The sequence below is a fragment of the Homalodisca vitripennis genome, chromosome 4 (genome assembly GCF_021130785.1).
Source record: "Homalodisca vitripennis isolate AUS2020 chromosome 4, UT_GWSS_2.1, whole genome shotgun sequence".
Classification (NCBI taxonomy): Eukaryota; Metazoa; Arthropoda; class Insecta; order Hemiptera; family Cicadellidae; genus Homalodisca; species Homalodisca vitripennis.
The window spans coordinates 60,286,036-60,565,884 of NC_060210.1; the positions used below are offsets into that span (position 1 = coordinate 60,286,036).

General features: G+C 32.2%; 4 protein-coding genes across 5 annotated transcripts; 2 read left to right on the forward strand and 2 right to left on the reverse strand.

The window, feature by feature from the left end:
- Positions 1–6,912: 6,912 nt before the first annotated feature.
- LOC124361037 (mucin-3A-like) lies at positions 6,913–8,388 on the reverse strand. Its single transcript, XM_046815074.1, has one exon. The coding sequence runs from the start codon at positions 8,386–8,388 to the stop codon at positions 6,913–6,915; it is 1,476 nt and encodes a 491-aa protein (XP_046671030.1).
- A 14,077-nt stretch (positions 8,389–22,465) lies between these two features.
- LOC124361039 (pacifastin-like protease inhibitor cvp4) lies at positions 22,466–80,695 on the forward strand. Its single transcript, XM_046815075.1, has 12 exons — positions 22,466–22,554; positions 25,116–25,217; positions 29,165–29,208; positions 30,598–30,699; positions 53,383–53,476; positions 60,940–60,983; positions 62,363–62,467; positions 64,314–64,336; positions 72,955–73,031; positions 76,710–76,753; positions 77,932–78,029; positions 80,354–80,695. The coding sequence occupies exons 2-12, from the start codon at positions 25,160–25,162 to the stop codon at positions 80,433–80,435; spliced, it is 771 nt and encodes a 256-aa protein (XP_046671031.1). The 5' UTR covers positions 22,466–22,554; positions 25,116–25,159; the 3' UTR covers positions 80,436–80,695.
- Positions 80,696–84,250: 3,555 nt separating this feature from the next.
- LOC124361040 (pacifastin-like protease inhibitor cvp4) lies at positions 84,251–102,467 on the forward strand. Its single transcript, XM_046815076.1, has 8 exons — positions 84,251–84,339; positions 85,690–85,787; positions 86,062–86,135; positions 87,224–87,331; positions 88,588–88,672; positions 96,064–96,110; positions 99,083–99,190; positions 101,081–102,467. The coding sequence occupies exons 2-8, from the start codon at positions 85,721–85,723 to the stop codon at positions 101,246–101,248; spliced, it is 657 nt and encodes a 218-aa protein (XP_046671032.1). The 5' UTR covers positions 84,251–84,339; positions 85,690–85,720; the 3' UTR covers positions 101,249–102,467.
- A 4,692-nt stretch (positions 102,468–107,159) lies between these two features.
- LOC124359358 (tyrosine kinase receptor Cad96Ca-like) lies at positions 107,160–214,347 on the reverse strand. Of its 2 annotated transcripts, XR_006922143.1 has the most exons (11): positions 213,885–214,347; positions 149,432–149,694; positions 148,232–148,825; positions 146,221–146,337; positions 140,759–140,900; positions 138,537–138,689; positions 128,736–128,917; positions 119,683–119,952; positions 111,572–111,692; positions 108,816–109,605; positions 107,160–108,150 (listed from the first exon to the last, which is right to left on the reverse strand). XR_006922143.1 is itself a non-coding variant. In XM_046812037.1 (10 exons), the coding sequence occupies exons 1-10, from the start codon at positions 213,925–213,927 to the stop codon at positions 108,935–108,937; spliced, it is 2,556 nt and encodes an 851-aa protein (XP_046667993.1). In that variant the 5' UTR covers positions 213,928–214,347; the 3' UTR covers positions 107,160–108,934. The 2 variants fall into 2 exon arrangements, 1 of the variants encoding a protein (XP_046667993.1); XM_046812037.1 differs by having other exon boundaries at positions 107,160–109,605.
- Between the last annotated feature and the right edge of the window lie 65,502 nt (positions 214,348–279,849).

The window sequence follows — 279,849 nt, forward strand, 5'->3', positions numbered from 1 at the left end:
CATAAACTCTGCAAATTGCCTTACAATCGATAAAGTCTCCTCGTGATAGAAACCAATAATGTTATCTAAGTTCTGTGTTCTTACGTAGTTTTAATTTCTAACTTAGTTCTTATTGAAATACCTAGATAGATGAAAGCCACTAACTTAACAATAATTTACATTTTAATTTCTTTTCAGAAAATGAAATCTATTTTTACATTATACTAATATGTTGGTATTTTCCCATAAGAATGTAAAGTTTGTATTACTAAGTTATCACAGGTGGGTCACTCTCCTACAATTCTTCCGATTTATATGGCACAGCTAAAAAACACACATTTCACATGAATATATTATTTTTAGCTTATGAACATAAATATTACATAGCATTAAATTATAACTATAGCACATATCAACGGCTTTGCACGCAATTCCTTTGCAACTTATCTGTATTTGGTTGAATAGCTCCTACGATTTAGTAACACTTGAACAGGCTTTTCATATCATATTTTGCAACTTTAGAGCCGAAGATGGGATTTTTTGCTACTTTATAGCTTGGAGAAATATGATCCGACACATTATACCAGGGATCCTAAGAATGTCCATGTCAAACTTCTGTACACTTGGTGGAATAGTTTATATGTGAGATCAACAAAACTATGATTTCGCATTTATAATGTTATTTGGATTAAGATTAGGATGAGTACACTTTGAAGTGTTTAATATCTCCATCTGAAGTAATGAATATGGTTATCATTGGGTTTAAGCTGGATATCAAAACCAATATTTATAAACAATAGTTATTTATTTACCATGGCTGCACATTGATACGGTGGTATAACTAATCAAGTCGGCGACAAAGAACGAAGAAGTTCAATAAGAACACTCCCGCATCGTTGCGGCAGAGACAGCCAACTACAAATAAAGTGCAATCTAGGTGAAGAGGTATTCTTATTGTCTCTTCAGGTGCTCAATTGAACGCACTACGATGTTGACTGACACGGTTTCAAGATACGGTGGAGCAGCCGAGTCTTCTACATATAAAGCAGCAATGGTGGGAAAGGCTGATTCGATGCAAATGTTAAGGAGCTCCACTACCATTTTTGGGCCTCTTAAGACAAACATGACTCCAGATTTCAAGAGTCAAGTCTGTAACAGCATCATGTTTCAGATTCTGAACGTTATTACGTTCAGGCTGTAGTTCAGTTACGAAACTGTAGCATCGATCAGGCTTCCTATTGGAAGCCTGATCGATGCTACAGTTTTGTAACTGAAGACCACAGGGGAAGAACCTTATATTTTATAAAGACAGAATGGAGGGTTTGTGTGTTGAAGATGAGACTAATAGTTATCTAAGTTTACAAAAAGTGAAAAAAGACCTAAACATGGCAGAATGTCGGACGCAAACAAGCTTATGAAGCTACAGCTACATGAAACTGGACAAGACTGTAAGTGTAGGAATAAGTATTTGAGAAGGTTAGTGATGATGAACGTAAACAAGTAATCAAACGTATGAATAGTTTGAAGTCTCATGATGAAATTAACATTTATTTGTCTGGCCTTATCTTGATTTGTCAAGTGGAGCGTAGGAGACCGAGGAAGGATGAAACAGAGGCGGTCTTTAGGGACGTAACAAACAGATTTATAGTTCGTGTTAAGAAAAATGATGAAGTCCTAGACATAACAGTGTGCAAGAAAGGATTTCTGTCTATTCACGGCATAGGTTTAGGGAAACAATCACCTACTGCAGAAACTTAAAGCTAACCCAGACCCCCCACGAGATGGCAGGGGCCACCATGACAACCGTCCACATAAGACAGACACAGAAAAGCTTAATAAGTTACACAACCGTATAAATTCATTCCCAAGTCGCAATAGCCACTACAGTTTTAAAAAATCAAACAAAAGTATACCTTTCTGAAGAATTAAATGTAAAAAAAATGCACGAAATGCTCTGACTAAAGCACCCTGAGGAGGTTACAAACGTTTCATATGAAACTTACCGTACAGTTCTAAACAGAGATTTCAACATTAGTTTTGGCTACCCTCGTTCAGACACCTGCAGTTACTGCGACGCACTTTTAGCCAAGCAAAAGTTTCTATCTCTGGAAATAGCTAAATCTAATAACGATGAAACGATGAGGCAAAAAGAAATTTACTTAAGGACTTGGCAAAAACTGAAGTGGAACATGCAGTTCATTTGAGTAAGCAAAAAGCCTTCTATGATAGAAAAAGGGAAGAAAACAAAAATTGCACAACAGTCTAACTTTAAAGAAGCAATATGTATGGACTTCAGCAAAAACTTTGCTTGCCCCAACATCCAGACAAATGATGTTTATTATAAACTTCAATTGTCCCTGTATATTTTTAACATTCATGTGTTGTCAGACAGCTCAAGTTACATGTACACTTACCCTAAAACTGTAGCTAAAAAGGGTAGTGACGAAGTGTGTTCTTCTTTGTTCGATTTTGTGTCAAACCGACTAGACCCTTCCATTTTGGAACTGGAAATATGTTGTGACTCATGTGGAGGCCAAAATAAAAATACGACGGTCATTAGATTGTGCCACCACTTAGTGCGCACACAGAAAAGATTTTTAAAAGTGTCGATGATATTTCCCATTAGAAGGCACTTCTACTTAGAGTGCGATAAGGACACCACTCTCATAAACAACAAAGCCAGGTGTGAAATGCCCGAAGATTGGTTTGATGTTTTCCGTGATGCACGTAAAACGGCCATCACCTTTTGAAGTGATCGAAGTAAGGCAATATATGGTGAGGTCATGGACTGAACACTTTACTTCTAGATATGAGAGTAGCAAACTAGCTTTTCAGACAAGACCCATTAGAGAGTTAAAAGTTGAAAGAGAACACTCTGTACTAATATCGTATAGGGAGTCCTACCACGGTCACTGGGTGCAAGCTCCTGTACTTCCACCCCAAAAAATACAAAAACCAAAAAACAAAAAAAAGAAAACAGCTGAAGAGAAGAATAAAGAAGAAGAGGACTCAGCAAAGTCTAGAATTTTACCAATAGAACATTTCCAAGGGAAAACGTTGTACGAAAGAGAGTTTCTGCTCCCGGGACTAGCATATGAAGGTAAGAAGACAACTTTTATTATTTTACAGATCAAATTTAACTTGAGTAAGGAATACCTTAGCCTAACAACTAGCTTAATTTTCACCTATCTCACTCAGTTTTTATTAAACTACATTACCTAGGCCTACTGTAATTCATGTAATTGCGTTTTCAACAGGTACTTTGCCACTCCCAAAACCCAAATTGATGACCTCCAAGCACTGAAGATTTTTTGTGGACCAAACGCACAGGCATACTACAGTACTTTAAAACACAAGTGAATTCCTGTATGTAGGAAACCCCTTTGTAAAATCTAGACCTAGTGTAATTAAAGTTTACTTTTCACTTACATTCGCTCTTTTATTGTAGAGTACCTTATATCAAGATTTGTTCAGGGGAAAAACCTTACAAGTCCAGGGACACGTAAGGTTTTTCCCCTGCACAACTGCACATAACCTAGAAAAACTTACGTTTCTACTAAAAGTACTTAATTAAAAAGGTATATATATATATATATATATATATATATATATATATATCAACATAAAAGTACTCAAAAATACCAAGAAAAAAAGAAAAACATTTTAGACCTTTTTTGTTTAGTTTTTTATTAAGCTGCATTAGATTAAAACAGTAAAACAACTCTCCTGTGACATGTAAGGGATTTTCCCCTGTGGTTTTCAACTAATAAGTTTTATCGGAGTTCTCATCTACTACTTGTTAATACCTTGATATGTACTATGTTATAATATATAAGAGTACATGGTGTTGATTTGGCAAGCCTGATCGATGCTACAGTTTTGTAACTAATAAGTTTTATCGGAGTTCTCATCTTCTACCTGTTAATACCTTGATATGTACTATGTTATACTGTAATATATACGAGTACATGGTGGTGATTTGGCAAGCCTGATCGATGCTACAGTTTTGTAACTAATAAGTTTTATCGGAGTTCTCATCTACTACCTGTTAATACCTTGATATATATACTATGTTACAATATATAAATGGTGTTTAGTGGCCAAGGCTTATCGATGCTACAGTAGTGTAACTAATCAGGTCTATAAAATTTCTCATTAGCTACCTGAGTACCTTGCTATACACAATGTTTACGTTGTCTTTATTTCCCAAGGTTAATCGATGCCACGATGGTGTCATTATGCAGTTCTAATGGATTTCCCATCTGCTATCTGTTAGTAACTTGCTATAGACAACGTCATAATGTATTCGTGGTGTTTATTGACCAAGGCTGATCGATGCTGCGGTGGTGTAACTAATCAGTTCTAATGTATTTCTCACCAGCTTAGTACCTATCAATACACAATTTTATAATATACAGGATGTAAAACCGTCCCGCACTAGCCTTTATAAATCCCGAAAGCTTACAGGTAAAGCAATTAAACTTGGTACATCGTTACTGCATATATAAATCTACTTTTTGAAGTAAGTCCCATTTTTTGTCATGTGAAGGTGATGGCCCGCAAGGAATCAGAAGAAAAATTTAAATAAGAGCATAGGTCTAGTAGTACATCAAATTAAAGGTCTTTATTAATAGAGTACATTCCGAACTCAAAGGGTTCACTCTTTAAAACATTACGCTGGATTAAGTTTGAAACATTTACAATAAGGACCATGTTCTAGATGGTTCAATATTCTTGTCTTTTTGGAATAAGTGAACATTTTTTAATAGGAATCCATAACAGGTGACACCTTATTTTAAAGGTATTATAAAAAGAAGAAGAATGGCGTAAATTAGAGTTCTCTAATGTCGTTCAATCAAATGTGGACAGATACATTTTTAATTTTTTATGAAACCCACACAGTTTAATTTATATTTAATGTTATTTGAAGGCAGATAAAACATTTACTAACTGTTTATTTTGTGAACTTACGACAAGAAACAAGTCATTTTAACATTTAAAAAATATCAACAACCATGATTAATATAGCATTTATTAGGTTTTGTTTTGTCTATCTGGAGCCCATAACGAGCCTGCGATTAACCGATTGATGGTTTTGTCCTGTTATCTCTTATTATTTACTGGGTAGTAAGTGACATTCAGTACACTCTTACAAAGTGTCAAACTCTGATCATCTTAAATTTTAGGATATTTTCTAAAATAGATGAGTACTTACCTAATCGCTGAAATATAAAAACTGCATGAAAACATTTAATCCTTATAGAACTTAATCACTATAAATAAAAAAATAAAAATAGTGAAAATTAATAAAACATATGGTTGCGCTGTCACAAAAACAATGCTTACACAGAACAGTTCATTATATTTGACAGGCTCTTTCAATTAGTATTTTGCAACTTTAGATGTAAAGACGATATGTTTGCTACTTTAAAGACTAGTAGTCTGAAAGAAAACTTTTCTTCATACCAGAGATTATAGGAATGTCCACGTATAATTTTAATTTCAGTACAGTCTGTTGAATAGTTACGCGTAAAGCTAAACAAAAATACAAAGGGACTTTCTCATTTATAGTATTAATAGATAATTGTAACACAATTAAAAATTACATTTAGTATAATACAATTATAAACCACCGCAGTTATTCAATTGAACCTTAAAATTAAAGACATCAGTTTTAAAATAAAAGTTTAAGAGGACCAAGTCCAAATATGTAACGCTAATAAAAGTTTAACTTGAAATAAGCTCATCCAAGGTTAAATTTGTCTACACCGAAAGCAAAATTTAATTTTCATAGGTTAATCATAACATTAAATTTTACAAAAAAAGTACAGCTTAATCGTTAGGTACGCGCCAATTAATTCTTTCTCCTTCCACAAGAACTGCATACTACTTAAAAACTGCAAGAAATACTATTTTAACGATCTTGAGTTTTCGGATATTTCATTTTACTTACGTTTGAATTTAAACTCCTTATACTAGAAATGAAAAATATATTGTTGTGTGCAAGGAACGATTCTTTAAAAAAAGAACTTATGTTATAAGGTTAAGATTTACATGCATATGGAGGCTAAATTATTAATTTTATAAGTCTTTACAAATTTTGAGTTATATGTAACAGAGGAAAGTCTGTATACGTTACTAACTTGTTTCCGTTGTTTAGTTGAAATATGCAAAGTATCATAATTAGCATGTATTGTGTTCTTATATATATTTCCAGGTTATTGTTACATCACTTACATAATAATGCAAATAAGGCAATACATTCTCAGTGCAAATATTAATGCAGTGTATAACGGTTTATCGTTGAATGAACTGTTTCTTATTTACTATTCACATTATTATTATGAACAGTTAATGTGGGCATTTATTTAGTAATATCACTTTAAACTAAAAAAAAGAACATTTTGGAAGAATATGTTGAGGGTAAACTTTTGAGTGTTATCAGTTTATTACGTTATAGATTATAGGATTAAAGCCTTAACTGCTGAGCAATACGACATCCATGAATCACGATCTACCCGTGAACGCTCCGCACTGGCCGCTACCCGGTTTTACCACTCAGCGTGGTAATGCTATACACTACTGTACGTGTTATCAGGTCTACAGCTGTGGTTATGCTCGGCGCTACTGCACGTGTTAGCAGGTCTACAGCTGTGGTTATACTCGGCGCTACTCTACGTTTTAACAGGTTTACAGCAGTTGTAATGCTCGTCGCTACAGTACGTGTTAACAGGTCTACAGCTGTGGTTATGCTCGGCGCTACTGTACGTTTTAACAGGTTTACAGCAGTTGTAATGCTAGGCGCTACTTTACGTGTTATCAGGTCTACAGATGTGGTATTGCTCGGCGCTACTTTACGTGTTAACAAGTTTACAGCATTTGTAATGCTCGGCGCTACTGCATGTGTTAGCAGGTCTACAGCCGTGGATTGATCTACACTACTGTACGTGTTAACAGGTCTACAACTGTGGTTATGCTCGGCGCTACTGTACGTTTTAACAGGTTTACAGCAGTTGTAATGCTAGGCGCTACTTTACGTGTTATCAGGTCTACAGCTGTGGTATTGCTCGGCGCTACTTTACGTGTTAACAAGTTTACAGCATTTGTAATGCTCGGTGCTTCTGCATGTGTTAGCAGGTCTACAGCTGTGGTTGTGCTCATCGCTACTTTACGTGATAGCAGATCTACAGCTGTGGTTGTGCTCGGCGCTACTTTACGTGTTAACAAGTTTACAGCAGTTGTTATGCTCGGAGCTATTGCACGTGTTAGCAGGTTTACAGCTGTCGTTATGCTCGGCGATACTTTACGTGTTAACAAGTTTACAGCAGTTGTAATACTCGGCACTACTGCTTGTGTTAACAGGTCTACAGCTGTGGTTGTGCTCATCGCTACTTTACGTGATAGCAGATCTACAGCTGTGGTTGTGCTCGGCGCTACTTTACGTGTTAACAAGTTTACAGCAGTTGTTATGCTCGGAGCTATTGCACGTGTTAGCAGGTTTACAGCTGTCGTTATGCTCGGCGATACTTTACGTGTTAACAAGTTTACAGCAGTTGTAATACTCGGCACTACTGCTTGTGTTAACAGGTCTACAGCTGTGGTTATGCTCATCGCTACTTTACGTGTTAAGATTTTTACAGCAGTTGTAATGCTCGGCGCTACTGTACGTTTTAACAGGTTTACAGCAGTTGTAATGCTCGGTGCTACTTTACGTGTTAACAGGTTTACAGCTGTCGTTATGCTCGGCGATACTTTACGTGTTAACAAGTTTACAGCAGTTGTAATGCTCGGCACTACTGCTTGTGTTAACAGGTCTACAGCTGTGGTTATGCTCATCGCTACTTTACGTGTTAAGATTTTTACAGCAGTTGTAATGCTCGGCGCTACTGTACGTTTTAACAGGTTTACAGCAGTTGTAATGCTCGGTGCTACTGTACGTTTTAACAGGTTTACAGCAGTTGTAATGTTCGGTGCTACTTTACGTGTTAACAGGTTTACAGCTGTCGTTATGCTCGGCGATACTTTACGTGTTAACAAGTTTACAGCAGTTGTAATGCTCGGCACTACTGCGTGTGTTAACAGGTCTACAGCTGTGGTTATGCTCATCGCTACTTTACGTGTTAAGATTTTTACAGCAGTTGTAATGCTCGGCGCTACTGCACGTGTTAGCAGGTCTACAGCTGAGGTTATTCTCAGTGTTACTGCACGTGTTAGCAGGTCTACAGCTGAGGTTATTCTCAGTGTTACTGCACGTGTTAGCAGGTCCAGAGCTGTGGTTATTCTCGACGCTACTTTACGTGTTAACAAGTTTACAGCAGTTGTAATGCTCGGCGCTACTGCACGTGTTAGCAGGTCTACAGCTGAGGCTATTCTCGGCGCTACTGTACGTGTTAACACGTCTACAGCCATTAAGGTGTTTTGCCCTAATTACCAGTTTACTTGTTTTGTATCTTACCACTTTTTTTATTTCGGAGAGGTTGTATTAAAACAGAAAAGATTTGCCTGGTTTCTGTTCATCTTTAATACTTCAACATTAAATACAGTTGAATATTTCCTATATACAAAAGTTATGTTAGCAAACTTACAATGTGTTATATATTTTTTAAATCTATTATTTGGAGTAATGGGGGACATCAGATAAAGACTAGAAACGTGGTCAAGGCATAATCCAATGTGAGGAATATGACACGTGTTATGTGTTTATGGTCAATAGTCTGTAGTTTTATTAAAGGCAACGAATATATCAGGCCAGAACTATTTGTAGAACCAATTTGCACAGTGTGAACACACGACCTGTGCCTTCATGAAATCTATAAAGTATTTTTTTCTTACAAAGAATTTTATTTACAACCTTGCTAATTTTGTTGGAGGTTGAAATTGAAGGACATCAGAAGGGTTAATTATATGAAAAGATTTACTCTCAGATCATATTCCCCCCAGATTGTTAACCAAAAACCGACTATCACAGGCACAAATGGATAATAGTTTTATCATCTTCAGGCATATAGATTTATAGCACTGATTCAAAATTTACTTATGTTTTAGACTTCGTTTGATTTTTAATATGTCAAGGAACAAATTATCATTCCATCTATCTAGCAACTACTAGATGTGATTATGCAACATAAACTGGCCTTTGGCTTCTAGACTAAATGAATGTTTTATAAACTTTCAGTATTGAAATAAATAAATAACGTTTGTGGTTCATTACGGCTACATAAAGTTTCTAAAGGTTTCTAAGATTAACACATGAACTGGTTAATCTTATTTGTTTAGAAGAGTGATTTTACCTTTGGAAAAGATCATTTGTCATAAAATGTTTGATCCCGTGCTTCATGTCATGTAAGATAAACACAATTCAAGACCAGTTTACCCTTTAAGTACTTAGACACTGTTACCGTTTGGATCAGTCTGGGCTCTGATGTGGAGATACGTTTGTATAGTAACCAAAATGTGTATGCACTTTTAATTTATTATACAATAACCACAATGTCCGAAACATGATACAAATATATTATTTTTTAATAAACTGTAACACATACAACATTGGTTTTAGTATTGGGATGGTAATAACCAAAAATATGTATATATAAAATCCATTAACTCCCGTGTATTATTTCCCAAAACTCGCAATATAAACCAATTGGGTTATCTATAAAGGTCATTAGAAGTTCATACGTAAGTATGATTATGTTATTATTATATATTACTTTAAAGCATTATAAATGAAAAGGCAAAGTCTAAATCTCTCCTCATTAACTTATGTTTAACCAAACATAATTGTTTTATTAAAATAAACTTCGATATTTATTTTTAATAAAACAAAAATCCATTGGTAAAAGGTTATATCTTTAAGTTATTTATTTTTATAGTGTATTTGTTTTTAAAAGAAGTGCCTGCATTTTCAAGCAAAGAAAATCCTCAAAACATATATTTAGCAGTTATGTGCTACTAAACTTAATGTGTAGTGTACTTTTTTATGACTCATAAGGTCTCAAAATAGACCGTACAGTGTTTTGAGTAGTATTCGAATAATTTCCAATTGAATACAACCAAACCAAGTCCACGTGTTAGGAAACCTCCATATATGATTTTAACTATCTTCTAGGACGAGGATTTTGAAAAGTGTATATAATGTAGTATATTACATATATTATGTAATATATTATATATATTAAAATGCCAAGTATCAAAAACATTACACAATCAGTGTTGTAATGATTACCAGCCAAAAGTTAAAATCAATTTTCATTTTTATATAGTGAAAAAATCTACATATTTAATCCAGCATTATTCCAACTAAAATTTAAGGGATCTTTATTGTTGTTACTAAGATAAGGGTGAAGCTGTGCACGGTATAGGGATAACCGTGACGAGATGTTCTATGATTATCAGCCGGAAGTTCAAATTTGTTTCACTTCTTCACTCAGCATCTGAAATCATAAAATATATCCTTAACATGATTTGTTCGGAATTTTCTGTTATTAAACAGAGAGAATACTTTTTTCATAAACTGTAATTTTAATATCAGGGAAGTTTATATAAAAGATGAGAATTCATGTATTTAACAAATTCTAAACACTATGTCGAATGATAATTCCTATGTCTCCAGATATTAATGAAAAAATGTAGGAATTTTTGGACCATTATGTATTAACAAATATATAACTGAATTTCCATTATTATTTGTGTTATAATCAGCCTAAACAATGTGCGAGCGAAACTAAATTCAGTTCTCACCTAGTAAAAAGGACATCCAAAGCCTCCTAAAGATACAAAATCCCTAAGTTCAGCTTCAATATATTACATCCTTTCAATATTTTTCGATGGCTATTTTACGTGAAAAACTAATTTTTACATCTTTAAAACCAATATTTTAAACCATTTAATTTTATATTTAAATATTAAAATAAACTGATGCTAAATCCATTAACTATATTAACTGACTGATTTATTTTCATTGTTTACATTTGTTTCCAAAATCGTTTCAAATCCAAAAACTGCACTTTACTTTGCAAATGCAAAGTTTTCTCTATGGATAAGTTTAAGTTTCAAGGAAAGATATCTTAATGACTACTTGATTTCTGTTAAATGTTTTCATAAGATAAATAAAGATTGTGTAAATACTGAATTTTTTAAATTATAACCTTATTGTAAGTTTAATATTAACTAAGCACATTTTGAGTGTTTAGAACTGCGATTATTACTAAAAATTTTGTAATAAATTAAATTAGTTGTAATGAAACCAACTAACAGTTATACTTGGGGACAGCTCAATGAATGTTAGGAAAAGTAGGAATTAAAGAAATAATACGGAAAGGTAAAGCCAAGTAACGCTTCATTCTGGCTTACACGTTTACCTTTAAGAAAACAATTTTAAAACCAAAGTGCGTACAGGTTATAAGAAGTCAATATATAACAAAAATGATGATAATGACATATCTTGTGGACAAGAACTGTGGTCTCATGGACTGATTAAAATTTATGTGCTTAAAAATACTTAATGATTAAAATTATAGCTTTTCCATAGTTCAATTATATAATACGAACAGTTTTTTACTGAATAAGGACTTTATTACCATATATTTTCTAAATTGCACTTCAATCACAAAATAAGTAATGTAAGATATTTCTATTTGAATTTCCACGGAACATCCATAATGTTTTATTGGATATATATAAATACTTCAGTAGTGTTCTCGATGTATCTTGGTCCAAAGAGGAGAACTATAGTCAGGTTTTGTTATATTTCATAGTGAGAGCATTTATGACTTAATATAAAGTATTTCTGTAGTATTTTTTAAACGCAACAAAACATACTTCAAGAACATACGTTTTTAGGCTCCATGCAAACTTTTAATGATATATAGTTGGTTTTGCACAATAAAAGCTAAAAATCAGAACAGTACCCTTTTTAGTATTCAAGATTAATATATTTACCTAAGGAAAATATATGTTTTTTTTTGGGGGGGGGGGGACCGGCTCGCTGTATTCGTTAGTATTCTCAGTTTTCATTATTAGAAAGTATAAATGTTTCTAAACTTGATACAGTACATTAAAATGCCTTACTCTCTGATCTCTTTTTACTTCAGAATCATATTGCCACCACAAAAGTTGCACTTTGTGTTTGGTCCATTGCTTTTTATATGCCGTGTGTAAATGATGGTGAGACTTGGCGCGCTTTTCAAATTGTTCTCATGAAATGAATGGCGTATTGAGTCATGTTATTGCTTGTATCTCGTTGTTTATTTCAGGTGCTGTAAATTTTCCATACCACAATGTCCAGAGAACCCATGGTCGGGGACGCGTAAATGTAGTATCGTTGTCAAATGAAACCATGATGGAATACGCGGCGGAAAAGACAAGAGTGCAGTAAACGCAGCTTGCAGTTATGCTATAATTAGACCTCGTTCTCGGCCGTGGATTTCTTCTAGCAACTGGAGTGCTGTTGCTATCTACTACCACAGGACATAGTAAAAGAAGCGTGTTAATTTGCAATGAATTAAGTATAGACACACTGACTGATTTCGCCATCAATAATGATATCTTTCATTTAATACACACTGTTTACCTTCTCATTTATTTATAGTAGCATGTGTATCCAGTAAGTTTATCTCACTAGAATAGTTGAATTAAGCCCAAAAGACCATAAAGCGGTATTTGTTCCGTTGTAACAGACATTGGTCAAAAAATTCTTTTTCAATTAATTTTCAGGCAACAATATCTTAAAACTCCTCTTGAAAAGAGATCTGAGTAAATACGCAAGATACACAAAGAGAATAGAATTAGAATCCCACTTAAAAGCTCTAAGTACTACTTTGTGAACCATGTTTATATTTTCAATTTATATTTTATGGACTGATTAGGAAACTAATATTAATTTCAAAGAACACTTATTATAATTTAAAAATTAAAATAACATTCATAATGTTTAGAATAACATATATTTTCGAAATGATGACCAGTATTTCAATAACTCGCGTTAACAAAAACACTGAGGCATGTATCGCGTGGCGAAATGGTAACTTATAAAAATTAAATTTGCTGGCGAGTTCTATGTTTTTTTCATATACGTGCATAATACACTGGCCTCCGTATCAAATAAAGCTACGGTATCAAGCAGAAAATATGACAGTATAAGCTCTAGGATCATTTTATGATTGAAGCATTTTTAATGAAACAGGATTTTTCCGGTCATTTTATATTGTTGTGCGATACAAAACCAAACACTAAAACTACGTTTCGATATCTGAAATCTGATATCTTTCTCAGATTGATAACTAACCTGATATATTACAACAAACTAGGTTAAAATAAACCAATATGTGCTCTATGTAATTGGTCGGTCAGTGCTGACCTATTGCAACTTGTATTCTCTAGTTTAGTTTTAATAATCAATGTTCTGTTTTTATTAAGTGTGTGTGTTTTAAAGATGGTTTGCTCAAAATGGTTGTTGTGATTCCTGAAATATGCGTGTTACAGCACTTTTGGATGATTTCCTTATTAAGACTTACCTCATGTAGTTAGGTTAGTTGTTCAACTTAGGAAGAGAACAGATTGCATATCTATCTTAGTCTTACTGGTTATATCTTTTCAATAGCAAACATTCGAATGTATTTTCCTTCACATTTTCTTTAACTTTTACGTATTTTGTAGTTAAGCCACGCCATAAGAAGGTTAGTCATGTATAATTATTATAATATTTGTAAAAGTAGAATATAGACCAATAATACTCATTATTAAAATTTTAAATTATTTGATTAAAATAATCTAATATATCTGTCCTGTCTCTTCCTATTGAATTTCTCATTTATAATCTTACAAAAAGACACAATCCATAAAACTAGACCATACTTGTAGAAAACTATTTTATTAAAGTTTCACTTAAAGTCTACATTTAAACTTGTAAAATTATTAAAGTTAAAAGATTTATATCAGTTGAGTGTTTTATGTAGTACAATAAAACTTGAGTTTTACCGCATGGCACAATGTTAAACCTCATGCAGATTTACAACCTTATTTTAGATCCCTTTTACAACCTTTTAAGTCCCACATAACAATAAATTATTTGACTAAGCTACATGGAATAGATAACACATAAATTTGTAGTGATCTGTTTAATAGATTAATATTGGTAAAAGTAAGTTTGAGTCACTAAGAGATATTCTGTTGCAAGTCAAGTTTTAACCTTAAAAGTTTACTTCTTCTTCTATGAAGAATTGAACTATGAAGTTGCCGTTGAAAGATACAAAGTGTTGAAAACAACAAGGAAGCAAAATGGTTGGTTGGCAAAGATCACCATTTACACATGTCATTTGTAACATGATGTCATGTATGTGAGTCCTACATACATGATGTATTGTATAAATGTATTGCCCATCTGGAAAAATACAGTTATGATTTTTAAATATGTATTTAAAACTTTAATCTTATTTGGTTACTCCCGTATTTCCCGTAAATCCCAGCACTAGGACTCGGAAAGACATGTGAGGTTTCGGTTGAAAACTATTTTAATTAGAAATGTAAACAAATAAAAATAAATCAGTCGGTAATTTGCTTGATATTGTTAATCATAATAATGAATAATTAGAGGAGTAGATAGTGAAATGGCGCTAGTTTGATTCTTTTTCAATATTTCTGGTGCAGTTAATCCTGAAAAAAGTTAATGGTACTTTTAATGCTCAGGAGCGGCATTGCAATAAAAAATTTACATCATGAGCAGTTTGACTACATCAAAGGCTACCTCCACTCAGAGTCAGAATATCTAATCTAAGATTTCTAACATGATATGCTCTGGTATGTAACTGGTAAAATTTTTAGCTGTAAAACTTTTCGGAAAAAGGTCCACTATGAATGCAAAATGCAAACATTTGGAAAATGAGTATTTTGTAACATGACTATCTTTATAATAGACTTATATCCATAGGAAAGTACGGCCTAACGAGATTGGTTTCTAAAACTCCCTCAGGTTTCCTCGTAGAAATTTTAGACTTTTTATAAAAAGTTACCTTTTTTAATAATACAAAGCTCAGTCACTATTTGTAACTGTGAACTCATCTAACCTCTATCTCTTTTGAGAAAATCTTTCCGTATAAACTCCAGTAGTTTGGATCTTACAATATTGCCATTATAAAAGGTTGTCTTCATACTAAGTCTTAATGAACACTAAGATTAGAGTAATCAACTACACAAAATTATATTGTAATATTCTGCTTCATATGACATTGTTTACTGATTCTTTTTGACTTTGGATCTTGCTATGCAAACGTTTACTCACAATTCCCTTTTTACAAAATCTTGGAGTTTAGGTCTGATTTCTTAAGATTTCAGGGTAATGGAAGTGGTCTGAGTGTTATTAGGCAATGGATATATAGCTTCAGATGTTCTATATTTTCTGTGGTTTTCTACTGCTTGAGCACAAATTAAAATATTTATATGTTCTTAATACGTTTAAGATAATTGTTATTTCTCAGTAATATTTCTAGCTAGTCAGTAATATTTGTGTACGTAAAAATAGCAACAACTGCGAGTCTATCACAACAGGCATAGATTTCCATCTTCAATTAATTTTCGGCCTTACCTCTTTGTTTAAAAAGGCGTAGTCTATAGTTCACACTTGTATTGCACAGTACGAATATACTCTAGCTGTTCTAAAGTAAGGTTTTCATTTATAGGTATTAGTACACAGGATTTTGAGATCATCATAATCTTTAGATTATAATTATTATAATCCATGCATCCTTTATAATATTCAGAACGGATATGTTTTCAAGGGATCTATTAAATATATACCAACCATTCTACTCCCATCCCACCCTAACATCACTGTATTTTAAGGTATAGACTCTATCATGATTATATTTAGTTTGTCCTACACAAAGGTAACATTCTGATTGTATAGCTATGCCCGACCTGTATCACCACATCATATTTACCGTGACCAGTGACTATGCACAGGGAAGAGTGACTGCGCTTCTACCAGGTTTAGTCTAAGGTGTGTATTGTTTCATTTATAATTACTGCTTTTTCTGTATTATCTTCCATTAAGTTTAATGCCACTTCCGTTACACTATTACCTACCAGTAGTTTATTAATAAAACTAGAATATGATGGTGATAAGTTCATAACCCAGTAAATGATTCTATCTGCAATTGACTCTTTTCCAAAGCACTCAAAATCATACTCTTAAGTTTCTGTAATTATTGATAGTGATGAAATGGACGTATTTGAGGCAAAACACTCAGTACATTACATCGCAAGTCCGGTTACAAATTATACTAACGATCAGCTGGTACATTACAGTCATTACCAGAATACCCACACACTGTAGCTTTAGTTAACAACGATAAAATGTAAACCATTATGAATATATTTATCACAGTTTATTTTTTAGACTAAGAGTATTTATTTAAATGTGTATTTAATTTTTAGCCCGATTCTCATTGATTTGGGGATTGCACTAGAATCATACATTCCATTTTTTAGACAAAGTCTTTGTCCTTTTGAACTGTTGAAAGCAAAAAGTGCAGTCCTTTGCATATTGAAAAGTGTAGCAGTATTAGCTCATAATACCTAACAGTTCACGTAATGATATAAAGCTAAATTCCCAACAAGTTTTATCAAACAACTTTGTTTTCAATTGTGTAATCTTAAAATTAGGGGCAATTGTAAATATTAGATTTCTTCAATCGCAATACTTGGTTTATTTAAGGTAATCATGAACATGCTATTTATGCACATTTATTTGACACAATTTATACAGATAAAGAGATATAAAATTATAAAAGTTAAATGAAAATTGTGGGAATGAAATATTGGGATTTAATTTCAAATTAGATTGTGAAAGGTCAGGGTAAAAACGAACATGTAATCCTTTGGCAAGTTAGTACTGGTAGTTTTAAGTTGTTAGGAAGGCAGGTTGACTGCCTTGAATTGATTAGAACTTGTCTTGTTACGACTATTGTTGTCCTTGTTTGATACAGCTAGACCGATGAGAGAACACCGCGGATGTCCAGCAAAGTTGATTAGAGGGGGGAGTATAAAAGTGCCAACTCACAATTTTCGCCCTTCTTTTGGTTATTTTCGTGTATTAAGTTGATTACAGTGCGCCGTGTTTCTTAATTTTTTCCGCGAGGGGTTTTGAGGAATAATTTAAATTCATAAAAACTTCAGAGCAATTTGCATAATTAATTCTCGATGAACAATAGAGCATAATAGAGTCATACAAGTTACATTTGGTTCAAACTTGCAAGAAAAGTGAAGTAAAATTGTACTTTGTCAATAACTTTAATTGAAATTTGGAAATTTAATAATTTATTATTATTTAATTGGAACTGTTTTATTGTGAACTATTAATTGGAAATTAATTGAACATTAATTATTGTTTGAGAGAGTTGTATCTGATTTGCAAAGACTTGAAAGTTAAGGTACAATTAGTGGAAAGAGAAGTTTGATTTTTATTTTGACTTTTGAGTGAACTTAGAAGTGAACATTTTTATTTTAGTTATTTCCAAGTGGTATTTGATTTTTATTTTAAAACTTTATTATTTTATTTTAGAAGAGCTCTGATTTTAGTTTGATATATTTGATTAATATTTGTATTTCTTTCCAAAGGAACTTTTAAATTCACTAAACGGTTTGTCAATTCTTTGTGGAAAATAGAGTGATGAAATTCCCGAAACGTTGAACTTATTAATTTGCCAGTTGAAAATAAATTAATTATTTTTATTAAGATCTGTGACTTTTATTTTAGGCAAACCATATAATATTTAATAGTTGACATTTTAGTAATAAATTGTAATAAATATTCACTAGGAGCTTACTAATCAAAAAATATTTTATATCGTCTTGGATGTCTCATTGATAATTTCAATATTAATACTCTGGAATATTAATAATCCACTACAATCCAAATCGTGATATTGACTGCGCCACTCTGCTAGTAAAGTATCCAGTGAATTTTAATAAACTTATACAAACTGTTATAAACTTTGTTAGAAAACTTTGGCAAGAACTTGTGTTGTATACAGACAAGTTGTGATAGATAAGTTAAATTTATTTAACCAAATATGGCTCTCAAGGTGGACTTTTTAAGTAAGAACGAATTAATTTATGAACTGTGGTTCCGTGGTGAGAAACTAGTACAGATGACAATGTAGACAAACTTAGAAAATTATTGAGTAAACTTACTAATTGGCGAGACTGCGTTGAGCTGCATGTAAACATTTCGACACGGCCACTACAGAAAATCTACATGGATGTATTTGGACCTCTGCCTGGATCTTCAAGACAGAATGAATACATCCTAATCATGGTGGACGACTTCACAAGGTACAATTGGATCGTACCTCTCAAGAAAGTAAATTCAGGTATGGTGTTGCAAGCTTTAGAGAGTAATGTTTTTAAAAACTTTGGTTTGCCGGAAGTTATTGTGAGCGACAACGTTACTTACTTCACCAGCGAGGAATTAAGTGCAACTCTTATCAAATGGAGTGTGAAATTAATCACTACAATCCCGCACAAGCCCCAGGTTAACAAATGTGAAAGATATTTATGAAACTTAAATTCAATTTTGACATGCTTGTATAGTGATTGCAAAAGGAACTGGGACTCTGATTTAAGTAAAATTCAACAAGCAGTTAACTCGTGTGTGAATGACAGTACCGGGTATAGCGCATATTCTTTAATGTTTAATTTTAAACCTAACAATGAGTTGCATTTAAAGTGGAACTTGAAATAATTTTTTGAAAATTTAGTGACAAAGGAAAAATGTCAAAAATATGCAAAGGTGTTAGAAAATTTAAATAAACAGTTTATTACAATTTCGAAGTTAAGGCCCTATAATGGAAACCACCGAAAGTTTAAAATTAATGATTAAGTGTTTTGTAAAATACCTGGACACAGAAATAAATTGGATAGGAAATTTGACGGACCATGCAGGATTGTGATTATTATCTCAGAGAACAGTTATATAATACAGCACACCAAGGACTTAAAAGTGCATCTACAAGATTTGAGACCTGCTTAAGTGAAAATTAATTGGAACACTTGGACAATTAAGACCAATTGGAAATTTTTTCTTTCAGCATAAAATAAAAAACCCCATAGTAAAATGTCATAATTGAGTAACCATAGGCCAAGTCAAGGTTTTGTGTTTTCTTGCAGGTATTAAAAGAAAAAGGGGATTTTTATGACATACAACAAAATATTACATGAAGAGGAGAATTATATGGCCTCAGGACTTTAAAATTAGAAATTTAGTATTTAATAATAGTGTATACAACCATTATACTGTCTGATATTAGTATAAAGACATTATATTATTGATGTACTAACATTCCTCTTGTGTGTCCAATTTCATATTGTTATAGTGACTAAATGAGAGAAAGAAATTTAGGTCAACCCCCCCCCCCTGTAATCCAATGTAAATAACGTGTTAGTAATAAAATAAAGGGTCTTAAATGTTTTAATAAAGGTTATGAAGGAAAGAATGAGCAATCCTCGAGTTGGATAAAAATTCAAATTTTTGAAAACGAAACGAGACAAGCTCTGAAATTCCGACATAAATGGTGACAAAAGGGACTTATGTCATAGTAAGAGAGAATGTTCTGTTTATATGTGGAATGCTGTGGAGGTGAGATACGGGACAACACTTGCACTCACTAACACGGGTCACGGGACGGCGGTTCCAACAGCGAGGAGAAAATTCTGAAACGTCGATCTTATTAATTTGCCAGTTTAAAATAAATCCATTATTTTTATTTAGATCTGTGACTTCCATTTTAGATAAACCAGATAATATTTAATAGTTGACAATTTTGTTATAAATTGTACTGAATATTCACTCGGAGCTTACTAATAAAAAAATATTTTACATCGTCTTGGATGTCTCATTGATAATTTAAATATTAATATTCTGGAATATTAATATCTACAATCCAAGTCGTTTTAATTGAAATGAAATAAAATATTTGGTACACACTGATTTATGAAGAAAGTTTGGTTTATTTAATATAACTATCGCAAATGTTGAAAGGCTGATAAATTGTTTTCGTAAAGTTCAAGTTGCGTTACAATCAAACTATAAGTCGAAGGCCAACTCGGTAAACAATGAATACAATTCTAATCGAAATTGAGAAACTATGATGATTAATAAACAGAAAAGCACGTGGTTGCCGATAACATTGGATTTTATTACAAATCAAAGTTGTAAGTTCGTGATCACCATTTTGTTCCACATCACAGATTCCATTTTTTTAAGAATCACCGTCAACAGTAGAAAGTTTCTCAATATTGTTGCTATTCCAATAAATAGTAACTTTGTATAAATTAGTCTAAAAATAGACGATTATGTTTTGTAAAAATGTATGCAGACTATGTTTGTTGTTATGTGCTCTAAACTGACTTGACTATTTTTTGCTTCGACATGTACAAGTAGTTTATGCAGGTAGTTTTTTGGCAAAATAAAAATTTAAATGCAGAAAAATATAAATATTAGACGTTTAAGGGAACCTGGAAACTCAAGGCAAGCTGAAAGCGAGTGGTGAATGTAAACATCAATGGCAATACTATTATCTAACTTGCTCATAAAGTTAGAGAAAGGGATGACTCCTGAAGTTGAATACAGTAGCTTTTATTTATGAAAGCACTTATGATTGAATAGGATCAATTTGAAAAGGGGTATGGATCTTAGAGGTACATGTTATATTAAGGTTCATACAATGGTTTTGTCCCAGGGTTTCCTACGAAATTGTACATTTTTTTATATTTCGGATGTTACAAGCATATTTAAACCACGATATCTATATGTTTATTTATCTTTGTCCTAGGAAAAGCGAGGATTCTTTAAATCAGAGTAAAAACTGGGTAGGAAAATTTTAGGCATATATTTTTTCACTATTCACATACCATTTTCTGATCGTATGGATATACCACCTTTAGCTGGAGCACATGAATCCACACTAGCACATCTATAAAATTACTATTTGGTTCAATCCATAAATAATAGACATATGTGCGCTTCGTAGACCATCCCCTTCACTATCCACGTATATACCTAATATTTTTATAAAATTATTAATTTATTTAATATATAATACGGTATTACTACAATACAAAATCAGTACTATTTTATTGATCACCCCAAAACGCACTCACTCCCTACTCAATGGTTTTTACAGCCACAAAATGATTTCCAGAAATATTTTACAGGACAGTTTTGAGCGACAGAAATGCCATACTATTCATTGCCATGCACGTGTTAAAATCTATGATAAATATTTTTACAAGAAATGTGAATGTGACGGAAAGTTGTACTTTCCATTTGACTACACTACCTATCGCACTTTCCTTTCCGCAAGTTTTACTTTCCATTCACTTTACTACCTACCGCAGACTGTAATTCTTAACTGTTAAAAGATCTGAACATTTTCGTAATGTAAAAATCAGTCGCTGTGCTCACTTCGCCATAGCTTATAACATTATATCCAGATTCCAAAAAAGTTATACGACTCTACAATCGTGGTTAAATGTAGGTTATATATTATTTTCAAATAACATAGCAAACATTATAAGTTCGGCACGTAACTTCTGCTGTGGTATAGCAGACTTTTACATTTTATACATTTTAGACTTTATAATAAATATGCTCCCATAAAATATCCGAGTGTCTAAATAAATAGCATAAATAATAAGCATTTACTAAAAATCCTTTGTAAAATCACTAGAGTTCGTTAAAAATTGTGAAATTATTGTGAACGTATTTATGTACTTAATTATTTCAAATATGACATCAACTAAAATTGGTAAATAAATTTAATCAAATTACAGTAAGTATTTGTCGGAGGGAGTATTCAGTCTTAAAGTTTTGCAATAAATAACAAAAGAATATGATACAGAGACCTCTACCAATCGTGTTAGATAACCCGACCGGTTTATACAGCGTGTATCAAAATGAATGACCTGATTTTAACACTCAATATCTATTGCTAAAAATGTACTACAAAATTAATATTTGTTGCAAAATACTCACAAAATCTTAAAGTTTTAGGTATGTTATTACAAATGTTCTATATGTCCACCAGCAGCAGCACGAACAATATCCAGACGATAGCTAAATTCCTCATAAACCTTACACAACGTATCTGCGTTCACAGACCTTATTGCGACAGTTATTCTGTTCTTTAGTTCTTCGATGTCATGAGTTAGAGGGGGAACAAACACTTTTTCCTTCACATATCCCCACAAGAAAAAGTCGCATGGGGTCAAGTCTGGTGATCTTGGAGGCAAGAATGAAGGACATTGTCTCAAGGTCCCGTGCGCCCTATCCAGCGGTGGGGCAGAGTGTTGTTGAGAAGCTGCTGAACATTGTTGTGCCAGTGACGCGGAGCTCCATCCTGTTGGAAAATGAACCTAAAACTTTATGATTTTGTGAGTATTTTGCAATAAATATTATTTTTGAAGTACATTGTTAGCAATAGATATTGAGTTTTAAAATCAGGTCATTCATTTTGATACACGCTGTAATATCAGCAATTTCAGATCCGAGTCGACCGTCACAAGCAGTACTCTTGTTCGGTAAGCTCATTATACACTACATTACATTGAACTCGTTGAATTAAATTATTGTGATCAATGAGCAATTTTAAAACAGTTTCTGTATTAGCCACCAATCACTTTTACTGTACTGCCTGTTCAAACATTAGAAACTACTTAGCAACTTGTTTGTCAAAACGTGACATAAGTAGATAAAGTTATTACTAGGAAGTAAAGCTTTTTAACTAATGCTTTTGGCTGCATTTCATAACAATGCTGAAGTGATAGATATCAATACTAGTATTAATTTTTAAGAATAAAAATATCAACATTTGCCATCGTACACAAAGACTAATTGTTTTTTATTTTATAATCTTACAAAAATGTTATTAGTCATCGCTTAAAACGTATTAAACGTATCTCCAAATCAGAGTCTGGACAGACAACTGAATTAAACACACAATTAGTTTCTAGTTACATAAACGACTGAAACGGTCTAAAATCATATATATATATATATACATATATATTTTGTCACTGAAATAAGGAAATAAGTTTATAACAATTATAACATTTTTATTTCCAGTTCAAAAGTCTTGACATTTTAAGATTTAAGATGATATTTTTTACTGTTTTACACCAGATATACCTTAGGATTAATAGACTACAATTTCAAAACAAAGTATAATTATTGTGCTTGTACCATGGATGATTAAATGGGTAACGTGTCCGAACGTGGCAAAATATAGTAGGGTAAATTGTGCTTTATAGTAAAGTTTAACTTTTTTGTACCCTGACTGAAAAATATGTAAAGCAGGAAAAATATGATTTTTTTAATAACATGACACACGCGATAAGTTAGGTAGAATACGGAATTATCTGAGAGGATGATGCATCTTACTCACTGTTAAATATTTTGCATTGTTTGTATAGTAAGACTTAAGTAGGAAACTCCAAATTATAAAAAAGGATCTTTTCATATGAAATTAGTTATGTAGTTTAGTCAAGTAGGTTATAATTCGAAATACAGTAGACAGATACTAAAGTTGTATGTTTTATTAGAATTTATCGTTTGGGTTGGACAATAAAACACAGATGATGAGTTATTGATCCTTTTGGCAAATTTCTGTAAAAAAAAAACAAATTGCCTGCTCCTAATTCTAATAAATACGACTGACTAAAATAAACAATTAATTAAACTATTTTCATTATGATATGTAGTTTTATAAATATGTCAGAAGGGTTAGTGCAGGTTTTGGAAATGAAGTTAAATTTCATAAAACGTAAATTTAAAATGATTTAAAAATATTGTTTACAAAAAGATTGCTGACAAATTTAGAGCTTCTACGACGGATTAAACTATCATCATTAGGACGAAATGTATTGAACGATCACTATTGAACTGTAATTTCTTTCAACTCTACTCGTATTTATCTGCAATCATTATCTTAGATCTAAGATATATGGATACTATTACATTTATATAAATTTTATTCTTAATATTTTTGTTGAGCTTCAAAAATGGAGTCTTTATTTAAAAGATATGATCAATATACAACCAAATGCTCTTAAATTAGAAAAAAAACTATATTGATACTCAAAAGAACCTAAAAATTATTAACGGCCTTGCCTTTATTCAAGAAAAAACGAATTAAAAATAATAAATATAAAATATTATACCTCCTACACTTCTAAGCCTTGAAATAAGAATTGAAATAATGTATTTAAAGTAAACTTTGTTCATGGGGTAAAAGTTACTATTATTATATCTGGCTCATAAGAAATCATGGGCCTGTAGAAGAGACGATGGTCTATAGTTCAATTTAACCTCAAAAGTAATTCATTACTAATTCATATAAAGAAACAACAAAATTTATATGTGAATAATTTCATAATTATTTACTAATATGAAAAATATCTACACTTCCACCAGAATTATTTTTTAGAAACTGTCAAGATTATTTCAACCATCAAAGAATCCACAAATTTAATATTAATTGGTAGTATCCATCTAAAAAACATGCAAACATAATTTAAAAGGAAAATTAGATTAAAACAATTTATTTGTGTTAGAAAAAGATAACAAAAGGTAGAAAACACATTCTACTTACGACTTAATACCATTGAATTACGTCGAATAGTCTTTATACATCATGAGATTCTAGCCTGGACCTTTTACTACAGTTGTAGAAAACACGTAAACAGTTGGTTTATGGACGTTCATCATATTATGATTTAAAATATAGTATAGTGTGTGACGATTTCGTTGCCACATAAGTTTAGTTATTCTTACATTATGCCTTGTAAAAAGTGTGGAAAAGAGTACTAAATGTAGTACTAAATTATAGAAACGTACTATTGTATTTTTGTTCCATACAACTATGGCAAATGTTTGACATCATATTATCCTCTCAAATTATCCATTGTAAATCACAAATTGTAAACGTAGACGTTTCCATCTATATATATATATATATATATATATATATATATATATATATTTAATAATAATGTTTATACTTGTCAATTGATTCCATATAAGCTTCTCATTCACTGTTGTAAAACTGAACTATAAAGTAAATAAATTGTATTATTTGTTTCAGAACAATAATCTGGTTACATAAATCTGGTCACAGAAGAGGCAAACATGAAGTTCATGCTTGTTATAATACTTGGCGTCTTTCTCATAAGCAACGTTAGAACTGGTAAGTTATATTTACAGACTTTCATATAACATTTATATATTATATCCCTGTACATATCCTTGCCATAGGTGTTACTCCAATGTTTTATTAAAGGTGATATTAAAGTTTGTAATTTATGTAGGATATTTTATAACCTTCAAAACATTAACATTAAAACAAAACGATGAAACACAGTAAGAATTTTAGGCTTGCTAAAAGAAATATATTAATTTCTAATGAAGAAGTTTACAATATCCAAACATTTGTGGCCAACAATATATTTCTTGCAGTTTTTAGGTACAGTGGTAAGCAGTTAAGAACTAATATGGTAGGATTCCTTAAATATGAAAATAACACCGGCAGACATTCTACTTTTAAGTAAACGTATTGTTGTATCCAACGAGTGAGACATGCTTATTGTGTTTAATCTCCGTAAATTAAATAATCCCTTTTACCTTTGAGCAGTAATTGTTTTTCAATATTTACTACTTAGATTGATGCGTTGGTTTTCTTAATCCTGTACTCCAATACCGAGAAATGTTTTAAGAACCAATTTAAAAGATACTCATTTAGAATTTTAGTTTTACTACTCTTTGGTTATCATTGCAATCATTATCGAATATTAAGGTAATGCTAGTTGCAACATCATTAGGACAAGTAAGACCTAATAGTTATAGTCATAATTTATTTATTTGTAGATGAGTACAAAGGCGAAATTAGGACCACATGACCATTTCACATATTTAACTTTAACAAAATCCTATTAAATACACAGATAACTCCAGTAAAAATATTTATCAATCTAAATCTGTTTATAGGATTTCAAGATTATTTAAAAATTAAAAAAAAACCAAAACTAATATTACTCTGCATAATGATTAAGAGTGTCCCACAAAGAGGTTTAAATGTTCGATTTTATAGTTCTTGCCCATTAAATGCACCGAACATTTTCGAACTCTACACAGTATATGTTTTCAAACCCCATCACTCAGGCATTCATTCCGTCCGCTTACACCAATGTCCACACCATCGGTCTCGGCAGTCGCGGTTATCCGATCCAAGCAGAAATTTTTCAAAGCTGAATTGAACCGTGCCCAGCTTTCCAGTCCGTTAATGCAATCTGGAAGAAAATTCAAATTCTGCATGCGGTAACAATGAATGATTTAATAAATATTCCGTAGGGCGATAGATTGTGGGGTAACTTATTTTGGGGCTGTCGTTTTTTACAATAAAATAATACATAAACAATCAGAATTTCAGTTGCCTAGACTAAACTACGTTACGGACCAGAGCTACGTCAACATTAAGACATATTATAGGACCGTATAACGTATGTGAAAATTTGCGATAAATTCTATTCTTTAAAATAACCAACTGTAAAACTGTCCCGATAGCATCCATGCAAAGCTTTATACCTAGGTTAATATTTGATAACTGATAGATCAGAGTGTTGCGAATATTACAAAAGTGTTCTTCACACGTGGTTACTAAAGTTGCACAATTTTACATAAACTTTCCAGTTTGTTTACGTTTTCAATGTTCTTGTGGTTATTATGATTACCAATATTGCCAAATTAAAAGAAACCAGTTGGGTTCTTAATAATGGTATCAACATAATGATTGTTCAACAGCAATAGGTTACTAAGTAGATTACGTGCTAATCATACGTAATAATGATGAAAGTAAGATAGCTAAATACTTTATATGATATCTAAATAAATTTTAACATATTGCTCTTCGTTTATATAGTTCTGAATATTATTTGGCTTATAATACAAAAAACTTATTCTTTGAATTGTGTACAACTACAGAGCCAAAATATCATCTGGTGCATCAGGCCTCTGAATAATAAACTGTGGTTCACCAATCGCAAACAATAACTTTACATCTCCATATATAAATTAAAAAACTGCATAAATTTATTGTCAGGTAGGAGTGCACATTGCATGCTAACAGTTTCTCACTCACAATCATACCACCTCAACAATACTATCTATTAGATCTGACTGTTTGCAGACGAATGTGATAACCTATTTAGATAGACGTAATCACTGTATATCCTAGCCACTAATCCACAAAACGACACATAATTAATTAATTACTGAAAATCAAGTGTTGGTTGGACATTTGTTTCTAATATGTGGTTTCACAATTTTTTTATTTTTATCATGTACAAAAGAAAATAAATTGAAGTTCCATAAATAAATTGAAACTTGGCTCCTTATTTGGTACATAACAATGAATACATAAAAAATACACTTCGCCCTTAAAATATGGCCATTTTATTATTAGTTTATCATTTAATATTTGTGGTAAACGGTGCACGAAATAGGGTTTTAAATATTATTGAATATAATTCGTACTATTCCAAATCTTAATAATTCAATTACTCACTTTTTTAACAAAAATAAATAATAACTATATGTACCGAAAAATCACTATTTTTCTATGTTTCAAATTGATATCAATGAAGTTGTCATGATAATCTAATAGCAATAAGAGGTTTATTCAATTTAAAAGCTGTAAATATAACAGCTATATATGTAATATGAAGAGCTTTAATATACCCTATTAGAACACAGTGTCATACAGTATGGCATTTTTAATTTAATCCAATTCTGTTTTTGTATAGAAAGATTTTTCCAAATAGCTCTAGTAACATCCTGATCATCGATTCATATGTTATGTCAGTCTCTAGGTCATGATCTATAGAATTAATTTAACTCGTTCTCTTTTGTAAAAGGCAAATAAGGTTTCAGAAAATTCTTACCTATTGATTTCCAGGTCTTCTCTTTAACAGTGCAGTGCCCTCGACGATTTCTGTTACATCTATTGCAGAATTTATAACCCTGTTATCTTACAGATTTTCGGAAATATTCATACATGCGAGGGAATAACATTACTCATAGTATATATAAATTGTAAAGTAGACTCGATCTCTTACTTGTAAGTGTCTTTGTAAAGAACTATCTTAGAAATAAATTTACAATTTTGATAGTTTTAATAAAATGAAGATATGTCTTACTAAATTACAAAAGGTGGGAATTATATTAGGCCACATTGTTACCTTAAGAAATATGAATGTGACAGTAAAATTTTAATGAGGAACATTTCCTTCTCTTAGAGACATTTAAAAATATGTACATCAAACTCTTAAAAGCTGCCATTATTTTTCAAAATAGTGATAAACTATGTTTTTTGTTATGGAATTTGTATAAAATACATTCATATACAATTTGATGAATTCTTTATGGAGTTTATCATTGAGAAAATGCCTTCCATTTCACTGCTCTAAACCTTAAATATAAGATATAAAATTTGGGTTTGTTCCTTTTTTTCAGTATGCGTAAACAAGAAATAAAATCCTTATGTTTTAACTCAACACAGCCATTTATTACCTGAAATCTTAAAATAGATAAAGAGCTTAATTCGTCGACGCTTTATTTTCTATTTGGACACTTTGAACAAATTAAAAGTTATCAACATTCTCCATTCCGTCAAAAAGAAACGAAAATGAAAAATTGTCAGAATAAAAATAATTCTTCATTGTTAAACTTCATAAGGAATATCAACATATTAGCCCTCATATGCTTTTTTCGAAAGAAATAACTGTGTTAACAATAAATATATAAAATAAAAATACAAAAATAAAATAGTCAAAAACTAACTAAAACAATACGGACATACTGACATATTGTATATACATATTTTTAAATGTCTATAAAACAATTAAATGTTTTCTATTTTAAGTTTGCTGCCAGACTTATATTTTGAAGATCATAATGGTGGCTTATATAAAACAACCGCCATCTAAAGTGAACATTCAAAAATACTCAAATAGCGGCCACAAAGTAATTTATGAGCAGAAAACTAGATCGTACAATCTAATTCGATTTTATTGCTATACATTTTAATTTTAATACGTTTAGTATATTTTAAAACATAATAAAGCTAAATTTTATGTTTAGATGCGTCCCCTCAATCGCCAGAATCGAACGAGGCAGGCTTGAGTGTGAGTATTCACCATTATGCGCTTTAAGAACTATGAAAATCAAAATAAATACATTTTACAGTCAGTTGCTGTGACAATAGTTTTACTTAAAAGATACAACCAAAAGAGATCTTGTCGAATATTCTCTAGTTGGGAAATCAACATCCATTAAGAAAATACTTTTTAGTATAGAAAATAAATTGAACACTTAAATAAGTATGTTTTCGATAACAACCTACGTTTCTAGTATATTTATGTATTGTTTTAGTTTACAACTAGCTGTTTCCCGCGGATTTGCACGTTTTTTCGTAAGCTTTGTTCGTGTATAGTTCAAGAGAATTATATTTCTAATGCCAATGTAGAATTAGCCTTGTTGCCACGATCAAGAAAATCTGTCAAAAGAGTATGTTTTATAATCATATGCTTTATTATAAAGTGGTTTTTCACTCAAGCTTTAAGTTCAACCAGAAATCTATTTTAGAGACAAATATACGTCGTTACTTAGTGCCTTAAAATAGTGTTTGGCTATTTATTATATGCATCATTCGCGTAATTGCAGTATATAATGTGCAGGTAATTTGAAACTTGTTACCATTTGTAGCGTCGTCTGGTGGCTACAATGTCTTTATAACGAGACGACGCTAGGTTTACTTATAAATATAAATATTAATTTATTTGATATAATTAATAATATAATTAAGATTTTATAAATAAAAAAATAACCCACATTGTTTGTTTGTATCTTGATTATCTATTTATTTAAAATAGATGAATTCAATTTTGATTGTTAAATGTGCTCTACATGTACATTCTTTGACTTTTAAAATGTATTAAAATATAAAATTACTTCATTAGTTTTGTTGCATTTATTTAGTTACTCTTGCACTGGTTTTATGTATTAGATATTAATATCATGGTTGTGTAATTATTTTATCCAGTTTTTCAATATAGTTAGTAACTCGTATTCTTACCAACGTTTCATTGGCTTAGTAATTTAATTTTTACATTGAATTTTTTTATTTATACTTTTGTGATATAATATGCAATTCATGTCTGCTAACGTATAACAAGTGCAGATGTCTCTGGGACACTCACCCCACATGACAGTATCTATGCCGGAGATTAATATGCCGTCAGTCTTCCCGCAGCTTAGGCATACATTATAATTTAATTTAATAGTTTCGTTTACCAAAGGTAAACTAGAGGAGAAGGGAAAGCCCAAATAACAATTAAAAATGTAAATTTTCTGACAATTAATATTTGTAACATATTGCATTTTGTTTCTGTTTCTTTTATTTTTATCACCTAATGTGCATTATAGTATGGTATATTTTGGTTAAAATTAGTATATGATTTTATTATGTTAATCTATGATCAACATACGACACGTGTCGTCTACGTTCGACACAGTGTGTTCCAGGTACGACGTGGATGCAGGACTGCAACACGTGCCATTGTCATAATGGCCACGCTGCGTGCACACTAATGGGTTGTGAGTCCGATATTCTTTTGGTAGGTACATTCATATTCATTGAACTCAAAAACCATAGTATAATAAGGGTAAATAGTCGTAAGTTTTAACTTGGTTCTAAAATATTTGCATCCGTGTTAACGTTACATATCATACTGGATTTGTTTCTTGCTTCAAGCAACTAAAACTATTACAAATATCAACTAGTTCAACTAATACTAATAATGTAACGTTTCTTTTAAGACTTTTACTTTCACAAACATTTTTATTAATAACTTGTTGTTTAGTTTGCATAATAGTTAATATTCCTTTTAAACTTATATAAAATCTATATACTTATATATAACTTATATAAATATATATATATAAATCGAGGATTTACCTTGACAATTATTTGTAGCCGAAGTAGATATTCACCTAAAATTGAAAAAGTTAAAATCTAGTAACATTCTTCTATATGAAACTAGTTAGCAAAGATAATCAAAGTACTTTCGGCGCACTTAATTTATATATATATATATATATATATATATATATATATATATATATATATATATATATATATTATATTGCATAATAGTTAATATTCCTTTTAAAATTATATAAAATCTATATACTTATATAAATCGCGGAATTAACTTGACATTTGTAGCCGAATTAGATATTCACCTAAAATTTAAACAGTTACAATCTAGTAACATTCTACTATATGAAACTAGTTAGCAAAGATAATCAAAGTACTTTCGGCGCACTTAATTAATATATAAAATAAAGTATATATATACCTAAGTAGTAAGTACTAAGTAAGTAGTATATTAATAAAGTAAGTTATATTAATATATATATATATATATATATATATATTAATATATATTATATATATATATATATATTAATATGTATATGTATTAATATATATATATATATATATATATATATATATATATATATATTATATGTATATTTTACGAGCCTGTCATAGTGTCATTGCAACAGCTCATTGCACTTATATATGGAAGAAGTAGCAATAGCTACTTCCCTTCACTTACATATGTGTGAAAATAGAGGCAATTAGAGCGAGAATTGTGTGTACTCAATTTAAATTAGCAATTACCCCCAGCTTAACATCGGGCTTTAAATATTATTAAATATTATCGGGTATTAAATAACATTCATTTTTAAATTACATAATAAAATCTCCTGGAAATATGTGATTGTTCCTGGAATATATCATTATCCCTTAGCCAATTAAATTACAAAGCTATCTATTAAATTCTAAACATCTGTCAGACCACTTCAATTCTATCTCTGATATTAGTGAAAAACAGCAGGAAGGGGGGAATTTATTATAAATTGCAATATAACAAGATAACAATTTTTAATAGATCATTTGAACTTTATTATATTAGAAATATTAAGAGCCGTGCGTGCTTCGAGGCGAGGATCAGGGTCTTGCTAATGGGGTGACGCGCTGGGTGGGTGTGGTCAAACTGTGTGTTAGAGCGGTTGAGTATGTATTTATTTTTTATTTTCTTTCTCTTTTATATTTTTAGCTTTTGTCGATATGTAGAACGTTCATTAAGAGATGTATTAATAAGTTCATTAGGTACTTTATGTACTAAGTAATTTTGTTTACATTTAAGTATAAAGTATAATTTGGTTAAATTTCTACAGTATTTGTATTTAATTATGGTTAATTTTCTGTTTTTATATAAGATTGAGTAGTAGAGAGAGTTGAATAACCCTAGATCCTCCTCTTCAACAAAGTCATTTTTAATGTCACTTATTTACCTTAGGAGTTTAAGTTTTTTTTAGCTCCTAGGACTAGGAAAGTACCAATGAAATACTAAATTATTTTATATTCTGGGTATACTCTACATTTCAATTAAAATAGTCTATTAAATCACTACTCACTGTAGAGTATTAAGATTCATGAATAAAGCCAGTTTGGTACACCATACCTAGGTATTCTTATTAAATATGTACTAGTAGAATTGTGTGGGTATTAATATAAATACATATATACTATCAGTTATTGAGCTGTGTCATTCTTCATTTAAAAACAATTATATACTCTTTAATCAACAGTGTTTAAATTATACTATTTTTTTTCAAAACTAAACGATTATTTACAACAGTCTGCATTTTGTAATTCACTTTTAGCAACAAAATAAACCCTCACTCCTTATCTGTCTCAAGAGTAATTATAGTATGTTACGTGTTCTCTAATTATAATTGATTGCAAAGCATTATTATTTTTTTCTATTCATTATTATTTATTTTGTACTGTTATAGGAACCCGGAACAGATGACCCTAGGTAACCCTTGAGAGAGCGCAGCTTTTGCTTTATTTAGACTACACATCACCTCGTTTATGAATTTTACAACATATGAGAGTAATCTAATACATAATGTAACGTAATAATAAATTATTCTTCCATTTTATAATGTGTTAACACGTTCCTATATTTCCACCATATAATACTCATTATATGACTAAATCTTCATTTATATTTTGATTATTTGATATCTAAATTTAATAGTGTTATAACATAAACTGAGAGATTTATTAGATATTTAATCAGAATAAATACGTTGAAATTAAACAGTTTATAGGGCCCTAGAATCTAAGTCCTTGATTTCCAAAGCCCCCGTAAGTATAAATCCATAAAATCTTACGCTAATGTTTGAATTATTTTTACGTTTTTGTTCAAATAATTTGGAGATATACTTCAGAATTGTGTTTAAAAACAAGCCCACGTGAGATTAAATATTTGTAAAACGATGTATAATATCCATTCGATATATAAGAATGGCAATATTCTTGATATCTTAACATCATTACACAAAGGTGATTTCATTATGCTTAGTACAGTAATGAATATTTTATTTATAGTTGTGTAAAGTAAACGGGATAAAAAATACCTAAAAACACGTCTAAAGTATATCATTCTGTACTAAAATTAAATATAGGCTGTTGTATTTGACGATATATCTTATTGTATTTCTTTTCTAGGTGTTATTTTATGGGCTTAGCGGTACAATTAAGTCTGCGTATCACAGAGTTATACTGAGCAGGTACTATGTATGTAGGATATAGGTTTATGTGGAGTTGAATGGATTGATATATAGCTTGACATTGTTCGTTTTTATATATGCTGCAATCAAACTTGACATAATTTTCGTTACATTTAAGTTCAAAAAGTTCATAAGTTCAACACTCAAGTTACATTTAATATGTCTATTTTATTTTACTTTTACGGTGCATTTTTTTATAGTGAAATATTGTTAGGATAATTAATGTAACTTGATTAACTGCCTATCTGTACGATTTAATAATAGCAGGTGTATACCTGCTGATGATAGCTGCTGTTTACTCAGTTTAGTATTGTTGGCTATTCGCTGAGAACCTCAATGTGGGCCAAGCGTTGTCACAGTAAATCTGCTCTAAATCAGTATTTAATATTCGATATGTATATTCATTTTTTGATAAAATTTTCTAAAAACTGCTATAGCTGTAATTCTTGAAAAACAGTGCTGGTTTTTACGTTATTCAAAGTTTAAAGATATAGCAAAAATCAGTTATCATAAAATGTTTGATCCCGTGGTTCATGTCATGTATGATAAACACAATTCAGGCCCAGTTTGCTCTTAAAATACTTAGAAATTATTACCAACCATTAACCAACCATTTTACTTTCTTGTTGTTTTCAACACCTTGTATTTTTCAACGGAAACTTCAAACGTCAAATCTTCATAGAAGAAAAAGTAGGTAAACTTTTAAGGTTAAAACTTGACTTTCAACAAAATATGTCATAGTGACAAACTTAATTTTACCAATATTATCTATTAAACAGATCACTACAAATTTATGTGTTATCTATTCCATGTAGATTGGTCAAATAATTTATTGTTATATGGGACTTAAAATACATATTTATTCGGAATACCTTTTTCATGGTTCCCCATTTGTGTTGTCCAATACAGCCTGTATTACCGAATGTGCTATTCTCTAGTCATTACTAATTGCACCTTTAACGCACTATCGATTAGTTTGCATACTAATTTTTAATGGGGCTGAAAATTTCCAGAAATTATTGGAATACAGAAGGTACAAAATAGTAGAGTCTACCACATTTAATACTTCTGGAAAACAGTGGGAAGGGGCACGATATCAGTTATTGTAATGAATAGGATATATTCAGGAACTGATTGTATAGTAGACCAAGATTTTCTCACAGTTTAAACTGAATAAACATCATGCCATATAGCGTAGTTCATTCCATGAATGTCCAACGTGTATTATACTATCAGTATTACACTAGAGCAATTTGTAATAAATGTATGAGATATGTCAACTATTTTGTGATAACTTCTTTAATATGTAATTCTAACAGTATAGAGGTCAAGAACTTTGTGAATTATTTGCAATATAGGGAAGGGCAGGGACTTTTATATTTACGTCATTAGCATATGAATAACGCTTGTGGAATAGGTAATAGTTATCGTTTTGTTAAATTATTACTTCGGTTGAGAAAAGTTATTATGTAATAATCTATATTATGGAGATTCCTATACTGATTCTTACATTTTGTTGTGTTGTTTGACAATGATCTAAAGCTCCAACCCGGAGCCATCTCCATTACTAGAAAGTAGGAGTAGCCCACATTACATGTCGTGACACAGGTTTCGTTTCAGAAGCGTTAAACATGTCAAGTTCATATCTCATTTGATACTCTGCGTGCCCAACAACTTTTTGGTATAACTTAAAAAAGAAAAAATAAACTAAAAAAAGATTTTTATACGTATTAATAAATATTTTTTAAATATAGATCTTCCAGATCTAAAATAAGGTTGTAAAACTGCATGAGGTTTAACATTGTGTTATGCGGTAAAACTCAAGTTTTATTGTACTACATAAAACACTCAACTGATAAAAAACTTTAAACTTTAATAATTTTACAAGATTAAACGCAGACTTTAAGCGAAAATTTACTAAAGTAGTTTTCTACAAGTATGGTCTAGTTTTATTGTAAGATTTTGTCTTGTTGTAAGATTATTAATGAGAAATTCAATAAGAAGTACAGGACACATGTAAAAGATTATTTTAATCAAATCATTTAAAATTTTAATGATTTGTATTATTGGCCTATAATCTTCTTTTAAAAATATTATAATAATTATACATTACTAACCTTCTTAGGGCATGGCTTAACTTCAAAATACGTAAATGTTATAGAAAATGTGAAGGAAAATACATTCGGGCATTTGCTATTGAAAGATATAACCAGTAAGACTAAGATAGATATGCAATCTGTTCTCTTCCTAAGTTGAACAACTAACCTTACTACACGAGGTAAGTCTTAATAAGGAAATCATCCAATAGTGCTGTAACACGCATATTTCAGGAATCACAACAACCATTTTGAGCAAACCATCTTTAAAACACACACACACTTAATAAAAACAGAACATTGATTATTAAAACTAAACTAGAGAATACAAGTTGCAATAGGTCAGCACTGACCGACCAATTAAATAGAGCACATATTGGTTTATTTTAACCTAGATTGTTGTAGTATTTTAGGTTAGTTATCAATCTGAGAAAGATATCAGATTTCAGATATCTAAACGTAGTTTTACTGTTTGGTTTTGTATCGCACAACAATATAAAATTACCTACCTGAAAATCCTGTTTCATTCACAATGCTTCAATCATAAAATGATCCTAGAGCTTTATACTGTCATCTCTTCTGTTTGAAACCGTAGCATTATTTGATACGGAGGCCAGTTTAAGGAAAAAAAAACATAGAACTCGCCAGCAAATTTAATTTTTATAAGTTACAATTTCGCCATGAGATGCATGCTTCAGCGCTTTTGTTAACGTGAGTTATTTAAAACCTTGTCATCATTTTGTAAATCGATTTTGTTCTAAACATTATGAATGTTATTTTAATTTTTAAATTATAAGTATTCTTTGAAATTAATATTAGTTTCCTAAACAGTCCATAAAATATAAATTGAAGTTACATTGTTCATAAAGTAGTACTTAGAGCTTTTAAGTGGGATTCTAATTCTATTCTCTTTGAGTATCTTGCGTATTTACTCAGATCTCTTTTCAAAAGGATTTTTAAGATATTGTTGCCTGAAAATTTATTGAAAAAGAATTTTTCGGCCAATGACTGTTACAACGGAACAAATACCGCTTTATGGTCTGTTGGACCTAATTCAACTATTCTAGTGAGATAAACTTACTGGATACACGTGTTATCACAAATAAATAAGAAGATAAACCGTGTGTATTAAATGAAACATGTCATTATTGATGGCGAAATTAGTCAGTGTGTATATACTTAATTCATTGCAAATTAATACGCTTCTATTACTATGCCCTATGGTAGATGATTGCAATAGCACTCAAATTGCAGTAAGAAATCCACGGGCAAGAACGAGGTCTAATTATAGCATAACTGCAAGCTGCGTTTACTGCACTTTTGTCTTTTCCACCGCGTACTCCATCATTGTTTCAATTGATAACGATACTAAGTTTACGCGTAACGTCCCCAACCATGGGTTCTCTGGACATTGTGGTACGGAACATTTATAGCACCTGAAATAAAAAACGAGAGACAAACAATAACATGACTCAATACGCCATTCATTTCATGACAACAATTTGAGAAGCGCACCAAGTCTCACCATCATTTGAACACAGAATATAAAAGCAATGGACCAGACACAAAGTGCAACTTTTATGGTGGTAATATGATTCTGAAGTAAAAAGAGATCAGAGAGTAAGGCATTCTACTGTACTGTATCAAGTTTAGAAACATTTATACTTTCTAATAATGAAAAGTAAGGATATCAACGAATACAGCGAGCCGGTTCCCCTCCCCCCAAAAAAACAGATATTTTTCTTAGGTAAATATAATAATCTTAAATACTATAAAGGTTACTGTTCTGATTTTGTGCTTTTATTGTGCAAAACCAACTATATATAATTAAAAGTTTGCATGGAGCCTAAAAATGTATGTTTTTGAAGTATGTTTTGTTGCGTTTCAAAAATACTACAGAAATACTTTATATTAAGTCATAAATGCTCTCACTAAGAAATATTAAAAAAACCTGATTAGGGTTCTCCTCTTTTGACCAAGATACATCGAGAACACTACTGAAGTATTTATAGATATCCAATAAAACATTATGGATGTTCCATGGAAATTCAAATAGAAATATCTTACATTACTTATTTTATGATTGAAGTACAATTTCAAAAATATATGGTAATAAAGTCCTTGTTATTCAGTAAAAAACTGTTCGTATTATATAATTTGACTATGAAAAAACTATACTTTTAATTATTATGTATTTTTAAGCACATAAATTTTAATCAGTCAAGGAGACCACAGTTCTTGTCCACAAGATATGTCATTATCATCATTGTTGTTATATATTGACTTCTTAAAACCTGTACACACTTTGGTTTTAAAATTTTTTTCTTAAAGGTAAACGTTTAAGCCAGAAAGAAGCGTTACTTGCCTTTACCTTTCTGTATTATTTCCTTAGTTCCTACTTTTCCTAATATTCATTGAGCTGTCCTCAAGTATAACTGTCAGTTAGTTGGTTTCATTACGACTAATTTAAATTATTACAAAATTTTATGTAATAATCGCAGTTCAAAACACTCAAAATGTGCATAGTTAATATGAAACTTACAATAAGGTTATAATTTAAAAAATTCAGTATTTACACAATCTTTATTTATCTTATGAAAACATTTAACAGAAATCAAGTAGTCATTAAGATATCTTTCCTTGAAACTTAAACTTATCCATAGAGAAAACTTTGCATTTGCAAAGTAAAGTGCAGTTTTTGGATTTGAAACGATTTTGGAAACAAATGTAAACAATGAAAATAAATCAGTCAGTTAATATAGTTAATGGATTTAGCATCAGTTTATTTTAATATTTAAATATAAAATTAAATGGTTTAAAATATTGGTTTTAAAGATGTAAAAATTAGTTTTTCACGTAAAATAGCCATCGAAAAATATTGAAAGGATGTAATATATTGAAGCTGAACTTAGGGATTTTGTATCTTTAGGAGGCTTTGGATGTCCTTTTTACTAGGTGAGAACTGAATTTAGTTTCGCTCGCACATTGTTTAGGCTGATTATAACACAAATAATAATGGAAATTCAGTTATATATTTGTTAATACATAATGGTCCAAAAATTCCTACATTTTTTCATTAATATCTGGAGACATAGGAATTATCATTCGACATAGTGTTTAGAATTTGTTAAATACATGAATTCTCATCTTTTATATAAACTTCCCTGATATTAAAATTACAGTTTATGAAAAAAGTATTCTCTCTGTTTAATAACAGAAAATTCCGAACAAATCATGTTAAGGATATATTTTATGATTTCAGATGCTGAGTGAAGAAGTGAAACAAATTTGAACTTCCGGCTGATATTGATCGAAAATCTCGTCACGGTTATCTCTATACCGTGCGCAGCTTCACTCTTATCTTAGTAACAACAATAAATATCCCTTATATTTCAGTTGGAATAATGCTGAATTAAATATGTAAATTTATTTCGCTATATAAAAATGAAAATTGGTTTTAACTTTTGGATGGTAATCATTACAACATCACTGATTGTATAATGATTTTGATACTTGGCATATATATATAGGGTGTATATTATGTCTGGAAACACCCAAATATATCCTTTAATAATTTAAATATAAATTTGAAACCTCTTGCAATCGTGATAGAGATTGGGCATCTACGTTTTGGAACAATGTTTTGTTATGTCACACCAACGGGGGGACGTCCTGCCGAGGGTATCGTGAATATTCTTAATGGAAGCCTATACCTTGTGATACATAATTTTAAAGGTAATAGCTTACTGAATTGAATGCCACAAAACCGCATCTCAAGGGAATTATTCTATCAGAAAATAGAGCATTTTTAGTATTGAAAAATTTACTGATGTTCAACAATGTAATTTTAACATGGTTCTTGCCACAAAATGTGTTACACTAATTTTTTAGCATTTTTTTAAATGTTCAATTAAATAAAACAAAAATTTCATTTTAAGCTGGTTCTATTAGCACAAATTTGCCCAGTTTTTATTACAGTACAATTATGGAAATACTTATGTTATTGATTTCTTATTACAAATAAAAAATAATGTATGCTGTTAGAAAAGTCTTACAACAAACGTTTTACCTGCATTTGGTGTCAAAGCAATTGTTCGAACTGTGTTCCTTCTACGGTTTGACAATGAGCCAATCTTGTGTAAAATGATTCGACAGAGTTGCCTAACATTTCTTCAGTTATCAAAGCAATCTCCTCTATAATCCTGTTTCTTAGGTCTTCCAAATTATGAGGCTTTCTTCTATTAAACATTGGATTTTAAATGACCCCATAGGAAATAATCGATTGGTGACAAATCTGGAGATCTTGGAGGCCATTCGATTTCTCCTCTTCGGCCAATCCATTTATGAGGAAAACCTCAAATCCAAATACTCTCTTACCTGTCTCCCATAATGGGGTGGAGCACCATCCTGCTGAAACCATACATTATCAAAGTATTCTCCTGATGCAATTTGAATAGCTGGGATTATTTCATTTTGGAGCATATTGTAGTAAAGTTCGGCATTTAAATTTCCATTGATGAAAAAGGGTCCAACAATTTTGTTACCTAAAATTCCACACCATACGTTCAGTTTTTGTGGTTGCTGTGAATGGGACTCAGTAATCCAATGTGGGTTTTCACTAGCCCAGTAACGGCAATTGTGCCTGTTAACATTGCCATTTAGGAAAAAAGTTGCCTCATCAGAAAATAGTATGTTGGTCAGAAAATCTCTATTGTCATCACATTTGCGCATCACAAGTTCACAAAACTCAACTCTTCTGTCGTAAATCATCCTCACTTAACTGTTGGACTAAATGAACTTTAAATGGTTTGTATTTATTAATTTTCAAAATCTTACTCACAGACATAGGGTGCATATCATGTTGCTGTGCAGCTTTTCTGAGCGATGTATGTGGGTCTTCAATAAATGTTTGCAAAACATCTAGTGCATGTTCTTCATCTGTTGCAGATTGTATCCTACCCGACTTTGGCCGATTACGTACACTCCCTGTCATTTCAAAACGCTCAATAGTTTTTTGATATTGTTGAAACACTTTATGGGATTCCTTTCTGGGAAAGTGTCATTAAACAAATTACAAACTTCCCGATAAGATCTTTGACGATCGCCATATCCTCGCATCATCAACAGAGTAATTCGTTCTCTTTCAGACAATTCCATTAAAATGCCAAATAAAAACTGAACTACTGTAATTAGATAACTTGTTGACAGCAATTGCTTCAGAGACACTGATTAACTCGACAGGAATGATATGACCTTTGTCCATTTGTGATTCCCAAGCTTAGACCTGTCTAGTGAAAGCTCCATGCTCAACAAAACTGAAACTGTAGACCAGATGATTAATAACACAATAATGTTTCTCATTAGGCTAGTGACCTTTGTCTCTTTAAAACCTTCCTGCTGACTGGAAAACACCAAGTACAGATTCATAAAGTAATCAGAGAAAGTGACTCATAAGTTTTATTCATTGTAATAAAAACTGGTAAATTTGTACTAATGAAACCAGCTTAAAAATAAATTGTTTATTTTATTTTAATTGAACATTTAAAAAATGCTAAAAAATTAGTGTAACACATTTTGTGGCAAGAACCATGTTAAAATTACATTGTTGAACATCAGTAAATTTTCAATACTAAAAATGCTCTATTTTCTGATAGAATAATTCCCTTGAGATGCGGTTTGTGGCATTCAATTCAGTAAGCTATTACCTTTAAAATTATGTATCCACAAGGTATAGGCTTCCATTAAGAATATTCACGATACCCTCGGCAGGACGTCCCCCGTTGGTGTGACATAACAAAACATTGTTCCAAAAAGTAGATGCCCAATCTCTATCACGATTGTAAGAGGTTTCAAATTTATATTTAAATTATTAAAGGATATATTTGGGTGTTTCCAGACATAATATACACCTCTAATGTATTACATTATATACACTTTCCAAATTTATCGTCCTAGAAGATAGTTAAAATCATATATGTAGGTTTTCTAACACGTGGAGTTGGTTTGATTGTATTCAATTAGTAATTAATTGAGTACTTTTGAAAACGATGTACGGTCTATTTTGAGATCTTATGAGTCATAAAAAAGTACACTACACATTAAGTTTAGAAGCACATAACTGCTAAATATAGGTTTTGAGGATTTTCTTTTCTGAAAATGCAGGCACCTGTTTTAAAAATTAATACAATATAAAAACGAAAAACTTACACATATAACCTTTCACCAATAGTTTTTTTTTTTTAGTAAAATTAAATATCGAAGTTAATTTAATAAAAAAACTATGTTTGGTTAAACATAAGTTAATTAGTAGAGATTTTGAATTTGCCTTTTCACTTATAATGCTTTAAAGTAATATATAATAATAAAATAATCATACTTACCGTTATACATCTAATGACCTTTACAGATAACCCAATTGGTTTATATTGCGAATTTCAGATGTAGCTCACCCAGTAAAAGCGCTGTTTGAAAGGTAAGCAACGTTATACACTACATTAAATTAAACTTACATATTATCTTCTTATTGCAATGAAAAATAATCAATATTTAAACCAAATTGTCACGTTTACTGCAGAAAAAGTGTAATGTGCAAATTCAAACAGTAGACTACACCATTTAGTAGCAAACTAGAGGTCGAATAGGAGTTCTGGGATATAATACAAAAGAATTAATGGATTTTGAATATACATATTTTTTGTTCTTACCATGCCAATACTATAAACAATGTTTTGTGTGTGTGTGTGTGTTACAGTTTATTAAAAAGTAAATATGTTTTTACCATTTTTCGGAGGTGGTTATTATTTTATAAAAAATTAAAAAGTACGTATAAATTGTAGAAGTTTTGTTTACTATGCAAACGTATCTCCACGTCAGAGCCCAGACTGATCTATACGGTAATAATTTCTAAGTATTTAAAGGGCTTTAGATCATTGTCAAACAACACAACAAAATGTAAGAATCAGTATAGGAATCTCCAAAATATAGATTATTACATAATAACTTTTCTCAAACGAAGTAATAATTTAACAAAACGATAACTATTACCTATTCCACAAGCGTTATTCATATGCTAATGACGTAAATATAAAAGTCCCTGCCCTTCCCTATATTGCAAATAATTCACAAAGTTCTTGACCTCTATACTGTTAGAATTACATATTAAAGAAGTTATCACTAAACAGTTGACATATCTCATACATTTATTACAAATTGCTCTAGTGTAATACTGATAGTATAATACACGTTGAACATTCATGGAATGAACTACGCTATATGGCATGATGTTTATTCAGTTTGAACTGTGAGAAAATCTTGGTCTACTATACAATCAGTTCCTGAATATACCTATTCATTACAATAACTGATATCGTGCCCCTTCCCACTGTTTTCCAGAAGTATTAAATGTTGTAGACTCTACTATTTTGTACCTTCTGTATTCCAATAATTTCTGGAAATTTTCAGCCCCATTAAAAATTAGTATGCAAACTAATCGATAGTGCGTTAAAGGTGCAATTAGTAATGACTAGAGAATAGCACATTCGGTAATACAGGCTGTATTGGACAAAACAAATGGGGAACCATGAAAAAGGTATTCCGAATAAATATGTATTTTAAGTCCCACATGGAATAGATAACACATAAATTTGTAGTGATCTGTTTAATAGATAATATTGGTAAAATTAAGTTTGAGTCACTATGACATATTTTGTTGAAAGTCAGGTTTTAACCTTAAAAGTTTACTTTTTCTTCTATGAAGATTTGACGTATGAAGTTTCCGTTGAAAAATACAAGGTGTTGAAAACAACAAGAAAGCAAAATGGTTGGTTGGCAGAGATCACCATTTACACATGTCATTTGTAACATGATGTCATGTATGTGAGTCCTATACACATGATGTATTGTATAGATGTATTGCCCATCTGGAAAAATACAGTTACGATTTTTAATTATGTATTTAAAACTTTGATCTTATTTGGTTACTCCCGTATTTCCCGTAAATCCCAGCACTAGGACTCGGAAAGACATGTGAGGTTTCGGTTGAAAACTATTTTAATTAGAAATGTAAACAAATAAAAATAAATCAGTCGGTAATTTGCTTGATATTTTTAATCATAATAATGAATAATTAGAGGAGTAGATAGTGAAATGGCGCTGGTTTGATTCTTTTTCTATAATTCTGGTGCAGTTAACACTTTTAATGCTCAGGAGCGGCATTGCAATACAAAATGTACACCACGAGCAGTTTGACTACATCCTCAACCTCCTCTCAGAGTCAGAATATCTAGTCTAAGATTTATAACATGATATACTCTAGTATGTAACATGTAAAATTTTCAGCTGTAAAACTTTCCGGAAAAGGGTCTCAGGCTTTCTGGTAGAAATTTTAGACTTTTTATAAAAGGTTGCCTTTTTTAATAATACGAAGCTCAGTCACTATTTTGAATACGGTACTCATCTAACGTCTATCTCTTTTGAGAAAATCTTTCCGTATAAACTCCAGGAATTTGGATCTTACAATATTGTCATTATAAAAGGTTGCCTTCATCCTGAACCTTAATGAACACTAAGATTAGAGTAATCAACTGCACAAAATTATATTGTAATATTCTGCTACATATGACATTGTTTACCGATTCATTTTAATTTTGGATCTTGCAATGCAAACGTTTATTCACAATTCTCTTTTTATAAGACCTTCGAGTTTAGGTCTTATTTGTATCAGATTTTAGGGTATTGGAAGAGGTTTGTGTATTATTAGGCAATGGATGTATAGCTTCAGATTTTCTATATTTTCTGTGCATTTGAGCACAAATTAAAATACCTATATGTTCTTAATACATTTAAGAAATTGTTATTTCTCACTAATATTTCTAGCTAGTCAGTAATATTTATGTACGTAAAAATAGCAGCAACTGCGAGTTTATCACGACAGGCAAAGATTTTCATCTTCAATTTTCGGCCTTTACCACTTTCTTTAACAAGGCTTAGTCTGGTTCACATTGGTTTTGCACATTACAAATATACTATAGCTGTTCTAAAGTAACGTTTTCTTTTATAGGTATCAGAACACAGGATTTTGAGATCGTCATAATCTTTAGAATCCACGCACCCTCTATAATATTCATAACGGAAATGATTTCAAGGGATCTGTTAAATATATACCAACCATTCTACTCCCATCCTACCCTAACATCATTGTATTTAGAGGTATAGACTCTATCATGATTATTTTCAGTTTGTCCAACACAAATTTAACATTCTGATTTTATAGCCATGCCCTACGCTTTACCTGTATCAACACATCATATTTACCGTGACCTGTGACTATGCACAGTGACCTTTTTCCAAATCACTCAAGATCACCCTTAAGTTTTTGTAATTATTGATGGTGATGAAATGGACGTATTTGAGGCAAAACACTCAGTACATAACATTGCAAATCCGGTTACCAATATGCTAACGATCAGCTGGTACATTACAGGCATTACCTGAATACCCACACACTGTAGCTTTGGATAACAACCATAAATTGTTGTTATCCATTATGTACGTAATGGATAACATTACGTACATTATGTAAACCATTATGTACGTAAGTAAACCATTATGACTATATTTCGCACAGTTTATTTTTTTAGACTAAGAGTATTTATTTAAATGTGTATTAATTTAAACTAAACTAAACATAAGCAAATTAGTGCTATTACTACAGTACTAACTACTGCTAAGCAACAGTTGCCACTGCCCGTGCTGCCAACTACAAAATGTTAAAACTGACCTCACCCTTCATAATGACATTAAAAATTATATTACTATATAAACATGATTGGAGATTCAGAGATTCGCAATGTTCACTATTTTAGTGGAAATATTATTGTACTTCTAACACGCTGCATTTATTGAAATGACACTGAGGATAATACATAATTTTAATTACAAATAAATTAATTATAAAAAAAAATATTTTATGAGGTACACACAACTCCTTTCATCTTATTAAAATTGTGTAATCTTAAAATTAGGGGTAATTGTAAATATTATATTTCTTAAATCGCAATACTTGGTTTTTTAAAGTAATCATGAAGATGCTATTTATGCACATTTATTTGACAAACTTTATGTAGATAAAGAGATATAAAAATATAAAAGTTTAATTGAAATAAAACACAATTTCTGTTACACACTGATTTATGAAGCTTTAGTTAACAACGATAAAACGTAAACCGTTATGACTATATTTACCACAGTTAATTTTTTAGACTAAGAGTATTTATTTAAATGTGTTTTAATTTTTAGCCCGATTCTCATTGATTTGGGGATTACCCTAGGATTATCCTTTCCATTCTCCAGACAAAGTCTTTGTCCTTTTGAACTGTTGAAAGCAAAAAGTGCAGTCCTTTACATATTGAAAAGTATAGCGGTATTAGCTTATAATACATAACAGTTCACGTGATGATATAAAACTAAATTCACAACGAGTTTTATTAAACAACTTTGTTTTCACTAAAATAAACATAAGCAAACTGGTGCTATTACTAGAACACTAACTACTTACTGCTAAGCAACAAGTTGCCACTACCCGTGCTGCCAACTACAAAACGTTAAAATTGACCTCACCCTTCATAATAACATTAAAGAGTACATTACTATATAAACATTATTAGAGGTTCAGAATTTAACAATATTCACTATTTTAGTGGAAATATTATTATACTTATAACACGCTCCATTTATTGAAATGACACGGAGGATATAATACATAATTTTAATTAAAAATAAATGAATTATAAAAAAAATATTTTATGGTTTACACGACTCCTTTCATCTTATTAAAATTGTGTAATCTTAAAATTAGGGGTTATTTTAATAAAAATATTAGATTTCTTAAATCGCAACACTTGGTTTTTTTAAAGTAATCATAAACATGCTACTTATGTACATTTATTTGACAGAATTTCTGTTGATAAAGTGACATAAAATTATAAAATTTTAATTGAAATAAAATAAAATTTCTGGTACACACTGATTTATGAAGAAATTTTCGTTTGATTAATAGAACTATCGCAAATGTTGAAAGGCAGATAAATTGTTTACGTAAAGTTCAAGTTGCGTTACAATCAAACTATAAGTCGAAGGCCAACTCGGTAAATAATTAATACAATTCTAATCGGAATTGAGAAACTATGATGATTCATAAACACAAAGCACGTGGTTGCCGATAACATTGGAGTTCATTACTAATCAAAGTTTTAATGTCGTGATAACCATTTTGATCCACACCACAGGTTACATTTTCTTATTATCACCGTCTTGTAGTTTCTCAATATTGTTGCTATTCCAATAAATAATAACTTTGTCTAAATTCGTCTAAAAATAGACGATTATGTTTTGTAAAAATGTATGCAGACTATGTTTGTTGTTATTTGCACTAGACTAATTTGACTATGTTTTGCTTCGACATGAATAGAATAATGCAATTAAAGTTTTTGGCAAAATAAAAATTTAAATGTAGAGAGAAAAAAATATATATATATACTGGTATTACTTGCTGGTATTAAAAGAAAGAGGGGATTTTTATGACATATAACAAAATATAACATGAAGAGGAGAATTATATGGCCTCAGGACTTTAAAATTAGAAATTTAGTATTTAATAATAGTGTCTACAACCATTATACTGTCTGATATTAGTATAAAGACATTATATTATTGATGTACTAACATTCCTCTTGTGTGTCCAATTTCATGTTGTTATAGTGAATGAATGAGAGAAAGAAATTTAGGTCAACCCCCCCCCTGTAATCCAATGTAAATAACTTGTTAATAATAAAATAAAGGGTCTTAAATGTTTTAATAAAGGTTATGAAGGAAAGAATGAGCAATCCTCGAGTTGGATAAAAATTAAAATTTTTGAAAACGAAACGAGACAAGCTCTGAAATTCCGACATAAATGGTGACAAAAGGGACTTATGTCATAGTAAGAGAGAATGTTCTGTTTATATGTGGAATGCTGTGGAGGTGAGATACGGGACAACACTTGCACTCACTAACACGGGTCACGGGACGGCGGTTCCAACAGCGAGGAGAAAATTCTGAAACGTCGATCTTATTAATTTGCCAGTTTAAAATAAATCCATTATTTTTATTTAGATCTGTGACTTTATTTTAGATAAACCAGATAATATTTAATAGTTGACAATTTAGTAATAAATTGTACTGAATATTCACTCGGAGCATACTAATAAAAAAATATTTTACATCGTCTTGGATGTTTCATTGATAATTTAAATATTAATATTCTGGAATATTAATATCTACAATCCAAGTCGTTTTAATTGAAATGAAATAAAATATTTGGTACACACTGATTTATGAAGAAAGTTTGGTTTATTTAATAGAACTATCGCAAATGTTGAAAGGCAGATAAATTGTTTACGTAAAGTTCAAGTTGCGTTACAATTAAACTATAAGTCGAAGGCCAACTCGGTAAATAATTAATACAATTCTAATCGGAATTGAGAAACTATGATGATTCTTAAACACAAAGCACGTGGTTGCCGATAACATTGGAGTTCATTACTAATCAAAGTTTTAATGTCGTGATAACCATTTTGATCCACACCACAGGTTACATTTTCTTATTATCACCGTCTTGTAGTTTCTCAATATTGTTGCTATTCCAATAAATAATAACTTTGTCTAAATTCGTCTAAAAATAGACGATTATGTTTTGTAAAAATGTATGCAGACTATGTTTGTTGTTATTTGCACTAGACTAATTTGACTATGTTTTGCTTCGACATGAATAGAATAATGCAATTAAAGTTTTTGGCAAAATAAAAATTTAAATGTAGAGAGAAAAAAAATATATATATATATATATATATATATATATATATATATATATCAGATGTTCAAAGGAACCTGGAAACTCTAAAAAAAGTTGAGCGAGTGGTGAATGTAAACATTATTGACAATACTGTTATCTAAGTTGCTCCTAAAACAAGGGAAAAATTCGTGAGGTCGAAATTATTAGATTTTATTTATGAAAGCACTTATGACTGAATAGGATAACTTTGAAAAGAGGTATGGATCTTAGATTTACATGTTATATTAAGGTTCATACAATGGTTTTGTCCCGGAGTTTCCAACGAATTGGACATTACTTTAGATTTCGAATGTTACAAGCATATTTAAAACAACGATATATATATATATAAATATATTTTTTTATTTATTTTTGTCCTAAGAAAAGCGAGGATTCTGTAAATCAGAGTAAAACGTAGGTAGGCAATTAATAGTTGGTTTTGCACAATAAAAGCACAAAATCAGAACAGTAACCTTTATAGTATTTAAGATTATTATATTTACCAAAGGAAAATATCTGTTTATTTTGTGTGGGGGTGGGGTACCGGCTCGCTGTATTCGTTGATATCCTTACTTTTCATTATTAGAAAGTATAAATGTTTCTAAACTTGATACAGTACAGTAGAATGCCTTACTCTCTGATCTCTTTTTACTTCAGAATCATATTGCCACCACAAAAGTTGCACTTTGCGTCTGGTCCATTGCTTTTTATATGCTGTGTTCAAATGATGGTGAGACTTGGTGCGCATTTCGGATGATACAAGCATATTTAAAACAACGATATCTATATTTTTATTTATTTTTGTCCTAAGAAAAGCGAGGATTCTGTAAATCAGAGTAAAAAGTAGGTAGGCAAATTTTAGGCGTATATTTTTTTACTGTTCACATAGCATTTTCTGATCGTATGGATATACCACATTTAGCAGGAGCATATACATCCACACTATCACATCTATAAAAATTACTGTTTGGTTAAATCCATAAATAATAGACATATTTGCGCTTCATAGACCATCCCGTTCACTATCCTCCTATGAACCTAACATTTTTATAAAATTATGAATTTATTTAAAATATAATACGGTATTACTACAATACCTAATCAGTACTGTTTTACTGATCACCCCAAAACGAAATCACTCCCCACTCAGTGGTTTTTACAGCCAGAAATATATTTCAAAGAATTTTTGTGTGGCAGAAATCAAAATACCATACTATTCATTGCCATGTACGCGCTAAAATCTCTAATAAATGTTTTCAAAAGAAATATGTAGGGGACGGAAAGTTATACTTTCCATTTGACTATACCATTCACTTTACTACCTATCTCCAACTGTAATTCTTCACTGTTAAATGATCTCAACATTTTGGTAATGTAAAAATCAGTCGCTGTGCTCACTGCGTCATACCTTATAACATTATATCCAGATTCCAAAAAAGGTTATACAACTCTACAACCGTGGTCGAATGTATATGTTATTTTCAAATAACATAGCAAACATTATGAGTAGCGGCACGTAACTTCTGCTGTGGTATAGTGTTACATTTTAGACTTAATAATAAATATGCTCCAATAAAATTTCAGAGTGTCTAAATCAATATCTCAAATAAATAAGCATTTACTAAAAATCCTTTGTAAAATCACTAGAGTTCGTTAAAAATTGTGAAATTATTGTGAACGTATTTATGTACTTAATTATTTCAAATATGACGTCAACTAAAATTGATAAATAAATTAAATCAAATTACAGTAAGTATTTGTCGGAGGGAGTATTCAGTCTTAAAGTTTTGCAATAAATAACAAAAGAATATGATACAGAGACCTCTACCAATCGTGTTAGATAACCCGACCGGTTTATATATCAGCAATTTCAGATCCGAGTCGACCGTCACAAGCAGTACTCTTGCACGGTAAGCTCATTATACATTACATTACATTGAACTCGTTGAGTGTCTTGATTAAATTATTGTGATCAATGAGCAATTTTAAACAAGTTTCTACATTTGTTACCAATCACTTTCACTGTACTGCCTGTTTAAACATTAGAAACTACTTAGCCTCTTGTTTGTCAAAACGTGAAATATGAAGATAAATTTATTGCTAGGAAGAAAAGCTTTTTAACTAATGTTTTGGCTGCATTTCATAACAATGCTGAAGTAATAGATATTACTAGTATTAATTTTTAAGAATAGCAAAATATCAACATTTACCATCGTAAACAAAGACTAATTGGTTTTATTTTATAATCTTACAAAAATGTGATTAGTCACTATTGCAACGTATCTCAAAATCAGAGTCTAACTGAATAAAACACACAATATTAGTTTCTAGGTGCATAAACGATCGAAACTGTCTAAAATCATATTTATATTTTGTCACTGAAATATGGAAATATATTTATAATAATTACATAATTTTTATTTCCGGTGCAAAAATCTTGACATTTTAATGAAAGCAGTCAGAGAATGAGATGTTATTTTTTACTGTTTTACCCCAGATATACCTTAGGATTGATAGATTACAATTTCAAAATAAATTATAATTAATTACTATGCTTGTAACATGGACGATTAATATGGGTAACTTGTCAGAACGTGGCAAAATATACTAGGGTAAATTAAAAAAAAAGTAAAGAATGTCTTATTTTACCAGGCGAAGTTAGGGCTAAGAAGCCCTCTCTAACACTTAACCTGGGGACCAACGGCTTAAATGTGACTTCCGAACCACCACCAATGGCCGGGCAGGCGGGCCGCTTGCAAGGACAGGATCGCTCAGCGGTCACCTGTCCAAGCAGCAGCCACGCTCGGCGTTGCTTGATCTGGTTATCTTGCGATAACCGCCGTACCCACTACACTGCGCCATTGGCTAATTGCGTAATTGCGTAAATTGTGCTTTTATAATAAAGTTTACTTAAGTTCCTGACAAAAAAATCGTTAAAGAGGGGAAAATATGATTTTTTTAATAACATGACACACACCCTAGGTTAGGTAGAACAAGGAATTATCTGAGAGGATGATGTATCTAACTCACTGTTAAATATGTTGTTGTATTTTTTGTATTGTAAGACTTAAGTAAAAAACCTTAAATTATGAAAAAAGATCTTTTCAAATGAAATTAGTTATATAGTTATGTCGAGTAGGTTATAATTCGAAATACAGTAGACAGATACTAAAATCGTATGTGTTATTAGATTTATCGATTGGGTTGGACAGTAAAACACAGATGATGAGTCATAGAACTTTTTGGCAAATTTCTGTACAAAAAAACAAATTACCTGGTCCTAATTCTAATAAATAAGACTGACTAAAATAAACAGTTAACATATTTTCATTATGATATGTAATTTTATAACTATGTCAGAAGGGTAATGCAGATTTTTAAAATTAAGTTAAATTTCATAAAATGTAAATTTAAAAGTATTTAGAAATATTGTTTAGAAAAAATTGCTGACAAATTTAGAGCTTCTACGACGGATTAAAATATCATCCATACGGTCATCATTGAACTGTAATTTCTTTCGACTCAATCTTTATCTTAGATCTCAGATAAAAGGATAATATTATATTTTTATCTCTTTCATCCTTAATTTTATTGTATAGCTACAAAAATTGTGTATCGATTTAAAAGACATGATAAATATACAACCAAATTCACTTTAACTTGATAAAAAACAATATTGTTACTCAGAAGAACCTAAAACTTATTAACAGCTTAACATGACTTTATTCAAGACAAAAACACTTAAAAATACTAAATATAAAATATTATACCTTCTAAACTTCTAAGCCTTGAAATAACAATTAAAATAATGTATTTTAAGTCAACTTTGTTCTTGGGGTAAAAGTTATTATTATTATATCTGGCTCGTAAGAAATTATGGACCTGTCGAAGAAACAGTAGCCTATAGTTCAATTTAACCTGAAACGTACTTAATTACTAAAGAACAACAGCAAAATTCATATGGGACAAATTTCATTATTATTTACTAATATTTATTAACGTTTCTATACTTCCACCGGAATTATTTATTAGAAACTACCTAGTTTATTTCAATTATCAAAACATCCATAAATTTAATATTATTGAAACTATCAAACAAGAAAAAATGTAAACATAATTTAAAAGTAAAATGAGATTGAAATAACTTGTTTTTGTTATAAAAAGATAACAAAAAATTGAAAACAAATTTTCTTTACGATTTACATATTATTAAATACGTTGCATCTTCTTTATACATCATGAGATTCTAACCTGGACCTATTACTACAGTTGTACCAAACTTGTAAACGATTAGTTTAGGGACGTTCATCATTAAAATGTAGTATAGTTCTTTGTTTGAAGGTTATTTTTGACGATGGAAGGATTTTGTGGTATAGTGTGTGGCGATTTTGTTGCTACATAAGTTAAGTTTATTTTTTCCTCATGCCTTGTAAAAAACCAAGGAAGAGATTACATTTAAATTCTAGAAATATACTATTGTATATTTTTACCGTATAACGATGGCCCTATTATTCTCTCAAATTATCCATCGTAAATCACAAATTATACATGTAGCCATTTCCGTGCTATATATTTAATAATTATGTTCATATTTATCAATAGATTCCATATAATCTTCTCGTTTACTGTTGTAAAACTGAATATAAAGTAAATAAATTGTATTACTTGTTCCAGAACAATAATCTAGTTACATAAATCTGGTCACAGAAGAGGCAAACATGAAGTTCATGCTTGTTATAATACTTGGCGTCTTTCTCATAAGCAACGTTAGAGCTGGTAAGTCATATTTACAGACTTTCATCTAACATTTCAATATTATATCCCTGTACATATCCTTACCATAAGTGTTACTCCAATGTTCTCTTAAAGGCCAAATTGAAGTTTGTATTTTATCTTGGATATTTTATAACCTTCGACACGTAACATTAAAACAAAACGATGAAACACAGTAAGAATTTCAGGTTTGCTAAAAGAAATATATTACTTTCTAATGAAGAAGTATACAATATCCAAAGATTTGTGGCCAACAATATATTTCTTGCAGATTTTAGGTACAGTGGTAAGCACTTAAGAACTAATATGGTAGGATTCCTTAAATATGAAAATAACATCGACTGACATTCTACATTCAAGTACACGTATTGTTATGTTAATTGATTGAAACATTTTTCTTATAAGATGTGTTTAATCTCCGTTCATTAATAGTCCCTTTTACCTTTGAGCAGTAATTATTTTTCAATATTTGCTACTTAGTTTGATGCGTTGGTTTTCTTAATCCTGTACTCCAATACCGAGAAATATATTAAACTCAAACCAATTTAAAATATACTCATTTAGAATTTTAGTCTTACTACTCTTTGGTTATCATTACAATAATTATCGAATTTTAAGGTAATGCTAGTTCCAATATTATTAGGACAAGTAAGACCCTAGTAGATATAGTAATAATTTATTTATTTGTAGATGAGTACAAAGGCGAAACTAGGACCACGTGACCATTTCTCATATTTAACCTTAACAAAATCCAACTACTAAACACACAGATAACTCCAGCAAAAAGATTTATCAACATAAATCTGTTTAGAAGATTTCAAAATTATTTACAAATTAAAATAAAAACTAAAACTAATATTAATCTGCATAATAATTAATACAGAGTGTCCCACGAAGAGGTTTAAATGTTCGATTTTATATTACTTGCCCATTAAATGCACCGAACATTTTCGAACTCTGCATAGTATATGTTTTCAAACCCAAACACTCAGTCATTCATTCCGTCCGCTTACACCAATGTCCACACCATCGGTCTCGGCAGCCGCGGTCAACCGATCCAAGAAGAGATTTTTCATAGCTGAATTCTACCGTGCCCAGCTTTCCAGTCCGCTAATGCTATCTGGAAGAAAATTCAAGTTCTGCCTGCGGTAACAATGAATGATTTAATAAATATTCTGTAGGGCGATATATTGTGGGGTAATTTATTTTGAGGCTGTCGTTTTTTACAATAAAATAATACATAAACACTCAGAATGTCAGTTGCCTAGACTAAACTACCTTTCGGACCAGAGCTACGTCAACATTAAGACATATTATGGGACCGTGTAACTTATGTGCCTATCCGAAGGTATCTTCGCCTTGATGTGGCGGGTGGGCTTGCGTGCTCCAACGACCTCAAGAGCTATACCGGCGGTAGCGTAGCTACTGGTAGACCCTTGCCGGACAGGTCTTCGTGAGGTAGGAGCCAGACTAAGAGAGATACCCTGGTCCTCCAGGTTGGGGGTTGAGCGTTGGGCTGACGACCCGCCTCATAAAAAATTGTTGTTACGAATCACCAACAAAGAGTAGAAACTGGACGGAATAAACGGATAAAGACCCGGCTTTGCTTTAAACAATTACGATTTGGTACATGGAATGTAAGAACACTGGCAGCACCAGGGGCGAGTGACATACTAGCAGAAGAATTGCGCAAGTATAACATGGATGTTGTGGCACTTCAGGAGACCCGGTGGCCCCTGGCAGGGAGAATTAACACCAAAGATTATTTCATTTATTATAGTGGCTGTGAAGATGACAGATACCACGGTGGTGTGGGTGTTGCTGTAAACAAGAGAATTTCGGAGGCTGTGATACATTATGAAGCAATTAATAATAGATTGTGCAATATTAGGTTAAGGGGAAAATTTAGTAACATATCTCTAGTCAGCTTTTACGCGCCAACTGAAGAAGCAGAAGAGGAAGAAAAAGATAACTTCTATGGTCTTCTGGACGAACTGGTGGGTAGGTTACCAAGTTTTGATATGAAGATTATTTTAGGGGACGCAAATGCCAAAGTAGGAAGAGAAGAAGTCTGGAGACCTGCTATTGGAAAAGAGAGCCTGCACCAAGAATCAAACGACAATGGAACCAGACTGGCAAGTTTTGCAATTGCAAATGAATATAAAATAGTTAGCACGATGTTCCCAAGAAAAGATATACACAAATATACATGGACATCACCTGGTGGAACAACTAAAAACCAAATTGACCACGTGATCACAGACCAAAGGCACAAAAGTAGTATAACTGATGTTCGAAGCATCAGGGGAGCGGAATGTGGAACTGACCACTCATTAGTTTTAGTCAAAGTGTGTCAGCGAATAGCAATCCAGAGAAGAAAGGAAGTAAGGCAAGAAAGAAGAATAGAAGTAGGTAGACTTGAGCTTAAGAATATTGCTGATGAATTGAAACTGAAACTGGAGAATAGATTTAAGGCCCTGGAAGACATGGAGAACAATGAAACTGTAGATGCCAAATGGTCTAATTTTAAGGAAGTAGTTCTGAACACAGCAGAAGAGGTATGTGGTAGTAGGAAGAAGAGAAACAAAAAACCATGGTTTGATCAGGAATGCGAGCAAGCTCTGAAAAACCGAGTTAAAAGGAAAATAACGTGGATGAATAGTAACAGGGTAGAGGATAAAGAAAGCTATAATGAAGCAAATAGGGAGGCAAACAAGTTGCTGAGGTGGAAAAAAAGACTGTATCTGCATAGATTGCTTGACAAGGCTGAGGAAGATAATACAGCAAATAACGCAAAGGACTTCTACAGGAAAATAAGATTCTTCAAAAGAGGTTTTACCCCATACCCATATGGGGTAAAAAACAGAAATGGAGAGTTGGTGACAGAAAGTACAACAGTTATAGAAAGATGGAGAGAGTACTTTTGCGAGCTACTAAATGTAGAGGACCATACTAGGGACGAAGAGCAAGTTGGTGAATACTATCATGTTCAACCAAATATAGAACCACCAACCATAGAAGAATTAAAGGATGCAGTCAAAGCGCTAAAGACCAACAAAGCTCCTGGGAAGGATGAAATAACAGCAGAATTCTTGAAGAAAGGAGGAGAAATAATAGTGGAAAATCTATGGAAACTAATACTTCGTATTTGGGAGAAAGAAGAAATGCCAGCTGAATGGCAAGAAGCAATAATAATACCTATACACAAGAAGGGTGAAAAAGAAGAGTGTGGTAACTACAGAGGCATCTCACTACTCAGCATCCCATATAAAGTTTTATCCAAAATTGTTTTAAACCGACTTGAACATTATACAAATGAAATAATCAGGGAAGAACAGGCAGGGTTCATAAAGGGCAGATCAACCACAAATCAGATTTTCATTTTCAAAGAAATATTAGCTAAATACTGGGAATATAATAAAGAATTTTTTGCCATATTTATTGACTTTCAAAAAGCATACGATAGCATAATCAGAAAAGAGTTGTGGACACAACTAGATAAATTTGGCATCCCGAGAAAATTAATAAACTTAGTTAAGATGAGTGTCACAGAGTCAAGAGGCTCAGTAAAAATTAATGGTCGGGACTGTGTACCTTTTGGGATAAACTCAGGAGTCAGGCAAGGAGATGGTCTTTCTCCAATCTTATTTAATATTGCCATAGAAGAAGCACTTCAGAGTGTAGCAGAGAGGGATTTAGGGGTGGAAGTTGGAGCTAAAATAAACATCCTAGCTTTTGCAGATGATGTTGTCATATTTGCAGAAAATGTAGATGATTTGAGGTCACTAACTAGACTATTTATGAGTGAGGCAGAGAAAGTGGGGTTGAAGACGAATGATGCAAAAACTAAATATATGCACTTTAAAAGGAATCAAAATCAAAGAGGAGGACCCCTACAAATTGATGGGCATGTTTTCGAACAAGTGCAGAACTTTAAGTATCTTGGGGTCACAATATCAAATAAAAACACAGATGAACCAGAGATGCAAAATAGGATCAACTCAGTAAATAGATGTGTATATGCATGCAATAGGATACTTTCAACCAAATCTCTCTCTCACAAAACTAAAACTAGAATATACAAAACAATTATATGTCCAGTGCTTTTGTACGGATCCGAAACGTGGAGGCTTAAATAAGAAGGATGAGAAAAAGCTTCTAGTTTTCGAGAATAGAATTTTACGTAAAATTTATGGGCCATCATATGAACAAGGGGTATGGAGAAGAAAACATAATAGAGAAATCAGGGAGCTCTACAATAGTACGGATGTAATAGGAGAAATAAAGTGCAGAAGACTCCGTTGGGCAGGCCATGTTTTGAGAAGAGAAGAGGAATGCAAACTGAGGAGGGAAATGTACGGTAACCCAGAAGGAAGACGACCCCGTGGGAGACCGAAAGTGAAATGGTGGAACCAGGTGAAGGCTGATATGGAGAAGGTGGGCGCTTCAGAGGAAGATGCAGAGGACCGTTCAAGATGGAGGAGCTTTGTTGGTGCGGCTAAATATCACCTCCGATATAAATGGCCCTGGGAGTAAGAGTAAGAGTAAGTAAGTAACTTATGTGAAAATTGGCAATAAATTCTATTCTTTTAAAATAACCAACTGTAAAACTTTCCCGACAGCATCCATGCAGAGCTTTATCCCTAGGTTTCATTTAATAATTATTGATAGATCAGAGTATCGAAGGATCCAACTGTGTGTTGCGAAAATTACAAAAGTTTTCATCACACGTGGTTACTAAAGTTAGGTAGTACTATAAAGGTAGGTGGTCGTGGCAGGTCCATTACAGCGCACAATGTTTCCGCTGCTGCTTTACCTTTTCCTATAGAACGATGGGCATAAACACAGCGCACATTGATGTCAAATACATTTTTTGTGTTATCTTACTACTGTAAAAAGGCTCTTCAGATCCACAGATACTGCATAACAAAACCAACATAACAGCTAGACCTTTCCTATGTATAGGTTTCTCAACGATTTCAACACAATTTGTGCCATCACATTCACTGCATTTTACAAATAATGATAGGTTATTGTTCAACACCTCCAAGTCAATAATGAAATTCCCTTTGGTATTTTTATCTGGTAGGTAATCACATTTATTGCCACACAGTTTCACATATCGAAGCTTGTGATCAGAAGCAGAAAGATCAAAACATCTTACCTCACCATCATCAGGAGAACTAGGCCTAGAGCCTACATTTGAGACAGGGTTAGAAACTGGAGAACTACTAACATTGGATATGTTAGGTATTGTTGATTTTGATTGTGAATCAAACTGGTTCCCTTTATAATTATTTCTTCCAAACTTTCTTATTCTAGGCATTGTAAATACACTAAACACTGCAGTTAGCTCACTAAATACAAACACTGTTTATTTAAACAAACAATATTACAAAAGTATTGTCACTTGAACAATCAGCTGTTCTAAATAATGCTGACAGATGGAATAGACAGACAAATCCAAAGGCTACAGAATACAACTGTTCACCTGTCTTACAGCTTACTATATAAAATCATGCTACTGGGCTCTTAGTGCATACTACAAAAGTAGAATAATTGTCACTGACTGAACAATGTATTTCTATTTTTCCTAGCTTATTATTTGACTAATGTATATTATATATTATAATCATATATTATTATATATTATTATATATTAGTATTATATATCAAATTTTTCAGAAAAACACAGAGAATTTTATAGGAAAATAAAAAAAATTTTCAAAAATTCGATTATTTGTGTACATGGTTACCTTAATATTAGTGGCAAACGGTGCACGAATAGGTAGAATAATAAGAGAAAATCTTTTCTATACAACAAATTTGTATGTGTTTGAAATATTATTGAATATAATTCGTACTATTCCAAATCTTAATAATTCAATTACTCACTTTGGTAACTCAAATAAATAATAAACATATGTACCGAAAAAATAACTATTTTTCTATGTGCCAAATGGATATCAGTGAAGCTATCATGATAATTTAATGGCAATAAGAGGATTATTCAATTTGAAAGCTGTAAATTTAACAGCTATAAATGTAATATGAAGAGCTTTAATGTACCCTATTAGAAAACAGTGTCATACAGTATGGCATTTTAATTGAATCCAATTCTGTTTTGGTATAGACAGATTTTTCCAAATAGCTCTAGGAACAACCTGACCATCGATATGTTAAGTCAGTCTCTAGGTCATGATCTATACAATTAATTTAAGACGTTCTCTTTTGTAAAAGGCAAACAAAGTTTCGAAAAATTCTAACCTATTGATTTCCAGGTCTTCTCTTTAACGGTGCAGTACTCTAGACGATTGCTGTTACATCTATTGCAGAATTTGTAATCCTGTCATCTTACAGATTTTTAGAAATCTTCATACATGCGAGGGAATAACAGTACTCATAGTATATACAATTGTAAAGTAGACTCGATCTCTTACTTGTAGGTGTCCTTTTAAGGAACTATCTTTGAAATATATTTGCAATTTTGAAAGTTTTCATAAAATGAAGATATGTCTTACTAAATTATAAAAGGTAGGAATTTTATTAGGCCACATTGTTACCTTAAGAAATATGGATGTGACAGTAAAATTTTAATGAGGAACATTTTCTTCTTCTTTAGAGACATTTAAAATATGTACATCAAACTCTTAAAAGCTGCCATTATTTTTCAAAATAGTGATAAACCATGTTTTTTTGTTATGAAATTTGTATGAAATACATTCATATACAATTTGATGAATTCTTTATGGAGTTTATCATTGAGAAAATGCCTTCCATTTTACTGCTCTAAACCTTAAATATAAGATATAAAATTTGGGTTTGTTCCTTTTTTTCAGTATGCGTAAACGAGAAATAAAATCCTTATGTTTTAACTCAACACATCCATTTATTACCTGAAAGCTTAAAATAGATAAAGAGCTTAATTCATTGACGCTTTATTTTCTATTTGGACACTTTGAACAAATGAAAAGTTACCAACATTCTCCATTCCGTAAAAAACAAACGAAAATGAAAAAATTTTGAGAATAAAGATAATTTTTCATTGTTAAACTTCTTAAGGAATATCAACATATTAGCACTCATATGCTTTTCTAATAGAAATAACTGTGTTAACAATAAATATATAATATAAAAATACAAAAATAAAATAGTCAAAAACTAACTAAAACAATACGGACATACTGACATATTGTATATACATATTTTTAAATGTCTATAAAACAATTAAATGTTTTCTATTTTAAGTTTGCTGCCAGACTTATATTTTGAAGATCATAATGGTGGCTTATATAAAACAACCGCCATCTAAAGTGAACATTCAAAAATACTCAAATAGCGGCCACAAAGTAATTTATGAGCAGAAAACTAGATCGTACAATCTAATTCGATTTTATTGCTATACATTTTAATTTTAATACGTTTAGTATATTTTAAAACATAATAAAGCTCAATTTTTTGTTTAGATGCGTCCCCTGAATCGCCAGAATCGAACGAGGCAGGCTTGAGTGTGAGTATTCACCATTATGCGCTTTAAGAACTATGAAAATCAAAATAAATACATTTTACACTCAGTTTTTGTGACAATAGTTTTACTTCTAAGATACAATCAAAAGAGATCTTGTCGAATCTTCTCTAGTTGGGAAATCAACATCCAGAAAATACTTTTTAGTGTAGAAAATAAAATGAACCCTTAAATGAGTACGTTTTCGATAACAACCTACGTTTCTAGTATATGTATTGTTTTAGTTTACAACTAGCTGTTTCCCGCGGCTTTGCACGTTTTTTCGTAAGCTTTTTCCGTGTATGGTTTCTTATGCCAATGTAGAATTAGCCTTGTTGCCACGATCAAGACAATCTGTCAAAAGAGTATGCTTTATAATCATATGCTTTATTATAAAGTGGTTTGGCACTCAAGCTTTAAGTTCAACCAGAAATTTATTTTATAGACAAATATACGTCGTAACTTAGTGCCTTCAAATAGTGTTTGGCTATTTATTATATGTATCATTCGCGTAATTGCAGTATATAATGGGCAAATATTTTGAAAACTTTTTATCATTTGTAGCTCCGCCTGGTGGCTACAATGTCTTTGTAACGATACGACGCTAGGTTTACTTATAAATCTAAATAATAATTTATTTGATATAATTAATACTGTAATTAAGATTTTATAAATTTAAAATAAAATACCCCACATTTTTTGATTTTGTCTTGAATATCTAAGTATCTTAAAGAAATGAATTCAAATTTGATTGTTAAATCTGCTCTACATGTACATTCTTTGACATAAAAAAATATTATAATATATAAATATAAAATTTCTTCATTAGTTATGTTGCATTTTTTTTAGTTATTCTTGCACTGGTTTTATGTATTAGAGATTAATTATCGTAGTTGTATAATTATTTTATCCTGTTTTTCGATATAGTTAGAAACTCGAATGCTTACAATCGTTTCATTGGTTTAGTAATTTCATTTTTACATTGAATTTTTTTGTTTATACATTTGTGATATGATATGCAATTCATGTCTGCTAACGTATGACAATTTCAGATGTCTCTAGGACACTCACCCCACATGACAGTATCTATGCCGGAGATTAATATGCCGTCAGTCTTCCCGCAGCTTAGGCATACATTATAATTTAATTTAATAGTTTCGTTTACCAAAAGTAAACTAGAGGAGAAGGGAAAGCCCAAATAACAATTAAAAATGTAAATTTTCTGACAATTAATATTTGTAACATATTGCATTTTGTTTCTGTTTCTTTTTTTTTATCACCTAATGTGCATTATAGTATGGTATATTTTGGTTAAAATTAGTATATGATTTTATTATGTTAATCTATGATCAACATACGACACGTGTGGTCTACGTTCGACACAGTGTGTTCCAGGTACAACGTGGATGCAGGACTGCAACACGTGCCATTGTGATGCTAATGGCAATGCTGGGTGCACACTAATGGGTTGTCAGCCCGCTATTATTTTGGTAGGTTTCTTCATGTTCATTGAACTCAAAAACCATGTATTAGTGAGGGTAAATAGTCGTAAGTTTTAATTTGGTTCTAAAATATTTGCATCCTTGTTAACATTATTACCATACTGTATTTGTTTCTTGTTTCAAGCAACTAAAACTATTAAAAATGTAAACTAGTTCAACGAATACTATTAATGTAACGTTTCTTTTAAAACTTCTAATTTCACAAACATTTTTATTAATAACTTGTTTTTAGTCGTCCATTTTGAGTTTTATTGTACAATAGCTAATATTCCTTTAAAACTTATATACAATCTATATACTTATATATAACATAAAACTATATCTAATTCGAGGATTTAACTTGCCTTTTATTTGTACCGTAGCCGAAGTATAAATTTGCCTAAAATTGAAACAGTTACAATTTTGTAACATTATATTAAATGAAATTAGTTAGCAAAGATAATCAAAGACGTTACTATATATATATAACCTAGGTACTATATATAATTCGTACAATCAGGTCTTTTCAGTGATATATCTCATAATCCTGCGTAACTTTATTTATACGAGTATGTTAGGAGCCTGTCATAGTGTCATTGCAAAAGCTCATTGCACTTATATATACATGTGTGAAAATAGAGGCAATTAGAGCGAGAATTGTGTGTACTCAATTTAAATTAGCAGTTACCCCCGGCTTAACATCGGGCTTTACTATAGAATAACATAAATTTTTAAATTACATAATAAAATCTCCTGAAAATAAGTGATTGTTCCTGGAATATATTCTTATCCCTTAGCCCATTATAATAAAGAGCTATCCATTTTTACTCTAAAATATCTGTCAGATCACTTCAATTCTATCTCTGATATTAGTGAAAAACTACAAGAAGGGGAGCGAATTTATTATGAATTGTAATTAATAGATAACATTTTTTAATAGATCATTTGAACTTTATTATATTAGAAATATTGAGGGTCGTGCGTGCTTTGAGGCGAGGATCAGGGTCTTGCTAATGGGGTGACGCGCTGGGTCGGTGTGGTCAAACTGTGTGTTAGAGCGGTTGAGAATATGTATTTTTTTTTATTTTCTTTCTCTTTTACATTTTTAGGTTTTGTCGATATGTATAACGTTCATTAAGAGTTGTATTATTAAGTTCATGAGTTACTTTATGTATACTAAGTAATTTGTTTCATTTAAGTATAAGGTATAATTTGGTTAAATTTCTACAGTATTTGTATTTAATTATGGTTAATTTTCTGTTTTTATATAACATTGAGTAGTAGAGAGAGTTGAATAACCCTAGATCCTCCTCTTCAACAAAGTCATTTTTAATGTCACTTATTTACCTTAGGAGTTTAAGTTTTTTTTTAGCTCCTAGGACTAGGAAAGTACCAATGAAATACTAAATTATTTTATATTCTGGGTATACTCTAAATTTCAATTACAATGGTCTATTAAATCACTACTCACTGTAGAGTATTAAGATTCTCGAATAGAGCCAGTTTGGTACACCATACCTAGGTATTCTTATTAAATATGTACTAGTAGAATTGTGTGGGTATTAATATAAATACTATCATATATACTATCAGTTATTGAGCTGTGTCATTCTTCATTTAAAAACAATTATATACTCTTTAATGAACAGTGTTTAAATTATACTATTTTTTTCAAAACTAAACGATTATTTACAACAGTCTGCATTTTGTAATTCACTTTTAGCAACAAAATAAACCCTCACTCCTTATCTGTCTCAAGAGTAATTATAGTATGTTACGTGTTCTCTAATTATAATTGATTGCAAAGCATTATTATTTTTTTCTATTCATTATTATTTATTTTGTACTGTTATAGGAACCCGGAACAGATGACCCTAGGTAACCCTTGAGAGAGCGCAGCTTTTGCTTTATTTAGACTACACATCACCTCGTTTATGAATTTTACAATATATGAGAGTAACCATATATGTATAATGTAACGTAATAATAAATTATTCTTCCATTTTATAATGTGTTTAAATGTTCCTATATTTGCACCATTAATACTCATTATAATATACTAATCGTCATTTAAATTTTGACTATTTGATCTCTAAATTTAGTAGTGATAAAACATAAACTGATTGATTTATTAAATATTTAATCAGAAGAAATAAATTGAAATTAAACAGTTTCTAGGGCCCTAGAATCTAAGTCCTTGATTTCCAAAGGCCTCGATAAGTATAAATCCATAAAATCTTACGCTTATGTTAGGAATTATTCTTACGTTTTTGTTCAAATAATTTGGAAATTTCCTTCAGAAATGTGTTAAAAAACAAGCCCACGTGAGATTAAATATTTGTAAAACAATGTATAATATCCATTCGATATAATATGAATGGTAATATCCTTAATATCTTATCATTATAAAAAGGTGTTTTCATTATGCTTAGTACAGTAATGAATATTTTATTTATAGTTGTGTAAAGTAAACGGGATAAAAATACCTAAACACACGAATAAATGTTTAGTATATAATTCTTTACTAAAATTAAATATAGGCTATTGTATTATACGATATATCTTTTAGTATTTCGTTTCTTGGTGTTATTTTATGGGCTTAGCGGTACAATTAAGTCTATGTATCACAGGGTTGCAGGTACTATGTAGGCTACTTAGGATATAGGTTTATATGGAGTTGAACGGATTGATATATGGCTTGATATGTTCGTTTTTATATTATGCTGCAATCAAACTTGACATAATTTTCGTTACATTTAAGTTCAAAAAGTTCATAAGTTCAACACTCAAGTTACATTTAATATGTCTATCCTCTACTTTATTTTACTTTTACGGTGAATTTTTTTATAGTGAAATATTGTTAGGATAATTAGTGTAACTTGATTAACTGCCTATCTGTACGATTTAATAATAGCAGGTGTATACCTGCTGTTGATAGCTGCTGTTTACTCAGTTTAGTATTGTTGGCTATTCGCCGAGAACCTCAATGTGTGCCAAGCATTGTCACAGTAAATCTGCTCTAAATCAGTATTTAATGTTTAATTTGTATCATTAAATATTTGATAAAATTTTCTAAAAACTGCTATTCATGTAATTCTTGAAAAACATTGCTGGTTTTTACGATATTCAAAGTTTAAAAATTTAATCACCGCCATTTTTTAAAATTCTAAATATAACTGTATGATAATATTTTTTTATACTCGTCTTATTATTTTAAATATTAGAGCCAAATTTGGTATAACTTGACTTATTATTTCTGATGATATTATTTTTTTAAATAAAAATACATACAGACATTGAGGAAACTAATTATTGGAGACCCATATTCATATGGTGAAATATATTTGTCTTGACCTGAGCAATAATTTGGTAGGCATACCTTTGTCCAGAGAGTTACGGGACACCCTGTATAACGATGGAAAATGTCCAAAATTCTATTATCTTTTCAAAACTTTCATAGTCAATAGCATGTTTATATCATCAACAATGTATCATTGTTATATAATTTTTTCTTGTTTTAAAGCAAATAACATTTTTTTTCAGACATTTGTGATAAAATCTTGTGGTTTCCTATTAAATTCATAATAACTTTTATTTTCAAAGTAAATAAAACTTTTTAAATTTTTGATGATTTAAATTCTAAGTAATAGATTAGTAAAAAAAGGATAAAAGTATGATCACAGTTAAGCTTGACAGAAATAAATTAAAGTTTAACTTTTTAAGCAATGCAATTGAGACCGTTTATGCATTTTATAACATTTACAGAGAGACTATTAAAGGATAATAAGTTAACATTGTAAAATGATCTTTATAAATCGCTGTGTAAGGCCACTAGCTGTTACCCGTGGCTACATAAGCAATACCTCTCATTGAAAAAGAAGCATCATAGTCATTTTTAAAACTGAACGCAGGCATTTCTTGTATAAGTGGTAGTAGTGGAGCGCTAGCGAAGCCTCTTTCTTAGAGTATTGCTTAGAGGTGTCTGTACGCACTATATCTCTAAATAAAATTGACTAAATACGTTTTGCTGGAATATTTATTATTCTACAGTCAACGTGGATTTTGATGATAGCAATAGAATATCTCGGGAGATAATTGAATTATAAATTTTAAATTTTGCAATACATTATTATTTCAAGTTATATAAGAAATATTGCTTGTTATTCCAGGGGATTTGGTTGAGTATCAGATTAGCCTGTAACTCAGAGGGAAATCCCAAGATTTTATTCAGCAATTATATTTATGTTTATTTTTTAATCATTTGAAGAGGTACCAAATTTGATTTTCTGTCTTCTGCCTTTTCACAAAACGACTAGAAAACGCACTCAAGTATGGACTAGGTATTATTTACGTAACTTCATTTCTACATTGGGTACATCGTACCAAATGATTATTTATGACTACATATGGTATGTGCTGAGTGTTAGGGTGGCCTAACTATCCACATCTGAAAAATATTTTTATTTTACATTAATAATAAGATGATAATCAGGGGCTGCCAAATTTATATTCTTTCTCTATGGGAGCTGGATAAATCTCTGTCAGTTTGCCTGTCAAGATTTCTCGAGAATGAAATGATTTGTTACCAAAACCATGGTCTGATGTACTCCTGTCTTGTTCTAAAAGTGTTTAAACTTAGAGAATAAATTAATAATAAAGTAGAGTACTGAATTTGAGAACATATAGTGTTTATTCTTTCAATTTAATTTCAAGTTATTTTTAATTGAAATCTTAGAGCACGATTGTATACAATATATTAATATGATATTTCATAACTGGAAAAGTGTTTGCAGTTTTACACTCACGCTAAGATTTTTCCATAGAAATTTTACAAATGAGTAAAAATATTTTTATAGATTGTCTTGTGGTACGATGACACCAGATCCCAAACGTTTAGGTAGTTACTTTTTAAATAAAATATTTGTTTAATATTTACTTTTTCAAATTATTTAGCAAGCTGTATCAGCCATATTCATATTTATACTGTCATAAAAATATTTTTTTAACTCTCCCTGTGGAATCTCATGGCTTAATCGCATTCAGATCGTATGTATATCGTAAGTCTCTGCGGAGTTTTAGTTTCATTCAGCAAGTCCTTCAGCACATTTTATAACCACCAATGTAATCTTAACTGTCTACCTTCACAAAACTTTCTCTTAATACATCGTTTGACTTTTAATGGGAATATTTCCCTTGTCTGTTTTAATTGAATTTTAAAAGTTCTTCTGTTTTTAAAAGTGCATTTAAAAAGTTCTATAAAGTTTACTGCGATACACCGTCAGGGAATATAGTATATTTATTTAACTTGCATTAACATATACATAAAAATGAAAAGTTAAAAAATCCCTATATGCTAATTAAGTCAATTCCAACAATATATAGGTCTTTTTGTATGTCTATATAAATTCTATAATCTAGACAAAGGTTAGGGGAATCATGAGATAAACCCTAATCTGTGAAGACAACTTCACAGTCTTAAGTCATCAGGTTAGAGGTCAAAACGTAGAAACGGCAATTTTACAAACCTTGTACTTTCCTTTTACATTCAGGGATTCTTCTTCTGCACTTTTCCATGAATCAAATATAATCTTTATTTGTCTCTTGGTATATATTATTCCAACCGACCATATCACACATCTACTTGTGCTGTAGGTAAGCATTTAACTACACGTACTAATTTTAGAAATAAGCTATAGCTATATTAAATAACAAAATAATACGAAACCAACAGTCACCTTAACTTTTTACTTTCAGTGATAAATTATTTTTAACGACAGATAACTACAGTGTTTAAGAGTTTTGTAGTGTATAAAATATATTTTTTATACGTATTTAAGAAAATGCAACTCTCACATTAGCATAAAAATACGACTACACGTGGAAGATTGAAATATAAAATTAGAAAACTCTACATCGTTAATGGGTTTGAAACCACCGCATTACTACATTAGATTTTTTAAAGAAAATAAAACCAGGGTAATATTAATTTCATGAGTTACACAATATCGTGTTTACTATTTTTATCTCTTAAATACCATTAGACAACAGTGAGCTCTGAGAGTTGCCATGCATTAACACCAGATCGTAGTGTTGCACAGTGAGTTAATTGTTTGTTTGTTTAAAGTAATGAACTTTAACATTGCTTTTATTTTAGTTAGTGACTTTAACGAGTATCTTTGTTTGGTTATGATCTGTTTTTCTAGTTAATTAGTGGAGCATCACTGAAGCCTATCTCTTGAGAGGCTATAAATATTTCACTCATACTCTGACAGTATATTATCCAGCTGAATTTCTGTCCACACAATATCTCAAAAACATATGTTATTTAATTAACTAAAGGTTTACATTTACAAATTAGCAACACTAGGAGGAAGGTTTTTATTTCACTTTATAGTATTTGGCTGAGCGTTAGCGAACATTTTCACGTCGCTCTTATGAGTAACCAACCACCATGGCAAGAATAAAATCACGAAAAAAGTCATTCTCAACAAAATGATTTTACCCATATGGCATTCAACCTTAGAATTCTTACGAGATATTCGCACTTTTAATAAAGTACAATTGTTAAGAACTTCTTAGTATATTTTTAAACCTTTGCCCTTAATACTTTTGCTCAACAACACTTATTAGCAAATACATAAATATTAAGTTCCGTAGCATTTTCCATTAAAACAATCTAATTACTCAAAGTTACTAAATGAACTATTTAATATAATTGTAACTTATTATCTTAATTTGTAGAACCTGTAAAGTGTTATTGTACTGCTTATCATTCTAAAACCATATTTGTACTGACTAATAGTAACCAACTAATATGGCAAGAATAAAATCAAGAAAAAGTAGTTGTAATATGAATGCAGTGAATTTATTTTGAATTTAAAATTGTATTTTCAGCAACTTTTTTTAGATTGAATTAGATGTGACTACATGAAACTGTTATTTTAAAATGTATTAATTAAATTACTTGCTTTAAAAAATGAATTGTTTCAAAAGTAAATAAGTATAAAAACTATTAATATCTAGAGTTAACTTTTACGTAATTGGTATACTTAATTCTTGAGTTAAAATAATATGACACGATGCAATTTGATAATATTGGACAGTTATAAAATCTAGTTATTTCTGTATAAATTCTACTCTACCCGTTCAAGTAAAAAATGCCTAGGTGTCATATCAGGACAGGAAGTAAATTTTAAAGCCGGAAATATACGCTTTTTGATTGAACATATTTCGTGATATTTCTTGATTGGGGCACAAGCCAAGTTCAACTAAGACACTGGATTACATGAGAGACAAATTCAATTTAAAAGGCCACACTGTAGGTCTAATTATGTTTTTGAGACCTATTGTTATAATGTTTTTCCTAGTAAAAAAGAAATACTTTAGAACCAGTCAAAATTGTATTCATATTTTGAATGTCTTAATCATGGATACTGACATAATATCTAACCGATATATGTTTGCTTCTGTTTAAAACATAGTATAGGGCTCAATAATATTGCTCAACAACACTTATTAGCTAATACATAAATATTAATTTCCGTAGCATTTTCAATTAAAACAATCTAATTAATAAAAGTTACTAACCGTAAATACCTTAACTAAGAAGGCTTAAGCACTTTGGTTTTAAGAATTCGGTGTAAATTCACTGGGAACTCCTAATTCTTTAAACATCACTTGAGTTTGTTTAAAGTATATATATATATATATATATATATATATATATATATATATGTGTGTGTGTGTGTGTGTGTGTGTGTGTGTGTGTGTGTGTGTGTGTGTGTGTGTGTGTGTGTGTTTCTAACATAACTCAACTAATGTTAGCAACGAAATAAAAGAATATTAAAATTATAAACCGTCTTATAGTTTAGTTTTGACGAAGGAAATTACTCATTCATTATAAAATATTATTAACAAATAACTAAATAAGATATAAAGACCTCTCCCAACCTTTTCAGATAACCCAACCGGTTTATACCTCAGCAATTTCAGAACTGAGACGACCGTCACAAGTATTACTCGTGTACGGTAACCTCATTATACACTACATTACATTGAACCCTTTGACCGTCTTTATAAAATCATAATGATCAATGAGCAGTTTTATACCAGCTTATTACGTTAACTACCAACCACTTTGACTGTACTGCCAGTGCACAAGTTGGATACTACTTATTCACTGTAATCATTATACAGGTTATCTCCATTATTTATAGAATGTAACGCTTATATTTAAAATAAATTATATTTTTGGTTGATGTTCATACCAATGTTGTAGTGATAAATTATAAATATTCTATCTAGATATTATATCTGAATAAATATTGTATTTTCAAAGTTTTTAAACATATTGGGCTTTTAATATTAACAGGATGTCGACCAATACTACCTTTCATCAGATATCAGCATATGGCAGTAGATTGTTCTTCAGATCGGAATAAGCGCCCACTGGACTCTCGGTCCGGCCATCCACATTTAGTAAAGCAACTAAGAGGCTGAAATTGTAATAGCTCCATAATATGGTCAACGAAACTTGACTGACTTTCTTCTATAAAATAATGAACTGTACTTTTAAATAAATTAGATATCCCACGAACCTAAATGAGAAAGAACATAAGCTTTACATTTTACCAGCTTCTTCTTATTGGAAACCAAATACTTAATTTCTGAACAAACAATCCAATAATTGAGAAATTTTTATTTTTGTGAGGTATTTCGTGTTCAATGAATGATGTGTTCATAATCAGAAAAAATTAAAATGTCTCAATTATTGGAGTGCTTTTTTATATATTAAGCAACATAAGCTATGTCACTGCACATTTCACAATAAATGAGGCATGCACCAGGGAAGGTTGAGGACAAAAATTCTCTGAAAAATTTTCAAATACATCTAACTTACTGTTAAATATGTTGTATTTTAAATAAATAGCTCTACCTTAAGTAAGAAACCACAAAATATGAAAAAGAATTATCAATTAATAAACTTGATATATGAATTTCAAAGTCCATAAAATTTGATAAAATACATATGTAGAATAATTAAAAAATAAGTTAATAAAATATTTATTTTGAACAATTTTAAAATATATGTTAAAAATTGTAAATTTAGAGCTTTAAATTATTAAAATATCAGCCATACGTTCACTACAAAACTTTAATTTCTTTTGTTTATGATCATCTTTATCATAGATGTAAGGTATAAGGATAAAGTTATATCTCAATCACTTTCACCTTTAATTTGGTTGCGTGGATACAAACATGATGTCTATATTTCAAAGATATGATAGATATACAACCAAACTCTCTTTGGTTTCTTCAATACTGTGTTATTTTATTGAGGATAAGCTAAAACTGTTTGGCAGTTTAACATGAAAATATTTAAAAAGTGAACAATTGAGGAGAAACAAAACTAAATCGTTTGGGTGATGTAAAATGCGATATACGAGGTACAAAACAAATCAATAAAAATTTAAAATAAATTCACTGCAATCATAGTTCAACCCTTGTTCCATGATTTTATTCTTGCCATGGTGGTTGGTTTACTACTGGTCAGTACAAATATGGTATGAAAGTAAAAGTAATTAAAGTAATAAATAAAGAAAGTTAACTTCGTTTACGGGGTAAAAGTTGTTTTTATTTCATCCGGTTTGTAAGAAATCATGTGCCTGTTAGGAGGGCGATATGTTATAGTTCAATTTCGCCTCAATAGTATGTCATCATAATCACTAATAAAGAACTGGTTTGAATTGATGTCACCGAAATATCACTATTATTTACTACTTTTATTTTTAGACTTACACCTGCGTTAATAAAAGCTTTTTAGTTTACCTCGAAAAATAATTTCAGCTACAAATTTAATATTATTTTGTATTAACCAATGACCAAATATAGAAACTAGGTAATTTAAAAGTTAAACTTGATAGGATCAATCTATACGTAAAAATGAGATATATAACTAAAAATAGAAAAAAAAGTTTTTTGTACTACTTACATTTCATTAAATTACGTTTCATAGTCTTTATACCCCATGAGATACTAGCTTAGACCTCATCACTACAAATAGCAATTGGACTAAAGTTGTACCAAACAAGTACATAGTTGGTTTTGGACGTCAACATATTCTGATTAAAAACGCAGTATAGTGTGTGTTGAATAAGTTGCCACATAAGTTAGGTTTTAACTTTTTGTTTAATCTTATGCCTTGGGGCATGTTAACAACTGAGGAGGAAGGTAGATTTTCATTCTCGAAACGTAAATTATATTTTTGTAACGTAACGATCTCAAATTTACGAAATCCTATTATCCTTTCGAATTATATATTGCTAATAATTAGAAATTATAAATATATTCCTTTCATTACTATAGCTTTATTATGCGAACAGTGTTCATATTTATAATTTAGATGTAAGTTTGTCACTCCTTCTTGTTGTAAAAAATAAAATACAATAAATATATTGTTTTCTTTGTTGTAGGACAATATAGTGGAGATAACGAAGGTTCACAAACGAGCCAAACATGAAATTTATGCTTATTATAATTCTTTGCGTCTATCTTATAAGTGACGTTAAAGCTGGTAAGTAATATTTACAGACTTTCATAAAATATTTGTAAATTATATTCCTGTACATATCGTTGCCAAAAGTGTGTCTCCAATGTTTTATTAATCAAATTAATAATGTAGGTATGTAATTAGTCTCCCATATTACATAATCTAGATTGATGACTTGGATGTCCTAATCCTGTATTACAATAATTATATGGCTTTTTGGTTTTCATTATAATCATAAAAGAAGTGTAAGGCAATTCTCATTGCACCATCTAGGGAAACTTAAGACCACAATAGTTATTGTGGAGGACGATACATCATGGAGTAACTTATTTTTAGAACGTCGTTTGTTAAAAAACCGAATAAAACAGAGATACTCAGAATTTTAGTTGATTACACTAAAATACGTTACGGGCCGGAGCAATGTCAACATGACGTATTATTGTTTTGTAACCTGTGTGAAAATAAATACTTACTATAAAGAAACACAATTAATACTTCCGCAGTAAAATCTGGTTATCTTAAAAATTATTTTTAAAACTTTTCTAGTAGCATTTAACAGAACCTCATGGTTTAATTTAATAACTGATAGAACAGAGAATCTAAGAATTCCACAGAACGTTGCGGAGGTATTACGAATCCAACTAATTATTCTTGACATGTGCTGCAAAATCACACGATTTTTGAAAATATGTGTACTCTTAAATGTGATGTTGCTATAATTTGTTTTCCTATATAGCTAAAGTAAAAATATTATTATTTATTTTACAATAAATTTAAAAGTTTACCTAAAAATCGATAGAATACTTCCGTGGACCGTAAACGATTTACCAAGTTTTGAGTTTTCAGAATATTTCTATTTATTTTATTGCACTATTGCACGGATGGACAGACATACGAACACACAGACACTTTTTTAAGAATGTCCTGTCGGGTTCTTAATTTTGGTATAAATTGTTATAATGAATGTTCACCAGCAATGGTTACTACCATATTTATTATGGGAAATAAAATTCATTTATTCATTTTGTGCTAATGATACGTAACAGTGATAAATGTAAGGTAGTTTTAAATAATCTCTAAATAAATATTCTAAATACTACATTTCGTTCACATACTTATTTCTCAATATATTTGGCTGATAATAAAGAATAACTGATATTCCTTACTTTTTTTTACAGTTAATATACATCAGCTGTGTCAAGCCTTTCATTAACAATCTGCCTTTCCCCAATCGCAGACAATAAATTTACATCTCTACATCTAATTATATACAAATATTCATACATTGCATCTAAGGCCAGGGTACATTCTGCATACTATCAGTTTCCTACTCACAATCATCCGACTGCAACAAGATTATCTATTAAACCTTGCAGTCTCCAGAAGAATGTGATAACATATTTAAGTCACTACTAAATATCATAGCTACCAAAAAGTATATATTAGGCTCATATTTTAATAAGTACACATATTCAGTAAGTTATTTCGTACAGGTGTTTTATAAATTTAATACATTTTGTGCGTGAAATCATGAACTATTTAAAATCATATGTTTGCTGGACGTACATTTATTTTTAATATATGGTTTATAAAATAGTTAATTGTTATGTATAAAGAAATCGTATTGTGGTTTTCCCGATCAATTGGTATTGATAACTTATGTTTCGGATACATACATATGTATTTTATCTTAAAGAAGCGGACATTGTCCTCCTCCTTAGACTAATGGATATAGTCTCGACTCTCTAACTGAGAGACCACGGGTTCAAATTCCGGGGAGGGCCCTTTAGGAATAAACATGATAGCCAGTGTTCAATGAAGCCGTCATAGCTTAAAAGCTGAGGCTTAAAAAAGAGGAAAAAAAGGAGCGGCCATTTTATCACTACCGCTTATTATCTAATAATTGCACCAAACATTAAATAAAATAGGTAACTTAATAAAAGATAAACTTTCGTATGGAAAATAACTGTGTATGTTTTAAATATTAATTAATTACTTAGTACTCTGGCCAAATACCGAAAAATAAATAAGCATTATTTTTACAAAAGAATTAATAAATAATAAATTAATGTACTCAATAAAATATTTCTATTTGAAAAATAATTTTCTTCTTTTCTTTATTCGTAATTAACATCAGTAAAGCTATCACGTTAATCTAACAACAATTAAAAATATATTTAATTTGAAAGCTGTACATATAAGAGCTGTATATATAATATGAAGGGCTTTGAAAAATCCTATTTAGACATAGTGCCGTATACTATGGCATTGTCTATCCAATCTAGTTCTGTTTTGGTAGTAGTGATACTTTTCCAGATAGTTCTAGTGACAACTTGACTACTGAATCAGTCTGTAGGTCATGTTCTATAGAATTTATTGAAGGTGTTGTTTTCTTTGCTCTAAGGCAAAGAAAGTTTCGGAAAAGTCTTACACTCAGTGATTTTCCTCAACGCTGCAGGGTCCTATATGATGCCACCTATTTCACCTATTGCAGAATGTTAGTCTCCTATTTGGTAAATTTTTAGAAAAAAATTACTTATGCGAGTGAAAAATAGTATTAATCTTATGTAAAGTTGTAAAACAGACTCGTAGTCTTACCTGTAGATGTCTTTGTAATAAGAACAGGCTTAAAACGAAAATTTGCAATCATGAAACTAGCGATTTAAGTGAAGATACGTCTTCCTGAGTTACAGAGGGTGAAAGTTATAAATAGCCTACCATTGTCATCTTGGAAAATATAAATCTGACATCAAACTTATACTTGGAGTAAAACATTTTCTTGGTTTTAGAGACATTTATATATATATATATATATTTTATATATATATATATATATATATATATATATATATATATATATATATATATATATATATTATGGATATTACTTATACACTTTATCACTGAGAAAATGCCTTTGTGAATAGGCATCCATTTTATTGCTGTGTATCTGCAAATAAAAGATCTTAAATTTGGAAATTTTCCTTTTTAAATACTTCTAATTGTGAATTTTTTAAACTCATATTCTATTTAAACTTAACTTGGAAGTTTAAATAGATAAAAATTCTAATGAGCAAGTTTATATTCACACACTTTGAATAAACAGGGACGCTCTTAACATGATTAAGTCTCCATGGCCATTAAACATGTATAACAGTTGTAAACACAAGTGAACATTCACAAATTACAGATGCTAGATTCAATGTTAACGTCAAAATGGGTGCCTAGTAGAAAGGTGATTCCTCAAAGTTACACTTCACAAGGAATTCAACACTTGATTGCTTATATCTACATTAACAATGGAAATAGACATAAAAAGTGCCGAGGATAAAATAGTCTTGATTCCTTTTACTATTGGAAATAATAATAATATACAGAGTGTCTTATTATGTACACAGTATGTTTTTGTTTTTAACAATTGTAGCAGTTTTTAAAAGTTTTGTGTAAGTTTTTAATGTCCCTAAAAAGAGGGAAATGTTTCCTATTTCAAGTTTGCTGTCAGACTGATATTTCCAAGGAAACAATGGTGCCTCATTTAAAAGTCACTCTGTATAGAGAACTGCCAAAAAGCACATCAGAGTAAGTCCGTGAACGGAAATCTAGATTACATATCTACAATACAATTCGATTGTATTGCTGTAAATCTTATTTCAATACGTTGAGTATGTCAACAAATATTTTAAAACTCATGTTTATTTTTAGATGTAACCAGTGAATCACCAGAATCGGACAAGTCAGGCTTGAGTGTGAGTATTCAGCAATATGCACTTTTAAGTACCAGAAAAAAACCAAAACATTTTAAAATCATACTCGTATATTGTAGTGATAGTTTTACTAGTGAGATAGAACAAATTAAGTTATTTCTTGTTTGCTTCTAGTCGGGAAATTAATCTAATACGAAAATACTTTTTAAATTAGGCAATAAAATTATCGTTAAATGAGTGTTTTTATAACAACGTACTTTACTAATATAACCTGTGTCTTAGTTTATTAATTACATATTTGTTACATTACTAATACGCACTGAGTGGACACCTTTGGTTTGACATACGTTTTCTTCACATAATCTTTACAACGATAGGTTATATGTATAATGGGGTTAACCTTTAAAATGTAGTTCTAAATTAAAATTCAATAAAGCACAAATAGTATGTGTCTTTATCACGAGGTGACGCTTAATTTACATGATTAAATTCACGATACTCCACATCGTTTATTTTTTTTACATCTCGTTTTTTCTTAAAAAAAGTAAATTCGATTTTGCTTCTTAAATCCACTTCACATGTACATTGATTGACTTTAATGATTTATGAAAATCTAAAATTAGTTAAATATATTGATATATTTTAATGTTCATAAGAAATATTTAACTTATGATGCATTGTTTTACGCGGTATAGGTTAATTATCGTAGATTTCCGACAATTTCTCCTGTTTTTTCAATGCAGTAAGAACTTCATATTCATACAACTTTTCTAAAGCTCTAAAACTTTATTTTTGTAATGGAATGTTTTCTTTCGTTTATAGCTTTGTAAAATATTGTTCCATTCACTTTAACTTAAAATTTAATACGTTTGGAATTCTATTGGACGTATATACTATACGGCCCATAATTTCTATACTACCTGAATGAAAGTATGTTGCAGATAAATGTTGTCAGGATTATCATAACAGAGATTTATTAGGATTTAAGGTATTAAATGACAAAAGCTAAACCATAAAAGAACTCATATAATACTCAGAAAGTTTATTTAAAAATAATTGTACGTTTTATACTGTCAATAATTATCAAAATTATTGTGTTGATTATTATGTTTATAATCTTCTGATTAGTCACTTATGTACATTCATTATATTTTGATATATTTTTTGAATTAGAATTTAGATTCTATAATTGATTATGTACTTACGAAAGTTTGGCACAGTGTGTTCCAGGCACATCTTTTAAGCAAGAATGTAACTGGTGCTATTGTCTTGCTAATGGCCTCCCTGTATGTACAAGAATGGGTTGCCCACCACCTCGGTATGTAGCAGTTCCCTACAACTAAAAACTATAGTATTATAGTACAAAAAATATAATTTTTATTCACATAATTCTTTTCAGTACTTGATTCACATAATTAGAAATGGTTACTGAACTCACCAACTAGGGTAACCAAAACATCGAGCACCGCCATTTTATAATGTGAACGCGAATCTAAAGATTATCGCGTATCTGTAGTTGATCTCTGACCATTTTGCACAGGAGGTAGTCGTCTTGGGGTGTTGCCCGCTGGTAGAGAGGCCCAGCTTGTTAATAAAAAAACATTTCTACCCCAAAAATTTTGAGAACTCAATAAATGCTTAAAAATGAATCTTGGAATTTTTTTTAATTGCATTTCATTCAATGACTTGTTTAAAGCTTTTCATAAACGTCTCTTGTATCACTTACAATATTCATTTCCTTTTAATACCTCAACAGTTAAAGCAAATATACACAAAAGTTCTTAGATTAACCTGAAATTCGTTTATCGGAAGAGAAATTTAAAAATTTTCATTCAATATATTGCCAATCTGACGATGATATAAATTTCAAAATATTACAAAAGAACTTACAAAAAGGTCATATAGGCCGCAAAAGCTTATGACGTAGATTAAAAGTTTGAAAGCACCGAAATTTTGTCTAAAACTGCTTACCATATTATCAACAAATCAAAATACACTATTCAAAGTAAAATCAAAAAAAAAATTATGGTTGCCTGTAAAGTCGGTTTTACGGGCGAAGATTTTACGTGACAATGTCTTTTTCTCGGTAGAATATTTATTGATATGAATATTATTAAATTGCACAATAGGAACAAGGAATTGAATGAAAATAAGAATTGCACAAATTTTAACTATAGAAATATATTTTGTTTACTAAAACATTGTACATAATTTGAAATTAATTAAAATTTGTTATTGTAAATGGTAAAGTTGAATAAAACATTTACTAAAATTGGAATTTGAAATTCTTGCTAAACACAGTTAAATTCTAACTCCGCGCGTGGTGATTGGTCGGTTTAGTTCGTTTGTTTGGTCGCACTGTTATGACAGGTTAGAGGTTATAATTTGTTATTTTAAATGTTTGACTAGCAATACGCGCTGTTTCTTCTCAATCGACTGAATTACGATTGATTGCAGAGTGATTTAAAATAATAATTTACTTAACACTATCAACATTTGTCAATAGTATGACATAACCTATAAACTCAGTTTCTCAACTTTTGTGTCAATCTAACAATTAATCAATCAATCATAGTTTACGATAATGAAATATCAGTGTACAATTATTTACCTTTATTGTTGTAGTTGTTGTAAATGACGAATCTAAGCACTCCACATTTTCACGAATAAACATAGTTATCTGCTTTACCCCGTGCGGCGGACCCACAGTTATCTGCTTTATCCCGTGCGGATCCCGTGCGGCGGACCCACTGGACGGGCATCGTAACGTTACCGGGCGTTACACTTTTTCATGAGTGACTCCGAGCCGCAACCTAATTTAAGACGTTGTCACGTCAAAAATTAATGAAATAAAGATTAACGAGACATTAATTACCTAGCCTTCGGATATTGCTGAACTGTTCAACAGTTTTTCCTCTGTTGGAAGTTTCTCTCCTGGTGCCTTCCAAAGCAGTGTTAACATCCTGGCACTGACTCCTGTGACTTTCGAGAACGTTGATTTGTTATTCGGGAGTGCAAACCCAAAGAGTCGGATGACATTAATGGCTTTAAATATGGTTGATTAAATGTTGCCATAAGCACCTTTTAGAACCACTAACAAAATTGGTTAATTTATCCTTTGAGATGGTAATTTTTCCGACAAGTCTAAAGCTCTCAAAGGTTATTACAGTCTTAAAAATGGAGATCCTTGCCTGAACAGCAGTTATCAACCAGTTTCAAACTTGCCTATACTCAGTAAAGGTTTTAAAAAAATGTTTCTGAATAGATTCTTAAACTCTGTTGTAAGACTCATAAATAAATACAGTTTTGTACACCACACCAAGTTATTCTAAATAAACATGTACTAGTAGGATTTTGTGGGTTGGGTATCACTAGAAGTACAGAATGCTATTGTTTTTCCTTCATTTAAAAACAATAATATACTTTTAATAAATAGTTTTCACGAAAATAAACTGTATTAAAATTTTAAAATAGAAGATTATTTATTAAAATTCCGAGACGCAATTTTTATAATTCACATTTGGCCGGTAAATACAGTCCTAGTTCAGGAGTATTGAAAATATTTTAGGTGTTCTCTAAAAAGGATTTTTGAAAAGCATGATTATATTATATGCATTAACCATTAATTTTCTACTGTTACAGGCATCCAGGGCATAACATCTTCGGTACTGTTGGACGAATGCAGCCTTTGGGTGATTTGGACTACATTTCACCTCCTTTATGATTTTTTAAATATATAATATTACTTTAATATAAACTGTAACTGTTTTATTGTTACTCCAATGGAACTCAAATTTTAATCTGTTATTTCAATGTATAATGCGTTCAAACGTTTCTATATCTGCACCATATCAATAATCAGCATAATATGGTAAATTGTAATTTCAATTTTTATCTTTTAATTTCTAAGTTGAAATGTGATGTAACACTATTCATAGTTTGATATAAATTAAATCAGTATAAATACATTTCAATTAAACCGTTCCTAGTGACTTAAAATCTAGATCCTTTGTTTTAAATAGCCCTGATAAGTATAAATACATAAAACCCTATTCTCATATTTCAGTTAATCACTATATTTGGCATTTACCTTCAGACACGTGTTCAAGAACAAGCACAGTGCCATTTATCGTAATAAATAAATATCTGTAAAACCATTCATAATATTTATTCAATACATACGAATAAAAATTCTTTAATTTATGATTAAAAAAGGTTTTATCCTACGAACACATTTATCATTACGTTATCGTGATCTCGTTAAACGTAATTCATTATTGACTCTGCTATTTATACTTATGTCAAATGCTTAGGATATACTTCTTTAAATACCACAATAACGTAACTTTTTTTCTGTACGTGTTACATGTTCATATCTCTGTAATGTTGCTGGTGTTACGTGTCACATGAAAACAGCCCTACAATAGTGTTGGCATTATGCGTCACATGAACGACCACATCTCTATATTATTAGCACTACTTGTCACATGACAACACTCGTGTAATAATATTGGTATTAACTGTTCCATGACAAAAGCCATGTAACACCGTTAGTAGCACGTGTAACATGACTACATCACTATTGGTATTACTATGGTAATACTCTCGCAAGTATTAGACCTGAACTAAGAAATACCCTACATTTCTTAACTAATATTACTACTATAAAAAATTAAAACTACTTAGATTTTGGATGTTTTTAATTCTAATCAGTTTATTAGTCAAAAATTGAAAGCCAATTCGTATTATCATGGTTAAACCTGTAGGTCGGAGACAATTCAAAGTTATCGCCGTTTAAAGCTATTGCACGGTCTAAGCTGAGCAATACTTGTTTATGTGTTTTATAATTTTATGGAGATTTGTATAACTATACCGTTTCTCTTATAGGTAGTTAGAAAAATACTCAAATATACGTTCGAACTTTGATCCGAATTATTAGCCAAAAGCCTCAAGTAGGAATGAAAACGTCTTTATTCTTTTACACCTTTTACTCGTATTATCCCATTATTTTAATTACAGATTTCATGACTCTCTTTGCATAAAACCATTATATTTGGTTGAAAAGCTCAAGCATTAATTTGTGGTGGTGGTTTAGCAGACTTCATTTCTAAACACACATAATCTTAAAATAAATATTATTTCTGTATTGGGGTTGGATAAATTGTTTGTCAGTTTGTCTATTAACATCATACCACGAGAATGAAATGAGCTAAAGACTCAAAACTTGTCATGCAACTTGAGTGAAGTCTGTTACGCGACGCGTAGTCTGGCATACTCCTTCTTGTTCCAAAAGCTGTTATACTCAAAGAGTAAATGGCCACCAAGTGGAAACTGAACGTGGAAACCATTGCCTAAAGTCGTGGTCACGTATCATCATTCATCAATATTTATATTTCAAGCCATTGAAATAAAGAGCACGGCTGTATAAAAGATGTTACTATAGAATTTAAACTTATTGTTGCTACGCAACTATTTTAAGTGTGTAGTTTATTATTTAGTAATTCAAAACCGGATATACTGAGATGAGATATAGTTTATCACTCACGCTGTATATAGTGACTATAAACATATAGTTAACATTTGCCATCTAGTATTATTCGTAATAAAACTTACGTAAATAATTATTTGTGGGGATAAAAACCTTTGATTTGAAAGGGAACGGAAAAAAACATTCAAAAAGTGATTGATTAACTAACTATATACTACATGTAATATTTACATTTTGATAAGCTTCAATCTGTTGAAATAAAATAGCTTGGTAGTAAAATTGTTTTGAGTGTTGATTAAATTTCATATTAAAGAGGATTATTGACTGTTAAAAACGAAGTTGTAGGCCAAATACCACCTTTGCCTCTATAATACCACTGCTATACAGAGTCGGAATACGCCACTCTAAACATCTCGTAACATGCTTATCGAGGTTGCATGCCAAATTTCAAGCCTATATTGAATATATTTAATTCTCAAGACGTCCTGCGGAAGAAATAAATTTGTACATTCCCCGTCAGGCAAAACAGAAACCATGTCAGCGTCAATATGATATGATTTAATAATGCTCATCCAAATTCCTTGCATGGTTGGGCATGCATCATCTTAGAACCCATTCTTGTCTATGCATGGAATTCTAATGCAAAATTATAAGTTTACAGATTACATATTTCTATCCTATATTGATAAACTGACTTTTTTTCATTAAGTTAAGTTTCATAACAGTGTTTAAATAGTAAAAGATCTTTTGGGCTACGAAAGGTATTACAACACAAGAGTGAGATGAGATAAAATATTGCCATTCAATTTTAACATTACACTATTATTTTTTACTTTTAATGTATAAACAAATGTTACATGTCAAAATCTCGTATGATTGGCTTTAGTTTGTTTATTAATTTAATTATACTTCTATGTTTTCGTTGCAATCCTAATTTCTAATAAAAAAAATAAAAATATTCACTTACACTCAGGCAAATCCTATGGAGTGTCATGCACCGTCATCAATATGATTGTGATGCTCATATAGAAATGAAGCTCAGAGCAAAATGTCTAGTCAGTAAATTAGTACGTTATGAGGTATCATGAGGATAGAACGAGAGAGATGAATGATTCCAACACTCTAAAATGCTAGGGTTCCCTAATGCTTAGTCAATAAAATATAGGTATGGAAAATTTTCTGATATTGTATTTATTTCTTAAATATTACTTAAGGTTACTATGCCACCAGGAGGTTTTTTATATTTGGTTTAAACCCCCCAATTGAATTTACACTGGGTACAGCAAATCAGATGTGTCACTTAAATCTGGGCAACCTAATGTATTTGCAGGAGCGGTATATCACTAACTACCAATCTAGAAATATAGGGGTTCAAAGGTAGGTTAGTATACTGCGGGAGATGACGGTTGGAGTTGGTGGTGCCCCAAAAGGGTTAACGGTTGTTTCTAGCATAGACATAAGGGCGTGGAATCTCTTGCCTGATTATACTGGAGAGATTGGTACAGAACTGGCTTCCACTTCTCCCAAGGGCACATAAGTGAGACTAATGTCAAAAGTCCTTCCTCGTGGATCTCGACAGGAGGCGCTCGCTACCTCTAACCTTAACCATCCACAATATCCTGTCACTCCGGAAGCAAGGTTATAGTTACAGATTATCCTGTTAGGAATCCTGTTAGGACTAAGTTCAATATCTCAACTTTTTGTGGTAAGAGAATAACACAAGTTACTAATTCATAGTACGATATGAAAGCTTCATTAGCCAGAAACTTATACCAAGTTCATAAATCTTCTTTGCCACTCATGGCATGTGAACTACACTGTATGATCTCTATATAGTTGTTTGATAACGTTTTAATCGACAAAAATTGTATATGTATTTTTTCCTCCACAGTAACGATCAAGTTCAATAATAAGGCTATAATATTTAGCAAGTATGAGATCTTTCTCCGGTCATAGGGGCCATACTTGTGAATCTAATTAAGCTTATACATCATTTTGTTATAAAGAGATAATATTTTGTAAAATGGACAATTAAGAAAATTTGATGACGAGACAATAGTAATCAATTTATATAACTCCTCTTGGTATTTTCACTATACTACTGTCGGAGGCAGTTACTATCACCTCTAGTTACTTTAGGGTAAGTAAAAAATTTATAAATTTAACTTAGACTATCACTTATTATAATATAACATTATTTACATACAGTTTATAAACATTTATATTACTAATTCACCTCATCTAGAAACTGAAAATATTTATAACAATCATTTTCATTTGAATAAAAATGCATTGCTCATCTAATTTATTATTAAACTAAATATGTTACTAATCTTTGTATTACACATACAACAAATATAGTTTATAAATTAAAAATTAACGCAGGTAGTTACCAAGAAGCAACCTTTCACACCAGTTCCACCCAAAATGGAAATCTAAGAAACTCAATTACCTATTCAAATTATGGTAATAATATACCAATATTTACCTATAAACCGCATGTTTTATCGTTAATAGTTATTAGGTAAAATGTATATATTTTATGTACATGAAACATTTACAGTTCTGTTCAAAATATTATTCCTATTAGGCATCTTATCAGTTCTACAGAAATATGGATAAAAAATATGATATTATATTTGTACGTAATATACAGATATGTATATGTAATGTAACTGAACGTAGTAGCCTATTCGCTTTGGAACGAGTCACACAAATCAGTTGATGTTGATGCAATCCCAATTAAATATTTGGAGAAAATCCATTTATTTTTAAAACTACCCATCAGTTAAAATGTTGATACCCCAAGTTGATGATTTATTAAGTTTTGAAATCAATAAATGGTCATTTTGGCAAAGTAGGCTATGAAAAAGGTTTCTCCAGGAATAAACGTTATGAATTAGTCCTGTATTAATGAATTTATAGCCTGTTCATCATAATGATTATTCCGGAAATAATTGGCAAGAATCACTAAAACCGTGAGTTTGTTTCATTATTAGTCCGAGACTATTGTATTTAAAATGACAATACCAAAACTTGGGGAAAAGTATTTATTTATTTTCCCCTAAGTATTGTATATTTTTCCGCACCAATTATATTTGTTTTTTAGATGTTAAGTGAAAGTTTCTAGGATAATCTTCTCCTTTCAGACATATTCAGACATGCCCTTTTAAAATCCATTATTACTGTTATTATTATTATTATTCAACCATTTAATATCCTCATTATAGTAATGGACTACTTTATACTTGTTACGATTGCCATTAACCACTTAATGATATCAGTAAATTTATTTGGTATAAGTAATCCAGGTGGTTTATGATTTGATATTTTTAATTTCAATTTCATAAATATTGTATACTTTTAGACAGGTGTAAAAATATATAGTTTTAAAAAAGGTCTTTCTTTAGTACAATAATACAAATTTTACTCTACTTTTAATAGCTTTTATTATATTTGAACAGATTTTAATATTTTTTATCTTTACCAGCATAAAAGAGGAAAGAGCAGAGTACGTTACGATGAACACCAAAGTAATGTTTGGTCTAGCATCCTGCGCCCTTCTGCTTCTTATTAGCGTCAAAGCAGGTTGGTGGTATTTTATGTACATTGCAGACTGCAAGTTGGTTCGTCAAAAATAAATGTCGCCTTTCAGTAAGCCTCAATCATAAAACTTTTCTTTCTAAAAGTACAATTCATTTGGGACAGGTCTCAAGCTTGGGTGCATTGCAGATGACGTTATATCACTATTAACTTTTTTATATGACAAATACAATAATTCATGACATGAAACCTCAAAGATCAGTGGAAAATTATGAACTATAATTATTTAAAACTGCTTTTTGAACGTATGCTTTTTCAGATAGATCAGAATCCTCGTCGTCGTCGTCGTCATCATCATCATCATCATCTTACAGTTCAAGCAGTGAGGAAGGCGTGAGTATCTCTGAAACTGTTTTATACACAGAATATTAAACTTACAGAAACGTTTACAAGATTTTGGATATTTATTACCACACAGTAAAATTGGCTCATAGAGGACTGATATCAAACTTCCTTTTCATGTTCAAAATGCAAAGACAAATTAAAGTATGAAAAGAATTTACGATTTTAAAATTTGTTTAAAGAGATGTAAAATATGGTGACGGATATTTCACAAAGTGAAAGTCAACAAAAAAAATGTGGCAGTCACAAAGACGTCAATCTGAGATTTGTTGTTGTACTAATATATGTTTATTGGCCTTTCAAAACCCATTAAAAAAACCTTAGCACGTTCGTTTTCAAGTAACCATATTATTGTGGTCGTAACAAGAATACAATAAAGTATCAATTTTATTATACATTTTTTAACTTTTCATGAAAATCTGGGAAAAATAGCTTTTTAGACAATGTAAGAATTCGACACGCCTGGTCATTAGGCCAGCAGGTCTCTGAGAACACCACGAATTATATATAGTGTTCTTTGAAACTTCACTTCTGTTCGAATGCAAATAGTAAACACACTATTTATATATTTGATTGATTTGTGATATATGTTCTTGTGTCTGTAACATGATCTGTGGTGTTCATTTAAGGAATAATCCAAGTATTAATTTAGATTGTAAATTAGGAATGAAATAATAACTATTATCTCAATGGAGAAAGAATTCTTGCAAGAAATTATTGGATCTAATATTAGCAGGTAAGTAAGTGGCTTAAGAAGTGATCATTATTGATACATTGCATTTAAATTCAGGTCAGACGCAACCAGAGTGTATTGTACTGTACTAGTGTAGTATAGCTTAGGAGTTTTAGTTCAAAAGCTTTCCAAATATTTTTTAATCTATTTTCTGTTACTTAATAAAACATGTTGTATTCCTCTAATCCCAAATGTTCCAGTTGCAGGAACATACATAATTAGTGTTAATTTATTTATTAGATTTGTAATATTTCATCGAATTGTATTTTTAAAATCTATCATATTTTTAATGTATGCAGTGTATGTGTCTGTGTGTGTGTGTGTGTATTTTCACGGTTTGTTGCAGTGTGTTCCTGGAACTAATTGGATGGATGACTGTAACTATTGTCACTGCAGTGATACCGGTGTACCTGGCTGTACTCGTATGCTTTGTTTCCACGACGAAACTCTAAAGGTACGAATTTTATATGTTCAGCGCGCTTTACCAGTAAAAAAATTGAAACCAGAGATAATTTTGGTAATAAATAATTATTGTAACAACATAAATATAGGAGTTATAGTGTAAAAAATCATCGATATTCGTACATAACATAATTACTGGCTGAATTTTAGCGAAGCTTATCACTTTATAGGTTTAGTTTAAGTTAAGGGTTAAGTGTAGTTTTAAACAAAGCATATTTCTGATTACGCTCATTGCCAGACGGCCGAAGGGGAACATTTTGATCACCAAATTTGAAATTAGATCATATAAATACAGTATTCACCTCACCTTGTAACAGGTACAGTATTATATGTTTCTTATGTACCATGTATTAAACATTAAACAGCAATTTCTTCAACCCTTTGAAGTTACATTGTTTTCAATTCAACTAGACCTAGACTCAACATCGGCTGTAATTAAAGAGTTTCTTATTACCCCAACGGGATTTCTCTAAAGGAGACATCCATTCACCATGTACACAGTAAATTACCTTACTATTACCAGTAACTAAATAAGTAGTTTAATAAGTTATTAAATTATTTGCCATGTATTTTATATTATCTCATATAATAACGTTTGAAGTCTTTTACTGTAACTGTATTTTAGGCCTAATAACCTTACATCAACTTTAATGCTTTTTGTTTAAATTTATCATCATTGTGATCTAGTAATTTTGTTATTAAATACCCACTTTCTTAAAACCAAACCCAAGAAATTTATATTCCACAACACATTTGTTGTGTTTTATATTTCAGTATGAAAATCCAAACATACGTTATAATGAACAAACTGTTCTATTTACTATATATTCATTTATGTGTCTGTGAATTCTCTCCAATACTATTCTATACAATCAGAAATTCACAGGAAAAGGTCTTCGAAATTATAATTTTTGCTTGAAAAGCTGTATGTACGCTACAAATCAATATGCTGTTATCTTCTCGTAGCTAAATTACACATTAGAATTTAAATTCACAGTTTAGTTTATCATACATAAACTAGGGGACAAGGCAAAACTCATATAACAAAAGGCAAAACTCATATAACAATTACAAATTTGTAACGACTGTAACTATATTACAATTAATATGTATAAAATATTTTATTTTGTTTCCATTTATTTCATTTTTACTTATAAAAATTCATTATAGAATGTTATATTTTGGTTACAACTTGTATGTGATGTGATGATGTTAATTTGTGATCAACAAACGACACGTGCGGCACAGTGTGTTCCAGGTACAACATGGATGAAAGACTGCAACACGTGCTATTGTGATGACAATGGTAAAGCCACGTGCACACTCAAAGCGTGTTAACTCGTTCCCTCTACGGTAGGCTTTCTCATGTCTTCTGTTAACTCAAAATATAATTAATGAAGAAACAAATTGTGAATGACGATTAATTTAATGGTTTCTGCATATGCAATCAAATCAAATCATGTTGCTAAATATAAAGAAGATTTAAGACTATATGGATTTATATTTATTCCTTTAAAAAAATAATATTAAAAAGTGTATACCTTGTTCACTAATTTCAATATTGCTAGGATTATGGTTATTGCATTTCAACTTGTAGAATCATAGTTTATCAATTTTTAATTAAAATATCTTCATTCATTTAAACTACCCAATAACTTAGAAAATATGAGTTTTTCTCTGCAATACAAGTTTTAATAGAAATAATTATTCATTTAAAAGTAAATTTTTAATAACTAACACTGCAAGAATATTTATCTCACTTCTTTCAATGAATAAATAATACTTAATTTGTATTCTAATAACTATGTATTTATGTGCAAGATTTTCCTATCTATTCACTAATGTATTGTATGTATTCTGCACTGTGTTTTGTATTTTTATAGGCACTCGGAGCATAAAACCTCGGTAGCTTTAGGACGAGGTCAGTGTTTGCTTGATTTGGAGTACACAACAGCTTTTTCGTGACTATTAGGATGTCTTTAAGGTTACTCCAATACTCAATGTAATGATATATATTAAACGCTTATTTAAATCTATGTGTTCAAAGAATGCTTTATCTTCACCATAAAATAATCATTATAATATAAAAATGGTTTCCTTATATTTTGATCTTTCAAATTCAAAATATAGTGTGTTGATAATGTACAGAACAGATTTAGCTAAAATGTAATGCACAACGAAATGTGTACAACTCATATCATTATTGATTTATAGAATGAGAGATAATCATACAGAAAAGAAAGATTTTAATTCTCCGGCAAACTGAGGAGAAATTATGGCAGCCTATTGAGTGATTGGCTTTAGTAGGAATATATGATTTGACATGCAATATCATCTTCACTCTTATGTAGAAATGAAGTTTTATCTAACATTTCTAGCCTATAAACGACAAATCTGTCAAGATATCTTGCCACTTGATAAATTCTCCTTGTACTTCATTAAATTGTGGTTTGTATCAGTGTTTAAATAATAACATTCTACAAGCCAAGTTATTATAATATTATTTTTGAATAGGTAGGTTGCATTTGTAAATATTTCGAATGACAAATTTCTTGTTAGGGTGCAAATGTAATTTTTTTTCTGCTATTTACTTGTTATTATTGTTATCCGCAAGATCAACGTAAAAATATTTACTAACGCTCATGCAAATTCTAAGGAGATAAATGCTCCATATATATATATATATATATATATATATATATATATATATATATATATATATATATATCACTGCTACGTAGAAATGAAGCTTCATTTACAATTTCAAGTCCTAAAGAAAGTTCGTGTATAGTCGAGATACCGTGCATTCAAACAGAAATATTGAAATGAAACTTTTTTCAGCCCCTCCAGATATCACAAGGATTTGCTAACGCTCAGTGAATCAGTGAGTGGATAGCTTACAAAATAATAATGCACAGCTTATGAATAATAATTATTTCTGAAATAATAAATTATCAAACAGTATCGAAAACTAGAATACAATGTTACTGGTGTTACTTAAGTGACTAATATGGCTTTGTTATCTATAATTGTAATATATATTTGTGTTCGAGTTATATTTTTAAGTCCAGATTATTTCTGTATTATAAAGGTAGCAATGTGCGGAAAACTTTTAATTGTAACGATCTGATAGATGTTGGAAATCAAAGACAATTTCTTTTACGATTCCAACAAATTTAGTTTGAGGACTTAAATTTCATTTTGAATAAATTATCTTTTCCTGGCTGAATTCGTATTTTAGACATGTTAATAACAGAATTTTTAATTTTAATTTTTCAAAATTCTATTGAAATGAATTATTTCTATGATAATATCACTATTTGTTAACAACACCATTTTTCACATTATTGTATATAAAATTATGAATATAAATTTATTTCCAATTGCCAAAATAGTTTACGTTATGATAATTTTTCAGATTATTTACGTAGTATTTGGTTTATTTTTCTCGTACAAAAATTTAAATTTTTAAATTGAAATAAAATATTTCTTTTAGTGTAACAATAACAGTTTTTATATATATTCTGTTAATATTTCCTGTTCTGGTAATATATTTTGTTAAATTTCTGATAAATAGAGTGGAAAACAAAGAGTACCTCACAATGAACAGTTATCATGTTGGATCTGTCAATTTGCGCCGTTCTTTGCAACGTCAAAGCGAGTACGACGTGTTTCCACTGCGGGCTGCAAGTTGCCCCCGGCTAAAATACATTTGACTCTTTTTTACTTATACTTTAATTTTTTATCAAATGTCTATGTTCAATGGCTTTATTTAATATAACACAAACCACTACAGTTGTTGTTTTATAATATTAAACTATTAACATTATGTAAAATAGGTAATAGGTGAAAAGCTAGGATGCCTTGCTATTAGCTTTGTTCCAGTGTTGTTAGTTATATACTACAAATTATTAAAATTTAATCACATCCGTATTTAAATATTATTTATGTAAATAGTCCCTTACAGAATGTTGCTCATACTTTGGTATCATGACACTATAGAATATGAACCTTCGATCCCTCTACCTCTAACTATTTCCTGCCTTATCTCTTAGTATTGAAAAATAGCAGCAGTACTACAAAATTAAAAACTGTTTTCAATGTTAGCTGTAAGAGCAGCTATATGTAACATTTTATTGGAATTCTGTATTTATAACTTTGTCTTCTCATCACATGTAAAACATATGTCAGAAACATTGTTGTTTATCCTGATAATCGAAATATACTATTCTATGTCAAAATGTGCTTCCAAAGGCGTACCTGTCTTCAAGTAAAATATAGTAACTTACTGTATGAAAACCTCTCCCAGTCTGGTCATATAGATCCTCCATCAACAACTTGTTAATGACGAAAGGCATGACTTCCCACAAGTAACGAAGACTATGCTTTCTCGCCTACGTAGACGACGTAACGGCAGGCGCAGATACCGAAGACGAAGCTATCGCGCTGCAAACCTCTCATTTCTCTCCTAAGCCGTGTAACTAAAGTCGGCAACCCCAGAACCTGCACAATTATCGTCTAAAGACTCCAGAGTTTCTGAAAACCCACAGGGGTCCCCACAGCCTCACTGGTCGTTAGTCTCGGAGTCATTCATCTATGAGCTCAATATACCTCAACATTACTCAAAAACGTCAAATTATCAATATTACGAACCAGGTGTTTGAGCCATATGGTTTTCTTGTTCCCATCACAATGTGGATAAATTGTTTTATGTAAGTATTAGATAGAGGAAAAATGGTTAGGCTGGAACGGATACCTTACTCAAAAACTTCTCGATCAGTAGAAAATCTTAGTAACAGCCTCAAGATCTATTAAGGAGATTGAGATTCCTAGACACCTAAACTCTGCAAGGCCGCTAGCGTCAAACTGCATGCTTAGCTGTTGCCTCTGAAAATGGTTATACTGGTGTAGTGTATTTTCAGATTCAGTATTCCCACAGCGTGCCGTTACCATACCTCAACTCATTTCTAAAACGCGTGTAGCACAGCTGAAACGTGTCACCGAGTTTAGAACTCTGTGCCACGCATTTGTTAACGGAACTAGTGTCATTTTATCTCTGTGTTTTAAAAATTTAAATTTTCATCTATATACTTATCTAGCTGTCATGTGGCTTCAGATGTCCGCTCACCGTATCAAGACTTCTGTCGTCAACAGAGTAGCTGAATCCTTTTCATCATTAGGAATCGGGCGAGACTTCAGCCTTCAAGAATATGCAGAGCTACATGACCTTTTAAAAATTCCATACTCTGACAACCTATTTACATCCTTTTTCCATGTAGAAGACCTCTTCACCAAGCCTTATAATGAGCCAACATCTTTGAAATAGTGCCCTTGGAAAATTCATGTCATTTTATTCACTCCTTTTCTACTCTTAGGCTGAACGGATAAGCCACCTAATCCAACTAAAGTCCTACAGGTCTACTGATACTAAAAAAATCTTCAATCTCAAGTAAAACCATTTCTCAAAATGTATATGCAGGTCTAACACAAAACTTGATACAACCGGCCATCAGCACCAACCGTCTTAGGAATCTCCGAGGATACCAAGAAATTATAAAAGAATGGCCTCTATGATTTCTACGTCCAATTTTCCTCTGGCACTTCAATATAGTTAATAAATAAAAGGTAACCACATTGATTTGTAACATAATGTGCGAGTATAAAATGCTACAAGTACTAACATGCCATGGCATATAATAGTTATCCTTTTTTAGAATTCGTTCCGTCATCATGTACTTTCCGTCAAGATATAAATATTTAAAAGAGTATCTATACAATATATAAACCCATATATACACATACAAACGTGCATACCTATCCCCGATATCTATATTATTCAATGGTAATAAAACGAAATACCATTGGCTCATCACTTGTTCTCGAAATTTATAAGACCATGAAAATTGGTACACATGCTCTTCAAGGACCCAGGCATTTACTAAGAAAAGATTTTGGATAAATTTCAGCCCATAAGTACGTTAAATATTAAAAACTAAGTTGATGTTTACATGGTTGTTTCTTCAAATTTACGAAGAGATCCGCTTATATATATGAAATTAAATATAATATATGAGTTTATATATATAATATAGATATACAAATGTTTGTTTGACAGTCTAGTCTGAAAATTTGAAATGCCACGAAATAAGTAGGATATTCTCAAAACCTTTTATCTTATTTTATTTATATAGCATAATATATAGCATAGTGTTATATATTATTTATATAACATAGTGCGTTTCAAGCAATGTTTGCTGAGCCTTGCTTTTAAAAAAGTTGTAAATAATTTCCGTAAGGTTTCGAAATTTTTTAACAACGCCCATGTAACGCCCAAGCTGACAACAATATTTCTGTTGTGTCACAACTACAATGATGCAATTAATTTAGGAGAATCCTAATAATTAATTACGATGTATTTGTTCCGTCTATTACGACATGGTCTGTAGACTAATAAATTGTGAAAGAGGCTGGAAATAACATATAATTTACAAAATACGATTTAAGTGCCTTTGATGTAAAAAATACCGTGGTAAACACATATTTTTCCAAGATAACGTTTCAAGCAAATAGGCTTCTAGGATATATTGAAATTGTTTATATATTAATGAAAGTAGAACTGTAGATTAATACAGTAAAATTAAGTTTTAGATGTTTCTGTATTCACGTGAAAAGTTCGCTTTGTAGAGATGACAATTAAAGATAATAATGAATCGTAGTCCAAGTCAAATCACCTTTAGTATAACACTAATCAAGTTAGGTAAGCCCCATCACTTATAAATTAACAAAACTGAGGACCAGTAACTGAAAGATTACTTCTAAACAGTAATCAAATAAAAGTATTGTTTATTCATCACCAAATTAAAGGAGCAGCCATGCTTGTGAATCTTGGTACATTTGAACACTAATATTCAATATAATGAGAGAATATTTGAAGAAAAACAAAGCAATAAAGAAATTTGATAATAAGACACTAATGATTACAGATAACCCCGTCATATATCCCACATTATTTTAGTCACTTTTACCAGTTCCAGTGGCTGTTAGGTAAGAAGTAAGAACGCATTTTCTATATCTTGTTTCAAACATTCATTAACACATTTATTATTAATAAGTTATTTATATAAAGTTTATAAATTCTTAGACGTTTTAAATAACCTCATCATAAAATATGTTTAAGTACCATTTTTATATGAATAGTATAACTTTACTTTGATACTTGTATTAACCTGACATTATTTTTAATAGATATATAAATACATTTTGTAATTCAAATTTAATTTTGTTATGAATCTATTCATAAAATGTCCATCCGTAATTGCAAATTTAGTATCAGTTAAATGAATTTTGAGTAACTAAAGTTTAAAAAACATAAATTTTTTAGGTTACGTTTTATCTTAATGTATGCAGTTGGCGTGGACTAATTTCACTTTTGAACTTATTTGAAAATTGTTAATAAAGCAATTTAAAATAGGTAAATAGGTAAAAGAAAAGTAAACTATAAGCAATTCTTTTATTATTTCTCAAGGAATTGTAGTTTTGCAGTAGTATTGAAAGGTATATTATAAGGCTACGAAAACGGCTACATATAGATAATTGTTTTACCTTTTACACGAAATATGACTGTGTGTCATTACATTATTTCATCTTTAAGACATGTATTTATTTCAAGCACCATTGCATGAAAACCATTTCATTTTCTCAAATTATATTTCATAAAAAATATTATATCATTTTAAGTCATAAATCAGCCATGAAATAAACTGTTACTGAGCCGAATATACGAACTTAAAGTTTTATATGATTTATTGTATACATTAAAATAGTTTTTCCTTAATAGAGCTACCAAACTTCACTAACAACTATAATACAATTGTAAAGATAACAAGTAATGCAATATTGCAGCTCAGTTACTTTACATTTTAATTGATAATATTTATGTATTTGTTTTATTTTTATCATACCTTAACTTTATATAGAAAACATATTTGTTTGTTTTGGAAATATTATAAAGATAACTAAATTATTTATTTCGTTTACGTAACTTATTAAAGGAAAAGCTATAAAGTCTTAACTTGACATAAATATAATATTTATTTATTCAATTTCCTAATCTTGATATCAATGCTATTAACTATATTACTAAATACAAACCAATTATTGCAATCCATGTCCAAGTAATTTGTGTAATGATCATTACCTTTGCATGGACGAAACTTCATAACCAAACGTATTAAAATTATTATAAATAAATAGCAGGTTGTAATGTGTTCTGTTACCTTTGACAGGACAACGGATTAAAAACCAGTAGTACCTCACGATGAACAAAGTAATGTTTGGTTTGGCATCCTGCGTCCTTTTGCTTCTAAACACCGTCAAAGCAGGTAGGTGGTATTTTATTTTCACTGCTGACTGCAATTATTTGGTTTAGGAAAAAAAATCCCTTTTCTTTACAGTAAACTTTTATGTAAGATATGTATTTTATATATATTTTTTTTAAAGGTGGTAGTAAAAATATAAATATAGGACCTACGCTTCATATCAAGATATTGCTTATAGCTAGCTGTATTAATAACAGCACGTTATGTTAGGAGAAGTATTAGGCCATCTTGTCTTGGCAGTTACGTTTTATATACAATAATCGAAACATTCATATCTGAATACTTTGTACGTTTCTGGTAAGTAATAATTATGATTCTGCTTCTTGATGAATATATGTTTTTCCAGATACACCGGAATCACCTATACCGTCGGGTTTAGGTAGTTACGAAAACGTAAGTATGTGTTTGTAAGTATTGTTTCACAAAACTTTTACTGAAACAATAACATAATTATTAATATTTTAAATAAACCCTTCATAAACTGACATCTACCCAACCCTCCATTATTAAAAAACTAATTTAAGGTAAAGCGTGCAAAAAATTAAGCAAATGAAACAAATAATCATGAACTTAACACAAATTACTTCAAAACAAAAAGTCTTACGTCAAAAATTCTCTTACTGTCAATTATAACATTTAATTTTGGTGTATTTATTTTTTCCATACGTTTAAGTTCATTTAAAAATTGTGTACCCAAAGAGGGGTTCGTATACTATAAACGTCATTTTAAACTTTATGTCTGTAATCCCATTATTGATAAAATTACTCATAGTCAACATCGTATTTACATGTGTGTTTAGAGAGGGCTTCTTAGCCCTAACTTCGCCTGGTAAAATAAGACATCTTTACGTTACTTTATTTCTACGAAGAAAGGTTAACGAATAACACTAAGCATAAGGCGTACAGTTAAAATCACCATTAATATAAGTAAAAGTGGCATAAAAATTATATTACTTTATATTTCTGTCTGAAATGCTATTTTTTAATTAAATTGAACTACCGTAGAAAAATCTCAATCTTGTAGTCAGATTACTAAATTAAAAATTTGCTATTAGGTGTTATTAGTCCTGTTGCGAGAAATGTAATATTTGGGGTTATTTATGTAATTTAATATTTATGTGGTATGATTAACACAAATTAATATAGTATTATTTCTTAAGATTTAGTAAATTAATAATAACTGTTAGTATGTTCCTTTTTCATTAAAAATAAACAACCATGGATATCTAATTGATCTCACAATTTCAGCATATTGCCTCTCGAATGAAGTACAGATTTTAAAGTGTATGTTTGCGTGTAAATATGGTTCCTTACTATGAAAGTTTGAATTATTAATCATGAGATTAAGATTAATTCTCATAAAAGTCCATCAGAGAAAAGTGCATATCAAATCTCAAATTTTTAGGCTTTGATTATGTTATTTAACAAAGTGGATTCTTTAATTCTCCACTGTACAGTGCCGCTTATAATCTAGTTAACTCGTTGCCAAATTAGGGGTCTAAAAGGAAACTCAGGAAGTATAAATATGGGACTTGGTTTTGGGAGCGTGTTGTATAACATACTAAAAGTCCTCAACCAAAGATATGGCAAAAGAGCGGAAGAGGGTTTAATGTTATTTACGTGAGTTTTCACTTATATTTTAGTTGAGGTTTCCTGCATAAGATTTACATGTGTACAAAACTGAAACAGATAGAATTTTCTACATATTTTGTTCTTAAATATTAATCTTTTCGTTACTGTTAATATCATAAAACCTTTCATAAATTGGTAGGTTTCAAAAGCCCCTTATTTTAATCCATTTTCTCCTAAACTCAATCTTCAATGCCTTAAGTCTTTTCAACAGAAAACTTGTCAATAAGAAATTACTATCTGCATATGGATTTAAAAGTGAACAGAAAATAATTTTTTACAAATTTTTGGTTCTTTCCGAAATTACTCATTCCAGTTTTATTCAGCTCTCAAACTTGCAATTACTGTAGTTTACATCAAATAGTACAATAAAATTCATGTTGAATTAAATTTAATTCTCTATAGCTTCCTTTCTAATAAATCTTTGTGAAATGAAGACTTGAGACACTGGAGATAGGAATTTGATGTAAGATTTATTTGCCTAAGGCGTGTGTCGGTAACTACTAATTTATGAGAGCTTATATGAAAATAACTTTAACAGATGTAAAAACAAATTATGAATAAAAGATCTAAAAAAACTTTAACAGCTTTACATTTATATACGAATTAGGTATTCTGTAGGATCATACCCCACTAAGATATAGGAACCAAAACAGAACCTTTGATCTCCGTCCCCCTTCTCCACCACTCTTAGAATTGAGGAATTGTAGTATGTTATACCCTTTCATAATCAGGGGTTATACTAAAATGTACCCCGCACATAGTCCCATAGCAGAGTTCCTTCTATAATCATTCGCTTCAATCCCCAAAAATATTCACTTCCAGAGGTTACATATCCTCTAATTCTTTATATATAAACCATCTGACTTATAGAGGAACTATTGACAACTCCCCGTGAGCTAACAAACCTCTATGACAATTTCTGTGCCTGTAGAAGGTCAGCTTGCTCATGTTGAATTACAGCCTGTTCATAAGGGCCTGCAGTCCTTCTAGATGAACTACCCATTCAGCAAAGTTTCGACCTGTCTACTAGTCATCTCTTTTCAAACCTCAGTAAAAATTTATGCCCCAGAAATTTAAAATTATAGTAATAGTTTAATTCCGTTCTTATGGTTTCCACTGCTTTTTCAAGTTCTCATATTCGTGTAACCACAAGACCTACAGAAGTTTCCTGTTCTAAAGAAATTTTTTTTAAATCAAGTTTTTTTTAATCAAGGTTGTAAAATCTTTAGTTACATAATTTCTGGTAAGAAAACAAAACCTTATCTAAAGCATATATAACATTACAGAAAACACTAAAAATGTGATCCCTTCTTTAGTTATTAACATATAGTCTACAGGGAGGTTTTTCACAGATCAGGGACTCTTGCGAGTAATTTGTTGAAAAAAATGATAGGTGGTACAAAAGTAGGTTAAGATGTGAACAGTACAAATACAAAACCGCACTCAGCACAAAACATGTTTTTGGCCTAGAATATTATAATAGCTTATTATCACCCGATACATTTTCAATTGATTTTTTCCTATAAAGCTTTCCAAAAATATGTTTACCCTCAGAAGAAACGCTGATATTTCATTTAATTCAATTTAAGTTTTTCCACTTTATGTTGTTTCTGAATACCTTACTAAATTATTTATTTTTAAAAAGTTACAAGGTATACACCTGATATATATATATATATATATATATATATATATATATATATATATATATATACGATACTTCTTGGTTATAGTGTGTTCCGGGAACGACGTGGATGGATGACTGTAACACCTGTCACTGCAACGAAAATGGTTTAGCTGCGTGCACGCGCATGCTGTGTTTCCCTGAAGAAATTCAAAAGGTAATGTATTATGTGCCTCTAGTGCGCTCTGCTAAGTTAATACAGCGAAATTAGGAAATTATTAGGAAATTATTATTTGCGTCACATTTGAATCAGGATTGTATTAGTCCAGCCTTTAATATTCATACTTAGTCCATCAATGGAAGAAAGCAAGGGATTCACGAATACATTGTGAATTAATGAAACTATACTGTAAACAATTAAATCATATTTATACAATTTTAGAAAGCTAAACACATATCTAAGTACTATATTTTTCAAAAAATAAGCAAGCTGTTATTTAATTTAAATATAGTACTTTGCTGGTTTTAGTTATTACGTAGTAAGCAATTTAGAAAACATCGATTTTACAATAAACAAAAAAAGTGCACGATCTCTCGTTTAGAGACCCTTTTCTACTAAAAACAATACTAATGTGAAGACTCATTAATCACAAAATGTATTTAGACCAATAAATACAGACAGCATAAAAGTTGTGGTTAAACATGTGGTTAGCAGCTAGTATTACTAAACGCGTTTATCATACTCCTGAAATATAGGCGGATTTAATCTGCCTATCGTACCGTTTCGGAGCCGGCCGTCCTTGTGATTGCGGGGGTAATTCCCATCGATCTTCTTGCTCTTGAGCGGAAGCGTGTCTACGATGGGAATGGCACTGTCAGACGTGCTGCTGCCCGTTCGCACACAATGGATGAGTGGAAAACTCGATGGGAGACGGAGAGGCGAGGACGTTGGTCTTTTAGGCTCATAGGTGATCGGAGGGGATGGAGCGAAAGAGAGCATGGAGAGGTAGACTTTTACCTTACCCAGCTTCTCACTGGGCACGGTTGTTTCGGCTTCTACCTTAACAGAATGGGGAAGATCCCGAGTCCGGAATGCCAGTACGGGGATTCGGATTCGGAAGATGCTCTGCACACCTTCTTTAAATGTAGAAGGTGGGAAACAGAGAAAAGAGAGCTGGAGGCATCTATCGGGCGTGTTTCGCCGGAGACTCTTATAGAAGAGATGTTGTCCAGTCCCGAATCGTGGAGCGCTGTCGCTGCGGTCTGCAAGAGGGTGATTAGGCAAAAGCACCAGAATAGCTCATGCCGGCGGATTTTAGAATGAAGTAATGCCCATTGGGCGAACGATGGCACCCTCTTGAAGTAGTTGCAGAGATGCTTTCCCGAGAGGGTTTCCAATGCCAGGACCGGTAGGTTTTTAGTGGGTGAGAGTCCCACACAACAGGGCGAACATCTGTCCCTGACGGTGCATAATGCATTTTCCTACCGTAAAAAAAAATTCCTATAATATAAGCTGTATACATGTTTTCCGTTAACTTATAACAAAGATCACTAAAACCAGCTGGTAAATTGTTTTGTATGCTAACCTCAAATTTTTGTATTGTTTTACTAAAAGTAAATGTTAAAGGATCCAGCGTTTTTTTAATAAGTAAACTTGTAAGTATTACTATGTTCAGGTATTATATATTAAAAATTAAATACAAGTGTAATTCTTAATATATTTCCTTATGATAAAACCGATGCTCACTAAACGGAACAAAAGTGTCTTTAAGCGCTTAATCGTATTTGCAACCTCGGCTTCGGCTCGTTTGTAAAACACGACTTCGCACGAAATACAACTCCCTTTGCTTCTTGTTAAAAAAAACTGTTATATAATCAAGCATTAAGAATTCGTTCATTTTTCGGCAAACAACTAGAATTTATCTCGAATGGAGATTTTGGATTCAGAATCTCAAACTGCAATAAAATTATGTGCCACATCATTTTAAAACCCAAGCATACATAAGCATTCGTTTGAATGTTTTTAGTTACATATTTTGAAGTATTTTAAGTAAATATAAGTGAAAATTCTCGTGTATTTTGTCCCTAACGTGTTTTATATGTCCAGCAGTGCACTCCCGGAACATCATGGACAGAGGATTGCCAGTCATGCGTCTGCTCAGACCAAGGTGTATCTTCTTGTACAGGCGATTCCTGTTCGACTACTCCCATGCCAAACGAATGCTTGATGTGCCAACATTTAGTTTGCGAAAACATCAAAGCAAATTTACCATGAATTGCTAAAAACTGTAACGGTCTTGCTTGTATCTATATATTTTGTCTTTGTTGTATCCTAACCTACATACTTTGCCAGCATTATAATAAGGTAACATTACAAATAATGTTTTAGTTACTTGCCTTTTGAATGATATTAGAACGTATATAACAAAGTACTTACCAACTATTTGTTTATAATTCATTACAGTTATAAAGTAACATACATAGAATGGCTATCGGTCATCACCATACAAGGTACTAACCAGAATTAGGCTATAAAATTTTTTCTGCTAGTGAGAGTTCAAGAAAATTATGAATGAGAAAAGCCTTTCAAGTAGTACTAGTAGTTTACATATCACTCACCGTGGTTTATAATGCACCTTTACTTTCGTGTACATATGGTTTCTTAATAATGAAGGGACTATCGCAAAACGTTGAATTTTACAATAAATAGTTTTTTACGAACTCAATCTGTTTATTCAAGGTAAATGTTAATTTTGACATAAATATGTTTTACCTCATTAATTAACTTACACTTTTGTACCATATCAACTTTAAGTTAAATAACTTAAATAATAAATACAAAAAATAGCGACTACGATGAAATATAGAGAATTTATTATTAAGGGATATCAGAATTGTAAACTCGGAAGTATTCTGTGAAGTGCACTTAAACCATTTTCTCCAAGCAGAGAGCCCTCAATTCAACATTCCTTGTTATATTACGTAATCCTTTAGCTTTAGTTTCCGTTCAATTTTTTCCATTACTTAGCTTGTTTCAAAATATGAGTTCACTCAATATTACGAGCTTTGATATTGTTATTTGGATCAATACAGCCAAAATTGCATTAAAATACATGCAAAGGATTTATTATCATATAATTTCATTTCAAGATTTTTGGAAAGTAACCTACTGTGTTTAAACGAGTAGGTTCTTATATAAATCCACTGTTAAATGATTCGCTTCGCATTTTGTATTTTATAACCAGTTCGATAGGAGACTTTTGTTATTATTTCCTTTCGTTATATAAACTAATCTCTGATATTTTCCAGAATGATGTGAAGAAGACAGAAATATCAATCAAATAATACAAATTTAGTTGCTTAACCCTACCTCACTAGTATGTTTATAAAGGTAATAGGGTGTAAACACAACAAAGCTTCTATACTTGTAAGGCTTACATTTTGGGTTAAGTTACTATGTCATGAATAAATACGCATTTCATGCATTATGGCAATTTTGTCCATTTCCTATTTGTACGTCCTGCTACCTCTGTTTTTCTTAGCTAAACTTCCTATAAAAATATCATAAACTAGAAATATTTATGCATATATTTATAGCCACTTTCCGGTTGATTGAGTTTTAACCAAAACTGGAATTGTTTTTGTGAAAGATGAACCCAACGTTTCGGTTTATGCTTCACCCGAGGGTTAAAACCGTCTTATAATGAATAACCCTACACATATTTTTCGTTTTGAGTATTGTAGCCAACATTTGCATGAATGTTCAATATATTAACCGAACTGTTTTTAAGCCAAGGAAGCGGAACCTTCATTCCAAAATAGTTTTATTCACATCTTTTATCAGGTATATTTTTATTACAATGGTCTTTATCCAAAATTTACATGAAGTGTCTGCAACTAAATGGCATGATCAAATTCACTTTTAGCACAAATCGGATTAAGGAAGTCGGAGTCCCGTGCAAACTATCTGCCAATGGGTGAGATCTTCCACAGACTATCTCTCAAAGACCTCTCAGTGTTAATCCGTACAATCAACAATTGCTCAAGTAATCATAACATTTAAATATAATATTTCGATGGATTTCATGAATTTTACTACCTAGAAATAGAAATCGAGTTATTGCGCAAACGCCATTTCACAATTTTTTTCACAGAATACGTACTTAAATTAAATAGTAAAATAACAAGTTTGCACTATTTTACATCCAACTTTAATACTAACCCATAATGAAAAAGCAACAATAAATTCTAGGAAAATGAAGTAACTTACATATATCATAAAACATGTCTTCAATTATTTTACCGTTAATATCTGATGCTGCTTACGGAGGAAGATAAATGGCTTGTAACATAAGCCACGTTACTTGAGCTCTTCCACTATAACGTAAGATAAATGTTTTAGGAAAGTGATGAGTTTGTTTTCAACGGCTCGTAAATTTTAAGGTATTTCCATCCACGACTTTGGTTCTTTCGAAAACTTAAGAAGTATAACTGCTATATAAACACTCTTGAAATGTATTGAAGAGTAGATCTTAAATATCCACTACATATAAAATCCCAAATATGTTTTCTATATATAAACACTGCCACTCCTTTAATACCTTACATTCGAGTAAACAAATAGGATGATCCAACGTATTAAATTAACACACCGAAAAGTTTTTGTAGCAGTTTTGTGATTTAACGATTCATTGATTTCGCTCTACACTTTAACACTTAGCAGGGTATTTAGTTCCGCAACTTCATTTCCACTCAAGACCTATTTTAGTAATAGTCTTTACATATTCCTCCATATTTTAAGGTAATTTCGGAATTTATTACGACATAATATTAGTTTCACATAAAATAGTTTGTTCCAGGTAAAACTAGTCCTTTTTGTTTGAAATATTACACAAGTGTAAGATTTTAGGTCTAAGGTGGTTCCTGTTCTTGCAGAAGGATTGAGTGGGCCATTAACTCGTTTATTCCTAATAAAGTTCATGGATGAGACGGAGTGTGACTGATTAGAAGGTTGGATACTCTCCTTACCCTGCTTAGCAGGTGGTTCAGGGCCTCCGTAAGCCTAAGATACAATCTTATATTTTGGAGGGGAGAGTTGATACCGTAGCAGGGGAGGTCTAGCCTGGAATGACCTAAGTAATTTAGTCCGCTATGTCTGTCCTCCTTTCTTCTCATATCCATGGAGAACATGATTGCTAGGTTTTTAGAGCATGTCTCTAAATCCAAATCAGTATCAGAATGCTCTGCACATGATCTCTAATACCACAAAAACTTTCATTTGACAAACCCTTTATTATTTTTCAAAAAGTCAAATATAAAAGTCATAAGGCATGCCGTATTAGTTTAGGTAAAAGATTTTCCGAAGGGAGGGAATCTCTTCCACCAGCAGGGCTGGAATGGTTTACAATTGGCTCTAAAACAAAAAGTGGCACAGGCGCTGGAGTTATGAGAGTGAGGCCATCTAGAGAGCTGGTGGTCCCTATAGGTTCTTATCCCACAATATTTCTAGCAAACTTCAAAGCCATAATGGAATAAGCTCGTGAGAATCTTCATCTTAAGGAGGAGTAAGATGATTGGCATTTTTAAAGATAAACAGGCAGCATTAAAGTCGTTGAGCTCTTGTATGTTCAACTCAAAATAGTTATCAAGTCGTTTCTTCCCTTGTCAGGATCTACTATGTGACTATTTGTTGGGTTCCTGCTCGTAAAGACGTCTCTGGGAACGAAAGAGCCCTTGTCAACTTCGGCTCAGCGTCTAAAATGATGGGACCTCAACTATTTTATGGTATTTCTAGTTGTGAATTCTGTAAAGCTGTTTGGAAGTTGGTTAACACTGATCACGAGAGAAGGTGGAGGCTGCATCCGGGTCTGGGAATGAGCAGAATGGACCTACAGTCGCTTTCCCCTAGATTGGCATCTGGCCTTCTCTGACTAGGTAGATCAGTGTCTTTTCGGGTTATTGGTATGATTCCAGGACATGGCCACCTGAGGAAACATATTTACAGAGTTGGCATTCTCCAGGAGTATCTGCTCTGTAGAATGTTTTCGAGTAGAAAGAGACTACTGAACACCTGTTCTTTGACTTTCTTGCAATAGCAAGGAAACCTACACAATCTTTGGTAGTCTAGACAAGGGTGTGTGATTTTCCAGGTTGGATCTGATAAGAAGCTTTACTATGGACTTGCAACACCTTTAACGTACTAATATTATTCATAAACATACCATGTTATAATACAAAACAAATCATTTTATTCTACTTTCAACTTTAGGTTACTCTATATAACCACGTATGACTTGATATTTCAAATGGTCGCTGGCTACAGAGCTAAAGTGTGTTATGTCGTCCCAATCGGGGAGCTGAAGGGGTTTGCTTCGATTTTAGCATCATTGCAGAAAAGGAAGGAGAGGAAGAAAAGAGGCAATCCAATAGTAACACCACATGAAAGATTATTAACAAACATTATCTCTCTAATTAGTCGAAATACCATGAAGATTTAAAGTTTTTATCCAAAATCTCCCCTCACTGACTTGGAAAACTGATATCAGAGTGTTGTGCAATCTGCGTCACATATAAAGGATATACAAAAGTAATAACACAACAGTAATAATATAATTAACTGCAGATATATGTTATTCTGAGTTAGTATACAAATGTATAAAAATTATTATTAACACCTAAACTTAATAATGAATCAGTTCAATTAAAAAGAAATACTTGAAATCAAACATAACGACTATAACTCATAATGTTCTTGAAATAATACTTAGGTTGATTATTGTTATTATTAATTTATTTAAAACGAAAAAAATGTGTATCCAATTGATATATAGTGACAAATAGATAATATGGGTGTACATCACGTTAAATGATGGATAAAAAGATTTTCTTCATCAATCTATTAAATATATTTTAAATTATACTTTTTCACTCGAGATTGTTACTGTCTCATATATTTTCCTTGTAATTTTCCTTGGCAAAGTAATGGAGTTAACGAGTTCGCAGATCTCGTTTTACAGTCATATCCTTAATATTCATATTCAAGCACACTAATGAATCGCGATGAAGGTGCGCGTCACAAAGGTTCCTGAGGATAACGGTTGCGATGGTTCTGGATTATAGTTCTGCAATGATTATTTAGAATAGAGCCTAGATAATAAGGGCGGATTAATGGCACTCTAACGAGTTAATGTTTCCGATTCCGCCTCAAACAAAATTTTTATTTATTTGTTTTTTGCAAGTAAGCACAGTTTTTGGTCAAACTGCGCAGCTTCACAATAATATCTTTAGCAAAAATATCATAGTCAACTTACTTTTTTTCATTTCAGCCAAACGTTGCCCCACTGAGACTAAAACTTGGGCAGCAAGGGCGAAAGTTTTTCTTCGTTTAAAGGATTTCTTCTCTGAGTTTATTTTTATCTGAGTCTTCAATTACACTGTCTGTATTACTTTAATCCAGGTCATTCCCTTGGTTGCCACAGACTATCCTACTAAAAATTAAACGAATAATGATTTAAGAAACTAGAATAATATTATTAATTGATAAAATATTTATGAATATTCAAAGAAACAAAAACCACACGCAAAAAACACGACAAAAATGCTTCAAGATTAAATCAACATAATCATAACACTGATTAATTTTTAATAATTGATGAAAATTTATCCAATTACAAATTTGCTAAGTTATTGTTTTCAACCTGAATCCTTAGATTCTGCTACACTAAATTTACCTAATTTGAATAGTATAATTCTAAATCATATTATTTAATATTACTTTAATTTAAAAATCAAAAACTAATCAAAATTAGTTAGAATGTTGACTGTTGAAATGTTACTGTTATTAACATTTGGAAAGTTTGTTATCAGGTTATTCTTATTTTGTTCGTTTATTTTTATACAGTGTACGTCTATCCCTTGTCTACTTGAGAAAGTTGTAATAACAATAAAATATTGTACAGTAAATAATTGTAGTTTTCTTAACTGCACTGAATATATATCAATATATATATATATATATATATATATATATATGTATATATATATATATGTATATATATATATATATATATATATATATATATATATGTATGTATGTATGTATATTGGGGTTATCTTTAACAAATATTACTAAATAAATATATCTAGGTGTTATTCAAATGGTATATGAAAGTAAAACCATACTATGTCAAAATTCCTTTTATTTACACTTTAAAAGGCAGTTACAGATTTCTATATATTTTAAAACAAAATAGTATCTACAATTTATATACAATACAATAGTTATACATATTTTCAACAATGCGATTAACCTTCTATGCATCTGGTTCCACCGGCCCTGTAGGAGCATACACTTTATGATTAAAATAACCTAATTAACCTAACAAAGCTCATCAATACATAAGAGAATACACGTAATTCCGATTTTTTGAACAAATGTAACCATAGAGCTGTTACAGATAGAAATGTAACCGTAGAACTGTACAGATAGAAATGCGAAGTCAGGTGTAAGTCTTTGGTAACAGTGATGAATAAAATGTAACTAGAAAAGTATTATTTGGATCTATAAAGGTTATATTTCCAAAGCTGCAAATTAAAAAGATAACAATTGATGTATAATCTTTAATAACAGTAACTTTTGTATTCTATTTTAATAATGGAATAATTCAATGATAATTATCGGTATAAAATAGGCCACCACATTCTTTCAATTTAGCCATGTTTTTATCTCTTTCAAGAAGAGCGTCCGTTTACGATGTTACAAAGAATATTGAAAAATTCAGCCAATTTCTTTACATTTAATCTTTAAAATGTATAAAATTATTGTGAGAAACAATATTATAGGTTTAGAAAAAAAGTAACAAAATACCAAATAGTACTTAACTCAAATTTTGTAAGGTTTACCTTAAATCTAAGGACTGGTTTTACGATTACTTTACATTTTTAAGTTCTAAGCTTACACATTATAAGTATTACATATATACCAATATTTGTCTAGCAAAACAAATATGTTGCAGAAGCCAATTTTATAATACGTAAAATATAAATTACAATGGATATGTCTATAGTAGTTCAATAGGGTGAACACTGAAAACTCCTTTAAACCATTGTTTTTTTAAATTTTATTTTTACAAAAAGTCGGCACAGATCAGAAAAAGACTTGGGAGTGTTTCCAAAAGGTTATAGAAAATTACCGATATAAAATAAATATTCAAATAGTACTACATGAAAGTTTACAAAGGATACATACACAACACAGTACCTACACAGTGTCTGAATGAGGACCTACACTTTCATAAAAACGTACTACAAACTTCCTTACTTCAAGTTTTTTTCTGACTGTTTAGAGCAAGTATATCTATCCTTTTTACTGAAAGTTTACAACTCAAACACCGATTAACGAGTAACGAGTGTTACATTACATGTTTTGAAAATGCTACAAACGAAAGATGGCTGAAAGATCAAATATTTTTTAACGGACACTTTCTTAGTTTTATCACGGAATGCAATTATTGGAACAACTATTTTTACTTGATCACTGATATTGCATACTAAAGGAAGTATGGTCAAATTTGTGTTTATTCATAGACAGTAGTTTTTACCAGTCGTAATAAATAAACTTCGAAATCTGTTTCTCTTCCTTAAAGTTTGTTTGTGTTCTTTAATATTTAATTTCTGTTGCGTTAATCATTCTAATAATTTTTTAATGTTCGCTATGTTATAAGCAGTGAAGATATAATTTCAGTAAGCTAGGCAGCAATGGCGATTACTGCACAGTTTTGAATGTTAAGAAAGAGCAGAAATAAATAGAAAATGCCGAAGGAAGAGATTTAGGTCGTATCACAAACACCATCACTTTATGTTAACAATTCTGGAGTCTGAGTTGATGATTTAAAACAGCCTGTATAACGAGACTGTAAGCAGGTACAAGAACGTCGCAGTTGTGACAGGACATAGGACAGTGTCACAGCTTCTCCCCGCTGAGAGACACGATATTGTAGTATGAGTGGTCGGGGAACCTGTCCAGCTGGATGTAGTCCGTCTCTGTCAGCAGAAGCTGCTCCAGCAATGTCACCAGTTCTGATAAACAATAAATACCATTGATATTGTAGTATGAGTGGTCGGGGAACCTGTCCAGCTGGATGTAGTCCGTCTCTGTCAGCAGAAGCTGCTCCAGCAATGTCACCAGTTCTGATAAACAATAAATACCATTGATATTGTAGTATGAGTGGTCGGGGAACCTGTCCAGCTGGATGTAGTCCGTCTCTGTCAGCAGAAGCTGCTCCAGCAATGTCACCAGTTCTGATAAACAATAAATACCATTGATATTGTAGTATGAGTGGTCGGGGAACCTGTCCAGCTGGATGTAGTCCGTCTCTGTCAGCAGAAGCTGCTCCAGCAATGTCACCAGTTCTGATAAACAATAAATACCATTGATATTGTAGTATGAGTGGTCGGGGAACCTGTCCAGCTGGATGTAGTCCGTCTCTGTCAGCAGAAGCTGCTCCAGCAATGTCACCAGTTCTGATAAACAATAAATACCATTGATATTGTAGTATGAGTGGTCGGGGAACCTGTCCAGCTGGATGTAGTCCGTCTCTGTCAGCAGAAGCTGCTCCAGCAATGTCACCAGTTCTGATAAACAATAAATACCAGTGATTTTCTTACTATTGTCAAAAACAAGCTGTAAAAGCTGTTTCTGGTACAAAATTCAAGCAGCAATAAAATTTAGAATTATTTGTTTATACGCTAAGTGTCTTAAATTATCAGCGTTGGTTAGTATTAGGTAAAGTACAATCTTCTTGTATGTAAATATGTATTTCTATGAGTAATGCTAAACGCTAGTCTTGGTCTACACCCCTAATCTTTTTCTAATATTCGTTGGAGTCCCAGAAAGGTTTCCATGAAGATAAAAATCAGAAAAGATTCCCGGAATATTTCAGAACTTGGAAAAATAATGGTAATATTTGGAAACCTAATTCATATTTAACTAACACTAAATACTAAACACCACACACTACAAGTGATTCCTGACTTATGCTTGTCACAATACTCTGGTATGATTAGTTTATTTTAACCTAGGTTGTAGTTATATGTTAGGTTAGTTACTCACTTCAGATGAGATCAGATTGCAGATATCGAAACGTAATGTTTATAAGTTTTGTATCAATAAACGATGGCAAACCTTTTCCAGTTATTTCTGTTTCCTTCTGATAGTATAGAGTGACTGATCAGTCATGTAATGCAGATTCCAAATACACACTTAATATATAAGTTTTACTACAGTTTACACCAGTGACAAATTGAAACCACTTCATACCTGAGAAATTCTATTTAAACACTGTTACAAAACTCAACTTCATGAACAGACTGTCAATGTTTGCACATAAGTAACACGAAGTTGATTGACTTTTTTGGCATTATGGTATGGAAGTTTTGCAGTGGTTTAATAAAAAAAGACGAAGGAACACTAACACTACAACGAATCATTCTTTCCCAGACTACAATATGGATAATACCAAGCCTATTACCATGCAAAATATACCATGCAAATATTATAAATGATTATTTTGAAATTTTTTATGAATTTAGCAAGAGGTTTTTGCTCTTTTTGACACTGAAGGTATATTGCAAACGCTGGAAGTACGTTCTTTTTCGGACGAGGTAGTCGTTTCAAGCCTATTTAATTATTTATGTCCTTGATTAGGACTATAAAGAAAACTAAAATAGCCAGGGATATCTTACATCAAATTATAGTAGCTTACAAAGGCCGAAAGTAGACATGTTTAATTTAAGATTTTAACGAAACGTACAGTTTTAATATATTTTCATAATCAGAACAATAAGGCAAACCTAACCTTTTTGTAACCGTTTAGGCCAAGGTAAAATTAAATTGGTACTAGAATGTTTCAAAATTACGAGAGCGGGGAGTGAACACTTTTAATATAAGATGATTTCCAAGACCTACATGTAAATATATTTTCTGGATTGAAGCAGACACCAGGTGCCCGAAATAAATTAAACTGGACGTGAATTTAAATGGCTGGTACAGACACATGTTACAGGCTTTTCATCCGTATGTATACACTGTAGTGGTCGGGACGGAAACAAAACTCAGCTATGGAAATATCTCGGACCGCAAATATATTAAACGGCAAGAAAAAGACGCTTTTGACCGAAGTAAGCATCCGAGACCTACATTTATGTGTATATTTCATGAATGGGGAAATATGGAAAACCGAAATACCATGCTAGAAATGTGATTTATTACAACTATAAATTTTCTACACGCGCAGAGAATATGGATAGGTAAGACATTTATTTTTATGTAAAACAAAACATATCTGTAACACAAAAAGTACAAGAAAATTATGGTAATTACTTTTTTCCAGACACTTAAGATTCGCTATTGTAAAAGAGAAAACATTTTATATCATTAACCACCGTCCGTATCGATATTCCTAATTTCCCAAACAAATTAAACAGGAAAATATCATATACTGATAAATGTGATACTGTAACAGAGTTATTGAACGTGAACTATATGTTTAATGCTGAAATGTTTGGTCTATAAATGTCTGGAATTGTATGTATCACGCACCAGTAAAGTTAGGCCTCTCCGCAGGGTCCTTGTCCCAGCAGTAGTACATGATATTGTACAATTCCCGGCGACAATGTTCAGGTTTGTCCAGTCGGAAACCGTCCCGCACCTTCTTCATCACCTGGGCAATGATTACAATGATTAGCCATAATACTTGCAATAATCAAGGAAGTCTATAGTAAGAACCAGCTTATAAGCATTCATTCCACATTAAAACACACACACACAGACAAACACACAAACATATATATATTTTTTTTTAATCCAGATAGTGTAAACTAAGCATCCGCTAACGGTGACCATCTAGATAGCGTTACAGTGGCTACATAACTGTTATATGCATCCAGATGGTATAAAGTGATCATCCGCTAACAGTGACCATCCAGTCAGCGTACAGTGGCTACAAAACTTTTATATGCATCCAGATGGTATAAAGTGATCTTCCGCTAACAGTGACCATCCAGTCAGCGTACAGTGGCTACAAAACTGTTATATGCATCCAGATGGTATAAAGTGATCATCCGCTAACAGTGACCATCCAGTCAGCCTACAGTGGCTACAAAACTTTTATATTCATCCAGATAGTATAAAGTGAACATCCACTAATGGTGACCATCCAGTCAGCCTACAGTGGCTACAAAACTTTTACATTCATCCAGATGGTATAAAGTGAGCATCCACTAATGGTGACCATCCAGTCAACCTACAGTGGCTAAAAGACTTTTATATTCATCCAGATGGTATGAAGTGAGCATCCACTAACTGTGACCATCCAGTCAGCGTACAGTGGCTACAAAACTGTTATATGCATCCAGATGCTATAAAGTGAGCATCCACTAATGATGATCATTAAGTCAGCGTACAGTGGCTACAAAACCTGTTATATTCATCCAGATGGTATAAAGTGAGCAACCACTAATGGTGACCATCCAGTCAAGCCTACAGTGGCTACAAAACTGTTATATGCATCCAGATGGTATAAAGTGATCATCCGCTAACAGTGGCCATAAAGTCAGCCTACAGTGGCTACAAAACTTTTACCTTCATCCAGATGGTATAAAGTCAGCATACACTAAATGTGACCATCCAGACACCGTACAGTGGCTACAAAACTGTTATATTCATCCAGATGGTATAAAGTGAGCATCCACTAATGGTGACCATCCAGTCAGCGTACAGTGGCTACAAAACTGTTATATTCATCCAGATGGTATAAAGTGAGCAACCACTAACTGTGACCATCCAGACAGCGTACAGTGGCTACAAAACTGTTATATTCATCCAGATGGTATAAAGTGAGCATCCACTAATGGTGACCATCCAGTCAGCGTACAGTGGCTACAAAACTGTTATATGCATCCAGATGGTATAAAGTGAGCATCCACTAATGGTGACCATCCAGTCAGCGTACAGTGGCTACAAAACTGTTATATTCATCCAGATGGTATAAAGTGAGCATCCACTAACTGTGACCATCCAGTCAGCGTACAGTGGCTACAAAACTGTTATATTCATCCAGATGGTATAAAGTGAGCATCCACTAAATGTGACCATCCAGTCAGCGTACAGTGGCTACAAAACTGTTATATTCATCCAGATGGTATAAAGTGAGCATCCACTAATGGTGACCATCCAGTCAGCGTACAGTGGCTACAAAACTGTTATATTCATCCAGATGGTATAAAGTGAGCATCCACTAACTGTGACCATCCAGTCAGCGTACAGTGGCTACAAAACTGTTATATTCATCCAGATGGTATAAAGTGAGCATCCACTAAATGTGACCATCCAGACAGCGTACAGTGGCTACAATACTGTTATATTGCATCCAGATGGTATAAAGTGAGCATCCACTAATGGTGACCATCCAGTCAGCGTACAGTGGCTACAAAACTGTTATATGCATCCAGATGGTATAAAGTGAGCATCCACTAACTGTGACCATCCAGTCAGCGTACAGTGGCTACAAAACTGTTATATTCATCCAGATGGTATAAAGTGAGCATCCACTAATGGTGACCATCCAGTCAGCGTACAGTGGCTACAAAACTGTTATATTCATCCAGATGGTATAAAGTGAGCATCCACTAATGGTGACCATCCAGTCAGCGTACAGTGGCTACAAAACTGTTATATGCATCCAGATGGTATAAAGTGATCATCCACTAACAGTGACCATCCAGTCAGCCTACAGTGGCTACAAAACTTTTACATTCATCCAGATGGTATAAAGTGAGCATCCACTAATGGTGACCATCCAGTCAGCGTACAGTGGCTACAAAACTGTTATATGCATCCAGATGGTATAAAGTGAGCATCATCCACTAATGGTGACCATCCAGTCAGCCTACAGTGGCTACAAAACTGTTATATGCATCCAGATGGTATAAAGTGATCATCCACTAACAGTGACCATCCAGTCAGCCTACAGTGGCTACAAAACTTTTACATTCATCCAGATGGTATAAAGTGAGCATCCACTAAATGTGACCATCCAGACAGCGTACAGTGGCTACAAAACTGTTATATTCATCCAGATGGTATAAAGTGAGCATCCACTAATGGTGACCATCCAGTCAGCGTACAGTGGCTACAAAACTGTTATATTATATTCATCCAGATGGTATAAAGTGAGCATCCACTAATGGTGACCATCCAGTCAGCGTACAGTGGCTACAAAACCGTTATATTCATCCAGATGGTATAAAGTGAGCATCCACTAATGGTGACCATCCAGTCAGCGTACAGTGGCTACAAAACTGTTATATGCATCCAGATGGTATAAAGTGATCATCCGCTAACAGTGACCATCCAGTCAGCCTACAGTGGCTACAAAACTTTTACCTTCATCCAGATGGTATAAAGTGAGCATCCACTAATGGTGACCATCCAGTCAGCGTACAGTGGCTACAAAACTGTTATATTCATCCAGATGGTATAAAGTGAGCATCCACTAATGGTGACCATCCAGTCAGCGTACAGTGGCTACAAAACTGTTATATTCATCCAGATGGTATAAAGTGAGCATCCACTAATGGTGACCATCCAGACAGCGTACAGTGGCTACAAAACTGTTATATTCATCCAGATGGTATAAAGTGAGCATCCACTAATGGTGACCATCCAGTCAGCGTACAGTGGCTACAAAACTGTTATATGCATCCAGATGGTATAAAGTGATCATCCACTAACAGTGACCATCCAGTCAGCCTACAGTGGCTACAAAACTGTTATATTCATCCAGATGGTATAAAGTGAGCATCCACTAATGGTGACCATCCAGTCAGCGTACAGTGGCTACAAAACTGTTATATGCATCCAGATGGTATAAAGTGATCATCCGCTAACAGTGACCATCCAGTCAGCCTACAGTGGCTACAAAACTTTTACATTCATCCAGATGGTATAAAGTGAGCATCCACTAACTGTGACCATCCAGTCAGCGTACAGTGGCTACAAAACTGTTATATTCATCCAGATGGTATAAAGTGAGCATCCACTAACTGTGACCATCCAGTCAGCGTACAGTGGCTACAAAACTGTTATATTCATCCAGATGGTATAAAGTGAGCATCCACTAATGGTGACCATCCAGTCAGCGTACAGTGGCTACAAAACTGTTATATTCATCCAGATGGTATAAAGTGAGCATCCACTAATGGTGACCATCCAGTCAGCCTACAGTGGCTACAAAACTTTTACATTCATCCAGATGGTATAAAGTGAGCATCCACTAACTGTGACCATCCAGTCAGCGTACAGTGGCTACAAAACTGTTATATTCATCCAGATGGTATAAAGTGAGCATCCACTAACTGTGACCATCCAGACAGCGTACAGTGGCTACAAAACTGTTATATTCATCCAGATGGTATAAAGTGAGCATCCACTAATGGTGACCATCCAGTCAGCGTACAGTGGCTACAAAACTGTTATATTCATCCAGATGGTATAAAGTGAGCAATCCACTAACATGGTGACCATCCAGTCAGCGTACAGTGGCTACAAAACTTTTATATTCATCCAGATGGTATAAAGTGAGCATCCACTAATGGTGACCATCCAGTCAGCGTACAGTGGCTACAAAACTGTTATATGCATCCAGATGGTATAAAGTGAGCATCCACTAATGGTGACCATCCAGTCAGCGTACAGTGGCTACAAAACTGTTATATTCATCCAGATGGTATAAAGTGAGCATCCACTAATGGTGACCATCCAGTCAGCCTACAGTGGCTACAAAACTTTTATATTCATCCAGATGGTATAAAGTGAGCATCCACTAACTGTGACCATCCAGTCAGCGTACAGTGGCTACAAAACTGTTATATGCATCCAGATGGTATAAAGTGAGCATCCACTAATGGTGACCATTCCAGTCAGCGTACAGTGGCTACAAAACTGTTATATGCATCCAGATGGTATAAAGTGATCATCCACTAACATTGGCCATCCAGTCAGCCTACAGTGGCTACAAAACTTTTACATTCATCCAGATGGTATAAAGTGAGCATCCACTAAATGTGACCATCCAGACAGCGTACAGTGGCTACAATACTGTTATATGCATCCAGATGGTATAAAGTGATCATCCACTAACAGTGACCATCCAGTCAGCCTACAGTGGCTACAAAACTTTTACATTCATCCAGATGGTATAAAGTGAGCATCCACTAACTGTGACCATCCAGACAGCGTACAGTGGCTACAAAACTTTTATATGCATCCAGATGGTATAAAGTGAGCATCCACTAATGGTGACCATCCAGTCAGCGTACAGTGGCTACAAAACTGTTATATTCATCCAGATGGTATAAAGTGAGCATCCACTAACATGGTGACCATCCAGTCAGCCTACAGTGGCTACAAAACTGTTATATGCATCCAGATGGTATAAAGTGATCATCCACTAACAGTGACCATCCAGTCAGCGTACAGTGGCTACAAAACTTTTATATTCATCCAGATGGTATAAAGTGAGCATCCACTAATGGTGACCATCCAGTCAGCGTACAGTGGCTACAAAACTGTTATATTCATCCAGATGGTATAAAGTGAGCAATCCACTAATGGTGACCATCCAGTCAGCGTACAGTGGCTACAAAACTGTTATATTCATCCAGATGGTATAAAGTGAGCAACCACTAATGGTGACCATCCAGTCAGCGTACAGTGGCTACAAAACTGTTATATTGCATCCAGATGGTATAAAGTGAGCATCCACTAACAGTGACCATCCAGTCAGCCTACAGTGGCTACAAAACTTTTACATTCATCCAGATGGTATAAAGTGAGCATCCACTAAATGGTGACCATCCAGTCAGCGTACAGTGGCTACAAAACTGTTATATTCATCCAGATGGTATAAAGTGAGCATCCACTAATGGTGACCATCCAGTCAGCGTACAGTGGCTACAAAACTGTTATATTCATCCAGATGGTATAAAGTGAGCATCCACTAATGGTGACCATCCAGTCAGCCTACAGTGGCTACAAAACTTTTATATTCATCCAGATGGTATAAAGTGAGCATCCACTAATGGTGACCATCCAGTCAGCGTACAGTGGCTACAAAACTGTTATATGCATCCAGATGGTATAAAGTGAGCATCCACTAACTGTGACCATCCAGTCAGCGTACAGTGGCTACAAAACTGTTATATTCATCCAGATGGTATAAAGTGAGCAACCACTAATGGTGACCATCCAGTCAGCCTACAGTGGCTACAAAACTGTTATATTCATCCAGATGGTATAAAGTGAGCATCCACTAATGGTGACCATCCAGTCAGCGTACAGTGGCTACAAAACTGTTATATTCATCCAGATGGTATAAAGTGAGCGTCCGCTAATGGTGACCATCCAGTCAGCGTACAATGGCTACAAAACTGTTATATTCATCCAAATGGTATAAAGTGAGCAGCAGCTAACAATGATTCATCTGGACAGTCTACTGCAATCCCAATTTTTTCAAATGAATAACAATGTCGTAGTAAGTAATAAAGAGTTGTTTCACATTACTTATTTTAGCTGCATTGATGTTGTATTTGTGTTAGATTGTTGACCCTGGTTCCATAATCCTTTTTGCTTGTTGTTTTTACCTCGTTCAAATAACTTTTGCCGTTGTCTTTTATCAAAACGTTGTTTCTTTTGACCTTTAAAAATATACCTTTTGATTAGTGAAATTTTAAAATGCCAAGCGGTAGTAGCTTTGAATACTCTCTTTGCTTAACTTAGCCCATTACATGTTATACAGTCCGTGTCTAATTTCTGTATGGTAGTTCCTTTGCCAATGATGTCTAAGTACTCGTCTGGGTTAGAAATAACTTCTTATTTTCTTATGACCTCCTCTTTTTTCCAAAAACTCGATCTAAAGGCAAAAAGGAATGGACATGAACTGAAAAACATCACTTCAACACTTTTAATATTGTCAGGAGCATCGGAAAACCATGTATAACAATAAATACTGATTTATATTTTGACCTCAACATGCATCCAACTTATCTTATCCGAATGTAGGGTGTCATGTGGAGTGAGTTCAGTTTGTGATAAACTGCAGAAGATATGATTTGACCCTTTAGCAAACTCGTCTTCCGTCCAACAATAACTGGTACATGTTGTTTTGTTCACATTAGTTCTGGTATGTCCTTGCAAAATGGTATAGTTATATAGTAACTATACCATTCTGGATATATAGTAACTAACAGTCTGGAGTAGTAAACTTGCTTGTCTGGTACCCTTGGCAGGCAAAGACATTTTTATATGTAATAACATTTGTAAATACCTATTGTTATACGTTTATCACAACTTGTTGATATTGAGGTCTGAAGACAAATGTTTACACACTGATTTGCCTCGACATCAAATACAGTGACAAGAAAAATTCTTTGATTGACTTCTGTTTATCTTTGAGAAATCGAGACTTTCTATCGCCTTCCCTTTTCAGTAGACATTGCGCCTTTAGCAACAAATTGTTTAGCAACATAGTCTCCTCTTGCTCTGGTGACGTTTAATATTTTCAAAAACGCTTGTTTGCAGACAGTTAAATAGATGCCATTATCAGAGCGCCTGTAAGGAAATTTGAAATTTCAGTTGTAAGGTCCTCGGTTCCCTGCTTGAGTCAGGTTCGCCTCGTTTTCATGGAAATGTAGTTTACTAGAAGGTTGATTATTTTTACTTTCGCTTTGAATTTATAGAACTCGTTGTGTAAGTCCAATTCGCACAAGTCTTGAACTCTTGAAAGCCTTAGTGTCATGCTTGCATATTATAGGGAACTTTGGTAAAGTTGTAGGAAAGTGCCTGGGTGGACTCTGACCATACTGGCTTCTTTAATGTTAACTATGTTTTGGAATTAATTTTAATCACAGTTTTTACTATGTAAACTATAAATACGACATGTTTAACTTAATAACCATTGTAAGCTTGGCCTTCGAGTAATGAAAGTTTTCAACCTACGTTTAAATATACCTTATCTGTTTTGCAACTGTATTCTTCCACTTGTCCAGTTGCAGCACGACCTTTATTTTTCACGATTACAACAAAGATTTAAGAATTTAAAACTGAGAAAACAGCTTTCCACTACACAGCGATACTTAAGTTCCTTCACTGAAAGGAGGTTATGTTTTGACAAAGATCAAACCGGTCACGTGACTATTTCCTACACTCCCATTGGTTGCTCGAGATAGTCGTGTTTGAAGTCAACAAAGTGTTAAAGAGATAGTTGGGTCTGATACTAATATAAATAATTAAACGTACTTTTAAAGGGGTTTAGTTAATTTTTGAAACTTTTTTTTAAGGAGACGCCGATCCCCTTTTAAGCCTTATTCTGTCCGTCCTCATGGGCCACTGGCCTGTGCGAGGATCTTATCAAACAGAATAGGGGGGAGAGTCGATACAGTACGAGGTTGATAAACCTCTAACTAATAAACTTCTAATTATGGTGGAAAATCAATTAAATTATTTTCCTGATTCTTATCCTCAATTTAACCAGAAAGTAGAGATAGCTGGTTTTTGATACTACACGCTTTAAGTATTGAAAAAAACTTTCTGAAAACTCTGCATATTTATTATTCTAACTATGAAAGCTGGTAACTCGTGACACCAAAGCTTACCTCCGCCGCCCCTAGTCCCGGGTATGGGGTGGAGCCTAGAGTCACGATCTCCCAGATGAGGACTCCGAAGCTCCAGATGTCGGACTTGACGGAGAACAGATTATCGTACAGCGACTCTGGGGCCATCCACCGGATGGGTAGTCGCCCCTCAGACTTCCTCTCGTACACGTGACTAGTGATGATGTCTCGAGCGAACCCGAAGTCTGCCACCTTGCAGATCTGGTTCTCCCCCACTAGGACATTTCTGGCTGCCAAATCTCTGTGGATAATCTGGAAAATATTAAAAATATTAACTAAATTGATGATTTAACGTTATCGGGAATGTTTATGAAAAGCGCGCAAATGTATTTGTAGTTTGTAATGTTACAGTAGTTCTTCTCTGTATTCCCTCGTATCGAGTTATACTTACCTTTTCTTCGAGGAAACTGTGTAAAGCTTTTAGATAAAATGTTATAGTCATTTTAAATTAAAATGTTAATGCCTGGCATTAAATACTAATATTATATTGTGGATAATGATGCAACTGTAGCTTAGAATAATGCTTAGATCTGAATTTTAACCTGTATCTAATGTGTGTGTGTGTGTGTGTGTGTGTGTGTGTGTGTGTGTGTGTGTGTGTGTGTGTGTGTGTGTGTGTGTGTGTGTGTGTGTGTGTGTGTGTGTGTGTGTGTGTGTGTGTGTGTGTGGCGCTTTGTTCATGTTTTGATCAATAATATCCCTGCTTTTTTACTGAAGAACTTCAGTTAAATCTAATTTTCCTCAACAACCAATGATTTAATCACTTGTAAATCTTGTCATATAGCAATTTTTCTTAGAATCTGTTATAAACTTTTTGTTTATAACTAACATTATTTTTATATTTCGATGAATATGAAGAGGAAAATGTTATGTGCTTCTAACATGACTTGCGGAGCTTTTAACTCAGATTAGAAACAGGACGCGTTGGACTTCCCGGGAACCAATTATCTAAATCAATAAAATCCTCTATAACTTTAATTTCTTTATCCTATCATAAAATATTGTGAAAATAACATTTTAGCTGGTCGTTTTAAGTTATCTTTAAAATTAAAAACACAATAATTATGGTACTCTATAAATATTTTACTAATCCCTGGTATTAAACTACAACTAACATTGTTTAGATAGTTTTTCTCTTTTTAGGGAAGTAATCATTGGGTATATCAATTTAACGGCCAATTACACTCGCTTTGGTGCAGATTCAAAACAAACCTTATAAAAGACAAACGGGAATGTATAATAGTTTATTAAACTGTATTCTAATTACTTATGTCAATTAGGATAGTTTGAAATTAATGTGTAACAGATTAAAACCTAACTGTTGTAATATAAAATTAAATTATTTTTTTATATCAGTTATTTAAAAATTTTAATGTAGTGTACTATAATAATACTTTCAGAATGTACTATTTGTTTGTTTTACTTCCTTTCTATAAGTAAGTAAAATAAGTTAAAAATTCATTGTAGCATTTTCATTCTATATGAATGAAAGTGAATCAGTGTTCTGAGTCAGCGTTTCTACAATTTGGTTAGAGTTCAAACCTCATTCCCTCCATCATTCGAAACGGAAGAAGTTCCTTGCAGAATCCTAATAGCTGCATAGATTTAACAGCTGTCAAAATTAGACAATCTAAAGAGGTCAAACAAAATTCGGAAGGATTAAAAAAATTGTTCATAGTCAGAGCTGCATTGCTACAGCTAACTTTACTTCACGACTGTCTATCTAATATTACTTTTATTTTTCTTCACCTAAATTAATTTTTCAGAGTGGGTACATTATCTACATCTAACGCTGCTTAAATGTAAAGCACTTATATTTTAATGCAACTTTAAACACATTGATACATAGAAATTCTATAAATAAATAATTATGATGACATCAATAAACTATGAACAAAACTGAGAGGAACTATTAATAGGTTTGAATAAAAGTATCTATCTTACAAGCAGTAAGCCAACCAAACTATCCACTAACTAGATTGGAACAAAAGAACGATACGTGAAACAATTGGTTCGGGCACCAGATATATATCGGCTAAAACACCAACAGATCTTTTAAAATTAAAGTGAGTGTTTAGGAACAAGTTACTTCGGAAGAGAAATGAGCGTAACCACGAACGTTCGTTTCGAATCAATATTGGATTTACCGGACTTGGAGATATTACTGTGTACCACACAGTAGAGCAACGATATCTAGGAGTAACGAGTTCTTCAATAGAATCATGCATGTAAATATCTCGCTCTAAAGTTATGGGTAATTATGTTTTGATAAACATAACCAACTTAAATGTTAGTTAATTCTTTGTTAAGCATTCTTGTTTGAACGTTTTTAACGATTGAAGGATTGTGAATAAAACAGGATTTTTCCGTATATTTTCCATTGTTCATTGACACAATACAGCCAGCAACACTACGTTTCGAAATCTGCAATCTGATCTCTTTCTCAGGTGAATGACTAACCTAATTGAATTTATTCTAGGTAAGGAAACCATTAGACCAGAGCGAAACCATGAAATGAAGTTTATCAAATAACTTTACCATTTAATTTTTTTTACACAACTGTAAGGCTGAAAACCTGCCTGTAGGATTACCTCTGAAAACACTGTTTTCATAGAAGTGAAAGAAACCTTCTCCAAAATAGTACTGAATATAATAACTGAATTAAAATAACTGATCAGTACAGAATTTAATAACAGTCTCGAAAGTATCCCAGATAGATTTAAACAAGTTTCTGAAACAGATAAGAAGCTTAGAATCTCTATACTTAAAAACATTATACCTAAAGAATGTGTATTGCATAAAGATAAGCAAAGCGAATGTGGATGTGAACAATAAACACTGTATCAACCTCAAATGAAAGAAAGAATCAAAATGAAAGATCAAGATGAATGAAATGGAATGAAAGATCATATGCTAGCGCTGTCAATGGAATTAACCCTTCAGTAACTATTAAAAAAAGGCGGAATGTTTTTATTGCAATTCTTGCAACTGTTCAACACTGCTACTAATATGCTGTGCCGATCACTGAGCGAGTTATCCTAATAAATCAACTCTTTTGCCTGTGCGATAAACAAATTAGTTTATGGTGTTGTGGCGTTATTGTGGATTAATTTTATGGCTAAATGCAACATAACCTAGTCACACCATGATAGTGTTACCCATGGGATACTCCTTTCCTCGATATATCATTTTAAGATTACATCATTTCCGTCTAGCGTTGTGCAACCTCAGACCGCGAAGGCCTTCTCTAACGCCACAAAATAAATCGTCGGCCAGATTTACCTGTCTAGCCTGTCAGTAATTACATCATATTTATAATAAATCATAGTTTAAAAAACTAAAAACACGCTTTTATAGAAAACCAAACTAAAAAATAGAAAATAACTTTTAATTGAGAGTTAAAAGTTATTTAACTCTTTTTTTAAGAGTTTATACTATGGTAGTAGAAGGCAAAACAATCATTCATAGTCAATCACCTCAAAATAAAATTATAATAAAATTTAAGTTACAAACAGAATAAATTAATTCAGATTAAAAAGCGTGGGGTGCTTGATACTCGTATATTAAATATTACAATCATTTTATCGGTAATTATCTTTGAGAGGACACTTATGAAATGTAGTAAAATGCACCCCACGCTCTGAATTAATTTATTCTGTTAATAACTTAAATTTTATTATAATTTTATTTTGATAATATTATAATGGAAAACTATGATCAAATTATTGCATTGTCATCGGTCCTTGATACGTATGCAAAGTTTCAAATTAATCAGACTTCTGGAAATTGGTGAAAATTATGGTCAAAGATTCCGTTACATAGATACAACCGAAGCTAATAAAAGCGTGTTAAAAATACAGCTAGAAAAGCATCAGGGTTTGTGTTTTAAAATGAGTTAATGATCTTACTCGTACAACTTTTACTATCTACGTAAACATTACCTATTCTATCAGAAATCATAATTGAAATAACTGATTAACAGATTCATATGTTTAAATATCTCTTACATGTATTATATTTCGCCTACTTCGCAATATATTAGAGTAAAATAAATTTATTGCTCTTAATTTTAAGTTTTTGGAAAATGATAATACTATCTAGAGGTATTTTAAGAAGAGATTTGTTTGACAATTTCGATTATATAAATGTTGAGGGTAAAAATAATAAAAATGTAGTGCACATACAACTACCATATATCTGTTTATAAGTACCCACCCCGTTTTAGGTGATCAAAACGTATTCAAATGCACTCAGGACACCGCTAAAACTAGGATTAACACCTCATTTAGAGTCCAGTATCAAACTGTGACTGCTCACTTGTTTTCGCATGAACAGGTACATGCCTAAACTATATATGGAGTACTCACTCCATAATGAACCTGACCAATAATAGATTCGCTCTCCATGTGAAACACTTTACGACTGCAGTCATTGTGCATTCGAATTTACGTGTTTAAACTTTACAAAATCCATTCTGAATTAAATTAACCGATTAATTTATTATGAGGTTAAACATTACTTGCCTTATACAAAATTTATGGCTAAAGTCCAATGTTAAATTTTTTATACTAGCTTTAACTAAAGAATATGTATTGCATTAATAAATAGTTTTATAATAATATTTAATGAATTTTTGTTGATTTTTAACCCTTATATGAAGGTTTTTACAATAAACTTATCACATTTTATATTTTCAGCAGTTACGGCTTTAAAATTACACCCTTTGATAACTTTTTGAGGGCTAAACATATATTGATTGTCTCTAAAGCTTCTAGGCTTTGAATGTTTTACTTGTGATGAGGAAACATAGTCAATAGTAAATATTTATTGCGGAGACAATAAGTAAATCTGTATAGCCAACGTCAAGTATCTAATAATTTTGACACACATGCCTCATCGAACTCTCATTTACACATAGATTTTGACAATCGTTCTGCTCCATTCATCACGAATTCTTTCCCACCTCAGATCGTAAGTAAGTCTTCTGATTGTGCTGTCTCCCAGTTATAATGAAATTTAGGAAAATTTTTAATAAATTTTTTCATTCTTGGAGAGCATTTTTATCATAAGAGACAGCACTGAACTTCAAGCCTAAGAATATGCTCCATTACAAAAGTATTGGTCGTATCAGAACTCCATTTGGTCCTCGTCTAGTTAGGGATAACATTTCCGTTGCTATAATCATCACTACGGTCATCCAAGGCAGCCATAAAAATTGCTGGTGAAAGATGACAATGGGGGCTGTAGAGAATATATTCATCAAAGTATTTCTCCCACATCTTCCATCTTACGAACTAAACAGGGGTTATTATTGTGAGTAAAATCTTTCATAATATAATTAAATTCTATTTTAATAATTTTATTTCATCCTTATGTTCCTGTTTTTGAAACCCTTAAATTATACATAAATACAAATTTCATTATGGTATATCAGTTATTCTAAAAATTAAAACCATTATCAAATATGATGTATTAATTGTTTATATTAAATCAGAAAATATATGAATAGGTCTATTTTATGTATATAAACAGTATATTAATAAGGATTCTCTAATGTGAATTGCATACTACAAGGAAACTGTAGAAGATGATTTCCCACGAAGTAGTTCATTGACAAGGGCTCTATTTCCAATTACCTTGGTAGTAAACACTGAAATAGCAGTCGCAAAGATAAAACCAACTTGACATTCTCTTCAGACTTGTTACTGAACACTGGAATAACTCTCAATTGTTCGTTGTGATGTTGTTTTATCAAGTTAATGTTTTTGTTTTCTGCTATCTAAGTTTGTCTCTTATATTACTTTTATCTAACAATTTTAGGTTAAAAAATATAAATATATATTATACAGGCTGTCAAAACGTCCTGCACTGGCTTGATAATTCCCCATCGGTAAACAGGTAAAGCAATAAAACTTGGTACAGCATTACTGCATCTTTAAATCTACTTCTTTATGTAACTATCATTTTATTGTATTTTAGAGGGGGAGGGGTGGCCCGTAAAGAGTCAGAAGGAAATGTTAAATTAGAGCATGGGTCGAATAGTACATCAAATGAGGTTTCTGTATTAGTAGAGTAGAATTTCGCAAATCCGAGCTCAAAAGGTCCACGCTTTAAAACATTATGCTGGTTTACATTTTGAAACATTTACAGTGTAGGTCCTGTTCTAAATGGAATAATATTTTTTCTTGACTCAGGTTGTGAAGCTTAACTAAATAAATGAATACTGGACTTATGAAATAGTTCTTGAGACAGTTAGTGACTCGTCACATCCAATAGAGGATTGTTTACAAGGATTTCCACAAACAAATTTAAAGTAAGCATAGGTGTAGATGTACATAGTTTTGAAGTGTAATGTAAGATGTACATAAAGTAAAGTTCAAAACCTAATCTAAAAATAAGAACTTTCTATAATAATAACTGATGCCAGGTTTTTCCCTTTACTATTCATTTCTGCTAAACAACCACTTTTTATAATGATGTACATCTTGATCTATGCTTACATTAACTTTTTTGTAGAACTTCATATAAACCGAATATATGAAAATGGTTCATATAACCATAAACATTCTTAGTTGTTGCATTTGACTATATTTTGAGCTAAATTTACCACCAAATTCAAAGCACATAAGTTGTTTATCATTTAACTGATTTCTGTAAAACACATCTGGAAAATAAGCAGTAGGAATGATATTAAAAAATAAATCCAAACATTAATTTTAAAACTGTCAATAGGCATTCACTGCTGGTAACACAAGCTATTACAGATGAGTAAATCCTGCTACTCATTTATATTAAACGTAATGTATTCCAATTTATCGTAAGTAGTACTATTATGTTTGTAACATTACAAACACACTATATTTTTAACATAAAATACGGCACTCAAAACCTCTAGCTGTTGCCTAATTTAAACAATAAAACTTGTCGATATTGATTCATTAATTCATTACCCTATTATTAATAGTATAGGAGCTAGCAACGTTTTCGAGAGAGAATTTCAGGTCAGCTAAAATTTTGATACGCTGTCTTTCTTGCTCTTTCGGTTGGAGTCCGGGCTATCTGGCTGGCGGTAGTGGTTGCGTTTATTAATGCGCATCTTACCTGCAAAGGTAAAAATCCTGGAGTTTAAAAGAATGTTTTTATGCGTAATTTAAAATTCGTTCCCTTAAATTCTTTCGTTTAAATTACGCATTAAAAAATTCTTTTAAACTCCAGGATTTTTACCTGTGAAGGTAAGATGCGCATTAATAAACGCGACCACTACCACCAGCCAGATAGCCCGGACTCCAATCGAAAGAGCAAGAAAGACAGCATATCAAAAAATCAGCTGACCTGAAATTCTTGTTTTAGAAACGTTGCTACCTCCCGTTTTTTTTTTTTTTTTTTTTTTTTTTTTTTCCTTTGGGATAATGGGGTGGATTCCTAGATCCTCACACGTCAACCTGAGCTTATTGTGTGCCCCTTTGATGTTAGAGGGGTAAGCCTATCTTCGTGCCCTTAATTAGGCTAAGAAGCTTTTCCCCGATACTAGCATCTGGTTCGTCGCCTGGTTGTTTATCACCGAAAAGAGCCCTTCTCCTTGCTCCCAGTCTCTCACAGTCCAGTATTATGTGTTTTGCAGTCTCTTCAGACTTATTGTGCTACCTCCCGTACTATAATTCTTGTTATTCCTGCTGTATAAAATATGTTGTATATAAAAATTAATAAAATATGCCTTTTTGATAACAAGGACAAAGCAAAGCACGACAAACAAATGTTTATACATTAATCTGAAACAGCACACATCCTCAATATATGGCAGGTTTCCTTTGTAATATAAGCCCAGAAAGTGCCCTTTCGAAAAAACTCTCAGCAACTAATCAAAAATACCTGCAAAATGGGACATCCTTTTATGTACTGGCGTTACAAATCCATTACATTACAGACAAGGTAAAATAGTAACACGGACTTTGGTCACATGATGGCAATAAGTACTTCACTAAAGTACTTCGATGTATTGTCCATTCATGTAGTGCACAAGCTGATTAGGGTATAAATTAAGGCAAATCAATCGTTCAATTTAATAAAATTTTAATAATTTATAAAATTCAACAAAAGCTGTTCTTGCAAGATTTATACGTGATTTATAACAAGAAGCAATTTTGTTCTTGAGAGTTATAGAACTATCTTATTCAATCTTAATGATCATCTTAATGTTACATAATATGCATAATTAATTTGATACTACACTGTCCCATATGAAATATGGCGCTTATAGTATACTGTACAACACTGTTCACTGAATTACACTACAAATAACTGAACCCTCTCTGAATCCCAACTCACTTCTCTAGCATGTGTTAAAAGTCAACACGGAAGATCAATGATTCTAAGTCAAGCGTGAAACTCTTTACGAAGTTAATCTCAACACAAACAGTTATTTAGTAAAAATCCAAAATTAACTCGACTTTGTTGATTTCTCCTTCTGTTAAATTACACTTTAGTCGGTAACAGAATTATTTTCTTCCATAATTAACAGTTCATTCACATAACAGTTTGTTTCACATTTTATAAGCCATTAAAATAAGTTCTTGATTTTTTACGGTGACTTTAGGTCTAAACTAAATATTATTCTGTATACAAATTTTTTGTAAATCGTAAAGTATTAGGGCCTAAGCTCCATATGTGCCTTTTGTGGATTTTAAATACATGCAACTTTAGGGCTTCCAGAGTTACAATATTAATCTTACTAGAGTTTTTTAATCCGCCGTATCACTAAAAACACATCAAACAGTTATTCTTAATCTAGTAATTAAGTTTATATAAGACCTGATTTGTTACAACATCCAGTATGCAAACATAATATCACCTAATGTCTTTATAATAATTTATATTCATCAAATATAATTTTTTGTTGGCGCAGTTTATTATTGTTTTATATTTGCTTATTACTAATGGTAAGCTTAATAATGTAATTATTTCAGATACACTATATCGAAAATGAAAACTGCTGTCAATTAAAATAACAATATCAGTTTCATATCTGATACACTTACCCCTTTCCCAGAAAGGAACTCCATGCCCCGTGCCACTTGGTAGCAGAAAGACGTGAGGTCACGTGACGTAAGTGTGGCGGACTTTGCGTGCATGTTGTCATAGTAGCGTTGTGCTCTGGAGTTTCGCAGGTAACTCTGCAGCTTGCCGTGAGGCACATACTCCATTATCACAAACAAAGGATCTGCATTAGAAACGTGTACGTTAGAACATAGTCACAAAACATCCAAATAAAACCTTTAAATTTGCATTTTCTGAAAAAGAAACGCTCTTTTCATTATATCTACTGTTGGTACGATGTTTTACTACGTTATAATTAGATCATAGCGAAGGGAAATTAGTAAAGTATAATTCCGCATTCACTAACATTACAACCTCTTTGTGAATATTATCTTGATGGATAATTAACTGATGTGGTGAATGAATATTTTAATTGATATTTTCAGAATTACCAATACGGTCTGTAAATGAAAGTGATGACGTTACAACTTATTTACTTTGCGTCGGGTCCAATTTGTCTAATGTTGCATCAGAATAATTACACTAAAATTGTAATGCGCAGAAAAGAAGTTCACTAAAAACCACAAAACACTGACTAAATTTCGCTTCATTCGTTCTTTGCTTATATGATTCAACCGTTCGCTCCATTCTTTCAACTGCACTCTATTATAAATAATCGAGAAGCGAAATACATACCTAACAGCAAACGGTTTTATTTTATATCAAGTGATATACATGATTATTTTATATTAGTGATATACATTATGATGTACAATGTGTCTCCTATTATCCCTGATAGGATCATTTGACATAGTTATAAGTTACAAAAATGAACAGTGCGTTTCAATATTACGTAAATTATGTGAAGAAAACTTGGATTTTTCTTCGCGTGCTTTGGGATCTAACCTAAAACACGATATTGAATTTAGTTTTGTACCTGATAAAACAATAAGAACACCCATTCACCCAGATTGTTTTTGTAATTGTGTCTCTGTTATCGAAGCGCTGCAAATAGTCGTTTTGGGCTTCATCGCCGCCGAAATTTTCGGATCTCTTCAGACGTTAGAGGGTAAAATTGTGGTGAAATCAACATACGTATTGATTCAACCGTTCCCCCCACAGCTGCGTAATGTGTACTTAAACTTATGCCTTATGAAGAAGATACGAGTGATGAAGTGATTATATTTAACTCTCGAAACGTAGTGCTGTATTTGTGTAACATACAGCAATGAAAAGTATCTGCATATGTTGCCCTTTTCAAAATTAACCATTGACGATAAGAATTTTAACAAGGAATAGCGTGTCTATTATACACACATCTTTAAATCATACACGGTAAACGCAAAAAGTAAAAATATCTTAATTACAACTAAATAATTTCAAATTTCAATCACATACATTTATAAAATCTTTCTTAGGATGTATTTCCCCATGATACATTAATATTTTTGTTTATTGAGTTAGGTTTTGTAGCAGTGCTCGAAATATAAATGTTCCGCTAAGATAAGCAGAGTACTAAAATGAAAATGTGCTCTAAAATCAAATCAGTTCGTTATCCATTGATATCATTTAAACATTTTTAACATTGACTCTCCACTCTAATATTTGTTCGTTATAATATTGATTGTTTAGAACATAAACTTCAAATTTTAAAATCTCATATTAACACGTAGTTTAAGTTAATATTTCTTCTTTTTTGTCTTTCTGCACTTAATTGTACTCATAATTAGAAAATGGGAACACATCATCTAGTATACGCTAAATTGATGTTTCGCTCAACTAAGGAAGGCTCTCTTGTAGACTGGGTCTGATGTCAAAACTGTGCAACTCCATTGAATGAGTCGGGCATTCTATGAAATTAGAAAACATTAGTTGAGACTTCGGAATTTGAGTTAGTGGCAAGCTAATGAATTGTCTGTCAGTGAGAATGCAATTAGAGAAGAAGAACCAAATCCAGTCATATAACAGTAATGAATCGCGGTTCAACATTAACTTCAAGTAATACTAAAACGTTTTACATTCAGGGAGTCGGGATATGTAACCTGAGTAAAAGCCTCACATCAATAGCTGATTAAAAACGACATGTAGCGCCTACCACAGAGTAATGTTTAGTACTAATGTGCCTGTAGTGGATATCAGTGCAATGTCATGTAACATATGTAACCTGAGTAAAAGCCTCACACCAATAGCTGATTAAAAACGTCATGTAGCGCCTACCACAGAGTAATGTTTGGTCCTAATGTGCCAGTAGTGGATATCTGTGCAATGACATGTAACATATGTAACCTGTGTAAGAGCCTCACGCCAAGAGCTGATTAAAAACGTCATGTAGAGCCTCCAACAGAGAAATGTTTAATCCTAATGTGCCTACAGCGGATATCTGTGCAATGGCATGTAACAAATGTAACCTGAGTAAGCGCCTCACACCAAGAGCTGATTAAACACGTCATGTAGCGCCTACCACAGAGTAATGTTTAGTACTAATGTGCCTGTAGTGGATATCTGTGCAATGGCATGTAACATATGTAACCTGAGTAAGAGCCTCACACCAATAGCTGATTAAAAACGTCATGTAGCGCCTACCACAGAGTAATGTTTAGTACTAATGTGCCTACAGCGGATATCTGTGCAATGGCATGTAACATATGTAACCAGAGTAAAAGCCTCACACCAATAGCTGATTAAAAACGTCATGTAGCGCCTACCACAGAGTAATGTTTAGTACTAATGTGCCTGTAGTGGATATCTGTGCAATGGCATGTAACATATGTAACCTGTGTAAGAGCCTCACGCCAAGAGCTGATTAAAAACGTCATGTAGAGCCCACCACAGAGAAATGTTTAGTCCTAATGTGCCTGTAGTGGATATCTGTGCAATAGCAAGTAACATATGTAACCTGTGTAAGAGCCTCACACCAAGAGCAGATTAAACACGTCATGTAGCGCCTACCACAGAGTAATGTTTGGTCCTAATGTGCCTGTAGTGGATATCTGTGCAATGACATGTAACATATGTAACCTGTGTAAGAGCCTCACGCCAAGAGCTGATTAAAAACGTCATGTAGAGCCTCCAACAGAGAAATGTTTAATCCTAATGTGCCTACAGCGGATATCTGTGCAATGGCATGTAACAAATGTAACCTGAGTAAGCGCCTCACACCAAGAGCTGATTAAACACGTCATGTAGCGCCTACCACAGAGTAATGTTTAGTACTAATGTGCCTGTAGTGGATATCTGTGCAATGGCATGTAACATATGTAACCTGAGTAAGAGCCTCACACCAATAGCTGATTAAAAACGTCATGTAGCGCCTACCACAGAGTAATGTTTAGTACTAATGTGCCTACAGCGGATATCTGTGCAATGGCATGTAACATATGTAACCAGAGTAAAAGCCTCACACCAATAGCTGATTAAAAACGTCATGTAGCGCCTACCACAGAGTAATGTTTAGTACTAATGTGCCTGTAGTGGATATCTGTGCAATGGCATGTAACATATGTAACCTGTGTAAGAGCCTCACGCCAAGAGCTGATTAAAAACGTCATGTAGAGCCCACCACAGAGAAATGTTTAGTCCTAATGTGCCTGTAGTGGATATCTGTGCAATAGCAAGTAACATATGTAACCTGAGTAAGAGCCTCACACCAAGAGCAGATTAAACACGTCATGTAGCGCCTACCACAGAGTAATGTTTGGTCCTAATGTGTCTACAATGAACAGCTGTGCAATGTCATGTAACATATGTAACCTGAGTAAGAGCCTCACACCAAGAGCAGATTAAACACGTCATGTAGCGCCTACCACAGAGTAATGTTTGGTCCTAATGTGTCTACAATGAACAGCTGTGCAATGTCATGTAACATATGTAACCTGAGTAAGAGCCTCACACCAAGAGCAGATTAAACACGTCATGTAGCGCCTACCATAGAGTAATGTTTGGTCCTAATGTGCCTGTAGTGAATATCTGTGCTATGTCATGTAACATATGTAACCTGAGTAAGAGCCTCACACCAAGAGCAGATTGAACACGTCATGTAGCGCCTACCACAGAGTAATGTTTAGTACTAATGTGCCTGTAGTGGATATCTGTGCTATGTCATGTAACATATGTAACCTGAGGAAGAGCCTCACACCAAGAGCAGATTAAACATGTCATGTAGCGCCTACCACAGAGTAATGTTTGGTCCTAATGTGTCTACAATGAACAGCTGTGCAATGTCATGTAACATATGTAACCTGAGTAAGAGCCTCACACCAAGAGCAGATTAAACACGTCATGTAGCGCCTACCATAGAGTAATGTTTGGTCCTAATGTGCCTGTAGTGAATATCTGTGCTATGTCATGTAACATATGTAACCTGAGTAAGAGCCTCACACCAAGAGCAGATTGAACACGTCATGTAGCGCCTACCACAGAGTAATGTTTAGTACTAATGTGCCTGTAGTGGATATCTGTGCTATGTCATGTAACATATGTAACCTGTGTAAGAGCCTCACGCCAAGAGCTGATTAAACACGTCATGTAGCGCCTACCACAGAGTAATGTTTGGTCCTAATGTGTCTACAATGAACAGCTGTGCAATGTCATGTAACATATGTAACCTGAGTAAGAGCCTCACACCAAGAGCAGATTAAACACGTCATGTAGCGCCTACCATAGAGTAATGTTTGGTCCTAATGTGCCTGTAGTGAATATCTGTGCTATGTCATGTAACATATGTAACCTGAGTAAGAGCCTCACACCAAGAGCAGATTGAACACGTCATGTAGCGCCTACCACAGAGTAATGTTTAGTACTAATGTGCCTGTAGTGAATATCTGTGCTATGTCATGTAACATATGTAACCTGTGTAAGAGCCTCACGCCAAGAGCTGATTAAACACGTCATGTAGCGCCTACCACAGAGTAATGTTTGGTCCTAATGTGTCTACAATGAACAGCTGTGCAATGTCATGTAACATATGTAACCTGAGTAAGAGCCTCACACCAAGAGCAGATTAAACACGTCATGTAGCGCCTACCATAGAGTAATGTTTGGTCCTAATGTGTCTACAATGAACAGCTGTGCAATGGCATGTAACATACGGTTTCGTATACACACAAACTTTATACGGTTTTCCTGCAAGGGGCGATATTTATCTCTTTGGGCAAAAAGTTAAAATCTTTGTTTTCATATTTCGCCTTTCCTTATAAAATGTCATATCGAAGATAAGGTAGATTAGTTTTAAATTTATCAACCACCAACTTGTCATGTTGAAGGTTATTCCACAAACATTTGTAGGTTTAACTACTTGAATAGCTGCATACACATTTTAATTATTGTATACCCCAACGTCTTAATAACTGAGAAGATTATGGTCAGATGTAAACATTTTGGCATGTTTGTGATAAAGCTAAAGTTTTTAAAATTATGTAACTCTGTGTCTGTGAGCAAGAAAAGGTTTACGTCTGATATTCTATTATCAGCGCCTTATTTTAGAACAAATTTCTAACATATATACAGTTTTTATTTATTTTATTACAGGCAGTTAACTACGACCTTTCACGCAATTTTTAAAATCTGAATCAGTAATGAAATATGATTAAGCCCTGTGAGATTTTCAAAAGGAAATAGGCACATATAAGATACAAATTATTTTCGTGTTCATAGTTAAGAGGATCAGTGATTATGCAAAATTGCAACTGGCTCTTACATTAGGTTTTACGGAGCATTTAGGGGTATTTCTGGTTCAAATGAATTAGCTTTACAACGCCACAGTTTAATTCGCCTTGTTCGAAAGAAAGTACTTTCTTCCGATCCTGGCAATCTACTTACGACCACCATAGTCTAGTTTGTCCTGTTCTCCCAATGGAGACACATATTTAAGGCTGTCCTTGTGCCAGTCATACACACTCTGTCCGCTAGATTGCAGTAGCGTGATCGTTTTCTCTCTTTACATCTACATTTATGATTGAGAAAAAATTTAGATTTAAACAAATGCTTCATCGTCTTTTGCCAAATTCACCTGAGAGTGTCAACGGCTAATTAGTATTAGCAGGTATTGGTATTAGTATTAGTATTAGTATTGGCATTGACGGAATTTCAATCATCATGGTCAGAGCAGTTAGTCCTTTCTGTATCGGGGCTATCACCTATATCATTAATCTCTCTCTCTCTCCTCTGGCCGATTCCCCTCTGGATGGAAAAAAAAAGCCTGGTCATCCCTCTTCCCAAAAATAGTAATCCTACTAGTGTGTCCGAGCTTAGGCCCATTTCCATTTTGCCAGTTTTGTCTAAGGTATTGGAAAGAATTGTGACAAATCAGTTGGTTTCCTTCCTGGAGTGCAGCGGTGTTTTGCCCGATAGTCAGTCTGGATTCAGGAAGGATTTCAGTACGACATCTGCTCTACTAAGTTTGACAAGCCAACTGTTTTCCGCCAGGGATAAGAATTTATGTAGTAGTTTAGCTGCTCTTGATTTCTCACATGCATTCGATTCAGTGAATTTTGATATGTTTTTGGCTAAGCTGCATTACTACGGTTTTGATCAGGTTTCAACAATGTGGTTTCGCTCTTATCTGATCGACAGAACCCAGGTAACCAGGGTGAATGATCGTCTTTCAGGGATTGCTCTCAAAGAGTCAGGGGTTCCTCAGGGTAGCTGCTTAGGTCCTATTATGTTTCTATTGTATACTGCGGATCTTAATCTTGAGTTATTATTCTGTTCCCTTTACTCCTACGCTGATGACACTCAGCTTGTGTTGTCATATCCTCCATTACAGTCTTCCTTGGCAATGCAGCAGATTAATGCTGATTTGTCGAGGGTCAGGCTCTGGGCTGACGATCACGGGCTTCAGTTGAATCCAAGAAAGTGTTCACTTGTTAATTTTTACCCCTCTTCAAATGCAGTCTTTCTTGGTAATGGACCCTTGGGAGTTTCCTTGGGAGGTGTTCCTTTACAGGTTTCAGACACAGTAAAAATCCTTGGCGTTACTTTTGACAAGCAGTTAACCTTCTTGAACCATGTTCAAAATATCAATCGTGGTGTAATGAATAGGTTAAGAGTGTTGTTTAGGTTTAAGGGGTTACTCCAGGAGGAAGTGAAACTGAAGATTGTCAAAGCTGTGGTTTTCCCAGTTATTGTTTATGCTCTTCCTGTATTTGGGGGAAGATTGACCCTTGAGGGTGCGGTCCTGATTGATAGGTTACAGAACTCTGCTGTAAGATTTGTGTACGGCCTGAGAAAATTTGATCACGTTAGCCAGTATCGCCGTACAGCAAGGATCCTCCCGATAAAGTACATTTTCAAACTCCAGGTGGCTTGCCTTGTTCACAAGGTGTTGCTGACGGGAAAACCCTCTTACCTCAGGGGGATGCTACAGACCCGGGCTGAGATTAGGGACTGTCACACTCGGCAGGACGCCATGCTGGAGGTGCCCAGGGTCAGGCTGGAGATGGGGAGGAATGGATTTCGATACTTTGGCCCCCAGATATACAACAGTGTCCCTCACAGTCTAAAGGCTTACGGATATTCCTCGTTTAAGGACAATCTCAGACTGGCTTTGGAGGAGGAGTGTTTCACCTCTAAATAGCTGTGTAATGTATTAGATTAGTTTAAGTTAGGTTAGATTAGTTTAATTTTATATTTCTCGGATGATGATATAGATTTGTATGTGCCTTGATTAAAAATGTATGACTTCAGTTATTTTGAAAAACAACAATGTAATGTTGAAAATCGCTGCAAATAAAGACGTTATTATTATTATTATTATTATTAATGATATTTAGCCTGTTTAATAAATATTATCATTATTTTACCGATTAAAAATTGGTTTTAGATAAAGTTGTGTTTAAGGGCAACAAAAGCTATACATGTATTATATATAGGCTATAATTTAATTAATTGTATATATTATTTAGATATTACATTACAAGTATTGATTACATGCATCATTAGTCTTACTCACATTATGAATATTATAATATTATCTATCTAAAATTATTATTTTAGCACATTTATTAAATCTATTAAAAAATTCTTAAAATTAATATGTAACCAACAGGAATATATAAATAATACTGTAAGTTTCACTATGCAAGATACGAAATCAGTTGGCTTAATTGATTTGCATTCATTGATGCTCAGTGACCTAATTAACTGTGTAATTTACAGGTCTGAATACATAATCTAAATTTAAAACGTAATGAATTTAATTTACATTTTATTACTCATTAATCCGCTTCTACCTTAAAAGTCTAATTTATGTATACAAAAGTATGAATTATTGATTTATAAAAATACAGGAGTTACTAATTTGATTCATATGTTCACACGATTTAACATTATCAAAATTTAATAAAATGTGTCCGTATTTTGGTTTTTCCAACAAATCTCAGGATATTTTTCTATATTTTTAAACTTTTCATACATTTATAACATTTTCAAAAAGTCTAGATTTACGAGAGAATTCATAAATTAAATTTTAGACATGTATTCATATAAATTGCAAAAAGTATTCATCTCTGTGTATAAAAATTAATGGAGATTGACTTTAAACTAAAACAAGGTAGTTGCACGCCAAACCACTTTTTGCGTAACAGTCGAATGAGGGATGTCCCCAAAGGACATGCACCTTCATCAAACTTCATATTGCCTACTTAAGAGTCTAAATACAAATTCAAGCATTATTCAAACTTTGTGGAATACAATTAAGATAGCCGTTAGTATAGACAGAGCATAGTAAACTTCACCGCTTCAATCCCTATGAGTTGGATGGCATCTGCCCCTCTTTGGAAAAAGAGGTTTAATCAGAACATATGTTAAGTGGTATAATAAACGCTCCTCTTAGCGGCACTATGTTTTAAAATAACTCAACGACGATAGGAGTATATCATAATCGTGTGTCACGTAATAGACTTCACTAAGGTTGCATGCAAATTTTTTAACTCATTTCATTCTCCAGACGTCCTTTGAAAAGATAGACAGATAAACAACTATACAGAAAGGAAATTTTAAGATTCCCATTGACAAAAGAGAAATCGTATCAGTCTAATGAGTGATAGTATAATTATTTCTTACTCAAAAATCAACATCAGTTGCATAAAATGTTGAAATAAAAAGTGTTGATACTATCTAGCTTACTCTGTGCTTTCACACTAGACATGTAAGTAAATTGAAAAATGTTGAATTAATAAAACGTGTAGTTGTGCTGTCGTAAGCAAATATTTACACAGAACACGTTTAACAAGCTATTTCAATTAATACTTAAAATTGGTTTAGACAAAGATGGTATTTGTCGTTACTTTCTAGACCAGTGAGGCGTATCAGAGAGATTTTCGAAATAATAATAGGCCTAAATTCATGCCAGGGACCATAATAATGTCCATGTAAAATTTCAGTACAATCAATACGCCTAAAATAAAAACAAGCAAAAAAGCACTTTCGCATTTACAACAGTATTAAGATTTTCTCGTTGCTATCATGGTTGCCCATACAAGTAAAGTATAAATGTGTTCTAACGCTCAGCCCAACCTCATGGAGTCACATGCACTGTCATCAAACTACATGTTGTCTATACCGAAATGCAGATGAAACAGTTTTTTTTAAGATATGGGTAGACAGACAACATAATTGAAATTCGTTCACTTTTACGAGTGACAGACGACGCTAACGCTAAGCTGCATGCTTAAAAGCGTTGTCATATTAGCACTACCAACAAATGTAAATAAACAAAAATAAAACAATGTATCTTATTACTTTAGTGCCGTAAATAGAATTCTTCAGATTTATGGAAAACATCAAGACAATGACACTTATTGTACCTTTATCAGTGCAGCATCCAAGTAGTCGGACGACGTTGGGGTGAGGATCCAACATCTTCATCACCTGAAGTTCTTGAAGCAAGTCGGACCTCTCTCTCTCACCTGCATTCTCCTTGAGTGTCTTGACTGCTACAAGCGATGGACCTTCTCGTCCTGCAAGGATAACGTATCATTAGTAGGAAGCCTGGAGTAATTTATGCTCCAAGTTTTAATTAATGTACTTTATTTTATTACAGTACAATTTGTAGTTCAAAACCTGTGCTTGATGTGGATCAAGTGTAAGACCGGCAAGCCCAGGGTAAGCGGACTAATACCGAAATAATGAATACTTTATAACGCCAACTTTATAACATGAATTCCGAAAAAAAAACAAGAATTCCGATGAAAAGTTTTCTACCTGGTGTTTTCTGTTCTGATTCAAAAGGTTGTGCTTGCGCTTTCAGGTGAACTGTGCCGAACGGGACAGGACAAAATTTACCCGCACTACATCTAACTGCAGCTCCCTCCGCCGGAGTGAGACACCAGTTGGACAACCGGTGTCCGACCGTGACACAGTAACACACTGCTGTGTGGTGATTGCGTTCTTTAATTTTCAGGAGCAACTCAACTCTGTCTATACTCGTATCATGTAAGGTTGCACCTTTATTGTTGTTTTAACCATATTTATTCTTTTTTATATTTAAACAAATTTAACAGTTTTAACTTATTTATGAAAATGGTGGTAACAGTCCAACAGAGCAAAAATGGTAAACCTATGATACTGTTTAACAACTTCAAATACACAGAGAGCCACGTTCCATACGAATGATGAGAGCTTGGAAATGTCTGGGTAGAAAATGTGGAGCCACGATGAGGGCTAATTCAGATGCTATACAGATCAACTCATCTAGTATTAACATCAAGGCCATCACCCCGTCACGATGAGGACCTTGTAATCCAGTCCTCAACGACCCTCCCCGACAACTGACCGGTCGCCCGCGGCTGAGCGGAGAGCGATGCGACTTGCTCGGTTTTCCCCGAGCCGTCTTCTGCGGAGACCGCCTGCGCCTCGACACCGACTCCATTAGCCTCACCTTCACTCGCGGCACTTAAGACTGAAAACACAAACAGACTAAAAGAATAAATGATTTTTTTATGAACTGAATCATGGATCATTCAATTGAGTCGGACGCACGTATACTAGAGTATACAGATGAAGTTTTTATGCCTAAATCACGGCTCAGCGCGTCATCTTCGCAAGTGTCAGACTGCACGGTGCAGTGCGACCTCCACGCGTGAGACCGACGTGTGAAAGCAAAAAAACGATTTGTCGACATACTGCAATGATTGGTTTGGAGTTGCTGGTCAATAATCCAACGAGAGTGACGCCAACAACACAATCTGCTATCGACAATGTCATTTAAAATCTTCGAAATATCACAGTGGCCGTGAGCAACACAGCAATCGCGGATCATTAAGGCCAAGAGACTATAAAACAATTATAGATATAAGGCCTAGCAACATTGCTGTTCTAGAAGCCTCTCATTTTAAAGAACAAAGGAATTTTGTAAGTTCAAGCCAACCAGTAGAACAGCAGATCCAAGTATTCAATAATTGCCTAAATCTTTATATAAATTTATGCTGTCCTACAAAAATAATAAAGGTATGCAAAAAAAACCAATAAATTGATTACGCAGGGAATGTTGGTTTCTAAAGATAAATTAAAATTCTTTGTCGAAATTTACACATAAAATTCTATTGGAAATTCAGAGATTTATTTCTGAAAATAACCGAAAAGTGATCCAGCAGCGAAATCATATGATGTCTCAAAAAGATTCCTTCATCTAATATTGTTTTCAAAACCGTTTGAAGCATTATTAACAATAAAAACATAGCTCAAAAAATATTAACGTCCAAATTGTTGTCCAAATTATTTTCACTACAACTATTACACCTCTCCTACGGTAGACGACCGAGTAAAACGATTTTTAAGCCTCAAACCTTCTTACTTATTGTTTAACTTGATGCGTTTACTGAAACTCAAAATAATTTTTCTGAATCAGTTTGTATTTAAGATCTGGCTTAATTATTTAACAAGTCGAAACTCTTCTTCTGGACTCAGAGATCAATTTACATAAATGGATTTGAAGTATATTTAAATTGTCCTTCCGTATTGAAATAAGAATATATTTATGAACTAGTGCCAAATTTTTGAGAAGTCTAACAAGAGCTCAGGTACTTGCCTCCAATAGAAATGGCTTCACACTTCCAGACCTGACCGAAGCATCCCTCTCCCAAGATATTAAACACCTTGAGATGATGTCTGGGAAACTCCCACTGGTTCAGCTTCGTGGTCGGGGAAATCAAAACTCCCCCTAATCCACCCTGGTTACAACAGACATAGGTATTAAAAAACAAAGAACGGATGGAGATTCTGAACTAAAATAGAGAGTTTCAAAGATGAGATTAAAACAAAAATTCTAGATTATTGCTTTGTGTAGCACATTCCAACTTTTCTCATGCCCAAGGTATTTAGAGTTGTATAATTAGTACATAATATAGTCTCACAGGTCCATTACTCTACACGTATATCTCAATTTTCTCTTCATCAATGAAAACCATCCTTGTAAAAGTTAGAAACAAGTTGTATCTTGTACTGAATGAGCATCCCTCACCAATAAAGAAGTGAACAGGATTTAATTAATATATTATTAATGTACTATTAAATTGTCTACTCAAAAAAGAGGAGCAATTCCAGTTCGAGCAACTTCTAATAGAAATTGTGTGCGACAGTAATTGTCATAGATAGAAATGCTAGTTCTGTAACTAGTTTGGTAATTATTTTGACAGACAAACAATTTACTACAATCTGGAATATATTGTGTAAGAATAAGTAATAAATGCTGTAATTTCTATTTTATCAATAAATCTTCAAATTGTATCACATTTCCATATATTACAGCCTTGCCTCTTAGTTCCACTCTGAAATATACTAATTATTTTCTTATTTTTCTTATATATTTTAATAATTAATTTTTAGCTTGCTCCTATGGACTAATTAAACGATTATACATATGAACGTTGGATATTATTATATAGTACTGTAGTGTTGACCTTACGATAGCATCGATTAAGTGGCCGTGTATAATATTTGTTATATATCTAGATAGAGTATGCTTTATATGAATTATTTATATTACGACTCCATACTATAATTTTTATAGTTCAGGGGATTTCAAGCAGGGCATGGGCTGATTCAGGGCTTTTGATCTACTGTACGATAAAATACTGTACTATACAACGCATATACATACATTTTTGGGTAATTCTACACGAAGCCATCATTTGATTTAAGCAAAACGTTTGCTTCATCTGACGTTAGAGCCAGTATATTTTTGAATTCATATAATTTAGAATCTATGGCCTAACTGTTAGTGTTATATCGTAAGCAAAGAGAACATATGACGACTTCGAAAACGAAGTATTACATAAAAATATAACCGAATGGAATTCTTATCCCTGTGGAACTCCTCGAGTTCCTTCTACTTTTTCACGGTACGATTGAACTGAACTATTTGCACTCTAACAAATGATCATATGATTGCTACATATTTAATGTTGTGCTTATGAAATACAGGCACGAATTTCATGATAATAGTACTTTCTTTTTCATAATCAAATACGGAAATTAGATTAAATGTACCGATAAGGTCAAGGTTGTACATTTTGTTCTCGTGATAACTAACTTGAATTCAAGTCATTGTCAAATGGATAATGTACATGCACAAGGTTGGAAGGCTAGTGAGTGAAGAATTCAAAAATTGGAAAGTGTGGAAAGCTTGGATGTTTACTTACATTGTCGACAAAATTGACAACACAGAGAAGGAGAAAATCGCTGGGTATAATATTTAAGAAGACATTCAGTAAATGCGACACACAACGGAAGACTGTGTCAAACAATACGTTGGCTGATATTGTGCTGTATGACAATAATATGCCTGAGGAGACAGTCTTTGTTGAGGAGTCCCACTTTAACATCACCCTCTTGTGATATTGTCAAAGCTGCTACTGTAATATTTTCTTCTGTTTCCGGACAATACGGTCACTGCGAGTTTTCTTGTTTTGTGTTTTTATGTATTAGCTGTAACAATGGCATTTTCTAATACTTTCGAAATAATTGTCAATCGTTTAATAGCGGGTAAAGTAGTGCATATTGTCTCCCGTCACGTTTGAAGGACACTCATTGCTGTTTTGTATACTGATCGTATTATTCGTTAATTTTGTTGGTTTCTGAATAGAAGCTATTTTAATGCACTAAGAAAACTATTAAATTGTTCGTATTTACGCTATGTTACTAACACTTTTGATACTTCTTTGTTCTTTTGAGAAACATTAATTATTCATTTAAAATTGCTAGTATGTGTGTTATTCATTAACGTACTTAAATATGGTGCCACATTGACTAACCGTTACTTTCCTTTACATGTTAATCTTTATTTACTAATGGTGTTATTTATTTTGTCATTTTGCTTTTCTATACTTGGTGTTTAAAATTAGATGTTATTAAGAGATCCTAATTCCAAATAAGATTTGTATAAAAATATTTATATTTAAAGCATGTTTATATATTTTATTTTTGTAATAAATATCAAATATTATGGTTGTATTAAACATTGTTTTAGAGTATTTATATTTCTCATCATTAAGAACTCTTGATTACTAAACCATTTTTGTAAATGTCTAGTCAGGTAAGAGACTGATTTGAAAAAATCCTTTGTCATAAAACTTTTAGTGGTATTCTTTTTTTTTAATTAAACATGTTTTCTTTCTTTTTGTAATACATTTTGCCGGTTAAATATAATATTGAACCACCACTAACTAATTTACTAGATTATCGTCCAGTAACGAATCTCAGTGAAAAGGTAACAGTCATCCAAAACTAGATATATATTTTAGATATACCAGTATCAAAAGAAAGGCATGAATAGTAAAACTTAAAATACTTAAAAGTGTCAGGAAGGCAGACAATAAAAGTTTCACGTTTCTCTGTGCCCCACGGCTAGGCAGGAAAGTATTTTAAAATAAGCAATGACGTAATAAATGTAATAGACTGGTTCATCATCAATTTACTATTTTAAACGTGAAATTAGACATTCCTATTATAATAAAACATACATAATAAACACAATAATAATGTAAAAAAATGAATGATAAGGTATTAACAAATATTATAACCAAAGTAATGATAATATCTTAAACGATATTAATTTGAATACTTTTTTATTTTCTGGTCATAATTCATGGAACAGTGATTATAATTATCCTAGAGAGACGATAGCACCTCTTGGGTCTGGAAAAGTGTAAGCCTGTTGTTATGCGACACTAGGCGTGGCGTATTCCTACCTTGTATGTAAGGCCTCACAATATAAAACAAATTCATACAGGATATATGACACATTTTTGTTGGAAGATTATTATTTCAAGGAATTCAATAACGCCGTCTTTGACGTGGTACTATAGCTCCGGCTTAGCTGTTTGATCGACATTATTAGTGCTGACATATTCAGGGACAAAGGTATTATGTAATTATCTATAAAGGTATTGAGTGATTGTATATTATTTCAATGCATATAATTTTGTTAGTCTGATAATTTATGTCAGTGATATATTAGGTGAAAAAGGTTTATTTAAACTTTCAAAATATATTTAGCATCGTTCCAGTAAAGTAAAGTATTATATGCTTAGCTTAACGTACTCTCAGAATTGTCTCATATTTAATTTTTGATACCAAGAAGTGAAAGGGCTTTGACTTTTGTTTGTTATAGTTTTCAAAGGTTTCCAGGAAGCTCATAAAAAGTAATTTCGTGTTGTTGATATAGCCTTCTTAGAAAACACAATATTCCTCTTATAAGACATCAAGGAAAGTTTAGAAACCAAGTGACTGTACATTGAAAATATTACTAGCTTATCTTATATAAATATTATACTATATCATCTATTAGCTCATGTCGAATTGGGGGACCTGTCTCTTTTGAGCTCTTACTTGCCTCAGTATTTATATTACTAAGGCAACTCTTTAAAGTATATTCTTATCTTTAGTTCATAATTTTATACTGAACCTACAAACAACTAAAAATTGAAAAGGTAAATACTCAGTGAGTACGACAGAGCTGATCAAAAGATAAAATCATCAAGAGATAATTGCTAAAAACTTTCATCATATTAAATCTGAGTAATATTGAAGGACCCAACTCATTGAAAACTCGACGAAATTATGAAATACAGACTCTAGAAACTTTCTTATTTGTCAACCAGGAGGATTGATCCTGTTCATTTCTCCTGATTTAATTCAATAAAGTAAATAACTTATTAGAATCTTGAAGAAAGAATATCCTATTTATAATAAAATAAATTGCAAACTTTACATTTCAATAATGTTATATACAGTGCTCATGAAATACTTCTATGTACTCATATAGTACTACACATATACATACTGGGACTTAACTGGCTCAAGAAAGTCCCAATTCAGGTTTAGCAATGAGATGTGTTTATACCCCTAACATGCCGTGTTTATACTCAAACATACAAATCGATGGATACTGTTTCATTCATGAATTTTTCCATGGGTTTGGTACAAAAGAATAACATTTTTTAAAAGGCCATCACAATTTTTGTTGTATTTCCCCTCAAAATTAAAGAAATTTTATAGATGAACATTTTTGACACGTTTTAAACAACTTACTAAATGTGTGTACAGGCTCAGTCACGCATATAATTTAGTTGTAAGATACATAAAAACGTTATGTTTAACTAATAAGATAAGAATAATTCTTTGAAGCAGTACAAATACTTAAAATGTTCTTTATTAAACTTTATTATAAGCTTTAACAAAGATTATTACCAGAACACAATAAATTTTACAGTTTCTCACTGATGTCTTGAAGTAACATTACTGTGACTTTTTCATCGATTTATCCCAAACAAATATAAATACGACGTAATATACACTGAACACAATAAATATAAAAATTATCAGGGGTAGTATCAGAAAAAAGCTACAATGCGATTATTTACGAGTCAACAAATATGCAAGTCAACACATTTACACATAGTCATTATTACCGATTTTAATGCGCGTATGTTAATTATATGTTAACACGACAGTTCGTAATTTAGTGGAAGTTTGGACGTCGGCGTTAGACCTGTCTAAATCAGTATCTATCTACTTATAGCTATAATATTCATAAAACATAATAAATGAAAGTGCAAAAATTAGAATTATTGAGCTCAAATACATATTAAATTCAATTAAATGTACACAAAACTTCTAATTGAATATCAAAATACTTCAAACGCATGCCCTGTGCATATATTTGGTTTGGCTCTGCTTATTTATTTAATACTATTTTTAAAGATGTCCATGACAACTAAGTAGAGAGAAAGGCATTGGAAATATCAGGGTTTCTTATTGAAGGAAGGCCATGCTAACATAGAAAATTTCAATGTGTACTGATTCAAATCATAAAGACGCAAATATATCGGTGTAACCCATTCGCAAAATATTTTTTACAGCACCAAATGATTTTATTGGAACTTTCAGTCATATAAAAAAATCCAATTTAATTGTATTACTTATACTTAAAATAAACTGTTGAAAACGTAAATAATTGTGTACTAAGTACTTTACAAATTACAATAATACCTGAGGGGTTTCATTGTCCCATGCCTCGTAGCGGTTGCTGTAGGCTCGGGGGCCAAGCCACTGGTGCATGGCCATCGGCTCTTCTGTCACACCTCCATTGGCAGAAATCTCTTTGTCCTAAGGCCAATGAATATATTACGTGGTCCCATTCAAGGTACACATTTTACTATTTAATACTATTAATTAAATGTTCTATACAAGGAGATAGCTTACAACACTTGTGTTTTAATATAGGCTAATGCTCTAATAACGAAAAGAATGCAACACTAGATATATTTCGTTAATCGTCTATCTGAAGCAGCCCTTTGAGGTTACAAGAACGACGTTCGTTTTTAGTCTAATACAAAAATAATTCACATACCTACAATGACCTATATTATTATGTCGAAAATCAGTAAAGCGCATTTTTGGGAATTAATTTTAAAATAAAATATTTATAGAATTTATAAATTTATGTTGTTGGTCTAGGAGCTGAAAGCCAATTTGTCACTCAACCCTGTTTCTCTTAATATATGTTGAAGAGTCAGCGGCGCTAATTTTGGTTTCAGATTAAAATTTTTGCTCCTAGAGTATGTAGATCTTTCAACAAATTGTTAAATTAAAGAGTAAATAAATTGTCATCAGGCTTAGATATAGAGAAATTCGATTACAAAACACATCTATCAAATGGAATTTATCTCTTTACCATGAAATAGTTATGGTAAATAATTTAAATAGTACTGGTAAGTGCTGCTGTTAATGTTTGTATATGTTTAAGTATATGATTGCATTATGACCTATTATACTACCAACGTTAACAAATTAGATTACTAATACGTCGAATGAGACAATTCGCACAATGACATTCACAATAGATTAAATGATCTAAATAGCATGTGTTTTACATTAATTAATTATAACGGCATACTGTTCAGTGGCATGTGTTACAAGTGAAAAATTTTCAAATTCGTTAAAAATACAATATTATAATCCTTTCTAAGAAAGCATATCATTTGCAAAATCCTTCTGTATACAAGTAGAGTCGTCTAATTTATTAATTATAAAGACTAAATAATTTAAGTTTCTCAAATTATTAGTACTTCTTATTGGAAATAAGTTTAATAGACCAGTTTACCTTGCTCAAATTTACTTAAGCGCTGCCATAAACTGCACCTTGACTGAGCTTTTGCGGTCTAATTATATTCGTAATCAAAATCTGTTTACGTATTTCACATTTTTGTGAAAAAATGTACTAGAACGGCTTGGGTTTAAAAAATATATACAATATAGTAAATTATTATATTTCTCCATAAATAGTTACATTATTTAATCACACTTCGAATTAATTTTAATTTTGTTTCTATTTTCATGATTTCATTCCGTAGGTTAAGTAACAATATAGAGTAACACTACAAGTCTGACGTTGACAGTTTGGTTTTTACACTGCAAAGCTGTTGCTGATAAACAATCAACCTTGTTAACAAAAACTGATACCAGGAGTTCCAGTTGTCATAGTTACTGGGAGTAGGGGAAATAAACTTACTATTCCAGGAAGAGAGAGAGCCAATTTGTGTTATATGAGAGCACAATTATTTTTTCTACAAAAAATCAATGAAGACGTTTAAATCCAGTGTAGTCTCTTTATCTCATTTGGTAACTGTTAATTAACTATTATCTATATAAGTGCCTGACTATTAGTTTTAAGTTTTTCAAAAACTTAAGACATGTGAAATATTTAAATATTTCACTAGTCTACAATAATTTTAACCGTTACCAAAACTAGCGTAATTGGCAATATTCTTCTTCCTCGAGGGAATTTCTTTATGTAGATTTCACGTACTGTATTTCTACCACGCTTCACATCAACAAGGCAAAGCAGGTAGTTTTACTCTTTGCTTTGCCTGTTGTGAAAACATAATCTTAGCATTGTTAGCTCTATCATGGATGGTTATAAATGTATACCAATTAAAATTCTAACGATTTGGTCTCTATAATATGCACCTCTTTCTATACCACTCATGTATCTACTAACCTTATCTCCTTTCTTCGATTTCTTCCTGGACTTGCATATCCTCTTCCTGAAGACGCATGCACTGATAGCAGAGACGAAGAATGCTGCGCAGATCACCACCAGTGGGATAATGGTGAGTGCCAGATTCTTGATTATCGCCGGGTTGTCGTCCGAGGGTGTTGTCGTCATAAGTACGTTATTCTTCTGCAGGTTTTCTACAGAATTGTTCGTTGAATTCTCCTCAGTGGTTTTACTTATGACTGTTGAGGACTCCGTGGACGTGATTATTGTAGAGGTGATCGAGGTCGATGTTGTAATTGTCAGTACAGTTTTATTTTTCGGGAAAGACGGTTGGTTTTGTAGCTTGGGTATGTTGTAGGGTGGCCTGGGTGGGAAGCGGGACAAAATTGGCCTGAATGGTGATGGGAAGCTACCCTGCGGTGGTGGCGGAGGTGGAGCTCGAAATTGAGGTCCCATGTTTGAGGGAATCTTGGGTGGTGCGGGCCTGCGAGAATCTTGCAATCCCGTGGTGTTCATGATGTCCACCCATACTTCACTCTTGTGCGTCAACTGGCCATCGTACACCGTTACGTACAGAAACAGGCTCTCTCCACCCTGTCCAAATATAGTTCATTAGTTTTACATATTCGGTATATACAAGTAGTAAATTTTCTAATGAATTATAAATTAAAGAAATGCCATATATAGACTAGAACTAAACGGAATTAAATCAAAATAAATGACCAGGACTTCTAAGTTTAGCTAATTATTAATAAAACTTCACACAAAAATATACCAGTGTGCGGAGTTCTTCTGATCGAAAGCAATTAAAAATGTATATGGTAGGAAACAAATATATTAATATACAAATATATAAATGATTGTGTTAGTTTTTAAACTAACACAATAATGTATGTAAAAATTTTATTTTTTATCATAATTTTAGTTTTATAATATTTTTTGCCATTCTATTTCTAGTTTTGATTTCACAAAAAAAGTTTTTAAACGTGAATAAGAACGGCAAATATTCTTCTTTAAACGTCTAGGACCAGAAAAGGGAAGCAGTACCTAGCTTACTCACAAGTTTAGTTAGTGTCATTTTCAATTAAGCCCAACATAAAAATAGATTTATATAACATATTATAAGTAACATGATCAAAGCACAAAAGCCCATCTAACATCTCAGCCTTAATTACCAGATTTAAACACTCAGCCTTTTACCCTATTGGTCAGAGACTCGTTGGTATACACGACTCCTGTTTGGTTGTCGATGCGAAATGGTAGGTCACGCTGGCTGTTGTTCATGTAGATGTTGAAATTGGAGGGACCGTCTGGTTTCTCTAAGCCGTACTCTAGAGTGTCTCCCTCGTTGTCCTCGGCGTGCACCCTAACGATGACTGCGCCCTCGGGCTCCGTATCCGATACTGTCCAGTGTCTATCTACAACCACCACCGGAGGCGTATTGTCCGAGAACTGGGCCCCTCCTGGAACAAGAAACAGTCATTAGTATAGCTGTATTTTATTAACCAATTCATCCATTAAGCTGAAGTCTTAATCTACTCAGTGCTACTGTGCTACGAAATGGAAACAATATTTTAGTTAAACATATAATAGGATATTACAAAGTGATGACTATTGCTTATTTATTGTATACTTTTAGATAATTCCTGGCCATTTATAATAAAGCTACTTCTTTATAAAAAAATAAAGATAAAATTGCATGGCGTGGTCTTATACCAGCTAATTTATTTGTTCAATCTATTTTATATTGACTTTTTACATTATAACGACCTTCTCTCTGTGTTCAATGTAAATAAGACACTAACCCTTTATTATGTTACATAGTGGTAGACTATTATATACGTATGGCCATTATGTATTGTTCGTCATATAACAATGATTTTGTTGTGGAACAGTATCTTTGTACATACAGTATTGGAATAACAGTCCAAGAATTTTACTTGAGTTTAATTCGTGCCTAAGAGCAACAAGAATGAAAACTTAATAATAATGCGAAATATGCTTAGTATTCTCTAATTTGTGTAGTAGAGGACATGTTCACACACAGCTTCTGTACAGACGGCCGTGTACTGGGAATTGGAGTTAAACCAAGAAGACCAACAAAAGTCAAAAGATCTTGTGTATAGATCAAGATTTACATGTAGCTAAACAGAAACTTGTAGAAATTCTAACCATAGGGCTTTCTCTCATAAAATCCTTGCTGAATCACCTATGAATAAATGAAAATAAAATAGTAACAGTAACTTATTAATTATGCTTGAATTCTGCCCTGAACTGAAGGAGAGGCCTATCCCATATAATTCTTATTCTGCCCCTTCTTATGGGCCACTACCCGTTGCAAGGATCTTATCGGGATAAGGGTCGTTACAGTACAAGGTAGATTGTACTGATAAAAAGTGATACAGTCACAGTCAGGAATTGAACCTTCGCTATTTATAACTCAGATTCAATATCCTACATCTTAGACCGCCCGGCCATCGGCTCTCCTAAATTAACTCCCAAAATTATCAGTCAACATTTCTTTCTAGAGGCTCACACATCTTACCACCTTTATATTTGATTTATATTGCTCCTAGATATTTCTTATTACAATAGTTTCGTGTGGTTGATTTAACACATACTCTTTATTAATTATTTGGATTTAGTATCTCTTTGTATTACGTATTTGCATATGTAGGTCTGACGATAACAAACTCATTGTATTTACACTTTTATACATTCATAAAAACAATTTCTTGGATTGTTACATAGCTTTTCACCTCCTTATACAGACAGCCCAGGATTCGATTAGCAGTATTAAATGTTGTAGATGGAGCTTATATTGGTTACTGTTAACTTACATTAAAAACATAAAACCAATAAAAAGTGATGTGTCTGAAGAAGATAGGCTCGCTATCGAAAGGCCTCACAAAACAATAAAAATATTGGTTTTATGTTTTTAATGTAAGTATTAAATGTGACAAACACCCCTCACTTTTATTTTTACGATCTAGTGAAATAGGATTTTTAAATCTAAATAAACACGTTTATAATTTGTTATATGATAATACAGTTTGAGCAAAATGTGTTTTTAATTTACTCTTACTTAACCTTTAACCTTTCTCTAGATAGATATATTTGTATTAACCTAATAAATAAAAATAGTTCTATTTGGTAAGTGGTATATACACTTTAAATCAATAAACTACTATTTTTGTTTTACAATTCAATTTTTTATATGATAGTTCTCATTTTCACCGATTTATTACATATCATTTTGATGAAAAGAGGTATTACCGTTAGAAAATCAAATTTGTATTGTATATAAAAAGTAATGGATATTTTCTCTTTCCTTTACTTAAAAAGTACAGTAACAAATTATTGAACGCTCCAAAGATATTTTTAACTCCTTGTACACATTACCTTCATTACAGGATAGGCTTGTCTATAAGATACATCAACGTTTTGGCACTCTAAAATACACTAAATTAAAAAAGGCTAAGTCTCATATTTGTTTAATTAATAAATTGCATATATTTTTTGAAAGTGCTTGGCCTTTTCGGAACTGTCTGATGAGGATTGCTTTTTTGTTGAAATGCATCACAAAATAAAAAGTAAAATATTCATTCTCTTTTATATTATATTAAGTGATATTTACAAATTAACTAATACAAGCTAGCCCCATCTTCAAGATTAACACAATATTAATGTAAAACTTTTTCTGAATGATAAACAGTATTAAACATTATTACATTATTTAGTGTTTTAAAAACTAAAAAATGTCATAGAACTATTCCCTACTATACGCTATTCAGAAACAATATTCACATTAAAACAAAATTACTTTATGCAGGGTATCGTTTTTATTGGAAATTCTACCCTCTATTTCGTGGAATTGAGGAACTTTTAATATAACCGGGAACGAACAGATGTTTGAATCCACCCCTCTTCATGTCCACATACTAATAAAGAGCAGCTTGTTGTCGTTTAATATAAACATTGTTATGACAGTAACCTGTGCTGGGACAGTATGTTAACAAAGAACAACTTTTATAAACACAACATAAAATTTAAAAACGTATAATAGTCCAGGAGTATCAGCTAATCGTATACAGACCCTTAGAGTAGAGACTTCCAGACTCTTTTTCTAGTTGTCTGTAAATTATATAACTGTTAATTATTTTTTAACGGTTGGTTTTAAGTGTGTCAAGTTAAAAAAATATAATATTAGCAAAACTATCCTAATAATATTATAAACTAGCTGTTACCCGCCGCTTCGCACGCAATCTTTAGAACCGAAGTCCTTATATTACTTAGTAAAAGAACTTGTGATGTAATATGATGGAGTTCTATAAAAATTTTAAAACGCAAGTATGCATACATTAAGTGGATATTATTTAAGTTCATGGTAAATAGTATCACAGTTTAATTTAATTAATATATCATGTTTTGCATGTGGAATAGAATTTCTGGTTCAAATTAATTATATTTCCAACGTCACAGCTGAGCCTGCATTGTTACCCCGATCTAGAAAATATAATACACAGGTCTCAAAAACTTACTTCGGTCAAAGGCGTTTATTTATAGCCTTTATCACACTTCAGGTCTAAGATATTTCCAGTACCATATTAGAGTTTGCCTTGTCCTGTCGAAGAAAAAAGCATACTTACGTATAGTGCCAATAACCCTAATTCGATTAAAAAGTACCTGCTTCAGATATTTTAAATTCACTTACTACGTCACAATTTAGCTTGCAGTATTGCCTCAATCAAAATACTATATAGTTCGATTATGTAGTTCTTGGAAATCTACTTTGGTTATAATCATGTACTATGGGCTTCTGTAATATACTTTCCGTCTCAAATATTTCCAGGGGCATAGTTGGGTTTGCCTTTTTGTCCTGATGAATAAAATATACGCATAAGTAGGACTGAGAAGCCTATTACGGCCTAGTGAGAAGTCCTACCCATTTCCTATCTACTTTCGGTATATGGGAGAAATCCTTATTAAATTTATGCAATATTCCAAAATGAAAGTTTTTTGTTACGTTGAGACATGTTAGTATTGATTTCTCTGTTTTCCCATAAGCCACTGTTAAAACGCCCTATAACAACGTCAAGGAAGCCCACCAGTTTAAATTAACGTATGTGAAAACATTCATGACTGTTCATTAAGGTTGGTTTTATAACAGTGTTTAAATAATATATAAAATGCATTAGATGATTAAATTTCATCAGTGGCGCGATCTGGAGTAAAATTTTGATATTAACTTTTTATTTACTATCTTCATTACACTATCTGATCTAGCACTGTTTACTTAATATTTTGATAAACTTTAAATGTAAACAGATGTTTCAGCCAATTTGTCGATATAAAACTGAAGGTGTAAACAGCCAGTTTTATTTGGATTATGAAACGTAAAAACTACATTTTTTCTGAATTTCAAAATATCCCAGGTAACTTTTCATATATTTTGCTTCTTTAAAACCTTCCTCGGATTTCAATAGACATTTTACAAAAAGAACTAACCGAATCGGTCCAGCCGTTCTTGAGATTAGCGCTTACCAACACATTTAACGATTCATTTTTATTTATAAGATGTGAAAGTGCCTTTGATTGTTTGCTTTGTTTTGACGCATTTTATGACACATTTAATATTCATATTTATTTATTTGTTAAGGCTTAAAATATTCTACATAACAGGTAATGATTAATTTACGGTATCAAGTCGTTTATTGAACACTGAAATACTTCATGGTAGTATGGATGACAATCTGTCATATTGTAGTATTGAAATGTGTTAGTATTACTAATGTTGAGTTTAGTTTATACTACACATTTGTAATTTCCATTAACATTATCTATATTTATACAATTTATAAAACTGTTCTTTTTTCATTCGAACTCACTACAAAATAATATACAGGTCTATATATTTTTTCTCGAGGCAAAATAGCAAACTTCTAATTTGAGTTGTAAATATAATCAATTTAAACTAAAAGTGCCAAACGTGAAATAAGAATTACTCGCAATTTTGCTTAACCTTGATCCTCTAAATCGTGAAAACGGCAAAATGAATACTTTATGTATAAAATATGAGTAATTCCATTTCAAAATTTCAAAATGTTGCAGTAACCTATCGTATTAAATTACAAGTGCTTTTGCTGAGAAAGCTGTGAATTTCGACTTTGGAGTAGCTCTGAAATTGTGGGAGTTATTCAATAAAAAACAAGGAAATTTACATAGAAATTGCGAGCTAAGCCACCAGTTTGAGCTAGTTATTTCATATTGTTAACTATTTCGATTCCCTCCCAATTCCACCACCAAAACTATCTATCGCGGCTGACGATGACTTCTTTCTTCATTCCTTTATTCATTTTAAGAAGACCAGGTCATTGCAAATTGGCTCTTTGATCCAAACTAAAACCATCGTCTTTTCAATCTGTATCAAACCAATGATGTATGTATGTGTCTCACGATATTAACGTAAACTTTATATTTTCAATCATCCTACCAATACCCACACGAGGTCTGATGGCTCCGTTTCAACAGTTTTTACAACGGAAATAGTTGAAATTAGTCAAATTTGTAAAGCACTTCAAGTGAAAGTCCTAATTTATTGTTCACCCGTCCGTCGACAATAATAGAACTATTCACTTACAAACTAGTGCATTCATGAAATGAGTGAATACTGAGGTACTCAAATGTTACTGACTTCATATAGAAACAGCCACCTCAGAATTGTAATTTAAATGTATAAACACATAAAAGTCTATTCTTCCCGTATTTTAAGATCAGTCAGCAAACAAAAAGTTAAGAACACAATTCAATTTGATTATAACTATGTACAATTGTAATATAGCTCATGGTTTTCAAAATGTGAGGGTAATTCAAAATCCTTCATTATAATCAATAGTTATAGCGATATATGGCGAGTATAAATAAATTAAGAACATCATTTAGAGCTCTTTAAGGAAGCATGAGGATCTAGATTTATGAAAAAATGTTTATTGCATATATCCGACGTTTTAAAAAAAAGATGAAACTGGAAATGTTTAGAAATTTAGCAAAATCATTTCATATCAAAAAATTAAATATCATCCATTTTTATAATTTCAGCAATTACCACCAATAGTTTATGTCTATGGATTATTTGTTCTTCATTAAGAATCCAAGCTTCTTTTGACACTATCAAAGTTCCCACCATAAACTGCACATCCTTCACAATTAAGTTTTAGAGCTTTTAATTTTTACTAATACAGAAAAGGTTATAATTGTTTAAGCCTTTAACATTAAATTTTACCCATTAAAAATACTTACTTTAAACGGTTACAGTTATTATTAAAGTACTTTCTTGTACTGTCCGAAGACTTCTGTTAAATATTTTACAAAAAGTAACGTATTTTACAACATGAAATCCATATACTTGAGTGAGTATCTAGTATGTCGAACAAATATATAAGAATATTAAATTTGGAATATATTATCTACAAAGAACCACTCTAATTAGGAGAATACTTGAACTGATCATTTGTGCAAAATTTGCTGTATTGAAGGTACATATCTATGACAGACATAACGATATCCTTTAAAGATATGTTTCTTTGTAAGATTACTTTTTTCTGCATTGTACTGTAATAGAGATTTATAACCGCTACTTCTTCGTAAGATTAACAATACTAACAATTACGTTGCAAAACAATTCATACCTGCACAAAAATACTCATATAGTGATGTAACATTTTGTATGTAAATATACTGTAATTGTGTTAACTTTTTTTAGCAATTTACTTTAAATCTTACGATATCATAATGGTAAAATGTCATTTTGGAATATTATGTTCTTCAACATTTGTTTGGTACGATATTAGTTTAAAATGTGGTCTATCTTGAATGGTTGAAATATTATTTCAAAGTTCTATTTCATGACATTTACGCCGTATATTTGTTTTTTGTCCTGTAGCATGAAATTTATTGAAAACGTGTTAAAAGTTATAAGATACTAAAGGTTAAATATTTGAATATGAGATAAAATTAAGTAATAATCTCCCACGGAAAAGGAAAATGTACTTTTAACTTCATACTTTTATGAAATATTTTATATATTTCATATTTTTATTAGTTTTTTAAGAATGTTATTTATGGTTTCTGTTTCTCTCTCCGTTGTTAGTGGCGATGAATGGCTATAAACCTCACAGGGAGCACCACAGCACGGTGTTGCGCACACACATATTTAACCTAATTGGACAATTTAAACACACTAGCATTGACACACACTATAACTAACGCACACAAACACCGACACCGTGAACACTACAAGGGGAGCACACACACACAGTACCGCGCGCCGGAGTTCCCGTACCTCCTCAGTCATGTTAAAGCGAGTAGCGGATTGAGTACCGCACTGTCCACTCTAGAAACATATTGGAATTTGACTGAGGGCAGGTTTTATTTGCTTATTTGTTTAGAGATAAGGAGATTTGGGAATTCCGGTAGCCGGCGTTGTCAGATTTCCTGATGACAGGGTTGCCATTCGTCGTTGCTGAGGGAAGAATTAATTAGGATTTTTAGGGACTCAAATATGCGTTTGATTTTAACTATTACTATTAAGTATTATTTAAAAAAATTATACTGTTTCGATCAAATTTACCACACATACCAAGATATCTAAGCTAGTGCCTGCCCTAAACCGCCGAATTTGAGTTTATAGGTTAGTAAATTAAAAGAAAGTTAAAAGTTGAATATTTGTATCAATGTGTTCTATTTACTTTTTCAAGTGGTCCTCACCGACAAGTTTTGTAGAACTTGGTGAGGCCAAGACTATGTAAAACAACTGTTTATAAATAAAATAAAATAAAAAAAAAAAAATAAAAAAAACTTAAATCTAAAAAATTTTTAAATATTGATGATTTTATTTTGAGTTGGATTAATAAAATTATTATTCATGAGCAAATTAACCAACCAAATAAAAGATCTGGATGGACCTTAAAAAGATGTATTCAAATGATTTTAAGACTGAATAAAAATGATTCTTTAAATACTGGATAATATATTGCATTACCTGGAGAAATTAAAGATAGCAAAGCTTGTATTAATATTAAAACAATTATTACTTGTTTATGATGTTCTATGTACTATTGAACAAATTGATAAGTAAAGTAAATTTGTCTGAGCTTGACTATCCTCCCAGTACGTAACATTTTGAAAAAAAAGTTTTTATTAAAAATACAACTATCCGATAGGTATAGTTATGATGGCACATTAAATATTTTTTTATTAAATATAATAAATGTGATTACTAAATATAATAATAACTGATTGTATGTTAAGAAGAAGATAAACCTCATTATGTGTTTACAACGTACTTAAATAAATTCATATTCAGTCAATTATCGAAACATAAAGAGCAAACTATCGTATATAGACCATGTATGTAGAATCATATATAAATACAGTGATTTAGCAGATAATTTAGGGATTTGTAAACATGAGGTCTGTAAACCAATAATGCCTCTAATTAACCAATATGTAAAATTTTCAAGGTCGATGTAGATTTAGGAGAGAAAGATTTCACCACAATTTCAACACTCTAGGTCAACTCGTTCACCAGTTATCATGCTTAAAGACAGACATAAATCTGATTTCTTTGATCAGAAGCCATTCTAAACGCTTAGCCATAAGTTAAATACATTTAAGCCACATTCAAATTTATGTCCTCTCAACCATAAACACAAGTACCGTTTAAAAGACAACTACATTAAGTATCCACAGATTACATCAAAAAATCTATTACTACTTCTTGTAAGCTGAGATATTACAAGAAACAATAAAACCACAGAACACTTGCCCTGGATATAAATATTGTAGGAATATAAGGAAAGGCTTTCAGAAAATGATGTTTCAACGAGATAGTTTGACAAGCGCAAACACCAATGTAATATTTTCAGAGGTCGCTCAAAGGTAGAGTTCCAATTCAACATTCATTACGTATCACCCATTTTCCATTCTCCTTGAACCCTTGATTATCTGAGTTACATCAACCTCATTAGGAGGCCTAAAACTACCAATTTAGAACACACACACACACACACACATATATATATATATATATATATATATATATATATATATATATAATACATTGTGGAATAATTATTTTTAACAGATTTAACTAGAGTTTTACTTATTAGTAAGAGATTATTCTTTAGTTTTTAACAAATTTTCCATTCATTTTTAACAGATTCTCTTTTTTTATTTTTATGGTCGTTATAAATACATTTATATTGATTTGGTCTCTTCCAAAAGTGGTCTAGAATCAGCATATTACTATCTTTCAGTAGAACAGAATAATCTTTTAAAAAATATGTTGAAAAGTTTGCCTAAAATTAACTTAAAATCCAAGATTGGTGCCAAATCTGCTTCAAATTAAAACTAACTATTCTACTAAGTTTATTGTAACACACTCTTTACCTTTAAAGAGGTGACATCATGTATGATGGTACAAAATAATAACTTTTTTATAATCGTAATTATTTTCATCAATATATTGATAATTTTTTATCCAAATGTACTATGAAATCATAAACAATCTCAAGTTTGAAAGTATAATCAAATTGTATTTCTAAATAGTGAAAAATTACGTGTATTATCTTCTCATAATAAATATACTTATTTACACTAACAAATCTGATATATTATTCAAATAATATATTCTTTCAAAAGAAAATCCAATTTCTCATTCTTTTTTCTACAAATCTGTAACAAAATTTTCATGCTTCTAAATTCCATATTGCAATTTTCTAAGCAGATTATGCAAATGTGTTGATTTGTTTTTTCGTTTATTAGGATTAAGCTTTTCATACAAGATTAATTTGTATTTTAAAAACCTAGATATTTTTTATATAAGTAGATCGTAATATTGGGTTCCCACTTTATCAGCCTCTCTAAAAGCTATCATCACTATATAAATGTAAAATTTTAATCAATATAAGTTTGTATTTACCTCTTTCGGGGCCATCAAAAGTCAATGTAATAAAATATCCGCCCAGTATATATAAAATAATCTATGGAAATACACAGACTCAAACAATCTCAAACTCTTTTATTGTCTAAATTACTAAAACAACTATTTCATTGTTAACTTTTACATTTATTATAAAAATATAAAACTATGAACAATACTACATTTAAAATAAAATAATTAAAAAACAATGTAAAATCTGTTTTGAATAAAAAGCAATTATGTTAAAAAATGAGGCTCATCTATGAAATTAAAAGGACACCAATAAAAAACTTTATTATAAAAAATCAATAACAACAGATATTTGTTAAATGTTCTTAATGTGAATGTAACATTTTTTTTAAATCAATATAAATCCGTTCATTTTTAGGATCTTTTGGAAATAAATATAAAGTATGTTAAGTACAAATGTTAAATGTTTTTGGAATGCACGTAAAATCTGTTTGGAATGAATACAACATTTGTTGGAAATCAACATGAAATCTGTTACATATAAATGAGAGATGTGTTGGAATCAATGGTAAATCTGATGGAATCAATATAAATTCTGTTAAACATAAATGTGAAATTTGTACCGAAGAAATGTAAAATCTTTTAAATATAACGTAAAATCTGTTTTAAATATTGTAAAATCTGTTGAAAATCATAAAAATTGTTAAATATAGTTGTGAAATCTATATGGAATAAATATAAAATATATTAAAGATGAATGTAAATTCTATTTAGATTCAGTTTAAACATGTGGGAAAGAAATATAAAATATGTTAACGACACTTATACTGAAAAAAACTGTTGTCAAATTCTTTGATAGTAAATTATGAACGAAAAAATTATTGTTCTATAAATAAAAAGGAAATTTGTAAGATATGCTATTATCATCATTACAACCTTACGATGCATTTAAAGAATAATGTAATGAAATATAATGATTTTGATCATTAAAAAGATTAGGTGAGAGAAATTAATATATTAAAGTGTGATAATTTTACAACCTTAGAGAATTAAAGAAATCCTTAAAAATATTTTGTAATAATGTATTGAAGAATTTAGAAATAACTTTAAAAATTTTAAAAAGTTGTTTCTATCGTTTTTATATAAATAAACTCCGTTCTTTAATAAAGGAATTTTTCATTTCATTTGAAGAAATTTTATTTCAAGAGCTGGTATCCTATTAGATAATAAAGTTGAAACAGTGCCAGATGGTTATAAACAACGTCTTCTGTTACCCACGTTTTAAACAATTTAGATTTTTGTTTATCCAATCTTAGACAGAACAAGACCAGATTCTTTGATACATACAGTGTTGTTCGAATATTTATGAAGAGGCTATATATAACCTCCTGAATATTTACAAGAACATTATACTATTAATTCTTTTTACAATTTGTAAAATGTTGTCTTTATCTTCTGTTCATAAATGAATCTGATTATTTATTATTAGAAAAAATATAAAGTTCTTGTTTATTTAACAATATTGTATCACTGCAACGTCCGGTTTATATTTACCATGGAAGCATTTCTCTTAAATTCATAAAGTATGGCTCTGAATTTTGTGTTAATTCCATGATTTAATTATTTCTTTCTTCTCCTATTTGGTATTTTTTGCTTCATAATAATGTCATAGTGTTGTGGTTTTGTCTTAAATTACATTAGCGTAAAAAATTTACTATGGTAGCCAATATCTGTGTTGACGTATATCCATCTGTACATACGATAACTTTCTTACTATCGTAGAGTTAAAGAATAAGGTTTAAATTGAGCGTCAAATTCGACTTCTACTACCTGAATATCGGAATTTCAAATAGTAAGCATATGCGCACAGGGGGTAGGTCTCCAGGCCAGGGCCTGCTGAGGGCGACCGTGAAACTTTCTACTCTGAATCGAAGTCTGGAATGTTGGAATCCTACATTAATGAATAATTTCTATCAATAAATTATGAAAAGACTAGAATATGAGTGAAAATCTAAATATCAATTTTTGGAGATAAAATTTATTTACTATTTTCAGAATTGTTCCTTTAAATCAAATTTCTTAATACCTTTATTTATTCCAATGTCATAAGTTATTTTGTCTTTTTCAAAATTACGATCAAAATCATTTTATCAATAATACTTGTGCAGTAAACACAAACTCATATTTAGTGTATCATCAAAACTAATAAATATTAATATCAGAGGATTAAAGGTTGTAAATACTGCTTATGCTTTCAAGTACAGGTGGAATGTCGGGTCCAACACGTATCCCCGCCCGGACGTGTCAGGCCGTCAGACACGTAGCCTTGCGTTGGTGCTGTTGCGTCATAGAAGTGGTAGGAGTAGGATCTTCGCTTTTAGTAAGTAGGTTATTCCGTGTGCGCTCTACAAACATTCCACTCTCCTTCCAGAACGTTCAGAGGAAACTGCTACTAAGTTCATCTTTACCGTTTAGGGAGTAGTCAGTTGTTCTCATCTATGACGTACCTAACCGTGCTAACGCTCAGAGAGTCTAAGAGAGACCAGTAAATTACTTGCACGATGAGCTTAAATTAGTATAAAAAGTTAAATATCTATAAATAGATTATGATTTCCTAAATGGTTCGTAGTTCCTGTTTCTCTTGTAATTCTAACATTACAAATGTAATTTCTTATAGAAAAAATATAATCCACTTAATCGCATCCTGCTTAGTGTGGACATTGGTCTCGTTGTGCACTTTGCAGACATATTAAATGACTTCCACATTGTTCTTTAATATAAAACAAAAATAACGAAATATTTTGTATGAAGATGGAACTATCTTTGTTTATTTTACTACCATAGATTTCTGCTTTAACGTATACCTGTTATTTAATTAATATTCTATCACTGCTGCCTAATCTACAAAGTTAAATCAAATTTATCGAAAATATATATAACATAAAGTTATATTTTTATGTGTTTCTTTCACGTAAAGCCTGCTTAAAAGGGAACATACTAAAAGTACATGCTTGTATGAAGAGGAATCACAGTATTGAATCCGTATCAGGAACCTCTGGTGAACTGGAGAAATCAATATTCTCGTCTTATACTTTCAATAACAAAACGCGGCAGTATAAAAATAAAAACTGCGTTTTGTAAAACAAGCTATATCGCTCAATTTTGTTGTACGGCACACCTTGGAAAAGATTTAGTTTACACAAGTTGAGAATAATAATTCTACGTAACAAGTTTTGTTTGTTCTAGGTTGTAATTCGACGTAAGTGTTTAATTGAAATCTTGCTGATAGTTTAATTAATTATAACGATTTTTGTCAGGTTTAAAATTTAAGTATCCGGTTAAATTAACCGGTATGGTCTAACAAGTTATGCTAATAAACTCGATTGCGATTTAAGCAATTCATAGTTTATTAAGGACATTTATGACTTCCCATAAACAGGTTTATTCAAATTTAGTAATAAGAAGTCCAAGCGAATAGCTTAGAAACGAACAAGCTTGATACAAATCAGCATGTTCAACAACATTATCTATATTGTTCTTGATTTTGATGGTTTAAATAGGCTATATTTAAATGCAAAATAAATTAGTGTTGTTAGTGAAAAGTTGTACGAACGTTTTAATGTTCTGGGAATTTAATTACATTTCCATTTTATTCAAGTTTAGTAGTTATATGATTCTTAAACAGGTTTTTATCCACTGGAAAGATCTGAATAACACTAAAACGAACGGCCAGGATTCCTGGAAAAACGCATTGTTAATATTGTTATAAAACATTATGTTGATTTTAAATTTTTTTTATTTCTAATTTATGAGATTTGTATTTACTAAAACGTGTCCACATTTGTATTGCTACAATTGGTAATTATTTTGTTCTTAAATTTGTAAAACAGTAAACCCCTCACACTCCTTACTTGGCCTCCGAGTAGCTGAATCATAAATACATTTTTTTAATTAGTGTACTAAACACTAACTAGCGGAAATGTGGAGGACTGACGGGATGAACACTTTGTATGTATTGCAGGAGATTGATCGGAACCGCCGCGAGTGGATAAAACTTTAGAGACGTGATTGATTCAGGAATCCTTTCTACGGATAAAACTGAGTTCCTAAAATAAATCAAATTACTTCGTGGATTTCCTTCCTCACGGACGAATTGCTCACTATTAAAAGCTATAAGCTTGTTTACTTGCTTATATTTCATATAAAACTTAAGCGAAGCTATATAACTTTTTTGTTTTCGTTATTAATCATATGCCTGTATGAGAAAGAGTTAATAGATTTATGACTTTTAAGACTTTTTTAAAAATTACTAGTTCTTTATTTTTTAAAGGGGTGGCCGATCCTATTTTACCACTTATTCTGACCGTCATTTGGGCCAGTAGTCTGTGCCAAAAGTTCTGCGGTCACAAACAGGTTTTGAATCAGCGCTAATCCTTCAATTCTGATCCAAAGTCCGACGACTTAGACCACTCGGCCATCGGTATTACTTAAACCAAACCTGATGGAAATTAAGTAAGCATGAAAGTAAAGACATTATAAAGTCTGTCATTTGATAGAAAGTTTTAACATAATTATTTAAGTTAAGAGTTTCTCTGCTAAATGTATAAAAAAAACGTTTTCTGTTTTTAGCCTAACTCAAGAAATGAAAATAAAAAGGACATTACGGTAGTGTTACCCTACGTGTACATGAACCGAAGTAAGCTTTTATTGCTGTTACATTGCTTTTATAAAAGGCAATATATTTTGCTTCCAAAATTAACGAACATATAAACATTTTTATTCATCCAATGCGTATTAAACTTCGTGTGGATATTACTTAATGCATTACCGTTACGCCAAATGTTTGAATGTAAGTCAATTATATGTTTTACGTTTAAGCTCTTATTTAAACACAACATAATTTAAGCACAATACATTACTTACCCTTTTCTATTGAAATATTTTTCGTCGTAGTGGTTCTCTAACATAAATTACATTTTTCCCATTACTTAATATGGAAACAAATTTGCATCTCATCGTGAAATATTCAACGATGTATCTATTCTTTATACTTTCTCATTATAATTTCAAAATTAGATCGTTTCTAGAATTCTTATGCAAAATAATTAATTTCACTTCCTCACTTCTCCTCCTTTCAAAAGAGAAGCAAAATCGAATACCATTTATATATGTTTTATATCACTTCCAGCATAGTCGGAAGAAAGGGAGATATTATAAGTGGCTATCATCTCGAAAAACTAAAGGTAGAATATTAGTTAGAATATTTATTTTTTACATCACTGATGAAACGATAACTCTCAATATCGAGTTCCTAGTTGCAACATTTAAAAATATGTAGGAACTTCATCATTACCTTGAAACATTGTCACAAGCATAAAAAATGGTTTCTAAAAACGTGGACTTGGTTTAATTACAACCAATACGAAATTATGTATTGTTACGAAATAATGCTTTGTTTGTACAAATAATACTTAGAACGATTCAATAGTATGTTATAAACCTTTGGAGCGGCTGGCATCTTGAAACTTTAAGGTTAGCAAAAATTTGAAGGAATAAATATTGCTTGTTATTGCTCGACTATTTACAAAAATACAACTTTTGTTGTGAAATACAAGATAAAACATTTAGTAAAAATGTGAATGGCCGCCATTTAGAAACCTTTCGTTGTTTAATACTAACTAACAAACACGTTCAAGCAATTAACGTGTTATATTCCCTACTCTATGTACAACATTTATTTTTAATCGAAAAATGTGGAATTTATAGTGTTTACCATTATTTTTACAATGTCTCAGTATATCACTCTAAGCTTTATACGGTCACTACCTGAGAAAGTTTAGATATAGGTATTTAAATTCACATAAGAAAAACATTATTATAAATAACTTAAAAATTCGAACTCAAACACTTTTTTTGGATTTGCTATACAATGTACAGTAACTTAAAATACAATAATTAAATTTCCAAACTTTGAATGGCCGCCACCTTGATATCTTAAGACATTCAAAATGAGTACAGAAATAAAAGTTGTTTAAAATAACATATTATTGTTTAAAAATAAGACATGTCGGATCTATATTTCAAATTAGTCGGGTAAAACCACATTATGGTTCGTTAGCACACTTTCAAATAGCAGCCATCTTGAAACGTGTTGTTGGTTAAAACTGTGGCTAACGAACTTATGCAAGATATGTGGAAATGCCTCTGTAAAAAATTAAGTCTGAATCTATTAAAAATTCGCCAGTTGTATTCACAAATAGTTTCACAATAAAGTATCTACTCAAAACTTTGTATGACTGCTACTTAAAAACCTTACAAACTATCAAAAATATTTCAACTTTAATCGGTAAAAATGTCGGTATACTTGCAAATTTTTCACGGTCACTACATCTTACAAAATAACAAAAATAATTTAAAATGATCCAAGGATTCAAAAATACTTGTTTGTTTTGCTTTAAGATACATACTAACTGAAACTACGACCTCTCCTTAATTTTACTTTGAATGGCGGACATCTTGAAACCTTGAGAGATACCAAAATAATTGCATGATTAAGTTGTTTCAAATTTCCTAAAATTGTTTAAAAATGTATTGCAACGGGTTTATATATGGAAATAGTAACATACCTATACATACATATACACCTTAAATTGGCTCTAATAATAACTACGACATTTACCTTGTTTAGAAGCTCACGCTGTATTCATAAGTCCATTGTATATATATTTTTTTCACATATATATATAATTTTCAACTTATGGTAATTTTGCATTCTGGGGGTTGTTATCGGAGAAAATACATAAAGTCTCCCGGAAATCTCGACATGAGTGTGATAGCAAATGAAATATACCAAATGTACTCCTTTTGTTGCAATAAGCATTACCAAAGATTTCTGGTCAGTTAAATGGTTGTTTTTGGTAGTTTCAATTCTCCGGAAACTATACAAACAATTACCATAATACAAATGAACAAACATATGTTTTTTGTTATCAAACATGTTTTTCTACTTATTATACAATAAACTCAGAATAGTTTTCAAGCAAATGAAACTTATTATTCTCCTTACTGACAACTAACTTGTGAAGCATTTATGAAATATTCTAAATTAATAATTTTATTGCTGTTTCGAAGAGAAAACTGTATAAAGTCACAGCAACCTTTTACACAGAGGAAAAATAATGCTTATTTTAATTAAAGATACAAAAATCCTTAAAGTATTTCGTTTTATTAACCAATATGATGCACAGAGAATTCATACTAGAGGGGATATATTCCTTTTTCACAATAAATACTAGATACATACATTAAAAATATACATTTTCGTTGCCTTATATATATGAACATAACAAATAATTAAAATATAAAAACACTTTCAGGTCTAAATGAATTAAAATCAACATCTTAAAAACAGAGTTAAGGATAAAATTATAAATTAACTAGCAATCCTAATCCGTAATGTTTTTTTCCAAATGACACACCAGCATTTTTAAGGATTTATTTTTACCATTTCGAATAAATTCAACCTATTTATGTGTTAAAAAAAATTTATGCGTCACGTATTATATATGTGTTCAAAACAATGCTCGAAATATGGTATAACTTTATGTAACACTTAATTCTTTTAACCACTAATTCGCCAAACTTATAAATAAAAACAGAATGTCCTGTTGTTTAGTTGCTTTTCTCCAAATTACAAATCGATTTCTTATTGAGGTTTTTGTTAATGAAATTGATAATCATCCAATTTTTGTAAATTGGGAGCTATCGATACTCTATTTTATTTACCATTAACAGGATACGAAATATTAAGAAAATAAACTGAGGATCAGGTTGATTTGAAATAGTTCTAATACAACTAGTTGGCATTGATATCGTAAATTAAATTCGTGTTATTTCATCGTTTGAAAGATTCGACTGAACGTTTTGCCATTACAAATAAAACTATTACAGGGAAAAGATGTTTTATGAGAAATATGTAAAGAAGACCTGTGCTTTGTGTATGTATTTGCAGAGGAATGAAATATTTTACCAGAGTCAAAGAATGTTTAATACCGACAGCTGCTGTCAGTCATTCGGTCTGGAAATATCTGCTGGGAACGTCTTGAATGCCAGGACTTCTTATAAAAACCCATTGCTTTGAAATCTTTTGTCAGTGATTATTAATTAAAAGAAGCTAATCCTTCCAGTTAATGGCTGTACCACTTTAATAATTATTTTAAACTCCGTTGAGAATACAATTTATGTGTTATAAATGACTGATGCCTTATTCTACATTCTTATTCTGAAATGCAAAGTTAAATTCTTTTTTAAACTATGATAATAACTGTCCTAGCTTAATTTATTATAATTCTGTTTTCTCGCCATTGCATCTGAGATTATACATAACAGGACTTTACTTGCGCTTATCAAACTTCTAAAATAAAATGTAACAACACGATGAAGAGCCCTATTTGTTGATAGAGCCTCCCTTTCAAGTTATTTCGAGTAGGCACTTCATAATAATGTATTAATTGATGAATTGTTAAGTTTGCTAGTGCTAGTTAAACAAATCCGCTCCTTCTCTTATAGGCCATGGTCGGAATGATCAACAACGCAACTAATATTATACGCAACTAATGTTATATGCAACATAACAGAGGCAACATTACAGACACCCACTTTATAAAAGGCATGCCAAGCACTGTCGAGATAAATACCGACTATTAAAATATATTTCCTTAAGGGGATCAAACTAACTGGATATTTAGTTTAATAGCCACTGTGTTGAAATCCTGTGTTTGAAAAGTGAAACAGTGTCCGTACGATAATTCGAAATCCTAGTGTTGCCTCAAGATAACCGAGTCAAGCAACGTCGAGCGTGCCTGCTGCTCGGATGGGTGACCGCTCAGTATCATGTCTTCAAATTCGGAAGTTCGGTTCGTAAATCATCCTTAATGTACTATAATTTGTCATGTCGACTGTACTACATTTTAGTATAACAACCCCCCCCCCCCCCGAATAATAATTATACCATCATGTACTTTTATTACCTTATTTTAGTCGTAGAATTATAGAGGATTTATCATTTGTAGGATATAATTACTATGCAAACAAGCGCTTCATAGTCTTTTCATACTTTTAAAGCTCATTCAAAACGATATCTCAAACTAATGGTAACTAGGCTTTAAATATTAAATAAGTATACAATTTGCAAAAAGCATTAAGATGATTATTTGTATGTTAAAAATAATACATTTCCTCACTGTCTCAATGAAACAATCTTAGGTCTTCTCAAGTTCTTACCTATTCAGTGATCACAATTATGATAGAAAGAATAATGTGGCTCTATGTGAGTTTTAAACTTCAAACTTCATGAGTCAAGTCTGTTACAGCGTCAGATTTCAGACATTGCACTAAGAGGAAAGTGAACTGGAGCTAAACTCATATTTCGCCGCACACGAAGTTTCACATCACAGGCCTGTCATTGACGAATTAACCAAATGGATGCGATGATGAAATCTTTGTCATCCTAAAGGATTTTGTTCTTCTTTATGAAAGTCAATGTAGACTTTCATAACGAAATGAATATATGAAAATGAATATATTGCTATTATTCATAAGTATTAACATATGAAACGGTCACAATGATAAATTAGTAGGAAGTCAAAATGTGGTAATAGATGGTGTAAAATTGTAATATCAAGCAGGTACTTATATTTGGATTCAAGAAAGTATTACGCTCTCCAGGATATTAAACTTTCCAAGTGGTGTTTTGTTGGTTGATAGTACAATATATTTTTCATTAGTTAAAAAGGAATTTAATTTACGTTGTAGGAAATAAGTTTTGAACAAAACCCTTTATAAAGAATTTGGCTAATAAATTAGCTAATGGTATAAGATAAATATAGAAAGCATATGTAATGCTTTCATTTATGTGTACATATGTGTATAAATGTGTACATTTATTGCAGAACGTGTTAGTTTCCACGATATAATGGCCAAAATATAGTGAGTTCATTTAAGTAGAGTTACTTTAAAAGCAGTGCAGATTAGTATTACTGCATGAACTATTTTTACCGACTGCTACAAACCCATTTGATACTTTAATACTTTAACATTACAGGTATTAAATACAGACCTCGTGGATGAAGATTAACAGACATGATTAAAGTAGAAGATTAAAATACGAACCAAGACTTTTGGATTCTATTGCACATCACCACAACCACCTGGGTGTTATTGCACCTTACAACGCTGGAGTCGGCTAGTACACCCAATCTCTCATATACGAACCAATAAAGAATCAGTGCATGTTTTTAACTCGGTATTTTTATTTAAATCAATGTTGTTGTTTTTTTGTTTAAAAAAAAATAAACATAAAGAGAATAAAAGACCAATATTCCAAACACAAGGAACCATTTCAAATGATTTTATATTTTCTTGATAGCCTCAACGTTTATTTTAAAGACATACATTTTACAGGATGAAGGCTTAAGAATATTTATAATATGCAAATGCTGTGACAATAATAATAATAAATATGGAAGAATGTGTCACACATGCAAGATAGGTATAGGAAAAATAGGTCAGATGTAAGAGTTCACGATACCAAGGGTCCTGTAGCTCATCATAAAATCGTGAAAGTACGCGACGAGATGCCTTATTTTGTCTTGCCGCTGGAAGCTACATGTGTAACAAAATGATTTCATTCTCTGATTAATGTAAACTATATTGTCTTTCGTACATTATAGTTCAAACAAATTTAAACGGATAATAGTGACATCTTGAATAAACATAATACAATAACACCATTGTAGATTTTTTAGCGTTACTTGTTTTGAAACGCTTGAAACTTGTTTCTACGTAACAACCATGTCATATACTAGTTTTTATAGTACCGCTAGAATTTTACAGCAGTTATAAATTAGAGGCATTCAAGAGATACGTCAATGTGAAGTCTCCTATATGGAGTATACATTTTATAGGAAATTCAAGATTGTATAGAATATGGAATGGTTACATATCTTTAGTAGGCATGAAATAAATTTAAAAAACTTTTTTGAAGTAAAAGTAGTATAACCTCACAGAGATAAAAGGTAAGATGGTTAAGGTTCACTCAGTATTTTAAATTCTAATCAGTTATAACGTTTTTACGTTATAACTGATAACAAACGACAAACAAAGCAAAGAAACACGATATTTAATAACAGAGTTCCTATTGAAATATTTAGACAGTCACGGGACTTTTCTTATATAGACTCGCTTTCACGATAGGCTCCGTTTCACTTGGAAGGAGCATTTTTTTAACAAGGCCAAGGCATTTATAGTGTAAAAGCCAAGAGCCAATTTACACTCAATTAGCACACAACTTAATAATTTTGCAATCGACAAAGAAATGTTCCCTAAGAAAGAAATGGATCATCAGCCTAGTTTAAGAGGAGGTCAAAATGGGAGGGTACCAACAGGGTTAAACATATGAAAAGATAATGTTTTCTGACGTAATATATTTCTTAGCTTGATACACTTGAAACCAAGCGTCAGAAAAATAAATAACTGTTATATCATATTCAGATAACTAGACTGTAAATTACGACATTGTATAGTTAACTGACCCATTTATTTCCTTTTTTGAAAATTGGTTTAAGTGTGTTAGGAAACATTATTTTTGGAAAAGATCAAATCTAATTTATTAATTTTTTAATCCTTTTGATACCCATTTCTACCTCCACCAAAACTAGCGCAACTGACGATAGATGTCTCCTTTAGGAGAAATGTCTCTATCGATAGAAAAAACTAAATTGTGTTTTATAAAATTTGAATTTGATATCGACTCCTGTATTATTGTTGTATTTAATAATATTTTACTAATTTTAAGGACATTGCTGAAATAAAGTATATCTTATTCATTTATAAAGAACCATAAACCTCAGGTTCTTATGCATTACTAGAAGATTTCCTCCATAATTTCTCATTGCTAAGAACGATTGAATATTTGAAAACGTATTAAGTACTGTGATAAGGTCCAAATACTTATCAATACAAATTCATGACGTGACGATATTGCGTTATTATCTACAAAAACGCGAGGAGTTCACGCTGTTATGCTGCCACTCAATAACAACCTAATAACAATTGACATAATAACAACCGGCCCTTTTGCAGTCAAGTGTTGTGTTTAAAATATCCTTACGATAGCTAACGTTATAGTTAAATTACTTTATCTCTCTGTCAAAGTGATTACGTTTTTTTCAATAGCCTGGCTTTGGTTATTTTGCCTCTTTTATCGGAAACCTTCACTAATAGGCAAAGTAATAAATTAGGAATTTACCAAAAGTTTACTTTTCCGTCTGGTAAATAAAGTACCATTATAATTATGAATTATTAGAATTCATCAGAACTGTTGTTCTTGTCAGTTATGGCAGTGCCGTCTACCTCAAGAGTGTTTAGTTAGAATTAGTGAGAAATTATATTCTCTCTCAATTTACTATCTTTCCATAAATTAAGCTTCATTTTGCTCTGTGTAAACAGATTCACTTCGAATTTCAAAGCAGCATTTCACGAAAATGCTACGGGAAATCTCGTATTTTGTACGGAATCTAACATAAGTACTATTTTTAAATATTCTGTAGCGGGATACCACGGAACAGGATAAATAAACGGAACATTTGTTTAGTACTTAAATGGTCAGAAAGGAAAAGTTCTTCAACAATGTCGTGTTGGTCCAAACATGTTTTTTCACGAATTTCCAAATAACCTTTGACCGCATACAGATTCTAAGAAGTTTTAATATACATATTTCCCTATACATAATAATAACATTCATATTTCCTTGTTCCTGGATTAAGAAGTGAGTATATCTACAATTTATATATCTTGCAAAATTATATATAGGAATGGGAAATAGCAAACTAAACTAATAACTAATTAAGTTTCAAAACTAACTTCTCTTAATACCAGACCGGTTATTATTTCCTCCCAATATGTTGGAGAAATTCAATTTCCAACTCCGCTACTGTGACCTTCACCAAGGATATATCAATTATTACGAATATCCGTGTTTACACAACCAACACCAGTCGCGTCGTTCCCTCACTCTCTCCACATTCCCGGGCAGCTGTCTCGGGCGTCCGGTGCGGCTCTGCGGTGAAAGTGGAATCTATCGGGGCCAAGCATCGCCGAAGCCGAGGCGGAACTCCGTGACGTCAGCAGCTGTTCACCTTGCTACATTCGGCGTCGGTTTCTCCGCTCCTTGCAGGCCGACCTTGATCATAGTGTGTTCCTAGGCTAGCCTACACTGACATTGTTTCAGCACTCGTTCTGTAATCCACCTACACTCTACGTACTTCTTTATTGGCGATGAATGATTTTTAAGGATAACCAAATTATGGACGTTCGGTATCGTCATAAATTATAACGTTGGGAACCGCTATCTCCCCTCTTTATCGGGTGAACAATACTACAATAAAGCGGTTTTGCATAAAAAGAAAACACACAATCAAGAACTATCCATGATGCAACGTACCTACTGAGGTACGTTTATGATTCATGATTCAATCTGTATTGTGACATTTTATTCTATTTGACTTGGTGTTGGGTGCGTGTTCTTGTTTATTTACATAAAACAATGGTAATATCGACTTTGTTGGGATCATCATGATGTATTTTATTTTTTTACTTTTCATGCATAACGTAATATTTTTATATTTTACATCTGACGAAAAGAACTAATAATAGTTCATGACACAGAAAATTTCTATTAAGTTTCTTATATTATTGGTTACTTGTTAACCAATGGATTGTTTACTTCCCCTTGAAGAAGTTGAAGAGGTTTTGTGGTTTTCCTTCGAAAATGATAGTGTTTTTTTAATTACTATTATTAATAATGATAAAGAGTAACAAATAAAAGTTGCACGCACAGTGCAACATGTTACGAAAAGGATTTAACAAAAATCATAAAAACTACAGCGCGGCGATGAAAATGTTATACTTGTCTGTCTGTTTAACTAAGAAAAAAATAACTCAGATTTGAAGTTTTGTATAAAGCTTCTTCCGTATATAAAAACGTCGAGTATCTGGGCAACCCTATATTATGTACAGGAGTGGTACATGACTAACAGAAAATTTAGAAATATTGGTATGAAATGATTTAACGATAGGTTTAGTCTATTGCAAATGATGACAACTAGTTGGAGTGGGTGTGGTTCCCTTGGTGTTACAGACTCTTGCTAGAATGGACACGAGGGAATACTGTCTCAGTCCGCTTTCACTGGAGAGACTAGAACAGATCTGGCCTTTCCTTCTTCCAAGGTGAAAGACTGAGATATAGCCCGCTACTCCTCCCCATGGGCCTACCCAGGAGTTGATCCTTATTTAAAACCTTACTGATCCTGAATATCCTGCCACTCTAGAAAAAAAAACAAAGATCCATTTAGGAATAAGTGCAATGTGAGCGTCTTGTCCTAAAAACATATACTCTTTGGAGGCTTAATTTCCATATACAATAGTGTAAGCTACACATCGGTCCACCCACCTATAAATAAGAAATAATAATGTATATAAGTGTCAAACTGGGAATTTTTAACATTGACAATTCTATAAATGGAAATCAGTAATGCAAAGTACCAGACTGGGTAACTTGCCCATCACGTTCTTCACTCGTTTATTTAGGAAGTTAGACATAATAACTAGATTCGACCATACACGACCTCCCAACGGCCTAGACTGTGAATCACAGTAAACCTAATTATTATTACTTTATTTGTAGCATTTATTTACTGTGAGATGCTCAGCTTGTGCGTCGTTCTTGTTCGACTCAACATTGTAGTTGAGGTAGTCTTGATTAACATGACCCGTTCATATTTATAGCCACGTAGAAAAGTTAATGATTATGTTATTGCTCGGTAAATGACTATGCAGGTCATAACATGAATTCTACCTGTGTTAATAATTAAAGAAATTCTTTATTTATTATGTATTATGTATGATATTTGTGAACAATTAGTGAAAAGAGCAAGAAAGCATGTTTTACTTTTATATCCAAACGAAAGAAAACAGGCATAGCCCACTCAGTAGCTAAACCGCAAACTTCCAGGAATAATTTACTTGGAAGCCTTGATAGAATCTAAAGTTAATTACAATCAACCAATGGAAGCTTGAATATAATGTTTATTTATACTTTTAATATCTCTCTGTGGTTTTGTTTTATTTTTCAAGGTGAAATATTATGCAGAAAATTACAAAAATAAGGACTTTAATATGTTTAATCCTTGGACCGAATGTTTTAGCCTTAAAAGCTGTAAAACATTAAATATAATTTTACTTTCTAAACACTTCTACAATACAGTGATATATATATATATATATATATATATATATATATATATATATATATATATATATATATATATATATAGTACTGGAGAATCCATTTCAATGTGATACAATAATACTTTTATGTTAAATTCGTAGCTCTAGGCGATATCCTTCTTGAACAATAAAAAGTACAATTTTGTATCTCTTCGTGTGAAATAACAAGCATTTTAAGTTTTAAATTTGGGAATTTTGTTATTAGGCCCAAAAATAAAAACTGCTAAGTATAAACCTTTCAAACTTTTACTAAATGTGCATGAGTTATAGCTTTAAGAAGTGACACGTTTTTTAAAATTTTGATTTCGTTAAGAATATTGATTGCAGCACATTAATGTTGTAGGTAGTTACTTCATAAGATCAAGTCATCCTTCAGTATAAAAGATATTTTAGCTATTTCTTCACTCGTTACAAAAACGTGACGACACACCACGTGTCACTGACTTCACTGAGGATGACGCAACATTTAAAGTCCGTGGCTCATTTCATTTTCGAGATATCCTGCGGACAACATACATTGTTCTGTCCCCTCCCCCTCCGTCAGGGAATTGTGTCAGTTTAATAACTAACTCTTAGCCAAATACCATTGAGTAACATACACCATCATCGGAAACATTGTTTCATATATACAAATAAAGCTTCATGCAGCATTTCAAGTTTAGAGGCCAGTTCGTTGTTGAGATATCCTGCGGACAACATACATTGTTCTGTTTCCCCCTACGTCAGGGAATTGTGTCAGTTTAATAACTGACTCTTAGCCAAATACCATTGAGTGACATACACCATCATCGGACTCATTGTTTCATATATACAAATAAAGCTTCATGCAGCATTTCAAGTTTAGAGGCCAGTTCGTTGTTGAGATATCCTGCGGACAACATACATTGTTCTGCCCCCCCTCCGTCAGGGAATTGTGTCAGTTTAATAACTGACTCTTAGCCAAATACCATTGAGTGACATACACCATCATCGGACTCATTGTTTCATATATACAAATAAAGCTTCATGCAGCATTTCAATTTTAGAGGCCAGTTCGTTGTTGAGATATTCTGCGGACAACATACATTGTTCTGTTTCCCCCTCCGTCAGGGAATTGTGTCAGTTTAATAACTGACTCTTAGCCAAATACCATTGAGTGACATACACCATCATCGGACTCATTGTTTCATATATACAAATAAAGCTTCATGCAGCATTTCAAGTTTAGAGGCCAGTTCGTTGTTGAGATATCCTGCGGACAACATACATTGTTCTGCCCCCCCCTCCGTCAGGGAATTGTGTCAGTTTAATAACTGACTCTTAGCTAAATACCATTGAGTGACATACACCATCATCGGACTCATTGTTTCATATATACAAATAAAGCTTCATGCAGCATTTCAATTTTAGAGGCCAGTTCGTTGTTGAGATATCCTGCGGACAACATACATTGTTCTGTTTCCCCCTCCGTCAGGGAATTGTGTCAGTTTAATAACTGACTCTTAGCTAAATACCATTGAGTGACATACACCATCATCGGACTCATTGTTTCATATATACAAATAAAGCTTCATGCAGCATTTCAATTTTAGAGGCCAGTTCGTTGTTGAGATATCCTGCGGACAACATACATTGTTCTGTTTCCCCCTCCGTCAGGGAATTGTGTCAGTTTAATAACTGACTCTTAGCTAAATACCATTGAGTGACATACACCATCATCGGACTCATTGTTTCATATATACAAATAAAGCTTCATGCAGCATTTCAAGTTTAGAGGCCAGTTCGTTTTTGAGATATCATGCGAAGAGACTAACAGACAGAAATTAAATTTGTCCACCCCCACGAGTGATAGGCTTTGCTCACTCTCAGTACGTCAAAGATTTGAGCATAATCTGAATGTTATAGGGATTAATGACAAGTGGCGTAGTCTTGCATATTTATTATAAAACAAACATTGACGTTAGTCAATTGTATGTTATTTAAAAATATTAAACATTATAGTTCTAGGGATATTGTAATAAGGGATTCAAATACGATCGAACCCACAACCCTTCAGTTATTAGTCAGGCGAACCGCTGAGCCATTAGTGGACCAGTGAACGAGTGGCTTCAGACGAAATCTTAATAAAAGCAAGACCCTAATTAGGCGCTCTCACCTCTTTAATGTAGGCCTGATTAATCAAGCAGTACTTTACGCTGGTCTCGAGGAGCCACTTTGGCATTGAAATTTATTGAACAAAAAAACAATATCATATTTTTATTATTTTTTATAAAATCAAGTTTATAATGATATGCAAGCATTATAATTATGAGTTATCTTCATAATTTAATGTAGCATATACATATGAACTCTACACTTTAAAGAACTGTTCGGTAAAACAAGTATTAACATCGAACTTAGGTGTGTAATATGACTGGGTATTTGACAGCCAGCTAACAAAAACGTCAAATATCTTTGTTTTCAATATAATGGAATTAACTACAACAGAGGAAAGGTTTCTTTGAAGTGTATGTATACTTTACACTTTGTTAGCCTTGAGTGCTACAAAGTAATTTTAGAATGCACTTTTATCTCTATTTCGTAAATTCAACATCAAAACAAACTCTTAATTCCACAACACCGCTTACTTTTACTTATATTGTATATATAGATATTGTGTATATATATATACATATATTGTATTGTATATTGTACGTATGTATGTATATATATATATATATATATAAATATATTGTATTGTATATTGTACGTATGTATGTGTATATATTATGCTTTAAAATTATGCTTAATGATTCCAATAAATTTACTTTTTAAACCAATATTTCTGTTTACAGGGATCCGTATCCAAATAATTGTACAATATATATATATATAAATATATTGTACAATTATTTGGATACGGATTCCTGTAAACAGAAATATTGGTTTAAAAAGTAAATTTATTGGAATCATTAAGCATAATTTTAAAGCAAATCTAGTATAACTGGCCGGACTAAAATAAGATATAACTACTTAACAAAAATAACTTTTTTTAACGAAGCACTTATTGACCATTAATTACACTCTATTAACCTCTTCCCCCACCTAACCGCTGACTAATATCACTCGAATGTAGAAACGTCAAATGTCCTTTTTTCTTTACCCTTCTTTTTTTATAAAAGCAGAGACGTTTTAAAGGCTACTTTAAAGCATTATTCTGTCCTTCTTCATGGACCTGTGCGAGAATATTCTCAAACAGAATGAAGAGGAAGGTCGAAAGGAATGATAAGAAGTTATAAGGTCACGGGAAAGATTTGAACCTGCGTCTTCTCTTAACTCAAAACTACAGTCCGATGTCTTAGAGCGCTCAGCCATCAGCACTTCCCTAACCCTGGCGCTCGAACACGATCTAAAATGGTCTCCGTAATTTATAAACACAATATTACTTAGGAATTTATTTAGATACACTCATATATAAAATAATAAGACTTTATAACATTACAATAGATATTGAAAAGCTATTTAATTATGTGTATTACTGTTTAAGAGGCCGGCTCACAGTAACAGTTTAGGGTTTTATATTTCGGTTCCCAGTACAGTGCTAAGTCTTACATTTTGTGGGGGAGGGAAATATTAAAAGTCATAAACGGTACATCTTTTTGGTTTTTTGCTAATATGGATAGTAATTTCTTATTATAACGAATTACAGTTTAAAACATTATTACATTTTAAATGTTATTTTTTAATGAGCTTACAAAGGTTAATGAAACAAAAAAAGGGTGAATCACTGTATAGTGGAGTTTGGGGTGAATGTCAGTTTACTTCTATTTACTATAGAAACATCATTACATATCTCAGTTTGGATTAAAATTCTGATGAGTTTAAGTTTTAGCAAGATATAATCGCTACTAGTTAAACTAATTATGAATGTGTTTTAAACATCATTATTTACTTTTGTACATTTTCAAAAATTTGGTTTCTTTAACACTTTACTATGTGAAATATCTTTAAACTTACCAATCGTCTGTGGCCCAAATACAATTTAATATATGTTGGAACCATTTTTTATTATTATTAGAAGAATATTGAACCAATTTACGATCTTCCAAAACCTATAAGAAATATTGATTTCTACACAAGATTAAGAGTCAAATGGATTTATCATACGAAATATTTTAATTGAAACTTATTACCATGTTAGAAAAAGGCCCAAAACTTCAAGTGATACGTCTAACTGTAAATCGGTCAAATTATGTAACATTACACTCTACGTTTTGTCATTATACAAACGTGTTATTATTTAACCAGTTCAGTTTTATCGATTTTGATTTGTAATTTACTATCTATAACGAATTACAATCAATTGCTTGATGTAAGAAACGTATTTGTAACACAAAAAAAACAATCAAAAGTAAAATATAGACCAATTACATATTTTTATGTTCTTGAAACTCACCCAATACTCCAATAGTATTGTATAAAATGTTAGGGATGTTTATATTAGACCTTTGTAGGTAATGAAAGCGGTAAAAGGGAGGTTTTCACAGACAAAGAGGAAGTGTATCAGACGATAGCCAATAAACCTAATGGCAGACTGTCCTCTCTGTGGTGTCGACACCCGGGGAATTGGCACGACTTTGTTGAAGCGTTACTTTGTGAGCTTTGCTCTTATTCACTTCTACTCTTTATACCTAGTGATAGCCAAAGGCTAAGAAATAAAATGCCAGTTTGGAACATTTAATAAAATTATGTATCTCTGTCTGTAATTAGTATCTATCATGAGTCAAAAGTTAAAACAAATATTTGGCGGCTTTTCTATTTATTGTGGTTTCAAACAGGTAAGAAAGTAATCGATTTTTTAATAAGGTTTATTAAATCTCAGCATCGAGATTTTACTGTTAAAACTGAGTTAAATATTGTTTATAACAAGGTGCCTAATGGTGCAAGGAGCCTACTAATATTGTTTTTGAGTTTGTGGATCATGGAGATTAACCAAATTTGTTGGGTTACTGGTACTGTTATGTCTTGCACTTTGGTTTTTGTATCGAGCAACAATTCCGTGATTAAAGTTATAGATCAATTTAGGTTTTTTATTTTCTCATTTGTTTTTTTTTTCTTATATTTGTATGTTTGTTTTCAATTTGACAAATGACATACAACATTGTAAATCATCTACGGTAATTATTATTACTATTCAAATCTTGATTATAAATATTTTAATCTCACTGAAGACAACCATCTTTAATTAAAACTCACTCTCCACAGCAAGTCCTAATGACTAAAACCTCATTGACTTAATTCCCCTTATATAAATACATTGTTACTGTGAAACATATAAGAGATTACGTTTTTATTCGCAATTTGAAAGAAATAAACGAAAGGCAGTAAAATAATGTTATATGTTCCTACTTTCATAGAAACATAACATCATAAGATTTTAAAATACGATTGTTCTCTGCTTGTCAGTAGTGAAATTATATTATTTATTTAATCGATATGGATTCTTCACACAAACTTCATATAGATTTCAAATAAACTGATTACTAGATAACTAAAACTTTGAATTAGCCCTGGACTTTCTTGTGTATATAAACCTTGAAAGAAATAAACAGCAAAATGTAATTCAATATATGGCAAGCGGAATTCGTTCATAATGCTCCCTTTTGTGAGTCTGAGAAGATTGCAAGACGACACCGCAACCACATCGGGTGGCGACACCAGCATCATCTGAGCCTCTTAACCGGGTCACAGCGCTCGGTCTGTCTGTGGTAATCAGACACCTAGCTACCGGCTACGAGTCCCTACACTTTCTCGTTCAGTGAAGAAACTACTTCAGTGATACTGCAGTTCAACTTTCTCCTTGAAACCTGGATAGAGCTGGATACATATGCTTTCGATTGCTAGGAACATCTAAGGGGTTTTTGCTTTCTCGTTTGATGGAAAAATATGTTTTAACCGTTGATAGTTTGGCACATATCCATATTATCCATATTATTGGTTAGGTTAGGTTAGGTTAGGTTAGGTTAGGTTAGGGTAGGTTAGGTTACGTTAGGTTAGTGGGATAATACACGAAAGAAAGAAAAAAAGTAATAAATTTATCACGCCATATAATTAAATTAGACAATCAGTTCCATACAAGAATCGTGTGTGTAAAAACAGAGATCACATTTTACAAATTACGTTGGCGACTTCCGTAATATTATTCATTGTTGCTGATAGCAACGTGAAAGCCGATGTGTTTTAAAGCCATGGAAAAAAAACAAAAATGTAAAAGTAACTGTCATTAGTACCTATGCCGCCAAGCGTGGTCTATCATTAGAGTTACATACAACCCTATTATAATTGATCACTGTTAACACTGAAACCGAGAAGGCTATGTGGAACTAATTAAATAATTGTGTTTACCCTTAATTCTTCACATATTAGTAATAGTTATAGTGAATTTCTTTCAAAAGAAAGTTTCTATACACGTGGCTTATTACACTCGAAACATTTTGGAAATAATGCAATGTAGTGTTTAAAAATACTTTTAACGTTTCATACCATATATTTTTGTTTCATGAATATAGTTTTGGCAATATTCCTGTTTCTTACTAATGTGCAAAATAATACGGTAAAACAGTTTTAAGAGGCTATGCAATAAAGAAAATTATTAGTATGTATTCAACTTCAATAGCAAAAAATCGTACAAAAATAAATTCACAATTTTCTGGCAAATAACACGCTACAAATTAAACTTACTTTTATTGTAAGTTGTAAGCTTGAAAAATTTTAGGTTTATGAAAAGTTTATTTTGAAATAAATCCATAAATTATTACTCATTTTTTCCTTCTATGATATGATTACTTATTGTATTCTTCTAACTTTGTTGATTTAGAAATATTTTTACCGTCATCAGCATAGTTACAAGATTAATCTGAAATATTTTACAGTGGCAGTTATCATATTTATTTCGGTAATCGAAATTCTTAGTAAAACGAGTAGATCAACATATTTGAATAAAATTAAGGTATCCATTGAGAATATGTATTTGGCCCTATGTTTCTTTTTACATAATCTTACCTTGCATAAAATTTATCATGGCCTGAACTATTGAACCCGTTGTACAGAGGTTCTGTCTTGAAAAGAAGTCAAAGGTGGTGTGTGGTGTGGGGTTACATTCTCGTATTTTTCCCCAAATCAAAATTATTATTTGCGAGGGCTACTCAAAACAAATTTCGTTTTTTTCCAATTATTCAATCGATTGTTACGTAATTTCATTAAGGGGTGTCGGACAGGCCTATCTATCCCATGCTATTTTGTTGATTTTTAGGAACACATTTATCCAAAACTAACTGACTTAGGATGCTGCAATTTTGTTTATTTTAAAGTACATGTATTTAAGTGTTTTATGAAAGGAGGGTTTTTATTAAAGTTTTTTTTTATATTTTTTACATATTTTAAAACTTTTTTTTTAAATTACAATGGAAAAAAATGGTTTAAAAATTGTGCAAAAATATAAATATGAATGATTTTAATGATCTCTCTGTTTAAAATGTAAATCTATAAAATAGAAACAAATTTTAAAAAAATCAAGATGATATCTTTTGTGGTTCTTGAAATATATGTTCCTAAGATAAAAAAACGCAACTTTTCGGGAAATCGCATTTTAATATTTTTAAGAACTGATGTAAACAAAAACTTACAATCAATGCATTCCAGCTCCATATGTTGGATTGTCTGGGTCCTCCATCTCTTCATAAGTGTCTTCTAGTCTCTTTTTAGCTAAGGCAAGCTGCTTACGGCACTTTGTTTCCATTTCTTGCATCGCTTTCTCTGCTTTTTTTACCCTTAGCTCATTCAGCGACTTCATTACCGCAATGCATTGATTGCTTGGGAACCTAGTTTCTCTAAAACTTCTAATCTAACTATGTTACCTTTATTAAAGGTGGCAATAGCTTCATATACACCAAATTGTAGGGTTTTCTTCATGATGAATGTTGTCTTTGGGATCCTTGTCCATATAATATTATTCAATGACTCGTTAGGATTTTGAGTTCCTTTGTCCAGGCATTTTCGTAGCAATTCTAGGATTGACAAATCTCTTAAAATGGGTTTAATTTCCTCCATTACTGCTAAAGGTAAGTGGGTGTGAGCAGCATAGTCATACATTGTATTTTCAGCTATCGCTCGCTTCTATTTTCAGCTGAGAACGTCAAAATTGGCGCTGCATCACTCTACTAATATGCTTATAGAAAAAAAACTAATTGAAAAAAATCTATAAATGTGGTATGAAAAGAAAGCTAAAATCACAAGCTTTAAAATGACACCAAAAACAAAAAAAATATTTTTTTGCGAAAATTCATGTACGACCCCCTTGAATGACAAATATATGGAATAAGCATTATCTAACCACAAAAAACCATAAATAATTTACCAAAAATATGTATTAAATTTACTAGTAAACTAAAATTTATGCAGCACACCTTTTAAACATTGAGAGAATAACATAAAAACGGCTACGTCAAACTGCTGCGACAATCCCAAATTATTCAGACATCACTTAAATATTTACTAATGTTTGGCACGTTTTACGACGTTGGGGAGTTTCTGGGTGTAGCCTCTCTAGAGAACTAACTCTAAACTTCTTATCACTTAGAAAACATATTATTTTCGCTTTATAAATCTTATATACTTTATACTTTTTGTAAATTAAGTAGCCTAACAGCGTCAGCATATCTGTGAGGACTGTACAAAATAAAACGCAATATAGTCTAAAAATAGGAAACTGTACCATGTGGATTGAGCTTACAAACATCGATTTCAAAGGCCTTATCAATTGCGAACTAATCGGATTGTGTTGCTATCATCGATGCCTGTTTGATGAATAGAACCAGCTGGCGCATACTTCTAACAATGGTTACTAACTGTTTTGATCCTTAATAATATTTTTAGTCAATTCAAATGTTAAAAAAAAAACTGTTTGACACCCGAGAAGGCTATTGATAACCAACTAATTAAATAATTTGTGTTTACCCTTAATCTTCACATATTAGTAATAGTATAGTGGCAATTTCTTTCAAATGAAAGTTTCTATACACGTGCTTATTACAATAATACAATTTTGGATAATAAAACAGTTTTAAGAGGCTAAAATATAAACGTTTCATACCATATATTTTTGTTTCATGAATATAGTCTATTTGGCAATATTCCTGTTTTTCAATAGCAAAATAAATTAAACAGTTTTAAGAGGCTATGCAATAAAGAAAATTATTAGTAATCAATAGCAAAAATTCAATAAATTCACAATTTTCTGGCAAATAACACGCTACAAATTAAACTTACTTTTACTGTAAGTTGTAAGCTTGAAAAATTTTAGGTTTTATGAAAAGTTTTATTTTGAAATAAATCCATAAATTATTAACTCATTTTTTTCCTTCTATGATATGATTACTTATTGTATTCTTCTAACTTTGTTGATGTTAGAAATATTTTTACCGTCATCAGCATAGTTACAAGAATTAATCTGAAATATTTTACAGTGGCAGTTATCATATTTATTTCGGTAATCGAAATTCTTAGTAAAACGAGTAGATCAACATATTTGAATAAAATTAAGGTATCCATTGAGAATATGTATTTGGCCCTATGTTCTCTCTTTTAATAATCTTACCTTGCATAAAATTTATCATGGCCTGAAACTATTGAACCCGTTGTACAGAGGTTCTGTCTTTGAAAGAAGTCAAAGGTGGTGTGTGGTGTGGGGTTACATTCTCGTATTTTTCCCACAAATCAAAATTATTATTTGCGAGGGCTACTCAAAACAAATTTCGTTTTTTTTCCAAATTATTCTAATCGATTGTTACGTAATTTCATTAAGGGGTGTCGGACAGGCCTATCTATCCCATGCTATTTTGTTGATTTTTAGGAACACATTTATCCAAAACTAACTGACTTAGGATGACTGCAATTTTGTTTATTTTAAAGTACATGTATTTACAGTGTTTTTATGAAAGGAGGGTTTTTATTAAAGTTTTTTTTTATATTTTTTACATATTTTAAAACTTTTTTTTTAAATTACAATGGAAAAAAATGGTTTAAAAATTGTGCAAAAATATAAATATGAATGATTTTAATGATCTCTCTGTTTAAAATGTAAATCTATAAAATAGAAACAAATTAAAAAAATCAAGATGATATCTTTTGTGGTTTCTTGAAATATATGTTCCTAAGATAAAAAAAACGCAAGTTTTCGGGAAATCGCATTTTAATATTTTTAAGAACTGATGTAAACAAAAACTTACAATCAATGCATTCCAGCTCCATATTTGGATTGTCTGGGTCCTCCATCTCTTCATAAGTGTCTTCTAGTCTCTTTTAGCTAAGGCAAGCTGCTTACGGCACTTTGTTTCCATTTCTTGCATCGCTTTCTCTGCTTTTTTTACCCTTAGCTCAGTCAGCGACTTCATTACCGCAATGCATTGATTGCTTGGGAACCTAGTTTCTCTAAAACTTCTAATCTTAACTAAGTTACCTTTAATTAAAGGTGGCAATAGCTTCATATACACCAAATTGTAGGGTTTTCTTCATGATGAAATGTTGTCTTTGGGATCCTTGTCCATATAATATTATTCAATGACTCGTTAGGATTTTGAGTTCCTTTGTCCAGGCATTTTCGTAGCAATTCTCGGATTGACAAATCTCTTAAAATGGGTTTAATTTCCTCCATTACTGCTAAAGGTAAGTGGGTGTGAGCAGCATAGTCATACATTGTATTTTCAGCTATCGCTCGCTTCTATTTTCAGCTGAGAACGTCCAAAATTGGCGCTGCATCACTCTACTAATATGCTTATAGAAAAAAAACTAATTGAAAAAAATCTATCAAATGTGGTATGAAAAGAAAGCTAAAATCACAAGCTTTAAAAATGACACCAAAAACAAAAAAAATATTTTTTTGCGAAAATTCATGTACGACCCCCTTTAAGGAGAAATGACAAATATATGGAATAAGCATTATCTAACCACAAAAAACCATAAATAATTTACCAAAAATATGTATTAAATTTACTAGTAAACTAAAATTTATGCAGCACACCTTTTAAACATTGAGAGAATAACATAAAAACGGCTACGTCAAACTGCTGCGACAATCCCAAATTATTCAGACATCACTTAAATATTTACTAATGTTTGGCACGTTTTACGACGTTGGGGAGTTTCTGGGTGTAGCCTCTCTAGAGAACTAACTCTAAACTTCTTATCACTTAGAAAACATATTATTTTCGCTTTATAAATCTTATATACTTTATACTTTTTGTAAATTAAGTAGCCTAACAGCGTCAGCATATCTGTGAGGACTGTACAAAATAAAACGCAATATAGTCTAAAAATAGGAAACTGTACCATGTGGATTGAGCTTACAAACATCGATTTCAAAGGCCTTATCAATTGCGAACTAATCGGATTGTGTTGCTATCATCGATGCCTGTTTGATGAATAGAACCAGCTGGCGCATACTTCTAACAATGGTTACTAACTGTTTTGATCCTTAATAATATTTTTAGTCAATTCAAATGAAGTCGATTACAAACTTCATTATATATATATATATATATATATATATATATATATATAGAAGAACATTCATATGTGGATAAGTTCTGAATTACAGATAATACAATATATTACATTAATATATTGATATAATACTAATTTACACTATCATGTAGTGTAAGGATGTAGAAAAAAACCACACCTGAGTTCTCAGTTATAACGGTTTAACTAATTAATGCCAACTGCATTAGAAAGAATTGAAAAAATTTTATAGTTTTGTATAAGCTGTATATCCAACAACCTTTTAAAAGGTTTTAAATTAATTCCTTAACATTTCGTTCAATAAATACGAGGGTGGATTGGTATAATCGGGGTGTGCTATGTCAGAGCTATATGGAATAGTTTGTTTGTTGTTCACTACTTCCTGTGTATTTGGAAATGTCAGAAGCAGGAAAAGATTGTTCTAATTAAATTGACTACTAATGATGAATGTACTTACAATTTTAACAAAACGTTTTCCTGTTTCATGAATTTCATCGGGTGTACAGTAAATTGTTTATTTTAATATTTGAATTTTGAATTTGAATTTGAACTGAAATGTTTCAGGTATTCCTTTTCAATATAAATATTACAGGATGTAGTGTACGACAACTAACTTAATGTTTACAATATAATACATTTTTGTAGCTATTTTTTAATTAAATTTTGATGTTTTTAAAGAGTTACAGGATTTCGGACATTTTGCATCGTTGTATGTAACAAAATAGAACAAAACGTTTCAAGGATTGAAATCCATCCTTCCTTAGGTGTCAAAAGCCCTAATGCGTTGGAAAGATTTTCAATAAGTTAGCAATAAAAAGTGCGACAATGTATTTTCCACCACTTAATTGATTTTGGCAACATAGTGTTGTACGTAAAAAACTTAAGCAAGATATGACTAGTGCTTAAGTTCCAACAGGAGCATAAGACCAGACTGGTGAGAATCAACCTTGAGCCTAAAAAACATTTGTTACTTATAGTTTAGAAGGTAAAGGACTGCCTTACAAAATATGGTATTAGAATTTAGACGTTTGTCATATTTCAATATGTTACAAAATAGAATACTTCCTTTGACATACATCCTTGAACAATACATCCTTGGATCTCAATTCTCCATGTTGTATGTAGGTCACATGATTTTTTGAGGAGTTAGAGTATTTTTAATTCAATTTTCTATAAGTGATTGGGGATGTTGTTTTGAAACAGAAGACGCGAAGTTATACATAACCTAATGAGTCCCATAGTAACAAAATATATTTATAGATTATATACGTAACCATTTATATCGGACAATTTCTTACTTTGCGCATTATGTAGACAAATTTATCTATTCATTGTATGATAGGTACAAATATAATTGATTAAAAGTATGTATCCATTATACAAAGAAATTTTAAACATACGGGCTAAAGTTTCGACTAGGCCTTGGATTTTCAAACTTATATACTCTCAACTCTTTTACAGCCTAGTGGTGCAACTGAGAGCCAATGATGGTTAGTTACATTTGCACTGTCAATAGGCTACGAACTGGGAATATTAACTAGAGCAGGCAGTCATTACTGTCAAGGGAACTTTTGCATTACATATATTTAGAATAAATGTCAACAAATGTACACATATACGCAATAACAGTCCAAATATGTTTTAACTATTGAGTACTGAAAAACAAAAAGCTTAGATCTAGATGGTAGAGTTATCATCTTTATGAGTAATCCCTATATTTTTGTCTTTAACACAATATTTATCATTAAATTGTTCAACCGTATTTATTTAGGATGGGAAAGAGATTATAAATCCCTTGTCACTCCCACTACTCAAGTGACATTTTATCTAATTAATTACTGGTACACATTCTCTGTCTCGATCATTTCAGATTTTAGAACGTTAAAATTAGTTTCTGCAGTAAAATCTAATTTTAGGAAGAACCAGCTTTCTGCGCTAGATAGATCCCACACGAACTTTTGGTTCCGTGACCTTAATATGAACTTAATGGAAATATGACTCCAGTAAGTTGACTATTGCACTTTTCTCTGAAACAACCACAACAGTTGTTATATTCAGTAATGCATTGCCTTTGTTTTTGCGTGCAAACCATTCCACCCAACTCACGAACAGAGCATCAACAACCCGTTTAATGTATACTGCCACTCGTCAACGTCAATCAAATGCTTATACGCTACTCTCCTACCCGCATCACATACACGTACAGCCAGATTTACTGCATTAATTCTACCGCCATGCATTATATTGCAACAATTATTTAGATTGTCATACAACTGTCTTCCAGAATAAACCTACATAAAACAAATTCTTCTATACAATGCAGCCTGAAAGTGCAACTGTGAGTTATGAATAAGTATGTTTATTATGAGAGGCGTAACATGATATTGGATAAGCCCCATCGGATATGTACAGTTGTACACGTCATCAGTAGATCAAAGTGCAAGGCTGCTATCCAGTGATAACTTGTAGGGTACCAAGAAGTTTTTTCCTTTAACGTTTATTTCAATTTTCCCTCACGGAACTTGCTTCGTGATCATACAAGATCATACATGAGAAAATTCGGTAGGCATTGGATGGAGGTTATCACGTTGCTGCACTCTAGAGCAACTTAACCCATAGGAGGGACCACGTTACTCGTTATTTAATTGACTACAAATTATACTACGGTATTTTTTATCGAATCATATTTTTCTTAGAATTACACACTTAAACCGAAATTCAGACATGTAAATAATTGTTAAATTAGCGTCAGATAAACATATACAGACAGGCCTTAGAAATAGCGACTTCCAATCTCTATATTTTTTTATCTGGTGGTGATATAACTATTATTTATGTGTCCTACTGTTGGCATTAAGTGCTAGGAAAACATAATCTGAGAAAACTCTTTTGATACGAGCCTGCAATTTTAACCTCCAAACAATCGGTTTATTGAAAAATGTTTATATCATTTTCAAGAAAACCCAGGTTGTGCGCCTATGCATTGCAAGTTGGCTCTCGTCTCCCAGACTGTTATATCTCAAAATACATATTTAATTGACATTTTTCTGTAAATTCGGGACTTTCCTGAAAAGACCTAAATTATGGACAAATAACACGCCTCCTCTTATTTCTTGTATTTCTGATTCGAACGTGGGTAGACTAAGCATAACTTTACCTTCCAATGATTAATTATTTCAAATAATTAATTATTAGGTTTATTTTAATAGCGATATGTTGATTTTGTTTCACTTTAGTTTTAAATTAAAATCTCAAAAGATAAAAGAGTACCTAGAAAAAATAGTTTTTACACAAACTTTTTTTAGAGATTGTTTTAAGAAGGTACTGCACTGTATAAACAACGAGTGACTGCTACATTTTCATTTGTAAGCCATACATAAATTTGTTTCTGTCTGGCTGTTTGGGGATAACTGTGAACACGATGAGTTTAGTCTGCTCTAGTCTATTGGATACGCGTTAATGGATTGCTTCACTGATCTGCTACTATCGTTTCGTGCCATATCATCTTCCTTCTCCTGATCACCACAATGTACGGGTATGCAACGGTAAGTATCTATAGATACATGTGTTATTATGCCACATGTTAACAATGCATATTACTGTACTTTGTACGCTTGTAGCTTTTTTATAATTGTATGTATGTGTGTATTCTCTCGCAGACATTATGGTTAACCATAAGATCACTGCTAAAGCTCAGCGAAATCTCATGGAATCAGCCAGCAACATCATCTAAATCGATGTTGTTTTATAAAAGTTAAGCTTACGTTCTTAAGGTAATTCGTTCGCAAAATATCCTACGGAGAGCCTTCCTTGGCGTTTATTCAAATAAAATGCCATATATTAAATTTTTAACTAATATTGTATATAATAATAATATAATATATTATTTATTATAATATACTAGTAAAAATGTTATTATAAAATATAATAATATTTAATATATGTATTTAAAGAAATCAACATATTATAGTATATAATAATATTATTAAGTAATAATAAGTACTTAGTTCTTGTAATTAATTAAGTACTAATAACAAATAACATTCCTCATTTTTGTTTTGTTTGATGGTGATTGATAAAAATATCATTATATCATACATTATAGTATAGTATTTGTTATTTAAACTTTTATGTTTGTGGCAAATAAATTACAGTTGCTAATTTATTAACTTATTATTTAAGACATATTGCCTTAATGGATTTCACTTTCTGCAATATGATTTATGACAACACGAGAGCAAACTTCACCTCACATAAAGCCTAATGGCCCATGTAGGACTCATATCATTTATAAATAAATGTGTATATTGTGCTTTGTTAATAATGGAAATGAATTTTATATTGGTTTGAAATAATTATAATTAATTGCAAAATCTGTTCATGTCTATAACGTCAGCGAGATCGGAATAATTTACTTTCGGAAATATTTGTGAATATTCCGTAATCTCGCGACCATATGTGTTCAGGTATACGTTACATACGACATAGACGCCAGGGTTTTTACAAGTAGCACTTAAAAATTAGGAATGAGAATCCCAACTGTCACAACATTACCCGGAACAGGCTCACGTGACGTCATACAGTGGGTCTAAACATCTTCCTAGGCTTTCTAGCGTCCTTGGCAGTGTACAGGATATCACGACGTTTACACTTGGTTGTCCTTGGCATATTGGACGTCTCATCTTCCTTAAAAGTTTTTGTAAGAACAGCAAAAATATCTTTTTTTCATGTCCACGTGAATATTTGAGAATTTGAACCATCCAAACACTTTGTTTGAGATGAATTTGGTTTCCTCTTTCAGTCTTGCTATTTACGTAAATTTTTTTAATTGTTTTATAGGAGAGACCTATCACCTCTTAAGGCTTATTCTACCCCTCGTCATTGGCCACTTTCGCGTGAAGATTATTTATTTCGTGCAAAGCCCATTTTAAGGTGCATAACAACTAGAAGTTTTATAGACCAAACAGTTTAACCAGAACTTCGAAACACATAGTTGATAATTATATTATATATATATATATATATATATATATATAATTATTAGTACTATTCGTTAACTTTTTGATAAGGGATTTGGATAACAGTTTCAATACAAACAAAGCTTAGTTAAATAAAATGAAAATTATTAGACGTCTACAATTATGACTGAATATTCGGAAATGAGGTTAAATATTTAATTTCCCTAGCTGGTATAAATTAAACTGAGAAATTCGATGCACAGTCAAAAGCAACCATTTCGAGTCAAGGAATTATTTACTTTTCCAAAAAATCGTGGAGAATGCAAAGAAAGCTCGCATAACTAGGCGGAGCGATACTCTCGGCTGGGTGAATGACCTGAAAGAAGAGATAGTTCGAGGGCAGTTCTAGCCCTACATGACTGACTGTTGGAGACCAAATAGAATTAGATTAAGGGTTGAATAGTGGGGGTCACGTGCTTAGCAAGAGACCCTGTGCCGTTTGGCCGTAGGCGATGTTACGTACAAGTGTGAAAGCTATTCAATGACCATATCCGGTTCTGTACTTGAATGGGAGTACTGACCATCAACCAAAACGTACTGGACTGTGGAAAAAATAATACCACTCAAGACTTACTGACATTAAGTGTTAACAATGGCGTGATATGTTAGAAATGTAAATAAGAGAAGCACAATAAACTGAAGTATGCCTACACATTTTCAACACATCATGAATAACTAATTATTGACATAATTATAGCTGCAGGCCGAGAGGCGCACCCAAATTCCTAAGTTAATTAATGAAACGTGGAGTGTTTCAGAAATTAGCAGATAGATACGAGTAAGATAATTTATTCTTGTTGGAATATCTACCAAGGTGAAGTAAACCTCAATAAAACCTAATTGTTAATGAGCCATTTTCTGTTTCATTATCTTTGTTTCCACTCATAACACATTACTTTTTGTAACGTGTTTAATAATCGTAAGTAATATATTAATTACATTTGGATAGTTAAATTATAATCAATACTGGTACTTGGATATTGTTTTTATACTTTGTTACGTATTTTTACATTGTTTCTGGATTCATAATCATCAGTAAATTATTCTCAGTGTTAAGACACGGAAAAGCACATTTAGCAATATAAAAAATCTGTGCATAAAAAAACTTATGATAAATGATGGAACCCACAATGGTGTATATATATATATATGTATATATATATATATGTATATATATATATATATATATAACACTATATTTTTAGCAACTAAATATCTAAAAATTTTATATATTAGTAAACCAATTGTCGAGTTTTAACATTGTACAGGGAAACATTTAAATAACTAAACATCCAGAAAATCGCATTTATTACACCGTAATTTCAAGTCATGGAAATATTGAATTCTACAAGACCAAATAGTTTCCTTCGGTTTTTAAATTATATCAAACTGTAGTTGACATAACAGTGAATACTCGGTAATATTAGAACTATAACAGGAGTTTAATCTTTTTTCTGCATAGTTTTAAAATTCATTGAATTGATATTATAACGATGATAAATATCACTATATTTGAAAACCTTACCGAATCATCCATCGTCAAGAACCAACCCTAACCAAAGGATACTTTACTAGTTATGAAACCTCACAATTGTGCGCCTTTGTTATAATGAAACCTTACATGATGCCGAACAGTCTTTTATCAATAAAGTTATTGCAGTGGGCATAACGGTTGTAAAACCTCTATTTATGTTCTAAATTTGGCCAAAAATACTCTTACACATAATTAATTGATAGGTGAGAATAAATACACTCTCATTGTCCTGAACAGTAAGACAAATCTTTATCGGCAATACGTACTATCTTGAGTACCTTTACGAGCAATGGCTACATACAGGTATCTAGACTTCCTTTCACGTGGCACAGGAGATCAGAACGTCAGGAATAATCCCCAGGAGAGTTCGAAACCTCCAGAAACTGGCCTCTCTGAGAAAAGTAGACATCAATTTTGAAGACAGGTGGCCGCAAGACTTTTATATGAGAATATACGAAATTTAAGAGTAAAGGTATTAGGGTAAAGTGTGTTGGAGAGCCGCAACGCAGTATCATATCAGCTCTATTAGCTGGTTACCAATTTTTTATATAAAGCAACGATGTGTCGTCAGCCTATTTCAAATTAGTTTTTATTATGGGGGGATTTGTATATAAACTTATATATAAACTCTAAACAGTTGGTATATACAAACAATCGTTCTATTAGCCCGAGACCCGAAATGCCATAAGACCTCAATTCAACATGTCTGATCACTTAACACTTAGGTATATAGATAAACAGCTGAAAACTTTAAATTATTTAGAGGGCACCTCTTAATATATATTGGTGGGATTAAATATATAAAAAACAAACATAATTTATGATTTTCGCTACGCTGCATTTATAAAGGGCTTTCAACAAAAAATTACATTAAACTTACAGAATACTTGAATGAATTCAATATCCTCTCACAGGAAACTATTTGATGCCAGGATAAAAAGAACATGACATTTCATATCACCTCTATTTTTTCATGTTGTGCGGCATAAAAATATTTCAAACGCGTTTCATTGATACAATTAAAACGTAGTGCTCGCCCACTGCACATAATGGGTTTCTGAGTATTTTACATTTTTTTACTGGTCCTCAAGTCTTCAGTTAGGCAAAGTTGTATCTTCGTGTACTTTTTCACCAAGTTTTCAACAAGTTCTTCATTTTGGTGAATGCGGTATTTGTAAAGTTGATGCATAGCCTCAATGAAGCGGCTCTATACTTTAAACCCTTAATAAATTTCCTAGATAAATCATCAAAGAACAAAAGCATCTTGAGCATAAAATTTTAATCTAGGTACAGTAGTCTAATAAAGAGTCTTTTAGACACACGATATAGTTACTTCCATATAGTTGTACCGTAAATTAGTTAATTAAATTTCATACAATGTAAATTTCGCAACCTAATCAGCCAGTATAATATAATATTATTTTACATCCAATGTTCCGGAACTAAATTATTGGGCGGAGTAACTACCTAATTGGCACGCGTATGAATTTTTTTCTTCTAACCCTTTGTAGCAGCCCAACTACGTAACCCATCAGACCTCGCGCGCTTTGTCCGTAAGTAAAATTTATCTTTTCGTATTATTAAATTAGCCCTTTGATGCCAAACGTATATAATGAATGTAACGTAAAGTAAAGATGTGATTAGTAAAGTAACTTACCCTTGAAGATCTTTTATTTGCTTGATGGAGATAGATAAAAGGTTGTGGCGTCGTCCTTATGGCGACGAGCACGTTGTTATAAATAGTAATCTGTATCATTAAATGGCTAATACCGTCGCGAATTTGTTTTAGGCGAGTTTACGTAGCTGATGTATCTCACGTGTTGTTTGAATAGATGGCTACCACTTCCCAACATCTACTCCTCTTCTAGAAGTAACCGTTCTTAGACTACAGCTTCAATGTCTCGTGCCAAGACGCCGATACCCGGGTTGTGAGTCTACCTATTGTGAAGGGAAGTGAAATATTATTGTTTTGTAAAGTAAAACGTCGTACGCATAATTCAATAGAACATTGGATATTTTAGGCCCACCTAGAAGATATACTTTTAGTTATTACTATTATTATTATTATTATTATTAAAAGTGGTGCTTTTAAGTTTTCGTAATTAAACTGAACTTATAAGTAAACTTTGTATTTCTAGTATTTATTACTACGACCTCAGAAGTCACCACCCCCATGTGTTATCGTCATACGGTACATAGTTATAGTTATTCCCTTACTTATAGTTACTTCCTTGTTGAAAAGCCATACAAAATGAAGCTTTTGGACAGCTAAAACAGTTAGATAGGTTTTCCCCAAATGAGATTTTCCATCAGCCAGTTTAGAATTTGTCGATTCTAATTTTAATATGAGTGAGTGAGTCTCTATTATTTTTTTTTAATATGTACAATGCGCTTTATTTTTATTTTTAATCTTCATTATAGGGCATGCGGAGCGATCAGTACGCGGCCGGCTTTGGCAGCTTACTAATGTTGCCTCTTGAATGGCGCAGTTACTTCTTTCATCTATGATTCATTAAGCTTTAATTTTACGCTTATCTCAAGGAGGATACACAAAATGTCTTAAACAACTGAAATAGTATCATTAATTCAATGGTTATTTAAAAAATATTCTTTTCAAAGATTCTACATCTATTACAATAGATTCTACAAATATTAAATCTCGTTTTTTACTGAAGTGCAACAAACATAGTTTAGCAAAACAATTTTAAATAGACAAGTATCAAGTGTTATTAAATATGGCGATAACACGTAGCATAACAGTCTAATTTCTACACCAACTTTATAATATGATAAAGTTTTACTGCTAGTCTACAGAGAAAAGTTTACACGACGAACAGATACACAGCTAAAGTAAATTAGTCTAACGCGCGAGTGATATGCTTCGCTAATGCTCAGCATGAGTAATACATGACACATTATTCAACATTTATTTTCATGATAGGGTATTGTCAGGCTACACCAAACTTCAACTCTCATCATTGAATAAGTAATTTAGTAACTACTCCAGCTTTAGCATTGAATCCAAATCAGAATTTAGGACTCTAGTTGTGCGTTCTAATGATAATATTGAATAACCTATTATCTCATGCATTAGTATCAATTAAGCAGTAGCATCCGTTTCCGACATCACATGACAATTCCCGTATCCGATATCCTGTATAAAACAGGAGAGTAACGTATTCATTTTCTAATTTTAATTTACGGTTAACAATATTTGTTAATCAAACATTTTGTAACATTATTAACAATATTATTACTTTTTGCTTGCATAAAGCTGTTATGTTAGAAAACAGCTACGAGATAAGTTTCATGACATAATGCGAAAAGAGCAGTATGCGTAGGGCTCACTTTGGGTACTTTTATACCCTGAAAGGACGAATAATATACTATAATATATGGTAACAATATTTGAAAGAAAATTTAATTTAATTGCTAAGGCTGGTACCAATTTAAAGAAGACACAATTACAATAAAAATGGTAGTAAACAAAATCATTACTGATACTTCATACATGGTAGAAAAAACATTAAATACATAGCATTGGTTTTCAAAGTATTATAGTATATTTCAAAGCAAGTTAACTAACTAAATTGAAAGGATAACTAACTTTCAAATATTTTTTCTCAATTCAAATCGTAGTTAAGATTAATATTTTAAGTTCATGTTACATCATCCATAAATGTAATTAGATTAACCTACTTCTTTACCTTATAAAAATAGTTTATTCAAAATACGTAATAAGAGCATCACAGTTAGGGTTTCTTTAGAAACTCATTATTAAGTTATTATTATCATGTAACTTTTAACACTAATTAGATAAAAAATATGCGAGTATATTTACTAATTGAGTTTATAATGAAAAAGTGCACATTTTTTTTAGAAAGCGTAATTAAAATTGAACCAATTAAACCATAATACAGAATATTTCGAAATGTTCATACAAGATATATGTTTTTTATTAATGATAAATATAAGAAAAATATGAACATACAGTGGTATGAACTATATTTTTGTATTCTTATTACTATTTTTGGCTGCAAATTTTACACAAGAGCGTTAGCATTCATGTGCTAGAGCGTGGCTACTATGTTAGTACAAAATTGAAAATAATGCAAAGGAATTAATTTACAAGATCTATTTCATACAGATCATATTTCACATCTTCTGCGTATTAAACACTCAACTAAATGCCATAAATATTTTAGTAATTCTAATTTTAAATAACAAGTTGTTAAATGATCCTGAAACAATACACACATTGAGAAAAACCTCAAAATTAAGAACGAATTAAAACAAAAACATTGTATTACTTGCAGACAGATATATAGAGGATAAGTTTTAGTTTAGCCAACAACAGAACACAAATGATTTAATCAAAGTTTGCAACAACTTTACAGAACAACTGCGTGTTCTGAAATGTTCACGTCAATACAACCTTACCGAAGCTGTATGTGCAATGCTTCACTAAATGATTTATTCCTTAAGTTAAAAGAAAAACTGCACAGTACTAGTCATAACTATAATAAAAACATTCATAGTATAATGTGAAAGAGTTTAAAGCCAGTCATGAAACTTATTTAGAATTTCTCCATATTGAATCATAGTCAAAATATACGTCTTTTAGATAGCGAAGCAGCCACGGTCTTAAAATTGTTATCCTGACGGAGCTGATATTTAAACAAATGTGCCGTGCATATATATTTAACGTTATGTTTAACATTTTTAGCCACTTTTTATCTTACGTTACATAAAATTGGAAAAAAAATTATTATACCAAAAATACTAGCTCATTAAATTACGTTCGAACAGTTACTACCTTGAGACATCATAAAATATCAAAAATAGTGATATAACAGTAATACTTCCAATAGTAATGGCACTACAAACAATCCTGAAATAAGTGAAAGTTTCTAAAAAGTTTCTTGAAAGTTTAAAGATCGGGCTCTGAAGTCGGAAAGTGAAACAGTTTTTTATAAGCACCTCTTAAATTTATCTGGAATATCTCATGATGTTCTGGTGAATATTTCTAAAGATTTCAGTAATAATTTAACTATTTCAGGGCAACGTGGAGAAATGCTAAGCCTAAAGGTATACTAAATTCAACGTCCTTAGTTTTCCAGTTAACACACTTATGATGTAATATAATAAAATGTTACTGTAGTAGATTAAAATCCCAATAAAACAAACCCAAACAAAGAAACCTTTCTGCACTTAACATTTGTGTAATGTAACTGATATTGATAGATGAATAACAACAATCAATATCACCTGATTAAGAGTGTAAAAAGTGTAAATTAATTAAACATATGGTTGTCATTTTATAAAACATTGTTTTCTCAGAACACTTGATTACATTAAACGGGCTCATTCTATTAATAAAATGTATTGCTCTAATACATTTCCTAAGGTAGTTTTCGCAACTTCAAAGACCAGTGGGGCTTATCCCGGAGATTTTTAGAAATAGGTACAAATAAATGTATATGTTAACCTGGGATCCTAAAAATGTCCATGTAATATTTACTACAACCGACTCAGTAGTTTTTACGTGATTCGATAATAGTTACCGTCCACATGGGCAACCACCATTAGATTATTATAAATTAGTATAGATAACGTCATACGTTGACACCACCACAATCTTGAAGCAATTAATTGAGTGGGAGTCGTCTAAATGTGTTTAAAAATTATGTAAATCAATCGACTCTGCCAAACTTAAATTTGATTAGTATAAAGTTTTGGTATTTACTGTGTTAGAAACTCCAGTATACATAATGTATACTGTGTATACATGTGTAAAAAGTATACATAATAAAAACGTACAAATACACAATTAAAATTAATACATTTTAAAATCTGAGAGCAATAAACGCCAAACACATGCAACACTTGTCTGGAAAACATTGCAATTATGAGAGTAATTGCAATATATGGTAGCATCCATGAAAAACAAACCCCTCAAAAGGGTAAACGAATTACTGTTGAATACTGGTTTATAAACTCCTTTATTTGATTTAATTGTTTTACTTTAAACAAATTTCCATTTAAAAATGTATATTAACTTTAACACTGCTCCAATAAGTATTTATTGGTGTGGTTCACGTATGTGCTTACTTTGGAGATAGATGTTGACCTTGCACACTATTGCCTCTAGGTGGCAAATATACCATATGTACACTATACTGTTGACAATTACATTATAGTTTGCTTATATACACATGAATGCAAGCAATTAAAATAACAAAATTGGATGATTAGTTAGCTGGTGGTTTTTACTAATACACTGTCAGGTCTGATGAATAATCAAAGTCTAATAATTCGCTTGTTGATAATCATAGGCCTTGCGATATTATGCTACATTAATGTAGAACGCCAGTTATATCAACAAGTTTCACTTTATATAGTTAAGAGTTATATATGTATATGCAATAAAAAACGTCACTATTAGTCACAATAAATTTTTTTAGGGAATCTGTTTCTATATAAAACTCTATTAATTACTACTGATGCAGATTATTGTTTACCACGTATACGAATTCCCGTGTACCACTTGCTGCAATGATCGTAAGGGAAGTTATACATACAGAAATCGCTTACCCTTATTTTAAAGTGTTCAGTAACTTTCAGCTGTGCAATACAATAATTTAATCATTACTATGTTATGCCAAATTAGAAAAATGCAAGCCATTATTTACATATTTTCAAGCTGTAGTTAGTATAATATTTATATGATTGTAAAACTTATACATAGCGCTTTCTAGTTAAACCTTTTATTAGTGTTTATTGTGAAATGTTATAAAAATATACGAATAGGAACTATAAACTTCGCTAGATTGATATACCAGTTGAATACCTAAAAATGAATCTATTATGATTGGAAAAATTGCGCAACTGACCTATGATTAGGCAGGCCCCTTTCTTAGAATCGAGACTTTCAAAGACTTGTTTATAGTATTTTTCAGCGAACCGTGGGCTGGATAGTAACCATTGCCGTTTCCAGTCAGCAGAGGACAGACTCGATTTGTTTGTTAGATGTTTAATCAATGGAGCCTGACCATCTCATCTACCTCTCCCCATAGTTACCACTCCAACACCCTTTCCGTGATCACGGCTCAAACTGATGAACTAGTTATGATTGAGCCAAATACGTTATTAGTGATTCTGTACTTCTCTCCACAACTCATCAATTGTGAGTCACCGTCTGATTCCATAATTATATTTCAATGTTTACATTATTAATAAATATTAACTATTCTGAGTAATTAAGGGGCCTCGAAAATGTTATATATTAAAGTAAGAAGTTTCCTGTTTAATATTGATCAGTGGGTAACGTAGCTATTTGGTTTCTGGATACTTTCGAAGTCATTTTAAATTCTTTAGTTACTTAAACTGTTTAAAATTCAAAACTTTTCGTAAACCCCTAATTTTAAATATGCTGGACCTTTTGCATGTTTACATTTTTAATTCTGGGTAAATTATATAAATTTGTTAAATTCTAGTATCTATGGAAATTTTCACAAATATTTAATGTTCAATGAGTAATAATTTTAACATTCAATCTTTTAAAGTAAACTTAAATAATCATTAGAGTCTTTGATCAAGATTATAAAGAATATTGCGAAGTATTTGGTGAGGAATGTTTAGTTTTGATTACAATAAGTTTTTAATACACTTCATTTTGTTTTATAGTGTAAATTATCTTCAAATCAAGAAACGTTTTAAAAAGTTGTAATTTGGTAAAAAAAGGCAAAAAGATATAAATATAAAATTAAAGTAACATTAGAACTCATTTCCTTTCCACTAATTAACATTTTTGTTTATCTAAATTCAAATTAATATGTATCGCAATTAATTAAAAACACGGTAGATTTGTACATAACACTATAAAGTGTAAAAATGTTCTTAATTCCTAATCTAATGACATTTATAATAGTTTTTCTATATACCCAGTCCTATATCTATGTATATACTAAAAGATGTTACACATCGTTAACTATCGTCAGTACTCATATAAATACAATGTAATAATCAGCGTCGCTTTATTTTTTTTGCTTTAGTATATAAACATTTTACATAAGTTTCTTCGTCCGCTATAATACAGCCAACTCGTCCGGAAAACACAACTCTCAATACCCAATATTTTACATTGAATAGCATACTAAAATCACAAAGGCACATTGAAATACTTACTTAATACTAAATGTAGGAATTCTACATACTATGAGTCGCTTAATAGCCTTCGTTAAATTTTCGTACAAAACATTTCCAGTCCGTAGCTCGATTCGCTCTCGAGATATCCTGCCAACTAACTGTAGAGCTTCGCGAATGCTCTGCCAAGTCCTATGGAGGGATATTACAATACATTAATGTTCTTCGTGTTTAATTTCAAGTATGTAGCTAAATTCCCTCTTAAGATACCCTGCCGACTGCTATGCTTATCTGACGTTCAGCCAAATACTATAGAGGAACATCTACCGTCATCTAACTCTATGTATAAATTAAGTCTCACGTAAAACTTCTATATTGCTGAATTCGCTCTCGAAATATCCTGCGCACAGTTACTCGTACACCGTCTTCAAATTTGATGTTGGTAGCTATAAGGCTTCGCTAACGCTCAACCAACGTTAAGCAAAGAACGACGCGCTCTCTATGTAATATACCAAATTTAAGTATTATTTATCCTTTTTATTTTGTAACACAGTATATTACGTACACTGTTTGATACGGTATATAAACCCTCTCGAGTTTACACTTACTCCTAACCGACTGTTTAAAGCAAGCTAAACAGATTAAATTACTGCGAATGAAAACAAGTTAATGGTTTCCCAAAAGACAAAACTGCAAACAGTTTAAATGAGGCCGACGGCGTTGTAAAGCTCAACTCAAAGGAATGTGAAAGCCAGAGGTTGAATAACAATGTAAAGGAAAATTGCTTTCCTTTCTCTTACCACCGGTCGGTTAGACAGAGTACCTCGGTTATGGTTTTGTGAGGAAAGTGTTAAAAGCAAGCCATTACTTTAAGTAACTTGCACCGTATTACACTTCTTAGGATTGTTTACTTTGTCGCAGTCTCGTTGTAATATAACATGCACAATGTGCCTAAAATTTATACAAATAAAATTGTTCATTTACAACGTTCGTTATCATTTACTGGCTATGTAGCTATAGGTTTGATGGAACTGTATTGTCTAAGTTAGCACAATGGCCTCTGTTATTGTCTTCTCATATATGCATATTTCCCTCGAAGGTGCGAAAGAACCTGGTGTGTTTTAGGATCTGTCAAGTCTGCCAATACCCGTCTGACCTAATTTGTAAACCTTTATAACCTATAATAGATATATGTTAGTGTATTATCGTTATATGAGTATAATTCCACTTTAATGTAAGTTTTTTACGATCATTCCCTACCGTATAAAACTATTTTTACTAGGTCATATTACTTTTATGAACTGTAAATGGATATAAGCTCACATATTTGATCTGTCATTTCGAAAAATTATTATTAGTTTTATAACATCACGATATAAACAATTTTTTTAAGTTAAAGTTACAAATATACTATACAATGTTGTTTCATCTCGTTTGTGAGTTTAAACACTTCTAATTAGTCCTTAAAAATTAGAAATACATAAAATATTATCATTGATATTTAGTTATTATTTAATTAATTAAATTCTGTAATATCATCGGTTTATGTACTATCGTAATATGTCGCATTGTGCAATATACGAGTACTGTACCCTCATTTTATAGAGTGTCTTGCTCTATAAAATTCTTTACTTCTGCCATTGACTATGCACGTTATATTCATCCTTAACAAAAAGAAGCATACCGAGAAACGTTCTTTCAAACTGAATAAATAAATTAATATATAAATATACGTTTACTAATATCAATAGAAGTAGGTATCACGGGGTTTGAATTGCCCCAACTACTTTCTATGATTTGCTAAAACACTAGTTACTTACTGATATAACTATTGATTAGATAAACTTCATGTTTCAGAAGCAATGCGCTATAATAACTCAAATATGGATTACAAAGATTGAACTATGAATGAATATTTTACAATTGTCTTTGTAACTTGTAAACTGAATGATTACTAAAACACAATTTGTTATTAACCTCAAAATTAACATTATTTTTTTATTTAACCAATTTGTTTGAACGCATTAAAACAAAATCCAACATGTTGGATTCAAGACGGTCTCATAATTTCCACTGGCTAGACTGAAAGTAATATTTTTTCATGGAAACATACTATAACTTAACTGATAGTTATATGAGTATCGATATTCTCAGATGGCTTGAATTTTCAATTAAGCAATGTAGATAATAAACTACTGATGTTTGAATTATTGTCATTTCAATCCTACATTATGCCCTTGTTATTGGTTTCTGGAATCATATTTTACTCTAGTTTAGCCAGTTAAAAAATTGGTTGAACTACCATGACCTTATTTACGTTTACCTATTAATTGTAAACTCAAGCCATTTTTGAACGGCTGCCATTTCTGGCTCGGCTCTCTATTTGAGCGTGAGTTTGTGGCTTTGTACTATACAAGTAAAGACCTTCAAGATGTACATAGCAACCTATGCTTACACTTAAGATTTTCTTTTGGCTCCATATGGGCCGTCCCCCTGAGGAAGCATAGGTTCTCTGGACTCTTGTTAAATTCGATTTTTATATTCAGTAAGTTTGTACCAAATTTTTTATTATTATCTTAAATAGTTTCAAAAATATTTAACCATCCCGGAACTTTATTGGCACTTTGTATATTCCATATATTATGAGCACTTGGTACATTATTATTGGATTATTTTGAATCCAAACAATCGTTCTAAAGCACATGTTTTACGTTCATGACCTTTTATAAAAAAATCATACGTTTTACTTTTGAAAATGTAAATATTGTATTAAAAACAAGTATTTTTGTTCCAACACCACATAAACGTGTAACGCAGTGGTGTAACCGGTGGCGCATGCGCGGTAATGACGCCTTTTGTCACGACAACAATGTTGAAGGAACGTGACATGGAGACTTAAGAGTTTCTTACAAAATCCAATTCATGGTAAAACCTTCATTCCACATTCACTAGTCTTCAGGTACGAAGGTGTTAATATTCTGTAACGTGTGTAAACGTCACACAAAACTCTACGGCAAGAGTTATTAATAAAAAACAATAACGTCAAAAACGAAGGGAAAGTGGACATAGACATTTTTGAGGTTCAAGAAATAACTAGATATCAGCATTCTGCTAATTGTACAAAAGATTAAAAACCAACATATAAAAAACTTAATTCGTCAATTTATCAATGCAGAATCCACTATATTATGTTATAACTATTTATTTCTGTTCCAATCATGATATTATTCAACTAAAATTACAAATTTACATTCTTAGCCGATTGTTAAATGAGTAGATGGTGAAATATAACAAAACTGCAAGTTAATCCCATAAATTTTAAGAAAGTAGGCTAAACTATGTGACTCGATGAGACAATAGTTGACAAAATGCTATGTGAAAGTGAAACTTATAACATTCATTCTACGAAAATTAAACTTTAAAGATATATTCTGCCCACTTCTTGCTACTATCTGAAGGATATCACAAAGTCTAAACTAAACCGGAGTTACCAACTTATTCCACTGGACACATGGCGCTTATAAATCAAGGCGCTTATTCTCTGGTGGGGTATATTTTCTTATCCGATATATCTTGAGTTAACGGGCTGTCAGCTACAATTTCTAGGCCCAGCTTCTACTTCTACAGAAGTTTTGGAAAAGTCTTTATCGTGCTATCCTAGTATTCCTGAACAATTATTACATTTCATAAAATTTGGAAGAGATAGACGATATACTTCTCTTGTTAATATTGTGAAGGAAAATACAAAATCTCTATTAAGATTTGTGTTTAATCTACTATGAGCTCAAAGCATAAAGAGAAAATCAAGAGTTTTCTTTAAATCTTTAAGATATCATGCTAAAATATAATGAAAAACATAATCATGGATTGTAAACTGCTCTGGTAAAGAATACACCTTTGAAGAATGTTTGAGCCAAATCCTTACTGGAGCGATACTCCCAACGCGGTAGAGCGATATGAGAATGAAAAAAGTAACTACACATAAGTAAAAGTAAGTACACATCAGTGTATAAAAGTAACTATGGTACTTATATTTTAAAAGCTCAATTAGTATTCATAGCAATATGGTTTGCGAAAAATGTGACTGGGTTTAAAACAGATGATTCGAGAAACTATTTGGATTTAAATAGCCTTAGATTAGCAATTTGCGTTTTTTGAATTTGATATATTAATTTGTATACATTATGATATTTAAAGTACTCACAAATTGCCCAGTAAAACATATTTGGCAGAGAGTCTATTCCTGTTATTCGGTAAAATTAATACGTTAGCAAATCTGTTTTATAGCATTTGTTTATTGCTATAAAACAAATAGATGTCTCAAGAAATGGGAATGAGTAATGTTCATCTCATTATTTTCAGTTATAAAAGTATTTACTTCATACAAATATAAACTTTTATCAGTCTTAATATGCACACTGAATATTGTTGTCATTACTTTTTTCTCTAATAGTAAAATAATACAGTTTGAAATTGAAAAGCTTACGATAAGGAGCGTAAATTGCAAAAGCTCTAGATCAATGTTGTTTCAACTCGGTTTACAAATTGAAAATTTTTGTAATACGACATTATACCTACTAAAACCAGTATGCTAATATTAAACTCAATTTTCTCGTTGACTCCACCATTTATGTTGACTACTTTTAGTTTACATAATCAAGTCGTTATGCTGTAACCACCGTGTTGTTTCAATCAGTTTTCATTTCTTTGTTTTACAGCTTTGTACTGGAAACATCGATACTACCGACATATCTACAGTGTGAGCACACTCCTGCACAGATATATTGTATGTAAATGCACTAGTAACGGTGCTGCCATGCCACTGCCACCACGGCGCGGTGCGGCGATTGTCTCATACTGCCGGCTCTGGGAGTGGTACTGGCGTATCAGGTCAACAATACGGTGACTGTCGGCAGTCGACTGTGACTGTCCTGACCTAGGCCTAGCCGACCTACATCGCCGGTCTTCACAATAAACACTTAAATGTCTCGTGAAGAAGAAATAAACTATTGGATTTATATTATGTTTAATTTATGAAGCATTAAACCCTTGTACCAACCCCAATACATACAAATTTAAATTTTGTACACTAAAATTTTTCGTATAACACACTTTTCTTTTAAAAATTTTTGGTAATGAGTCGGACATAGTCAATGTTTTAGTACTTAGTAACTGATTATAATTATATTCTTATATATTAAAACCGATTCGTACTACACAGTTCTCTTTTCAAAATGTTTGGAAGTGGCAGGGTATAATCAGTGTTCTGTTACATAGTAACCGATTAAAATAAAGTTCTTACATATACAAACCGATTCGTACAACACAGTTCTCTTTTCAAAATGTTTGGAAGTGGCAGGGTATAATCAGTGTTCTGTTACATAGTAACCGATTAAAATAAAGTTCTTACATATACAAACCGATTCGTACAACACGGTTCTCTTTTCAAAATGTTTGGAAGTGGCAGGGTATAATCAGTGTTCTGTTACATAGTAACCGATTAAAATAAAGTTCTTACATATACAAACCGATTCGTACTACACAGTTCTCTTTTCAAAATGTTTGGAAGTGGCAGGGTATAATCAGTGTTCTGTTACATATTAACCGATTAAAATAAAGTTCTTACATATACAAACCGATTCGTACTACACAGTTCTCTTTTCAAAATGTTTGGAAGTGGCAGGGTATAATCAGTGTTCTGTTACATAGTAACCGATTAAAATAAAGTTCTTACATATACAAACCGATTCGTACAACACGGTTCTCTTTTCAAAATGTTTGGAAGTGGCAGGGTATAATCAGTGTTCTGTTACATAGTAACCGATTAAAATAAAGTTCTTATATATACAAACCGATTCGTACAACACAGTTCTCTTTTCAAAATGTTTGGAAGTGGCAGGGTATAATCAGTGTTCTGTTACATAGTAACCGATTAAAATAAAGTTCTTACATATACAAACCGATTCGTACAACACGGTTCTCTTTTCAAAATGTTTGGAAGTGGCAGGGTATAATCAGTGTTCTGTTACATAGTAACCGATTAAAATAAAGTTCTTACATATACAAACCGATTCATACAACACAGTTCTCTTTTCAAAATGTTTGGAAGTGGCAGGGTATAATCAGTGTTCTGTTACATAGTAACCGATTAAAATAAAGTTCTTACATATACAAACCGATTCGTACAACACGGTTCTCTTTTCAAAATGTTTGGAAGTGGCAGGGTATAATCAGTGTTCTGTTACATAGTAACCGATTAAAATAAAGTTCTTACATATACAAACCGATTCGTACTACACAGTTCTCTTTTCAAAATGTTTGGAAGTGGCAGGGTATAATCAGTGTTCTGTTACATAGTAACCGATTAAAATAAAGTTCTTACATATACAAACCGATTCGTACTACACAGTTCTCTTTTCAAAATGTTTGGAAGTGGCAGGGTATAATCAGTGTTCTGTTACATAGTAATCGATTAAAATAAAGTTCTTGCATATAAAAACCGATTCGTATTAAAAACGATTTACTTTATAAATAAGCTTTAGAGTGAGCATTGCTAAATAAATGGTACTAGGTAACCAAACAATTTTATTATAATTTCGACGTACTAAAATTACTCAAACAATAAACATCTGATATATTACTAGCAGAAAAGTTTATACTCTGAAATTCTTTACTCTTCTCGTCGCATTTTACAAGAGTTATTCTATAAACATTCCCCTAAGTTTGGCAATTCCCTGCAAACTTCGAAACACAATTTAGATCATCTATGATCTCACAAACAGAACTCTTTTCATTTAAATTTAAGTATATATGCTCAATACTTACAGTTTATAACAGCTTTAACTTTGTATACATTGTGTAATAACTAAATTTAAATTTCGTATGATTTGTTGGACTGAATTAAACAACAAATGTCTATAGTTATGTAAAAAGCAAAACAATTTTCATGCTACATTTAGGAAGGTACAGCTTTGAAAGTACAGTATTTACAGTGCATTTTATAGATTTAAAAAATATTTAATGTAATAGTAGTTTTACTAGTCGTTCTTAATGTAATTTGTGAGTTATTTATAACCATTTTTTCATTAGACATTTGTGATTAATTGAATAAATTGTTTCGCCCCACTATAATAAATATTATTCATATATTATTTTAAATAAATACTATTTAAAATAACGTCTTTATGACCTAAATGACCTATGGACTACTCGAGCAAAACTGAAGTTAAATCCTGAATAGGTCATCTATATCTATACTACATGGCTTGTGGGTATTGATTGTAAATAAATATCAGCTTTCGTGAAAATACAGTATGTAATTGCATTATATCCTGAACAGGTAGCTGCTAGATGTACAAATTAAAAAAACTTGAGAACCAATAAGGTTTGTCTCTCAAAATCCGCTATATTCATGCCAGCGAAACATACTATAGAGAATATTTATGCAGGAAGCTTTTACGAGTTATTTATTAAATAACATAAATGGTGTATGCTGTGTACGCCAACTCATCATTGGGCAGAACAAAGAAGATTATGAGTAACCCGAGGCCCTCTCTACTCGCACTCTTGACTCATTAGGCTGACAAATTCTTATATTGAAAGTGTGATGACATGTCACTCCCTCCAGCGGTACCGCATTGATAGACTAATGATGGCGTTAAACAGAAATCAATCATGGTATCATACTCAACAATCAAGATTGTCAGGGCACTGTATTATTTTTTAACAGTATTTTAATAGAAAATTAATTGAAATCATTAATTAGACGACATTTATTTAGAAAATTAACATTTCGCCCGTACAGTGTATCTCAGATAAAGGTAAAGAGCGACCTCACATATACCAAACACCATATTTGACGCACTAACTTGAGAAAACACTGTGCACTAACTGAATAATGTTAGTAATAATAATTGAGTGATTTAATTGTAGTGTGCATGCACCCAGACACAAATGTGCATTATTAATTTCTTATTGGCTATCATTTCAAGCATTAATTATTGCATTCGTTAACGCATGTTAATACGAAGATAATCTATAGAAATGGTTGTATTAAATGATAGGAAACACGAAAAAGTTACTTTTAACGGTTTTCGGTTTTTTTTATAAAATAAATATGTTTTGAAGTAGTTTACTTCAAATTCCATATTGTAAAATAATGACATGGCCTTTAATAACTCAAACTTTTATGATGGCTGCCATCATTAAACACAGCAATGAAATAAATATGGCTTCTGAAATAAATCAGGATTTAATGAAATTGTGTCAGTATTTGATTGAAATGATTTTAAAATACATGAGTTACCGGTTTCCATCAATTTAAGGCATCTTAAAAATTATTAGTATTTTTAAGGGGTATTATAGAATAAATGTCTAAAAGTCTATATAAAAATTGTAAACTATTTAACTAATAAATCTTTTTATTAGTTACATATTTTAAAGCGTATTTTCTGAAATTTTACATGGAAATTTTAGAGCCCCTGCAATAAATACAGGCCTATCATTATTTCAAAAATCAATTCGGGCTAGGCCCCTCTGGTTTCTAAAGCAGCGAAAACTCCCACCTTGGTCTCTAAAATTGTGTAATATGAATTGAAAGGGCGTTTTTTTTACATTTAGCTTAAATGCGTAGTAAAAATAACAACACTTATTAGTTATGTGTTGAACACTTTTTATTTGAACTAGGCAAACCAATTAATTTATTCTGGATTGTAATAAATGAACTAATTGGGAATGAGCACATGTAAGGTTTTACTAAACATTGTGAGAAGGTATATTTACAGTAACTGAAGGACCAGAAATGAAGGGATTCGCCATAAGCAAAATTTAAAAAATCATTTGCTCCGTGATAAGGAAACTAGCGAGCACAATGAGTCTGTGATTTTAGCAAGTCGAATCACAAAGTAATAAATGCAGCTTTCAAGACAGAAAATTGTCAAGAGACCATCCCATCCATTCTCACTAATGAGGTATAAGATACTGATTAAGTATATAAATACCAATACAATTCCTAGATTATAAGGAAATAGTATGATATTCCAAACAATGATATGAACAATGGTATGATATTGGAAAGAAAGAACATGTACTTTACTATATCATGTATCCTTACATATAGATGACAACACTGTCATAGTGTAAATATTGAAATATTTAATTACTGTTGATTTTAGTTTTAAACTTTCATTAATAATATCTATATCCATACAGTTTATATACCTATACTGTATTAAATCATAACTAATTCAAGAACTAATAAGGATATATTTATATTGTTTCTCGAGGAAAATAGCAAACTCCAATTTTGCGTTAGAAGTACGAGTTATAGTTAATTTGTCCAGTTATTGTAAATGTGCAATGTTCATAAGCAACGAAGTAAACGTTTAAATTTAAAACTTTACATCATAGTAATTGATACACTCAGTAGTTAAATATGCATACGTACATTGCGTCGGAAGTTACGTTCAATGAATGTAGAACACATATTATAAACTTATTAATAATAGAGGACTTACTTTGTTTTTATGGATAATGGAGGTTGTACTCTCTATGAAAGACTGAATTTTAAATACACGTCTTTAAACTTCCTTGTCAGTGAAGTAATTAAATGACACCGTTTAACTCATAAACCCATGTTCTAAGAGAACTATATTCTTTTAAACTTGTTGGAAGAAAACTAAATCTCGGCATTTTATTCCGTCTCGATTCTCCTGGTAATGTTTCAAAGTACTCTTATACGAGTGTTTCCTGGAACTCCCTTGTAGAATAGGACGCTTCCCACAGTACCTGTAAGATAACTTATAGTAACTTGGAAAATATTGAACTCAGCAAACAATACAGTCTCGTTACTTCAGGATAGTTTTTATATATTGCCTCCAATTGAGACGTCATTCCAAAGCCAAACACAAAACGTGAAGCAATTCTGAGGCAAGACATAGTAATTGTAAGAATATCGTATCTCCACAAAACTGTATGTATCTGTTTTCTCTTGTCTTTCTATATAAGAAACTTCCAAAGTTATCTCCTGATCACATACTTGTCTAATCCGTACAGATACTTGGCCTATATGGAGCTGCTTTTTTGTTTGAAAAGTTTCATACTAAGCTTAATCGGTTTAGAAGTTTCGGAAATATCGGTGAGCATACATAACAAATGAACATACAGATCGAATTGTATACCTCCTCCTTTTTGAAGTCGGATAAAACTTTAAAATGTTTCATGATATACTTATAAATATGGTGTTACTCACAATCAGACAAGAAGTAAATAGCTATACGTAGTATGCTTCTTAAATGATACTTTTGGACTCGTATAATGTGTTACGTATAGTGAGGATTTAATAAATATTGTAGGGATTATTAATAAAATGTTTTAATTTTACCAAATAATATGAATTTGTAATAAAATACATTAAGCAACTACACATGTATTAAACAGTCGCTGGTTTCTTTGTCACTAGAATGTCACTCATATATTCACGTATACATACACAGATAACACGTATTAAAGGGTATTTCCCAAAAATCACACTTTACTCAGTGGGGAGGTTAAAAGCCGAAATTCTAACGACTATGTTTTCTACTTCATTATTTGTTTATATTATTAACGAGGCCAGTCTTTTCTTACGATTACATGTCTAATAGAGTGCTCCTATGCATTTCCAAAACTAATGCTGAAGGTCATCTGTATGCAAGGAAAAAAATTTCCGTGATAATTATATTCAAGTGTATAATTCATTATATATTTAAATAGACTCATTGTCGTTTACCACTGCAGTGTATATATTGGAATTTTAAAACAGTTCATTTTAAAACAATTTACATAGAAACAAATAAACAAGATAAAACCCAGTTTGTTTAAAGTTTCTTTCTTCTTACCTGAGAAACGACAACTCTTATTTCTCAGGAGAAATTAGTTAATCTGTCGATTAGCAATTTGTGTTTAGAACAATTCTGCAAGAATTATTCTTGCAGCCATTCTGCCCTTCTCTTTATCATTACGAAGTTAGAGGCATGCTTTTGATTGTTTTAAGTCCTTGAGTGGTGATCAGGTTTAAGGCAGTTTATTTCAATAAGAAGCTTACGGAGCATTTGCAGTTCTGCCTGGATGTGGGTGAACAAAATCACGCTTCAGGGATGAATTTTCGCGTATTGTTTCCTTATCTATCAAATTACCAATGTTGTTACGTAATCCAAAATCATCAAGATTATTGGTGAAATAGAGGTGGATTATTTATACTTATCAAAAGAGAGAGAGAGCACTATCTTTTCTAGGAGTAACTGCTGGCACGGTTTACTTGTGGATACAACGTATTGATAAAATTCTACAACATTTTAAAGTTTTGATTTCAAAAAACATTTTCAGCATATAGATACTTCTGTAGATATATTGGTGTACAGTATGGTATGGTTATATAACTACGGTTATTGAAGTCAGAACCCCAAGAATAATTTTTATATCTACGCTTTAAGTCAAGGACATATTTTTTACATTAATTATACTATTTTAATCTTAACATTATTATTCTCTTCAGAAATCAAACAGTGACAGGACGCAAATAATTAACAGCCAAGAATGCCCGCAAACAATATACACCGATAAATTACAAATAAATCAACGATTCATTAAAAGTCGACAATGTGGTTCGTTATGATTAATTATTATATTTTCAGAAACACAAAGCTATAGAGGCAGGTAGAACATTGTTATTTGGTAGAATAATAAATAGTGTTAGATAAATACAATAATTTGTCGGTATATAATTGCATTCTAAATTTTAACAAAATACATTTTTGACTAATTAAAAAGATGTCCCAAATTTTAATATTAACCTATCTTTGTTAACTGTAAGTACTAACGTAAAACTTTTAGCATTTAATAAATCGTTATCGGGAGAACTTAAAATGTGTCCGAGCAATTAAAATCTGAATATATAGTATTCAGAAATGACATACTATACTATCCCATTCCCTATAATATAGACTTACGGGAATATTATCGAGTTTCTCGTGTTAGACGAATATGAGACGTAAAGCAAGATGTTAACTAATCTACAAGTATAATGTTAAAAATCTTAACAAATATTTATTATCTGAAGACAAAATCAAGGAATTTATTATAATTAAATATTTTTAGATTTGAATTTAAACTTAAATTTAAGTTAAAACTGTGTTTGATTAATTGTATTTACTTAATTAACTGATAGTTGTATGTAAAATAGACCTACCTATTCCAGACTTTTGTGTAATACCGTTGTTTTATTCACAGAACCATAACAAAAATATGTTAATTCTGTGGATATGAAATACTCGCTTAGGGCAGGAAGAATTCATTCCTGTCTGTTTGTCAGTCTGCTCAATGTGTCTCTCTGTCCGCACGCTATCTCGAAAACGAACAGACGTATAATTTTGAATGTTTGCATGAAGCTTCATTTTTATATGAGGCAACACGAGTTCGATGATGGTGCATGGTAATCACTCCACGTAATTTGGCTGGGCGTTAGCAAATATTTGTACATTGGTCTTATGGCTCAATCTGATTGCAAAGATAAAATAGTAAAATAAACAAAATTGGGAACAACCTGGAAACAGTCATTTGAGTTATTAACGTATGACAATTTTATTAATAGAAGTAAATAAAAATTAAGAAGAGTGGAAAGTCAATATTATTAATTGGTGATAAGATGTTAGGCTGTTTCAGCGCACTCTTGCGCTTTAGTACCCTTCCTAGCTAACTGAAAATGTTATTATTTGAAAACTGCTATATAAATTAACTCGATAAAAAAATGTGAATGAGTCATGTGGTAAGATAACTTGAGAAAGATATAATCTGTAAACATTTAATTTTGGACTAAACTATTTTTGTACATACGCAAGAATGTGATAGTACTTGTCTAACTATTGAATTTGGCTGAGCGTTATTTAAGCTTATCAGCTACAAAATATTTCTGTTTTGTATTTTGAGATACTTACAAATTTCCTGTCTATATGTATTTGTCCACAGGACATCTCTAGAATGAAATGAGCAACCTGAATCAAGCAGCCTCATCCAAGGTTGTTACACGACACGTGGTGTAGCGTTTAACGTGATTAGTAAAATTTTAAATTAATTAGTATAATTACGTACCATATTTCAGTATCACGCCCAGTATCCATAAAGATATCCACATAGTTGGTTGTAAAACGTTTAACTTGAGTTGGAAAAAACTACCACCAAACACATCGGCACTATAGAGCACACTTTGAGATAGAACACTAGGCACTTCGAGTGATAAGCAGTATTATTTTGTACACCCGGGCTACATTTTACAGATGAATGTCGCAGTTGGAAATCGAGAACAAACACTATCACTACCCACCGTTCAAGTCACTTTACTGTACAGCAAGAAGACTGTATGGAATCGAATAGTTCGTTAACCTCCAACAACTACTTGAATGTACATTCTATGTCACCATTTTATTCAACCGTCGCGTCGATACGCCCTCACGTCACAGGTACGTCTCCAACGCACATCACACGCACTACAGCAACTGACTGGCACCGGACTGAAGACGAGGGAAAGAGCGAGGTTCCTCGTAGGAGGCGGCCATCTTGCCGCGCTGGCCCAAGGTGAGGACGTGCTACACGCTGTGGGCGCCACGGTGTGTAGTGGGGACTCAGAGTGAAAGGCGTTCACCGCACACCGCAGCGAACGGCACAGAGCCGACTCAACCGTAATAATTAGCACGCAGAGACGGTTTGCTCAATGACCTCGACGTCGTGATGAACCAGTTACTCCCGTAATGGCAGCAATGTCTTTGTTGAAAGTTTGGCATTTAGTCATTGTGACAATGACAGCAGAACCTACAAAAGTGTCAGTGTGCGGTTGGAAATTTTGGATTTCTTAACTGGAAAGTTTAATTATATAAATTGTAAGGATTTTAAATAAAACTTTTATAATACTCAGGTACAATTTATGTAGTATACAAATTACTAATATACTATCGTAATTTCATCGCTATCAAAAAGATCATGACTCATAACATTCAAGATTATTATTTCACTTTAATGGTAAATACTTATTCAATCTTTAATTCCCAAGTAATACCAAATACGCTAAAAATATACTTACATAAGCAAACCCTGTTTTTTGGGTATCGGTACACGGCATAAATTAACTGTTAGAGACGTATTTCCAACTGTGCAATATTTGGATTGGGAAATCGTTTGAGGGCTTAACTTGATTATTAGAGTTGACTCGGTAAATACCTCTTATCAGTAGCGTGGAAATTCTGTCCTCTCTTTTCAAATCCTCCGATCCAATTAACAAATTTGTGTTTTAATAGAGTCCACGATCGTTTATGTTTCATATGGAAAATTGGTTTATCGGTGAGCTTCTATACAACATGTTTACCAAATAAAACGTATAATACATCTGTCTATTGGAATATTTTAAAACAAATTTAAAATAAATTTGTTTAAAACAAATTTAACTTTAGGTCAGACAGATTGTGCTGTTTTATAATAGTTTTACACGTATAACAGTCTGTACTCAGCACTACCACACACGTATAAAGAAGTTGCATGAAATATTACACATTCCCTTACGTACAGTAGCTGTATCAACAAACTTTTACGTAGTATATTAGTACTCCATTATACTTTGGTTACTTGCATATCTATTGCCGCAAGCTATCATATCAACTACTGACTATCATTAACAATACTCAATGTAAGCTAAAGAATTAGTGGTTCAACCGTTTGCCGTAAAAAATGTATTGATTTTTTCTAATTTTATTTTTTCTATGAAATTTATACTTTTTCTCAATTTTTTTTATCAAATACTAAGAGTAGTATGTATAGTAAGGGTTTAGTCTGAGCATTGATTGCATATCGAATCTAAAAAAAATCAATAGTTTTAATAGAACAGACCACCCTCAAGTTTTGTAATATTTCATACATCATTTATTATTCTGCTTTGTAGAATAGGAACATTCAGTACGTTTATATGGTTCAAGTATTAACTATCTCATATGCAGAGTAAGCTGAACTATTCTAGTAAAACAAACTTTAGGCTGTATCTGGATTTGAGAAAAGATAAAGGAAAATATTTAGAACTTTGGCAAAAATCTCCAAGTAAGCCTATAGCCTCCACATAGTGTGGCAAAAATAACTCACATCAGTATTAGAAAATGTACGTATTAACGAATAGATTCGAAACACCGCACATCATTTAGATCCGAAAATATACTGTTTGTGCAACCGGTGCCTCTTTGCCAAAGGGAGAAAGTCTATGAAAAGACGGCGTCTCACTTTGCCCCATGAGGAGAAGTTTAGAGGAAATCGGTCACCATAAATTATTAATGGACTATGCCATTCTCATATATGTTAAATGAAATAGTGAAAACCGACTCGACTTCACCTGTTTTCAACTTTATTTCCTCTGTATTATAATTCTTCAGTGGACGAGTGTCTTGATAAGATAATGAAATTATAAATAAACAACTAAAACACAAAACGTAACAAAAATCAAGTCGTTATTTACTTTTCCAACAGAATTAGTAAGAACGAACACGATTTAACGTAAACATTAGGAAAAGAAATTATTGACTGGATAGATACTGGTATCTGCAACGCTGACTTCCATTCAAATTACCAATCTCCCACTGGACCATGCTCAGACCTTGAAGTTCTTCTGATAATTGTACTCCGCCTTGAAATTCATATCCAAGAATTCTAGACATTTCAGCAGCCGAGACTTTACATTTAACAATCATTGTGAATTGAGACAACGAGAGACGGCGAGAATATGATATATTGATCTCGACGTTGTACTTCCTAAGACAGAAGATAATGGTATAAAGTAAACGAAGTTATCGGAGAGATAGTCGGCTCTCCCTATGTCATGACACCAATTTATGAGGCAAAATGTTTATACCGTATAGACAGCTTTCATAGGAGAAAATCTTGCTACCACCGCTTCTATGGGAACACATGATCTTGTCTTAGATTGCAGACTGCCGGCAATGAAGAATTTTGAGGCATCTGTATTGTTCCTATGCCCTTTCAAGAGATGGTGTAGCTGGCTAATGAGGCTTAAAATAACAGAACACAGAGAAATTCAGACATTGAACGAGTTTCGGTGTTTATCAATGTAGCGCACGAAGTCAACTTTACTAACTTTTAAAGTTTATATAAATGGTGAGTCAGGTAAGGTATCTTAAATGCATTTTGGGGAACTGTTAGTGATATAATAAAGACACAAAATATAATCCCCTTAAATTGGATAGAGGGAGTCTTAAAACGCTCTTACTATTTTAAGGACCAAGGTGTGCCGAAATTGTAGGTCCCAATGGAAACACATATGTTATATTTCCTTACATTACTACTTAACATAATCATGTTGGTGGTTGAGTTGTTTAAACAATCTTTTACGGCTTAGAGTACAGATCAAAACAACAAAATTGGTATAAAACGATGTAAAGAACACATAGTAAGAAACATAGTTTTTCTAAGAATTATGATTTTGAAATAGTGAAATGTATTTGGATTTTAAAAACAAAGGTGCTTAAAATCTAAATTTCATATTACCTAACGTCATACTTCCACATATGGGGACACCTCTACGTGGTACAACATTGAAATCATAGTATTGATTTTATAGCTATTATACTAAATTAAATATACTTAATTTTTTAGATCAATACCAGTGAACTAATACTGTACAAAAATGAAATGTTTATGATTTATAATTACACAGATTATTTTGCTCAAATCCATAAATTCCTCAAGCAAGAAAATAATTATGAGCCTATATAGATTTTTAGCTCTTATTTTTACATATTCTCCTTTTTTTAAAGATAATTCCTTCGCTTTTAAATAACTGATAAATTTAATACTTTCTATATGATTAATTCAAATTAGTTAAGATATAGAATTGTGATAAAATCTGCCAGACAAGAAGTCTGAGATACAATTTAATATTCTCGATTCTCCGATTATGTGTATTGAACTTCCTAAGGGGATTCACCATCTTTTGTTCCATCAGTTTCCAGTAACAGCTTAAATAGAGTTTCAACCAATTAACTGACTTTTAGGCAACAAAGTTACTAGTTTTCTTCAAAGTAGGATTAAATAAAAATACATCCAGGAGCCACCTATGCGGCTGGCTACTTTATGGAGTTGTAAAACTTTATTGTACGTTTTGCTGAGATACGCTGATTTTACAACTTTATAACTAGGAAACTTCTTTGAGAAGTTATAGTTGGCTTACAAAAAGCTCTCAACACATAAGTATAATCCATATGTGCTGCGTCTTTACATTTTATATATGTATATATATATATATATATATATATATATATATATATATATATATATAATATATATATATATGGATGTATGAAACCATTTTTACTTGGGGGAAGATTTCGTTGTCTCAATTCATATTGATTTTTGCATGTAAAGTCTCGGGTGCTGTAATATCGAGAGTTCTGGATATGAACTTCAAGGCGGAATACAATTATCAAAAGAGCTGTAGGGTCTGAGCATGGTCCAGTGGGAGATTGGTAATTTGAAATGAAGTCAGCGTTTGCAAACGGGCTTGCTGATTCCCGAACGATTACTGGTAAAGCAATAAAACACCATTAATGCACCTTTAAATCTACTTTTTGAGGTAAATACAATTTTTTATCATGTCAGGGAAGTGATCCGCAACGAGTCAGAAGAAAATCTTAAATTAGAGGATAGGTCAAGTAGTACATAAAATTAAAGGTCTCTCTAGTAGTAGAGTATAATGCCGCATATTCGACCTGAAAAGCATCACTCTTTAAATTATTTCGTTGAAAGTTTGACAATGTTTTATGCGGTTTAATATTCTTGTCTTGGGTGAAGTTTAAACTTAGTAAATGAATACTGGACTTAAGACATAGTTTTTCAGGTAGTTATTGACTCTTCAAATACAATGGAGGATGGCCTAAAAATTAAAAATGATGTACATCTTGAGCTATTTTTATCTTCAATTCCCCCCCCCCCAACTCCTTGTAGACTAACCTCCATTGCATGATATTGGAAACATACGCATATAACAGCATGGAAGGAAGTTATTAGTGCAGACAAACTCCTCAGCATAGTGTGCATGTTCTTGTATTGTGTGTTTACACTCCCGTGCTTAATCTGTTGGAAGCTTTCGCATTTTATGAAAATGATAAAGTTCTTAACTAAATATTGGTTACTATCACTATACCTGATTTGTAGAATAAAAGATTATTACATGAAAAAAGGGTATTTCAGATATAATTGTTGTTATCTGAGTCAATGACATCACTGATATAAGTTTTAATACAATTCCCTCATAACGACAATATATTAAAGATTGTTTTCCATGTATCTTGCCAAATTTGAAATTAACATTTCTTTTCATTAAGATGGGTTTCATAGCGGTATTTAAAAATAAGAGTCTATGCACAAGTCTCCAAAGTGTTTTTGGAGTAGTTACTTTTATGTACACGTGTCGTATATTAAAATCTCAAATGATTGTACTCAGAGTGATTAGGTATTGATATTATAAAGTTATACACATGTAAAATTATATATTTACGCTAAGCTAAATACCATTGACAGAATTCTTCCTAATGTGCCAGAAATTAACTTTAAATTTAAAATGTTAAGTGTACATATGATATCGTTCTCGTGACAAATTAAGTGTATAGTAGGTCTATGTATCACTATTGACTTTTTAAAAAGTCATACAATGAATATAATCAGTATGTTTACTGATTTATTGGTTTTATTTTGAAAATTTCTCGTCGCCATATCACTAATGTACAAATTTTCACACTTTCCAATTAAATGCCCTTGGATATTTTTCATACAGACAGACAGACGGCGAAGGCATAATTTTTTAATATCTAGCCCCTCGAGTGATTGGTTTCACTAAAACTCAGCTATTATAAAATATATATTTGATGTTTCATTACATTATTGAACTGCGAAAGAAAATATCATTTTAACATACTCAATAGTATGTAAAAATTTGGGACGAACAATAAATAACATATAACAAAATGAAGAATTAATATAAGACTTCAGAACCTCTCGGAAAATATCTTGTAAGGGCACATAAACCACACGCTTTCCAATGTTTACATTAATAATTCGTGTTCTAGATTCGGTACTCATTTCCGATTCCCAGACTTGAATATAACTCATTCTCCATATTATACCATCAGATAAAGAGAAATAATAACTATTGCTTCACAATTTCTTCACCATTTTTAAGTTCAAATTATTATTGAAAGTTTTTATAATAATAAAGTATGATTCACGAAGATGTGCACAAACTTAGGAAGCTCTTTCTGCATATAATAATAATGAAAAATCTTTGTATAGCCATCGGTCCGGAAATTCTTCGTTAACGAGTTACATCCAGCGAAAGATTTTACCCGGATTTTAGCTCACCATGTAAAACTAGATCTTCCTGAATTGTGGTATAGCAAATTAAAAGACAAATTAAAATTTATTATGGTAACAACCATATTAACATAACATAGTTTTATTCATTATTCATAACAGCACAAAGTAAAATTAACCGGAAAACATGAATATAAACATTTTCAACAGAATTACAGTAAATGTTCAAAAGTATCCCAGCCGACTTCAATGTACTCTTCTGCTTTTTTAAGCTTTCCGTATAATTCAACAGCGCTTATAATTGATCAATACGTCAAAGTATCGTCTCGTGGGAATTTTGACCTCGAAAAGTCTCGGTTTCATCCATCAACATATTCAAAATTCCAACGGCGTGACCTGGGTGGCCAGTATATAAAACCTCCACGACCGATCTATTTATTTCCACGTTGCTACAAGTAGGTGGAAACGACTTTTGGAAAGTTTAGCAACGCGCCATCACGTTGGAAGTACGGGTGGCTTCACGTTGCAAGAGGAACACCTTCAAGCAATGTCAGTAATTCTTCTTGAAAAAAGTGTAATTATGTCTCATCTATTAAGCGCTTTTGAAAAATAAACGGTCATTCAGCTGGTTATGAGTAATACCACACCATACGTTATTGCTAAAACGCTGATGAAAATTACGTTCAATTGTTGCATGACGGTTCACTTCAGCCCATGGTTTCATTAATTGTTGATACCATCACGAGTGAACTGTGACTTATCGGTAAATAAAATATACTTAAAAAGTTGACGATGAGAATTGTAGTGCTCCAAGCGATGGGGATTGTCTCCAGGGTGTAAATGCTGTATTTGTTTTGTTTATACTAGGAATGGAGCTCGTTATTATTACGTGTTTTCCATACTTTACTGCGTAGCTCTGAACCGTTTATATGTCTTGTACTAATACTTGGACTATGTTTAAAAACAGCAACAAAGTTTTTGTCTATAATAACATCATGTTGGCAAGAGCGGCCAACTGGAACTTTGCACTAGTAAGTGATCCTGTTTCCCGTAACGTTTCAAATGAAGTACTAATTGTTCTAGCATTTGGAATTCAGCGGTAAGGGAAACGTCTGTATTTTTCAACAATGGCCGTAGGACTGCCTTCACAAACACGATAAATAAACACAATATCGGTGATTTTTCACTGTCTTGTAAATAAGTGTGGCATTATAACTCCAATAATTCAATACTTACTACAGAAAAAACAATACGTACACGGACTGAAACTCAGTTACTACGTACAGAATAATATGCACATGGATTGAAACGCAGTTATTACCTCTCAAAATTATTTTAATTCTATAATTCAAATCTTATCATTGTTGAACAGCTGCTTATTTTATTGCCAATTTATTAAATTGAAATTCCCCAAAACATCATTCTGTATTTTTTAATCAAATGTTAATCAACCATTACAGTGTGTTATCAGCAACTAACTTAATGTACTGGTAAAGTACATGTACTGTACTAAATCATTTTTCAATTAAGAATTAAATTTTCAATTTCTTAGTAGGAGTTTTATTGTTTTAATAAGCAATTAACAAAGTTATTGTCATTAAAAGGCAAAAGGCGTGTTGTACGGGTATGAATAAAAATTCAATTCAAACAAATAATTTAATCAAACATCTATTGGCTCTCTGTGTACTTTGTATACACCGTTTTGATCACAGTAAATATTCTACAAATTTTATTGAAAGTTTTTATTGGTTTAAAAATGTGATTTTTACTCCATTTCTTGGCATTTGATACGGGTTTTCTTAAAAACTACTTACCTTACAGTTTTGATACCTGTTTTATTCAATTTACAATTAATGTTCCTTTGATTTACCTTACTACAATTTTAGGAAGACCTCGTTTTACATGGTGAGCTGAAGTCTGGGTGAAATCTTTCGCTAGCCGTAATTTGCCAACGAAGCACTTGTTTATATAAACTTTTTTATTACTTTTACACGTAGAATGAGCTCCCGCAGATTCTGCATATCTTCGTAAACAACCCTGTATATTTACTAGTATATAAAATGTAGTTTATAATGTTCAGCAGTGAGCGTTTTAGTCTATATCCTATAAAAGTATTTAACAGTGTTATTTATTAGTTTTACAAATAGCGACTAGTATACCATAGATCAATGAGGGACAATTTACAAATAGAATCTGTAAGAACAAAGTTAACAAAAATGATCAGATCTGAGGCAAAGTTTTAAACAAAACTTATATATGACCCTTAATTCTGTTCTATTTGATAAATTTTTAAATATTTTCTTCACCACAAGAATTGGGTATCCAAAATTGAACATGAATTACAATATATAATTTATTTACGCTTGTCCTTGATAATTGACATGACTATTGTTTTATTAGCAGTTTATTAAATTACAAAAGATAACTGAATTGGATACACTAAATAAACAAACTGATTCCCTGAAACCAATCACGTGATGGACGGACAACATTTAGTTGCGAGAGAGAGAGAGAGAGAGAGAGAGAGAGAGAGAGAGAGAGAGAGAGAGAGAGAGAGACATGGCGCCTGCGAGAGGGGGAGCTTCAGGGCAGTTAACTAAACTGCCAACTTTTTGATATCTGCCAAACTATTGGTCTGCCAATTACAGCCTTCGGCGATCGGGTATTTCTGTTGTTGTGTACCTTTCAACCCACGAACTTCTTTTTGTTAATTAAATTTTAAGAACAATATTGCACCAGTAATTTCTACACATGTTAGCAATGTACCAATAATTTAGCATCTGAGCATGGGTTTCTTTGTGAAAACCTGGCAAAGTGGCCGTTTTTTATCTGACGTTGTTATGTTTTGTTTGGGTGTGAACTTGTTTCTAATCAAAACTTAAATAAAATGGCATTTAGAAATAAAATGGTTAATATGTCCATCGAATGAGAGAATATCGCATCATCCACTCTTTGCAGAAAAAATTGTCCTATATATCAATTTGAAATGGATATATGTATATGTATATATTAGAATAATTAATGGTAAACTCAAACCCTTTTTTTGATTAATTTTATTTCAGACACGTGTTTCGGTATAAACCATCTTCAGTGTGTACATTAACTTCTAACTAAATAATAAATAAATAAACAACATTAGTATTCTGTGTTTGACATTTTCTCAAAGATTATATATATATATATATATATATATATATATAAACTTCTGTGGGTAATAATTCAAGCAAAACATTTCTTGTAAATATAGGTAATTTAAGTCAAAACATTCCATTTGACACAATTTTTAAATTACCTCTAACGCACAGAAAACTGTCATGAACGGGCTGGAATAACAAAAAGTAAACTGTTTGGCAGTAAATGTAGTAATAGCATTGCGACAAACGTTAACAGTTCAAAGGGAGTGATCGTACTAATGGGATGTTACTTTCACACTGCCATGGTTCTGTGTTAAATGTTACGCATGTCTCCATTAACACGTTTTGCTTTGCTGGTGTGTGTGTGTGTGTGTGTGTATATATATATATATATATATATATATATATATATATATATATATATATACAGGGTGTTCACAAAAGGGTGTCACAAATGTGGGTGATAGTATTCATCATTTCAAGCAAAAATCGTCCTATAAAAATATGTCAAAAAATGTGTCGTTTAGCCGCTAGCCGCCATTTTGTATTTTTATAAATAACATTAATATCTCTACATCTATTTTAGCAAAGGAAAGCAAATTTACCACATAGGTTAGAACAGGTAGGGGGAAATATAAAAAAATAGTAGTCTTATTTTCTTTAACATTAACAAAATGGCGTCTATTGAAATATTTAAAGACAAATAATACAAAAAACCGAAAAGTCATAAAAAATGTACTTGACACCCTTTTGTGAACACTCTGTATAATATATATTTGTATAACATATTTTATTGGACTTCTTTTATTTGGGTAAATTTAGTATTGTTCTCTATACGAAATGGAACATGTGATAATGGGAACTCAGGAGCTGTGATAATATCTCTCCCAGTCATGCAATTCAATTTAGCAAATTGATATACCTTTTAACGGATTTTTCCATTCGCCTCACGCTTGTGCTAAGAAATTCTTGTTTCGAAGCTTGTGAGAAATGGCCTTTCCGTACATATTTGTATTCAACATGTTCACTGAACCTTTGGTGACTTTTCATTTGTTTAAACTCAGTAAAGGATATGTAGGGTAAAAAGAAACTAGAATCACAAGGCATCTGTAAATCCAGACTGTGATTATATAAATACTTTTGTATAGCATTTTCCTTATTATTACTTATTACCAAATTTTTTATGATCAATAATAAAAATAAAGTCAAGTTTTCTTTAAATGCGGTTGGTCTCGTTTCCTGTGTCATAATGCTACTGTTTACAATAAGTATACGATTCGTACCAAAGATGGTAATGCATAGTAAGTTTTTATTATAATTACCATTTGTAAAAATAATGATAATGATTAATTATGCTCCAACTTGTGGTAATGGAAACCTCTATTTTATATCTGAATTCATAGATTCATTTAATACCTATTATACTAAACGTTCAATGAATTATATATGACTTACACAGCAGTCATGTACATATCTATATTTTTATCTCGTCCTCAGTCCTAAAATTATGTAATTCCAATAAAAGCTGTGGATAAGACGCCTATAATACGATTGTTGTATTGGTTATGGTCATGGATATAATCCTTCTTTCTCAAAAAGCGGTAAAATATATCCCTATATCCTTATGTCTATTTTGGTTTAAACTCATTAAGTCTACAGGCTGATCGTATGGGAACATGGTTTAAACCTCCATCAGGCGCTTAATATTAGAAACACCATCAGGCGCTCACGGATGTTTCCTCTAGGTTGGCGAATAATGGATATCATAGTCGTTTAAACTGTTTTTATTTGTTTAAATATTCATACTGATTTAATTACAATGTAATATATTCATTTTTAGAAATTAAATAAAAATTACACTCTTATGTAATGAATTTTCCAAATAAGAAATTCAAAATCTTAAAAAATGTTATTGTACAATAACAACATGATTAATTTTAAGGAATAATGCAATTAATTGTAAAAATGTTTAACCTACTGTAATAATGTATGGAAATTAACTTAGTTTTTAACTTCTTACAAAAACAAATTACTTCAATTCTTGAGATATTATACAATTTTAATGTATACTGATTTAATTACAATGTAATATATTCATTTTTAGAAATTAAATAAAAATTACACTCTTATGTAATGAATTTTCCAAATAAGAAATTCAAAATCTTAAAAAATGTTATTGTATAATAACAACATGATTAATTTTAAGGAATAATGCAATTAATTGTAAAAATGTTTAACCTACTGTAATAATGTATGGAAATTAACTTAGTTTTTAACTTCTTACAAAAACAAATTACTTCAATTCTTGAGATATTATACAATTTTAATGTCAATTATTACTCTGAAATAAAACTTTTTTCTTTACTAAAAATCTTTTTACACACTGCACAAAGTTTCAAAATTTTCCTTCTGGTTCTTATAACGACAATGTTCACTCCATAAACAGTACTGAAATGTTCCCTAGCAAACTGGTACTGTACTGACAAGTCTCTCGTCTTCATTCTCCATTTCACAAAATTCAGATAAAATATATTGTAAAACTTAAAAAGAAACCATCACAGTTCACACATTTAGGCGCACACGGATTATTACTCCATAAAAACTAAACACAATAAGGCGCTCACGGAGATTTTGTCCAAGCATTACAAACACAACATCGGGCGCTCACGGAGGAATCGTTCAGTCTCGCACATGAAGTAGACCTCATACTGACAGATTTTGACAAAGATAAGCGGGAGGCTATTGTTTCGCTTCCCCGAAAGATGCACGTGAAGTAAATTGAGGGAATCGACTACCAACATCAGAAAAGAAGTACTATTTTTAATAATAAAAAATACATGGAGGAAAACTCCGTTTAGCGCCCGATGTAGGGTTAATTGAAGAGCTCTCCCCTGCTGGTTCAAAGGATACCCTAGAACTCACAAACCGTTTCTTCCATGGAATATCCTTTTAGTTTTGTTAAATCCATATAATTATGAGGCGCCTTGAATAAATATGTAGAAAATGACTTTGGCTTTGCCTTTGCTCTGCTTCTTTCAACAAGGCCTTAACAACGATCATAAAGTTCATGTTATAGTTTTTAAACACTTGCAATAGTTTTCTTAATGATACATGTACTGTATTCAAAAGTAGAACATTTCCCTAAGAACTCAGCCAATTAGTTATAGTGTTTCTGAAAAAATTGCCTTAAAATTAACTTTAGTATTTTTAAGTGTATTGACACAGAGTACACATTCAACAACACAAATTTGATATAAATGATAATTATATAGAAGCTCGTAAGTTTTTCTCAGCTCCACAAGAGATGACATTAGCTCACTTTATTTAGTACTTATGTAAATTGCTCACAAGGGGAACATTAAAATATACAAACTCAAAGTTTCTTATTATTATTCTGAAAGCCTGGAAACATCTGTTGACTCGTTCTGTATTTTAATGGTCTATACAAAAGTCACATATTCAGATTTCTTAAAAATTATATGTAGCCAACAAACATTTCCAAATATTAACATATACATATATATATATATATATATATATATATATATATATATATAATGCATACATATATACAGTATATATAATACATACATACATATATATATACAGATATAAAGTTTAGTTTTCAATTAATTACATTTATATTTATTACACTAAAAATAAATTATAAAGAACGCTTAAAAACATTACAAAACGAGAATTATTATGTTAACTTCTGAAATGTACTTGTCTAATTCAAAAAGCTCTCAAAATGTATGGCTAAGTAACTTTTTAATTTTATATTGTACATAAAATGTATGATTTTGAATTGAAATTATATCTGAAAACAAGTTGTGACCTTTTCAAACACCCATTTAAGATTTATGAAAACAACAATATAATAAACAAAGCTCAAATAAATCCAATACTATTGAAAAATATTGTCACTTGTCCTGTAAATATGACACATGTTTAAAAGCTTATGATTTCATGTTTTCTTAAAATAATGATGGTCACTTCCAAAACATGCTTTAAAGCTATACAACAAATAATCATGTAAGTGGTTTTTTATAATTTTAAATGTTACTCTTTGAAAAATGGAATTAATAATTTATCATCCTCCATTTGTTATTTCAATAAGTAGGACTGTTCTTTGTTTGAAGGTTATTTTTGACGATGGAAGGATTGTGAAAGAAACAAGATTTTTCCGGACATTTGCCATCGTTCAGTGAAACAAGAAATCAGTAACACTTAAAAAAAAAAAAATAAAAAAAAGTTGCTTTACTATGCGGTGACTTTTGTTTGGGCACTACAGTTTGTAACGTTTTCTTGAACTTACCTCGAATTGCACTATCTCATTTCTACTTCGCTACTTTTCGCAGAAGCCTGTGAGTGAACTCCACTCTGTGTTTTCCAAAATCTACACCTTTTCAATAAACTATCCCTGTTTAATAACTGGCCATACCCCTTGTGACGTCACTAACACTCAGTCTGATCTGGAAAGTCTTTTCATCAGTCATCTCACGCCATAATTTTCTCTGGCCACAGCCCTCTGAATATCACGTTTGCTAAGCAACATAAATACTATATAAAAAGCACACTTTCATTAGTGAACTGAGTAGCCACTGATTTGTGAGCTGTTTGCCTTCTCGTTGTTGCATTTCACAAAGTATATTTTTGAGATATAAAATACAGTACATTCTATATATTATGTCTACTTCCTGTCCTGTTTGCGTAAAAGAAGTCTTAGATACAGAAGAAGGCTTGTGCTGTGATGCCGAGTGTGAGAGATGGTTTCACAGAGAATGTGTGAAAATGTCTAAATCTGAATACCAACGATTTAGCAACGACAACAATATAAAATGGTATTGTCATAGAACTGACTGTAAAAAGACGCTGGCAAGCCCAATAGATGCCAAGCTGGATACCATTCTCTCTAAATTGTCCTCCCTCGCCAATAAAACAGAACTCTCAGAAGGACTACAACTTATAAAACAAGACCTGGAATTAATGACCTATAAATTACAGGAACTTGAGCCTCGCTTGGCCTATGTTGAATCTGAAATAAGCACTATCCTTGATAAACAGGTAGCGGGTAGTGATCAGCTTTTTGAAGATGTTTTATCCGAATGCAACGATCGTAATCGACGTGCCAAAAATGTTATTGTATATAACATCCCCGATTCAAACACAGTCTCAAAAACTGCGGATGCTGTTTTTGTCCAGGATTTTCTAGCTCATTTGAAATCTAATGTTCAGTATTCAGATGTTCGTCATTTTAGGTTGGGGAAAAAAAGGTCAAATCGTCCTCTCATGCTTTGTATGCCGTCTGAAGGCACTTCTATTCATATTTTCAAAAATTTCAAGGAAAATTATGTTCCTAATAGCATGCGTGGAATATCAATCTATCATGACCGCACTCCTCGAGAGAAGAGACATCTGGAGACTCTTCGTGCCACCTTAAAGTCCAAACAAGATGCCGGTGATACTTCCCTAACGATTAGATATAAGAATGGAACGCCTTCTATTGTGCCAAAAAAACGAATAAATTCCAACGGTAAGCAGCAGCATGTTTCTCTGAATTTTTACTGCCAAAATGTAAATGGTCTTCGTTCGAAGCTTATTGAGTTAAAAAATCATTTATCTGCATGCATTGATGATGTTATTCTACTATGTGAAACAAATCTCTCTCCTGATATCCCCGACTCCGAAGTTGTTGGTGATACTGACTTCATTGTTCATAGATGTGATAGGTCTGCTGCTACAAGTCACAAAAGTTCTGGTGGAGGAACCCTACTTGCCGTTCGTAAGAAGCTTATGTCTAAGCGACTATACTCTGGATTCAACATTGAAAGTGTCTTTGCCCTTGTGAAATTAGGACTTGGTTTTGATCTTCTTCTGGCTTGTGTCTACATTCCTCCTTCAAGTCCTCTTTCTGTTTACCGTGAATTCTGTGATGCGGTTACTGAGACAGTCGAATTGGCAAATTTCCCAAAGAAGACACTCATTTTTGGAGACTTCAACTTGCCTCACTTCGATGTCAATTTACCTGTATCTGGCCTCCCTCAACATTGCAGTGATTACCTCCGTGACATGTCTTCTCTGCACTCTCTCTTCCAGATAAATCATGTTCAAAACCATAGAGGAGTAACATTGGACTTGGTCTTTCACTCTAATAGTGAAGTGCAAGTTAGCAGGGCTAATGATTGGTTGATTAAACCTGAAATTCATCACCCTCCTCTGTCCCTTACTCTTGAGTGCTATATGCCTTCTACTTGTGACAACAGCTACAGCGACTACAACTTGGGGAAATGTGACCTCCCAGCTGCTTTTACAGCCCTACAGGAAGCAGATATGGGATTTATTCACCAGCCGATCTCAATTGATGAAAAGTTTGATCTTTTGGAAAGTTCCTTAGAGAAAATCGTCAAAAATGCAAGTCCGTTTAAGAAATTTGGTATCTCACGCTTCCCTAGGTGGTTTAATAATGACCTAAAAAAATGCATTATCGAAAAGAAAGCTGCGCATGCACGTTTCATGAGAAATTTCAATCTTGTCCATTATTATGAGTTCTCAAGGCTGAGAGATACTTGTAGGTCGCTGTCTCGTGAATGCCACATTCGATATTTGTCCAATGTTCAATCAAACATATCTTCTAATCCACGAGCTTTCTGGGGACTAGTTAAAGCTCAAAGAAATACTCCTGATATGCCGCCTAGTCTGCATTTAGATGATGAAGTAGCCAGTGACACAACAAGCATATGTCAGCTGTTCTCCAGTTATTTCAACTCAGTCTACTCTCCCTCGTCACGAGTTTCACCTAGCTTTAGCTATCCCGTCCTCGATTCTCTTTGTGTCATAACAACCTCAACAGAAGAAGTTCTCAGCAAGCTTAAGAATCTGGACACTACAAAGGGAGCTGGAATTGACAATATACCGCCATCTATGCTTCATCACTGCCGATCTCTCTTGGCTGAACCCCTCACAGTGTTGTTCAATGAATCACTTAACAAAGGAATCTTCCCTAGCTCTTTAAAGTTGGGCTTCATCATTCCTTTACATAAGGCAAATTTCCTTTCCAGCGACATACGGAACTACCGTCCAATCACTATTCTGCCGGCAATTGGCAAAGTTTTTGAAAGTATCGTGGTAGATAGACTGAATCCTCTTCTATCCAAAATAATCCATCCTTCCCAACATGGTTTTATGAAGGGCAAGTCTACTGTCTCCAACCTCCTGCTCTTTCAAGAATATGTTTTGTCTGCTTTTCGCAAGAACTACCAAGTTGATACAGCCTACATCGATATGGCAAAAGCCTTCGATAAGGTCGACCACACAATTCTTGTGTCTAAGTTGCTGGGCTACGGAGTGGCTGAACCTCTTTTGTCATGGATTTCTAGTTATCTTCAAAAACGTTCTCTTGTCGTGAGGATTGGCTCCACCACTTCCACTCAGTTCTCACCTTCTTCAGGAGTTCCACAAGGTTCTTTGCTGGGACCTTGCCTCTTCAATGTTTTTGTCAATGACGTACTAGACAAAATAACTGTAAAGGCCTTACAATTTGCTGACGACCTGAAAATTTTCATTACTGTGTCTACACCAGAAGACTCTCAAGAAATTCAAAATAGGCTTTCCGAAATTGAGGATTGGTGTGTTAGGAATAACATGTCTGTAAATCCCAGTAAGTGCTCTTGTATAACCTATCACCGCATCAAATCCCTAGTCATGTACGTATACTCCATTTCTGGTACATCCATTCCACGGTCCCAGTGTATAAAAGACCTAGGCGTTATATTTGCCAGCGACATGGGATTTTCTGGACATATAGACCACATCAGTAACAAAGCAAACAAGATGCTTGGTTTCATAGCAAGATTCTCCAGAGGCATCGACAACCCTTCTGCTCTTCGCTCTCTGTATTGTTCCCTTGTGAGACAGCTTGTGGAATATGCAAGTCCCGTGTGGTCACCTTACACTGTTATTATTATTATTATTACATTCCAACGGCAACAAGCCAAAGTACAAGCGGGTAATATACATAAATATTTAAATATCAACTGTAAGAAAGAACAATGGGTTAAATAACAATGAAGTTGACAGTGCTAACAATCTAAAAAAAAACAACAACATAAATGATTAAATATAACAATTAATAGTAAAAGTAAATAGTAACAACAAACGGCATAATACATAACAACAAAGCAGTAAACTATTCAGGAACACAACAATCAATATGAGGGCTAACAAGCATAACAATGAAATAAATTACCATACAACATGTGAAGGTTAGTAATTGTGTTTCTACACAGGACCGCGGAGGGATGCCAGCACTCTTCCCCGGATGGCCGAAGCACTGTCGTGAAAAAGATCGACAAGGTGGCAGAAGTTATTTCCCAGCCTCATCATTCGGGCGAGGGGACCGTGAAAGTCATAATCCCGCCGAGAGTGACGCCTGCCGAACAGATCACGCGACCGAATAGGTGAAGGAATGCGGATATCCACCTGTGCGAGGAGAGAAGGACAATCAAGCAGACCATTCAGCAATTTGGCAAGGAACAGGGCATCTGCAGCCTTTCGTCTGGCTAGGAGATCTGGTAGGAGTAGCTCGTTCTGCAGATCCGCGAGAGGAACTTCCCTGAATTGATGTCCCCGCCTCGTTCCCACCAGCCTTAAGAATCTCCTCTGGACAGACTCGAGTTTCCAGATGAGAGTCAAGTGGTAGGGATGACCAAACGGGGCTAGCATATTCCAGTAGTTGCCGCACAAAGGAAGAATAAAGCGTTTTTAAAACAACAGGGCTCGTCATGCCACGAGTCGACCTTGAGATGAACCCCAACATCCTGTGTGCCCGTCTGCACAGATCATCCACGTGAGCGTTAAAGGAGAAATCAGCAGAGAAGGTAACACCCAAGTCCCTCACCGTGAACACCCTATCCAGAGCTCGGCCATCCAAGGTGTACTGGAAATAGCGTGGATCGCGCAACCGGCCAAAGGACATCACAGAGCACTTGGAAGAGTTCAACTTCATGTTTTTTGTATTGCACCAATCAAGGACACTATTAAGGCTAGTCTGCAACCTTGCAAAATCCTCTGGGTGAGAGATTACTGTGAAGATCTTGACATCATCTGCGAAGAGAAGGGCCTCTACTAGCAGGATGGACGTAAGGTCGTTGATGAATGCAGTGAATAAGTAAGGGCCGAGCAAGGAGCCTTGTGGTACACCCGAGGTTTGAGGAAATTCTCTGGATATAGAGCCCGGCAGTTTCACCCTCAAGCGTCGGTCCCGCAGGTAATCATGGAGCCATGAGAGCAGTGGGCCATGGATCCCATAAGCCTTCAGCTTACATATGAGGATAGAGTGATCGACTTTGTCAAACGCCTTGGCGAAATCAACGAAGGCCACATCCAACTGCCTCCCTTCCCTCATTGCTGATAATATGGCATCCTCAAATACCAGTAAATTGGTTACTGTAGATCTAGAGGAGGTGAATCCATGCTGATTAGGGCAAGTCAGAGACTTCACAAATGGTTTGAGACGAGAGAGAATAAGCATTTCAAACACCTTCCCAAGTGCAGAGAGAATTGTAATTGGTCTATAGTTCTCCACTTTCGAGGGGCTGCCACCCTTTAATACTGGGACAATATGCCCCACTTTAAAAGTATCTGGGAATTTTCCAAGCAAAATAAATGAGTTAAATAGGAAGGTCAAAGGGTGGGCCAAGAGGTTGCTGCAGTGTTGTAGGAGGGACGGTGTGATGCTATCGGGGCCGGCACCCTTCCTCACGTCGAGCCTCCTGAGGACCTCTAAGACTTCCGAGGCCGAGAAGGAGATACTCGCCAAGGAAGAAGTGGAATTAAAATCAAAGGGAGGACATGCAGTTGCAGGCTGTGAGAAAACAGATGAAAAGAATTCGGAGAACATATCAACCCTTTCCTGCGGATCGAGTAAGGAACGATCGCCAAGAGTTACAATAGATGGTATACCAGATGTTTCTCCAGAGGAACGAGCATAACTCCAGAAACTGTTTGGATTATGCGGGATTGAGTTCTCTATGTGGTTCAAGTAATTTCTGTAACAAGTCCGAATGAGTTTCTTGCAAGCATGACGTAATACACAGAAGCGTGAGTAGGCTGATGGTTGAAATGACTGCTTATAACGCTTATGTGCAATCTTCTTCTGTATCACCAGATTAATTAACTCCCCGGAAAACCATTTCGGGAAGGGTGAAGTCCCAATTCGCTTTAGAGGACTGCATTTAATACAAATGTTGCCAAGAATTGCAGCCATTTTATTGAAATTCTCCTGCATGTCAGGCTGCTCAGAAATGAAGGAACGATCCACTTCTGAAAGCATGTCTGAAGCCGCTTGAAGGTTGCATTTACGAAGATTTGGGAAAGTGACGTATCTAGCAGGAAGAGTCCCTCTCATGACAGGCAGAGAAAAAGATAACGGAGGGTGATGAGGGTCGGCTTCAACCAATGGGTCATCAGCATTGTAGACGGATACAGGTTTGATGCTACTAAAGACCAAATCCAAAGTCACTTGCCTAAAGTTCCTTACATGGTTAATTTGGTCCAAATAGTGCAACTCTGAGAGATTTTCAAGAAGCTCCCTCTTCGGTCGGTCACCTGAGGGCTGTTCGAAGGAACCGGTGTCATAAGTAGCGATGTTGACGTCACCCGCCAATACCAATGAAGATGACGGAGAAGAGGAGACAACTTCATCGACTGATTCACAGAATACTTCATACGTGGAAACTGGTTGTCCCGGGGGAATGACGCAGTTCAGAGTAAGACTGTAACTAGGTAATGAAATAAAGAGACTTTCTATGGGTGTATTATGTATTATTTCATGTGACTGGACACTATTACTGATGGCCACCAATACCCCACCACCTGAAATCCTGCCGCTAGAGTACGTGCTTCTATCTCTAAGATAAATCATATAATTATTAACAGGCTGTAACTCAGAGTTAGATATATCTGGAGATAGGTTTGTTTCGCACAGTAGTAGGATATCGTAGACGTTGCAAGCTAAAGCATTTTTACGTCAAGAAGTTTGGTTCGCAGTCCATTAACATTTTGGAAATAAACGTTTAATCTTGTTTTGCCGTTGGAAGTAATTAGTTTTTTTTAACTATCTTGGGTATTCCACTTACATATTTAATGCTCATGTCAGGCTCCCCTGATTCAGTACGAGCCTTAAGCGAGCCTCCCGTAAGTCGAAGAGGTACTGCTTTTCTTTCACGGTGCGATCATGAGCAAGAGAGACATCTGTCAACTCCTTATCCGAATCCTTACCAACGCCAAAACTTCGGAAGATTGTAATGGCATCACCCTCCGACGGGAGGCAAAGCTTGACAGCTCGGGGTCTGTTATCTGTAAATTTCCCAATTCTGAAAAACCGAGTCCCTTTCAAAGATGAAGCAAGTCCACAGCACCCCAGAATACGTTCTATGAGACCTCTATCATGCTCCCTAACAGCCGCAGGTGATGATGACTCACACTCCTTTAAACCAAGAACGATTGCATTGCGTGTGCGGCGCTGCCTCTCGATAAATTCCTCAAGAATACTTTAGAAAGGTGCATCAAGCACTGTATAAGCAGCTATGTTTTTTAGCTCAAGGACTTCACCTTCAAGCTTCCCAAGGCGAGGCTCAAGGGAATCAATTTTGGTATTCAGATTATTAATATCAGTTTTTATTTCTTGAAGCCCTTCTGTTATGCACTTCAACTCATCCTTAGTTGCAAGAAGCGAAAACTTATTTAGCAACTCATCCATTTTATTAATAAGTTGTTGGGAAGGATTGGAACCATGAGGAAGGCAGTACCATTTTTTATTTGTGTTACTAGCATATTGAGAATACTCGGTTTTGGTGACTCCCACACATTTTATATGGAACCATCCCTGGCAGGCAGAGTCGCACCGGAGACCATCCTCGGTGTCCAACACTTTCTTCATACAGACTTTGCATGTTGTAGTGTCAACTGTGGTATAAGGTCAACTGTGTGTAGTGTCAATGTTGGCAATAGGACGAGACTGGAGGCCCTACAAAGGCGTTTTCTTCGCTTGGTTGGTGTCCGGCTGGGTTTTGCCTATCTTGATGTGCTGTGGAGGAAATGTCCAGCAATCTGAACTTGTCACCTCTTGCCCTGCGACGTGACGTGGCTGATGTTGTTCTTCTCTGGAAAATAGTGAATGGTCACATGAACTGTCCAGATCTCCTAGCTGAAATCGACCTCAGAGTTCCTGCAAACACAAGATCTCGAGATCTGCTGGGTCGAAGATACCACTCAACCAACTTCGACTTCAACAGTCCTTTCGCAAGGTTTATTCGCCTGGGAAATCAAGTTGCGTCTGGGTGTGACCTGTTCTTCGATGGACTTCACCAGGTTCGTCGGCAGGCCTCCTCTCTTCTTCTTTCTGTGAAAGACTAGAAATTAAGACCTAGTTAGCTTTAAGCTGTGTTAAGTGCATGTTCATTGTATTATATGTTGTATTTATTGAATTTCTACTGTTATTTGTTAAATATTATATATTATATTTTAATTTATTAGCACTATTTATTTATGTTCGCTCTTATCAATCTTATACTTTCGTTAGCTAGTTGCTTGTTTCTGTTGCACAAAAAGTTTTTATACATGTTTTTTCCTTTACGTAATTATTTATTTGTTAATATCTACCTATACTCTAATTGTTTTTTATGTAAAGTACAATTTATTTAAATCAATTTTCTGAGTTGTTTCCATACTTGAGTAATTATTGTTGTTTGTTAATCTTTACTTTTATTTTTTGTTATGTTTTTGGATATTTATAACTTGTTATATTCTTTGGATACTTATTATTTATTATCAAATTTGTGTATACCTATTTTGTTACTTTATGTAGATTTTTCATCTGATTGTATTAATTTTATTTTCCGCTGTATTCTACCATCTATGCTTGTCTTTGTAAACTGGCTACTGCCGTTAGAAATAAAAATAAAACACTACGTTTCTAGATCTGCAATCTGATATCTTCTTCAGGTAAAGAACTAACCTAATACATCATTACAAACTAGGTTAAAATAAACAAATCTTACCAAAGTGTTGTGGCACGCCTAAGTCAGGAATCACCACCTACATGTTGTTTGTCAACTTCACTAACTCTATAAACATGCACTTAATAAAAAAACTATACAAAACACTAATCATTAAAACTTAACTACGGAATACGGGTCACAATACGTCTTCACTCGTCTACTAACAACCTACGACTGACCAGGGGGGCTAGCCAATGGTAATCGTCACGGCTGGCTAAAACAAGATGGCGGAAATAAAAGGGGAAGGGGGACAGGAAGGGGCCCTTTCGTTATTATTGGTTCATGCGAGATGAACTTCTTAAAACCATATTGTGACTCCGCATTGGTTTATTACAAATATATGATCCGTTTGATACTTTTGGTTTTCTCTTTAGTTCATTTTTTAGAATTGGCAACCAAAGCGGCCTAATCTCGACTGATGGTTGACTGATTGGTTGGTCTGCCAATTTAATTATTTTTTTCATCTTCAAGATGGCTAACTGATAGATTATAACTTGTGTTCACTCTTCATAAAACTTATATTTCTAGTCTGCATACTACCTGTTAATTGTGCTTTTGTTATCGCGTGATCTGTTCTTGTCCGTGAGTAGTTTTGTCTATGTGTTTTGTGCTTCCGCTTCCGCACTAAATTGTCATCCACACAAATAACTAGCCTGTCCTGCTAAACTTCCGAGTCTCGTCCTGATTAAATGTATTCCAATTGAACTGTCTCTCTCATTCCACCTGTCGTCTCTGTCAACTCCCCTATGTTTATCGTCTGCTAGAGATTACATAGAGGAACCCCTGTTCGTTCAAAATCCACAGCCTTCTAGATCTACAAACTGATACTATAACAAGTGTCTATTGCTTCATCTCACTGTGGGTGGATCGAGTAGCTTACAGTGACTGGAGCTTAGATACTCTCCAGCAATACCTCAAATAATATCAATCTTAAATAATCTACCCCGCTACATATTACATTACCATAACTAAGAAACAATGAATACCTGTCCCGTCTGTGTCAAATCTGTCTTGGATACCGAGGAAGGAGTCTCTTGTGACGGCCCTTGTGAACGTTGGTTTCACAGAGAATGCGCTAAAATGACCAAGGCCGAATATCAACGAATTAGCGGCAACACTAATATTAAATGGTACTGCAATAGAAATTATTGTAAAAATCTCTCGAACCAACCACTCAATCAGCTATCAACTCAAATGAATTCGGTCCTCTCTAAGTTGGATGATTTATTAGAGAAAGTAAACAAAATTGATTCAATGTCTAGAGACGTTGTTTCCATTAAATCAGAAATTGTAGCCATTAACACAATTCTCTCGTCCCTTGAACCCCGTGTTTCTACCGTTGAACAGCAGGTCATGGATATAGGAGACAGAGTAGACAGCATTGAATCTGGAATTGCTTCTAACGTAGGAAGCGCAAAGTCTCTGGCAGGCAGCAGTCAAGTTGACCTAAGTCTTGTTGTCGAGGAGGTAAATGAGAGGTTGTTACGCTCGAAAAATATAATGATATTTGGCCTACCTGAAAGCCTTATGACAAATCCAAATGAAAAACGTGAGAGTGACAAGCGTAATATTGAGGCTATTTTGTCATCAGCTGACCCAAACAGCAATTCTAGCAGCTTGAGATTGTTTCGTGTGGGTAATGAATCATCTTCAAAGCCCAGACCTCTTAAGGTTATTATTGGTTGCGCAGAAAGAGTTAACAAGATTTTGAAAGCCTACACTAAAGATGTCATTCGAGGACTAGGTCCAGACTTCTCAAACATAAGTTTGGCCAGAGACAAGACTAAGCAGGAGTTGGCCCATCTGGATCACTTGAGGAAGAAACTATCACGCCGTTTGAAGGAAGGTGAAGTCAACTTGACCATAAGATACTTACCACAATACATAACAATACCATAAGATAGGAATGGTATTCCTAAGATTATGCAGTCAAAAAACGAGTAGCTTCCCACGGTAAACCCTATACAGTTACAGGACTGTATCAGAACGTAAATGGCATTCGCTCGAAGACTCACACTTTATCTGAAAATTTGCTTCAATGCGTCTATGACATAATTATATTTACGGAGACAAACCTAAATCAACACGTTGCTTCTTCTGAGCTGGGCTTCACTCATCACACTATATATCGCAAAGACAGATCGGAGCTTACCAGCAGCAAGGGAGACGGTGGTGGGGTTTTAGTAGCAGTTTGCAATAAATTTCAGTCCAATGAAATATCATACGCTAATTCAGTTTGTGAAGCTGTATTTGTAGAACTGAAGTTTGAGAATTCTACTAGGCTCCTTGTTTGTGGCGTCAACATACCTCCTCACTCATCCTCTCAAGATTATATTAATTTCTCTGCTATGCTTGATGAGATCATTACAACCTCTAGAGAATTTCAATCTATCCTTATAATTGGGGACTTCAATCTTCCTGATTTCAACTGGATGTTGGACACTCCACAGGCTGCTTCTGCCTCACACAGAACCGTCTTGGATATGGCCTCGTCGCTTGGCATTAATGAAATGAAATGAAATGAAAAATTCTGAAAAATTCTTTATTTTTACAGGCAAAGTTAGGGCCGCATGGCCCTTTCTTACACTTAACCTGTTGCAATGTAAAATTTAAAACATTAAATAAATATTACCTAAGAATAAAACAAAACATAATAAAGATAATAAAATAAAGAAATAATAACATTTACACAAAGTAGTGAAATTAATGTAATATTTTAACGTGTAATAATTAAAATTTATTACATTAAAAAATTAACCATCTCTACTATTCTTAAAACATAATATAAATTTATATTTTTAATATACAAATAAATTAAAGTATTTATTGCTAAATGAACTTTTTCACACACAATCTCACATTCATCCCTCTGCCAGTGTCACGCCCACAGCATCTCAGACCGGAACTGCCCCGGCTAACCGTTCAAGATACATATCTTTCAGTTTCGCCACAAACCGGGAACTGCTATCGATGGAAGTAATTTTTGGGGAAGGGCATTCCACAACCTACAAGCCATTACATGGAATGACTTATCAAACACTGCAGTCCTGTGCTGAGGCATTCTCAAAATGTATGAGCCAGAGCGAGTGCTTCTTACCCCTACATGAGACACAGATTTAAAATATTCAGAAAAATATCTTGGAAAACCAAATTTCAATATTGAATGAACTAGTTTTAAAATTTTGATGGATCTTTGATCTTTTAATTTTAGACTATTTGACTGAATATAGTACGGTTTGATGTGCTGCTCCCGTCTCACATTGTAAACGTAACGTATACAGTAGTTTTGAGTTCTTTGCAGCTTCTCACTCAGTACTATGGTCATATCATTGATCACGGAGTTACAGTAATTGAAATGTGGAAGTACGAGTGAATTAGTCAAGAGCAGCTTGATATGTTCTGGTAAAAATCGTTGTAAACGTTTCAGTGAATGAATAGATGCGAAAACCCGTTTACAAATTTCCGCAACAGCGTCAGTCCAAGTCAAAGTCGAGTTTATAGTCAAACCAAGATCCTTCACCTTGTCGTAGTATGGCAGGGTGTTACCATTTACAGTTAACGTTTCAATAGTATTGAAGTTTATTGAGTTTCGTAAACGAGAGTGACAAATAATGATTGGTTTCGTTTTTGCATGGTTTAGTCTCAGGCCATGATTTTTGGACCACATAACGATATTTGTAATGTCACTATTGATTTTGGTGATACATTCATTAATGGAGTCAATTTTAAAGTGTGAATAGATTAGCAGGTCATCAGCATACATGTGATATGAGCTATGTTTAAGTACAGAATGAATGTCGTTCACGTACGGTACAAATAATAAAGGACCAAGAATCGATCCCTGTGGCACCCCACAAGTAACAATTTCCCAGTCCGAAGTCATGTGATCCACTTTTACACACTGCCGTCTCCCTGACAGATAAGATCTCAGCCAAGTTAATACATGACTAGAAAACCCTATTAGCCTTAGTTTAGCTAGCAATACTTTATGGTTTACGCTGTCGAAAGCTTTTGAGAAATCGAAAAGAGTGAGAATTGTGCCCTGTCTGTGATCCATAGCAAGCCTAATGTCATCCGTCACTTTTAAAAGTGCAGTTTCTGTACTGTGGTTGGTCTGAAAACCAGATTGATAGTCACTAAATATGTTGTTGTAAGAAAGATATTCAGTGAATTGGCAGTGCACAATTCTCTCTAGGCCTTTAGATAATGCAGGAAGAATATTTATCGGCCTATAATCTGAACATGACGCTGGTGCTGAAATCTTATTAAGAGGACGGACAAAAGCAGACTTCCATTGTGATGGGAAAATACCACTCCTAAGAGACGTGTTGAAAATAAATTTGACTATTGGAAGGACAGCAAATAGAATATTCTTTATGAGGCGTATTGGGATTCCATCGTACCCAACAGCATTACTGCGAATACGGCGTATAGCTTTCAACACGTCACCTTGTATCACAGGTTTAAAAGTAAACTCAGGATAACCACAATTACGGCGAGGTAGGTTTTGAAGATGTTTTAAGTAGTCCTCCACTTTTTCCTGACTGAAACTTTGACTACAAGATGTAAAACATTGGTTCAACTCATTCAGAGGTATAAGAACTGGCTGTGAAATACGTTGTTTTCCTATTTCAAGGCTTTTAACCTTACGCCATAAGTCGCTTGACGACTGTTTCCTATTCTCAAAAAGACCTCGAGTATATCTCAGCCTGGAATTACGCAGAAGTTGTTTAACCCTGTTTCGAATTAAACGGTACTGATCCATAAGTATCTGGTCATTAGAGCGCCTCGCTCTTCGATATAAGCTATCGCGATGGGCCATCAGGCTAAGAATATCCTTTCTCATCCATGGCACTGGGTGCCTCTTATTTATTCGTTTTGTCACATAAGGAGCATGTTTATCATAAACAGATAAAATTTGTTTATTAAAACCACCCACCATGTCATCAACAGAGTCAAGATTCTCTAGGTTATGCCATGGGAGCAATAAAATATCGGACATAAATTCAGCCTCATTCGTGTTTTTAAAGTCTCTATACTTGATAAACCTAGTTTTAATCTTAGGTATATTTACTGAATAAACACAATAGATTAGGTCATGTTTTGATATGGCAGGGACTGGAAGCTGCGCATGAAGGACGATATCTTGTGGTTCCGAAACCACCATGAGGTCAAGAAGTGTGTCAGACTCGGCAGTGTGATGAGTTGGCTCCAGTGGCAGTATTGTAAGATTACACGAGTCAAACATGGAAGTCAGCTGTCTGTAGTTATAGTGTTGATTATTTTTCATCAAATCAGTGTTGAAATCGCCCATGATCAATATACGACTATATCTGTGCATGTGGTGCAAGAGAGCATTTTCAAAATCTGTCATATGTCCAACTCTGGGTGGGCGATAACACACTCCCAGTAGTAGTACATCTGAACCAGACAAACCAATTTCAATAAACATAAATTCTGGCCCAGCCGAGTACTCAGAAGGCGAAAAAAGAAGAGGTTTAAAATTTAAGCCCTCCCTAATATACACTGCAACACCTCCGCCAGTTTTTCCTGTTCTATCGTTCCGTTGCAAAACATAACCAGGAAGGAAAACTTCGCTTGACTGAATACTCGGCTTAAGCCAGGATTCTGAAATTCCAATTAAATCAAACTGTTGAAGGCCAAAAATTTCTCTAAGCTCATAAACATGCCCCCTCAGCAATTGCGCATTGATATGAGCGGCTTTCAAATGTCTAGGATAGGGAGATAAGGAAAGAGAGAGGACATCAGCTGTGGATGGTGGCGAGGAGGAGTTGGTGAAGGCGGGGAGGCGACCGGCGTGGCGAGGACTGTGTGGACCCAGGCATTAGGCATTAGGCAGATGAGTGGAGTTCTGAATGGAAGAGGAGTTCAGTTAGACCTAGTGTTTGCCACTCGGCAAGATTTCTCTGTCACTTTCGCTAGTGATCCTCTTCTGCCATTCGAAGACTATCATCCTCCCCTTTGTTTCACAGGCACCATGGGCAGTATAAATCCCCTTATTCAATGCCCACAATATGTTCACGATACGAGGAAATGTAACCTCGAGAATGTCAAGAATGAAATCTTGGGCGGCGCAATTGTTATTGACTACGACTGCAAAGATGTGAACTGTGTCTTTTCCAGTTTCTGCTCTCAACTCGGTAACTGTATAAAATTGAATTCCCCCTTGAAGAGAGTTGGGAGCTCCCCGTTTCCAAAATGGTTTACCAAGGAGTTAAAAGACATGGTTGTCCTCAAGAAAATATTGCATGCACAATATAAGAAAACCCTCACGGACTTCGACTACTGTGCATTTAGCAGTGTGCGTGATCAATGTAAGATCCTTTCTAGAGCTTCTAAGGCTAACTACGTCCACTTTGTTGACTCAGCTATCTCATCTGATGTAAAAGTCTTTTGGAGCTTTGTCAACGATTTAAGACGAAAATGTTCCGAGTGAGATGAACTTCGTTGACTCAGTGTCTTCCCATCCAGGAACGATGTGTAATATGTTCAGCACATTCTTCTCTTCGGTGTATGCGCCTTCTGACAACAGTTCACCACCAACAAAGGCATATGAGACTCCTTTTACCTTTTCCGAGGTCTTAGTTACTGTTGAAGCAATCAATAAAAGGCTGAAAGCTCTCGACGCTTCTAAGGGATGCGGCCCAGATAACATTACTCCTGGAGTCCTGAAGCATTGCCGCGCCGAATTAGCCCCCATCCTTCTCTTTTTGTTTAATCTGAGCCTGGCCAATGGAGTTTTTCCTGAAATCCTGAAGGAGGGTTACGTCGTACCCATTTCCAAATCTGGTGACAGACAGAACATAACTAATTACCGGCCGATTGTGATCCTCTCAGTGTTGGGCAAGGTATTCGAGGGTTTGGTACTGGACATCCTTCAGCCGCACTTTAAGAACATCATCATTGAAGAACAGCATGGCTTCATGGCGGGGAGATCCACCGTTACTAATCTTCTCGTATTCCAAAGTTATGTTCTTGAGGCTTTCAGTCGTAGGCGCCAAGTTGATGCTGTTTACATTGATTTTAGCAAGGCGTTCGACAGGATCAGCCACAATCACCTACTTAATAAACTTGAGGGCTATGGTGTCTTGGGAACTATGCAGGCATGGTTCCGTAGCTATCTTACCGACCGCAAGCTGGTGGTTCGCTTTGCAAATCAGACTTCTGACGCCTTTGTCCCATCTTCTGGTGTGCCTCAGGGCTCCCACCTTGGCCCGCTTTTATTTTCCATATTTATTAATGACATCAAGGAGGTCACCAAAGTTCCTTTCTTACTGTTTGCTGACGACATAAAACTTTTTCTTGAAGTGTCCTCCAGCGCAGACTGCGAACATCTTCAGCAAGCTCTAAACTGTATATCGAAATGGTGTCAGCGCAACGGGATGTCCATTAATGCCAGCAAGACCAAGCTTATGACATTCAAGAGAACCACCTCCTCAATTGATTTCAACTACTCCCTTGATGACAAGCTTCTTGATCATTGTACATCCATCAAAGATCTTGGAATAGTTCTCGACTCCTCTTTTGGCTACAGTCTCCATGTTGACCAATTATGCTGCCGAGCGTCTGGTATGATGGGGCTGATTATGAGAACTGCTAGGCATGGCATCGGCTCTAATGCTCTTGTACTCCTCTACAAGTCCCTTGTCCTCCAGCTGCTCGAGTACGCTTCAGTTGTTTGGTCCGTGCGAAATAAATTCCTTAGGTATTTGCACTGGAGAGAGCCTGATAGGCCTCTGAACTTGCTTCGGCTACATCCACTGGTCGTTACAAGGGAGGTTGCAGATGTTGTCTTTCTGTATAAGATTCTCAACTTTGTGGTAGTCTGCCCTCCTCTTTTGGAGCGAATTGCTTTTCGTCTCCCTTCTGGCACAAGGTCGCGCCGCCTCTTCGAGCTGAGCCACTTAAACCGCAACTATCTCCAGTTCAGCTCTGTCCCAAGAATACTTCGGCTTGGCAACGAGGTGTGCAGTGAAGTAGACTTTTTCTGCAATCGACTGGGAGCTTTGAGACGTGCTGTGTTGACAGTGAGGCTGGAGACATTTGACTCAGAGTGAGCTTGCCGAGTCCTGCACAGTATTACAGTATTACAATAGTTACTCCATTGTTATCTTTGATGATTTAGTCTATTACTGTTATCATTATTGTTATTGTTGTATTATTATTTTGTATTACTTGTTATATCACTACTTGTTATTGTTATTGCACTATTGTTATTGGTACCACTTTCGTTATGTTTCACATTGTTTTAGTTTTATCTTGTTATATCTGTTTATTTCACTATGTCGTAGGCATGGTCAATTGCTGAACTTGATTTTTCATACTATACTTTTTTATGAGAATTTATTACTGTTTATTACTAGTCATCTTAAGTATTGTAATTTTTCAAAATGGTTATACCGTGGGAATGTAAATAAATAAATAATGTATGTTGCCTCAATTAATTTCCTTTTGAAGAAATGTGGTTCCCGATGTATTATTTTGGCTTCATCCCAATTCATATGATGGCCTTCGGACCAAAAATGGTATACAATTGTGGTGAGATATATACACCCTGATCAGTTAATCGGCTTCTCCAATAATAGGTAACCAGGAAATCTCGGCATAATATTAGATATTGATGGTTTGATAGCTCTTGTGTTCATACCAGATTAGGTCATAAGCCAACCACTACACAGAACGATATATCTGCTCCCCTTGCTCATCTTCCCAAAGCATTATTGATCTGGCTAGGATACTGAATCTATCTCATCAAAATAAAATCAGAAACTACCGTGGTGACATTCTAGATCTCATATTTACCTCCTACGAGGACAAAAGAGTATTTATTTACTGACTAGGAGATCATCTTACGTGACAAGAACCATCTACCCTTAACTATTTTTATTGATCTTAAAAGTAACAACAATGCTACCCATACTCAGTCTTCATTGCAGTACAAACTAAAAGAAACAAATGCTGTTTTTGCTTGGATACAAGGATTAACCTACCCATTGATTTCCCAACGGCAAGCTGAAGAGCATTTTACAAAATTCTGCAGTAACATTGCTGATGTCATCAAATTTAACTCATTGTTAAGCCGGCACGGCGTTCAACATTTCCTGGTTGGTTAAGCTCTAAACTAAAGATACTCCTGATGACGATGATGAGGAAGAAGGCTATGCATAAGCTGTTCAAAAAAATTCAAGACAACTGGCGAAATTTACTTTTATTATGAATTTAGTTTGCTGAGAAGTCAAGGCAAACATTTATCAAATGATTGTTACCGCAGTTACAAAGACTTTCTTGAATCCTTCATTCAAAAATACGTCAAACTGTTTTGTTCGCACAGTAACAACCTAAGAAACTCAACCTCACCGCCTTGTTTGAGTGCAAAGGCATTGAAGCAGAAGACCCTACCTCAGTGTGAATATTGTTTTGCAGATTTTTTCTCATCGGTCTATACCAACTTGTCATTTCCCTGTGGTACGTTTGATCGGGGTTAGAACTGCAGCATTCACGGCTTTATAGTCTCTGCTCAGCAAGTTCAAGCAAAGCTTAATGCACTCGATCCCAACAAAGGCATAGGTCTGGATATTATACCACCTGCATTTGTCAAGTATTGCGGTCCTGTTTTAGTGCCTCACCTTTCAGAATACTTTAAATTATTTCTTAAGGATGGTACTTTTCCAGGAAACTTGAAAATTAGTTATGTCATCCGTATTTTCAAATTTGGTGCAAAATCTGAAATAAAAAAACTACAGACCTATAACCATTCAGCCTTTATTTGCCAGAATATTTGAGAGTTTGGTGCTTGACAGGCTTGCATTTGAGCTTAGGCACGCCATTGTTGAGGAACAGGATGTTTTTCGCAGAAGGAAGTTTACCTCAATAAACCTCATTTTACTCCAAAATTATGTGGCTTCTACTTTCTCAAAACATCGTCGTTAACTGCATGCTTTTATACTTGTGTAATGCATTTTACAGTATTAATCATGACCTTCTTTTTGCAAAGCTTAATTGCTATGTATTAACCGGGTCTCTAATTGAATGGCTTTCAGGTTACCTTCATGGCCGAGCCACGATCGGGAAATTTGCTGTCTCAAACTCTAGGGCAATTTCAGCAATTTTTGGAGTTCCCCAAGGGTTGCATCTTGCCCAGTTTTTATTTAACATATTTATTAATGACATCTTCAAAGAGATTTGAGATTGAAGATACAAAGTGTCTTTTGTTTTCTGAAGATGTTAAGATATTTCTTGAGGTCACTTGCTTGGAAGACTACGAGCTGCTGCAGTACACTTTGTGCTCTATTGGATTGTGGTGTGAGCGCGATGCAATGGATTTCAACACTAGCAAGACTGCCGTTATTACTTACACCAGATCCAATACTCCTGTCACTTTCGACTATATGCTCTTTGATACCAAATTGTAAAAGGTTAACACTTTTAAAGATCTTGGTTTTATGTTGAACTCGGAGCTAAATCCTTGGGATCATGTCACCCATGTGTGCAACAGACCAAATTCATTACTGGGATTCCTTTGGATAACTTAAAAAGATTTCCACTGTCCTTCTACACTGGTCAGGCTTTTCAAGACAATCGTTAGACCAATTCTAGAGTACTTAGTTGTCTAGTGCCCTTATCAAACAGGGCACATTTAATTTCTGAAGCGGATGCAAATAAGAGTTATTAGGCTCATAGGATTACGTTTTGGTCACCAGTACTTTGAAGTTCAGGTTGGATTTTATGCGAGCGTCACTAGGACTTCCACATATTTCATCAAGAGAGGGAGAGAGTTTTGATTTATTTATTTTATTAATTCATTCATGTATCGTGGTTTTTGATAATTTTATAGTTTAATTCCGTTATATTTGTATACAGTTATATTATATTATATTTACTGAATGTTTAATCTTGCACTTTTTTCTTTATATTACTGTTATTATGTAGACAACAGTGTATAGGATATAGTTTTTAATTTCTAATTTCTTATTAGTATCAATATATTTATTATATTATAAATCACAATTTTAATTAAATTTCTTTGTACATTTTACAAAACATTTAAAGCTTTTGCAAACCCGTAGAAGGAAGTTTTACAAACAAGTGACATTAATTGATTATTGCATTATTAATTAGTTAAAACTATTATATAAAAGCCGTTTTACTTTTTGTTAACGTTAGATGAACTTTGATATTACGAATTTCTATAAGAAAGTACCAATCCTTTGCAAACACCAATATTAGAACCAACGATAATAGTGTTACATTGTGTTACTCTGTGTAACAAAGATAACTATGCCAGAGTAGGAGGCTGTAAGGGTGAATGCAGTTTAATTGGAATGTCATCTACAAAGACACTTCAATCCCTTCTCTAATATTCACACTATCTGCCAAGTTCGTATTATAATTTATAAGAGTTTTCGCTAATTTGTAATGTTTTCTTAGGTGATAAATTTCATTATTCGATATTGTGTTTTCTTTAGATTGCAATACTATATTTTGGATTATGATTTTTAATTTAAGGAGTGTGAAAAGCGCCGCATAAAGACTCGCACAACATACATCGCTGATGTCGTATATCAAATGTCAAGTCTATATGTGCATGCGTGTTACTATGTCACATGTTATAATGGCACACAATATTGTACTCAGTTTGTTTACATCTTTTTCCACTCCCTCACCTACGCCCAGCCAATGAACTTAATATTTCATAAACACTCGCCTTCAGAATGTACTGGGTCGAGACGTAAGAGAAGTTGATGATTACTTATGTAAAGCTGATAAGTTGAAAGTCAGTTGGCTGCATAAAGTTTTAGCAAAAGGCCAGATGCAAACAAAATTAATATTCTAGAAATATATGGTGAAATATTCTATAAGAAATCAATGGAGCGTCAGTCAAGATGGATTTTGTAGAAGGAAGGAAAGGAGTTATCAAAAGTATTAAAAATATTAAATAATAATTTTATTTTATTTGATGATATGTTAATTAGCCTGACGCACTTGAAACTATCGTCATACACGTAAATCAGTGTAAGTTAATAATATTCAGACCCTTAAAGTCAGTTTAAATTTAACGTTAAAGTTCAGGCCCGATCAGTTTTAAAGTGTATAAAGCTAAAAAATATAATCTGAAAAAATGAAGTTTCATATTTTTAACCCTGTTCTAACCATCTTACCGACCAAAATTTCGTTAGGGAACACTCCAGAATCAATAACTAAGTTTAATAAACAGCTAAAAGGGATGTTGGAGCAATATTTCACTGTCATTCTGAACATTGCTTCCTTAGTATCCTGACTTGGATTAATCGTAACCTTTTCATGAATAAGGTAATCGACAATTCAAGGTCTACATATCAGAATCAGAAGAAGTCTGGTTATCTCGTGATAGAGAGATGCCAAATGACTCATGAGGACAACGAAAACATTATTGAGATGTATTTGACACGAAATATGCGACACAATTCTATGCTGGAGAAGAAGGAGTTGCAAGCTCGTTAGCGTTTGTAAAAGAAGTGATGACATTTTTATTATAGGAATTCATGTGCTGAATGGAATTATTGCTGTGTTGAGTTGCTGCCATGCTTTTAAGGTGGTTAAGTATCGAGACAACAATGCTAGATGTATTTCAGAGTTGCATTTCTGAGACCAAGATTATCTCTCAGATTATTAGTAAAGTCATCGATCTTCTGGTGAGACATTTGGTCACATCAGGTCATAGAGTTCTAGATAAGATTGGCTCTGTCTTGTCGATTTTTTAAGAAAATGACGACTAAAGTTCACCTAACTCCATATGAAATGGCTCGGAGAAAGGTGGATGCAATTTGTTTATCTCTTTTTATTTTTGGACTCAGGTGAGAAGTACGAGTATTAAAGGTACTAGTCCATTAGATCTTCTGTTTGTTTATTATTTATGATATTATTCTCTCTTCTTCCCATTTAAGGTGTTAAAATCGCCAACTCATAAATATCATATAATGGAATGGAAAAAATTAAAATTGATTGTTAAAAGGTCTGTAAATATGTACTCTAAAAACTCTACTGCAAATATATTTCATATATACAATATAAACAGTATAATCACTGTCACGACTTGCATATATAGCTTCTCCATAAACCAGTTGGACTAAATCTTCTCCGTCTATTACTATCGATAGCTCATATAACCACTCCCAAATTAATACGTATTATACGAGAAACTCGTGTAGTATAGGTCCATCATATACATAACACGTATACTGAGGACTTCACATTATGCGTGTATGGAAAAGTGGCCTGGTTAATCCTGCAATATTTATATCACAAATTGTTGTATTTATTTTTATATTTTCCCCCACTGTTTTGTTTACACTTTCACCCCCAGACCACGAGTGTTTGACTTTACCTACAGCCCAAATGCTTGTGACTGTTTTTGGACCTCGCTACCATGTGTAAATATTTGATACACGCTGATGTTTTCTCCCAGCCCACGTGTATAATAGTTATACACATTGCTCTGTCATGTTTCTACATCTGTCAATATACAGTATTCACAGATATCATTTAAACTAATGTAACCTTTTGCTTTACCCCGAAATCGATTTTAATTGACGCAAAGATGCATGCAAATGCAAATTATCCTCGTTAAAAAATTCTATCTTCAATTGATATGCTGAACATAAAGTTTAAAAATTTTTTCAGACCAAACAACAATTTTGGATTAGATTTTCCCAGCTCACGTGTATCAAATACATACAGATGCAATAAACCAGCTCATATGTAAACTAAAATATTTAACCTATTAAATTATTGATACTAAGACCCTTCTTAAGGTATTGCTACATTCCTCTATGTCTGAGACGGTAGTAAAGTCACTGATAATTTTTGAGGGAAATGTGGTAGTATATAAAATATACATCTGGATCACGCAGAAACATAAGTGTATATGTTTTACACATGGAAGCATACGTGTTAAGAATGTAAGACTATAGGGTAAAGTTTATCTGTGACGAAGAAGGTATTAAACATTTTTATTTGGCTAGAACCACTCAGTGGGCACTTTGAGCTTTAAGAATAGTTTTGAAGAATATCATCTCAGAAACATCGAGAGAACCGCTGTATAACATAGAAAATATATTCTGCAGATATGACACACAACACGGAGGCTTTGTCAAACATACCTTAGCTCCTATTGTTCTACTACTATGTTACGTTGAACAGCTCCAGGAAACGGGCATTTTTAAGGAGTTCCTCTTTAACGTCACCCCTCTTGTAACGTTTTCACAGCTTCTGCAGTAAAATGTCCTTTGAATACACATAATTTTGAATATAAAAACGAATGGTTTACTATTCGTTGTGCATATAATTTAAATTCACCAGAACTGAAATAATGAAATGAAATGAAGTGAAATTTAGTTATTGATAATATTGAGTTAATTTGAATTATACTAATTCGCCTACTATGTGTCAGCAAGCCTACAAATCAGGCGCTGGAACAATTTCTCTTCTCTTTGTCTTTCTATACGCAGTATATCTCGAAAACGAATTGAGGTGTTAATTTGCAGTTTACGTGAAACTTCATTTCTAGATATGGAAGACCGAGGTTCAAGGGTGGTACATGTTCCTTCATGGGATGGCTCACTTGGCCACGGTGTCGTCAAGGATACACCAATTTCCTCCAAGCAGTGGAAGTCCTGAGGGGAGATCGACCTCCTGTGTGATTACAGGACAACTTTGGTCGTTCTGTCGTCAACGAAGATTCTAGCATGACACTTCCTAAGACATACTCTTACGTTGTTAACAGAATGGTCGCTCAATAGTAAATCTAAATACGGTGTCACTTATTTTCACAATCTATGGATGTGTTTCAATATTTCGTGTATTCTAAAACAGGCAGGATGTTATGCAAAACTAATATAAATCCATCAATCTTCACGAGAGGGTTTTGGAAAGTAACCCTGCATAATTACTTAGGCATTAAATGACATTTATCGCATTTATTAAATATATTTATCAGGCCTTAATTATGTTACAAATTTTGCTAGGTTTAAAGGTTATACCTTCATTAAATGTTCATATACAGAGTGTCCCGTAACTGTCTGGTCAAAGGTATACCAATATATAGCTCAGGACAAGACAAATATATTTCACCATATGTCTCTAATGCTTAGTTTCCCACCAGTCCGTCTGTATGTGTTTTTTTATAAAAAGATTATACCTTAAAATCTAATAAATAAGATTATACCAACCTGGGCTCAAATTTTTATGATGACAAGGCCAATTACTTGTAAAAATATATAAGTTTCTGTGTAATTTACCGACAACCTTTATATAATTAAGAGTCAAATCATTTAGTTTCAAAGTATCTATTTTGCAAGGTAGGAGTATGTTATACCACAAGTCGCGTGATAGGCTTCGTTGTTTTTACATGAAAAATGTAGGTATAACTCATTTCATTCTCGAGAATTCGTGCGGAAGATTATACCTTAAAATCTAATAAATAAGATTATACCAACCTGGGCTCAAATTTTTATGATGACAAGGCCAATTACTTGTAAAAATATATAAGTTTCTGTGTAATTTACCGACAACCTTTATATAATTAAGAGTCAAATCATTTAGTTTCAAAGTATCTATTTTGCAAGGTAGGAGTATGTTATACCACAAGTCGCGTGATAGGCTTCGTTGTTTTTACATGAAAAATGTAGGTATAACTCATTTCATTCTCGAGAATTCGTGCGGAAAGATAGACAGGTACACAGTTTTACATAAAAGAATTATTTATATCCCTGGCAGACAAAAGAGAATTGAGTCAGTCTACTGAGTATTAGGCTCCAATAGTTCTGACGCTCAGTCATTTTCATTTAAGGTCCATGGTGTGATTTGCTTCATCACACACCTTATCCATATATATGGGGAAATGAAGTCTTATGAAATATTTCAAGTGTACTTGGAAAATATATCTCGAAATATTTTGCCACATCATACATATACATAATCATTTATTAAGTTAGATTTCATAGCAGTTTTTAAATAATAAACTTTTACATACCACGTGTTCAAATATAATGTTTGCAACGGGATAAATAGACTATATATGTTAATTTTTCACATGTTAAAATCTAAAATGATTCTACTATATTTGTTTAACAGTCTATTTATCCTGCTACTTTCTCTTTGCATCATGGTTACTTACAAAACAATTTAAAACTATCGCTAAGGCTAACCCAAATGTACATGCATCATCGCCAAACTCAGAGTTGTCGACATAAAAATGAAGAGTCATTTCACAATTTTATTCTTAAGGCCAATTTATTTTTGATATATTGGTTGGAACTACTGAAAAAAACAGTGAGAAATTAAATTTTGTCAAGCCTATCTGGTCGCATATACCTCAGCGAAGAACAGATTACTAGATGTACATATAAATTTACAGGTTATATTCTAAACATATTTTTGTAACTCCAGGTTTAATGAAACAGGTACATAACATTTGAGTGCACGTCATTGCATGAGTTGATATTAATTTATATTATAACCTGTTCTAGCGTAAGCGCATTGCCCTAGTGGCTATACGTGGATAGTAAATATAAGTTACTGTTTGTTATTGGTAAATATTTGTGCTAAACATTTTGATTCCCCCACTTCCCATTATTTATTTTATTTTGTTGTGATACTGTATTACCTATCAATATTATTTATTATTTGATGGAACATCTTTGCAAAGTTACTTTTTAAAAACAAAAAAACGTACAAAGCCATTGAACCAAAAGCAAAAAATATAGGAATTAAACTCTATGTGGATAGTGGATATATTATAAATTTTTTCGTAATAATTTGAGATTTATTGGCTACTCGTAACTACCAATATATAATTTGACCTAATTAATGTTTATCTCAATTATTTTATAATTGTACACACTTTCATTTGGGATTCCCATTTGCTTTAAAAATAGAGTAAAAATAATTATAGGTTATGCCTAATATATTAAATAAACAAGTTTGTTATGGAATGCGAGGATGAAATATACAGAGAACGTAGAGCTACTCCATAAAGAGAAATTCCTGACATTCGAACTACATTAGAATACATTGCAGAGATTATGCTTATACTCTTATATATATATATATATATATATATATATATATATATATATATATATATATAAGCCTTGGCCTTCATGAAATTTCGAAAAAAGTTTTGAATTGTTCATTTTCGGTCCCTACATTTATAATATTATGACAAAACTTTTGTCTTTCTCTTGATTTGAGAATATACTCAAATCCAGGTAATCCAGTAATCCAGGTATCTCTTCTTCTTTGAAAACGCTCTTTGAAATTTTTGAATGGGCAAGTGACATTTAAATGAAAAATTACTCGCTTTGAAAATGCATTGAAGGCTTCCCTTACTTGAACGAAAGAATCAAGGAATGACCATAACTCCTTCCTGAGGCAATTGTTAAATAGATCTACGTTTGCAGACTTTACATCTCGTTTTATTTTCACAGAGGGAGGTTCAAATTTTGGTTTGGAGTGAGTGATTACGGCTTCCTTGGCGAAGTGATCCGAGATAGCCGCGTTCGGAACAGAGACCGTAACGTCTAGGATGTTGTTAAGAAATCCATTGGACCAAACACACCTGGTTATTTGCAAAAAGTTCGTCAAAATGTAACCAAATTTCTCATATTAAAATTATAATATGACAACGCAATCTAAATTAAGTGACATTTTAAATTTTCCTTTCATTTATAGTTTTGAGTAGAGTCAGAATAAGGAAAAAGGGACACCTTATTTCAAGTTTTCATAACAGATGATATTCAAGATAGTTAAATTATAAATTGAATAAAAAATATACTTTTCATTAAACATTTTTGGAAATGTTAAGGTTGAATTTGATTACTGGAACACATAACCAGTAGTGTAATGCATTTATCAAAGGACCTGCGTAAGAATGGAAGGTGCCGCAAGATTCCGTTCTTGGGACTATGTTGTTTTTGCTATTTATTAATGAAGTTCATCAAAGTGTCAATGACTCTAACTTATTTTTGTTTGCGGATGATACTTCCCTCGTCATCTCTAATAGCAATCGAGCCCAGTTCAAGGTCCAGACCTTTTTCTAAGTTTATAACAGTGGCCAAGTTGAGAAATATTTGTTTGTAAATAGTACTAAAACAAATCTTCTTGATTTTGGTTTAAGAAAAGTCTGTTATATGTTCAAAACGTGAATTATCTGGGAATTGTACTTGATCCTAAATTAAACTTATTTGGTCATATTGACAAAGTTTCTAAAAAATTATGCAGCTCGTCAAAAAGTCTCGTTTTTATCCTTATCGTAACTATAGATTGCGTATATGCGGAACTGGGAGTACAAAAACTCAATACATCTTCCGCCAGCAAAAAGAGCTATAAGCATCGTTTTCAAATTAAGTCTTGCGTAGTCCTGTAAAAATGGCTTTCGCCAAAACAATATTCTGATCTTTCCGACTAATTACATTTTTAATGACTTTCCTTTTAAAAATAGTATCCACAAAATTTCACTGTCACCAACAATTTCAATCATAATTATCATTTAAGGATTATAAATTAGCTTATCTCACCTCACTAAAAAACAAAATTATTTGAAAATCAGAGTTTTTATGCCTCCATTCGTCTTTTTAACTCTTTGCACCTTTACTTGAAAAGTGTTGCTGAGTTCCTGAGTAAACTTAAAAAGTTCCTTAAAAGAATACTGCAGTATTCGAGAATACCTAGAAGAGAGAGAAGTGTAGACTTCCATAATTACCTTATTTTAGGTTTCAGGGGTAACTCTGTATTGATTTATTACTTTTATATACCACATCGTATATACATGTATTTCATGTTTTTAGAATATACATAAATTGAGTTGAATTAGGTTGATGCCATCTAGGAAGAAGGAAGCCTCTTTAGTAGTTAGTACAGGCAAACCTTGTTACAATTAAACTACCGAAAACATTTAACACGCGCACGCGGATTTTACTGGCAGGTATAAACAGCTAGAAGTGAAAACTGGAAGCTGTTGTTGTACAATCATGGCAAAAATGTCTAGTGGTTAAAGTTTGCTATTACTAGATTTTGGTTTATTTTTGTATACTTTGTGTAATGTAATGCTTTATGTAATAAGTCATCAAATACATCATTATAACATAGGGCGTAGTATATTTTTTCACGACCTGCTTAAAAATAAAGAAAATAGAAATATATATGATAGAATATGAAGAATATATGAAGAATAATATGAAGAATATAGTTTTGTAAAAAAATATATCTAACTTATCTTAAACCAGTAAAAATTGTCACTATAAAATAACAAGCTCTTGTGGTGTGGGACGCCAATAGTTTGTGACACGTCAGTGACAAACCAACAGTTAGCTTTGTTCTCAACTAATAATTCTGTAAATACAAAATGGTTCAGTGATTACGATTTGATACGTCCAGTAAAATGTATTCCCGTTGAATTGAAATCCATTATCACCCATAAAAAGTAAGTGGATTTGTTCACGGACACTGGGCACAATATACGAGCTGGGATTGCTACATCCACTCTCTACCATGGGTTTTAATGGGAAAACATCTCATCGTTCACGCGTTATTTTTACCCATCAACAGTCAGAAGAAGAATCACATCATTCAAAGTTGAATATTATTTTTAACATTAAGAATTCGTTGGTTGCGGTTTAAACGAATATTATGTTAAAAAGCACTTAATTTCACCATCTCTTTTACAAATTCCACTGTTTTAATTAGGTCTGGATCCGTAATTGAAAACTACTAGAATGCTTTTTAAAATAATATATTAACACAAAATATTTATAGTATTAACTACCAGTTATGCGCGGGTTTGCAGGATATTTTATATTAATAACAAATACGACATAAACACATCTTTTTCCAATTGCATATTAAACTTAAGTGAAAATAAGTAATGGATACAGGAGATATTCCAAAATCAATCAATTGTATATGATGGTTCCAGTGAGTTACAAATAGAAATATTTTACAATCATGCTTACTACTATCGTCCTAATAATAATATTATAAATACGAATGAACCTTTGATTGTTTGTTTTACTTTCACGTAAAAACTATTCAACCGATGTATTGAAATTTTACATGGACATTCCTAGGGTCCCTACGATGAACATGTGCATACTCTGATTTTGTAAATCCTTCCGGGCTACGCCTCAATGGTCTTGGTTTTTAAACTTGTGTAATGTAAATTCAAAGTAAATGTTCTAATTCTAATGTTATGTGTAAACAGTGTATTATGACAGCATACCTTATGTTTAATTATTTTAACCAATATTATCAATTCGTATACATTTATAGAGTAAAAGCATAACAAAAACAACCACTTCTTATTTCAATATCTTAGGCGAACGAATGTATTCATTTTTGGTCACAAGGCAATACACGATGCACTAAATGCAATATTTATGTCAGAAAACCATAGAGATAACATCACATCCATTTCTCACTAATACAATGCTCATTAGGTACATAAATAATGATATATTTCCTAGATTAGACCGTATAAATAGTATGATAAAGCGAACATAGATTGGGAAACAAGACTTTTACTTTATCATGTATTATCATTACATATGGATAGCAACTGACATAATGTAAGTATTGAAATGTGTTAGTATTATTAATGTTTATTTTAGTTAATAATTTTCAATAACAATATGTATATACACACAATTTAGAAAACTAAACCATTTTGAATCTAACTTCATTATAAGTTTATATATAGGTCTATTTGTATTGTTTCTCGGGTCAAAGTAGCAAACTAGAATTTAGTGTTGGAAATATAAATTAATTTGAATTAGAAGTGAAAACCCTGAAATATGAATTAATCACACTTTTGCTTAACTTCTGTTCCTCTTAATAATGAACACTGTAAAATGGGTACCTGATGCACGATATATGGCTAATTCCACATTAAAAATATCATAGGACCCTACCATACCACATCAATCTAGTTTTATGTATTCAAACAAACAAATAAGATACAGTTTATTAATAGCAAGCAAAAAATCTAATAGTTGACTCACTCAGAATATGCCACACATACTACAATTAATTATTTGCAATACAACAAAGATATTTATCATGTAGTATGATAGAATTGTAATAAAAAGTTGTAAACTTTGAAAATTTCAGATTAGCAGAGTTCAGATCAAAGGATTGATTCGATAGTGCTGATGTAAAATCCATACCATAAAATTTAGTTTTTTTAGAAATGTCAATATCGGAAGGCAGCAAATATAAAACTTTAACGAGTCACGACATTGTGAAGTTCAAAGGGTGGAAACAAATCATAAAAAGCCAAACTGTCATATACTCTCATTAGTGAACTAACTTTTCAAACGTACACAATATGAAAAGGTATAACAAATATTTCCACTGGTCTCTCACTTTAGAATTCCCTATCTCATTATTTTTCCGAGTTTTAACTTTGTTGTATATTTTTTCAAAGGCAATGCTTCCTTCTATCCTATAATTATATAATAAAAACTTATAACCAAATGTAAATGTTTAGTTACACTTACCATGAAGTACAAACGGGTTATTAAAACATGTATTTTCTCCACAATTTCCATCCAATCGTTAAATTCTCTGGCTATAGGACCGAGCAAACAACGTTAATTTTATTTTACCTCTATACAGACAACTTTATTTTCTTCTCCGAAGGGAGTCAGTTATCCATTTTTAATATGCATATAATAAAATTTACAGTAATTTATAGTGATACGGAGTGTGAGAGTTGGTCCAGACAAGCGTTCAAGTAAAATCATCTCTCGCCATTATCACTCAGTTGGTTAGAGCATACGGCTACTGATATTTGAAATTCATCGATTAACAAGCGGATAGAAACTTTCCTGCCAATTCTGATGATCGAAATCCGATTTCTGTCTGTCTGTATCGTGCAGATAAGTATCGAACGAGATGACTTAGAGGGTTGAAATTTGTGCCGGAACTCAATATCTCTACAACGGTATTGAATATAGTATACATTAGCCCATCGGAAGTCTCAATTTCTGTACGTTGAAAAGTGGATTTGATTACATTAGTGTTTTACCGTTATTTATTTGCATTATATATATATATATATATATATATATATATATATATATATATATATATATATTTGTATATGCGTGTGTCTGGTTCCTACGTAAAATTTACATGTTTGCATTATAAATTAGCTCCTTCATGCGAGATATCTATTTTGAATATATTATCAAGTTAATTCGTAAATATTAAAGTAACTTACCTATGAAGATATATTATTTATTATAGTTTTTTTTTTTTTCAAGATTAAAACTGATATTACATATAATGACGTCTTTCTGACGAGGCCACGTTGCCGTGACTATGATTTGTCTCGATAAATGGCTAATACTGTCGCGATGTTACATAATGTTAATAAAATACTACAATAAAAAATGAGACTATGTATGTCATGTCTTTAAAATGTTCTATTAATTCATATTCTTGTCTGTTCGTTAAGTGAATATTTATTTTTCGACTTATGCAACTATTACAAAACCTGATATCAAAAAATTTGGAACATGCCTCAGAACTATCAAATTGTGTTACAATACTCAATTTATTATTAGACATATATGTTTACATAGAACACTCGAAACAGAGATATTCCTTTCTGTTACGTAAAACCCAAATGTTTGTCACCGGACGATTAAGTTATTGTTAATATGCGTATTATTTTTCAGTTTAAGTGAACTCAGTGTATGACTACTTGAATCATTGCATACATCTAAACACTAAAAATACAAACATAAAAACTAAATTGGTGCCCTTAAAACATAATTCTATATTCAAAATAAACTAACACAAAGTTTAATTGGCTGAGCGTTTAGTGTTTAGCATTTTCAAATGCTTTTTTTCTCTGTATTGGCACCTTATCTACTAGGAATATTCTTAAAAAAATATACGATTTTTAGAAACGCCAAGGTTTCTTTTTTTTATTAAAATTAATTTTTGGACACTGTCAAAATATTTTGATAAGCACATGAATCTTTTATATGTTCGCCCTTGACAACTTATTCAATAGTTGACTCTATGAATAATATGCTTATGACTGATATTGCAGACTTAAAACTGTTTTGTATGCCTTCTAAAAATTATTTTGCTCATATATAATGATTTTAATTGCGGACAAGCCATGTTTTAAACATTCATTACATTTAACAAAGCAGAGTCACCGGTCGATAACCCACACACTTTAAGAATCATCTTTTTTTGTAAATTGTAACTGTTTTGGCTATTTTATGTTGGGCAGGAATCAGACCAGTAATAAAAGAAGAATTTAAAGGACATCAAACTTTTTGTTAAATGCTTTCTTCTTCCCTTTATTACTGTAGTAAGCATTTCGTCATAACCGTATGATTTAGTCTGACACTTAGTTTGAAGCACTCGTCCTTATCTAATTCATTTTTCAAATTTATGTCATTGGTATTACTAAGTGGTTACTATATCTTTAACATTTATAACACATATATAAAATGATTTTACAATGTGTAAAGTTTAGTTATATTGTTCAAGCCATTATTATAAATTTGCTTGTTTATTGCATGTAATCTCCTTTCATACTTCTGAACTTATTATACTCCACACAGATTTGGTTTACATTTGAACATGTAATTATTTAATTTTTAAAAGAATTACGTTTTAGTTTTGATTATATGTTCCCTTAATCCCAATTTCCCGTATTTAATGTCTCTTTTAATGTGAAATATTTATTCTGCCTCCTCCATTTCTTAGTTAGTTGTATTATTTATTTTTATAATTTTACACAGAAAATTATTTTCTGTTTATTATAACCAATGCCTGTTCGAAATATGAAATAAATGTTTAATAGAAGTATTGAATATCACAGGGGGTAACATCTTCCCATTGTTTCGAAAAGGAATAAAAAGTGGACCGTATTTACTGGGGGCAATGTACGTATCTCTTGCATTGGCATCTTGATGTTGGTACTTATGTCTGAATATAGATTATTAATATATATTTCTGTCCATCCTGTTCTGATAAGTAGGTTACTACACCTTGTATTAATATTTTATAATTTCCTGTTTATTTGATAAAAAATGAATTTCAAATGAGTTAACTTGGAGGATTGTAATTTGGTTTGTAAAACACCTCTACTACATCGAAATTTAAAATGGTAAACTTCCATCAACTTGATGGGGGCAGGATGTTGTCCGATCTGGGACGAACGCAAAGCTTCCAACGCTGACCCGAGGTGCAACGCTCGTTTAATCTAGTTTAGTAAGGTATAAAATAAGTTTTTGTAACATAAAATTTCAATTTTTTTAAAATAATAACTTCGTATTCATGAAGAATTCCTTTCAAAGTGAAAAAACTCCAAAAACACCTCCGAACAGTAAATACTATTAGAACCATATTACAAAAGTCTGAAAACATTTAGAATTAATATTATTTACCATCAGGAATTATCTGACCATTTACCATATAATATTCCTGCTGAAAATTCATAAAAGTTTTTGCCTAATTCTTCGTTTCCAAAATACGTCCTTAAATTTATTTGAAAATGAACTTAAAGTAATTAAACCTCTGCATGATAATAAGTACATAATTATTTTATTAATCGGCAAAGCTAATTCTATTGTTCTGGTAAAGTCTTTAGATTACATGGATGAATCACTAAGGTTACGGAATGAAACGTCAATATATAAAGAATCATTCTTCTCAACATAATGAGAAAATTCAAAATTACCTCTTGGACGTCAGTTTTCAAGAGGGGTTGTCTCAAAAAGCCATTAGTCTACTAACAATTAGATATCTTAGAACTCCGGTGTTTTACACTTTACCGAAAACACTCAAGCCTACCATACCACCTCCTGGCAGACATATGATCTCTTCCTAGGGATGTCCTACGGAAAGGATATCTACTTATATAAAAGGCATCTTGTTGCCATTTTTACAACAGCATTAGGCTTCCTTCTACTATCAAGAAATCAATTAAGGCTTTTAATATTATCTAGTTCAAATTAATCAATCCTTTTCTGAATATTTTTACTATGTGCTGACAGTGTAGAATCTTTATATTCTAGTTTGATTAATTTAATATAATGAATGTTGAAGTTACACATCAGTGAAAAGTAAAATTGATTCAACTAGACGTGTTACGTAAGAAAAATCCCTTTCCTCCTTAAAATGTTATTTTATTGTCAAATATTGAATATTCCACAGAACACCTGACTGGAAAATTACGTTGAAGGTATTAATTTGTATCATTTCCATTATTGGCTTATGTTATTAACGGTTTGATTTCAGTTTGAATAGTGGTGCCTTGATGAAGGGTTCTGGGAACCCGATAATTAAACATGTGCGCGGAAGTTCTCGTGATTTAAACCTCATTCCAATTGTGTATAATATTTACACCCTATGTGGTACAATTAACTACAATCTAAAAAAATTGTTTTACAATACCATTCAAAAACCCAAAACGAAAAGAAAATATAACAGTATGGTATTATACTATTATAGGATTTTAATTTTTATATTTAAATTCATACATTATAAGAATTTAATGTAACAATGTAGTACTAATAAATTAGGTCTAATTCTGTTTAATTAACGAGTTCTGTTTAATTTTAAAAGAAAAATACATATCCTGAATTACAATATTGTTAATGAGTTGACACACATGATAATTAAATCCTTGCGTAATTACAATCAACGATCTCGACTTCTTTATCCGGTATAAAATATAACTCACTTGTATTGAATCAGAAGTACATAGCGTGCTTCCATCTCTTTAAAAGGATGATTACATTGTATTATACTGAATGCTTATTGTTATGGTATATATCCCATACACAAAGAATATTTATAAGCCTGTGATTCATGAATTTAAAAATGTTTTTGGGCTTGACAAACAAACTTTAGTTTTTAATGAAACATTTGGATTCTTACTATAAATAAATATTTTTAAATACTTATTAATTTTACTTAATAATAATACTTAAATAATTATTTTTTTAATAAGATATTTTTAACAACTTAAACTCAAACAAGTGCTATAATATAGCTATAATAGTAGCTTAAAAATATTTATAGTGTATAACAGTATTTTAATAACGCATTTTATAAATGGAAAAGCAATGATAATAATTAAAAATTAATTCACAATTATGTAACAAAAACCATTATGGTTAAATTGATTTTATATTGTTATTTATAATTTTTTAAGGATATATAAAATTTATATATATATACAGATTCGATACAGAATCTGTCGCTTACCGGGCGAGTATGCTACCTCTACACCATAGAGTATGAATTTTTATACAAAATGTACATATATATATATATATATATATATATATATATATATATATATATATATTATTGAAATAATACACGTTCTGCATATAAAATATTAACAACATAATATCAATAACATTAACAATGTAGACTCTACAGTATATTCCAACTAACAATAAATGACATATGAATAGAAATGACCTCAGCGTATAATAAATCATTAATGGGATTTATTCAAATTCAAACTATATATACCACCCCTTATACGCAAGACAAAGTGTAGACCAACTTTCACTTGCAACATAATTTTCTTTATGGCCTGTTCCATACCCCCCCCCCTCCATGACACGACGTGCTTCTTAACCATTACAGTGTGTTTACTATTTTATTCCCTTCAGTTCTTAGAGGATATTTAACATTTTAAACAGGTATCTTCTAAAGACAGTATTCCAGTTAAAGACTATAATAAATTCCAAATTATTCATAAAGTACAAGTCTAGTGGGATATAGAGAACTAAAACCTTTACTGGAAAAATCTTATCAATATTCGATCAACTTTGTGCTTGTGACCCGTACGAAGACGCTTAAATAGACTTTACTACGTTTTACTCTTAAGTGTCGATAATATGTGTATATTTTATGAATCCTTTACCACTGTAAAATTGCAATGCAAATAAGATTGTTACAAAAGTGTAAGAGGAAATATAAACTACAATGAAAACTCGTGTGCTTTTATGTTTTAATGGAAACGGTATTTTCCTTACTACATAGGCTACAAACAACTAGTTTCTATACATAGTTAATTTGTATAGTTAATTCGTATATATTTAATGTCTTTCAACATGAGGTGTACTAATTGAAACATATAAAATTCAAACATTTACGCTTATTGTGATATAAATGTTGGTGTTTGTTAAGAACATTTCCCACATGTGCTTCGGGATACTATTATGACTAGGAGAAGTTAAAGTAAGAATACACTTAGGTGAAAGTATAATTAATTAACTAAAATTTCACATATTATTCCAACTAAACACCTTTGTTGTGCATTTGAATAATCGAAAACATGCCACAGAACAAAATAAATAGTTGAAAAAACGAACTGCTTGTAATTCTACATATGAACACACTGTGCCCAGTCATTACCTCTGCAATAAAATTCTGTCACTAGTGTAATTTCTACATTTCTACATTGTAATATTTTCCTTTATTATTTTTTTAATAAGCATCATGTGTTATTGTAACTCATGTAAAATTTCAAAATTGTATAACAGAACGCAAATTTTATTCCTTGAAAGAGCCTGTTAAATGTAATCAACAGTTCTAAGAAAACATTAATTCGTTAGCAAATCGGTATGATTAATAAATTTAACCAATATTTACAAATTTTTCTAATAAATACATATATATATATATATATATATATATATATATATATATATATATTGTTATATTGAAAGCATAGAGTGAGCTTAGTATAAGCAACACTACTTTCTTCTGCAACCGATGTTTTTGCACAGAGTAAAACAATCCAAATAAAAAAATTAAATATTTTTATCAAAATATAATTTTTACTGTAAAAGCAGATGTCAAAGATAAATTTACTATCTAGCTTTCAATATTCATTTAAAGAATGACACAAATCCATTCTTGTTGTCTTTTGACAGAAGTATGATTCTCTGAAAAATGTATGTATATACTGTATATCTTCTTGATCGTGACAAGAAGGTAAAATACTTTTGTGTTGGAAATTTAATGTACGTGAACGAAAAGTGATCATATACGCGCAAAGCCAACGTAATTGAGTGCAAAGCCACGGGTAGTGTTCAAAAAAAGTAATATTTTTAAAACTAAGTAATTCCAACCAACTAGATTACATTAAATCTGATTGCACGCAGTTACTTCTCTAATATTGAAAATACATTTGTTGAAGCCAACATTTGTATATACAACTAACGTTAAATTCTGAAACAAATATAGTAATACAGTACCATTGAGATCAAGATGGTAATTTACAGAGATTTTATAATTTCATAAAATTTAAAATAAATAATGTACGGTATATGGACAGATTTTTCTACGAATAGTTATAAGTATGGTTTTTATTTTTTTGAAGTTTATTTCAACGATGGGGAGGGGGTTGTAGGGAAACTGCTCTTTTCCCGGACATTTTCCATCGATCAGTGAAACAAAAATTCAGTATACTTCGTTTCGTGATCTGCAACATAATCTCTCCTCGAGCTAAAAACTAACACATCACTACAATCTAAGTTAAAATAAATAATACCAGAGCATTGTGACACGATTGTCAGAAATAAGTTAGTTTAGTTTTTCACCTGAGGAAGAGATGAGAATACAGATCTCGAAACGTGGTGTTGCTGATATTTTTTACCAATGAACGATGCCAAATATCCGCAAAACCCTGTTTCCTTTAGCAAGGTTTTGTTGTACCAGTTTTAGGTGTGAGTTTTAGTTTGAATTAAAACTACATAAATATTCTATGGAACAAGACAGTGTTAACCGAGTTGAAAACTAATATATGCTTCCGTTGCAGAGAGGCTGGAGATTCAGAGTCAAACAGTTTTATAAAAACTACCTTGGTCATCTCCATACATTCCGTGGTCACAAACAAATTGTGAAACCAATCTCGATTATTATCGACTTTAGTTTAATTTAATGTAATACAAAGCGATTAAAAATCGAATTTATTCTCAAATAATGTATTTAATATTTGGCAAAGCAGATTTAAGGTTTAAATTTTTTACACGTGGCCATTTTTAAGTTAAGTATGTTTCTTAATTTAGCTTTAAAAAGCATTATTATTAGTTTGCATTATTTGTATATTATTAAGTACTTGATAAAGAAAATATCGCCTAGACTCTATAATTTTTTATTTTATGGAGGTCAGTGTTGTTTGATTAGCTTACACTTTTATTAGATTAGATACCAATAATAAATCATCTTTCATGGGTTTTGGTTTAAAAGTTTTTCAAAACAAATTATTTAAAGAAAAAATATAATAAATTGTTAATAAAAAAGTTAATTCAGTATATATACCCTTAGCTCATAATATTAGTTAAATGAAATAAGACATTTTGGTTGTCAAATATCAAATACAAGATACCAAAATAGTAACTGGTTTATTCAATCATAGAAATATTGTCACGAATATACTAGTACATACAGTAACAGATAATTTTAATTTTTAAAATTTAAAATAAAAGGAAACAATAATTTTACAATAACAAACATATTAAAATTACAATTGTTTGTTATTCTTGTAAATGTTTTATTTCATTGTTGGAGTGTGTGCCCATTCGTGAGTGCGTGAGTACTGTTTTACCTCCCCTCCGGGTCTAATTCCTGCTGATGGTCGGTTCAGTTGTATTGAACGGCCAATGAGTTCTTTGAATTAGCAACGTACTTTTAATTACAAACCTTCAACAACAGATCTTCCGAATACTTTCTTTACTCTAGGACATGTGAACACGTTTGTGATACTGCACACTGATATGTCTCTGCATCCACATTCGTTATACATTTCAAACCGTTATTTTATGAATTTTTTAACCATCGAAATTGCTTAATCTTTTTAATTTATTTTATTTTATTGGAAAATAATTTACAAGATATAAAAATTCTGAAACTAATGAATTCTGAAAACTTCTATGAAACTAATGCGCTAATTAGTTCATATGTAAATCATCTTGATATTTCATAATAATAAGAAACCTTAGAACTTTTAGTGCCTAACTAACAAATTTAAATAATTGAAATGCAATTCCTGGAAGATATGTTGCTAGATGTAATAAGATGATGGACTTCGTATTCAAAATTGTATTGCAAGTCTCCTTTAACGACAGATTTCATTCAGTAGAGTTAGGAGTGTGGTGATCGAACTTATGGTAGAGTTTGGATCACAAGTCTTGAATTTGGAAACATCCTCCCAAAAATCCAGTCAAATAATTGAAACACTTGTGTGAGTCACCCAAACGCGTATGAAGGTTAAACACGTTTAATTCCTCTCGAACTATTACGCATACTTTTAAATACAAAATTTATCTAGGCGATCGCAAGACTGAGATGAAATTCATAAAACATTCCTATTGACTAACGGCATATAGGAATGGTAATAGAATATTTAACCTAAAAATATTCCTTTGTCTCCCTTTCATTGTGACTTCAAAAACCTATAATCAATGGCTTTTATGCTCTTTAAACATGGACACAAATTTTTCACACTTTTCACCAGAAACGTATTGTTTCGCATGAAACCCAATTCTCTTCTTGGATCGGATGACCACGACTACCGAGACCGATGGCGTGGAAATATACTTTCTTTGTAAAGTAATATACGTTATTATACAGAGTAATATTAGTTTTAGTTTTTATTTTTAAATATATTAAATAACAGATTTAAGTTGATACATTTTCTAATAGAATTATCTGTCTATTAGTAAATTTTTTTTAGGTTAACTGTAAGAAAGGGCCATTTGGATTCTCATTCCGTCTCTGTACAGTGTACTAATAAAGAAATTATGACTTGAGTAGTATGTTTTTAAACTATTTGAATTTTATTACTTACAGGATGAAGTTGTTTCTTCAAAATAAGTATCAGAAACTTTCGCCTATGAAGTTTGTTAGTTATGGACGTTATGTTTATGATTGGCCTCTAAGCATAATTTGTAAAGATATTGGCTGGTACTAAATATATGCAATATATTTGCAAGAAACAGTACTTTGTTTCTCAATATTCACACAACCGTTCAACTTTCCTCTAGTGAATTTCAGAATGAATCAATCTTACTATGTGGATCTAAATACACTTACTAATTATAGCCTTATTTAATTTTAAATATTATGTTTAAACTATAAGAGACCGAGAGAGATCAGCTTTTTTCCCTTGATTAATCATTCTAATTTTAACACGGCCGAACCACCCCGGTTACCGCGCCACTGGACCTGATGTAGCAGCATGTTTTCAGTCACTGTTGATAGGATCGGCTACTTCTTATTAATATTCGTGTTCTCGCTATGTATTCTGTTTCCTTCTGCAGATATTTAACTCTCTATTATCCATAAACTCTATCTCAAAACTGTACCTCTCTTGTTTACCTGTGTTTATCCGTTGATGCGCCTCATTAAGCGTGTCACGTGAATTTTCGCAAACACTAGTCTACTCTCACGAACTATTATGGAGATACATTAAACAATCAGTGCAGAAACCGATCTCACCCTCCCCCCCTCCCTTGGAACTCTCTTTGGTCTTGTGTGCCCTGGTCCAGGACACCTTTGTTACCTTTGCTCGTGATAGAGAACTTCCATCGGTGAGTGACTTACACCGGTGTCTTTTTAGTACATTTCTTGAAATTTCTCTTAACTACCAGCACCTTGTACCCTATATCGTCCCCTTAAAATGTAGGCTTTTGGAAACCACGACTGGTACTTCAAATAGCTTTTAAATAATTATGAATGAAATGTTTTGTTTTTAATCCTTCCCTCTCCATGGCCCACACTCATTGTATAATATTTACGCACAATCATTTACTTAATACTGTGTTGTCCTTTGTCAATTTTGAACTAAAATAACAAAGAGGTTTTTGTTTGTCAACTGTACGACATGTTTGTATGGTGACTTCGTTTAAATAAACAAACATATAATGAGATTACATGTATTACAAAAGGTAGCTGTGAGCGTTTTGCTGCATTAATATTGTATGTAATGATTTGAGTTTCCTGATGATATAAATATGTTTACCTTGGCCTATTTATTTACTTTTCAAAGCTTTATGTTTTACAGTTGGATTAACTGACATGATGTTATTTTTAAGTAATTCAATCAATTACAGAGAGTACTGGCATATTTAAAAATGGAGAGCTACTACATGTCACTCTTATGTTACCAATCGAAACAGTTTGTTTGTTACTATAACTTTGAGCTATTTACAGAATAATTACAAACCTCTTTTAATTATAGTGAGTGCCGAACTTTTCATTTTTAAGTGTTCCTCGCATTATTAAAATTGCATTGCTACAGTTAAAAGTTTCTACATGCATTATTTCTGAACGATCTACATGTCAAAATGTGTGTATCAAAATTTTACAACTTATTATAATTATTCTTAAACAGTTTTTATAATCTTTAGTTTATGTAGTATTAAACTTAAAATGTCAATCACCCTGGTTTATTATATTATATGGTAGTAAATTTTTAATATTTCTCTGAATTTAAAAATGCAAGAACATTACTGTCAAAATTTTAGTTTTTATTTTGATTAGTCTGTAACATAAAAATAAATCTAAAAAACACACAGAGAAACATGAAAAGATAGAAATAGGGTAGTTTAAACATTTCTGAAACACGTCTATATTTTATTTTGTTTACATTTTTGTCTTGAACTAAAAGACAAATTCCCTAAATATTACCGGACGTTTCGTAAATACCCTGTATACTAAATCGAATTATTCCCGCAGTTATATTTTAAATAAAGACGATGGGTGTAGTATTTTTAAAGAATATGGAGCTATCAAGAACAAAAATTCATTATAATTATTTTTTTCCCTTTCTAAATCGAAGAAAAATAAAAACATTAAACACCCTATTCTATTAAAAACAGCGGTTTGAAACAAAGTACTACAATAACCTATTTTCAGTTGCTCAGTTTATGACCTTTATGACAGATAGTCTTCTTTATGGAGCTGAATATTAATGAGCACTTTTAATTATATTTGACTTAATTGAAAAATAGATCTCATATTGGTGTTTTAAGTTTATGAATAACTTTATGAGTTATTAAATGGAGTAAACAACAGGCCACCATGTACAACAATTTACGTAGAATACAGCATTATTAATCCTATCAATTTCGATTAGCTGGAACACAAATGGTATACTTGTACACCGATATCTGTTTAGCTTCGCTTTATAACTGATACGACGACAAACTAATAATTGGTGGTCTAAATATATTCTGCATTTTGGCTTTCTTTGAATTCAATACTAATATTTTAAAAATAGTATAAAAAGCGAACACTTTTCCATAAACTATATTTCACTGCAATAGCTTATTTTTTGACTCTTGAAGAATAGGATAGTTTCCAAACCTATAAACGTAATGTTCCATTTTTTATAGTACCATCTTAGAGCTTAACGCAATTGCGTGGGTATATTATATATTAAATGGTTTCCATACATGATAATTAGCCGAGTTGCTTGGCAGATATGCCAAAACTATTTATATATATTTTACGAGTAACTGCCGTATACCTTGAGGTTATTTAAAAGAATGAACAAATACGCCACTATATATTGTGTGTTTTACCTCTACGAAACTTTTCACTGAATACTAGTTTATTGTTGACCGTATATGACGTCCAGACTTAAAGACATCAATGAAGACGTCAGTAAAAACACAGCTCAATTATATGACTTTTAAAACTTTTGGATTGTTAAAAGAGAAAACCAGATGTTTATATGAGGAGAGAATTTGTGAGAGAAAACTCGGAACTGATAATGACATGCACGAACACGCTAAGCAGCTCACAATCACATGTTTTCTCTCATGCATGTACTTGTTACCCACATGTTTTGAATATACGCTTCGATCATTTTATTTCCTCTCAATAAGATGAAGAGATTCTATTATTCCACTTGTATTCAAATTATATTTTACAACAGTGTAATAGAATTTATGTAACTAAATAAATATCCTCGATGCCTTTTTTGGTACGTGATAAATTTTACTTTATCTTAACTAGTCCCTACACTCAAACGTCCTTTGTAAAGATTGCTATAAATGAATAAATTTAATTCCGAAAAATTGTTACGTGATTCATATAGTAATATATTCACATAGAAGACATGCTTCAACATATTTTATTTTACCCATACTAAAACCAGAAACTAAATATTTAGTTAGTTAATTTTGAGCTAATAATTAAAGTATTATTAAAGAAAGACCACCTTCATTTAATGATAATAATTGAGGATAAATATTAAAGTAATAAACTAAAATTATGTATTTCAAAACGAAAATTTAAAAATATTTATATTACTATGACGTAAGCTGAGATAAATTTTAAGATGCTAGGGGAAGTATCATTTCTTGTTATTAACTTATCTAAATCCTTAGAAGAATAGATCCCTCAGGACTCTTTGATCCTGGCAAACAAGACGTCGGGATGATGTGTGCTTATCACACAACGAATGGCAGATACTTGTTTGCTGTTTTCAATCAAATTGCGATCTCTCTACTGGATGTTAACTTAATATCCTTATCTCCTATTTAAATTTTCGTATAAATAAACATAACTCACTAAAGGTATTTATAAGTGCTAATAACGTGAACGGCTGGACCAATCGTTAATTCTTTTTTTTTATGTTCCATAAGCCGGAGAAGGGTTTTATGACGGATTAAATTGGCTAATTTTCACGGAATACTTTAATCTCGAAAAATAATGATAATATTTAGGAAACATAATCAAAATTCAACTAATAATACACAGCTGTTGAGGTTTTCAGCTGAAGATCGCAAAAGAGACATAAACATTTGTGGTTAAAGATTGTATTACTATCAAGTTTGTACAACAGATAGCACAAAAGACTAATCTAAACCATTAATGGATTGGAAATACAGGAAGTACGCCTGTAGTATTGAAACGTTTTTATACATCCACCTTAAGGAACAAAGCTGTAAATGTACTCGACATTGCATGGTTTCCTTGACATTTAATGACGTTTTTATTTTTTCATAAAACATTATGAACCAGAACATTGTAGTAGAAGTTTCCTTCTGACGAAATTAGAGTTTTTAGGCTTACTTATGCATTTTATTCATCGGGATAAAAATCCCAAAACTAATTATAGCCCCAAAATTATTCCAGACCAAAACAAGATTTGTGATATAAGTTGGTTTCCCGAAACCTACATATGTACATGTATTCTTGTTCGCGGCAGCAGTTTAAAATCAAGTGTGGTACGATAATGCATTATACCGTAAGTGAATTTAACAGGTTTAGTTATTCCTTCCTCATCGAATCACCCATGTCACCAAATCAATGATCGACAGACTGCACAAAATTCTATTGAAAACTGAATATTTTTACAAAGAATTAAATAATTTTAAATACATCGTCGTTTTAGATACAAACCAAGCATGATTGATGTATTATCGAAGAACTAAATAAAGAAAGAAAATAAGAAGAAATAAATATCAAATACATTCAATCAGACTACCTTGGTAAACATAACCACGATATTACCAAATGTTATAAACAAGGATATCAATTGGCTTTCAAAACTTCTAACAACATCGGACTTATAATCAAAAACAAAGGCCAAACAACAACAAACCATAATCAAAATTCAAAAATTTAACAATAGTGGAGTATATAAATTAAATTGCAACTATTGTCATCCCACTATATTGGACAAACCGGCCGATCCTTCAAGATTATATTTAATGAACATATAAAAGCATTGAACAGATCATCAAATTCAAAATAGATTCAATGCAGACCATTTAAATAACACCGGCCATACATACACAAACATCGTAAAAAATCTTGAAATTATATAAACATGCAGAAAAATTCACCTGTTGTCAAATTTAGAACATTTTAAAATTTACAAAAGTGCAAAAATAATCCTAATGCATTATTAAATAACAAATATTTTCTATCAACCAAATTTATTATTTAATAGACTTTCAAACAATATACATTGATCACATATAAAATTAAATACAACAAATTTAGCCACCAAGGTACTTCTAACATATGAAAATTTGGTTTCAATTATTTATTTTCATTATTTACGTTAACCTAAATGTACCGGATGATGAATCTCCAGAATTTGAAATGTACATCATACAAAATAAAAAATATATCAAAAGTGTTAAAAAGGTTTATTATTGTATATACTTTTATCAAAGACTTTTCGAGGCTACATCTCTAACTAGGAATATAATAGGCTGATTATATAAAAGTGGGTCTTAAAAACCAACTGATGTATATATTTTATTGATCAGCACAATAACGTATACACAAATGTGGGACCGTACATACATTATACCGGATGTTATTTTAAACATTTGGAATATAACACTTAAACTGTTTTTAAATAAAATGGTCTTAGGTGAGGGGCGGCTCCTCAACCCTACATAAATGTACATACATTTTCTTGATCAGGAGCAAAATAAACTTATCGTAATTGAAATACCTTGGACTAGAAGTGAATTTAAACGGACTGATGTTGAACCTTTATGACAAAAATATGTTGTTAGACATAAAATATATAGTAAAAACATTATTGGAGATCAAATTACTTTTGAAGATAGTTACAAATTATATAATGCATATAATCTTAATAGTTATAGTTTTTTTATTGTTATTACAGTTAATTCTCCTACTTCAAAAATGTATGTTTTAAAAAAAGTCAGTGGCAATTCTTTAGGCTTTTGGATTGTTCGAGTTATAACTTATTACATACATAATCCTGGTACTGAATTCCAATCGGTCCATACAATGAGAATTCAATGAGGTTGTATTCAATTCCGTAATCAATTCTATTTTAGCAAAATAAAAAATCAAACATGGTTAAACTCATTATAATTTTTGTACAACCATTGTACTTTTTCGGACAAACATTTTACTTAAATGATTACAAATTTAATATCATAAAAAATAAATTAAGTGGAAAATATACTGTAACAAACTGAAAACAGCCTTGTATTAATTATAATGATAGGCGAAAATGTGTATGAAGAGATTAATCTCTATATATGAAATCATCACTCACTCATTCATCAATAATTTTCCAAGTTTACGATATCCCAGAAAGTTTAAGTGTGACACACATATACCTCGTGAATTAAATACAAAAAATTAAAGTATTTCATGAATATTTATATAGATTGAAGAGGGATTGCAATTCGTAGATTGTTTTTGAATTGCTAGGAAGATGAAATATGCAGACGTTTCTTGTACTTAACAGAGAAATAAAAATATTATTTTGGTCGACCACCCATAGAGGCTGAAATAAGGTTGAAGCCCCAAAAATAAATGCATTTTTGTTTCTAAACAGTAATTTTTAACCGAATATAGACTTTTCTACCGGATTTCTTTGATCGGGACATCAAGGCAAACACCAACTAATACTGGAAATAGACTAATTTCAATGAAAGAATACCATTTTTGACTGAAAAAGACTTTTTGAACTTACATATGTACATAGTTATCTACACTAGGGTATCAACGCAAATTCTACTACTGCACAGACATTAAAATAGGCTGGGAGTGTATTAAAAGGTTTGGTAGTAGACGTTATACCAAAGTATGCATCTGAGATTGAGAATATATTATTTATCACGGCAGAAAGGTAAACTTTACTATCGCGTTTGAAATATAATTAATTAAAACAATAAAAGATTATTCACATTCTAAATCTGTAATAAAAGTCAGTGGCAGTTCTTTTTATCTTGATTGTTAAACATAAATATTAAAGACCTATGTGACTTAAAAATTTCTATTTCCGATTCACAATTTTCTTCTTCCGGATTGGAATTTCTCCTAGTACCTGATGTTCCATTACGTGTAAAGCTGGGGTAACTGTTGATATTTTGATGAGTTAGTTACAGGTGGTTTACAAAATATTCTGTTGTAAATGTTTCGGTTGTTGTGTGCATGAAAAAACCTTTACAGTATAGTATAAATTCAGAGAGCTAACAAAATAATTTATTGTTATTTAAATTTATCTATTCCAGTGGTTTTGACAATAGCCACGTCTTTATTATTTATATTTATTTTAAATAGAAAATGTACATATAACAATCAAAGTGAACTGTAAGAAAAAATTAGTTAAAATATTTTCCCTGAACCATATAAATACAGTCAGAAAACTAAATACCACTTACCTGCTTTTACGTTGTACAGAAGATAAAGAGCGCACAGTGACATATCAAACGTAGCTTTGTTGTTCATCGTGACACATTTCTCTGTTTTCACCCTATTTTCCTGTTTAAGGTAATACAACTAATATCTCGTATATTATAAATTTGGTTAATATCATCTGCATAAAGGTATAGATTTTGTAAAAACTAACGCGATTTCAAAAATATTTGACGAGTTATTATTATTACACAAGTGATCTGGATGGACGGCAATGTACAAGGTCTTTACGTATTTAATAATAGGGTTAATTGCATAGTTAACAAGAGCAAGTTGCTTTGTTTTATCTTTAAGTAAGAACTATATATTATTTTTTTGTGAGAGACACAAATAAAACAAATACAAAGTCAAGTTAATCTTGATACGACTTAAATAGCCTAATAAGTATTACCCTAGAAAATTTAAATTGTTAATGATAACAAGTAAACAAATAAACATATACAAGGTGGTAATAAAGTTACGCACAGGCTTGATAATTCCCGAACAATTGCAGATAAAGGGATAAAAATCAAATTTTTTAAGTAACTACCTTTTTTGTCATCAGGGGCATAGCCCGCTAGGAGCCAATAGAAAATCTTAAAAGAGAGCATAGGTTGAGTAGTACATAAAATTAAACGTCTTTAGAGTACAATGCCTCAAATCAAACATCAAAATATTCACTGTTAAATAAAATCAACTGGAGATAAAATTACTCTTGGTGATAGTTAAAAATTATATTTATAATCGTATTAATTATAATTTATGTTTGTTATTGTATTTGAGAAACATATTTTGTAATTTCAAACAAGCATTTAACTGACAATGAGTTAATTGTCCTACTTCAAAAATGTAAGTTTTAGAGGTCAGTTGCAATTCGCTTTTGGATCGTTCGGGTTATAACTTATTACACACATAATCCTGGGACAAAATTATAATCGTTCCAAACCATTGTACTTTTTCGGACAAATATTTACTAATTATTACAAATTTAATATCATGAAAAAACAAATTTTCTTAAAAATATACCGTAACAAACTGAAAACAGCCTTATATTATTTTAGTTACAGGCAAAATTATATATTCTTAAACTTTCTGGGATTTCGTAAACTTGGACAATTATTGCTAAGTGTGTGAGGGTATGAGAGATGCCTTTTGGCTGCTTAGTATTACAATACTGAAATTAGTTTGCATAGTAGTTAGTGACTTCTAATATCCAATGGAGGATGTTCTACAAGAATTTCGGTAGAACATTTATAGTAAGCTTAAGATATACATAATTTTAAAGGGATTGTTTGACAGAGATGAATACAGCAATTAAACAGGTTAATCCACACAAATGGTTAAATGTTTTTACCGAATAAGTAATATAACACCATGTATGTTACCAGTTATAGTTTAAGTTATAGTTATAGTTTCAATTCAATCATAATTCGGTTGAAGAAGGAATATTTCCTTCTAGTTGTTATTGGATATTTTTAACTATTGTGGAATAACTTTATGATAGATATATTTATTCATAAAACAGTTTTTCATGACAAATTCAAATAAACTTCCTTTTATTTATTTTTTCAAAAGCTTTGGTTATATAATAAAGTTGTATAACCTGTTTAAAGATTTTAATGAATGGTAACTTAGAAAAACAATTTTCTCCTTCCAACAATCTATATTGAAATAAATGTGTCATTATATTTTATTAGTAAAGGAAATACAAAATTTATGATTTTTGACGTATGGGACACCTTTAGGAGGTAAAATAAATACTTTTTTGTTTACTTTTAACCGTAGATTCACAGAAATAACATCCATGAAAATAAAACAATCAATATGAGAAAGTATTTTGTATCGCTCCACCATAAATTATAGAAATTAAAAGTTGAAATTTGAAAGTGAAATATAATTTAAGAAAACAGCATATTTTTTTCCTGTGGTAGAAGCTATGTTTTTACACGCATTAATATTCTAATTTTTACTCAATCTTATAATGAGATTAAGCAGTAAGTTTGAAGTATAAAATGTATATAAATAATTTATTATTAAAGTATTTATTATTTAATGTTTGAACTAATTTGTAAAATGCATTTTGACTTCTTACCCAACAGCAGGTAGAACCGGTAAAACTGTCATTGATAGCATTACAACAATTAATATTGATAGCCGGCGGGGTTATCTGTAATGATTAAAAAACATTTGATCATTCAATTAAATCCCAGTAGCGTACGTGTTCAAAACAACGTACTTCTTAACTCTAACAATAAATCTGCTTTTTATTAGGTAGTTTGTCAATCTACAATATACTCATCTTTAAATCGTGTCTTCATTAAAATTTCTTAATCTATCACAGGTGATTTTTTTGTCTTCAAAATTGAGAGATCTTTAGAGAGATTTAGAGCATTTGATTGAAAATAATAATGTTGAAGGTTATATTTATATTTTCTCTGAATTATATATATATATATATATATATATATATAAAACATATTATTTTTATTAGGGTCCATTGCTATAACTAAGGAAGGAATGAGGTGGATAAAACCTCTAAAGGTTCCTCAAAATAATGAAATTAGTATGAAATACAACCATTAAATATGTACACTATATTAAGCCACATAATTTATTCAAATTTACAGGTATCCTACAGCCCCTGGTAATACGATATTTATTCTAATTCATCTGCCATCTCCTAACCAAATCCTAGCTACGCCACTTCAAGTCCAGTTTATTATGAAAGTTTTGTGTCACTGTTGAAATCGTGTTATCATGTTCTAGGGATAATTTTCAAAGTAATCCATTAGCAAAATTGAGTCTTTATTATTCAAAAGAGAATATTAAACATATTTTTGGTCTGAAACTCGAATTTATGTCAGAAAAGGAATATATTATAACCAAAAGTGCAGTTGTGGTTCATTTTTCGGAGATTATGTAACTATCTCAAGCTTAATAAATTATTCTCACTGTTTTAGTACTGACCAAATACTAACTGTTTTTAACACTGTTTACCGCTAACAAACCAGAAACTCAATTACACATAATTTAAAATGTATTTTTCAAACATATAAATTCCTATTTTTGCACCGAAATAGTTCATCAAGTGCTGATATCACTGATTTCACCATGGTATTTTAACCTACCAAAATATTAAACCTTCTTGCGTAACAATTTCTTTACAGAATATTTCAGTTTTAACATACAGTTGGTAAACTATATTCACCGTACAGTTATACCGAGTCCATACAAATTTTGAACTGTTGTTTAGTACTCCTTAAAAAGAATAAAATTCATTCATTGAGTCAAGTATCTGCTCACACGAAACAAGTGTATCCTCCTTGTGACTGAGTACGGAGGTGAATATTATTCTTCATTTTCACCATAGCAATTGGCAATGATAAAGCTGTTAGTGCAATTTTAGGTATTTGGATTTAGGACAGTAAAAAATATCAGAAAAATCTAGGCTGAGAAGCTTGTTATCATTTAAAATATTGGTAGCATAGATGTTATTATATTTCAGACACGTGTTTCGGTACAAACCACAGAATGTTCACACTGATGATGGTTTGTACCGAAACACGTATCTGAAATAAAATAATTTTCAAAAAGGGTTTTAGTTCACGATTCATTACTCTAACATAAAGATAACCCTATAATATGGAGTTAATAACGTAATCAATATATATATATACAGCGTGTATCAAAATGAACGACCTGATTTTAAAACTCAATATCTATTGCTAAAAATGTACTAAAAAAATAATATTTATTGCAAAATACTCACAAAATCTTAAAGTTTTAGGTTCATTTTCAAACAGGATGGAGCTCCGCCTCACTGGTACAACAATGTTCGGCAGCTTCTCAACAACACTCTGCCCCACCGCTGGATAGGGCGCACGGGACCTCGAGACAATGCTCTTGGCCTCCAAGATCATCAGACTTGACCCCATGCGACTTTTTCTTGTGGGGACATGTGAAGGAAAAAGTGTTTGTTCCCCCTCTAACTCATGACATCGAAGAACTAAAGAACAGAATAACTGTCGCAATAAGGTCTGTGAACGCAGATACGTTGTGTAAGGTTTATGAGGAATTTAGCTATCGTCTGGATGTTGTTCGTGCTGCTGCTGGTGGACATATAGAACATTTGTAATAACATACCTAAAACTATAAGATTTTGTGAGTATTTTGCAATAAATATTATTTTTGTAGTAAATTTTTAGCAATAGATATTGAGTTTTAAAATCAGGTCATTCATTTTGATACACACTGTATATATATATATATATATATATATATATATATATATATATATATATATATATATATATATATATATTGATATCTCATATAGCTAATGTAAAATGTTGAGCCAATCGTTGTTTTCACCTGTTATTACTTACAAAGGAAACATAATCGTAGCCTAAATGAATACTTATGACCTTTACCTCATATTTGAATTACAGCTAAGCATTAAACTACCTGCACCTGACTTCTCGGAATGTACATCTCTCCTTCGAGACTTCCAAGAACAAGCTAGTATGATTAATACCAATAAAGTATTAGAACTAGTTGCTAAATAGTGATTGAACTGCGCACAGAACGGTTTTGTTAAACTGTTTGTTGGTTAAACATAATTCTAATGTAAGTGAATTTAGACCGATGTTTACACAAGGCACTATTTGCTTGCAATTCCATCTGCATTTTATACACACGCAAACTAATTTACCTAAGTCCTTGTAGTTAGGTTAAGCAAACCATGAATATATATGAATCAGGATAACGAACCAATGTTGTCCTTAGGTAGCCGCCAATGCATAAACAATGTGCATTATTTACAGTGCTACAGTGTCAATAGTATCTATCATGCCGTGATACTTACGATTACGTCTCCATTTATTCAAAATACTCCATTTATTCCTGCATTTATTCAGGCTATCTGATAACTCTTTTGTTCAGTTATGATGTTCATATTAGTAAACTCATGTTTAATTACATATATATTTTTCATTTTATATTATGTTTGCATATTTTTATTAATGCATATTTTTCTTTATATTCCTTACACGTATATTAACCAAATGTTATTTATGATTGTTAAAATGAATGAGGTCTATTTCAAACATTTTTAATGAAAATGTTACATCTATCCATCTCAAGATAGCGACCAGGTATTTTTTTAAAGCTCATTTTACAAACCTTATTTTGCTGCGCTGAGATCTCGCTCGAGCAATTACGAGTGCTACCTTCAATAAAGTTAAGTTATTTTAACTATATTTCAGT

Bases quoted from the DNA above. Each gene is read 5' to 3' on its own strand.
- LOC124359358 (XM_046812037.1), bottom strand. From the start codon at position 213,927: ATGTGGATATCTTTATGGATACTGGGCGTGATACTGAAATATG. The intron at 149,695-213,884 runs GTACGTAATTAT...TTCTTGTTCCAG, and splicing joins GGGCGTGATACTGAAATATG to GAGGGGCCCAGTTCTCGGAC. The intron at 140,901-146,220 runs GTATTATTGTAA...TGTTGTAACCAG, and splicing joins GGGACAATGAAACCCCTCAG to GGTGGATTAGGGGGAGTTTT.
- LOC124361040 (XM_046815076.1), top strand. From the start codon at position 85,721: ATGAACACCAAAGTAATGTTTGGTCTAGCATCCTGCGCCCTTCTGCTT. The intron at 88,673-96,063 runs GTTAACTCGTTC...ATGTTTTTCCAG, and splicing joins CACGTGCACACTCAAAGCGT to ATACACCGGAATCACCTATA. The intron at 96,111-99,082 runs GTAAGTATGTGT...TCTTGGTTATAG, and splicing joins GTTTAGGTAGTTACGAAAAC to TGTGTTCCGGGAACGACGTG.
- LOC124361039 (XM_046815075.1), top strand. From the start codon at position 25,160: ATGAAGTTCATGCTTGTTATAATACTTGGCGTCTTTCTCATAAGCAAC. The intron at 53,477-60,939 runs GTAAGTCATATT...TTTTTTGTTTAG, and splicing joins CATAAGCAACGTTAGAGCTG to ATGCGTCCCCTGAATCGCCA. The intron at 62,468-64,313 runs GTAGGTTTCTTC...GTACTGTTATAG, and splicing joins GTCAGCCCGCTATTATTTTG to GAACCCGGAACAGATGACCC.
- LOC124361037 (XM_046815074.1), bottom strand. From the start codon at position 8,388: ATGGCTGTAGACGTGTTAACACGTACAGTAGCGCCGAGAATAGCCTCA.